General features: G+C 35.5%; 17 protein-coding genes across 18 annotated transcripts in view; 7 read left to right on the top strand and 10 right to left on the bottom strand.

Moving 5' to 3' along the window:
• Positions 1-11,528, bottom strand: part of usp34 (ubiquitin specific peptidase 34) — an 83,305-nt gene extending 71,777 nt beyond the window's left edge. The window contains exons 1-2 of the mRNA XM_073843350.1: positions 11,349-11,528; positions 1,702-1,789 (exon numbers count right to left, since the gene is read on the bottom strand). Of these exons, the coding sequence (XP_073699451.1) occupies positions 1,702-1,789; positions 11,349-11,391 (131 nt within the window). The 5' untranslated portion in view covers positions 11,392-11,528. The remainder of the gene's footprint in view (positions 1-1,701; positions 1,790-11,348) is intronic.
• A 1,752-nt stretch (positions 11,529-13,280) lies between these two features.
• On the bottom strand, positions 13,281-30,645 carry xpo1a (exportin 1 (CRM1 homolog, yeast) a). Its single transcript, XM_073841877.1, has 24 exons — positions 30,064-30,645; positions 29,379-29,508; positions 29,188-29,289; positions 29,029-29,101; positions 28,827-28,888; positions 27,528-27,572; positions 27,251-27,432; positions 27,094-27,142; positions 26,384-26,503; positions 25,975-26,103; positions 22,314-22,472; positions 22,038-22,235; positions 21,811-21,949; positions 21,546-21,727; positions 20,266-20,422; positions 19,862-20,160; positions 19,157-19,340; positions 18,971-19,077; positions 18,685-18,879; positions 16,855-17,023; positions 16,513-16,647; positions 16,025-16,184; positions 15,841-15,937; positions 13,281-14,144 (listed from the first exon to the last, which is right to left on the bottom strand). Exons 2-24 carry the CDS (start codon positions 29,502-29,504, stop codon positions 13,998-14,000), a joined length of 3,216 nt encoding a protein of 1,071 aa, XP_073697978.1. The 5' UTR covers positions 29,505-29,508; positions 30,064-30,645; the 3' UTR covers positions 13,281-13,997.
• A 404-nt stretch (positions 30,646-31,049) lies between these two features.
• Positions 31,050-39,882, bottom strand: fam161a (FAM161 centrosomal protein A). The gene is made up of 7 exons (XM_073842794.1): positions 39,677-39,882; positions 38,615-38,877; positions 35,456-36,700; positions 33,725-33,892; positions 33,307-33,406; positions 32,963-33,120; positions 31,050-32,830 (listed from the first exon to the last, which is right to left on the bottom strand). Exons 1-7 carry the CDS (start codon positions 39,827-39,829, stop codon positions 32,518-32,520), a joined length of 2,400 nt encoding a protein of 799 aa, XP_073698895.1. The 5' UTR covers positions 39,830-39,882; the 3' UTR covers positions 31,050-32,517.
• A 1,227-nt stretch (positions 39,883-41,109) lies between these two features.
• On the bottom strand, positions 41,110-50,583 carry cct4 (chaperonin containing TCP1, subunit 4 (delta)). Its single transcript, XM_073842880.1, has 13 exons — positions 50,321-50,583; positions 49,553-49,605; positions 46,966-47,055; positions 46,496-46,604; positions 45,013-45,277; positions 44,791-44,923; positions 44,563-44,702; positions 44,355-44,451; positions 44,148-44,258; positions 42,623-42,753; positions 41,550-41,784; positions 41,353-41,466; positions 41,110-41,251 (listed from the first exon to the last, which is right to left on the bottom strand). Exons 1-13 carry the CDS (start codon positions 50,427-50,429, stop codon positions 41,237-41,239), a joined length of 1,602 nt encoding a protein of 533 aa, XP_073698981.1. The 5' UTR covers positions 50,430-50,583; the 3' UTR covers positions 41,110-41,236.
• A 96-nt stretch (positions 50,584-50,679) lies between these two features.
• On the top strand, positions 50,680-61,580 carry pus10 (pseudouridine synthase 10). Its single transcript, XM_073842881.1, has 18 exons — positions 50,680-50,909; positions 52,763-52,889; positions 52,983-53,204; positions 53,276-53,362; positions 55,178-55,212; positions 55,295-55,406; positions 55,479-55,540; positions 57,418-57,463; positions 57,584-57,648; positions 57,728-57,813; positions 58,380-58,505; positions 59,093-59,149; positions 59,278-59,354; positions 60,381-60,436; positions 60,591-60,708; positions 60,790-60,932; positions 61,193-61,292; positions 61,401-61,580. The coding sequence occupies exons 2-18, from the start codon at positions 52,764-52,766 to the stop codon at positions 61,437-61,439; spliced, it is 1,557 nt and encodes a 518-aa protein (XP_073698982.1). The 5' UTR covers positions 50,680-50,909; position 52,763; the 3' UTR covers positions 61,440-61,580.
• A 5,304-nt stretch (positions 61,581-66,884) lies between these two features.
• On the bottom strand, positions 66,885-85,599 carry akt3b (v-akt murine thymoma viral oncogene homolog 3b). The gene is made up of 15 exons (XM_073842882.1): positions 85,354-85,599; positions 81,154-81,430; positions 79,563-79,688; positions 77,460-77,571; positions 77,195-77,339; positions 75,820-75,951; positions 75,658-75,723; positions 75,481-75,549; positions 74,078-74,200; positions 73,860-73,988; positions 71,567-71,665; positions 71,051-71,166; positions 70,787-70,874; positions 68,599-68,701; positions 66,885-68,363 (listed from the first exon to the last, which is right to left on the bottom strand). Exons 2-15 carry the CDS (start codon positions 81,197-81,199, stop codon positions 68,278-68,280), a joined length of 1,440 nt encoding a protein of 479 aa, XP_073698983.1. The 5' UTR covers positions 81,200-81,430; positions 85,354-85,599; the 3' UTR covers positions 66,885-68,277.
• Positions 85,600-108,208: 22,609 nt separating this feature from the next.
• LOC141335994 (uncharacterized) lies at positions 108,209-112,965 on the top strand. Its single transcript, XM_073841506.1, has 5 exons — positions 108,209-108,379; positions 109,456-110,172; positions 110,278-110,338; positions 111,036-111,077; positions 112,404-112,965. The coding sequence occupies exons 1-5, from the start codon at positions 108,223-108,225 to the stop codon at positions 112,462-112,464; spliced, it is 1,038 nt and encodes a 345-aa protein (XP_073697607.1). The 5' UTR covers positions 108,209-108,222; the 3' UTR covers positions 112,465-112,965.
• A 29,909-nt stretch (positions 112,966-142,874) lies between these two features.
• On the bottom strand, positions 142,875-146,661 carry LOC141336001 (small integral membrane protein 28). The gene is made up of 2 exons (XM_073841509.1): positions 146,450-146,661; positions 142,875-143,886 (listed from the first exon to the last, which is right to left on the bottom strand). Exons 1-2 carry the CDS (start codon positions 146,552-146,554, stop codon positions 143,464-143,466), a joined length of 528 nt encoding a protein of 175 aa, XP_073697610.1. The 5' UTR covers positions 146,555-146,661; the 3' UTR covers positions 142,875-143,463.
• A 10,234-nt stretch (positions 146,662-156,895) lies between these two features.
• Positions 156,896-178,600, top strand: ifngr1 (interferon gamma receptor 1). Its single transcript, XM_073842127.1, has 7 exons — positions 156,896-157,183; positions 163,259-163,391; positions 163,555-163,724; positions 163,812-163,957; positions 164,540-164,705; positions 173,239-173,381; positions 176,458-178,600. The coding sequence occupies exons 1-7, from the start codon at positions 157,120-157,122 to the stop codon at positions 176,776-176,778; spliced, it is 1,143 nt and encodes a 380-aa protein (XP_073698228.1). The 5' UTR covers positions 156,896-157,119; the 3' UTR covers positions 176,779-178,600.
• ltv1 (LTV1 ribosome biogenesis factor) lies at positions 177,116-189,886 on the bottom strand. 2 transcript variants are annotated; one of them, XM_073842125.1, is made up of 11 exons: positions 189,716-189,886; positions 188,888-189,019; positions 188,585-188,779; positions 187,072-187,159; positions 185,405-185,534; positions 183,560-183,800; positions 182,584-182,711; positions 182,333-182,487; positions 181,720-181,772; positions 180,447-180,641; positions 177,116-178,983 (listed from the first exon to the last, which is right to left on the bottom strand). In XM_073842125.1, exons 1-11 carry the CDS (start codon positions 189,716-189,718, stop codon positions 178,870-178,872), a joined length of 1,434 nt encoding a protein of 477 aa, XP_073698226.1. In that variant the 5' UTR covers positions 189,719-189,886; the 3' UTR covers positions 177,116-178,869. The 2 variants fall into 2 exon arrangements, with proteins under 2 accessions (XP_073698226.1, XP_073698227.1); XM_073842126.1 differs by having other exon boundaries at positions 180,447-180,638; positions 189,716-189,885.
• A 1,226-nt stretch (positions 189,887-191,112) lies between these two features.
• Positions 191,113-206,502, bottom strand: capn9 (calpain 9). The gene is made up of 20 exons (XM_073843347.1): positions 206,118-206,502; positions 204,829-204,898; positions 201,847-201,965; positions 201,629-201,762; positions 201,347-201,515; positions 201,185-201,268; positions 201,020-201,105; positions 200,860-200,937; positions 200,588-200,748; positions 199,279-199,436; positions 198,963-199,171; positions 197,117-197,153; positions 196,932-197,012; positions 194,567-194,624; positions 194,427-194,491; positions 194,213-194,281; positions 193,026-193,104; positions 192,814-192,930; positions 192,576-192,634; positions 191,113-191,522 (listed from the first exon to the last, which is right to left on the bottom strand). Exons 1-20 carry the CDS (start codon positions 206,322-206,324, stop codon positions 191,496-191,498), a joined length of 2,067 nt encoding a protein of 688 aa, XP_073699448.1. The 5' UTR covers positions 206,325-206,502; the 3' UTR covers positions 191,113-191,495.
• Positions 206,503-206,614: 112 nt separating this feature from the next.
• taf5l (TAF5-like RNA polymerase II, p300/CBP-associated factor (PCAF)-associated factor) lies at positions 206,615-216,267 on the bottom strand. Its single transcript, XM_073843348.1, has 7 exons — positions 216,164-216,267; positions 213,737-213,878; positions 213,534-213,638; positions 213,248-213,441; positions 211,420-211,566; positions 210,856-211,284; positions 206,615-209,299 (listed from the first exon to the last, which is right to left on the bottom strand). Exons 2-7 carry the CDS (start codon positions 213,873-213,875, stop codon positions 208,502-208,504), a joined length of 1,812 nt encoding a protein of 603 aa, XP_073699449.1. The 5' UTR covers positions 213,876-213,878; positions 216,164-216,267; the 3' UTR covers positions 206,615-208,501.
• Positions 216,268-218,684: 2,417 nt separating this feature from the next.
• On the top strand, positions 218,685-233,465 carry nup133 (nucleoporin 133). Its single transcript, XM_073842728.1, has 26 exons — positions 218,685-218,912; positions 219,408-219,523; positions 220,542-220,645; positions 220,728-220,832; positions 220,907-221,038; positions 221,125-221,295; positions 221,369-221,524; positions 223,227-223,297; positions 223,412-223,559; positions 223,656-223,806; positions 223,891-224,048; positions 226,766-226,857; positions 226,949-227,106; positions 227,200-227,294; positions 227,385-227,609; positions 227,693-227,812; positions 229,145-229,244; positions 229,333-229,584; positions 229,711-229,844; positions 230,171-230,329; positions 231,708-231,843; positions 232,429-232,547; positions 232,637-232,717; positions 232,804-232,877; positions 232,981-233,069; positions 233,204-233,465. The coding sequence occupies exons 1-26, from the start codon at positions 218,785-218,787 to the stop codon at positions 233,338-233,340; spliced, it is 3,411 nt and encodes a 1,136-aa protein (XP_073698829.1). The 5' UTR covers positions 218,685-218,784; the 3' UTR covers positions 233,341-233,465.
• A 2,545-nt stretch (positions 233,466-236,010) lies between these two features.
• Positions 236,011-239,781, top strand: acta1a (actin alpha 1, skeletal muscle a). The gene is made up of 7 exons (XM_073842034.1): positions 236,011-236,145; positions 237,325-237,464; positions 237,566-237,890; positions 238,456-238,617; positions 238,705-238,896; positions 238,987-239,168; positions 239,273-239,781. The coding sequence occupies exons 2-7, from the start codon at positions 237,336-237,338 to the stop codon at positions 239,414-239,416; spliced, it is 1,134 nt and encodes a 377-aa protein (XP_073698135.1). The 5' UTR covers positions 236,011-236,145; positions 237,325-237,335; the 3' UTR covers positions 239,417-239,781.
• Positions 239,782-241,324: 1,543 nt separating this feature from the next.
• ccsapa (centriole, cilia and spindle-associated protein a) lies at positions 241,325-245,995 on the top strand. The gene is made up of 4 exons (XM_073843148.1): positions 241,325-241,461; positions 242,009-242,369; positions 242,440-242,744; positions 244,668-245,995. Exons 2-4 carry the CDS (start codon positions 242,015-242,017, stop codon positions 244,845-244,847), a joined length of 840 nt encoding a protein of 279 aa, XP_073699249.1. The 5' UTR covers positions 241,325-241,461; positions 242,009-242,014; the 3' UTR covers positions 244,848-245,995.
• Positions 245,996-251,435: 5,440 nt separating this feature from the next.
• On the bottom strand, positions 251,436-255,833 carry LOC141337175 (rho-related GTP-binding protein RhoU). Its single transcript, XM_073842945.1, has 3 exons — positions 255,602-255,833; positions 255,317-255,375; positions 251,436-254,695 (listed from the first exon to the last, which is right to left on the bottom strand). The coding sequence occupies exons 1-3, from the start codon at positions 255,831-255,833 to the stop codon at positions 254,219-254,221; spliced, it is 768 nt and encodes a 255-aa protein (XP_073699046.1). The 3' UTR covers positions 251,436-254,218.
• Positions 255,834-278,430: 22,597 nt separating this feature from the next.
• dla (deltaA) lies at positions 278,431-283,991 on the top strand. The gene is made up of 11 exons (XM_073842394.1): positions 278,431-278,864; positions 278,955-279,254; positions 279,340-279,400; positions 279,481-279,738; positions 280,439-280,499; positions 280,592-280,722; positions 280,923-281,092; positions 281,185-281,401; positions 281,490-282,324; positions 282,435-282,669; positions 282,770-283,991. The coding sequence occupies exons 1-11, from the start codon at positions 278,811-278,813 to the stop codon at positions 282,773-282,775; spliced, it is 2,328 nt and encodes a 775-aa protein (XP_073698495.1). The 5' UTR covers positions 278,431-278,810; the 3' UTR covers positions 282,776-283,991.
• The last annotated feature ends 4,367 nt before the right edge of the window (positions 283,992-288,358 follow it).

The raw sequence follows: 288,358 nt of genomic DNA, 5'->3' as shown, positions 1-288,358 counted from the left end.
TGTCTTGCTTACTGACTCGCTAATTTATACATTGTCATTCTGTCACTGATTTGCTCACTGGCTCATTCATTCAATGTATGAATACACAAGTCAGTAAGCAAGTGAGCAAATCAGTGAGTGAATCAGTAAATGAAATCAGTAAGCAAATCAGTGTCATTCTGTTACTGATTCACTCACTGACTCATTCATTCACTCACTCACTGATTCACTCATTCATTCATTCTCAGTCATTTGTTGACTTGCTTACTGACTCGCCTATTCATATATTGTCATTCTGTCACTGATTCACTCAATGACTCATTCATCAGATTCATCAGTGAATCAGTAAGTGAATGAGAATAAATGAATGAGCAAATCAGTGAGTGAATCAGTAAATTAATAAAAATAAATGAATGCGCAAATAAGTGAGTGAATCAGTGAGTGAATGAGAATGAATGAATGAGCGAGTCAACGAGCAAACCTGTAAGTAGATGAGAATGAATGAATCAGTCAGTAAGAAAATCAGTGACAGAATTAAAAATGTATGAGTCATTGAGTGAATGAGAATGAATGAAAGAGTGAATCAGTGAATGAATGAGAAAAAAAATTAATGAGCAAAGCAGTAAACAAATCAGTGGGTGAATCAGTAAGCAAACCACTGAGAGAATGAAAATAATTGAATGAATAAATAAAGAGAGTGAGTGAGTGGACAAGGTAATCAGTCAATGCATCAGTAAATGAATCTGCAAGCCGTTGAATAAGTGAATGAATGTATGAGAGTTTGCAGTGAGTGAATGAATAAATAAATGACTGATTGTTTGAGTTATAGGTTAGGAATAAACATGCCAGTGAGTGAGAAGTCTGAAGTCTGACTGAGAACTGAATAAATGAGCAAGTGAAAAGTGAACCAATACATGAACAAAGGAATGAGTAAATAACTGAACATTTGAGAGCAATGATACGGTGGCCGACAGAGGCCAACGCGCTGCAAACAAGAAAACACATGCAAACAGAAAAAACGACAACAAATTAAGAAAACATCTTCATCAGTTTGACAACACAGGCGCTGCAAATCCTCGCAACGGAAACACAAATACGGAAACGCGCTGCAAATTCTCACAACACAACCAAACTCAGAAACGAGCTGCGAACACACGAACGCGCTGCATATCGCACGGTCCACAACGGAAATGTTTCAGGGGGACCTCAAAAAGTGACGAACCCATCTGGGACCTGATTATTTTTTCAGTGGCTGTTGGTCAGAGCAGAGGTGTTATCGGTGAACTATCGCTTTTTAGTGATAGTATAGTATCACTTAAAGGTGATAGTGATATAAATAATCAGGTAATATAGTGATATAAATAATCAGGTCCCAGATGGGTTCGTCACTTTTTGAGGTCCCCCTGAAACATTTCCGTTGTGGACTGTGCTATATGCAGCGCGTTTGTTAGTTTGCAGCGCCCTCGTGTGTTCGCAGCGCGTTTCTGAGTTTGGTTGTGTTGTGAGAATTTGCAGCGCGTTTCCGTATTTGTGTTTGCGTTGCGAGGATTTGCAGCGTCTGTGTTGTCAAACTGATGAAGATGTTTTCTTAATTTGTTGTCGTTTTTTTCTGTTTGCATGTGTTTTCTTGTTTGCAGCGCGTTGGCCTCTGTCGGCCACCGTACAATGAAGATAAAAGTTTAAGAGATAATTAAGTGTATATATGAATGGTGGAGAGCTGACCTCTGTGTCCAAGTGCTAATGTACGTGAAGACTCTTAAGGCATGCTCCTTCTTCAGCTGCAGGCCGTCTGAGCTGTCTGCATCCGAGACTGAGACACAAACACAGAGAGAAAGAAAGCCGTTAATGAAGTGCCTACAAGGTCCTGGAGCTGTCTAGGTTCAGATCAGTGTTAGAGACAACCAGTAAACCAGAACAAACACTGAAAGACAATTTACAAACCAAGGTTTGATACTTAACATCAGAAGTTCTTCAAATCATTAAGTAAGAGAAGTAGCGATACAGCATCGATAAGAAAAAAAAAAATCTGTAAAACGATCCAAACTCACAGTACATCAAATGAAAACCAGTCAAACTGGCAGAGAACAGTCAATACAGAACATCCTGTTCAAGACAGCACTCTCACGCTGTAAAAAATGAGTGTAATTTTAATGGTGAAGGACTGCAAAAGTAATACGGTGAAAACACTCCGAAAAACAGTAATTTCTAATGAGGAAGGAAAGGAAAGGAAAGGAAGTGAAGTGAGGCCAAGTATGGTGACCCATACTAGGAATTTGTGCTCTGCATTTAACCCATCCAAGTGCACACACACAGTAGTGAACACACACACACCGTGAACACACACCCGGAGCAGTGGGCAGCCATTGCTGCGGCGCCCGGGGAGCAGTTGGGGGATCGGTGCCTTGCTCAAGGGACTCACCTCAGCCGTGGTATTGAGGGTGGAGAGAGTGCTGTACATTCACTCCCCCCACCTACAATCCCTGCCGGACCTGAGAATCGAACCTGCAACCTTTGGATTACAAGTCCAACTCTCTAACCATTAGGCCACGGCTGCCCCAATGAATGAGACCGTTCATGTAATTTTACAGTTATTAACTGAATTTATTACAGAATTAACTGTGTGCCAATTTTGACACATTTGATCGTTTTTCATTTAAACAAATGTTTCTTCTTAAAGGATTGGTTCAGGCCAGACTAGTGGACTTCAATGGGGATCAATGGGTTGAAGGTCCAAATTGCAGTTTCAATGCAGTTTTAAAGGTCTCTACATGATCCCTAGGGGTGTAAATCGGAGCCTTCAAGACGATTCGATACGATACCGATTTCTTAAGCCAACGATTCGATTATTTTCGATACTTCAGAATTCCCTGTGATACGATGCGATTCGATCCGATTCGATTCAATATTAGATATTTTTACATGATATCTATTAAGTTTCAAATAAATCAACAAAAATGGTAAATAATTTGCCTTGTATTGAGAATACAGAAACAGTATTCTATTCACATAATGTGTATGTTCCACTAAAGCAGTTGTGCTCAATGCACTGCAAATAGAACAGCAAATATAAGTTACTGCATCTACAAAGTGCAATCAGATAAATTGTAATAAGAAAAAAAAAAAAAAAAAAAACTTATAGTGCAGGTCTACTATTGCCAATTAGCCTATTCATCGTTTTAAAAAAGTTTCTTTCATACAAAATTGGTTACATTTTGAAAATACAATTTGCATCTTATTAAGAGGTAATGGTCACACATCCTCTGCAGTAGATGAACTGCAAATAGAATACTACTCCACAAAATCAGTTCAAAATCATCACTCTTGAAAGTCAGACAACAACGTGAGGTGTGTGAACATGAACATCATAGACGGACTGTGAAACGAAAGTAACGCGTGTGAAGAAGAAGACAGTGAGGTTAGTGCCACCCGCAGCTCAGGAGTAGGTAGTGCGCTTAATAAATCGGAGCCATAGACAGTAAAAGAAAGGTCGGAACGGATTCTAAAAATAGACAAGTGAACAAACAGGCGGCAAAATAAACACATTAATCGATATTCTTGCGGACGAATCGATGCATTGAATCGGCGGCTGCATAATCGATGCATCGATACGAATCGATTAATATTTACACTCCTAATGATCCCAGCCAAGGAATACAGGTCCGAAGAATAAAAAAAAAAAGAACATTTCTATACTTTTTAACCACATATATGCCAAAGTCTCGACCCAGTGTTTAAAAAAGCGAACATGTAAAGAAAGTCAAACGCCCTTTACCAAAAAGCAATTTTGAACGATTTTAAAGGAGAAATTGAGTTTTTCACTCTACTTTACCTTTTTGAACCAAAGTACACAGATGAAGAACTAATCAACGTGATTTTGTAATGCATGAAGTCATAGAAGTGCAACACAGAGCTAGTGCAAGATGGGCATTTGTGGTTAAATAAAAAAAAAAAAATTATGTATGCGTATATATAGTGTATAATAAGAAAGTAAATTATCAGGAAATTTTCCTTCGGGAGTGAACTAATCCTTTAATTTTTTTCATATACATTAGTGTTTAGTGTTTCATCTCATGTAGTTAAAAATAACTGCATTATTTTATTGTCATCATAGGTGTGTTATCATGATGTTTTGTGTTTGTGACACTGCACACCTTCTATTTATTAGTATTTACCTCAGTATGAGGAAAACCAACTCAGATTTTAATCCTTTGGTATATTTTCATTATTTCAGTTAGTAAATAGGCTTGCTGCGATAGTCAGTGTTGACGGTAAAACCGGTGTGAGTCCGTCACTTGTCCACCGAGGCACCGCCCCCCCCCCCCCACCATCGGTTTATATATTTATAGTAATAAAAATAATTTATCTCAGTTAGAGAAGAGACAATACAATTAAAATTGAACACGGCTGCTTTATGCAGTTTGCTGAACGAGAGTCACATCAAAGATCAGATTGAAGAGAGTGAGTCGAGCTGAATGACAGGAAGACAAGAGGTGAGAAAGACAAGACGATGGCAGAAGAGTTTCTGAACGAAATGCAAAAGTACCCGTTTTAAAAATATAAGCCTGTTTCATATTTATTTGGTTTCACAGTGTTTGCATATTTTTTATTTATTTAAACAGTGTATTTTTATTTTATTTTATATTACGTCAAGGTGTATGCCGTGCCTCCAGGATTTCTTATTCGTTTAGCTAATAAACGTTCCATGTTACTTATTTATTTGGTTCCAGTGTTTACTGATTTTCAGTTTTGTATACCTATTTAAACTTTGTGTAATTTATTTGTTATTTTATATTAGGCATATAGCATGGTGTATTTTTATTCGTTTTAATAAAAGTAAATTACGTTACGCTAATGCGGTTAATTTAAAAGTGAAAGTAAAATGCGCATGACGCTTTCACAAGCTATTTAAAGGGGTCATCAGATACCAATTTTCCACAAGTTCATATGATTCTTTAAGGTCTTAATGAAAAGTCGATAATATACTTTGATTAAAAATTCTCAATAGTAGTTTAAAAAAAACACTCTTTTACCTTGTCAAAATCAGCTCTGCAAAAACTCAACTCATTTTATTGCATGGTCCCTTTAAATGCTAATGAGCTCTGCTCGCCCCGCCCCTCACTGCTGTGGGATTATGAGCCGCAATGTTTACTTTAGCCGCATTTCGCCTTGTTTAGTGGTGAAATTTGCCAACAAGCACATTAAGAAAGGCCGTTTGCAAAGATGCATAAAAACCCTTATACTCACTTCTGCTGTGTGTGAAGCTGCATCACGAATGATTCGCACGAACATAGACGCATATGTAGATCGGGATCGGTGCTTTCCTTTTTAAAAACGAAAGTAACATTATCCTCTGCCTCTTCAGCGGCTCAGATGTCGGGAGTAAATGACAACTGCTATGTTCATTATTACATCCAACAACAGAACACCTCAATCGCTCAATTGGAGACATTTTTGTCTCTTTACCTGCACCTGAGTCACACAATGGCGATCAGAGTCGGACTGCTTCAGCTCAGTGAGGGCGGGTTTAAGGTAAGATGCTAATGTCAATCAACTGTGTTTCATCACACCCACAAGAAGCTGATAATGACCTGATTTTAAAAAGGGGATATTACTTTTGAAGATTAAAAAAATACCACTGGGTGAATTTTTATCATTGTAGGCTGGTTGTGTACACAAACTGGCAACACACATTAATGTTCAAACAACATGTAAAAGTGAGTGTTGCATCTGATGACCCCTTTAAAAGCGAATGAGTTAGGAAATGAGTGAAAACTCAAACGAACAAAAAACTGCTTGACGTCGAAATGCAGCTCATTTTAAAGATAAGTAAAATGTGCACAATGCTTTTACAAGCTATTTAAAAGCAAAGTAAAGTAAGGAAAAGAGGGAAAACTCAAACTAAAAAACAAACAACTGCTTGACGCCGAATTGCCACTTATTTGAAAATGGAAGTAAAATGTGCATGGCGCTTCTATCGAAGAAAACGAGGAAAAACTCAAATTAACTAAAAACAAATAGTTGCTAGATGCTGAATTGCTGCTAATTTTAAAGTGAAAGTAAAACTCACACATTGTCACACATTGATTAACCGGTGGGAAAACCCTATTAGTAAAATATATATTATCACTGTAAATGTGAGTTAAATCAACAAAACGTGTTGCATTTTTATTCTTCGCTTTAGTTTTGGAATGCTTTTTCAACCATACATTTTTCAGATTTGTTTCACTGTAACACTAGACGTGGGAATCGCAGATGTTATATCATTAAAGATGATCACATGACATTTTGATTTGCAGGACCTTAAAATCCTTTTAGGTGCTCTATCCCAACCACACACACGCACAGCACAATTAATGGTTTCCACAGCGACGAGGGAGTTGCTGGACTCGGGAATGCTACCTTGGGGTTGTAAAGTTCACTCGAGCAGCTGGTTAGCCTTGACCTACATGAGATTTTCGTTCTTTCTTTCTGTAAAACGGCTTTCCTGTTTTTTTTTTCTCTTCTCTGCCGTTTCCACACAGCTCTACAGTAACAATCCAGGGCATTGTGTTCAAGGACTGAGAAACAGTTTGACGGCTCTGTGATATGAGGATCTGTTATCAAAGCTGAAAACTCGAAACCACAAAAGCACCAACAACCCCTCAAAGTCTCACACCACAGAAGAAAAAGTAAAACTGCACTCATAGTCTGACTGAATTACAGTATTCAGTTCTCTTCTAGAGAACAACAGTCTGACCTTATTGATTTATAGGAATTCACCCCAAATGAACATTTTTTGTCATCATTCACTTGTCCTTGTTGTTTCAAACCTGTATGACTTTATATCTTCTGTGGAAGAGAAAAGAAGATATTTTGAAGAATGTTCATGCTGCTCTAATTTCATATAGCCATGCTCCAAAAATTATAAAAGCACCATAAAAGTCTGTACGACTCGTTTACAATTACAATTTCTAAGCTATATTACAACAAGTTCTGGGAGGAACAGACAAAATAATTTTTTAGTAAGTCTGTTCTTGCTTGTCTTACAATGATTGCTTATTTGAATATGCAAAACAAGATCCAAGAGCTTGAATAAAGGGGAAGGTTTTCAGTAAATGACAACTTGAATTTTGAAGCTATCATTATGTGACCTGGGGTCAAAATTAATTCCAAAAACCATTAGAATATTAGGTTTTTTTAGAATATTAGAATATTATATAAATTTCCTACTGTAAATAAATCAAACCTTAATTTTTGAATAGCAATATGCATTTATAAGAACTTGATTTGGACAACTTTAAAGATTTTCATTGTATCTTGGAGAAATATTGTCCTGTCCTAAAAAAAACATACATCGATGGAAGCTTATTTGTGACCATGGACCACAAAACCAGACATAAAGGTCCTTTTTTTTAAATTGAAATTTATACATCATCTGAAAGCTGATAAATAAGCTTCCGTTGCTGTATGGTTTAATGCAATAAATGGTTATGGTTTATTGCAATAAAATCTAAATACTGAGAAAATCGCCACTAAAAGTTGTCCATATGAAGTTCTTAACCATGCATATTACTCTATGGTAGGAAATTTACAAAATATCCTAATGATTTTTGGCATAAAAGAAAAATCGATCATTTTGACCCATGCAATGTATTTTTGGCTATTGCTACAAATATACCCATGCTACTTAAGGTTTTGTGCCTAGCCTACAACTTATACAGACTACCTTTAGGTCACATTTTTGTCCTTTTTAAAATAAATAAATAAATAAAAAGAAATAAAAAAAGAAATAAAGCTCCTGGCCACTGTCTACCTTTTCTGCACTGAAAAGAGCTGCATGAACATTTTTTAAAACATCTGCTTTTGTATTTCACAGAAGAAAGGAAGGCTTTAGAGCATCATAAGGATGACTAAATGATGACAGATCCATTTTATAGAACTAGTAAAATCTAGTTAAAATGCCCTGCGATTCATATCTTTTTATGATGTCTGCTAAAACTGGTTTAGTGACTGTCTGGCTGTTTTTTTTTTTTTTTGACCTTTTACAGAGTGAAATTACAGAGTGTGCATAAACAGACTTCTGCTGACAAATACAGGGAGTAGTACACACAAACACTTAAGCTTTCTCCTGAACGCAAAAGCGCAGCACGCCGTGTCAGATTAACACTGTCAAAGTGGCCCAGACAATTAAAGGGTGGGTCTGCTGTCTATCTGCACACAGCACAGCGTTTGAGGGGTCAGATGTTAAGCTGTACATACACATATGGGCCTGCCACTCACTATGAGGGGGGTACAGACACCAGACATGCCTGAAGGCCAAAAACGCACATGCTAATGCACAAACACACTATGAAATCATTTACTAACAGCAGCGGCAAATATTGATGTTTACATTATATTCATGCATTCAAAAGGCAATTATTACATGTTATTCTCAACTTATATATTACATATTAAATTATATATATTTAAAATTAATGCTGCAAATGCAAATTCTGCAGACTAACACTTCAGTATCTAACACTTCAGTATCAAGTGATGACAGCATAACAACTCATTATGATTGTGTTTTTGAACATGTTAATACACCACCGCCAGGCATTTTTCATTTTGGTAGTGGTATGGTACATGTTACAGTGATTTTATAACATGGTAACATAGCAATATGTTTTTTTTACATTAGCATTCAACTGTATTCCTTTAACTAATATGTCTTATAGAGGGTTTGGGTCAGTTACCCGGATGCACGACCACATTGGCGATACTTGGATGTAAACAACAGCATGGATTGCATGGTTAATGTACTACTTAATACGTTGTCCTGCTAATTTATGCTGTGCAAGCCACGTAAAATGTGTGTGAATGCAGCTAAATCATATAGAGAAGGACTTAGTAAGCAGGAAAGGGCACAGTATCTTGACAAACTAAAGTTAATAGGTGGTAAAAATACATACAAGCAGTATTAATTAAGATATAAGCCTAATATTTCACCTATATGACTGGAAATAATAAGAACAAACACAAATGTTGTCAAGATTCTAGAAATCCTGGTTCAGTTTGGCCAACCACAAATGCCTTTTGTCCCTTGGCAGTTTTTTGCACTCTTCTCCTTGATTTGTTGTAACTAGTACTCCAAATGTTTTACCTGGTCTGACAGATCAGTACAGCCCAAAACATGACAGTTTTCAGCAGCAATAATCAGCAAAATATGCGAGTTTGGTTCGCTTCAGCGCTGCCAATATGGCCGATTGACACTTTATACCATGGTATACCAATTTTGCAATCATTCACTACCACCAAATATATCAAAGTACAATAATACATCATAACTTTACCACAAAAGTATGTTTTTTAAATGTTTCTTAGGACTTTACCATGTTAACATCAGGTTTTTGAGAAGTGCCATGGTAGTATAGTGTTTTTATAATACGGTACCATTGAATACAGTTAAATTACCAAGCTAATGTATATCAAAACATCATATTACTATCTAATACCATGGTCAGAGTGGTAATAAATCAGTACAACAGTATTGGCAGCACTGAATGTAAACAATGCCACTAAACCAAATGAAACTTGCATATTTTGCTGATTATTGCTGCTGAAATTGATCAATTATTGTCATGTTTTGGGCTGTACTAATCGGTAAATCATTTGGAGTACTACAGACTGCCAAAAGTTATAACAAATCAAGAAGAAAGAGTGCAAAAAACTGTCTAAGGAACAAAAGGCCTTTGTGGTCGGCCAAACTGAACCAGGATTTCTAGAATCTTGACAACATTTGCATTTGTTCTTGTAATTTCCGGTCAGGTAGGTGAAATATAAGGCTAATATCTTAATTAATACTGCTTGTATGTATCTCTTACCACCTATTAACATTAGTTTGTCAAAAATATTGAGCCCTTTCCTGGATACTAAGTCCTTCTCTATATGATTTAACAGACTCCACACGTTTTCTCCAAGGTTTAAACAGCATAGATTAGCAGAACACCATATTCAGTAGTACATAAACCATGCAATCAATCCTGTTGTTTGCATCCGAGTATTTCCAATATGACCATGCATCTGGGTAAATGACCAAACCGTGATGTAAGTGCAAACACTCTATGAATTAAAGTACCACCTGACATAGTTTTGACATGTTTTTAGGACTTTACCAAGGTAATGTCATGTTTTCTGACATGTTTTTGTACATTATCAAGGTAATTCAGATGCTTAATACATATGCCATAGCATATCAATGTGGCAATCATTCAGAAACACGGTATAACTCAAAGTACAACAGTATTATCTGATACTATAACAGTGCCACCAAAATTTCTGACATGCATCCTAGTATTTTCAAGGCATTTTTAAAAATATCATGCAAATACTATTGTAAACATTTAGTCTCCTTTCATCTGACATGATAACTGTACAAGCATGGTGAAATCGATCATGATAATAGGCTATATTTTAACATTTATCATAGCAATACGTTAAAATGTTATGGAAATAACCTTCAGAACGATCATTACAGCATTTAACATCGTAATTGTACCAGAAGGCCACCACGATTTTTAAGCCCTTACCACAGTAATATGATGTTTTCTGACATATAGTGTAAAAGCCATGGTAATCCTTCCTTACAAAGGTACATATAAAGGTATCACGGTACTAACACCAGTCACTGTCCTTCTAAGACATCAGTGTTAAAGCAAAGAAAGCGCATTAATCCACATCACACTCTCTCCATCCAACAAAGCACACAAACACAAATACTGTCTGAATCCTGTCCAGCAGCCATCAGCGGGCCAAAGACTGCTAAAAACTCACATCACGACCGTCCGATCGCATTAACCCTCACAAATCACTCGCTCAAATCGAATTACACTGCAGTGTGGATCGTGTTGGCTGATCAGATGTTGATCTGTATGCATTTTAAAGGATGACAATGTCAAAAACACTTCTGCTTGGGCTAATGCTAACGCTAATGTCAGTTCAACTTCCCATCAGCCTCCAAACACACTAAAACGAACTGATGTTCAACACACACGTAGTAATGTTTTTTGATCGACGATTTCGTTTAAAATAAACTGAAGATTTTGTGGCTGCTCTTGCTTGGTGATTAAATTCTGAAATGATAAGGGGCTAGCACGTTCAACTAGCATTGCATTAATAAAAACAGATATCCAAATCAAACAAAAGAGAAATATTGACAGCCAAAAGGTCTTCAAACGCTGTTTTAAATGCACACGTTGACAAAAGCGTGAAAGATTAAATATTAAACACACGAATCTGCGCTGAATCGAGGCAGTGAGCCGCATGCTCGAACAGTCATGCTAACAACTTGCTGCAAACAACTACAGAAACACAACAAACACACAAAAAAACAAATGTTGTTGACTTACTCTCATTGAGCACCTCCAGCAGCTCGGCGCAGTTCTCACACATGGTTCATAAAGGCGGAAAGTGTATTCAGACCATTGGAGAAATAAAATGTTGCCTGTTTTTCTCTCTGTCTTTCTAAGGGGGTGTTTAAGGCCCGACGAAATGCTTGATGAAGGCTCGTTATTGTGAGACAACACAACCGGGGAGGTTTGGGCTCATGCAAGCGGGATTATTTGCCGAAATGTCGAGGGGGGAGACATTAAATATGAGGCACTAAAGGAGCGGAGAGTCAGTCTCCGAGCAGAGCGTTACTGTGCAGACTAGCACATACGGCCGCCATGATGAACAGGACTGGAGTTACACTTCGGTTGTTTTCGTCGGGCGACTTCGGAAATGTTCGGAGGTTCCCGGGAATGTTCGCGGTCGCTCGGAGGCAAGCAGGTAACGTTGTGCGAGACATCGGCTGTTTCCGCCTGGTCGTCTTGCAAGTCCTTCGGCTTTTTCCGTACAACAAGCAAAGAGAGAGGGAGGGGCGACTGTTTGTTACACATCGGCTGTTTTCGTTACGCCCGCTTCCGGCCCTTTCGGCCATTCTTCGGAAATCTCGCGATTTCTCACAGTCGAGCACGTGTACGTGTAATTTTGATCTGAAACATACGGTATTACATAAATCACGTTTGAGGTGTAATTAATTAACTATACGACAGCTATTGGACACAGATTAGATTATACACTACCAGTCAAAAGCTTTTGAACAGTAAGATTTTTAATGTTTTTAAAAAAGTATCTTCTGCTCACCAAGGCTGTATTTATTTGATTCAAACCACAGCAAAAACAGAAAATATATTTACTATTTAAAATAACTGTTTTCTTTTTTAATATATTTTAAAATGTAATTTATTCCTGTGATTTTAAAGCTGAATTTTTAAAACCATTACTCCAGTCACATGGGCAAATCATTATAATATTCTGATTTGCTGCTCAAAAACTCATTTACTATATTGAAAACAGCTGAGTAGTTTTTTCAGGTCTCTTAGATGAATAGAAAGCTCAGAACAACAGCATTTATCTGAAATAGAAATCTACTGTAATATTATAAATGTCTTTATCATCACCTTTGATCAATTTAAAGCATCCTTGCTAAATAAAAATATTTCTATAATTTCTTTAAAAAAATAATTATGCTGACTCCAGGCTTTTGAATGGTATGGTGTATAATGTTGCAAAAGATTTTTATTTTAGATAAATGCTGATTTTTGGATCTTTCTATACATCAAAGAATCCTGAAAATGTACTCTGCTGTTGTAAATATTGATAATAATAATAAAGTTCCTTATACAGAAAATCAGCATATTAGAATGATTTCTAAAATATCATGTGACACTGAAGACTGGAGTAATGATGCTGAAAATTCACCTTTACATCACAGGAATAAATTACACTTTAAAATCTATTAAAATAGAAAGCAGCTCTTTTAAATAGTAAAAAATTTCACGCTATTACTGCTTTTTCTGTATTTTGGATCAAATAAATGCAGGCTTGGTAAGCAGAAGACCATTAAATTAAAATAAAATGTAATGTAATGTAAAATACCCATTACCAGTAGTTTGGGGTAATTAAGAGACAAATTAAATTGATCAAAGGTTACAGTAAAGACATTTATAATATTACAAATATTTCTATTTCAAATAAATTGAACTCTCTACTCAATATCCTAAAAAATATTAAGCAACACTGATACAAAATGTTTCTCAATATAATTCTAATTTGCTTATTAAATAATCAATATTAATGAAACTCTAATAAAGTATTATGGTAGCAAATTCTGACAAAGTAATGTAAGAGTTTGCTAGTATGTTCACAGAATGTTTTCAATTCAAAATAAGTTCTACAAGCTAAATAAAAAACAGACACACAATGCTTTGTAAAAATAACCAACTTTATGTCTCCATAGTACTAATACACAGCTTTACAAATAGGATGATATGAACAAACCCTTTCATTTTAATGACGTCCCTATGCCAAAAAAAAAAAAAAAAAAAAAACAGTGGGTCTGTAGCATGAAAAAGACTTCAGTCTTTCTCACGTACTGCAATCAAATGAAAAAATATATATATAAACACACACAAACCCCCAATAAAGAACGCAGGAAAAGCATCAGGACGGACCCTAAACTGTCACATTCGCTCGCTGCGGTTCACAAGCCACATGGTCGCATGGCTCGACAACACAAATCTCTCTTCCTGCTCAGAATCTGTCCGTCTTCACTGGCCTGCCATACTGTATATTACATATTCACAAATAGACGAGGCTGAGAAAACATTAAAATGATTAGTAATGTGCTCCGAAAGAGGAAAGCAAACATACCGAAACAGAAACGTTGAGGCATATACAGTAAATTGATATATGAGAGATAGTTTCCTTTATATAAAATGCTCTGTTATGTAAAACCAAAAGGGTTTGGGAGGAGTCGGGTTACTAATAACAGACATGTCTTTAATTTACATATTGGCATGGATTTGGTCGACAAACAACCAACATCTGGATTCGTTTTCCTATTTGTCCTCATTTGACTGCTACTTCTCTATACACACCCGCGCACACCCACACACACACACACACACACACACACACACGCTTCCTTCATGAGCGTGAAACTGTACAGGTGCTCATTCACACATTTCCTCCGGGAGCTCGTGAGGGTTGAGGATTCCCGGGACAGACATCTGGAGCTTGTGTTTCTCCTCCTGAGCCTGACGCAGAGCCGCTTCCCTCTCCTCCAGGAACAGATCTGCGGAGTCCTCGCCAGCAAACTCCTGCAAACAAACAACCAGAGGGATTATGAACGGCCCACTGGAGCAACTCCAACGTCGCGTCAATTTAAGTCACGCTAATTTGTACAGTGTGTTTCACATTGTATTTCTTTTGAAAGCAGCTTTACATGATGTTGAACTATAACAATGTATCCATTTATAATCAGTCATAGCTAGAGCTGGGAATGTTATTCAGAATCCAAAACAGATCCATATCCATTTTAAAAGGCCAGACTAACATTACATAGCATTTTAATTATATTATCATTAACATTGATGTTTAATGCAATTGTGCACACTGGACAATACTAATTTATTAGTAGTATTACGAATGTATTATTGTTTTTAGCAGAGCATTTTATTACTACTAAGAATAATTTAATTAATTATTATTAACATTTTAAGATTTATACAAACAAATATGTATTTTCCGTTAATATTAAAATATAACATGCACAACAGCATTAATTAATATAAAACAACATTTTAATACTATTAATAATTAATTTAATAAGTATTGACATACTATTTTAGAAATAATAATAAACCCTTTCCGTTATGAATATTAACATGTAATTACTGAATTTAAATACATTATTATTATTATTATTACAAACTGTTATGCAATTTGTTTTTAATATTTTTATTCTGCATAACAAAGCATTTTGATTTTGATTATTAATTAAATAAATTCAAAATTAAAATAAATTCAACTATGCTTATTCATTGAAATCAAATAAATATTAATAAAGGAAACAAAACCACGGTTATTTATTATGCATAATAGAGCATTTTCATTATTAACAGTACTTTGTGCCACAAGGTAATAACCACAAGAACTAGCATAACATTTAAATATTTAATTAACATATTTATATTTAATATTATATGTAATACTATTAAACAGATAATTTATTACTATAATAATTATTAATTAAAATAAAATTACTACAAGTATTAATTCAAATTAATTATGATTAATATGAATATCAATAGTTAATATATGAATAAAATAAATACTAATAAAAGTAACAAAACCAGTGTTATGCATATTTTTATGCACAACAGACCATTTTATTATTACTATGATGATTAATTATTATTATAAAATAAATACTAATAATTAATAAACCATTATGAATATTTTTATTATGCATAATTAGAATAATTAATTGATTAATAATATGAATACATATTAATAGTTAATATGAATACTATATACTAACAAATACTAAATTAAAAGTAACAAAACCATTGTTATGCAGATTTTTTATTATGCATAAGAGCATTTTATTATTAAAATTACAGATTAATTATTCATTAAAAATACATTTAATTATTATAAATTTTAATTAATTATGATTAATAATAGGAATAAACATAAGTTATTAATATGAATAAAATAAATACCAAGAAAAAAAAATTCATTTTTTTTATTATGCATAACTTTACTGTAACAACTGATTAATAAATATAAAAATACATATTATGCATATTTACTTTATTTAATAACTATTAAAATAAAGTAAAATAAATTTTATTTAAAAATAAAATTATATTTTTGAAAAATAGAAAGTTCATTTTTAAGTCTACTCATATGTGCACCAATTCATATACTGAAATTTGGGTGGCTGGTTATGCGCTGGTCTATGACTAAAGAAAAAGGAAGTAAAAATCTAGCAGGAAGGAAGTAACATACCTTGATCTGGACCAGGAAGTCCCTGAGGTGCTCTTTAAAAGCAGGAATGTCCTGATTCAAGCTGAACAGACCTGTGACAAACACCTTCACCTGGGCACTGAAAATAAATAAATAAAATAAATCCACCATTAACATGAACACATGACACACACTGAAAACAATCCTTATGTTCTGGGCTTCTTACTCTTGCAGATGTGGGAAGGCAGTCTTCAGCAGATTGGCCACGTACTCCTGCACGTAAGACTGATTGTTGGCCGAGGTGCCTGCGTTCAAAGTGATGCTGATTTTACCTTCTTCCACCAGGTTGAACATGTAGGCGAGGATGGAGGCATGCATCGTCAGACCTGTCCATCACAAACAACATAGCATCCATCAGATACACATTCTGAATTAACTTCAGAGTCTGTCATTTGCAATATCATACGGCACTAAAATGTTTTAGCATGTTTAATTCAGTATAAATTAAATCAGTAAAAAATTACACAATTTAAATGAGAATAATAATGTATGCCATAATCAAAGCTCAAAACAATCCCATTTTGCTTTTCCCCCCTTTTTATTTCAGGTGAAAAATGATTCGCTGTGTGACTGATGTGGAGCTGTTTTGTTCAAAATAACAGCTCCATTAGTTACACTGTAAACATGTCACTCTCTCTCTGCCTAGCAACTGACCAGCAGTATGAGACGTATCCGTGACAACCGAGAAAATGTGCTGCAGGATGTCGCAGAAGTAGGTCTGATAGAAGCTCTGAGCTGCTCCCTCTTCCTGTGCGATGTTCTGCAGCATCGTGAACAGGATCTGAAGCCCTGGAGATGAACAAACAAACGCAGTCAGCATTTCCATTTGTGTATGTGACTCAGGGAAATTCGTATCAAAAGCATACCGTGGAATAACACAAAAACAGGTCATGCATGTTTGGCCATTAAGAATTGCATTTTGTAAAATTCAATGGTACTAGAGCCTTTTTGAGTAGTGTGGAGTATTTGTGTTTAAGCACAGTTCTCTCCGCTCACCTGTGTCAGCCACGTTCCTCATGGTGTGTTTGAAGGCCCAGATGATGGAGTCCAGAACCAGTTTGAACTGTGCTGGTGGGATGGACAGGAATGCTGGGAAACACTGGGAGTTGACGGCTTGCAGCAGGTAGAAGAAATGCGTCCTGTGCTCGGGGAACTCCTCAAAGTTCTGTCAGAGACAGAAAAAAGTTACTAAGTTTATTATAACAGTAATTAAACTACTAAAAAAGGTCAAATATAACCATTATAATACTACTTCACTGTAAAACAATACTTAAGAACAATAGACTACCATTACTAATAATAAAAACGAAATAAAAAAAATATTACAATAAGTAATGTCACTATTAATACTATTTCACTGTACTTAAGAACAACACCACTAATACTACTCAACTAATTACTGTTTATTAATAAATATAAATATTAAATGAAGTAATGTTACTGTAAAATAAGAGTACTTAAACACTACTACTATTTTTATTCAGTAATTACTTAGTACTTAGTTACTTTTACAGTAACATACTTAAGGCGTACTAAGGAAACACTACTACTACTAATAATTCTTAGGTAATTACTACGTTTATTACTAAATAAAAACATTAAAATAAATAAGGTTACTATTGTAATACTATTTCACTGTAAAATAAGAGTTCTTAAGAACAACGCTACTACTACTATTAATAATTATCACCAAGTTTATTACTAAAAATATTAAGTAATGTTACCATTGCAGTACTATTTCACTGTAAAATAAAAGTACTTAATACTACTACTAATACTTATTACTAAGTTTATTACTGAATAACAACATTAAAATAATGTTACTATTGTAATACTATTTCACTGTAAAATAAGAGTACTTAAGAGCAATACTCCTACATTAAGTTTATTACTAAATAAAAAAATAAATGTTACTATTGCACTATTACACTGTAAGTTAAGAGTACTTAGTAATGACGTATTAGTAGTAGTATTGTTAAGTTAATGACAAAAAAAATATTAAAATTAGTAATGATATTGTAATACCATTTCACTGTAAAATAAGACTACTTAAGAACAATACTACTACTACTAACAACAATACTTAAGTCATTACTCAGTTTATTACTACACAAACATTATAATAAGTAGTTACTATTGTAATACCATTTCACTGCAAAAGAGAACAATAACACTACTAATAATCTTAGTCATTACTAAGTCTATTACGAAAAACAAATAATAAAATAAGTGTTACTATATAAATGTTACTATTGTAATACTTAAAATATCACTGTAAAATAAGCAAAATACTACAACTAATAATAGTTATTACTATTAACTAGAAATTGTACTATTGTAATGTTTCATTGTAAAATAAAAATAATTAAAAATATAATAATATATTACTTTCTAGTGCAACTGTTAAATTACAGTACTCATTTACAGACCTCTTCATTTTCAAACACTAAACAATTCAGCTTTTTTATTTTGAGGCAAACCTTAAGCTTCTCTTTTGAGACAATGCTCATTACAATTGTGAGAAGAGGATTTGAGCACTTTGTGTTCCCTAATGCACATTTTAAGCAACTTTTTTAAGCATTTACTGTGAACAGAGCTGCTCATATATAAGAAATGAAAAGTGCTGCACAACACACAGCATATATGGTTACATTAAATCAGCGTTTGCAACTTGATAAGCACACTAAGACATATCATGATTTTGGTTCGATCTTGATTAATCGCTCAGCCCTACATTGTGAAAAACAGTTTATACATGCACTTGACTTGAAGTTTATCAACATATATAAAATGAAACGGTTGCACTGACAGACAGGATGGACTAACCTTGTTGATCATTTCGAGGGTGCATTCAAACACAGCATCGAATATCTTGGGGATCTCCCCTGTTATGTGAGCGCCAAGCTTGTTGACGATGGTTGCCATAGTGCTGAGCACCTCTGGTTCTCGAGCTGCTGGAACGTTCCTTTGATAGTCAATAAGAACCGCCTCCAGCAAAGGTGGAACAAAGTTCTCTCCGACCTGAAAAGACAACAAAAATGCTTTGTACTGCTGTCAAACTCAGGTTGTTGATTTGACAAGTGTAGACTGATTCAGGATAATCAGAACTAACCATCTGTGGGTCGTTGGAGCGGCTGACCCATCCGGAGATGAGCTTCAACGTCTCTCTCTTCACCGTCCGCATGCTTCGTATCAGAGGCTGCTTGGTCACCATCTCACCTGCAGAGAAAGATCAAAGAGTTAACCGTGAGCCGTTAGTATGTGGCTCATGTGCTCCATGTCGGTGTGCGTGGCTTACCGTTGCTCTGGATGGCAGAAGAGATGTTCTCGCTCAGGCACTTGTAGACGTTGAGCATGTCCAGGTAAATGCGGCCTAGCTGCAGGACGAAGGGGTGACCCACGGCTTTACACGCTCTTACATTGGTCTTCAGGATGCTGCCTAGTTGACGCACCGTCTCTGGGTCTTTCAGGATGTCCACGTTCTGAATAAAGAGAGACGACATGCGCTTTGAGTTTAGGTGCTGCTGTTTCAACTTGGTAGTTAGAACTTAAGAGCAAGAAAAATCCAGTTTTTATTATACAAGCCCTTTTGGTTTTCATTTGGAAAGTTCTGAGTATTAAAATTAAAAATTAAAATTAATTATGTGTTACCACCAGAGTTATTATTAAAATAAACACTTAATTAAAACCATTAAAAACAAAAACAAACATTACACAAAAAAAGGACAGATTTCACATTTTGTTTAACTTGATGTACTAAAACTAACAATAATAATTACATAATAATAAAATTATTAAAACAAACCAAAAAAAAAAAATGAAGTATATAGATAAGTTATGATGGTTAACTAAAACTTGAAATCCACATAAATAAACTGAAATAAATAAATTTACCAAAAAATTAGGAATAAAAAGACAAAAACACAAAGTGAATAAACTAGTTTAAACCATAACTAAAACTGCAACAGTATCTCAGTATTACTAAAATAACACTGCTTCTTACCTTGGTGGCCTGCTGGATGATGCTGTCCCACACCTGGTTGGGAAGAAGCATGTATTTCTCGATCAGGCGCTCCTGGACAGCCTGATCTGTCTGTGCACCGATCATGTATCCCACAGCCTCGTAGAATGTGTGCACTTGCTGCGGTTGCAGGTCACAGATGATGGTGTTGATGTTGTTGAGGATCTCATCGATGAAGGGCATCACCTCCCCAACCTGAACCTGCACAAAATGCCTTCTGCACTTCTGAGCGATCTTGATGAAGGTGTCACAGGCCATGTCTTGCACACCATCATGTGTCTCTGAAAGAGCAAGAGAGATTTAACAATTAATATACATTATACACTATTATGGTAAAATCTGCATGCATGCCCAGACAAAAAGCTCTAACACAATCCAATCCTCACCGTGCATGAACTCAAAGAGCTTGTTGACGACAGTCTTGAGGAACTTCCAGTGAGCCCTGAGGAATCGTGGGTACTGGCCGACGATGTACATGATGTTAGAGGCGATGATGGCCTTGTTGTCTTTCCCTCTTTTCTGTTCACACAGACCCAGCAGGTCCTGAGACAGAAACAGAAATTTGGTGTTAAGCAGTTAATTTTGACAGGCATTTTTGATTTAGTCTTAAATCACATTTTAGTCATTTGAGTCTTTCATAGTTTTAGTCTATGAAAAGTCACTGCATTTTTGTCAACTTTTAAGTGGTAGCCATTTCATAGTCTTCAAACAAAAATAGTCATTAATTCTTTCTTTAGAGTAAGTCAATGAAGCTTACGAGAAATTTGAATTAAGGACTGAATTTGGAAAAACTGAAATAAAAGACAATTTTCATTTCTGGGCAGAGATACAAATTAAACTCATTTTTCAGATACAGTAAGTTTACTTACTATGTATACATTTGTTTACCATCTTCTGTTGGTTAACATTAAAAATATACAGGTATTTAATTAGGAATGCTGTCCCTTTAAGACGGAAGGCATACATGTAATACCGACACACATTCAGTTTTCACCCGTTTACATTCACTTAAGCCATAACTGACTGTATTTACATGAGATACTCAACCGATAGACATTTGGACTACTGTGTGTGTATTTGAGCACTGAGAACTGATTGTGTTTAATTAGTTAACCCGACAACGAATTGTGACTTCTGGAAAAAACGAGATGTCTGGTCACCCTATCCCTATCCCTTCGGGTGCTGAGGCCATTGCTTCAAATTGCTAGCCTGCGTTTTGGTAGCTTATCCGTCCACTGCGGCTTTCATACTAAGACTAGATATGCAAACGCCTCTTATGATCCAATGACAGGGTTGCACATTTTGAAAGACAAGACAGTTAACTTAACCTATAGGATGTATTTTGAACGTCCAGTAGTCCTCAAATAACATTCTAGTGCCGTCTCGTTTATCATCAGATACAACGTCTCGTCTTATTCATTAACAAACATTTTTTTCTGTGACTGACTATTTTTTGTTGTCGTCTTCAACTAAATTAACACTGGTGTTAAGGCTTTTAAATGTTTTCTTCTGCTCATCAAGGCTGCATTTTTTTTAAATTAAAAATACAGTAAAAACAGCAAAATTATGAAATATAATTACAATTTAAGATAGTTGTTTTCTATGTTAATATATTTTAACATGCAATTTATTCCTATGATGCAAAGCTGAATTTTCACATAAACACCTTAATGACTGTGACGAGGAATCTCTTTTCATCCTCCTCATGCATGGCACCACTGATGGAGCCGATGGCCCAGCACAGCGTGTTCAGGTTCCTCCAGGACCACTCGGTACCGTTCACTTGATTATGAAGCTTCTCTGTCATGATCCGCTCCGTATCGGCATAGTCCAAATGAGTCAAATAGACTGGACAGAACAAAGAGATCATTATAAAGCTTTCTCCATTTACTTTTCCTCTGCTCAGTTAGAAAACAGCCCATAATAGTTACCCAGAGTCTCTCTCATGTTCTTGTAGAGGTTGATGGAGTCGGTGTCCTTCATGAACTCTCTCACCACCTCGCCCTGATCGTTCTCCACCACCAGAACCTCCTCCGGTTTGGCCATGCGACTCACCATCAGAAGACGCACCTGAGAAGGGTCAAAAACACAGTCAGATTTTCTCTAGCTAGCTATCAACTTTTTGAAGTGGAGCTGCTATACACCTTGACTAACTGACCTTGGAAAGCACAGGCAAGTAGAGGTGTCTGCGGGGCGGCACGTCGAAGTGTTGGCTGGTCGACAGCAGCGGAGAGGTGGAAGTAGAGAAGGGACTCTCTCTGTAGAGCTCAGCGGCCAGATGGTTCCAGTACTCCAGACAGATCTTAAAGATCTCCGTCTCCTCCACCTCAGACACCAACAGCATGTAATGCAGGGCCTGAGCACATGGGAGTTAAAAAGTTAAGAGTCTGTGTCACTTTAACATCTTTTTCACTACGTTTAACAAAGTGTATACCTCCATAAGCGTCTCTCTGAGGTTGAGTCTCTTCTCTATCAGCTGTCCATGCTCTTTGAGGAAGGTGCAGAGAAACAGACTGAGGTTCTGGATGAAGTTTTGCTCATCATCTCTTCCATTTGAATACGCCAGACGGATATTTGTGCTCAGAGGCAGCATCTGTCGAACAGGAAAAATTAGTGATGCATTTGGTGTATTGTTTAAAAATGAACACTAAATATCAGTTTACATCTCCAACATTTATTTTGCCATTAACTGTAATAATTAAGCAGGGTTTCTGCAGGATTTTCAAATCTTATTTAAATGCCTTTTAATGCCCTTTTTAATGCCATTTCTAACATTTTTAATGCCATACGCAACCAATAACTAACACCCCTGTGTTTGAATGCGTGTTATTATAATGCATTTTTTTTCCATGCGGTCTTACAATGAGGCAACAATCAACATATATTACTCTGCTGAACATAATTAGAAATGGATCAGGAGACAGCTTAAAATGTCAGCGTTTATTTGCAGATTTCAAAATTTCAAATATCAAGTCTGAACAGAAAAAAAAATTCTGAAACTTCAAACTCTTAGAGGCTAAAACGGTCCGCTCTTAAGTCTGTGTCACACAATTTTGGACCAGCCAGAAGCAATTACCAAACTGGTTCCGTGTTTATCATACTACGCGACAGTGAATCAAAGTTATTAGTGGTGCAACGGATCACAAAACTCACGGTTCTGATCATATCACGGATTTGGAGTCACGGATCGGATCATTTTTCAGATCAGCAAAAAACAAACGAAACAAAAAAAAGTTAGTTGTATATTAATTACTGAATGCTTTAAGTACTTCTAATCCACAGCAAAAACTACTAGCTCAACTAATAAAGTCAGTAACAAAACAAGAACAATTACACAAATGACAAGTGTAGATGAATACAACACAGTTACTAATGAAATCAATAACACTAGCATTCAAGTGCAGAAATTTAATATTTAATTGTAAAATAACTAGTGCTTCTCACTGCAGGTATTTATTTGATGCTGTCTCTTTAAGGCCAAATGCACGTACCTAATACTGGCATGCTGATACTGATCAATACTGATCTCTTTCTCAGCTGTTTCGGTTCACTGAAGACATAACCGACTGTGTTTACCAGAATACCAAAACGGGTATTTAATCATAACTTTGTATGTATGTTAAGAGAAGTTTTAAAGAGGAATCAATCTGTGAATTACATCAAATCAAAATCGATATTTTTTGATAATCGATGCTGGAGTTCATGTGTAGAGACCCAGGCGATACTTCGAGCAATGTTTCATGGTGTGTCGAGCCTTCTTAGTGTTGAAAAATTATCGGTTTTGATGCACTCAAAGTTATGCACCTAGTACTCCCATTCACGGTCCTTGACCACAAAACGAAATCACGGTCAATCTCAAAAACGGCTCGTTTGTCGTAATTATGTTTTTAGATATATGTTTGTCTCGTTTACAGTAAAAAAAAAAAAAACAGCCCAGGTTGCATTTTGGCAATAGTTATCCTTTAACCCTTTAGGCGCCAGGTTTTTTTTTGGAAAAATCCTGGATTTTGACATCAAGTTTTCAAAAGCTTGTGGCTTGAAAGGGCTTAAAGACTGTAAATTAGAAAAATGTTGGGCATCACCAAAAGTTGATGTGGGGTGTAAATATTCCCATCTAATTTGCATATTATGACGTCATCATGGGGGCGGGATTGAAATTAATAATATTCAGGAAATAGTAGATATTGAATAGATGTTTTTTTTTAGTTTTTTTTGTCTTTTTATCCTCATTCCAAATGATCAGAAAAGAGAAAACCAACAATAAAACAGGAAAAATTACTCAATTACTACTATATTACTATACTATATAGTAAAACGCATGTGAACAGTAGCCTAATGTTTGATTAGTTCATCAGTAATACTCAGGAAATAATAGATATTGAATGGATGTTTGAACTTATTTGCACATTTTTTGCCTTTTATCCTCATTCCAAATTATCAGAAAAGAGGATACCAACAATATAACAGGAAAAAGTACTAAATTATTACTATTCTATATAGTAAAATGCATGTGAACAGTAGCCAACTGTTTGATCAGTTGATAATATTCAGGAAATAATAAATATTGAATGGATGTTTGAAGTTGTTTGCTCATTTTTTTTGTCTTTTATCCTTATTTCAAATGATCAGAAAGAGGAAACCAACAATAAAAAAGGAAAAAGTACTAAATTATTACTATATTACTATTCGATGTAGTAATAAAATGCATGTGAACAGTAGCCAACTGTTTTATCATTTCATAAGTAATATTCAGGAAATAAAAGATAATAAATGGATGTTTTAACTTATTTGCATGTTTTTTCTTCTTTTTATCCTCATTCCAAATGATCAAAAAAAGAGAACACCAACAATAAAACAAAAATATTACTTTTTACACTACTATATAGTAGTAAAATGATCAAATGGATGAGAATAGAGGAAACCAACAATAAAACAGAAGAAATTACTAAATTATTAGAATATTACTATACCCCTGTGTACACTATGAGCACATTCACCCCTGCCACCCCCATTCCTTTTGGGCAAAGGGACGAAATGATCGCTGGTTTGTGCTTTGTGAACACTTTCTCGTCTTGCGCGGCGGCACCACTGTTATGCAAAGATGTACCGGGAGACGCGCGTCCATTAGACGGCCGATCATCACTTCCAAAAGGCAAACATTCCCCTTCAGAGTGAGAATCGGCAAATAACATTTGCAACATTTGTTTGTGCTTTATTTGTTTGTGCTTCATGAACAATCTCGTCTTACACAGCAGCACAACAGCTCCGCAAAGATGTACCGCGAGATGCGCGTCTATTAGATGGCTGATCGTCATTTCCAAAAGACAAATATTCCCCTTTAGAGTCAGAATCGGAAAATAACATTTGCAACACATCCTCACGGTACAACTTTTTAATCAGCCATTTGGTGCTTTTCTCCTCACAAATCTGACAATTTACTCTATTTACGCTATGAACTGTACTGCTTCCGCATCAATGAAGATCGCTCACTTTCTCTATGATTTCCTCCAACACTTTGAATAGGAACAAGACGTAATTTTGGTCTAGAATGGAAGTACTACATGTATGCCATCTAGTGGTAAGGAATACAAATGAGAAATTACACTGTATTAGGAAATACAGTCTATTTCATTGGGTATGACGTCTTGTCGCAGAATTGCAAGCAAAATCACTCACTGGATTATTACAATTAATGTCAAAATATGGAAATGTAAACTGATATTTTTTACTGACACTAAAGCAAATAACAGAAATAACTGACCATTTTAGATCCTTTTGGTATTTGAATACATTTGAAAGTTTTAAAACTTATTCCTGTGATACAAAGCTGAATTTTTAGCATCATTAATCTAGTCTTCAGTGTCACATGATCCTACAGAAATCATTCTAATAAGTTGAATTGAAGATCAACAAAAGTGCATTCTTTGATATATAGAAAGTTCAAAAGAACAGCATTTATTTGAAACAGATTTTTTGTAACATTATAAGAGTCTTTATGACCACACTTGATCAATTTAATGCATCCGTGTTAAATATGTATTTATTTATTAAAAACAAACAAACAAAAACATTATAGTGTGTGTGCACACATGTACCTGTTTGAGCTGTATCATGGTGAGACTGAACAAGTTCACAAACTGCTCCTCGTACTGACTGACACTGACACCTGCGATCTCCGTCAGACATTTTAGAGTGACGTTCCGGAACATCGGAACATTCAGAAACTGTGAAAGAAATCAAAAAATAAATCAGAAACTTTCAGGAACACTCAGTGATTTTCACTAAGTGAAAAGCTATGAATGTAGGAGCACCAGCTCGGACACAAAGCTTTGAGCAGAGAGCCAATATGAACAGCCAGTGCTCCAATGATTTTCCTCTCTTTCTTACGCACTGGCAAGCTGAACCAATGACAGTGCGCCTTTGTGAGAGGAGTGACAGCGGTCTGCTGCAACGGCATTTCATTAAATCAAACGAGCTACAATTAGAGACCTCGAGTTGTGTTACCTTGTACACCAGCGTGCTGATAAGTTTGGTCTCAAAAATGTAGCCCAGCGGAATCCAGTTCAGGAATCGAAGGAGGGTCTCCAAGGTGGCGTGGACCAGAGGGGCATTCTGGGAATTTTCCTGATCAAATAAGGTGGGGTAAATAAACTCAACTGTACTGTACATAAAGAAATAGTTCTCTCAAAAGGGAAAATTAGCTGAAATTTACTCCCACTCAGGCCATCAAAGATGTAGATGAGTTTGGTAATTCATGAGAATATATTTGGAGAAACGGAGAATTACATCACTTCCTTTGTAGTGAATGGGTGGCATCAGAATGAGAGTCCAAACAGCTGATAAAAACATTACAACAATCCACACCACTCCAGTCCATCAATGAATGTCATGTGGAGTGAAAAGCAGCATGTTTTCAATAATCAAGTTCATTCTTTGGACGTGAGTGGACTAGTTTGGGTCACATGTGGATTTTTGTGAAGTTTTTATGAGCTCTAAATCTGACAGCACCCATTCACTGCAGAGGATCAATTGGTGAGCGAGTAATGCAATGCCACATTTCTCCAAACCTGTTCTAATGAAGAAACCAACACATCTACATTTTGAATGGCCTGAGGCTGAGCAGCATATTTTCATTTTTGAATGAATGAGCTACTCCTTTAATTAGAAAAACACTATAAATACAGCATCTCTTTAATAACATGCTTGTAACATACCATGACAAACTGGCACAGCTGGAATATTTGGGAAAATTCGTTGCACATACTGCAAAAAGAAAAAGGGAAAGTGTTTGAGTAAATATCACTGCAATTACTTTTCCAGCCACACCCTGCACAATCTGTAACTGTCACATGCACTGCAGGTCATGTGTACCTGTCCTTTAGGTGTTTGGCTTTGACCTGAGTCATCTGCCCGCTGGAAAAGTCAAACACCTCCTCACTGAGGAGCTTTAGGATGATCATGTTGTTCTGACACAGGCTCTCACTGGTGCGACTCGCTCCCACAATGTCACTGATGAATGTGGGCCAGTGCTTCGGCCACTCCTGCTTCAGAATCTACACACAAACAGGAACACAACATGAGCGATAAAGCAATGAGTCATTCGCTCTTACAAAATCTTTACTACACATATTCCTGAAATGAAACTCACCTGCACCAGGATCATGTTGAGCTTTGCTATGTAAACCCCTTCCTTCTGTATAAGCACAAAAACAAGTCAATCTGGGTAATTAGTTAACTAAAACTAAAAACTGTTTTTAATATATACACAATACCAGTCAGAAGTTTTTGAACAGTAAGATTTAATTTTTTAATGGTTTAAAGTCTCCAAATTACAGCAAAATTTTTAAATATTTTTTACTATTTAAAATAACTGATTCTATTTGAACACATTTTAAAATGTAATTTATTCCTGTGATTTCAAAGCTGAATTTTTAGCATCATTACTCCAGTCACATGATCCTTCAGAAATCATTCTAATATTCTGATTAGCTGCTCCAAAAACATTTATTAGTAGTATTATGTTGAAAACTTTAAGGTTTCTTTAATGAATCGAAAGTTCATAAGAACAGCATTTATCTGAAAAAGACATTTGTACCATAGTGTATATTGTTACAAAAGCTTTTTATTTTAGATAAATGCTGACCTTTGGACCCTTCTATTCATCAAAGAATTTAGGCCACAAAGAAAAAAAAAAAAAAAAAAAAAAAAAAAAAAAAAGTACTCAGTTTTAGTTATGGATAATTATTATTTAAAAAAAGTTTCTTAAGCACCAAGTCAGCATATCAGAATGACTTCTGAAGGATCATGTGACACTGAAGACTGGCGTAATGATGAAAATTCAGTTTTGATCACAGGAATAAATTACATTTTAAAATATATTAAAATAGAAAACAGCTATTTTCAATAATAAAAATAGATATACATAATATCTATATATAGCACAATATTACTGCTTTTGCTGTATTTTGGATCAAATAAATCCAGGCTTGGTGAACAGAAGTTAGATGTCAAGGCAAAAATTATCATTTTCATTCACTTAAAGTTGAAGTACTACTTTATTAAGTAAAACTTAAATAAGAACTACTTTTTTAGTTATTTTAATAATGATGAAATTAGCAAAAAAAATTATTAATAATGCAAAAAAAACTCAAATTTTAACGATTTTTTTTTCAGTTGTTTATTTTTACTTCAAGTAATGAAAATATTTTTAATAATTTGAAAAATTTAATAAATCATTTTTAAAAAAAATAAAGCCAATTAAAATATTTATCCCCCCACAATCTCATTTTCATTTAAACTTTACATATTTCTTCAATAACTAAAACAAAAATTAAACCAATGCAACAAGCTAAAAAGACAACAAAACTTTAAAATTAAACTGAAAATAAAAAAAAACTCAAATACAAACAGTAAAAGTAACACTAAACATATGAAGCATTTTTATTACCTCTACACTGTTGGCATCAGAGGAAGTCTTGATAATCAGTCCGACAACATATTTCTTAATTCCTGTGAACAGAGATTCCTAAGAGTCATTTTGTTTCCACATGACAGCAGTGTTATAGAAGGTGGAGGTGTGTAATAGATTCTCCATAGAGACCAAGGTCAGTGTGCGTAAATGTTCAGACTTAAGTCATACAGTCTCTCACCTTCACACTGGTTTCGTGGAAGAATCTTCCAGCGCGTTTTGATCACTGACTCTAGTATCTGAAGAGCATAGTACTGCAATACAAACAGCAAAGAGTAATCATGAGTTTAATGTACCAGAATTATCATCTAGCAAAACGATGAAAATAAAGTTGACATACTTTTGTCTTCATGTTCTGGGAGAACTCCAATATGGTGTCCACTCTGGTCCAGGCATCCGGGTGGTCCTTCAAGTTGGTGAGAACTTCTTGTGCCAGTCTTTGCTGAAATAATCACAATGGAAAGCACTGTATGTGATTTAAATGTAGGCAAAACACCAGAACGGCCTTGGATTTTGCAAACAAACTCATACCTGAGATCCCACATCATAGTACATGGAGTTGACGACATTGTCCAGCAGGGTGATGTCTAGCTTTTGACTGAAGTCCAGCAACTGCCGTGCTGTGTGATCCGCCAACATGGTCATGTCTGCCGGCATAGAGCTGGAAAACAAAACGGATGACATCTTTTAGTTATCAAAAAACAAATAGTAGACTTCATTGACCATTCATCCCAACACTTTCACTATCTCTCAGACACCAAACCAATGGCTCATACCACGTGGGTGCACTTTAGTCCACAGAACACATTACTTAAGCATGCAGGTGCACTGAAATACAACCTATAATGACTCTGAGTGCAGTTTTGCTGAGATCACCGTTACAACAGCGAATATTAGAAGTTAAACGATTCTTTAAAAAATGCTAACATGGCAGTTTGACACATTAAACGTGTGCTCCTTCCACAGCTAGATAAACACAAAAAGTAAACAAGCATTTGTGACAACAGATCTTAATATAACGTTACACTAATCAAACTTTTCAGAAAGGAGCCCACATGAATTGTAGTTACAGGAAGCGATGAGGAACAAAACGCGTTTTCGTTTCTGGTCAGTGTGTCAGCAAACTAGCACTTCATTCAACTCACTCAGCATAGTAAATAATATTTATAACAGGTTAGCATTTTACCAAACACCTCAAAAACAATCTTTAACTTACCTGTTTTAACCAAAACTCCCTTTCGCTGAAAAAAACAACAATGCTAACGTGGTTTAGGAATCTACAACTAGGTTAAGTGTCCTGAAAACGTGCGTCGCGTCAAAACAAGATCAAGACGTAAGGTAAAAAATAGCCTATATGATATATCTCATTTTACAGGATAGCGGGTATAACGTTAAACCGATTTCAAATGAACTCGAAGCATCCAGCGAGTTCACTTTAAGCGCTAACTAGCTGGTTATCTCACTATGTAAGTTAGCCAAGCAAACTATAGTGCACAGCAAACGATACATGAAAAGCATCGAAACACACAATTTCGGTGTTATTTTTAATTATTGTCTTCAGTAATTGAGTCCGGGTCCTCTTTCAGTCAGCAGCTCGTGTTAGTTCATCTGTCTCTCTGTAAGACGGTTCACAGCTCGCTTTAACTTCTCATTCCGTTTTATAACACCAGCATCAAAGCAATCGTTAGTTTATTTTTTTGTCTATTGCAGAAAAACCGTTGTTTTGAAAGCAAATATCTGCGAGAGACTGTGACCCAGCTCCTCTCTAGTCTCATGCATCACACGCAAGACCGGTTGAAACCGGTTCAGACTGGCATATTCCATCTCGGTTTAGTTTTCAGGCCGTAGCGCCGCGTAAAATTCGGACTGCGTACACGCCCTCCGCTGCAGCTGATTGGCCGGAGAAGGCAGCGCGGAAGCCGTGCGCGCATGTGATTGGCTAGAGGTGCCGTCCGTCAGGATTGACCCCTCCCAGCGCGTCTTTTGCCCTTGGTTTCATGTATGAGGCGGGTTTTGCATCACAGCGTGAGCGTGAGGTGGGCCGGACCGCGTGGAGCATGGAAAATTACTGAGATGTTGACTGTGATGTACAAACAGTAACTGACCATGATGTGTATTTTTAGGCTGTGGCTCATGTTTAAAATGTTTTATATGCTCGTATTTATATTCACGAAGTATGAAGAGAACTAATAAACAATGAAATTGTCATAATAAAGTTTATTTACACATATTAAGTTAATTTTTATCTCATTTATAATATCACACATGCAAACACCTGGCGTTTAATTTGTAACACATTAAATAATATTGTGTTTTTGGCCCTTTGATAAAACTATATGATAGGAGACAGGCATTTATCTCCACATATTTGACTCTGAACCACAAAACCAGTCATAAGTGTCATTTTTTTTTTTTTTTTTTTTGTTAGGATAGGATAATATTTGGCTGAGATACAACTATTTGAAAATGTGGAATCTGAGGGTGCCTTTAAAGTTGTTCAAATGAAGTTCTTAGCAATGCATATTACTAATTAAAAATTAAGTTTTGATATATTTACGATAGGAAATGTATAAAATTTCTTCATGGAACATGATCTTTACTTAATATCCTAATGATTTTTGGCATGAAAATCTATCATTTTGACCCATACAATGCATTTTTGGCTATTACTACAAATATACCCGTGCTAATTAATTAATTAACTATTTTGTGGTCCAGGGACACATATATACTACATTCATTACTGCATTTTGAGTGAATGTCATGTAAACATGTCCAGGTCACATTCTACCCCAAATAAAATAAAATAAAATAAAAAGTAGAAAATTATACTTTGCATAAAGAAAATTATGCTTATTAATGTAGTTGCATGAGGCATTTCCCTGTAAAATTTCCATTACTGTAAGGATATAATATACTTATACATTAAGTATTTTTACTTTTCATTTTATTCTCCTCCCCTAAATGTGTAAAAATGATCCTCAGTACTCTCTATTATTATTTATTTATGTATTACTTTATCTTATTTTATTTTAAGGTGAAATGTGACCTGCACATGTTCTTAAAGGGATGCACTCAAAAACATAAAATTAAATCATTTATTTACCCTCATGTTGTTTCAAACAGTGTGAGTTTTCTTATTCTTTCTTCAAACAACAATTTGCTACTGAGGTTTGCTTGGTTTAAAAACAAATGCAGAATAAAGCTAATGATATATGTGACCCTGGACCACAAAACCAGTCATAAGGGTTGATATTTTAGAAAATTAGATTTATACATAAAAATAAGCTTGTCATTAATGTGTGGTTTGTTAGGATAGGACAATATTTGGCTGAGATACAACTATTTGGAAATCTGGAATCTGAGGGTGCAAAAAAATCTAAATATTGAGAAAATCGCCTTTAAAGTTGTCCAAATGAAGTTCTTAGCAATGCATTTTACTAATCAAAAATTACATTTTGATATATTTATGATAGGAAATTTACATAATATCCTAATGGTTTTTGGCATAAAAGAAAAATCAATAATTTTGATCCATCCAATGTATTGTTGGCTATTGCTACAAATATACCCTCACTACTTACGAATGGTTTTGTGGTCCGGGTTCATACATCTTGAGAAATTATCAGTCCTCTTTCTCATCACTTTTCTGATTTTCTTTGTCACTTATCTAATTAACACTACCTGTTCTGCTCCTGTCGCTATGGTGACTGTTTTTACTTTCACTACCCCTGCTGCTCTGGCTGTGCTTACTGCTGATGTCATCGTCTTTAAAACACTCCTGATCTTCATCATCATCAAAATCCAGCTCATCATGATATGAATGTTCTTCATCGTTGCCCTTGTCTTCATCAGTGTCATGACATTCATTGTGTTTTTCATCCTCATTTGCCTCCATGTCATGGTCATACTCCTCATAATCATCTGCATACTCATCCAAAAGAGAATCCTGCAAGTCTGGAAGTTCCTCATTATCTTCATATCTGTTTTTGAGAGAAATATGGTTTTAAATGAGCAAAATTAGCAGTATTTCATTTTGAGGGGAACTGTTTCTTTTAATACACTTTTAAAATGTCTTTAAATGTATCAGAAAAGAGGCCTGTTGACTCTTGTACCTGTATGTGGGTGGAGTTTGGCTGCCAGAGTGGGCGGGGCTCGGAGTCTGCCTGTGTTTCAAGCCTTTAGGAGCTTTACTGCTGACAAACGATTCACTCAGGCCACATCCATGCAAAGTAGCAGAGTAGAGCTTTTCTGCTGCTTTCTTAGCATTCATCTGAGAAAGAGAGAGCCTTGCAATATCACCATGACCATTTGTAGTAGAAATCTTCAACATGCATGTCCTCTATTTTGTCCTAATTGTGACCTTTGCTTGAGTAAAATACCATTTTAAGTATTTAAATAATGCCAAATTGCCATTTAAAGTAAAGAAAAAAAGCCAAAATAAAATAAAATAACTCACCTGTGCTACCTGCTCCAGTAATAGAGGCCTTCCCTTCACTCTTTTCTGGATTTCTCTCATTTCCTCCTCATACTCTCTTCGTCTCTGAATATCCTGTTTCCTGTTCCCATGTAAACATGTATATGAGCATTTATAAAAACATATGTGACCCTGGACCACAAAACCAGTAATGGTCAAAAAAAGTTTCATTCACGGTAATAAATAAACAAAATATCTTCATGGAACATGATTTTTACTTAATATCCTAATGATTTCTGGCATAAAAGAAAAATCAATAATTTTGACCCATATTGTTGGCTATTGCCAAAAATATACCCATGCTACTTATGACTGGTTTTGTGGTCCGGGGTCACATTTATATACCATTAATTCCAATAAAGAACCTTTATTTTGAGAAATTCGAGAGCAGAAGCTTTACCTGAACTCTTTTAGTTTGGACTGGCATGTCTGGACCAGGGCCACATGCGGGTCGTTCGCCTGGGCTCGCTTTGTGATAACTTTTTGGAGTCTCTTCTCTCTCTGTTTTTGCTTCTCTTTCCATTTCTCCTCTTCTTCTTCTGCCCGCTTTCTCTGCTCAAGAACTTTTCTACTCATGGGGGTAAAGAGCTGTCAGAACTGAGCTTTATGGAGGAGGGACTCCACTAATGGGACAATGCTACGGTAAGCCAGGGACAGAGTTCAGCACAATGGACAGATGCTGCCTTCAAGTCAAGTCACAATGATCACATTTTTCAATATATTAGTGACACCATAATATCAGAATTTCTAGTAGTTTTTTATTTTTTTTTGAGATTTTGCAGAGTGAATTGATTATAGGTTATAATTACGCTTTTTTTATTGCAATCGTTCACTAGTTTAGTTTGTGGACATAATGTAGACGTTTTGATGAAGCTTGCTAGGAAATACTATGTATTTATTTGGATTATGCAGTGACCGGTTTGCACAACAAAACTACATCATTTAAAGATCATCAAATACCAATTTGTTATTTTGTTGGGCCGAGATAGAGTTAAACTCTGCAGGAACCAGGCTCTCGAGGACCAGGACTACACACTTTGCCCTATAGAAAAAATGAATGGCATTTTTACTTCCAGAACTAAACTATAGTACAAGTAGTAAGCTATATTCTAAAAAATTAAAGGGACAGTTCACTCAAAAAAAGAAAATTCTGTCAGTAATTATACTCACGCTCATGACGTTCCAAACCGTAAGCCCTTCATTCATCTTTGGAACACAAATTAAGATATTTTTGACTAAATATGAGAGCTTTCTGTCCCTCCATAGACAGCAAGGGACTACCACGTTCAAGTTCCAGAAAGGTACCAAGAACATCGACAAAATGACATGCTTTGATTTAAAAAATGGCTTTACGGTGATGTGGATGAGAATTGTTGAATAAAGTTATTTTAGTTTTTTTGCACAAAGACATATTCTCATAGCTTCATAAAATTAAGTTTGAACCACTGATGTCACATGGATTATTTTGTCGATGTTCTTGATACCTGTAGTTCCCTCGTAGTTCCCTTACAGTCTATGGAGGGTCAGAGAGCTCTGGGATTTCATCAAAAATATCTTAATTTGTCTTATGGGTTTGAAAGGACATGAGGGTGAGTAATTAATGACAGAATTTTCATTTTAGGGATGAACTATCCCTTTAAGATTCTTTTAATAGCATCAAAGATTCCATAAAGAATCTAAGTTCCTTTCCATAACCCAAAAGGGTTCTTCAAAAAATAGTTATTTTAAGAACTGTTTACTAAAAAGTGAACCAAGAGGTTCTTTAGGGAAACAAAAATGGTTGCGAAAACCCCCTTTTATAAGAGTTTTTAAGTCAGCTTTTGTAACAAAGCTAAAAATATCCTTTGTCAGGAAGTGAAAAGGAAAATTAAACATGAATTTACACAGCACTTCCATTTCATTTTGACCGAAATATCATGAAATCATTTCTGAACCGATGAACCTCCTAGGAAGACTTGAAGGCAGCAAGAGAACTGAGGATCATTCACAACATTCCCAGTAAAGACTTTTACTAGGAAGACACAGTGGCAGGGAAAGTCACATTCCTGCTTTGGAATTCCAAAAAGCTGAGGACACAGGACTTCACGTCACTTAGGAGATTCTATCAGGGCGAGGGTTTAACCGGGTTTACCTCACAGCTTCTTGGCGTTTCTTGGCTGCATCAGTGATCTTAGCAGACAAGCATTCCTGGCTTCCAGACAGAGAGGAGCACAGAGATGACGAGGGCGTTCTGGGCGAGAGAGCAGGTGGGGTCATAAACGGCCAGCGTAACGGTTTTGGGCTCTTTACCCCTGCCTCAATATCCGCCATGATGCGTTCTTTGTGCGAGGCGATGTTAGCCGTGCGCAGTTGGAATGGTTCACACGCCGTCAAAGGCCGCACTTCTCTGCTCTTCGCCAGCTGCTTCCGAAACCTCCTGTAGCTGCCGTCAAAGTCTGGAACTTCTGTGTTGATTTTGGGTTGGTGTGTATGTTCCTCATCCTGGATGGCTTTCTCTACCTGTTTCTCGCTGAGCTGCCGTGCAAGCATGCTAGGAGGCATGGACGCGCTGTGAAGCAACTCTCTCGCCCGCATCTGCATCTTGATAGCCCTGTAAAGCTCTTCCTCCTTCTGCTGCTCCCCCAGCGCAGCCTCCTTGACCGCCCGTGGGACGGGTTTGGCCTTGAACGGGCATTTTCTCCTTTCTTCTTCCTCACTGTTATGCTTGAGCATTTGCTCACGGTGCTTGGCCTCCTTTTGCTCTTTCTTCAAACGTTCACGCTCCAGGAAGCTGAAGGGTCTTTGAGAGGTGTGGAGACGCTGCTGCTCTATCTCTCGATGAAGCCGTCTGCGCTCTTCGTCGCGTTCTTGCAGCTCCTCGTATAGCGGGAGGCGTATGTGTGCAGGAGCCGGACTGGCGCGGAACTTCCTCTGGCACTCGGTAAGCTCCTCTACCTGGCGTCGGAGATCTGCGTTCTCTTGTTCGATCTCCGAACGTGATTTTATGCCCTTCTTGCGCCGTTCCGCCTCACGGACTGTCATCTGGAAAGGCTTGGGGACTGTTACTCTCGGATGCCAATCATCTTCTATGTTCTGCTTGCGTCTTTTCAGCCGTTTACCCCTGATCCTATCTTTGGGTTTGCTGGCAGCCTGGCAGTCAGCAGGCAAGCTCTGCAGTGAGGATGAATGTGGGTGCCATTGAGGTGGAGAAAGCTTACTCACACTGAAGTCCTGCCACATGTTCTTGATGTGCTCTTTGGGTGAGATAAGAAGGCCTTTCTCTGTGTTGCTATTGTCAGCAATGCACTCTCCAACAGACAGGTCAGAAAGGTCTGAAGTTCGCCGCAGCTCCAGAGCAGATTGGGATTTTTTCAGATTGCTGGTTATCCCTGGGGAACTATTTAACACACACACACACACACACACACACACACACACACACACACACACACACACACACACACACACACACACACGTTGGGTTTACATGTTTTATGGGGACATTCCATAGGCGTAATGGTTTTTATACTGTACAAACCGTACTTTCTATCGCCCTACACCTACCCTACACCTAAACCTAGCCCTCACAGGAGACTGTGCACACTTTTACTTCCTCAAAAAAACTCATTGTGCATGATTTATAAGCCTGTTTCCTCATGGGGACCTGAGAAATGTCCCCACAAGGTCAAAATCTACTGGTATTCCTATCCTTGTGGGGACATTTGGTCCCCATAACGTGATGAATACCAGGTACACACACACACACACACACACACACACAAAAAATTCTTAAGCAGCAAATCAGCATATTGGAATGATTTTTGAACGATCATGTGACACTGAAGACTGGAGACATTAGGCTGAAAATTCAGCTTTGCATCACAGAAATAAATTACTTTTTAAAATACACTTGCAGTCAAAAGTTTTTGAACAGTGAGATTTGTATTGTTTTTTCAAAAAGTGTCTTCTGCTCACCAAGCCTGCATTTATTTGATCCAAAGTACAGCAAAAACAGTAACATTTTGAAATAGTTGTACTATTAAAACAACTGTTTTCTATTTGAATATATTTTAAAACGTAATGTATTCCTGTGATTTCAAAGCTAAATTGCTAACATCATTACTTTAGTCTGCAGTGTCACATGATCCTTCAGAAATCATTCTAATACTCTGATTTGCTGCTTAAAGAACATTTATTATTATAATTATGTTAAAAACAGCTGAGTATAATTTTTTTCAGGTTTCTTTGATGAATAGAAAGCTCAGAAGATCAGCATGTATTTTAAATAGAAATCTTTTGTAACATTATAAATGCCTTTATTATCACTTTTGATCAATTTAAAGCATCCTTGCTGATAAAAGTATTAATTTCTATAATTTCTTTTCCAAAAAGAAAAGAAAAATACTGACTCCAAGCTTTTGAATGGTATAGTGTATAATGTTACAAAAGCTTTAAATTTTAGATAAATGCTGATCTTTGGAACTTTCTGTTCATCAAAGAATCCTAACAAAAATGTACTCAGCTGTTTTAAATATTGATAATAATAATAATAATAAGTGTTTCTTGAGAAGCAAATCAGCATATTAGAATGATTTCTGAAGGATCATGTGACACTGAAGACTGGAGTAATGATGCTGAAAATGTAGCTTTGATCGCAGGAATAAATTACATTTTAAAATATATTCAAATAGAAAACAGCTATTTTAAATAGTAAAAATATTTCATTATTTTACTGTTTTTGCTGTACTTTGGATCAAATAATGCAGGCTTGCTAAGCAGAAGAGACTTCTTTAAAAAACATTACAAATCATACTGTTCAAAAACTTTTGATTGGTAGTGTATATTCCAATAGAAAGCTAAAATATTTCACAATATTACCATTTTTGCTGTATTTTTTTATTTTAAAATTGTAGCCTTGGTAAAAAAAAAGAACTTTCAAAGGTCTTTAAAATCAAGATAATTTCAGTTTATAAATACATTAAAAGTGTTTGTTTGTATGCACTCTCAGAAAACTTGTGCTTAAATTGTCCTTTTAAGGGTTCAACACCTTGTCACTGTGGCAGTACCTGTAAAGGGACACCTTTGTAGCTTCTTTGCCCCTAAAGGGTTCATAATAGAACCACAAAAGTACATGTTATTACCTTAAGGGTACATATTAATACTGTAAAGTACTAATATGCACACTTTAGGGATAAAGAAGCTACAAAGGTGTTACTTTAAGAGTGCTGCCCAAGACACAATCTGTTGTTCCCCTAAAGGTAAAATCTTTTGACAGTGGATTTTTATAAGAAATATTTATGTATAAACTCACCGGTTAGTCCGATCAGTGTTGTCCGCAGCGCTCAGCCCCTTGAGGTCCAGTTTCTTGCGATACATGAGTTCAAGTTCGGCCATCGTTTGGAGATGAGCCTTCTTCAGCTGCTCTAGTTTACAGTAGTACTCTTGGTTTGAGAAGTAGAACTGCCTGAGATCGATGTGATCGCCCGTCAAGCCGTAGTCTTTGATCAGCAGTGCATTGCTGTCTTTAGCAGGAGGGTCATCAGTCGCCAGCTCAGATCCAGAGTCATACTCCATCTATGAAGATACACACAATAAGATCAATGATACTTTTCACTAAAGTCCATGCATATCAAAAGTTAAGATACTTAATCAGCACAGTTTATATGAGATTTGGATGATTTGACTGACCAAAAAACTGTGTTTATGTGTTTGAAAGCCTAGTGTTTTCATATGCCACAATTTTTTTTTTTTGTGAAATTCCTGTCTGGAAAACAGTTGTGTGCGGTCAATAGTTGTGTGTGTCACACAAGATGAGTCTCTCTGTGTGTAAGCTGTTAATCTGCAGGTCTGTCAGCTTTAGGGCCAGATGGCAGATTGTGTTCTTCATTCATACAGAAGATTGTCTCACGGTTCTTCGACATAAAACCAACATTATCTTACACACGTTTATGTAGCTAAAAGAAGATATGCATCACAAGTTTTGCAAATGTATGAATAATTTTAACCTTTGAGGTGAATGTAGCTATATTTAGCATACTTAAGTGAATGCAATCATAACCACAACCACAGAAGCCTATTGAAAATACTTTAAAATGAGGACAACTTCCTTTTTGAACTACGTTTTCATCACGTCAGACCATAGTTGGAAGGTTAATCATTTTCTTAACCACCTCTAGTCTATTACTTCCAACACTGTATCTTTCAAAATAATATATAAGCCCAAATAACTTATATTGTGACTGAAAACAACGTGTTGTTTTAGTGTAATACATCTAAAGTATCTTTATATGGTATATAAAAATGCTTAACTATCAATAATCTTAAGAAGGACGTTATTTTGATGGTTTATTCAATAAAAAAGCAGCTTAGTCACCTCTTTTTCATAGTGCCTGTTGTCCGTGAGCGCGGGCGCGCGCGGCAGTGATCGCTCCCTCTCATACTGAGCTAACGGGACTTTAGTGTGCGGGTCCACCGGTGTCTTCAAACAGGACGTTACCAGGACATTAGTACGGTGAGATTTCTTCATATCGGTCTCTCTTTCCAGACTGCTAGACTTGAATGAATTAATGACTGACTGACTGTAACGGGTGCGCAGGGCGCGCGTCTCCTTGACGACCGCGTAGCGTCGGGACGCAGCATTGACTCTCGGCTGCGGGAGCGCGCATCTGTAAAACCACCCACAGTTTATTTCTGAGGCTTGAAGACAAAGAGCGAAGGATGTTTTAATTATAACCTGATTACAAAGTGTTTATAAGTCATTTAAGAATTATATGCATCTAGCTAGTTTTAAATAGATTAAACATGCGATCGTCTCACCAAAATATGGTAATTCTGACCTAAGTCTTCACAACTTTATCGGTACTAAACAAAATGACTAGACAATGTCAATTCTGTACGTATGGTTGTAGAAAAAAAATACAAATTGTTTAATAACCAAACCATAATTAGATATAAGCCCCTAAACACTTCCATGCCATTATTTGCCCTCCATTATTATTAATTATATGTCCATTTAAATAAAAAAGAAATAAGTATAATAATATTTTCCATGACCAGCCTAGTCGATTGATCCAAACCAATTTCCAATCACTTCACAATAAATACATATAAAAAAAATAAACCTGATTTTAAATGCATAAAATAATGGTGATTTTTGTCTGTTCCACCTCCTATTGTTTTGATAATCTGTTTACGACAAAATCAAAAGATAATAATATTGAATTGAATCAACATGATTGTAGAAAATTACATTAAAAATAAGGTAAAAAATAAAAATAAAATTGAATTTTCCAAACCACAGACTCCCAGGAAATTAAATTTACAGAACATAATTTTAACACAACTTTTAGCATTGTAGTAACTGTAGCAGCTGCATTCATCAACCCGGATACAGCAGCAAGTTATATACATTTATATTTATATATATTTATAAAAACTAAACAATTTCTTTTTTGATCTATATGGGAAAAACAAGTTTATTGCTCAACTTAATTTAGGCAAAAACTGTCCGTGTTTCCAATTCTGGTACATTTGTATGGTATTTTATTTATTTAAAATTTTGCATTTTAAAAATGTAAATCTGTTTTAACTTGAAAGGTTGTTGATGACAAGTGCGAATCGTCAGATCTTGATTTCAGACTTTCTCAGGCCTTAAAGCAGGGTCCTGTCTCTGATCAGATAAGAAGATTAACTAACAAGATTAAACTTACTGACATGCAGTAATGCACTGACTACGACAACCACCATGTAAATAAATGACTATATGAACCACATATATCAAAGATAAATGACAACAAAAGGCAAGAGTTACTGTGTCAAAAAAAAAACGTTTTATTAAATTACTCCAGGTAACAGCAACAGACAGCGACAGATCAGTTGGTCTTATCGGGGTGCTAGCATGGGGTTGGATCTTCCTTCACTAATCACATTCACTTTATCGCGTGTTCACCTGCAGGAGAAACAAGCCATTAGTGTTTGTGCATTAACAGTCAACATCAGTGCTAATTTCAGGGGCTTTTGAATACTCATTAGGCATAGCAAATCACTCACGAGATCATCAATCTTGAGGATGCTGCGGACCGTTTCTGTTGCGAGGGTGAGTGCGCTGATGGAGACCAGCAGAGGCTGAACTACCAGCTCCTCCAGGATATTAGAGATCCCACCCTGAAAGACCAAAATATGTGTTAAACACTAATTATTTCATGTTTTCTGTCAGAAGTAGAAGTACTATTGGTTGAAAGTCACACCTTGCGGACATTAATCCCGGCCGTCTTCTCTCCCTGTGCGTGTCTGTTGCGCAGCTCTGTGACCGTAGAGATGGGATTAAGGCCAGCGTTCTCTGCCAGGGTTGAGGGAATGACCTCGAGGGCATCGGCGTATGCACGCACACAGTATGCCTCCATGCCAGCCAGACTGCGGGAATATTCTGCCAACCTCAGCGCCATCTCAATCTCTGGTGCTCCACCACCAGCGATCAGAGCTCTGCAGATGCACAGGAAGAGGATGAGTTGGCAAACAGCTTCTACTGATTCAATGACCTGAAAAGTTTTGCCCGTAAATTTTTACTTGCTGAAAACGTATCCAAGATGTAGAGGAGTTTGTTTCTTCATCAGAACAGATTTCAAGAAAATAATAAATAATTATATCCTTTTTAGGATCCTTTTAAGTGAATGGGTGCCGTCAGAATGAGAGTCAGAACAGCTGATAAAAACATCACAATAATCCACACCACTCCAGTCCATCAATTATTGTCTTGTGAAGTGAAATGATACATGTTTGTATCTACACAATTTCCTCTGGCTAAAATACCAGTTTATAATCCTTAAATTTATACTAAAAACCATCAACATATTCGTTTAGAACTGTTTTTGCTTGTAAAATTTTTTATACATAATATTATGGCTATATAATATTAAAGACTAATTTTTTAGCCAGAAACAACTGTTTAAAGTGTAAAACACCTTATGATTAATTTATTTCTTAAAACACACAGCTTTAGGCCTCACAAGATTTTTTTACAGACTTTTTAAGAAGTTAATTCATAGAGTGGTGTGGATTATTGTGGTGTTTTTTCAGCTGTTTGGATTTATTCTGACGGCACCCATTCACTGCAGAGGATTCATTATTGAGCAAGTGATGTAATGCTACATTTCACCAAGTCTGATAAAGAAACAAAGTCATTTACATCTTGGATGGCCTGAGGATGAGTTTTTTTTTTTTCAGCAAATTTTCATTTTTGTGTGAACTTTTCCTTGTAATAACAATTTTTATCAATTAAGAAATCCATAAACACATCTGAGTTTCTTGCGATCTTGGTTACCTCTTCTTGACTAGACAGCGGATGACACAGAGGGCGTCATGGATGGATCGTTCTGCCTCCTCAATGACCAGTTTGTTGGAACCACGGACGACAATACTGACCGTCTTTCCTGGATTTACACATCCTGTGATCTACAAACACAAATCAAACCTTGCAGTCATTATCCAGCATGAACAGAATAAAAATCTATACATCTGGAGTAGTGGTTGCGTTAGACTTTTCATTGTCCGTCATTTTTACGGACAGGGTCGCAAAAATTCCGTCATAATCTATTATTACCCGTCATTTTAATTTTCACATTATAATAACATATTTAATTGCTTTTATTTTTGTTCAAATTTTAATTTTTAATAATGAACCTACAATACAAGCACACTGTATAAGTTTATGCATTTATTTATGAAGAGAACAGATGAACAGAAACTGCGTCACTTTTCGTGTTCAATACCAAACTCAGCAGTGACAAAAACAACAAAACATGCTAGGGCTGGGTAAAAAAAAATCGATTTCTCGAATTGAATAGATTCTCATTTTTATGAACTAATATTTATTCTTAAATTCTTAAATCCCAATCGATCTTTCGGTATATGCTGTTTGTACATAATGAAGAGTAGGCTACATAGTGCGCCTCATTTGTTACTTTCAATATGAAAAGGTCTTAGATTTTAAATTCTGTCCATTGCATTAGAAAATTCAAGTAATAAATACCGTTTTGGCGCTCTTTAATGTGGCTTTTCTCTCAATGCTCCCTCTACAGGTTACAAGCGGAATTGTCCATTACCGCTGTCGTAAATAATTTAGGCTACGGTCGTGTCACATGCACGTTATTTGTTTGAAAGGCTATCCAGGACCGGCTTTGGAAATAACGATGTCCAGTGACAAGGTAGAGTATGTTGTATGACTTTATAAAAGTATGAAAACCTTTTGTGAAGCAAGTCGCATTTGTAGTCTCATTTGAACTACAAAACCGCGACCTGACGACCCAAACTTACATAGTGCTGTTATGGCTGATAGAGGGTCGCAAAGCGAATACGAAAGTGCCGTTTCACCCTGTTATGAGTTGATGAACCACTGACATGAGTTCGGAAACATTATTTTAAGGTAAAAAAAGTTACTTAGTGGGGCTTTAACTGGGTACTGGCCTGTGCGTAAACAAACGCATATAGCAAAGGATCCGTAACAGTTTCTTTTTGGTTCTGGATTACGTGCTCTGCTGCTACACTGGAGCGCATTTGCCACCAACTGGACAGGGGTGGGAACTACAGTTACAAATTACAATAGATCACCTTCTGTGTGGTGTATTCCGTCAAAGTGACGGACAACCTTCAGATTTTTCCGTCACTGATGAAAAAATTCCGTCTATGACGGAAAATTTTTGGTTAACGCGACTTCTGATCTGGAGTCTATAAATAAATGTCTAAGCAAATACGGATTTGCAAATTATGCTTCTCGTCCTGTATGCATGACTAAAACAAAACATGCTGAAGATGCATGTAGGTGCATCTAGGTTGTAAAAGTAGGTTACCTTCACTAGTTTGCCAGATCCATCCAGGCTAACCTCTTCTACTAGCTCTGCTGTTCCCAGCATCTCTGGAGTGAACTGGTCAATATGAGCTATGGGTTTGGTGCCAATAGTCTGATGGGAAAGAAGAAAACTTAATGTGTGACAGCCACTTCAAAATGTGTATTAGATATCAGATACAAACTAATAGTTTAATGACAGTGATCATACCTTGCAGATGAATTCAATTTCCTCCCTCTCAATGTCTTTGATAACCATGATCTTCATCTTATTCAGGAAGTGAACAGCCAGATCACTCAGAGCATCTCTGAAAGACACAAGCAGCCACAAACACTATGAGAACCTCTGACAGTTGCCTGATACACTAAAATAAGTTATATAGCAGTTATACAGCTTTAAATTTGTGGCGATTTTGTACCTCAGAATGGATTTCTGGATGAGCAAAACAGTGCAGCCGGCTTTCTTGATCTGTTTGATCAGGTTGAGGATGTAAGCTCTCTCCTCACGGAGCACACGGTCCATCTGAGCGTAGTCCGACACCACAATCTGACTGTCCATCTGTCCCAACAAGAGCATCACATGAACCCATTAACACAATGACTATGATGCCTGCTTTCATATATCAGTTTGAAGCATGATCACATACATCAGTTTTGGGAGGGGACAGGCAGAACTGGATGAGGCCAATTTTGGCTTTCTCCACACGGGACACTCCAGTGTTCACCACCTTCTGAGTCAACACCAGACCCTCCACCAGCTCACAGTCATCAATGGTCCCTCTGCAAACACAAACACGTCAACACATTTGCTTCCCCAAACAGACGCCTAAAAACTGCGTGCAATATTTCAATTTTATCCTGCTTCTCACCCTAGTTTTTTGACAATGGTGATGTTGCGGAGATCAACGCTGGTGGCGGTGGCGGGGTCGATGACCTTCATGACAGCGTCCACGCTCATGGGCGCGAGCAGGCTGGAGTACTGGGACACCACCTTTGAGCAGAGTGAGGTGGTGGCGCTGTTCAGAAGAGTCTCTCTGTCACTGAGCTGCACCGGCTGACTCATGGACGTCAGGATCTCAACACCTTTTTCTACGGCCTTCTGGAAAGACTCGGAAATGATGGTCGGGTGGATTCCTGGTAGGAAAAACAGACCATAAATATCATGCCGTTGCATAAAGACAGATGATGCTGCTATAACCTTATGTGATTTTGTAGCTGAACCCATCCAGCAGACCACAAATTATGTTAGGATTTTATTTATTGATTTTAGTTCGGCTTTTAACTCTATCCGGATTGATATTCTTTTGCAAAGACAAATTCATTTAGGAGTGAATGGTGATCTTATTTGGTGGATTAAAGACTTTTTTTAATTCATCCTCAAAAGTAGTTATTGATATGGTGTCAAAGACAGTTATTGTAAATATGGAAGTTTACTTTTCTTGTAGTATACAAATTAATTTAAAATCCAGGATTCATATTTTAACTTATTTAAATATGTGGACGATTCGGCAGATGTTGGCTGGTTGAGTAAAGTTGTAACAGAAAGCAACAGCTTGTATTATAATTACATAAATAGTAATGAAAAAATTTGTAACTTTAGAAACTTATATATTCAGGCGAAAGCATGATTTACAGCATGAGGTACAACACTTATTCACACGCAATCGCTCTGTCTATAATGCATTAAAACAAATGTAATGGTATCCGATTTCGAATGAGCATTCCAAGGAATGCAGCGATCCATAGGTAAAATAAATGATGAAAATGTATTTTTATGTTATTAGCTTGGTATGTGGTAGGAACAAAGTTTGCACACTAGTGTTCCAAACTCTCCTGTTATTTTATTTTAGCATTTTTTATTTTAATACGTGCTATGAACAGGACCGTTATATTTCAAACATTATTTCTGATTTTTTTTTTTTTATGCGGAGCGGTGTTTCTGATATCAGTGAGCGAGGAGTGGAGCGGGAGCGGAAAATTGTGAACCCGGAGCAGAGCTGGAGCGGAGCGATTATTAAATGCACAGAGGGGAAATTGTTGCCGCTCCACTCCGCTCACTTACTCTGATCCCAGTCGAGGAATAATCTAGTCTTATCTAGTGAAACGATCAGTCATTTTCCCAAAATTTATATTATATATATATATATATATATATACACACACACACACACACAAACTATTTAACCTCAAATGCTTGTCTTGCACAAGCTATGGGATACATGTCTTCATTTATTACATTATCATGTGGAAGGATCACACTTAAAAAGACTTGAATATCTTGGATCACATGGGGATGAGCAAATTATAAAAAAGTTTTATGTTGTATAAAGATTTAATGTAACGAAGGCTTACCTTTCTGTAGCAGTTTAGCACAGGCATCAAGAAGAGCTCCAGCAATCACCACCACTGATGTAGTGCCGTCACCAGCCTCAATATCCTGAGCTTTAGACAGCTCCACCATCTGAAACACACACACAGAAACATCCCATAACACTCCAGACATGTGCAATGACTAAGGTTGGGAATCATTGGGAATCTCTGGGATTCAAATCTTTGGGTCATGATTTAATTCAATGCGCTGCACTGCTCTCGTAGTACTGGCTTCAATGTACTAATATCATAATGACAACATTATGTTAATAGCTAGAAGGTATGAGCTGAAGATAGAATCACAATGCATATGCAGTGAAACAGCCAAGTCAAGCTATAAAGAAAAAAATTAATTAAGGCAATCTGAATAATATGAATCTAACAGAAAAACTTTCATTTAGCACCTTCAGGTTATATGAATGAACTAAAATGTCTCCAAATCAATGATTTACCATTTTGGCTGCAGGATGCAGCACCTGCATCAGTTTGAGGATTGTGGCTCCATCATTAGTGATGGTGACATCTCCCTTTCCATCCTGAATCTGCAGAAAACAAACACATTCAACTCAGTACACAGCTACTGATATACATCCAAGTCAGGTTAAGCATAAAACTTTCATATACACTACCTGTCAAAGGTTTTTGAACAGTAAGATTTTTTTAGGTTTATTAAAAGAAGTCTCTTCTGCTCACCAAACCTGCATTCAGTTGATCCGAAGTACAGCAAAAGCAGTACAATTTTGAAATAATTTTACTATTTAAAATAACTGTTTTCTATTTGAATATATTTTAAAGTGTAATTTATTCCTGTGATTTCAAAGCTGAATTTTGAGCATCATTACGCCAGTCACATGATCCTTCAGAAATCATTCTAATATTCTGATTTACTGCTCAAAAATATTTATTATTCATATTTTTAGGTTGAAAACAGCTGTTGAAATTACTTTCGATCATTTTAAAGCAAAATAAATGTATCAATTTGAAAATGCAGTTTTATAACAGGAATAAATTACATTTTAAAAGAGATTCAAATAGAAAAGCTATTTTAATTATTGTAAAAATATTTCAAAATGTTACCGTTTTTGCTGTACTATGGATCAAATTAGGGCTGGGCGGTATACCTTTTCATACCGAATACCGGTGGGGGTTTTTTTCAATACCACACTCAGCAGTGACAAAAACAACAAAACATGCTAGGGCTGGGTAAAAAAACCGATTTCTCGAATTGAATAGATTCTCATTTTTATGAACTAATATTTATTTTTTAGTGATATTCATTTTTCATATACCCCAATACCGGTGAGTGTGTGCGTACAAAGCGCTGGGAACACGTATGTTGACGCAAACAGAAACCGCAGCTTGCACGTGCTTGTCTGAAGCAACACATCTGAGGTGTGGACGTATTTCAGTATATCTGAGAAAGACCCAGGGTTAGCGATTGCAAAACTTGCCGAAATTTCAAGAGGGGTTGTGTCTGCAGTGATGAGAGCAGAGATCGGCGCATTGTGCGCAGACAGATGTAGCTTTCAGTGAGAGAAAAACAATGGCTTTACGTTGGTGTTATGTCGCAATATTTTAAAGATATGTCTTTTCTATATACTGTATTTTTTTTAATATTTATGTTTTAAAGCCAATGGATATCACACAAGCAACGTGGAAACTGATCAATATGTTAAAGTGAAAGTAAAAACTGACTTTCAGCATCTGATGTGCATTCTTTCAGACAATGAGAGACGATTATACTTCATATGCTGATATTAATTTAGTCCCTTAATATTTTTCTTGTGCCCCGAACATGGTGGGAAAAATAAATAAAAAAGAAACGTATTTTGTGTAAGGTTTGTTTTTGAAAGTCTTAAATAAAGCTCTTAATTTTCATTGATGACTGCAGTGTTATTAGGGGGTTATGAAAGTCATAATTATGATTTCAGGTGGTCTTAAATGTGGGGACTGAAAGACAAGAATTGCGATGAAACTTCAAAAGGCTATCCATTGAATAAATATGAGCGCTGCACGTTTCAAAATCATTTGTTGCGCTACTTTGTATACTACCATTCTGACAGCGCCTCCTGCTGGAAGAGAAACGCGTAGACTTGAAAATGTGAACTTGTGAAGAATGCACAATAAAGTGTTGTGTATTTTGACTGCAAATCATGAATTCTGATTTCTTCACCTCATTACAATTATGAGTGCCACTGTCACTTCTTTGTGAACAGCAGCATTTTGTGAGACCGATCAAACCTGGGTTAATACTAGTCCGGTCAATGTAAGCCAATATACTGCAGTAATTATTCTCTAATTTATTAGGAAATGTGGTTAACACCTAGTCATGCATGAAAAAAAAAAATCCCGTCATATACCGTGATACCGTATAATTTTGAAAAATACTGTGATATAAATTTTTGGTCATACCGCCCAGCTCTAGATCAAATAAATGCAGGCTTTGTGAACAGAAGAGACTTCCTTAAAGGAACACTCCACTTTTTTTGGGCTCATTCTCCAACTCCCCAAGTTAATAAGTTGAGTTTTCCCGTTTTGCAATCCATTCAGCCTTTCTCCTGTTCTGGCGATATCACTTTTAGCATAGCTTAGCATAGATCATTGAATCCTATTAGACAAATAGCATCGCGTTCAAAAATGACCAACGAGTTTTGATATTTGTCCTATTTAAAACTGGACTCTTCTGAAGTTATATTGTGTACTAATACCGGTGGAAAATGTAAAGTTGCTATTTTCTAGGCTGATAAGATTAGGGACTACACTCCCATTCCGGCGTAATAGTCAAGGAAGTTTGCTGCTGTAATATGGATGCAGCAGGTGGAGTAATATCACGCAGCGCCTGAAATTAGTTCCCAGCTAGGTTAGCATTTGCACATGTGCTGCGTGATATTACTGCACCTGCTTCAGCCATATTATGGCAGCAAACTTCCTTGAGCCTATTTCCAAAAAAAGTGGAGTGTTCCTTTAATAAACATAAAAAAAAAACCTTTAACTGGTAGTGTATGGTAAGATTTCTATCAGGAAATTATAAAAACAAACCATTTTATCCATGCCCTTAGGGCCCAGACTTGTTCTGACGGCATCTGCGACAGCTGTCAAACAAAAGACAGAATCAATCATTAATCATTCAATACACCTGCTTCCACACACAAATGATAAGTATATAATTACATACAATTTTAAACTTTAAAATAAAATTAAAAATGTAAAATATCACATTAATATACAAAATATAATTTATAGCTTTTTGAAATGTGAAATATATCATGTATAAATATTTTATAATTAAAATTACTTATTTAAAATCAAATATAAGTCACTAAAATCTATTTTTTAAATACTTTATCTAGAAAAACATAATGAATGAAACGTGTAATATTGTATAATATACATTTAATATATAATATATAAATCAAGCATATTTTATTACATATATACACACATTTTGTATATCATCTATCTTACTATATTTATATTATTTAGTTATATTCTTTTGGTATACATGACTGCGTAGTGCGTATGTCATGTGTTGTCATAATGAAGACCACACCTTATATGGACGCGAATGAGTGTGCATTGTGATTTTGAGTAACATGTCTTGGTTTCATATTCCTCATCTAATGCTTTGAAATATAGTCACTTTTGCAGAAATGAAAAGAAATGAATTTACGCAGATACTGGTTATAACGTTAAAGACCTTTATAGACTCATGCTTCCACTGTTTGTCATGGCCTGCAACAATACAACAAAACAAATCCCTGTCAGTGTTTCTCACAGCTTTAATATTAATATCTACATCTCTACTACCTTTCCCGGCGCTGATGTTGCTGTAGCGGATCTGAGCGGGTTTGTCCCGGTCCACATACGCGCTTCCTTTGTATTTAGATCCGCTCGCAGTTGCCATGGCTTCTGGCATGATGGCTAATATTTATGTTATTTTGTTCCGCAGAAGTCACAGACACAGATGGACGTTATCCGGTCTCTCTGGGCCGTCTGTGCGGTTCGGATGGGTTCAGATAACGTTAGGCTCGGATATCCCAAGCAGAACCTTCTAGATCCACCGGTCGCGACGGTAACAAAGAAAGGACCCAGAGCGTGACAGTGCGGCGCTTCGGGATGACGTTTAGGGGTGTCCTAAAACGTGCCCTCTGTAGATGCAGACAGTTGCGGTGTAAGGAAATATATTATAGTGGGTTAGCAATACCCCCGTATACAAATATGTCAGAGTATGTTGTGTTAAATTATTTATAATATATAATTCTCGCAGTTTCTGCGCTTTAGGATTAACTGGTGAGACATAACGTTTGCTGTAGACCGTGAGCTGTGTTCATAAACACATGTATCAGGACGCAGCCGCTTCAAGGTTTGACTGAAGAGTTAAAGCGATCCAGTGAAGGTAAGCTGCATCATAAGCCTGTTTAGAGAGAGCTCATTCAATAACACAAGTGGCATTTGTGTTTCTCATGTAATGTGTAATGCACTGATGTAGCTTTTATGTGTTGATATAGACATTTTTCTTTAAGATTTATTTTAATATTGTACTTTTCTTATACCATGATGATGCTTTTTTTGATCTGTCCTCTTTTCTGTGCTTCCAACTTGCCCTTTTTGTATTAGCAAACATGCTCATTTTAACCAATGCATCATAAATGTGAATTCATGGAAACACTAGCCTGTCTCTCATTATATATTAAAAACTATTAGGTCCATTTCTAGTTCTTTCTTACATTTTTGTAACACATTGCAGTTTATTGGAATAATGTATATTAAATGTTATGGCATTTATAACATTTAACTGTAAGTTATGCAATTAATGTTTGTCACAAAACAAATTTTTTAAATATGATTCTCATACAAAAAAATGCTTGTAATTAACAACAGAATAATTTATATTAATACATATGTAAATGCATGAAAATTCAAAATAATGTTTTATTGATTAAAAAGTATTTTTGGATTTTAGTCTGCATTTTTATGCATTATTTAAAAACACAAAAAAAATCAATCCTTTCTTGTCCTTTTTTCTTTGAAAGTTGTGATTTTAACAGAATCATTTTAGTATAAATATACAGTTGAGGTCAAACGTTTACATACACCTTGCAGAATCTGCAAATTGTTAATTATTTTACCAAAATAAAAGGGATCGTACAAAATGCATGTTTTTTATTTATTTAGTACTGACCTGAAAAAGATATTTTACATAAAAGATGTTTACATATAGTCCACAAGAGAAAATAATAGTTGAATTTATAAAAATTACCATGTTCAAAAGTTTACATACACCTGATTTTTAATACTGTTGTTACCTGAATGAACCACAGCTGTGTTATTTAGTTTTTGTGTTTAGTGATAGTTGTTTATGAGTCACTTGTTTGTTCTGAACAGTTAAACTGCCTGCTGTTCTTCAGAAAAATCCTTTGGTTTTCCAGCATTATTGTGTATTTGAACCCTTTCCAACAATGACTGTATGATTTTGAGATCCATCTTTTCACACTGAGGACAACTGAGGGACTACGCTTATATTACAGAAGGATCAAACGCTCACTGATGCTTCAGAAGGAAACACAATGCGTTAAGAGCTAGAGGGTGAAAACTTTTGAATTTGAAGATCAGGGTAAATTTAACTTATTTTGTCTTCTAGGAAACATGCAAGTAGCTTCTGTAGCTTCTGAAGGGCAGTACATAATGAAAAAAATATGATATTTAGGCAAATCAAGAAAACTTTACACATCTCCATTCTGTTCAAAAGTTTTCACCCCCGGGCCTTAATGCATGTTTTTCCTTCTGTAATAGTTGCATATGAGTCCCTCAGTTGTCCTCAGTGTGAAAAGATGGATCTCTAAATCATAGTCATTGTTGGAAAGGGTTCAAATGCACAAAAATGTTGAAAAACCCAAGAGTTTGTGGGACCTGAATGATTTCTCTGAAGAACAGCAGGCAGTTTAACTGTTCAGGACAAACAGGGGACTCATGAACAACTATCAATAAACAAAAAACACAGCTGTGGATCATTCAGGTAACAACACAGTATTAAGAATCAAGTGTATGTAAACTTTTGAACAGGGTCATTTTTATAAATCCAACTATTATTTTCACTTGTGGACTATATGGAAACATCTTTTATATCTCATTCAGGTCAGTACTAAATAAAAAATAACATGCACTTTGTATGATCCCTGTGTCATCATTTCTGTAAATGTTTTGGTATTTATGACAAAACTGCATTAAATTCTCTGTTTTATTTGGCAGTATGCTGTCCCTCAAAGAGAAAGACAGGCCCATCATCAGAAAGCTGTTGTGCGCCGGCTGCTGTGTGAGATGCGTTCTGCGCTTCTGCTGTGTGGGAACCTACTCCGCTTACAGACGATCCTATGAGGTCTCTCATGATTCCCAAAAATCACCTGGTTTTGCTTGATGTATCTACGTAATTGTGTATGTGTATGTCAACAATGAACACTGCCATTTCTAGGACATACACAAGGAGCTTCTCGCCTTCATCAGTGAGGAAAACAGCCCGCAGCCTACCGACGGCTCTGGTGAGGACAAACCTGACGACCCACCGAATAAACGCATGAGAATAGAGGAGGGCAGCACGGAGGACTCTGTTACACCAGCGCAGACGGACTCAGACATTTGTCCCGTCTGTTTAGGAGTCCTGCAGGACTTCTGTGATCCCACCTTCGCTAAACAGGTACGATTATTAAAATAAAAGGCTGTATTTAGCCACTGTGCGAACGTAGTTTACGGATTTATTTTCTGCAGGTGTCAGATGCAGTGAAAAAACAACAGTATGAATTTGACAGTCTAGTGCTGACTGTTTCTCTTCCCGCCCAGCTGTCTGTCAGAGAGGTAAGTCCTGCCACCATTGTTTACTTATTTATTAGCTACTGATTCCAAAAATACTGTCTGTTATGCTTAAGCACATCACAATTTTACTCAAAATATAATGGATTTCGTAGGTTTTTTGCCTTTAACAACCTTTGGTAAGGTGAAAATCTTGTATTATTTATTAAACTATTTATTAAATTACTATTTATTAAATTCCCAGACAATTTTAACGTTTATCTATCTACAGTGGTATGCGAAAGTTTGGGAACCCCTTGTAAAATCTGAGAAATTTAATTTTAACAAAATAAGAGGGATCATACAAAATGCATGTAATTTTTTCTTTAGTACTGACCTGAATAAGGTATTTCACATAAAAGATGTTTACATATGTTCTACAAGACAAAAAATTGCTTCAAAAGTTTGGGAACCCTTGGTTCTTAATACTGTGTGTGGTTACCTGGATGATTTTTTTGTGATGGTTGTTCAGAAGTCCATTGTTTGTCCTGAACAGTTAAACTGCCTGCTGTTCTTCAGAAAAATCCTCCAGGTCCTGCATATTCTTCAGTTTTCCAGCATCTTTTGCATATTGAACCCTTTCCAGCAGTGACTGTATGATTTTGAGATCCATCTTTTCACACTGAGGACAACTGAGGGACTCAAACACAACTATTAAAAAAGGTTCATAGCTCACTGTTGCTCCAGAACAAAACACGATGCTTTATGAGCCGGAGGGTGAAAACTTTTGAACAGTATTAATATTTTTTCAGATCCAAATGTATCTTATTTTGTTGAAATATCTTTTTTTTTTTTTTTTCAATAAAAATTTTTTTTTAGACAAATTAAGTACAATTTATCTTGATCTTCATATTCCAAAAGTTTTCACCCCCTCGGCTCTTAATGCATCGTGTTTGCTTCTGGAGCATCAGTACATGTTTGAACCTTTTTTAATAGTTGTGTTTGAGTTCTTCACTGATGCTCCAGAAGCAAACACGATGCATTAACTTATTACTTATTTTGTCTTCCGGGAAACATGCAGAAGTATCTTCTGTTGCTTCCGAAGGGCAGTACTAAATGGGAAAAAAATTATATTTCAACAAAATAAGAAAAATTGGACATCTTCATCCTGTTCAAAGGTTTTCAACCCCTGCTCTTAATGCATCATGTTTGCTTCTGGAGCATCGGTGAATGTTTGAGCTCTTTTTTAATAGTTGTGTTTGAGTCCCTCAGTTGTCCTCAGTGTGAAAAGATGGATCTCAAAATCATACAGTCATTGCTGGAAAGGGTTCAAATATGCAAAAGATGCTGGAAAACCTGGAGGATTTTTCTGAAGAACAGTGCTCAGTTTAACGGTTCAGAACAAACAAGGGACTCATGGGAACAGCCATTACAAAACAAAAAAACAGTCACAGATCATCCAGGTAACCACACACAGTATTAAGAACAAAGGGTTCCCAAACATTGTATCTTTAATATCGTTATAAAGTTATTTTATTAATTTCAGCTGTTTTTTTGTCCTATGGATGTAAAATGTCCTACTCAGGTCAGTACTAAATAAAAAATAGAATGCATTTTGTATGATCCCTCTTTTTTGTTCAAATTATTCACATTTTCACAGATTTTGCAAGGGGTTCCCAAACTTTCACGTCTGTCCGTCCACCTAGTTTGAAAAAACTGTTTTATTTTGTGAAACATTTTAAACATAATGGAATGTTGTGATGGAATAATTTATATTTTCTACTCAGCATCACCAATTAAGGCATGCTTTTTAAGATGCAAGGTTTTGTAACTATTTTGTACATTATGATCGAAAATGTCTTTCTCTGTACATTTCCACAGCATTCCTGCTGGCTGCATGTCAAGAAGGAAATCAGGTATGTTAGCAGCACACATTTCCCATCATCCCCCACAGCATCTGCGGTATCTGTATGAAATCACATAATGCTGCTTTTCCAGGGAGAAGAGCATGTGTTTGGGTAAAGATGATGTTATCCAGGTGAAGGACGCATTCAAGTGGGCCGTACAGGGAAAGATCGGACAGGAACTGGGAGCTGCTGTCATGGCCAATGTGAGTCCTACTTCTTGGCTGGCTTTCTGAATACTTTATTATTGTTTGATCTCTTGGTTCTGTGATCCACAGAGTCCGTGTGAAGTGAGCGTCGGCTTCATACATCCAGAAACAGAGGAGGACTGTCATTTCTTGTAAGTGGGTCTAAAAGTGTTTGTTAAAGGTGCCATAGAATGGAAAACTGAATTTACCTTGGCATAGTTAAATAATAACTAGGGCCGGGACTCGATTAAAAAATTTAATCTAATTAATTAGAGGCTTTGTAATTAATTAATCGAAATTAATCGCATTTTAATCGCACGTAAATATTTGACCTGAGAACAGTGAGAATTAAGAATTTTACATGGATTTTTAGTATACCATTGAATAATGACTGAATACATAAGCTTAAGCAACAAAATATTGCTTATTTTTGTTCAACCAAGTCCACCAGACCAGTACAATATTGCCATTAAATGTAGCAAGAGGCACGTTCTTTAACGAGTCTTTCAACTCTGCTCTTGTGTTTGCTTAATTATGCATTTAAACGTTAATGACCAAACCTATCATTATAAAAGTTGCTGCACATGGAATATAATGCGGATAACATTTAAAAAATAGTTTTTATCAGGTTACACACTGATTATTTATCACTCAAACCCCTTTCTCTACCTGTCCGTTGGTCGCGTATATCCTCCATGTTTGTAGTTTTTTAACACTTTTTAAGCGTGTTTGTAGTTCTAATCGAATCCTCGTTCACGGCGCAGTGTGTTGCGGGCAATATTAGCCGTTAAAAGTGTGCATTGATCGTTAAGTAGTAGACCATCCGGGAATCTTTGGAATACTTTTTAAACATACTACGATACTATACTACAATACTATTTAGGACGGACGTCTTTGGCTTGTCTGAACGCTAGTTTGTGCTCCAGTATAATCGGTCCGCCTAATCTCATCCAGTGAGAAACGTTCCGCGGTGCAAAACTTAGTGCGATTAAAATGCGTTAAAAATTTTTAACGCGTTATTTTTGTGTAATTAATTAATCTAAATTAACGCGTTAAAGTCCCGGCCCTAATAATAACAGTTCAGTACATGGACATGACATACCATGAGTCTCAAACACCACCGTTTCCTCCTTCTTATATAAATCTAGTATTTGCAAAAGACCACCGAAAAATAGGTCAATTCCAACATAACACCGACTGTTACGAAACTTTCCCGAGATCGTTAATAGTTATGCCTCCAACATTTGCATCGGCCAATCATCTGTAACGTCAGCACATCAGTAAAACAACCTGAGTCACTCGAGGGACACGGTTAGCTTAATGGTAGCGCTAGCCTGTTACATTGCTATACATAGGATTTCACTTGCCACATACAGTAAACAGAGAGATGCCTGCGCTGATGATGGTGAATGATGGAGAAATAACTGCGCTGATGATGGCCAATGATTTACAGATCCCGAGTTTCACTGAGGAGCAGCTGAACTTGAGTGGCAAGAAGCACTCCCTCTGCATTATAACTTTACACAGAGCACATGGATCACAGTAATGAGACTAAAATGTCGGCGATTCAAAACGGCAGATTCAACAAACCGCATATTAAAAGCAGCTAGAGCTCCTAATTAAATATATATTTTTATCAATGTGCCAGCTATAGAGAGGAGCAGCTCTGTGAAACAGCCAATCAGAGCAGAGCTCATTAATATTCATGAAGCTTCCAAAAAAGGCAATAACGGAGCATTTCATTCTAGGGACAAATCCTAGGGTTGTAAATGGAGCTGTAAAACCGTTTCTGGAGATTTTTTGCCCGGTCCTATGCCATACACCTTCTATGTAGATATCAGAGAACAATTTAAAATATTCTCTCAATGCATTCTATGGCACCTTTAAATCATTTTTGAGTGGTTGAGCTTGAATAATGCCATCAATACTAGAACAAAACATTTTGGAAATTGATTTTTGTATGTAATTTTGGAAGTATCTCCTAATAGAATAAATGTAAATGTGTTTTTTTTTTTTTTTTTTGGTGCAGAGCAAACACCTGTCCGGACTGTTTCAAACCCACCAAAAACAAAGCGGTATGATTTCCCATTTTGTGTTTTCAGTCCTCATTCTTTGTTCCTGACCTGTAAAAAAAAATCAAAAGCACCCTTTTTGAATGTAAAAGCAATGTAGTTGTGTTCCTCTTTGTCTCTCAGTCCATCTTCACCAGGATGGCAGTGGTTAAAGCTCTGGAGAAGATCTCTGAAGAGAAGTTTAACAGGTGAGTGTTTTTAATCTATCGGTCACATAAGACTCAGTTTTTGGCCGTTCCCTTTCAGTGTGTGATGTATTGTGTGCAGGCATTACCCATGTCCACCAAAGAAACCAAACACTAGATGTACAGCGCTGGACACCACATGTCTTCACACGTCTGTCTTCATAGCAGGTACAGAAGAAAAAAGTTGTTATATATATTGTGAAATATTATTGCGAATTAAAATATCTCTTTTCTATTTGAATATATATTACAATGTAATTTATTCCTGTGATCAAAGCTGAAATTTCAGCATCATTACTCCAGATGATCCTTCAGAAATCATTCTAATATGATGATTTGCTGCTTAAGAAACGTTTTATTGTTGGAACCATAATACATTTTTTTCAGGATTCTTTGAGATATAGAAGGTTCAAAAGAATTTGATTTAAAGTATAAGTTCACTTCAAGAAAAAAAATGTACAGATAATGTACATAATTAAAATACATAATTTCTTTATGACTGAAGAAAGAAAGACATGAACATCTTGGATGACAAGGAGGAGTACATTATCTGAGAATTTTTGTTATGGAAGTGAACTTCTCCTTTAAAAATATAGATATTTTAAAAGATAAATGATAAAAATCTATTTTCTCTCACTTTAGATTAATTTAATGCATCCTTGCTGAATAAAACCAATAATTTCTTTAAATAAAAATCTTACTGACCCTAATCTTTTGATGGTTTGTCTTTGCAGGTCGGTATAACAAGTTTTCACGGGAGCTTCCGCAGACGCCGTGGGTGATCGATGGAGAGAGACGGATGGATGGATCCGTGGAGGAGCTGATCGCTGCTCCTCTCCTTTCCTCATTCAGAGCCGACGGTAAGCATCTGCGTGGGACCATCCAGTCATATTGGAATCCCAAATTGTAGACATTGTACAGTATATGACCCTGGACCACAAAACCATCATAAGGGTCAATTTTTTTAAAATTGAGATTTATAAATCGTCTAAAATCTAAATAAATAAGCTTTCCTTTGATTTATGGTTTGTTATGATAGGACAAACCATGCAACTATTTAAAAATCTGGAATCTGAGGGTGCACAAAAATCTAAATATTGAGAAAATCGCCTTTAAAGTTGTCCAAATTAAGTTCTTAGCAATGCATATTACTAAGCAAAAATTAAGTTTTGATATATTTTTGGTAGTATCTTCATGGAACATGATCTTTATTTAATATCCTAATGATTTTTGGCATAAAAGAAAAAAAATATTTTAACCCATACAATGTATTTTTGGCTATTGCTACAAATATACCCGTGCTACTTAAGACTTTTAAGTAGCTTTTTTTTTAGGTTTTGTGGTCCAGGGTCACATATGTTATTCACAAATAACACTGCAGACACTGAAATAATTGATTTTAGACACAAAATTTTCTGTTGCTTATTAACTGTGTTTTTCCATGTAGGTTTTAACTTCTCGTCTTCAGGACGAGAGGACGTGGACGTGAGGACCCTGGGAAATGGTAAAACACAACAGAAACAGTATTTTTCCACACTTACTTGCTTCTGGTTTCTCTATATGTTAACGAATTGAGGTTGGTGTTGTCATATAACTGTCATAATGTACTGTATGTGTTGTGGGTTTTTTTAGGTCGACCATTCGCTATGGAGCTGCTGAACCCCCATCGAGCCAAATTCAACAGAGCTGAAATCAAACAACTACAGGAGGTACAAACATTTACCCAAAAATGTAAAATAGTTCACCCAAAAATAAAAATGTGCGGAAAATGTACTCACCCTCAGGCCACCCAAGATGTAAATGAGTTTGTTTCTTAATCAGATTAATTTTTTTTTGCATTATATCACTTGCTCACAAATGGATCCTCTGCAGTGAATGGGTGCCGTCAGAATGAGAGTCCAAACAGCTGATAAAAACATCACAATAATCCACACCGCTCCAGTCTGTCAATTAGCATCTTGTGAATTAAAAAAGCTGTGTTTGTAAGACACAGATCCACCATTAAGACGTTTTTTCACTTCAAATCAGAATACTTCATAATTTTTTCACTGCATAATTCAGAATATAGCTTTCGCCGGTGAAAAAGGTGAATTAGGTGAGTTTTTATGCACTGCAAAAAAATGCTTTTCTTACTTAGATTTTTTTGTCTTGTTTCCAGCCAAAATATCTATAAATTATTTAATCAAGGAGGATTTTCTAGACAAGTAAAAAAATTATTTTCTTGTTTTCAGTAAAAACAAGTCAAAATGAAGTGTGTTTCTGCTTAGAACAACGCAAAATAATCTGCCAATGGAGTAAGAAAAATAATCTTATTTCAAACAGAAAACAAGATTATTTTTCTTACCCCACTGGCAGATTATTTAACTTGTTTCGAGCAAAAACACACTTCATTTTGACTTGTTTTTACTGAAAAAAAAAGAAAATAATTTTTACTTGTCTAGAAAATCCTTCTTGATTGAAGAATTTTTAGTAGATATTTTGGCTGGAAACAAGAAAAAAAAATCTAAGTAAGAAAAGCATTTTTTGCAATGTGGATTATGGATATTTAGGCCAGAAGTGATATTTTAATGTTAAAATACATTATTGAGGGCCTGAGGGTGAGTTCATTTTCAGCAAATGTTCACTTTTGGGTGAACTGTTCCTTCAACTGAAAGTCAGATGCCAACAAAAATATTTTATTATAACCACAAACTTGCTAATGTGAATTTTGGCTTCTATTCTCTCCTGTCTCGCAGACAATCAACCAGTCATCTGACAAAATTAGAGTACGAGACCTACAGATTGTTACCAGGTGTGTGTGTGTGTGTGTGTGTGTGTGTGTGTGTGTGTGTGTGTGTGTGTGTGTGTTGCATCCAAGCACAAATATCCATTGATATCCATTCTATGCATAAATTGCAGGTGTGTTTTAGGGTGTGTGTGTGTTTTGTTTTTTTGTTTTTCTCCAGAGAAGCAACCAGCCGCATGAAAGAGGGTGAAGAGGAGAAGACGAAAACCTACAGCGCCCTCATCTGGACGCAGAAAGCCATCGACAGCACTGATCTGGAATTCCTAGGAAACATCAAGGTCTCACTGAGCTTTCAGGTCTCATTGAGATAGACATGTTAGAAGAGACATGCTGATGATTGTGTATGTTTGTGTGTTTAGGATCTGAAGATCGCTCAGAAGACTCCTCTGAGAGTCCTACATCGCCGGCCGCTGGCGGTCCGACAGAGACTCATCCACTCTATGAGCACCATCTACCTGGACAAACACCACTTCACCTTAAAGCTGTGCACACAGGCCGGAACGTATCCTTACAAAATACAGCAAAAACAGTAATATTGTGAAATTTTATTTTCATTAAAAAGAACAGTTTTCTATTGTAATATGTTGTAAAATGTAATTTATTCCTGTGATGCAAAGCTGAATTTTCATCAGTCTTCAGTGTCACATGATCCTTCAGAAATCATTCCAATATGCTGATTTGCTGCTGTTATCAATGTTGAAAAGAGTTGTGCTGCTTCATATTTTGGTGCGAATAGTTGTTTCCCTTCACAAAACACTGCAGTTACATTAAAGAGTTTGTGCACGGAGACTTCGGCCGCACGAAACCCAACCTCTGTGACCTCATGAAAACCGACGCTGATATTCTAGAGCTGGACGTCGAGGTGCGTTTTATTTCATATGCAATATCAAGAACTGCTTTGGATGCATGATGGAAATGTTTAGAAGTGCTGAATGTCATCTCAAAGATTTCTTTTTTCTGTCTGTTTCAGTCTGTAGACATCGACTGGCCTCCTGCTATTCCAGATTGACATTAGGGATTTTAGGAGTAGTTTGTGTATGTCAGGACTATTTATTTCTGTCATACAGTTCTTTGTTAGTTTGATTGTTATTTGGATGAATTAAAGCAAATGGCACTGAATGCATTTTCTTTAATAAAACAGACTAATTTAGTTTTTCTTGTTAACGTCATGTTCTCTTACTAGAGTCTAGCAAGTTTATTTTGATATTTGATTTTCATAGAAAAATCATTGTTGATTTAATTGCTTTAAATTAAATGTATGGAAGTTTTAGGTTAAATTTTACGTATACAGTTGAGGTCAAAAGTTTACTTGCACCTTGCAGAATCTGCAAAATGGTAATTATTTTAGCAAAATATGAGGGATCATACAAACTGCATGTTATTTTTTATATAACATATAGATATATATAGATATTTCACATAAAAGATGTTTACATATATTCCACAAGAGGAAATAAAATTCAAAAGTTTACATACACTTGATTCTCAATACTGTGTTGTTGCCTGAATGATCCACAGCTGTGTTTGTTTTGTTTAGTGATAGTTGTTCATGAGTCCCTTGTTTGTCCGCTGTTTTTCTCAAAAATCCTTCTGGTCCAACCAATTATTTGAGTCTTTGACGTATTTGAACCCTTTCCAGCAATGACTGTATGGTTTTGAGATTCATCTTTTCACACTGAGGACAACTGAGGGACTCATTTGCAACTATTACAGAAGGTTCAAACACTCACTGATGCTTCAGAGGGAAAGAAAGCTGGGGGTGAAAACTTTTGAACAAAATGGAGATGTGTGCGTTTTTCTTGTTTTGCCTAAATATCTTTTTTTTTTTTTTTTTTAGTACTGCCCTTCAGAAGCTACAGAAGGTACTTTTCTTTTGTTTCCCAAAAGACAAAATAAGTTAAACTTACCCTGGCCTTCAAATGCAAAAGTTTTCACTCCCCGGCTCTTAATGCATTTAGTCAATATTAAACAAGGATTCGATCTCACAGTAAAGTGTAAAAACTATCTGCAGGCATTTGTTATAATGCATAATGTACATTAGCTCTATTGTTTATAATACAATTATGTATTTTAACAGTTTTGTTCAATAAAACCACGATTGCTTGCTTTTTATACTTTATTTATTATTATATGCATAATTTTTCCTTCTGGAGCATCAGTGAGTGTTTGAACCTTCTGTTATAGTTGCATATGAGTCTCTCAGTTGTCCTCAGTGTGAAAAGATGGATCTCAAAACCACAGTCATTGTTGGAAAGGGTTCAAATACACAAAAATGCTGGAAAACCAAAGAATTTGAGGGACCTGAAGGATTTTTCTGAAGAACAGTGGGTAGTTTAACTGTTCAGGACAAACAAGAGACTCATGAACAACTATTACTAAACAAAAAAACACAGCTGTGGATCATTCAGGTAGCAAACGCTATTACAAATCACGGGGATGTAAACTTTTGAACAGGGTTATTTTGATAAACTCAGCTATTATTTTCTCTTGTGGACTATATGTAAACGTCTTTTATATCTCATTCAGGTCAGTACTAAATAAAAAATAACATGCATTTTGTATGATCCTCTTATTTTGATAAAATGCTTAACATTTCGCAGATTCCGAAAGGTGTATGTTAACTTTTGACTTCAACTGTATCTTTATATTAGATTTTAATTGGCACAATGTATTATTAAATAGCCTTGAGGTTATGTCTTTGGTTTCACCTCCTATATGAAATAACCCAGAAATTGTCATTAAGACTCAAATAAGAATCGAGTGTATGTAAACTTTTGAACAGGGTCATTTCTCATAAATTCAACTCTTATTTTCTATATGTAAACATATTTTATGTGAAATATCTCATTCAGGTCAGTACTAGTTAAAAATGACATGCATTTTGTATGATCCCTCTTATTTTGTATATAGTATAGAGAGTATTAAAACATCAAGTTGAATCTAGAAAATACCACATGGAGCCAGTGGGAAATTTGAACATTTTAATATAACTTAAAATAAATACTACCAAATGGCAATGCAAGTCCTCTACAGGGCACTTGCCCTAATGTTTTGGTATGAAAACAAAACAGGCAAACGACTAAAGGAAAGGTATAAAAAATAATGAGGGAGAGAGAGCACTTAATAAACGCGGCCGACAGCGTCCTTCATCCCAACATACGAAAATAAATACAACTAAATTACATCTATAGTACAAAAATACGCTGAAACAAACCAAAAAGAGAAGAAGAAAAAACAACTTTAGAAAACCTGCAGAGGATTTCCCATCAGCCGGCCGAATGCGTCACGGCGTGAAAATAACAACCGAAAGTGTAAGGAACAATCACACACACTCATATCATTCGCTATGAAGAATAACCGGCAGTTTCCAAAACGTTCACTGGATCCGGTACAGACGGGATGGGATTGAAACCATAGCAAGTCGCCTCTATGGAAACACCCACATGATACACGTTCCTCCAGTGATTTTGTGTCGTTTTCAATTCAGATTTTTTCTCCCGTGTCACACACGATGAACGGTTGTCTCGGGCCGTGACGCGTAACAAACAGAAGGCATTGCATATGTACATCACACACGGGACGGGGGTCAGGGGTCATTCACACCGCTATTGCATGGCTCAGTTGCACATATAATGAGTCTGTGATCTGACTTGGTATTGATTCCAAACGCAGACATCACACGTCCATAAGATTTCCACAGCTATGGAGAGAGGATCATAACTTCTTTATGCAAAAACCAAAAGAATAATGGTAATGTAACAATACCGGTAAAAAGAGAGCGACAGGTTTGTATTTACATCTTCAGGAATAGACCAACGTTAGGTTTTTCTCTCTGTGTGGTGAGAAGTGAGGGTCAGTGGTTGATCGGTCTCTCTCTGTGCTGCTGAGAGAGACTCACACCTGTAGCTCTGTACAGTAAAGGTGAAACGCCGCCCAACATGAGCCTGAACCAAAGTGTCCTGAACGTTTCTCAGGTTTGGAGAGCGTAGGAAGGTTAAAATGTTAGGAGTTCAGGACAAAGAGATACAAGTCATATCTGGGGAGGCTTCACCATGCCGGTGGGTAGATTTGTGAGTGAATCTCACGAAAACATGCGCGGGTCTTATTTCACACCAAAAATAAGAAATTCGATTTTCGATTTTAAGGGAAGACACTGCAGGCAAAACTTTGTTTTTTCATGCACCGGTCAAGTTTGAGATTTTGGGCTTTTTGGTTTTTCAGAATAGTGGAAAGAAAACGTTTCTTTTATAGCACTTGATCTGTTTGTGCCAATAGATTTCAATCACAATACATATTTTTAAAGGCCGTTTTCTCAAAATGAGTTTCGTCTCCTACACTGTGCCATAAATCTCCACTTCAGTAGCACTTACACAAACCAAACTTTACATTTTTATTCCTGTCTATATCCTGAAGGTTTTTACAGAGGGATTTGTTCATATAGAATTTGCTTGATTTTATACATTTTATTCCCCCTTCCCTCAAACAAAAAAAAAGTACAAATATATAGTTTTCTGCATGTTCTAAGTATTTTCTGAATTATGGAGTGACAAAATTTTCTCTGTAAAAACATTTGACTCTAATATATAAAAACAAATAAATAAACAAGAACTTTGAAACTAACTTGATCCAGTGTTTAGATTTGTGTACTAGAAATCTATGCAAATTAGCGCATGTTTCATTAAATAATGCCTCATTTATATTTTAGAAAACTTGCAATACAAAAAAAATGCAATTATCAATGTAATCAACCAACTGGGTAAGTAAGGTGATAACTCACCCGCAGTGTCTCGCCTTAAAAAGGTCATTTTGATTTTTTGCACAGCGGCATTATTTTTTAAAGACAATTATGTTATAAATTTTCATTACCATAATGCACAAAAAAGAAAAAGAAAAAATTGTAACACTTTACAATAGGGTTTCTCAACCAACATGAACAATGAACACATTACAGTATTTATGCATCTTTCTTAATGTTAAATAAAGTATTAATTTATTGTTAGTTAATAGTAATTCAGTGCATTAACTAATGTTAACAAGCAACTTTAGATTTGAATGTGTTAGTAAATGTTGAAATGTTAACTAAGATTAATAAATGCTGTAGTATTGCTCATTCTTAGTTCATGTTAACAAATGAACCTTATTGTAAAGTGTAATTAATTAATACCGTGATTAATCCAAAGGTTTTACTTTGCAGTTTTTTGTAATTCCCATTCTTTTCTGATCATTTTTATTATGGAAATTGATTTTTTCATTAATTTTTCGTTGAATTATGATAAAAATCCTGTTGCTAAATGTATATTTTTATTTGATTTATTTGATTTTGTATGTTTGTAACACAAAAATACTGGTTACACTCTACAATAAGGTCTTATTTGTACATGAACTAACATGAACTTACAGTAAGCAATATATTTTTACAACATTTAATACCTAATTTGTTAACACTTTACAATAAGGTTCATAAGTCAATATTAGTTAAGAATGAACAATACTTTTACTAATCTTAGGTTATGTTATTTTCAGCACTTACTAATGCACTATTAAAATTACAAGTTGTGTTTGTTAACATTAGTTAATGCACTGTGAACTAACAACGTAAAAACTTAAAATGTTAAAATGTTAAGTTAAATCAACTTAAGTCATTTCAACTCAAGTTAAATCAACTCATTTTTATTGTAGTAAGCTGAAATGACTTGTAGTTTTAAGCTGATTTAACTTAAAAACTTAAGGCAGCTGCTGAACTTAGGTTTTTAAGTTAAATCTGGTGAAAACTTTTTACAGTGTAACAAGGATTAATAAATAGTGTAATAAATGTATTATGCATTGTTCGTTCATGTTAGTTAAAACATTAACTAATGTTAGCAAAAGTCACCTTATTGTTAAGTGTTACCGATAATCATCATTAGTTTAAGTTAGTTCGTAGTGCAAAAAAAAACATTTTTAATTAAAAATGTATTGGTTAATGCTAAATTTAAGATAAGCTAAAAATGAACAAATGCTGTATAAGCATTGTTCAGGTAACACTTTACAATAAGGTTCGTTAGTTAACTAGTTAACATGAACTAAAAATGAACAATACTTCTACTAATATTAGTTAATGTTAATTTCAGCATTTACTAATGCATTATTAAAATCACAAGTTGTGTTTAACATTAGTAAATGCACGGTGAACTAACATGAAAAATTAATGACTATTTTATTAACTAACATTAACAAGGATTAATAAATAGTGTAATAATCATATTGTTCACTGTTCATTCATGTTAGTTGATACATTAACTAATGTTAACAAATGTCACCTTGTAAAGTGTTACCGATATATAATTAGTTTATGCATGAACCAATGTGATAACACTTTACAATAAGGTTCATTAGTTAAACATTAGTTAATGTATTAACTAACATGAACTAACCATGAGCAATACATTTGTTACTGTATTTACTAATCTTTTTCATGTTAGTTCACACTGCATTAACTAATGTTAACCAGATTTTAATAATGCATTAGTAAATGTTGAAATCAACATTAACAAAGATTAATAAATGCTGTAGAAGTGCAGTTCACGTTAACTAATGTGGTTAAGTAATGTTAACGAAAGAACCTTATTGTAAAGTGTTACCAATAAGGTTAACATAAACAACATTTTTAAATAAAAAATGTATTGGTCAACGGTGAATTTAAGATAAGCTAAGAATTATAATACACTGTAAAACTGTTTTTCTTTGTTAGTTTATGTTAACTATTGTTGTAAACAAATAAAAACATACTGTAAAGTGCTACAAAAAATACTCAAATCTTTATCCTTTTTTTTAAATAATATTATTTAGATAACATTGACATAATATTTTACATACGAACAATATTTGTGTTATTATAATATTTTGTTTCTGTATTTGCAGTAATGAGATTGAGATTTTTGTTGCATTATGTTGACGACAATTTATGCTGCAGTGCAAAACATCTAAATGATCCTAAATTTTTTTCCTCATGCAACATACTTTTTTTCTTCATGGATTTGCAGTGAAATACGCCACAGACATGTTCTTGGCGGGTTTCGTGAGATTCACACTTGTGCTCTGAATTGCCTGAGAGACCTTTACAGTAACGGCAGTTTGTTGTATGGTTGTGTGTTTGAACTGAAACCTTCACATATCAGAGCGTGAGGATAAAACTAAAAAGAGAAACGCAAATATTAACACTAGAGTCCATTTTCCCCACTTTCTTCATTTCGTTATTTACCGAAAGCACGAACAAGGAACGAAACTCTTCAAGCCTCAGATGGAGGGTGTGTGTGTGTGTGTGTGTGTGTGTGTGTGTGTGTGTGCGTGTGTGCGTGTGTGTGTGTGTGTGTGCGTGTGTGCGTGTGTGTGTGTGTGTGTGTGTGTTAAAAATGCAAGAACAAAATGAAATTTGTGAGCCTCACAGGAACAGATCTACTGCTGCGTCTAACTAGATGTCTGTCTGTCTGATGAGATCCACACACATAAGGCAACATTTTTGGTTTGTTCCCCACAACGGCTCGAGTGCAAAACAAAAAACAACTAAAATAATAACGCTCCAGGTCTTCAACAATACTGATCATACTCCCCCCTAAAAACACTGTCCATGATCTGTAAACAACAAGCTGAAAGTGTACAAGACTTTTTAATGTGGGTCGACCAGCTCAAGTCTCACCCAACTGTGCAAAACCCCTTTTAAGTCCCACAGAAAAAAACAAACAGAAAGCAACAAAAACGACTCGCTATGACTATCAAACGGAGGAGGAGGAGGAGAGAAAGAGAGGGAGAGAGGGGGCTCTTTCTAGCATGGCTACGCGGGGCTCCTTCGATGGCGTTGTTTGAAGACATCACTCTCGCCCGCTGGCCGAATACGAGAATTGTGGGAAATGCGGTCTCCGTTCGCTGTCGGCCGAGTCCATGCCGTCCTCGTCGTCTGCGGGAGAGGAAAACAGAGGGAGGGAAGTGTTACGTTGCGCTCAGACGGATGATCGAATTTCCCATCGGGCTCTGAATGAAAACGGAATTTGCCGATAAGCGCCGCACTGATTTTCACAATGATACGCTCGACTTGCTTTTTCATTGTGTAACTTCCTCTTCCTGTGGCACGAGGAGCCAGTCTACAGGAAAAGAGAGAGAGAGAGAGAGACGGAGGGAAAAGGCGCACTTACACTTCTCCGGAGGGGTGATGGTGATGGTCTGCGCCGTGAACTCCTCGTCGAAATACCTGGTGTCCGTTTCAGACGAGACCTGCGGCATGAACGGCGGTACCAGCTGGACAAGAGATGGGATGAGAGGACCAGAGAGAGAGCAGCTTAGTATACATAATCATGTATTAATAATAATGTGCTGTAACAAAAATACACTATGGAGTTGGTCATTTTTTTAAATGCTTTTGAACGAAGTCTCTTTTGCTCACCAAGGCTGCATTTATGTGATAAAAAATATGGAAAAAACTGTAAAATTGTGAAATATTATTATAGTTTAAAATTACAGGTTTCTATGTGAATATATTGTAAAATAGAATTTATTCCTGTAATCAAAGCTGGATTTTCAGCATCATTACTCCAGTCTTCAGCGTAGCATGATCCTTCAGAAATTATTCTAATCTGCTGATACGCTGCTCAATGAACATTTCTGATTATCATCAATGTTAAAAACAGTTGTGCTGCTTCATATGTTTGTGGAAACTGTGATACGTTTTATTTTCAGGAGTCTTTGATGAATCGAAAATGCATTTATTTGAAATAGAAATCTTTTCTAATATTATAAATGTCTTTGTTTTGTAATTTTTGATCAATTTAATGCATCCTTCACTTCCAGAATAAACATTTCCTGATAATTTACTCACCCCCATGTCATCCAAGATGTTCTTTCTTTCTTTCGTCGCAAAGAAATAAAGGTTTTTAAAGGAAAACGTTCCAGGATTTGTCTCCATATAGTGGACTTCAATGAGTACGGGTTGAAGCTCCAAATTGCAGTTTCAGTGCAACTTCAACACTTTCGTGTTTTTCCCGCATGTATTTGCCAATTTTTTTTAGCATTGCATAAATTATATAGCCAATATTTGCTTTTTACAGTTTTGTCTTGCTTTCAAAAAAAAAAAAAAAATCAATTACAAAATAACAATTTAGAAATATTTACTTAACACTGAACATTTTTTACATTCTAGTAGACATTATAGCCTACCAACAAAGCACAATCTAACTTAAAATTAATAAGTCAGTAAAAAAAAATTTTTCTTTGGCCATTTTTAAGACCCCTTTCTTTAATCGGGCATGTGTTTTTAATGTACTAATAAATGCAGCCTTGCTGAGCAAAGGTGAATGTTATAATAAATGTATTAATAGAGCTGTTGTAATGATTGTCTTACTTTTTTTTTTTTTTTCAGAACAACAGTTCAATTACAATACTAGCATTTATGAACGTTGACTTCTATTTTGGCGGAAACCCACAAGAAGTCCTCAGTACTATTTTTGCTGACAGCAGCAGATTTATGAATGATTCTCATCACGCTGTTTCAGCGCAGATTTTCCTCACGCTTTGGACTTTGAACCCTGGCTAAGGAGCTTGTGCAGCGCTGTCAGAATAGGCTACATACAATTTGTGCATGTATTAGACAACGTAACATTCTGTGGCTTATTTACTAGTGGTTGTAAGGCCATTTTACGATTTCAGTCATCATGCAGTAGCCAGCAACAACCACCCTTTTCTCTTCTTATGGAAGACATGCGATGCGATACTAAACAGTCTCTCGCTGTCGGTGCTTGTAATGATTTTAAGTCTTTCTCGGACAGTTTTAAATGCTTCCACACTGCCGACATGTTTGCTGCATTAGTGCACGCCTCTATTTGTTAGCGTCACATCGTTGTTCGGTATAATTTATTGGGTCTTTTTGATTATTTGGCCGAACACTGAAAGAGCTTTTTTTTTTCTATTTACGGCTGAATAATTTCAGTTGCCGAACATTCGGTGCATCCCTACTATATATATATATATATATATATATATATATACATATATATATATATATTTTTTTTTTTTTTTTTTAAATGACAGATTGTTTGACTAGATTAGACCCTTATTCCTCGGCTAGGATCATTTAGAGCCCTTTAAAGCTGCATTGAAACTGCAGTTTGGACCTTCAACCTGTTGGTCACCATTGACCAATCTCCACTATACGGAGAAAAATCCTGGAATGTTTTCCTCAAAAATCTTAATTTCTTCACGACTGAAGAAAGAAAGAAAGACATGAACATCTTGGATGAAACGGAGGTGAGTAAATTATCAGGATTTTTTTTTATGTTTCTGCTTTTGAATGCTCTGAAATGTCTCACCCCATTGGAAGTGCACTTTTACCTTTTTGTCATAGACGTCCTGCCAGTCCAGCGAAGTGAAGAAACTGTGTCTCATGATTTCCTTAGCATCATCCGGGCCTCCTCCGAGCCTTTAGAGAGAAAAAAAAACGCAGATTAATATTTACTCAGGGTTCACATGATACATCAACAGATTTAATCTGGTGTTCTCATACTGAAATAATGATGATGATGATGTCAGTAGTTGTTAGTTGATACAATACAAACACACCCAGAAACGCTTTGAATCACATGTTTACACACTGACCTCTTATTAGGATCTTTGATGAGTAATCCAGACAGTAAAGACTTGGCATCTGCAGAGAGGGTTCTGGGAAACTTGATCTCCTCCATCAGAATCAGTTCAAACAGCTTTTCATGATCCTGAAGACAGTAAAGAAATTTACGTTACAAAAATGTCTATTTCAAATCAACGCTGTTCTTTCTATTCATTAAAAACTACAGTATCATGATTTCTATAAATCAGAAAAGTGTCTTGAGCATCAAATCAGCATATTAGAATGATTTCTGAAGGATCGTGTGACACTGAAGACTGAATTAATGATGGTGGAAATTCAGCTTTGCACCACATGAATAAATTAAATGTTGCAATATATTCACATAGAAAACAGTTACTTAAAATAGTAATAATATATTTCACAATATGACTGTTTTTACTATATTTTGTAAATCAAATAAAAGCAGACTTGGTGAGCAGAAACATTTTAAAAATCCTCGAGATGAAATGTTGTTTATTGTTGTGTTGTTAGTGTTATAGACAAACCTGATTATAAAAGGGAAGGCGTCCACACATCATCTCATACATTACGACTCCTAGACCCCACCAGTCCACCGCTCTCCCGTAATCATTGTCCTCCAATACCTGATCAATGAAACCACAGCACACTCAGATACCTGATCAATCATAGAAAACAACAATACATTATTCATCCATAACCAGTCACATTATTCTTAAACACCTGATCGATAATGAATAAATCACTCTCTGTACACCTGTGTGTGCATCAAGCGATGCAATAATAAATCCATCCAGTTCTTCATTGATAATTATATTAGCTTCTAATATCCTATCAAAAATACACGAATATCTTCCAATCCTTCATTAGTAATTATATTCATCTCTAATAACTGATTAAAATCAATTGGATATCCTCCAGTTTTTCGTTAATAATTATATTAGTCTCCAATAATCAATCAAAATCACATGAATATTTTCCAACTCTTCATTAGTAGTTACGTTCGTCTCTAATAATCAAATTCACATTAATATCCTCCAATTCTTCATTAATAATTGTATTAGCCTCAAATAACCCATGGAATATTCATTAGAAAACAAAAAGAATATCTTCAGTTTTTTTCAATAATAATTATATTAGTCTCCAATATCCTATCAAAAATACATAAATATCCTAGTTTTTCATTATTAATTATATTAGTCTCCAATCCAAACATGAAAATCACATGATTATCTTCCAACTCTTCATTAATAGTTATATTCGTCTTTAATAATCAGTCAAATTCACATTAATATCCTCCAGTTCTTCATTAATAATTCTATTAGTCTCCAATATCCTATCAAAAATCACATGAATATCTTCCAATTCTTTATTAGTAATTATATTTATCTCTAATAATCGATTAAAATCAAATGGATATCCTCCAGTTCTTCATTAATAATTATATTAGTCTCCAATTATCAATCAAAAATCACATGAATATCTTCCATTTCTTCATTAATAATTATATTAGCCTCCAATATCCTATCAAAAGTACATGAATATCCTCCAATTTTTCATTAATTATATTAATATCCAACAAATCGATCAAGTCGCGCACATATCTTCCAATTCTTCACTAATGGTTATACTTGTCTCTAATAATCAGTCAAATTCACATTAATATCCTCCAATTCTTCATTAATTATATTAGCCTCCAATAACCCATCGAATATTCATTAAAAAAAATTTAAAATCACATGAATATTTTCCATTGTTTCATTAATAATTATATTAGCCTTCAATAATCGAAAAAAAAAAATCACATTAATATCTTCCAATTTTTCATTAATAATTATATTAGTCTCCAATATCCTATCAAAAATACATGAATATCTCCCAGTTCTTCATTAGTAATCATAGTCATCTCTAATAATTGATTAAAATCAAATGAATATCCTCAAATACTTCATTAATAATTATATTACTCTCCAATAACGTTCATAAAAGAAGAAAAAAAAAAAAAAAAATCACACAAATACCTTTCAATTCAAATCAGGTATATTAGCCTGGAATAAATCAATCAAAATCCCATAAATATCTTCCAATTCTTCATCAATATTCACTATATCCTCCAGTACCTACTCAAAAATCAATTATGAACATTATCTGATCCACAGTCAGTCATATTATCTCTGACAGCTGATCGTTATCCTCAGATACCTGATCAACAATCAAGTCACATTACTCTTCAATAGCTGATCCAGTAACAATTATATAACCTCTCCAAACCTGATCAGTAATGTCCAACTGTCTCAAAGTACTTGATTAGTTACTATTGGAAGTCATTTGCTTGTTTCCCTCCAACATGAATATTACTAATCAATCATTACTGCAGCATCAGTTGATGCGACCTAGATAAATGACTCAAATGAAGGAAAAAAAGGCTGACATATGATTACATCATACAGTTCTGATCACGACATAAGCATGAGTCATCAGCGTTACAGCATCCATATGCAACACCACTGTTTGATTATACATGCTCTACTTTATTTGATTATTATAATGGAGCTTAAACAGCAATGAAAAGGGCCAGCGGGTCAGTGTTATGTTTCCCGTCTGATCGCTCTATTTTTACCCACGAGCTGCTCAGTCTTGTCTACAGCCTGCTGTTTGTGTCTATTTCTGTACGGACGTTAGAAAGCACAGCTAAAGTGTGACCCTGTTCCTGCTAACCTGTTCCGGCTGTGACAGACGGAGATTAAACAGTCATCTACATTAAATTTAACCAAGCGAGTGTTTCCTGTGCTGCGCTTAAAGAGATAAAACATCCCGTACCTCAGGGGCCAGATACTCCGGGGTCCCGCAGAACGTTTTCATGGTGGCGGTGTCTGTGATCCCCTCCTTACACAGGCCGAAATCAGTGATCTTTATGTGACCGTCCTTATCCAACATCAAGTTTTCCAGCTGGAAAAAACACAAACAAACGATCAGCTGAGAATGCTAAAGATAAGGTTTACAGGATGAAAATGCTGATTTTAGCCTGTGCTGTTCACCTTCAGGTCACGGTAAACAATCTTCGCAGAGTGCAAGTAATCCAACGCAGAAACAATCTCAGCGCCGTAGAAACGGGTTCTATCCTCCGAAAATACGCGCTCTCTCGACAAATGAAAAAACAACTGCAATAAAACAGAAAAAGGCATATTTAGAATTCATAAATCCAAATGACACCCACACAGACGCTGAGCAAGAAACATTAAAATATGGCAAGAAAGATGGAAGAAAATTTCAAGACTTTGAAGAGTTCAAGAGTTAAGTTTGGAGAGAAATTTCAAAATAAAGTTTAAATTAAGTTTCACAAGTTCCAAAACGTTTGTAAAAAAAGACCAAAAGCTGTAACAATTTGTAAGTTTTAAAATGAATGAAAAAAAAATCTAAATTTGCAAAGACATTCTGAAAGAAATTTTGAAAGGCGGAGAGAAATATCTCAAAGAAATGTTAGAAAGTTCAAAACCGTTTTTAAAAAGCACGTTCAAAAGAAGGTTAGAATGTTGGAGGGAAATTTCGTAAGTTTAAGAAAATGTTTGAACGAAAAATCTAAAGTTGTAAAGTTTTAAATTTGAAGAGAAAGATTTCACAAGTTTCAAAATGTTTGTAAGAATGTTGGAGGGAAAATTCAAGAGTTTGGAATTGTTTGAAAGAAAAAATCTAAAGTTCTAAAGGAAGTTTCAAATTTGAAGAGAAAATTAAGTTTGGAAAAGGTTTGAAAGAAATTTTAAAAACTTTAAGGAGTTTAGGAAGAAATTAAAAGAATTTAAAAGAAGGTTAGAAGTTTCACAAGTTGCAAAATGTTTGTAAAATCAAAAGTTGTAAAAATTTGTAAGTTTGAAAATGTCCAGAATGTCCAAAGTCTAAATGTGGAAAGACAGTTTGAAAGGAATTTTAAAAGCTGCAAAGAAATTTTCTAAGTTTGGAAAAGTTTCAAAGAAATGTTAGAAAGTTTAAAACAAAGGTTTAAAAAAAAAAAAAAAAAAGTTTAAAAGAAGGTTAGAATGTTGGAAGGAAATTTCAAGACTTTGAAAAAAAATAAAGAAAAAACTTTGAAAAAAGTTTAAAAGTTGGAAAGAAATGTGAAAATGTTTGAAAAAGTTCAAAGGTTGTAAAGAAATTTCAAAAAGTTTTTAAAAAGTTTCAAAGAAGGATAAAACATTGGCAAGAAATTTCTACAAAAAAGTCTAAAAATGTTCTGAAGGAAGAAAGAAAATTCTAAATTTGAAGAGTACTTTGTAAGTTCAAAAAGAAAAGTTTGAAAGAAAGACAAAAAATGTGAAACATTTTAAAATGTAAAAGCTAGAAAGAAATTTTGTAAGCTGTACAATATTTGAAAGAAAGCTCAAAGGTTTAAGGTCAAAACCCCTTCAAGAAAAAGTTCAAAAAAATTGAAAGAAACAAATGTTACCTCTCCTCCGTTCACATACTCCATTACAAAACATAAACGATCCTTCGTCTGAAATGAGTATTTCAGTGACTGCAGAAAAGAGAAAAAAATATTTGGTAAATTCAGGTAAAAACACAAGTATTACATTTATTTGAAATGTTTGTAAACTGAACAAAAGCATGTTATGTTTTCACTCACAGTTAGAAATGGATGCCTAGTGTTCTTCAGAACTCTGCTTTCTGTGAGCGTGTGAGCAACTTCATCCTGCAAGAGACAGAGAGACCGAAAAAAAAATGTTCATTTCAGATGACGCCCATCGTTTCTCAGTCCAGTCTGTTCTCGCAGAATCAACTCTCATACCTTGGCAATAATAACCTCCTTTTTCAGGATCTTCATTGCATAATATGTGCCGCTGGCTTTCTCTCGCACCAGAATCACCTTCCCAAACGTGCCTTTACCCAGCAGCTTCAGATAGTCAAAGTCATTCATTGTCTGTCAAAGAAGCGAGAGATGTCAATATGAGCACATGCACGTTAAAGGTCCCATATTGTACACATTCCTGGAGGTTTATTTTAGTTGTTGATGTCCTTAAGAATATATATTTGCGGTATAAGTGCCAAAATCCATCTCAATATATTTTTACAGCTCCTTTTTTAGGAGCTCTGTCAAAAACAGGTCGATTTTGGCCCATCTAATTAATATTCATGAGCCTCTCTTCTGATTGGCCTGTTGTTTTCTGAGTGACGCACAGCCAGGCCAATCACAGGTAACTACGGTCATGTATGCTTTAGCCGAGCCCAGAGCCATAGAGAGAGCCTAGCCTGCTGATACTCAACAGGATATTTCAGAATGATCATTAATGTTTTTTCTTTTTCAAACACCGAATGCAATAAGCTAATAAATGTTGCTTTAGTAAAGCCCCTTTCACAATGCGCGCTGATTCTGGAAAATTACGGGAACGAGTGCTGTGTGAACAAAAGCCAGAACCATAAAGGCAGTGTTGTAGTGATGATGCACGTTATCATGCGACTCTTCACAACGAAAAAATACGTGCAAAGTGGAATGAAGCGGCGATCAGACAGAGCCAGCTCCTCACTATCAGCGCTGAAGCACAGTTTGTTCAGGTTAGTTTCAGTTTAGTGAAACGTACGCGTCGCATTACATCTCACATCCAAACGTCACATGTCTTTATGGGTTGTGTGTAAAGCACGCACAGATTCCGGAAAACAACTGTGAATGAACCAAATCAAACAATTCCGGAACAAATCATGGGACACATTATCCGTGTATTTACTGGAATCGCTGTGTGAAAGAGGCTGAAGTTGACGTGCCACTGGTCTCTTATATTCACGTCGTTCTGAAGCCTGTGCAATGATGTAGTTTCGACATCTATCGACTGAACAGGGTTTTCTCAACTTGTTTTCGTGTTGTTGTTGCTCAACAATGTTATGGACACGATATTGTCTGGGTTTGACAAAAGGAGGGTGGGACGGTGGTTGGTGCTGGGGCGGTGACTGAGTAGATCGGACGTCACATCCTTACAGAAGTCACAGCGCCTCGTGAAAAGTAACAGCTACTTTAAGCAGGCTGTGTGCAGTTTACTGTGGATTGACTGTTTTGAAACTCATATGGTAGTTACATAGCCCCTAGACCTCAGTTTTCATGAAAAAATTTCGATTTTGACAATATGGGACCTTTAAACAACATCAATCCACTTCTCAGTCTCTGGCTCTACCTTTCGTTTGTGATGACTGGTCGACGTGTCCATCTCTTCCTCGTTGACGTTTTCGATCTGAGAGATGGGGCTACACAGGATTCCTTCCTCTTCCTGTTTGGCCAGCTTGTCTGCCACCATCTGAATGGCCTCGACCCACTCATCCCTGGTTACCAGGGAAACAAAAGTGCAATCAGTTGTGATAGAGCCATATTTTGGCTTAACCATTTTGATTATTATTAAAACTGCTAAATTCTAGTGCATGTTAAATGTGATTTAGTCGTACCTCTCGTCAGGAGTGTCCACGTGGAACGTGCGCTCGATCACAGTGGTCCACTGCAGACACCTGATGATGAAAGTGTTGGGCTTCGGTCTCTCCGTCTTCATCAGCTGACACTCTAACAAGTGAGAAGAAGAAAGCACGTTTATGTGGATTAATAATGTCATCCCTCATGTTGATAACATCAGCACGTGACGCTCTAATTAAATCAGTTTGATCTGAATGAAGTGAGTCATGGATCTGGACAACAGCAGATTGATCTGAGAGGCTTACCAAGAACATGTCATACTGATATCATAATTTGCAGGGCAAAAATACATGAAAATGATAACTCCAAAAATAAATGAGTCATTTTAAATGAATTGAAAATCATGAGGTTGATCACAAATAATTTTATTCTGACAGAAAAGTACATATGTGACCCTGGACCACAAAACAAACCAGTCATAAGGTTAAATTTTACAAAACTGAGATGTATATATCACATGAAAGATCAATAAATAAGCTTTCTATTGATGTATGGTTTGTTAGGATAGGACAATATTTGGCCGAGATACGTCTATTTGAAATCTGGAATCTGAGGATGCAAAAAAATCAAAATAGTGAGAAAATCACCTTTAAAGTTGTCCAAATTGAGCTCTTAACAATGCATATTACTAATCAAAAATTACATTTTGATATGTTTACAGTAGGAATTTTTCAAAAAATCTTCATGGAACATGAACTTTACTTAATTTCCTAATGATTTTTGGCATAAAAGAAAAATCAATAATTTTGACCCATACAATGTATTTTTGGCTATTGCTACAAATATACCCCAGCGACTTAAGACTGGTTTTGTGGTCCAGGGTCACATATGTTCCTTAATATCATCATTTTTTTCACAGTACTAATTTGTCATTATTAAGTAGTGTGAATTAGTTTAGGTTTTATTTTTATTATTTAAGTTTTAGTCATTTTCATTAGTTTTTGTTTCTCATGTCTATATATTTTTATTAACTTTTCATTCTATTTCCACTCAGATTTTGAGAATGAGAATGTTTTCTTGGCAAATAGCTAAAGTTTCATTTTGGTTTTAGTTTTAATTTGAAGTTTATTTTTATTTTATTTTGGTTACATTTTTTATTTATTGATTTTGTTTTAAATTTCTTTAATTTCAATTTATTTTCTATGGTTTCATTTATAGTTAACTATAAAATACACTAACAGTCAAACGTTTTTTTAAGGTTTTTAATGTTTTTTAAAGTAGTCTCTTCTGCTCAACAGTCTGAATTTATTTGATCCAAAGTGCAGCAAAAACAGTAACATTTTGAAATAATTTTACCACTTAAAATAACTTTTCTATTTGAATATATTTTAAAATGTAATTTATTTCTGTGCATTCAATGCTTATTTGTTTGACATTATTACTCCAGTTACACGATCGTCCAGAAATCATTGTAATATTCTGATTTGCTGCTCAAAAATCATATTATTATTATTATTATTATTATTATGTCGAAAAGAGCTATGTAGACTTTTTTCAGTTTTCTTTGATTAATAGAAAGTTCAGAAGAACAGCATTTATCTGAAACAGTAATCTTCGTAACATTATAAATGTCTTCATCATCACCTTTGATCAATTTAAAGCATCCTTGCTAAATAAAATGATTAATTTTGATTATCCCCCCTTCATTGGATCTTTCTATTCATCGAAGACTCCTGAAAATAAATACTTAACTTTTTTAAATATTGATTATAATAATAAAATATAATAATAAAATTGTTTTGAGCAGCAAATCAAAACATTAAAATAATTTCTGAAGAATCATGTGACACTGAAGACTGGAATAAAGATGCTGAAAATTCAGCTTTAAAATCACAGAAATAAATAAAATTTCAAAACATTCAAATAGAAAAGTTATTTTAAATAGTAAAAATATTTAAACATTTTTACTGTTTTTGCTGTACTTTGGATCAAATAAATGCAGGCTTGGTAAACAGAAGAGCAAAAGTACCATTAAAAATCATACTGTCCAAAAACTTTTGACTGGTAGTGTACATGGTGTAAAGTCCATAAAACTCATATATGATTTCATAGAAATCCGTCTGATAATGAGAGAGACTCACTGGCCACAGAGAAGTTGTTGAGCGGATACGCTAGATCTGCATCTTGCGGCTTCTCTTTATATCCAATAAACGATCCATCCGTCTTTAACAGGAAGTACCGCGGTCTCCAATTCTTAATGTATTCACCTGCAAAACCAATAGAAACCAGCAATCAGGCAGACAAAACAAAACTGAAAAATGCAATATTCAGTGACAACAGTCATTAAAGGAGTAGTTCTCTTTCATAACAACAATTTACAGATAATGTATTCACCCCCTTGTCATCCAAGATGTTCATGTCTTTCTCTCCTCAGTCATAAAGAAATTATGTTTTTTTTTTTTTTTTTTTGAGGAAAACATTTCAGGATTTCTCTCTATATAATATATGTGACCCTGGACCACAAAACCAGTCTTAAGTCGCTGGGGTATATTTGTAGCAATAGCCAAAAATACAATGTATGGGTCAAAATTATTGATTTTTCTTTTATGCCAAAAATCATTAGGAAATTAAGTAAAGATCATGTTACATGAAGATTTTTTGTAAAATTCCTACTATGAATATATCAAAATGTAATTTTTGATTAGTAATATGCATTGTTTAGAACTTAATTTGGACAACTTTGAAGGTGATTTTCTCAGTCTTTTTGATTTTTTTGCACCCTCAGATTCCAGATTTTCAAATAGACACATCTCGGCCAAATATTGTCCTATCATAACAAACCATACATCAATAGAAAGCTTATCTATTGAGTATGATGTATGATGTATACAACTCAGTTTTGTAAAATTTAACCTTATGACTGGTTTTGTGGTCCAGGGTCACATATATGTATGGCGCCCCGAAGTTTGAACTTCCAAAATGCAGTTTAAATGCAGCTTCAAAAGGCTCTAAAGGATCCCAGCCGAGGAAGAAGCGTCTTATCTGGTGAAACGATCAGTTATTTTCAAAACAAATTGCCAATTTATATACTTGTAACCTCAAATGCTCGTCTTGTCTTGTCTTTGCGCAGCGCATGTGCAGTCTGTGTGATCCGGGTCAATGCAATAAGGGTATGTTGAAAAACTCCCATCTCGTTTTCTTCCATAACTTAAAATCGCCTTAGATCGCTGCAAAAGTACCGACACAGTGTTTAAAAAGTCAACATACAAAGAAGCTCAAACGGCCTTTACAAAAAAAGGCGTTGTAGGACGATTTTGACGTTGAAGACATAAACGAGATGGGAGTTTTTCGACATCCCCTTACTGCATTGATACTGACTACATATGCGCTGTGCAAAGATGAGACAAGACGAACATCTGAGGTTAAAAGTATATAAATTGTCAATTTGTTTAGAAAATAACTGATCGTTTCACCAGATAAGACACTTCATCCTCGGCTGGGATCGTTTAGAGCCTTTTGAAGCTGCATTTAAACTGCATTTTGGAAGTTCAAACTTCGAGGCGCCATACATATCCATTATATGGAGAGAGATCCTGAAATGTTTTCCTCAAAAAAAACATAATTTCTTTACGACTGAAGAAAGAAAGACATGAACATCTTGGATGAAAATGGGGTGAGTACATTATCTGTAAATTGTTGTTATGAAAGTGAACTAATCCTTTAATACATCACCTCTTTTCTGCACCCATCCCTCTTTCACTACGTTCTGGTCGTTCATGATGGCTCCGAGGTCAGAGTTCAAGGGTCAGTCCAGTGCTCGACTTCCTGTTGGCGGTTCTGTCCTGTTCCCCTCGCTCTCCCTTGCGCCCGTCTCGCTCTGCTCTCCTGTTCTCTCACACTCTTCCTCTCACTTTCTCTGCCACGTTGTGATGTAACGTCTCAGCCTCCTCCTTCACTTTCACTCACTCTCTCTCTCGCGACCCTTCAGACACTCCAGTGGTGACTCAGCCTGGAAGGAAACAACAAAGGAGAGAAAACACACACACACACGGGTCATTCTCTTCCGCTTCTCCCCCTCTCCCACACACACTTCCATGAGAAATAAAGTCATTGTTAGGAGCAGGGAAACATTTCCAGCCCCTTCCCGTGGCCTTCTCTTCCTCTCTCACGCTGGATGCTGAAGCTATGCAGGACTCCAAACACGGCCCTGTTTCTACTTATCCTCTGGATTATGAGGCTTTAGAACCTCAGAATTCGTCTTAGAACCACAGAATCAAACACAGAATCTTAGAAATAGGTTAGAACCAACACTGATTGGAACCTCAGAAACAGTCTTAGAACTTTATAAGAAAACTTCCTTAGAACCCCTTAAAGGGATAGTTCAGCCAAAAATGAAAATTCTGTCATTAATTACTCACCCTCATGTTGTTCCAAATCCATAACCTTTGTTCATCTTTGAACACAAATTAAGATATTTTTGATGAATTCTGAGAGCTTTCTAACCCTCCATAGACAGCAAGGGTTCTACCACGGTCAAGGGACAAAAAGGTAGTAAGGACATCTATGAGACCATCTATGAGGTAAATAATTAATGACCATTTTCATTTTTGGGTGAACTATTCCTTTAATAAATCAACATCACAACTTTAAAATGAATCTTAGAATCGGCTCAGTATCAACTGTTAAATAACAATGAAATAAAAATTAGAATCCTATTCGAAATTTGAATTTTACAATAAATGGAACTCACATTGAACTTTTAACTTTAAAAACTGACTCAATCTTAGACATCTAACATCTTTAGTATAAAGCACATCATTTTATACCTCAGAGATCAACCTGACAATTATCTTAAAATAAAACTGTAATTTTTATTTAGTATCATTTTAGAATTGAACACAGAACCTTTCAAATCAACCTTAAAATCTCCAGAATCACCTCTACAACCTCAGAATCAACCTTAGAACCATCCTTTAATTTCCTCACAATCTTAGAACCATCTGAAAATCAACATACGAGTCATTAAATTAAAATTATATTTTTACTAGCAATCTCACAACCCTGTAATGACTTAATAACAAGAACACTTTTTATTCACTTCAGAATGTATCTGAGAATCATCTCGGAATCAACTGCTGCACTCCAGAATTATGAAATTATTATTAGAACACTAGAAATAAAAATGTGACCTCATTGTTGACATTTTTGAAACTCATCATCTAAAAGCTAAATAAATAAGGATAGGACCATTTTTGGCCGAGATACAACTATTTGAAAATCTGGAATATGAGGGTGCAAAAAAATAAAAAATAAATCTAAATTTGAGAAAATTGCCTTTTAAAGTTGTCAAAATTAAGTTCTTAGCAATGCATATTATTAATCGAAAATTAAGTTTTGATATATTTACGCCAGGAAATTTAGAAAACTAGACCCATACAATGTCTTTTTGGCTATTGCTACAAATATACCCGTGCTACTTAAGATTAGTTTTTGTGGTCCAGGGTCACACATACAGAATCAAATTAGAATTCTAATACAATCAGAATTTTACAATAAGTAGACCTCACTTTCAAATCCAAAATGATCTTACAATCAAACTAAACTCTTAGAATCTTACATCCCTAAATCAAACATTTTATTTCATAACCTTAAGACTTTCCAAATTAACCATGCAATGACTTAAAATCGCTTAAAATATTACACATAGCATCGTCTTAGAATCAAACATAGAAACTTAAAATTAACCTTAGAATTTCAGAATCACTTTTACAAGAATCAACCATACAATCAACTTCAGAACCTCAGAAAAGAAATCCTACAACACTAGAACTAATCCGTACAATGTACAAAGTCAAAACTGGTGCATATGAAGAAACAGGCACCTTGCACTATTTTTATATTTAAACATCTCTGCATCTACAGTAGTTGCTGCTGTATGCATGAGTCCTTCATAATCCACAACTTCCCTTTTTTAAATTAACAATACATGAAATCACACTGTACAATGGAAAAAACAGGTATAGTATCATCACACATGACATCTTCCTAAGTAACATTACACATGCATTCTGGATGCTAAAAAAGGAATCATTTACTCATGCAAATAAATGTTTAGGGTTTAGACATGATGCACAGACATTTAGAAAATAGAATCATTGCATTCATCATTTAATACATCTTCTACAAATCCAAAAACAAAAATGTCAAATAATGTGCCAATTTTTAATGACACATTCATGAAAGTCTAAAGCAGACCTCTTTTTTGTCTTTCATGTCACATGGTAACAAAACGACTTCCTGCCCATTAATTACACTACACAGATTTTGTTTTTTACTACATATTAATAATATTTTACAACAAAAATCCTTCTTTTAAAAAATGATAATAAAACACGCTTTTTAACTTTAAAATCAACCTTTAAATCTCATAAATCACCTTTACAATCTCAGAATCAACCTTAGAACTGATCTTGGACTTCTACAATCAATCTCAGAACTTTAAAAACAACATAAACCATAGAATCTGTCTTAAAATAATCTGAGAATCAACCTAAGAACCTCAAAATCAAAATCAGAATTTTACAGGCAATCTAAGAACCATATAATGAACAATACGCTAATCTTAACCTCAGAACAAATCTTAGAATAATCTCGAAATCAACTGCTGAACCCTAGAATGATCAAATTAATATTATAACACTAGAAGTAAAAAACATAGAATCGTGTTTAGAAAATATAATCGTTCCAGTCATCATTTAATAAATTTTCCACAAATACGTTCATGTTAATGAGTCTAAAAATGTCAAATATGATAACTGTCAAGTAAAAAGCCCTAAAATACCTTCCTTGCACCCAGATGTGAGATTGACCAAGTTGACCAATTCAAGGCAATCAATATTCTTTACAAATATATTGCTTCTCCTAAACCAAGCATACAGTTTTATAAAAAGGACAAAATATGTCCTATATTCATGAGGGTCTATAGCAGGCCTCCTTTTTATGTTTTTCGTGTCACATGACAACAAAATGGCTTCCTGCACATTGATTAAACTACACAGATTGTGTTTTTATTACATATTAATAATATGTAAAAAAAGAAAAACGCTTGTTTTCTTTTAAAGAAATTTAAATAAAATATGTTTTAAAGGCTTCCCCCCAGTTTCACCACATAGATCATTTTGACTTCAAGTCAATAAAAACAAATTAAAATTAAAATGACTTTAAATTAAAAAAAGAAGATATTCTTTATAGATAAGGCTAATTTTAACACATTTTAATAAAACTGATGCATAATTCCCGTTGTTGGGAAAAACGAAACGTTTAAACAACAGAAGCCACCCAAACCAATGTCAACAAAAACAATGGCGGACACGGTTGGGCATCACAACACACACAGAGAAGGATGTGACAGCAATTAACATGACAAATCACAATAACCACAATGAAGCAGTGGCTTTTGTGTCATATTGAGCTGCTGTTATATAATACATCGCCTTTATAATAAATAACGTTACATACAGCGGACTGACAGCTCGCTGAAAACAAGAACAAGAACAAACGCGCCTATGAACATAAATGTTCAAAAACACGTCTGTGTGATAACAATACAAACACACATACATTTAGCCTGGAGGATGTGAAATGTGCGCACTGTTGTTTTCTATTTGCCCGAAATGCGTAAAATGGTGGACGCGCATCAATAATACCACGCAGGTTGTGGTTTAAATCTGTTTATCGTGTAATATCACAGCTATATCTATTAATATAGCTCTGGGTGTGTAAATAAGCGCTTCATATGTCCAACAGCATCACGGGCAAGGCCGAGGAGCATCCCCGCCCGGCGGCCAGTGATGCTCCAGCGCGGATGCTCGGCCTTGTCCGTGATGCTGCTCGGTGATGGAGGAAAAATAAACAACACGAAGCACGCAATACCTGGCAGACGCTCCGCCAGACGGTGGGATCGGTTCCACGCCAGCCCGGTATGAGACAAACCCAAACCCGCACGCAGATGCTGCTGCTGCTGCCGCCGACGCCGGTCGGTCATGAGGAACACGGAGGCACGCGCGCCCGTGATGTGGCCATCATCTTCGTTACCCCGGTGAACCGATTGACCCTGGATGAATGGCGTAACCCGATGCAGAAAGCGCGGTGACGGCGCACCCCGTCTCCAGCACTCGAATTTGCCCGAATCCTACTACGCCGAAGGCCAGCCACTTAATTTTAATGATGTGAGCGTCGGCATTGGAAGGTCAGCAGGCGACGTCAGTGGGAGCTCATTAATATTCATTAGATAAACATTCCGCATTGGAAGATTACCAAACAACGTCAGCGAGAACTGAATAACGTCCGTTTTTATTATTTAAATTATATGCACATTAACGTAAACAATACCCAGAGAAATGTAATGAAAAACATTTTTATATCAATGATATAATATAAATAATAATAATAATACATAAAAAAAAATTAAATAGCCATGGGTAAAACTGAAAAAGCTTATATTATGCAATTATTAATATTATTAATCACGTTTCTTATACATAAAATAAAATGTTCTGTCTCCAAACACTTTTTGTTGATTATTTTATATTTATATTATTTATATTACAATACTATGTTATTTATCTAAATGGTATTTATTTATATACCATATAAAATGTGACCCTGGACCACAAAACCAGTCTTAAGTCGCTGGGGTATATTTGCAGCAATAGCCAAAAATACATTGTATGGGTCAAAATTATTGATTTTTCTTTTATGCTAAAAATCATTAGGAAATTAAGTAAAGATCATGTTCCATGAAGATTTTTTGTAAAATTCCTACTATAAATATATCAAAATGTAATTTTTGATTAGTAATATGCATTGTTAAGAACTTAATTTGGACAGGTGATTTTCTTTTTGCACCCTCAGATTCCTGATTTTCAAATAGTTGTATCTCGGCCAAATATTGTCCTATCCTAACAAACCATACATCAATAGAAAGCTTATTTATTGAACTTTCATATGATGTATACATCTCAGTTTTGTAAAATTTAACCTTATGACTGGTTTTGTGGTCCAGGGTCACAAATGGTTCTCATTATATAAACTACCAGTCAAAAGTTTTTGAACAGTAAGATTTGGAATGTTTTTTAAACAAGTCTCTTCTGGTCACCAAGCCTGCATTTATTTAATCTAAAGTACAGCAAAAACAGTATATGTTTTGAAATATTTTTACTATTTAAAATGTGTTTTCTATTGCTATATGTTTTAAAATGCAATTTAGTCCTGTGATCAAAGCTGAATTTTTTTTTAATCATAATTACTCCAGTCACATGATCCTTTAGAAAACATTTTAATATTTTGATTTGCTGCTCAAAAACAATTCTTATTATTATGTTGAAAACATCTGAGTAGAATTTTTCAGGTTTCTTTGATGAATAGAAAGTTCAAAAGAAGGAAATATTTTGTAACATTATAAATGTCTTTATTTTATGTCTTTTGGTGAATTTAAAGCATCCTTGCTATATAAAAGTATTAATGTCTATAATTTCTTTCCCAGAAAAAAAAAAACACAGGCTCCAAGCAAGAATAGTATAGTGTATAATGTTACAAAGGCTTTTTATTTCAGAAAAATGCTGATCTTTGGATCTTTCTATTCATCAAAGAATCCTGAAAAAATGTACTTGGTTGTTTTAAATATTAATAATATTACTAATTAATTTCTTGAACAACAAATCAGCATATTAGAATAATTTCTGAAGGATCATGTGACACTGAAGACTAATGCTGAAAATTTAGCTTTGATCACAGGAATAAATTACATTTTAAAATACATTTAATTCGAAAACAGTTATTTTAAATTGTTAAAAATATATCAAAATTTTACTGCTTTTGCTGTATTTTAGATCAAATAAATGCAGGCTTGATGAGCAGAAGAGACTTCTTTAAAACATTAAAAATCATAAACTTTTGACTGGTAGTTTATATAATGAGAAACATTTTATATAGTATATAAATAAATACCATTTTAGATAAATAACATAGTATTGTAATATAAATATAAAATAATCGAAAATTAGTTTGGAGACAGAATATTTTATTTTATGTATAAGAAATGTGACTAATAATATTAATAATGACATAATATAAGCTTTTTCTGTTTTACCCATGGCTATTTAAATAAACCCTTGTAAGAACACAAGCTTTACCACTTATTAATATTTAAAAACATGCCATTAAAGGTTACCGAACAACGTCTGCCGGAGCTAATTAATATTCATAAACTCAGCCTTGCCATTGGGAGTTCAGCGAGCAACGTCAGTCAGCGTTTATTAATATAAATGAGCTGAACCTTCGCAATAGTAGGATTCGTAATTCCGTCTCCAGCATCAGCCATTCAGCCGCTGCCAGTGGGACGGAGGAGGAAGCCTCTCGACGTCACACCGGGACCCGTTTTTACCGGACGCTCCCCCCGTCCTCCTCCTCTTCCTGGCTTTGTCACTCACCAGGCTTTTGTTAGTCTCGCTACATATGAATGATAAATGCTTTATGTACCTCCCACCGGCCGAAAAGAGACTTCATATTCACATACAGCACCAGAAATCACTTATTAAGCCTCAAATGATGAGGACAATAATATAAGCACCAGCTGCTGTGAGTTTCCCCGCCTCTATCCCGGGACAGAGTAAGGACTTGGGGCCCTTTGTCTTATTTAATGAATGCAGAAATGCATACTATGGGCAAAACAAAAGACACAGGAGAATAATGCTATATTGCTAAGACCTAAACTACTCCTTAAACAACAACCACTAGTCTATCAAAGTCATAACTAGGGGAATAATTTTCATAAATCATTCCATGCATCTTTTGATTAAACTACACGTGGAGTGCATAGTTTATGAGGACTTCACATATAAAGTTGCAGGATGTCTCCCTCTAGTGTTCAACACATAAAATTGAACACAAAGTTGAGGTCTGCTTCTTCAAAACAGAAACGCTACACTATAATTTTTTATAAGTATAGATCTTATTTTTCCCGTAAAAGTGGGAGCGTCCATTTAAACTTTATGGGTCTGACTTCCGGTCTCATCAGTGTCCAGCTAGAACTATTTTTATCTGTACAAAATAGGTCGTTTTGCTGCTTGATATTGCTTAACATATTATTTTAATGTATTATCTTAATTATGAACGCACTGGTTTGTAGTGCAAACAGTTTTACTGTTTACTGCTTGTTACTTCTACGGCTAATGAACCGGAAGTCTTGTAAGTTTACATTTAAATAAAAAACAAATAAAAGGAAATACATTTAAATTATTCATTTTTTTTTAAATTGATTTTAATTTTTATTATATTATATTATATTATAAAAACCATGTAAGAAAGGTAAACAAAGTGGGTAGTTAAATTCAGATCCAGATCTAGGCCATGTTTATCTGGTCTGGACCAAAATATAAGATCCTTGATACTCCAGTTTTAATTTCAGGACATTTTTAAGACACATTAGATTCAGATTTATTGGATGTATCAGTTATGTTTCACTCTGGATTTCACAATATGTGACCCTGAACTACAAAACCAGTCATATTGGTGAATTTTTGGAAAGGATGGTTTGTTAGGATAGGACAATATTTGGCCGAAATACAACAATTTGAAAATCTGAAATCTGAGGGTGCAAAAAAATCGAAATATTGAGAAAATCGCCTTTAAAGTTGTCCAAATGAAGCTCTTAGCAACGCATATTGCAAATCGAAAATTAAGTTTTGATACATTTACAGTAGGAAATTTACAAAATGTCTTAAAGGAACATGATCTTTACTTAATATCCTAATAATTTTTGGCATAAAAGAGAAAATGATCATTTTGACCCATGCAATGTAATCATAGCTATTGCTACAAATACATCCGTGCTACTTACGACTGGTTTTATGGTCCAGGTCATATATATAATGAAGACTCATAGGTTATTTTAAAGCTAACACATTGTTTTATAGCCATAGTTCAGCTAGATTAAACTGGGGACTTAAGAGAGGACTGTTGGACTAAAGCCAGTATACAACAGATAGAATGATCCTGCGGTCAGTATCAGTGTCTCTGTGTCAGATTTCTGTAACAGAAGCGCTGCTGTCCATTACTCTCATGAAGACGCTGACTTTCAGTCGTGCAAAGTGTATATGCATCTCCACGCTTACTGAAAACAAGCAGGTAAGACGACTTGTGTTTGTCTTTCAAAACAGGTTTCAATTTGTTTTCAGATTTTGCATTTGAATGTGTGATTTGGTTGTGACCTGTAAATAAACGAGACACAGGAGCTGCAGCAGAAACTGGAATGTCGAGAATCACAGAGTGAATATTAAACTAAAAACAATTCATGCAGATCTATTCATAATTTTATTTTTGGAGCTGCATAACAGTGTTCATCATCATTTTACTTCAGTATTATCCCGTTGAACAATAAAACAACAGTTCAAGCAGGCCTAAAGTGGTTTGCTGGTTTTAGCTGCTCTACTTAGTCTTCCAGCATGGCTGCATAAGTGCAAGAAATGCAACCAACTCTGTTCACTGTGTAGGCTAGTTTATATTTACATATGTTTGCCATTAATGAGCATGCAAGACATAACCAAATCCTGGTTTTAGTGATCTTTTTATGCAAGGGTTGAGCGCAGGATGGCCGGATCAGGAGTTGCTCTGAGGTTACATGAATTTAAGGAAACTCAGGACACCAGAAACCATCCAACACATCCGTAAGTGACAGATTTTGAATGTTTGACTCCTAATATTTCAAAACAAGAGCATTTATTCTGGTCATGGATGTTAAAAGGTTAATACAAGTGCATGTAAATTAAGCAAATTTGACTTGCAAACATGCAATGATGTAGCTATTTTAATTAAAATGTTAACATTATGTAACTTGTTTCAGAAAAAAGTGATCTGGTTTGTTGCTTTAATATACATACAGAGAGATTGCACTTACATCATGATTTGGTCAGTTACCCAGCTGCGTGGATAGGGTACATATATCAGTATAAATTAAGATATTAGCCTAATATTTGACCGGAAATGATAAGAACGAACATGAATGTTGAGATTCTTGTCCTGGAAATCCTGCTTGAGTTCCTCAGACAGTCTTTTGCACTCTTCTCCTTGATTTGTTTTAATTTTTAGCAGTACTCTAAATGTTTTTCATGGTTTAACTGATTAGTACAGCCCAAAACATGACAATAGTTGTCCATTTTCAGCAGCTATAATCTGCAAAATTTGTGAGTTCCATTAAGTTCATGGTTAATGAGGCAATGAGGAGTTGTGAAAACACTCTTTTGATTTTAAGCACATTAACATGTGTGCATAATGTTTATTCAGCTTACTCTGTTAACTGTGTTTTTCCAGTGTTCACCGGCAGGGCCGAGATGTTTTGGGTCTGTACCCTGGTCAGATCGGAAGAGTTCATACCATTAGCTCACACCTGGACAGGTGAGAGAAACAAAGGCACATTGACATAAGCCTACTGGTTTTACAAAGAGAGCTTCACTTTGCATCCTATCATCTTTGAATATTTTAACTACTTTTTTCTCAAACTAGCTGAGAAAATGTATGTATATTCTGAAATATGCACACTAGTCTTTGTTGACAGTAAAGCTCAGATACAGTCCACTTATTAGCAGCAATAGCTTGACAAAATGCAGTTCACTCTATGGCCAGCAGAGGATACTTTAGGCCACATGCACCACAAAATAGAACTTTCAAATTAGGGACGATGTCTTTTTGTAGGCTAAAACCTAGAAACAACCTTTTTAGCACTTCCAGTTCCATCATCCTGAAGTCAATAGATGATGATGCACGAAATAAGGTCTGTGGTGCACACAGATCATGATTTATTCTACAAAATCAAGTGGCTAAATGGGACTACAGAGGTTGTCAGGAACATTAAACTTCATCAGAACAAACAGGTAAACTCATCTACAGTTGAGGTCAAAAGTTTACACCTTGCAGAATCTGCAAATGTTATTTTACCAAAATAAGAGGGATCATAGAAAAAAGCGTTTCATTTTTTTCAAACGCTCACTGATGCTCCAGAAGGAAACACAATGCATTGAGAGCCGGGGGTGAAAACTTTTTGAATTTGAAGATCATGGTAAATTCAACTTATTTTGTCTTCTGGGAAACATGTAAGTATCTTCTGTAACTTCTGAAGGGCAGTACTAAATGAATACAATCTGATATTTAGTCAAAATAAGAAAAATTTACACATCTTCATTCTGTTCAAAAGTTTACACCCCCGGCTCTTATTGCATCGTGTTTGCTTCTGGAGCATCAGTGAGTGTTTGAACCTTCTGTAATAGTTGCATATGTCTCCCTCAGTTGTCCTCAGTGTGAAAAGATGAATCTCAAAATCATACAGTCATTCTTGGAAAGGGTTCAAATACACAAAAATGCTGAAAAAACAAAAAAAATGTGGGATCTGAAGGATTTTTCTGAAGAGCAGCAGGCAGTTTAACTGTTCAGGACAAACAAGGGACTCATGAACAACTATCACTAAACAAAAAAAGAAAAAGAAAACAGCTGTGGATCATACATCTTAGTATCTAAACCTCTTTTATGTGAAATATCTCATTAAGGTCGGCACTAAATAAAAAATAGCATACATTTTGTATGATCCATCTTATATTTAACATTTTGCAGATTTTGCAAGGTTTATGTAAACTTTTGACTTCAACTGTACTCAGTAGTCGCTTTTATTTAGTTGCCTTATTTTGTTGATAACACTATTACAACTCAAACATTCAGGGAAAATGTTTTTAAATAAAAACTGTAAGAACTGTTGAAGATTCATGGTAGTAAAGTCATTTAAACTTGGCGTTTTTTTTTTGTTTTTTTACAGCCTACATTTAGCGTTTTACTTTTGTATTTAGGCCTCAAAAATCATAAAAGTTGATTATCATAATGTAGAAAATGTGTAAGAATCCTAAACCTTCAATGGCCACAGAGCTTATTTTCTGCTTAATCTAAAAGCCAATGGAAAAATCCTATTAAGTTGTTGTCAAGAGAACCAGGTGATGCTAACTTATGCACGGACCTACATAAATATCTAATCAGTACATGCTGATGATCATATCATAACATCTGGTGCATACTAAATTATGTAACTTAACTGGATGACGTTATACTTTAAGGGAATTAGAAGAAACTACAAATGTAATTTATACATTTATATTTCTCATTTCTCTTCCATAGATCGATGCTGAAGACTTCAGGCATGCAATATTATGAATCTAGAGCAGTTAAGAAATATCAGAGAAGCAACTTCGATCTGTTGACCCTTCAGGCCTCACTTCAGTCCCATCACAGAGAAACACACACATCAGACACACAGTCTACAGGTCAGTTATAGAGAATTCACTTAATCTAGCAGGGTGACTTTAATACATGTAAACCTGTCTATATTTGCAGAGAAATGTTTTAAAGCCTTGTATTCAGAGTCAGCAATAGAAGATTAAGATGAAATCCCTTCCCTTCATGTTTGGCAACACTCACCTTTTATTCTTACAAAAGATCCTGTCTCTTAAGCTCTTAAACTTTGTCTCCCGCCCTGGATAATCAGGAATGGTGTTGCTGGAAGGCTTATTTCTTCATTAATTATTTCCTTGCCCTACAAAAGCATGGTTTGCTAATATAAAGGTTACATGTAAATGTAAACACAGCCTGAGCAACTGCAGACTAGTCATCCTAAACACAATGGGATGTATGAGATAGATGACATGGGTATGATATAGGAATTACAATGTGAAGGTGGTTTATGAGGACACTTCCTGTGTCCCCAAAATGTTTTTTTTTTTTTTTAAATCTATAAGACCCACAAAGTTTTCTGTGAGGGGTAGGTTTAGTGTAGGGTGTTAGAAAGTACAGTTTGTACAGTATAATTCATTACGCTTATGGAGAGTCCCCAAAACCCACAAACATATGTGTGTATTGAACTTAAAGGTGTTCCTTGTGCATTTTAAATGGAAACAGAACATTCATTTATATTGGATTGAAAACAGCAGTGAATATTCATATATATAAACACTTACTGTTATGACGACATCGACACAATCACTCATTCATAGCATGACCATGCATTACCGGTTTCAGATGTACAGATTAATATCAGTAGGCTAATGGTAGATAGAACGATTATTCACTCCGTTTAAAAACGCAGCCTGTAAGCCCTGCTGAAAAAAACAGCTAATACCAGCCTAGGCTGGTTGGCTGGTCTCAGCTGGTTTAAGCTGGAAGTAGCTGGTTTTAGCTGGTTTCCCAGCCTGACCAGCTAAGACCAGCCTGACCAGCCTGGCCAGGCTGGAAAAGTGGCCAAAACCCCTCTAAAACCAGCCTGCCTTCCAGCTATGACCAGCTAAAACCAGGCTGGTTGACCAGCTAAAAACAACCAACCAGCCTAGGCTGGTATTAGCTGTTTTTTTCACCAGGGAAATTAAATAAAAACAAAAAACACTATTTACAGTTGTGTTCAAAATAACAGCAGTCCAACATCACCAACCAGATCGATCTCTGTTATGATATTTCTACATGGCAAAAACTTTACTAGTAGGTGTACTAGAGTAATAGAAAACTAACAGACAGTCATGATATGCATGCTGCTGATTCTGTGTAATTGAATCATTAATTGAAAAGGGCATGCTCAAAATAAAAGCAGTGTGGAGTTTAGTTATAAATCATTCTGTGAAAAAAACGGTGTCAAACAAGTTGCCCTTATTTAATGTTGCAAAAGTTGTACTGTGCATTTCTCTCGTAAAATATCTGTAAAATGGTTGGACATTGTTCAGAAGAACAGCTTACTTTAAAAAAGTTGATAAGAGAGGACAAAACATTAAGAAGTGCAGAAAATGATAGACTGAATGGCTAAACTAAAATGATATCAAATTCTTTAAAAGGGCAACCAAAACCAGAAATGCATGGAAGACAACTAAAAGCTACCATTTGATTGGATCGAAGAATAGCCAAAATGGCAAAGACTCAGCCAATGATCAGCTCCAGGGTGGTCAAAGAAAGTCTTAATTTACCTGTGAGTACCGTAACAATTAGAAGATGCTTTTGTGAAGCCAAGCTATCGGCAAGAAGCCTCTGCAAAGTCTCATTGTTGAAATAATGACAGGTGCTGAAGAGGTTACAATTTGCCAAAGAACACATTGACTGGCCTAAAGAGAAATGGCACAATATTTTGTGGACTGATGAAAGCAAGATTGTTCTTTTTGGGTTTAGGGGCCACAGACAGTTTATCAGGTGACCCCCAAACACTGAATTCAAGCCACAGTACACTGTGAAGACAGTGAGGCATAGTGGTGCAAGCATCATGAATTCTCATACTATGGTGCTGGGTCTATTTCCCCAATTCATGGGACCATGGATCAGTTTGCGTGCATCAAAATACTCAAAAAGGTCATGTTGCCTTATGCTGAAGAGGAAATGCCCTTGAAATGGATGTTACTACAAGACAACGACCCCAAACCCAGCAGTAATGAACAGCATCTTGGTTTTAGACCAACACGAAAAATTTACGTTATGGAGTATCTAGCCCAATCCCCGGACCTTGACATTGAGAATGCTGTTTCTGAGGCCAAAACCAAGAAATGTGGAGGAATGGGAATAGGAAAGGGGAATTGTGGTGTGTACAATCCGTCTGGGCTGGAATACCTGTTCACACACTGTAAAAGGTTTTCACCAGTTTCAACTTAAAAACTTAAGTTTAGCAGCTAAATAGCAGTTAAATCAACTTAAGTCATTTCAACTCACAAGTTAAATCAACTCAATTTTTATTGTAATAAGTTAAAATGCCTTGTAGTTTTAAGCTAATTTAACTTAAAATTTTAAGGCAGCTGCTGAAGTTGAATCTGCTGAAAACGTTTTACATTGCAGGTGCCAGAAGTTGATTGACTCAGTAGTTGATGTGAAGCAGTTCTAGTTATACAACTAAACATAAGTTCAGTGATTCATAAGAAAGCTAAATCTACCAGATTTTTTCAGTTTATACAGTAAATGTTTGACTTTGTAAAGAAAAATGCAGACACTGCTATTTTTTTGAATAGCCTAATATTAATTTTTCTTCACTTTCAGTAAAGTAATGGCAAATTTGATACATTTTTCTTCAAGTTTTCATTTAGAGTTGACTTTGCAGTGTTCCCAAAGCATTTGTGTGCATTGAAATAAAAGTTATTATAACGATTTTGAGCTTTTCTTACTTTTTAGACACACTGCTATTATTTTGAACACAACTGTAGTTCTGTATTAAACCGTATTAAAAAACTAATAACAATGGCTAAAACTTATACAAATAAAAAAGGATATAAAATACTATTAATTTGGTTTGAAATGATTCGAAAGCCATGTGAATTTATTTGATATGAAAGTGAGTAATGATTTTTTTGGCCTGTCATATTGAAATCTTAAATAATAATAATAATAATAATAATTTTAGTGGTGCTTTGTATGTCCTTTATTTTTGGAGCATGACAACCTGTAGTCCCTATAAACAGTGTTATGGTAAACTTTTTATGTACCACAGAAACAAATGACAAATATGATATAACATGACAGTGCTGATATTTTTATTTTAGGCTGAAATATTTGTTTTCAGACACCATGGTGGTGGTTTTGTGCTGGAATGCTGCATCATGAAATGCACATGCCATAAAATCAATGTACCTTGAAGACATGTTTTATCAACATGACATGACACGTTTTTATTGACAGATTTTAGCAGCTTTATGGTGATATTTTGTGCTGTTTTTACACAGGCTCTGACTTCCAAAAGTTCACACTGAGTTCACATCCAGAGCCACTGAAGCAGCAGCAGAGATGAAGAAAATCACCCAATCCTAGAAAACACACTCTACAATGACACTCCTATCAAACTTGCATTCAAACCTTTCGATTGAGGAAAAACACATTCTTTTGGTAAAATGTAATCACATGATGTCACAAATCTGTCATGCATTTGAAATCATTTTCCACCGGCACACAATGGAAAGTCAAAGATACTTCATGCACTTCTGGAATGAATGTTTTGAATTGCTTTGTAAAGATTTGGCTGATTGCATGAAGCAAGTTATGCAAGGTTAGATTTACCTCAAAGAATAACGTTAGAATAGCATAATCCGAATCATACATAGGTTAAATGCAGTAGACATGTAAATATTTAAATATTGCAGTTCAAATCATTAGATGATCAAACAAATGACCTTAACAAAGTGGGCAGTAATCTCAACCTGCCTTTCAAACTTTGTTTGACAAAGGATGCTGCGTGGGAAATATATTTAATCATATTTAACTATTAGATATCAGTTAATCACAGCCGTGAGAGACTGACGTCTTTGTCAACGTCCAAATAGCTGAGTCATGGTGACATTCGACTTCTAAAATAGCTCACACTCTCCTGACGCGTCTTACTTCCTGCAAACCGATACTTTAGAGACGCAGAACAATTCAAAAGTTTTCTTTGTCAGACAGTTTGTGTCTGATATTTAATACTTAACACATGATCTTGTTCTGTTCTGTTCACACTCTGTTCTCTCTCAAGATTTTTCATTGTGCAATGTGTGATAATGAACGAAAGGAAATAAAAATTGTATTTAATTATTCAGCAATTAAGTGATTTAATAACAGATCCAGTTTAAAGTAAAAGTAATTGGACACATAAGTCACACTTAAAATGTCTGAACGTCATTATTTGACAACAAACCAAGAATAATTTATTTTAAAGAAAGAAGCACAAACACCTTTTTGTGCAGAACTTCTGTCTATCAAGGTTTTTATAGTTAACTAATACTAAAAAAAATGTTATTTGAAATACATTTTAACCTAATTAAAATAAATGTTAGGAATACTTATTTTATGTCAGCCAATTTACTACAGTTGAGGTTGAAAGTTTACATTTATCTTGCAGAATCTGCAAAATGTTAATTATTTGACCAAAATAAGAGGGATCATACAAAATGCATCTTATTTTTTATTTAGTACAGACCTGAATAAGACATTTCACGTAAAAGACGTGTATATAGTCCAGAAGAGAAAATAATAGTTGAATTTATATAAATGACCCAGTTCAAAAGTTTACACACACTTGATGATCCACAGCGTTGTTTTTGTTTAGTGATAGTTGTTCATGAGTTGTTAAACTGCCTGCTGTTCTTCAGAAAAATCCTTCAGCTCCCACAAATTTTTGTGTATTTGAACCCTTTCTAACAATGACTGTATGATTTTAAGATCCATCTTTTCAAACTGAGGACAACTGAGGGACTCATATGCAACTATTACAGAAGGTTCAAACACTCACTGATGCTCCAGAAGGAAACACAATGTTGGGGGTGAAAACTTTTGGAATTTGAAGATCAGGGTAAATGTAACTTATTTTGTCTTCTGGGAAACATGTGAGTATCTTCTGTAGCTTCTGAAGGGCAGTACTAACTGAAAAAAAGATATTTAGGCAAAATAAAGAAAGATGCACACATCCTCATTCTGTTCAAAGGTTTTCACCCTCCGGCTCTTAATGCATCATTTTTCTTTCTGGAGCATCAGTGAGGGTTTAAACCTTCTGTAATAGTTGCATATGAGTCCCTCAGTTGTCCTCAGCCTTTTGTGGGCTATATGTAAACATATTTCATGTGAAATATCTTATTCAGGTCAGTACTAAATAAAAAATAGCATGCATTTTGTACGATCTCTCTTATTTTGGTAAAATAATTAACATTTTGCAGTTTCTGCAAGGTGTGTGTAAACTTTTGACCTCAACTGTATATGATAAAACTAAATGACAAAAACACAAAATTACTAAAAGTTTATCTAAAATGAAATGAAAATGAATTAAAAAAGCATATTAATAAAACTAAAACAGTGTTTCTCTATAGATCATTTTAAAGAAACAGTACAAGTACACTCGAATTAAAAAAATATATCACAAACTAATAATACTTTGTTAATTTCAAAATATAAGGCAATAATATATTGTTCATGAATAACAAAAAGTAACTTAAATACTTTCTATTATCAAACTTTGTGAAACATGTTCATATGTTAATATGATGTACTTATGCATTTAAAAAAAATGATCTCAAGTTGGATAAAAATAGCACAGTGGAAAGTGACATGGTTTGGATTTTGCATCTAAGTCTCTAAATGCATTTTTGGAGTCACTATGTACATTGTTTAACTTTTCAGTTCAGTAATACTTTTGTGGGCGTCTGCATATTTGAAGGCATGAACTGAACAAAGACTGAAATGCATCATAGTATCGTTTGTTTGAGTAGCGTCTCACTGTCAAATGCTCCAGACAAAACAGTACTGTAACAAAAGAACATACATGTGTTTAGTTAATCATTACTGAAGCCCGAAACTGTTTGGCAATTTGAATACAATTACATAATAGAAATCAAACCACAGTTGTGCAATATCAATCCACCCACTTACTATACATGCAACACACGGTCTGGACTTTCCCGGTTCATTATCAGTGCAGTACATTTTTACATGCTTCATATTTATCAGTGTTTATGTACCAGCCAGAAGTTCACTGAGGCTGCATTTATTTGATCCCAGATGTCATAAAAACAGTTATATTATGAAATATTATTACAATTTAACATCACTGTAAAAAGTGAACTTGGATCAACTTAAAAAATTACTTCAATTGGTAAAATGTTACGTTTTTTTTTTTTTTCAACTTTATTATATTTTATCAACTTAATTTTTCAAGGTCAATCCCACTTTCATAATTTTAGTGCATTCAATCCTAATATTTACATAACTTAATTCAACTGCATAAGTGGATCAACCTAAATTGTTTAGGTGTTACCAACTGAAGTATTAAAAAAAAATCAACTTAATTAGATTTTATCAACTTAATTTTCGAAAGCCAATTCAACTGCATTTTTAACTTAATTCAACTTAAATTGAATTTCTCATTGAACCTGAATGTAGTAATTTTCCCTAACCATATTATTCAATTACCTTTAATTACATAATTAAACATAATTTTCGTTTAAATTGATGTGGCTTTTTTCCTGAAAATGCAAGCTGTCACAAAAGACTCAAATCTCTTTAGAAAATATTTATTAACTTTCATTCATTTGCAAAACCTAGTTTCCAATGTAAATTCATCCTCTTAAACTTAAAACAATCCATTCTACTGTTAACTAAGAGACTTTTTGTTAAGTACTTTGTCTTTGCACTGCACCAAACACTTTATGCCCAAAACTGAGCCACTAATATATTAATAAAAAAAAAAAAACATACAATGAGAAGTTTAGAACCGCTTTAGGTTATGCAATGAATGAGGCAGAAAAAAAAAAAAGAAAACGTCTGACACTGGGTCTTTAAAGGGAAATTTTACGTTGGCTGAAACTAAAATATTTAATTAGATGTTAAGTTTAAGTTGAAAGAATATACAATTCTAAGTTGCAATTTGGAAAGCAGAAAGTCACATTTAATAGACTCAAATAGTTATAGCAATCCAATTTACACCCAAGTTCACTTTAAACAGTTTCTATTTTGATATGTTGTAAAATGTAATTTATTCCTGCGATCAAAGCTGAATATTTAACATCATTACTCCAGTCTTCAGCGTCACATGATCCTTCAGAAATCATTCCAATATGCTGATTTGCTGCTTAAGAAACATGTATTATCATCAATGTAAAAAACAGTTGTGCTGCTTCATTTTTCTGTGATACCTTTTATTTTTCAAGATTATTTAATGAATAGAAAGTTCAAAAGAACAGCATTTATTTGGAACAGAAACCTTTATAAATGTCTTGTCATTTTTTATTAATATATTGATAAAGAAAATGTCGATCTTTTGAGTTCTTAAGTTCAGTAACCTTTTTCAAATTGAAATGTGAGCCAAACTGAGTCAAAGTGGATTATCCACCAGGAAGTTAACACACAACACATCTTAAGGACTCATAATTACAGGTCAACGTTTAAAAATAGCTGCAACAGTGAGAAAAGTGACGAAGCAAAAGCTCACCTCCACCTGATCGCCTCTGTAATGTTACATCACGTCAGACACGCCGGATTCAAAAGAATGAAGATGTTTGTCTTTGGAATCCAGTCATGTGGCCATGAGGTGAGTTTTCGGTGAGGTCATCACATCCTGGTTTAGTATAAAATCTCCACGCATATCCATTCAGCACACAGCAGATGCTGGAAACAAACACCAGCCTAAAGCACGACTGAGAACTAGACCTACATCTACGGCAGTCAACCAACCCTGGTAAAATTGCTTTATAATAAAATGCTTCACCAGTAAATTTTGCTCATTTATGTGTTAGGCTAGAAATGCGAATGCATTTATTTATAAAAAACTGCATTAAAATATGCAACATTTTTTCCTGAGAATGAAACTAGAAGGTTGCAGGTTGCATTAGTGATTATGTTCTTCATTTTAAGCACTTTATTGGTGCAGTATGAGTTTTTAGAGTTGAACTGCTGATTTAGATGTTTAATTTCGATTTATCAATTGCTCCATGCTTCATCTCCAGAGAGAGAAAGATGAAGGTGAAGATGCTGGCCGTGTTGGCTTTGGTTCTTCTGGCGTCCAGTGTGAGCGAGGGACGCATTCTCACTAAATGTGAGCTGAAGTCCCAACTTGAGGCGGCTCTGGGAGGAAGAGTGCCCGTGAACACGACTACAAGTGCTCCTGTAAATGTGACTACAAGTGCTCCAGTTGATGTGACTGCAATCGTACCTGAAAATGTGACTTCCAGTGTTCCTGGAAACGTAACAGTGCCTGGAAATACAACTGCAAATTTGACCCTCATTGCCCAGAGTAAGTGCTGCAAGGGTAAACACTGCCAGTTGATGACTAGTAATGGTTCAAACATAAGCTGAGAGTGTTTCTGTCTTTCTTTTAGTCGTTTGTTCTGTGGAGCGTTTGTCAAGGTTCAACACCAGCCTGGTCACCACCATCCGAAGTGAGTCCAGACCTCCAGTGAGACCCCCAGTGAGACCCCCTGTCAGACCACAAGATTCTGACGAAAGACCAGGTGGAAGACCAGGTGGAAGACCAGGCGGAAGACCAGGTGGAAGACCTAGTCGTCCTAATAGAAGACCAAGAGCAGCCAAGCGCCCAGGTAGATCTTCTAGCGACAGTTCCAGTTCCGAGAGCTCTGAGGAAAATTCCGGGGAACGCCTTCCCACCATCACAAGACTTTTTGGAATCTTCCAGCTGAGCGACCGTGTGGCCTGCACTTCTGGATCCGTCCCGAGTCTGAACATCTGCCGCATTAACTGCAGCGGTGAGTCAAATTCATTTTTACATTAAAGGTTAACATGTGCTCCCTGGAATTGATTTCGGGGGCATTTTTTACATTTGTGAAGGAAATTTTTTATAATCATTTTATTATGGTCACCATGCTATTTTGTCTTTAATGTCAAATACTTAAATTTACCCAATTACTTTAAATAATATTTCAAACTGTTGTCAATAACAATAGACTATGTAAAAAAACAGGAGCTGCAATATTATGACAAAATCATATATTACTGCTCTTTAAATTGTAATAATGATTATTAATGTCAATATACCTTAAAATATTCTTGTTTTCATTGTTTCACGTCACATTCTGCCTTCACAGACAAACATGTCGATCCATCACGTTAGTCTAGTCTAGCGTGCAAGTTTATGCAAAAACTCTCGTTATAATCTCGTTATTATCTTTTATTTATTATGTGTTGTTTATGATGAAGGAATTTGTGAGCGTGCGCACTCTACAACACAGCTCTGATTGGCAAGTTTTCATCGTTGACTAATCTAGGCACCTCTGATTGGTACATTTCCAGCACTGACTAATCTAAGTGCCTCTGATTGGCCTGTTTTAGTCACTGACTTATCTAGGTGTCTCTGATTGGTCAATGCATTCCTAAATTAATCAGAAACGCTTTTGATTGGTTATAAGGCTTAAAGCAGCATGTAAAAGCTGATGCAGTGAGTGAATCAAAATGAAATTTCTAAAATTTACACTTTTCATTCATTTTTACATTTCATTTTTATCGTGACAGCCATAATACGTGGTTTAATTGTGCAGGGCCATTTTTTGCCCCTTTCTCTTGAATTTATGTGGCATTTTTGTTCATTTTGGTGGCCTTTTTGCCATAAGCCCTAAAATTCTGACCCTAGTCTCGTGACTGGTTGCAAAATTAATTCTACCAGTTGGCGGTTTTTAGGAATTCATACAATTTTTCAGCATGGACTAATCTAAGCTCCTCCAATTGGCCCGTTTTCAGGACTGACTAATCTAAGCATCTCTGATTGCTCAAAATGCATTTCCAAGTTAACCAGAAATGCTTTTGATTGGTTGTAAGGCTCAACAAAACAGCATGTAAAAGCTGATGCAGTGTGAGTGAATCAAAATGTAATTCCTCAAATTTACACTTTTGATTTATGTTCACATTTCAATTTTAATCATGACAGCTGTAATACGTGCTTTAATTGTGCAGGGCCATTTTTTGTCCCTTTTTCTTGAATTTCTGTGCTATTATTGTTCATTTTAGTGGCATTTTTGCCATAAGGCCTCGTTAAATTCTGACCCTAGTCTCGTGACTGGTAGCAAAATTAATTCTACGATTTGGCGATTTTTATAAATTTATACAATTTTTCAACGCAGACTAATCTAAGCTCCTCTGATTGGCGCATTTTTTGTGTCTAATTAAGTGTCAAAATTTTCTAACTCAAATTTTCTGTTCTTTAGCTCTGATTGACAATGACATCAGGGATGACATCGCCTGCCTGACAACCCTGCTGAACGCTGCAAGAAATGCGTAAGTTGTCATCTATGTAGCACAGTCCTGTTAATCACATGATCACCATCTGCGCTCCTATTGGTAGTCAGCAGATTCTATCACTGCTCATTTGCATGACTCTGAGGTCAGCTCGATTTTGCAGCACTGCCAGTGATCGCTGTCTATTTGAATCTGCAAAATGAATACATTGTGAATGTAAAAGGCCAAAAGTCTTTGTTGTAGAACATTCTTATATTCTAATTTAACTAAAAGCAACTAAACAAATGTATTTGTTCCTCATAATTAACCATTATCAGTAAAACACACATTCATGAAGAGTAATATTCCTGGTTCTGTTTTCTTACAGCACTGTCTCGTCCTTTGCTTCTCTGCCCACAAAGTAAGTCAAACAATTAAAAGATGGCATGAGTCGAGAGAAAAACTGATTGGAAATCTATTTATATTTTATTCAATACAAGCTTAAGGAAATACATTTTTTACAAAATATATTTTGGACAATATAAATAAAAATATACAAGTAATGTATTTATTTTTTGCAAGGTGTAAAACTTCTTTTACAAGACTGTTTTTTGTCTTTCAGGATGATTCCTTTGAGCGAGTGCCTCAACGTCAGTCCTGCGCAATACTTTGCTGGGTGCTAAAAAAACATTCAGCATTTCTTCAGACATGAATATCCTGCCAAATGTCACCCCTTTGCTTAATTGTAATAAACCCAACAGGAACTACTGATCCCCCCAAAAAATCATTCTCAGACCCTTGTATTTCACTCGTCAGTTTTCTGTCGTGATGTACCTGGAAAATGTTCTCAAAATAACCTCATTTATGCTGCATGTACTGCAGCATACCTCAGAATGCAAATAAAAAAATATATAAAAAAAACATCCTTGTCTAAGTCTGTCATTACAATAAAAACATCAACAAATCAGTGTTTGCATGAGTAAAAGGCAGAAGCATGGTTATCTATTTCTATCACAAATCAAGTGTTAAACTATCCAAGGAGTCAGGATTTAGCTAGTTTGCATAGCCCAGTTAACCTCTGTTGGTGGATGTGGTAACTACACCATCCGTCTGCAACGAGCATCTTTCTCCATTGAGAGCCATTCAAAAGTCACGTACACCAATTAGTAGATTTTTATTCATTTTTAGAGCATAAACCACCTGTTTTATGCCTGATTTTTCCTCTTTGTTTTTTGCACCTGCCCTAAGGACCAATGAAACACAATGAAAGATAAACTCAGTTTAACTAAATCCATTGTGCAGAGCCTGTACCTTCTTTCACCATGGACATATTATATTACATAAGCAAATGAATGACACTGACCATGTTATCTGCTTTACACAGTATGCTTTTTGCATAATTAAAAAATGTATTCATATATTATATGACAATATAGAATATTATTCATTGAATATATATTAAATAAAAATACATAAATTAATTAAAGGATAGCGATGGCATATACAGTGCCTTGCAAAAGTATTTTGTTTTGTTGCAGCATTATGTTAAACTGCTTTAAATTAGTTTTTCCCCACATCAATTTACACTCAATACACCATAATAATGACAAAGCAAAAACATCTAGAAGCAATATGAATGCTCCTGAGCTAAATTTCGAGTGTCCCAGAAAAGGGTATGAATACTTATGCAACAGGATCTTTTCAGTTTTTTTTTATTTCTAATAAATTTGCAAAGTTGTTACAAACCTGTTTTGTGCTTTGTCATTGTGGTGTTTGAGATGTAGATTGATGTGGAAAAAACTAATTTAAAGCAGTTTAACATAATGCTGCAACAAAACAATATGTGAAAAAATGAAGGGGTGTGAATACTTTTGCAAGGCACTGTATGAAGAATATGATAAATAATCCTTAAAATTGTACAAAAAACTAATCTTATTTGTTTTTTGCAATGTGAAGTTCACATTTACATGCTGAAACAACAACCCAAAAAGGTCAAAGCGAGCATTTTCGAGCAAACCAAGTATTTGTGTGCTATTTGCAAACAGGCAAATGAGTGTCCACAGAGTAGGCTAGCTTAGAAATTTGGATGGAGATACTGACTAAAAAAGGAGAAAATTTCCACCGAAAGTTTGTCAGATTTACCTTTACCAAAACTCAATTGCATATAAACGTAAGCTTATTAAATACTCACATTACCCCTTTGGTGTGATCCTGCAGAAGTTCATGTTTGGTTTAAATAGTTTTTATTGCATAATTCATGATTGCTGAATGATCCTTTAATTTGAGGAAAACCATTGTCTGTACTTCAGATCCACCCCAAAAAAAACAGTTTAGAGACTCAGGGCTTTAGAAAGTCACAGCAGTAGTATTATATGAGCACTGGGCTCTAGATGAAGATGAGTGTGGTATTCAGCTGTATTTGAATTGGAAATACTGCTGTTTATGGGTGTGCGTGTTTGTGTGTGTGTGTGTGTGTGTGTGTGTGTGTGTGTGTGTGTGTGTGTGTGTGTGCGTGTGTTTGTGATCATAATCTAAAGACAAACAGAGCTTAAAGGCTCAAGCACCATAACATCAGCCTCATATCATTCCTCTACAACCACTGGAGAAAAATAGTGCAAATATGTATAATATATATGCATAATATCAAGGTGACAGCGTGAGCTTCCTGTCAAGCATTTGTGATGTTCTCAGTCTTTTTAGTTAGAGAATGACATCATAGGAACATGATTTCCTTCTCGTGATGATGGGACGGACCAACAGCGCAGGTGGAGGTCAGTGGGACATATATAAGATGGTACACAGTACAAACAAACACTGAAGCTGGAGAGGATTCTCCAACAAGCAGCATCTCAACATCTGGTAAGATACGTTACAATTTGGTTATTCACAATATTACATTTTTTGCTCAATATAAAATAGTCAACATTTGACGTGGATGAAGAAAGTCCTTCAAAGGTGTCATTAAGACAAGAACAGGTCTTGTTTAGGTTTTAGGACAACTTTGATGAAAGGATTTAATACACTTCAAACGTTGACTGAGCAAGAAATATATGTGTGTGATAGTGATAATAATAATAATAACAATAATATTAATAATAATTTGTTATTGGTTTTTGTGTAAAATGTGACCCTGGACCACAAAACTAGTCATAAAGGACAGATAGGACAATATTTGGCTGAGATACAACTATTTGAAAATCTAGAATCTGAGTGTGCAAAAAAAATCAAAATATTGAGAAAATCACCTTTAAAGTTGTGAAGTTACTAGGGCTGCAACTAATGATAATTTTGATAATTGATTAGTTGATCAATTATTTTTTCGATTAATTGGCTTTAAAAAATCAAACATTTTTAATTTTATTGACAAAAAATCACACTATTCCACATTCTGCCCAATGTCCTTCAAACAAATGTGCCAACTTTATGTTATGAAAATCGACCACCGGTCATAACAAAGAGAAAAGACAAATGTCTGAAGAAAAACACTATGAAGTGCTTGACTATTTATTTTTTATTTTTTTACATAGATAACAGCAATAATTATAGCAAAAGAAATAGCCTACTGTTGCTAAAAAGCTTATGCATATTGGATTCCTAACCAATACAGAAAGCTAAAAAACGATTTTGCTGACCACCAATACTGTTAGTTTTGAGCAGCAGTGGCACAAACCTTACATCATTAAACACCTTACATAAATTTGTTTTATTACATTTGTTAAGCACTGTAAGTGAACAAAGATTAAATCTCTACATTCAAAATGAAAAGAATAGCCTAATACAGATAATAAAGACAAATAAAAACAAACTCAGTTAACCAAGAGGAGAGAGGAATGTTCTGCAGCAACACACGATTACTTTGCTCAAAGTCATGTTTACTGTCATTTCTTTGTATAAAAGGCAGCTATGAAGCGTCTCATATTTATATATCAGATAATTACACGCTGTTATGCCTTTACAGTTCCTACTCCCCGTAAATATGTGCACTACATGTTGTCTTTCAAACTTAAATTTAACATTCAACGACGCTGAGTATTAATTGTCTCCCTGTGTCTCTGTGGTCCGGCTGTCTGATACGCTCATTCAGTAAAGATTTAAACTTAACACAGACTGTCACGGACTTCTATGCAAAAATGGAAATTCTTGTGTGAATTTGTGACATTCACAGATAAGGATATGACCGTAAACTGATCCTCATGCTGAGGATGCAAACGAATCTGTCAAAGCGCCTCACAGGGCAAGCCATTACGTGATTATCTTAAAGATTAAAATAAAGAATTCTCATGTTTTGGCCAGCTTGAATTACGTAACTCTCCAGCAGCATCTCATTCTGTTCCTCCACTATTTTTAGATCTATTTTGTCCATAGAAATGTCATTCAGTGCTGTAATTTGACATGACCCTCTATAGTTGTACGTGCAATGTGGGTGGATCCGATTAATCAATAATGAGAATCATTGTCGATGATTTTCATTATCGATAATAAACGGTTTTATCTATTTGTTGTTGCAGCCCTACATTTTACTAATCTAAAATTAAGTTTTGATATATTTACAGTAGAAAATTGATAAGTTTGACAAAATATTATCATGAAACATGATTTATCCTAATCACTTTTGGCTAAGAAAAATCTATAATTTTGACTCATACAATGTATACCCGGGCTACTTATGCCTAGTTTTGTGGTCCAGGGTCACATATATACTATTAACGGGATAATTCTCCAAAAAAATAACTGAAGTAATTTCTGACCCAGTGTAGTGTAAAATTACTTCAATTGGTAACACCTAAAAAATTTAAATTGATTGAACTAAGATTATCTAAGTGTGGTCAATCACACTTAAATAATCTTAGTTCAATCAACTTAAATTTTTTAGGTGTTACCAATTGAAGTAATTTTTTAAGTTGATCCAACTCTTCACTTTTTACAGTGTATGTGACGTCAGTGGTTCAAATTTAAATTTTGTGTGCAAAGAAAACAAAAATAAGGACTTTTTAAAACAATTTCTGAATTAACTCAACACATTTAATCTCCCGACTTCCAAACAGACAGATGAAGAACGTAAACCCAGTGAAGATGTTGGCGGCATTTGCTCTGGTTCTGCTGGTGTCCAGTGTGACTGAGGGATGGATCATAGATAAATGTGAGCTGAAGGCCAAGCTGGACGCCGCTCAGTTTCAGCAGATCACCCTCAAGAACGAGACAATCACCGTGAACAGTCTCATCACCAGACGTGAGTTACTGTTCTTCAGCTTGTCTTTCCGTCTTCAGGACATCAAATTGCACTTTTTTATTTAAAGGGGTAGTTCACCCAAAAATGAAAATTTTATGTTTATCTGCTTACCCCCAGGGCATCCAAGATGTAGGTGACTTTGTTTCTTCAGCAGAACAGAAAGAAAGATTTTTAACTCAAAGCGGTGCAGTCTGTCAGTCATGTAATGGACATTGATGGGCACCAGACCTTTAAAAGTAAAAAAAAAACATGCACAGACAAATTCAAATTACACCCTGCGGCTCGTAACGATACACTGATGTCCTAAGACATGAAACGATTGTTTTTTTGCGAGAAACTGAACAGTATGTATATCATGTTTTACCTTTGATACACAGCCACGTCCATCTGTCATGAGCACGAGCTCATCATCCGGCTCGTTACACGTGAACGCGCTCTGGCGTAGAATACGCAAATGCCGGAAGGGGAAATTGGTTTAAAGTCAACAGTCCCGGATGAGTCTGAGCAAGCAAACGTAATCTTTAGATTTTATATCGGTTTAAACAATCAGGATAAGCGCAATTAATTACCATTTTGAATAGCCGCTATACCCACAATCTCTGTGCTCTGTATAAACAATGAGTGTCGTATACATGCGACGGATCGCTTCCGGTGTTTGCATATACTACGCCAGAGCGCATACACATGTAACGTGTACCTGATGCTAAACTCGTGCGCATGACAGATGGACGTGGCTGTGTATCAGAGGTAAAACATGATATAAATACTGTTCAGTTTCTCGCAAAAAAACGATCGTTTCGTGTCTTAGGACATCAATATATCGTCACAAGCTGCAGGGTGTAAATTGGATTTGTCTGTGCATGTTTTGTTTTACTTTTAAAGGTTTGGTGCCCATCCATTTCAATTATATGATTGACAGACTGCACCGGTTTGAGTTAAAAAAATCTACATTTGTGTTCTGCTGAAGAAACAAAGTACCTACATATTGTATGCCCAGGGGGTAAGCAGATAAACATCAAATTAAGATTATGTGCCAAAATGACCCTCATCTATGTCTTTCCTCCTTTCTGAGGCAGTTGTCTGCAAGGCCAGCAGCTTAGCCTTCAACACCAGCTCTGTCAAAAACACCAGGGTCCACAATAATGAGACAAAGCCATCACAGACCCTACCTCAAGATCCTATGTTTGGAGCTCAACCTCGGGCTCGTAGGGCTCCACCTCAGGCTCCAGCTGGAGCTCCACCGAAGTCTCCACTATCTGGAGCTCCACCTCAGGCTCCAGCTGGAGCTCCACCGAAGTCTCCACTATCTGGAGCTCCACCTCAGGCTGCAGCATCACAGGCCACACCTCAAGCTCTATTAGTTGGAACTCCACCTCAGGCTCATAGGGCTTCACCTCAGGCTCCATCTGGAGCTCCACCTCGGGCTCGTAGGTCTCCACCAAAGTCTCCCCCAGCTAGAGCTCCACCTCAGGCTTCAGCTAGAGCTCCACCAAAGTCTCCACCATCCGGAGCCCCACCTCAGGCTACACCATCACAGGCCACACCTCAAGCTCTTTTATTTGGAGCTCCACCTCGGGCTCGTAGGGCTCCACCAAAGTCTCCCCCAGCTGGAGCTCCACCTCAGGCTTCAGCTAGAGCTCCACCAAAGTCCCCACCATCCAGACCCCATGAATCAGTCTCCACAACTACTAAAGTTGTCGGACACCTATACGGTGTGTTTGAGCTCAGTGATCAGGTGGCCTGTAATTCTGGCATGATGCCGTCGCTCAACGTCTGCAACATGACCTGCTCTGGTGAGCGTTTTTAATTACTGCACTGTAAAAATTCAAAGAGCAAGCAATAATGTGAACGTTTAAAAACAAATAAACAAACTTTATATAATTTTTTTTGCATACAAGCTTTTATTGACGAGGACATCACAGACGACATCACCTGCCTGAAGACCCTGATGAACTTCATGTGAGTACATCTGTTATAATTAGTGCTGTCAAAATTAGTGTTAACACAGGTGATTCATTTCTCCGGTTTTAACAGCATTAAAAATATTTAATACATTTAAAGTAAGGGCGAGGCTTGTTGACCACCCTGTCTTGCAACTTTTTATCTTACAATTCTGAGTTTTTTACCTAGCCATTGCGAACTGTGGGATATAGATGCACACAATTGCGAGTTATAAAGTCAGAATTGCAGGATATAACGTTGCAACTGCTCTCGAATTTGCGACTATGTATCTCGCAATTCTGTTTTTTTTTCTTGCAATAGTGAGTTTGTATTTCACAATTCTGACTTTTTTTCTCAGAAAAAGTTAGAATTGTCAGATACAAGCTCGCAATTGTGAGAAAAAAAGTCAGAATTGCACGTTTATATCTTGCACTTCTGGTTTTATACTGACAATTGTGAGTTTATATCTCATAATTCTGAGAAAAAAATGTATATAACAATTTTTTCATATTTTTGATTCAGTGGCAGAAACAGGTTTCTGTATTATGGCCACATCAATCTGACAGCACTAGTTTTAAAATATTAATTCAAAGACAATATGCTTTTCTTTGTTAGTTTGCATGAAAACTCAAACTTGTGTTCACTTTCATTTGAAAGTTTGGAAAATGAAACTATTACATAAAGTATTACAAATATTTAATTTATTTCTTCACAGGAAAGCAGAACCCAAAGAGATCCCAGCTGATGTTAGGAAAAAGTAAGCTATTTTTATATATACAAATCAGATACTTACAGCTGTATAATTTAGAGTTTTACAAAAACATAAATGTGAAATATTTACATAGATGAAATATTTTGAATAATATATAATAAATTTAAATATATGAGTTTATTTGCTAAAACATTTTTGAAAATCATACGTTTTATAATGTTGTCATATTTTTATTGTGTTCATTAATTGGAATGCACAATGAAAAAACATGATTTTTGAAAACTGTTAAAAACACTTCATATATTGAATGAAATATAAATGACTAAAGTACATATATATTATATATGTTGCATATATATATTGTATAATTATATATACAGGGTTTCTGCAGATATGAACAAGTGAAATTTAAGACTTTTTAAGACCTTTTTAATACCACCTTATATGAAATTTAAGACCTAAACCTGTAATGGAAATAGATATTATATTACATGCATATGTGATATTTAATGTGTTTAATGTAAAAAGTAAACAAAATTTCATGGCTGTCATAAATTAAATTTATTACTACGATATACAGTAAACTTTCCATATCAGCAGATACTATTCCACACAAAATATCCCCATAAAAGTACCACTAGAAATATCTGATGTAAAAAAAAAAATTCTGAAGCGATTTTTTTTTTTTACTTTTGAAATGTATGCGTACCTTTGAAATTTATTTTATGAATTTATCAATGAATTCTAAATGTCTGTTAGCAGTGAGATTACATAATTTACACTGCAAAATTAAAAGTGAGATTAATGTTTTAAATACATTTATTGATTTATAAATATATATGTTAGAAATGTTATATAAATACTGCGATTCTGTCTGAAGACGCAGTAACTTCCACAGAGGGAGAAAAAAATATACAGTTGTTAGCAACTGGCCTTAGCCAAGCCCTATATTCAGTTTTTCCAAGCCCAGTATCGCTAAACTTGCACTTCCTCATAGCTAAAAAATTAAATCCATTTGACTTCTGCGGTACAATCCGAGAGAGACTCGCGCCAATAACAGAAAGCTGATTGGCTATTGCATGCTGGTCTCATTTGTAGTTTAAATTCAGCAAATTATATTTGGAATAGTGAAATAAAGAACTACAACACCACGGAAACAACAGAAAGAGAATTTAGATGAACATTAGAGGTAGCGTTACATGGACATCGGAAAAATAAGACCTGTGTAAAATTATTTAAGACCTAGAACAGCGAATTTAAGACTTTTTAAGGCCTAAAATTTTGATTTTTAAATTTTAGACTTTTTAAGACCCCGCGGAAACCCTGTATATAAATATAATATAAAATGTGACTGTCTTCTATGTGTTGCAGTGTGGAGATGTTGGTGAAGAAGTGCTCTGTTTCCCCAGACTACTTTGCTGAATGTGTTTAATACAGATGGAGTAGACTCACTCAAGCTTACACACACACAGCAGTCTGATGCTTTCCATGGCATTGTTTTTAAGTGAATGGTAATGAGATCCTTATCATGGTGGCGGGAGTTTAACCAAGACTCTGAATAATACGCTTTAATTAATTACTGTAACACTGAGGCCCGGTTTCCCAGACAGGGCTTAGACTAAGCCAGGATTAGACCATAGTTCAATTAGGACATTTAAGTAATTTTTATAAACATGCTTAGAAAAAAAACATTACTGGGGTGCATCTTGAGACAAAACAAAGGCACTGATATATTTTAAAATCAATCAGTGCAATTGTATTTCAGTTGAAACAACTCAGACTTACATTTTAGTCTAGGACTAGGCTTAAGCCTTATCTGCGAAACCGGGCCTGAATGTTTAAACTTCTGTCTAAACATACATAGACTGTGTATAAATATGATTATGCTGCTGCTGAGGGCTTTTAAATACTGTCACTTTATTACAAAAATAAAATAAAAAAATGGCTCAAAGTTTTCTTTCTTTTCCTTATTATATTAAATTGAAAAAGCCACAAGTTGCCATATACAGCTGAGGTCAAAAAGTTACATACACCGTGCAGAATCTAAGCGTTAATAATTTTATAAAAATAGGAGGGATCATGCAAAATGAATAAGATATTTTACATATAAGATGTTAACTTATAGTCCACAATAGAAAACAATAGTAGAAATTATAAAAAAATGACCCTGTTCAAAAGTTTACATCCCCTTGATTCTTAATACTGTGTGTTACCTGAATGATTCACAGCTGTGTTTTTTTGGTTTAGTGATAGTAATGAGTCACTTGTTTGTCCTGAACAGTTAAACTGCCTGCAGTTCTTTGGACAAATACTTCAGGTCCCACAAATTCTTTGTTTTTGTTTTTTAGCATTTTTATGTATTTAAACCCTTTCCAGTAATCACTGTATGATTTTAAGATCCATCTTTTCACACTGAGGTCAACTGAGGGACTCATATGCAACTATTACAGAAGGTTCAAACGCTCACTGATGCTCCAGAAGGAAAACCAATGCATTAAAAGCTGGGGGTTGAAAACTTTTGAACAGATTGAAGATGTGTTCATTTTTCTTATTTTGCCTAAATATCATTTTTTTTTTTTCATTTAGTACTGCCCTTCAGAAGCTATGTTTCCCAGAGGACAAAATAAATTAAATTTACCCTGATCTTCAAATAGTATGTAATATGTAAACATTTAAATGGGGTCCTTTTTATTAATTCAACTATTATTTTTTCCTGTGGACTATATGTAAACATCTTTTATGTGAAATATCTTATTCAGATCGGTACTAAATAAAAAAAATAACATGCATTTTGTATGATCTCTCCTATTTTGATAAAATAATTAACATTTAGCAGATTCTGCAAGGTTCTGAACTCAACTGTAGTTTTCATATATATGCAATATATTCATGAGGCATCATGGTTTTTTGTAGGAAAAGAGCATAAACAATTGTTTAAATAACTGAACTAGTTAGTCAAGTGGTAACATTTTAGTTTAGGCATGTACAATTATGAAAACATTTTGATAAGATGGTGTGGAATAAGAAAATATAATAGGCAAATAAAAAATAATACTATTTTAGATCATGCATGCATACACCCAAACTAATAATCAAATACTGTATTCTCAAATATTCATATATTTTTTTCTTACTAGACGTTGCTTTGTTGATGGAGATACAGATTGTTGTTAAATGTTCCTTAGTCTTCAGTGTCTTCAGTGATCCAATACATTTATATCCATTATACGCCTCCACTTCCAGCTGTACCTGTGCTTTTGATTCATCCCATAATTAATGCTGATATTAATCAATGTTTCTAATCTCAGAGAAATCTCTCCCTGGCGAGTTTTGGTTCCTCCCAAGGTTTCATCTTCATCCACCCAAACCAGCGGTGTTTTTAGAAATTACATTTTGCAACTGACCAGCATGTATTATGCAAAGCATGCAAATAACACTTAAATAATTTTAATCTTTTTCCTGTAAAACATCATCGTTCCTACATAAACTCACAAGTTGCATAAAACTTTGACACACTAACATAAACGGCAAATCATCTAGTGACAATGCAGAAGATCAAGTCTGATTGTTCATAATTACCAAATGATCCTTAAATCAGGTTGTCTAAACACATTTTCTTGACTAAAACCATTGTGAGTTTCTAGAATCTACTATTTAAATGTCATCACCTTGCCCCAAAAGCACTTTTGCACAGCTGTAATATGTCTTTATAAGGAATTGTTATGTTTGCCCTGCCAACAGATCCACCCAAACAAAAACCAGCCAGGATTTAAAGCTTTAAGAGAGATTTCTGACCTCTACTATCTGTCTGCTGCTAACGGCAGAAAAGTAAAATACAAGCTATAAGTGGCTAGTTGGTTAGAGAGTTGGACTTGATGTTTGAGATAACTGTGATTATATCATACTTGGATTGATAAAATGCAAAGCACAAATCTCTGAGTATATGGCATACTGTACTTAATCATCACTTGTCACTAAAATGACCTGAATATCACATTACAGCAAACATGAGCTGATTTTTTTTAAATTTAGGAATAAAATTTACCCAGTGTCCCCAAGATAGTCAGTTTGGGTGGATGAAGAAACCTTGGGAGGAACCATCCTCCTTTGACACAAATAAGATTAAAAAATTAATCTCACAATTGCAGGATGAACCAAAAGCACAGGTGCAGCTGCAGGTGGAGTCACCTCTAACATATATAAGTCTGATGGATCACAGTAGAGAAGACAGAGAAGACTGAGGAACATTTGAAGACTCTCATTCATCTGTATCTCCAACAGCAATCTGGTAAACCTTGTTTTAATTTATTTTTGTTTTTAAGGTGTTTAAATGCAAGTTTTGTGCTCAGGATATGCCTTGCTGGTCATTCTGAACATGCAGCAAATCTAGACGACACTCTTAAAAACAAAGGTGCTTTAAAAGGTTCTTCACAGAGGTGCCATAGAAGAACCATTCAGGCAAAGGTTCTTTAAAGAATCATCTCTTTCTTGCCTTTTTATAATCTGAAGAACCTTCTTTCTGCCACAAAGAACCTTTTGTGAAACAGAAAGGTTTTTTAAATGTCAAAGGTTCTTTATGGAACCATTTAGACAAAAAAAGGTTCTTCTAGGTTTGTATTTCTTTTATTTTGAACTGTACTTTTGCTCATCAAGGCTGCATTTATTTGATTAGAAATACAATAAAAACAGTAATATTATGAAATATTATTATAATTTAAATGAACTACTTTGTATTTAAATATGTTGTAAAATGTATTTTATTTCTGTAATGCAAAGCTGAATTTTCAGCATCATTACTCTAGTCTTAAGTGTCTCGTGTACGGCGTATGTTTTAGGACATCCTCAGACCTCAGTCGTACAATGACAAGGCGTCGTCCCTCAGACTAAAAGGCTTCAGGTCTCAGGAAAAACCACGTCAGGTGTCAGATCTCGTACAATTAGACATCGGACGAAATGGACTCAGATTAAAAGGCATCAGACTGAAAGAGTCGACTCACTGGCCTGAAAACAAAGTCCAGCGATATGGTTGAAGGTTTACTGCATGTTCGGTCTTTTACAGATCAAGATTTAGTTTCAATTTTGACCTAGCTCTGTTCTAATCTGACTCCAATTTTAAGTGATCATTAAATTTAGACTGTATTTCCAATCAAAAGGTTATCATAAATAAAGATTATGAATTAATTTAGGAATTTGATTATTCTAGACATTCCATCTTTTCAATTATCCGTTCATCAGGGACCCAATGTCGCTTTTATGTCTCACGTCGGCCTTTACGTGGATCATACGTCACAAAATCGCCAGTCTGATAATTAATCAGAGGTTGTAAGAGACTAATGCACTCTTGACCAGCCGCCTACTGCTCGCTTCATACAAAAGTGTAGTTTACTTAGTCTTTCCCATGCACAACTTGTTAACTTAAGCGATAAGCAGAAATCAGGAGGTCTTCAGAGGATGTGCCTACTGCTCCATCCGTTCCCGTGAGAGAGAGAGGTGTGAGAGTGAGGGGCGAAGAGAGGGGTGTAGGTCAGCGTGAGGTTGAAGATCGCTTCTCCAGATTAGTTTTATTGTTTTGTTGCATGCCATCTGTTCGTACTGTATTTTAAATCCCTGAGGAGATAATTTCACTCCTTACAAGACAAAAAGGCATCAGGTGAAACGGACTCAGGACGGACAAAGTTAACCGTACAAAAATTTCCTTTACGGAAATTTGTATAACCACAGTTTTATTTGTAGTAAAACCATGGTTATTTTTCGTAAGGGTAACTTCAGTACTATTTGGCAACATACAAGTTAGCTGGTTGCAATATTATACACTTTAAACATACACACAATACTTGTGAAATGCATTTTCTCCTCAGTAAACAATTTAATTAGTTTAGCATGTAATGAAACAATGAAATAGTTCTTCTTGCATTCTTATTTTCGGACAACGAAATTGTCTAAATTCTTAAAAAAACAAGAAACTGCTAGAAACAAACATTTGTGAATATAAAATTTACAAAGTAAAAAATTAGTTTATAACAAAACAAGCATTGCTTTTAGAGTCACAGTCACAGTGTCCTAAAATAAGGCCTTTGAAAGTAATGGATAGATCTTGCTGATTATTATCATTAATAAATGAACCAACAATTGCCCAGAATTGTTCAGTATAGTGACAAGTTCAGAATAAATGACGTTTGATACCACTTTGCTTCTTCTGAACCGTGTGCAAGACGTCACACTCCACCTGAGTGTCACCTTATGTCTTTTTGTCTGATACCTTTTAATTTGAGTCTAATTGTACGAGACCTGACACCAGTTGCATAAACTTAGTCTCTATGTTAAGACAGTGTCTTAAGAACTCGTTTGACCAGCTGAAAGATAACTAAGGGGTAATCAGTCTTAAATTTTGGATCCAACTTAGACTAATCTAAGTTTTTATGTAACCAAATTTTCAAAAAATTTGACCAGTCTTAAAGAAAAAAAATGAATGACTAACTTTTAAGTCTGTCTTAACCTTTTATGCAACTGGCCATGACGTCATTTATCCTGAGACCTGAAGCCTATCAGTCTGAGGCACAATGCCGTTTTGTCCTGTGACTAAAGCCTTTTAGTCTGAGGCATGACACCTTTTCGTTGTATGACTGAGGTCTGAAGATGTCCTAAAATGTACACCGTAGTACGGATATTTCAGAAATCATTCTAACATTTGCTGTTCAAGAAACATTTTCTTATTAGCAATGTTAACAGTGGTGCTGCTTTTTAGGATTCACTGATGAATACAAAGTTGAAGCTATAAATCTTTCGAAGAATTATAAATGTCTTTACTGTCACTCTGATTAATTTAATGCTAAATTAATATTTCTAAATAAAAGAGTTTTAAAATTTAAAATGCAACTATATTTATTCATTTGCATGCATAATTAGATTAACATAATTTTAATGAACTTCCATGCATTATGCCTCCGCAACCAAAGTGACGTAACTGACTAAAAAAATGTATCCAGATATCAGAGATGAAGAGCGGAAACCCGGTGAAGATGTTGGCAGCCCTGGCTCTGGTTTTTCTGGCGTCCAGTGCGACTCAGGGACTGATTATCAGCAAATGTGAGCTGAAGGAGAAGGTGGAGGCGGCTCAGATTGAGGTGATTCGGGCCATGGGAGACAAAATGACCCCAGAAGAACTCACCGCTAGACGTGAGTAACAGGCCCCTTTCATTCACTATATAGCCGTGTTTGTGCCACATGATGTGAAGATAACACGTTTTTTCCTTTCATGCTGAGGCAGTTGTCTGCTTGGCCAGCACTACAGGCTTTAACACCAGCTTTGTCAGAGTCATCCCCGCCAAGCCTAAAGAAGGCAAGTTTCACTCTGTCAAACTAAGCAGAGCACAGCGTCCCGCCTGGAGCCTGTATGGTGTGTTTCAGCTCAGTGATCAGCTGGCCTGTGATTCTGGCATGACAACATCTGTCAACTTCTGCAACACGAGCTGCACTGGTGAGCTTGAGAAAGAACATGACAAAATAATCATAACACCAATTTATGGACTCCAATTCACCATATTCCCATCGATTTCAACATAAGCCAACTGAATAAGGGTTTAATTGTTTTCTCTTTTCTCAAAAGCTTTCACTGACGATGATGTAACCAATGACATCGCCTGCCTGAGTAGCATTATTAGCAGCATGTAAGTACACACACTACAGACAACGCATTAAATGATTTAGATTAGAACCAGTTTCCTAGGTTATTAAAATCAATCTAGTAATGAAAACGAATAGCACTATGCTTTGTGTTTCAGTACCGCATTCAATTTCAGAAATGTAGTAGGGATGCACCGAAATTAAAATTCTTGGCCGAAGCCGAACTAAAAGCCTATTACCGAACATTGCATAAGTTAAATAGCCAATATTTGCTTTTTACAGTTTCACTTACTATAAATCAATTACAAAACAATTTTAAAATATTTATTTAACACTGAACATTTCTTACATTCTAGTAGACATTATAGCCTACCCACAAAGCACAATTTAACTTAAAATTAATAAGTTAGTAAAATAATATTTCATATCTTTGGCCATTTTTAAGACCCCTTTCTTAAACCAGGCATGTGTTTTTTAAAGTACAAATAAATGCAGCCTTGCTGAGCAACAGAAAATGTTATAATAAATGTATTAGGCCGTGTTCACACTTGGCGTCTTTTTTTCAAAGAAAAATTTGACAAGAGCGCTTTTTTAGTTAAAAAAATAAATAAATCTGGCAGTGTTGCAGCCGAGGGCGTCTTTCGTTGCTATAACAACAGCTGCAACAGTAGCCTATGTGTGGTGCAGGAATGTCGAGAAAAGAGAAAGCTTTCTCTTATTATTTTTGCGACTTTTGCCTTTTATTTGATAGGACAGTATTTAGACAGAAGGCGAAGTGGGAGAGAGAGAGAGGGGGATGAGATCGGGAAAGGGACACCCGAAGCTCAACTGCGCTATTGGACATGTGCGGCTCAAGAGGCCATCGGGGCTGCACATCGGGTTTTAAAGTTAACGGGGGATCGAATGTCGGTTCACAACAATAAAATAAAAGTCTATCTACCGGCACCCATTTTTCCCATTTTTTCTCATTGTTCTTGTTGTTATGGAAAGCACAGGTCTAGCTACTCGCTTGTCATTGGTCAGCTGTCAAAAAGGCGCTTGACGTAGGGCGTTCTCTTTAGAAAAGTAAAAAAATTTTTTAACTTGACAAGACGCTCTAAGCTGCAGAAAAAGATGCCAGCGGTGGCATTTAAAAAACGCTCAGGACTTTTTTGAAAACACGGTTTACACCATAGGATTGTAATTTAAAAGTAACAGACGCTGACAGTAAAAAAAAAGACGCCAAGTGTGAACACGGCCTTAATAGATCTGTTGTAATGATTGTTAACATTATTTTACGAACAGTAAAATTAAAACAGTAACATTTATGAATGTTAAATTTTCATTTAAACATTTATTTTGGCGGAAACCCGCAAGAAGATCTCAGTACTACTTTTTGCTGACAGCAGCAGATTTATGAATGATTCTCATTATGCCATTTCAGCGCAAATTTTCCTCACGCTTTGGACCGAAAAAGTGTTTTTTCTATTTTCGGCTAAATAATTTCAGTTGCCAAACATTCGGTGCATTCCTAAAAACTAGTGTTTTAATGTTTCTAATAAAATAGTTGAGGGAGTGACGGCAAATTTGAAATCTTTCTCTCTTTTTACCAACATCTATCAACATCTATCAACCAACATTTATCAATCTTTCAATATTTTTAATCTAATTTCTAAAGTTTTAGTAATGCTATTGTGGATTTTTCTTTTGCTATTGAAGCACATTGGAATGTAAAATATATACTTGTTATACAGTAGTCAGTTACTGAAGTGGATCAACACCTTTAATCAAAGCTGTATTAAAACCAAAACAATACCCGTTCTTATCTTAGGACAACTCTGATGAACTGTTTTGATCCACTTAAAATGTTGACTACTATAGTTTCCATTTACCAAATGTGACGACTTCTACTTAGAGAAACCTGAAAATGTGAAAATGGTTCATTATATTCATAACATCATGTTTTCTTTCTTCACAGTAAACCTAGACCCAAAAACATGCTCACTCTTCCACTTGTAACGTAAGTTGCAAACAATCTATTTATGACTCATTATACTTTCATATTTGCAAAAAGTGCCTGTACATGATTGTGGCAAAAACAAGTGTCTCGCTTTTCTCACAACAGTGTGTAGGATTCATGTATTTACATTTATGCATTTTATCAGTTTTTGCTTTCCTTTAGAATTGAACTAGAGCTATATTCTGGATAAAATTGAGAATTGCATGATTCTGAACTAAACAAAAAAACATGTAATTTACTAGAGGCTATGTCAAAATATTAATTGCTGCAGTCTATTTAAAAATGTTTAATTCATTTGAATGAATTTGTTGAGTGAGTGATTCAATGACTCATACATACTTCACTTGTTTATTCACTGGATGAATCAGCATTTTTTTTTTTTTTGAATGAATGATTCAAAGACAAACACATTTTTTTAACAGTCGCTTATTGCCACCTAGTGGCATAACAATGTAATGGACACAAACGTTATTTGATGCACCAATTACTTCAAAAGCAGATTTGCTGAACATGATACTTAATTTAATTTACTAGAGGCTGTGTAAAAATATTGATTGTTAAAGAAAAAATAGTTGAATGAATAATTCAATGACTCAGTAATACTTCTCTTTTTCATTACTTGATGAACCAGTGTTTTTGAACAAATCTCTTGAATAAATGATTCTAAGACAGACACATTTTTTAACAGTTGCCACCTAGTGGCATAACAATGCGAACGACACAAATATTATTTGAAGCACCAGTTACTTTTAAAAGATGATTTGGTCTATTTTGATCGCTACCATAAACACAAAACTTAATGTAATTTAAAATTATCAGTCTATTTAAAAATGTTGTGTTTATATCCGAAGTATAAACGTTTATACAAAGCTGAATAAATACGCTTTCCATGGTGTATGGTTAGTTAGGATAGGACAGTTATATTTAAGATACATCTATTTGAAATTCTGGAATCTGAGGGTTCCAAAAAATCTAAACATTGAGAAAATCGCCTTTAAAGTTGTCCAAATGCAAATTAATAATCAAAAATTAAGTTTTTTTTTTTTTTTTTACGGTAGGAAATTTACTAAATGTCTTCATAGAACATGATCTTTACTTAATATCCTAATGATTTTTGGCATAAAAGAAAAATAAATCAATAATTTTGACCCATACAATGTATTATTGCCCATTGCTACAAATATACCCGCACTACTTATATGACTGGTTTTGTGAACCAGAGTCAAACATAAGATCACAGGGGTGTTTGAATCGAGATTGCAATCTTTTAATGATTAATCGTGCAGCTCTAAATCGAACCCATGATCTTTGTGCAGTACTCTTACTGTTACTGTTGCAAATCATTTAAACCCCATTAATACTCATGAAATATAATAAAATATGAAAGTGCATTTTAGAGTAATCACAAATTATATTTCACTTTGTATATTTATTAATACACTCGTCTACCTCAAATAGAACTGCATTAAGGGTTTATGAAGTCAAATCAGGCCTGAGTGCTAAAAGTGTGACTGTCTTTTGTACAGGTTGAGCAGTATTTTGGTGAAGGAGTGTCAGTCTGTGGTTCCCTCTGAGTATTTTGCTGAGTGTGCAGTTGCAACTACACCAATGAGTGAAACAACACCAATGATTGAAACACCTTTAATACTGGATTTGGAATAGCTAACTCCCAATACCATGGATCAGCTGCATACAGTCACTTTAAAAACACAGCAGTTTGATGTTTCCACTGCAACTGCCTTTGAATAGTAATGAGGTTGTTATGATGGTGATGGGATCTGTGTTTAAAACATTTTGAAGAGAGGGCGCTTGTGCATTAATAAAATATATATTATTCCTGTAATGTTGTGGTTTGGTGGCATTTTCAATTTCTAATTGTAATAAAACAGCCTCTGACCCTTGAATCAATGTGTGCTGGTGTTTGATTGTGATTATGGCGTACTGCATGATAAAGTCTGTGAAGTGCATGCTGCTATCCATCAGTCTCACTGTTTTCAAAACACACATTTCTAGTTCAGAAGTCAATATAGAAACATTAGTCATACTTAATAAACAACAGAACATCAGATAACTTCACTGGTGGATTAAACAACAGCCTAACACTCCAAAAAAAGTTCATAATTAACACTTCCCCTTGTTATAAATAAATGAACTCTTCCATTAGGGCTCCACATTTACTTAATTGTTTTAAGAACCTGCTCGAAACATATTTTTAGTACAGATTTAATATTTAATTATTGTTATTATGTATAACACATTATGTACTGTTTTGCTTAAAAAGGTGCATTACAAATAAAATGCATTGTTTATTATAATTATAGTAATCAAGCATGATGTTCAGAATGGCCTGTTAAAGCTTTCATCTTGTACTGTTATTACAATTATTCTAAAGTATTATCATTTAACTTTAAGGAAGAGCACAAACTACCTTACATTTAGAACTCAAGTTTGTGTTGCTATTTATAACACATAAGAAGGCTTTGCTCATGAATATTAATTATGTTAGGCAACGCTTGACCAGAATGCCTTACTTTTGGCTCATTTTTTTTTTCATAAATACCATGCTGAACAAAAAAACAACAGACACCATCACAAAATTTTGTAACGGTTTTACAAGTTATAATGTAACTTGTTTTGTTTTTTTTAATGGAAACTGTAATGGACCCTTCTATTGCTGGCCACTAAACCCTAATATAGTATGTCCAAAAACACACTACAGTAAACCATATTTAAAAAAAATATTTTTAATGGTTAAATATTGATGGTTTGTAATAGTATTTGTAGTGGATAGAAACCATTAGAATTTTTGTGATGGTTATTATAGTTTTTTTCAGCAGGGTATTGGAGCTACTAAAGTTTACTTAAAAAAATAGATTAGACGGATTAAAGGATTAGTTCACTTCCAGAACAAAAATGTACAGATAATGTACTCACCCCCTTGTCATCCAATATGTTCAATATGTCTTTCTTTCTTCAGTCGTTAAGAAATTATGTTTTTGGAGGAAAACATTTCAGGATTTCTGTCTTTATAATGGATATGTATGGAGCCCTCAAGTTTATACTTCCAAAATGCAGTTTAAACACAGCTTCAAATGGCTCTAAACGATCCCAGCCGAGGAAGAAAAGTCTTATCTAGTGAAACGATCGGTTATTTTCGAATCAAATTGACAATTTTTATACTTCTTAACCTCAAAAATAGCATCTTGTCTCTTCTCTGCGATGCGCATGCGTAGTCTGTGTAATACGGTCAATGCAGTTAGGGTACGTCAAAAAACTCCAATCACGTTTTCGTCTCAACTTTAAAATCGTCCTACAACGCTGTTTTACCATTTTGTAAAGAGTGTTTGATCTGCTTTGTATGTTCAACTTGTAAACTCTCGGTACTTCTGCAGCGATGTAAGACAATTTTAAAGTTGAAGAAGAGCGAAAGAGAAGAGAAGAAAACGAGATGGGAGTTTTTCGACATACCCTAACTGTACTGACCTGGATCACACAGACGAGACAGAACGAGCTTAAACAGTAAATAAACCGTCGAAAATAACCGATCCTTTCGCTAAATAAGACCCTTCTTCCTTGGCTGGGATCATTTAGAGCCCTTTTAAGCTGCATTTATGCTACATTTTGGAAGTTCAAACTTGGGGGTACCATACATATCCATTATATGGAGAGAAATGTTTTTTTCTCAAAACTATTTGTTTACGACTGAAGAAAGAAAGACATGAACATTTTGGATGACAAGGGGGTAAGTACATTATCTGTAAATCCACTAATATTCACGAACAATGAACTAAACAGAACAGAAGGGTCTCTGCAGTTTGAAGTGTGTTTTGCGCTAAAAGTGACTTATATTGTGTTTACAGGTGTAATTATGTGGTTTACTTTGAAGCTAACAACGACGACACGGTAACACTCCTGAAGTTTTCCATAGCAAAACTAATGCAAAAGTAAATAGGTGAGTAAAACGAACCATAACAACTTTTGAACAGATCTATTGCAAGCAGCGCCCCCTGTTGGTCCGGTGAACTTATGGGTTCTGCCACTGAATTTCTTGTCAACCCAGGTGAAAAAGTGCACTAAAATACAATCTATATATGCTTAGTACACTTCCATAATATACTTTAAGTGCTCACCCACTAATTTTGCACTTAATATACTAAAAAATATTCTTTGGTGCTTCCTAAAATAAGCTTAAGAACATCTCGACTGTGCTATTTTTGGACACTATGAATATGAACTAAAATGTGCTTTTAACATAATATCTCTGTATTCAACCAAATGTATTTAGTTACCACTTGTAGTATACTTGAATCCATTTTTCAAACACTTTCCAATATACTCATTATATATAGAAAATAGACCTATTAACACATTACATACATTATATAATTAATTTCAAATGTATTGTAACTATGTTAATATTCACTTTGTATGATATACTTATAAAATATATAAAATATAGTCTTTCAATAATCTGTTTTTATGACAAAAATGTAAATATGTATATGTTTACAAAATGTGTGTGTGTGTGTGTGTGTGTGTGTGTGTGTGTGTGTGTGTGTGTGTGTGTGTATATATATATATATATATATATATATGTGTGTGTGTGTGTGTGTGTGTGTGTGTGTGTGTGTGTGACCCTAGACCACAAAAAAGGTTAAATTTTACAAAACTGAGATACATACATCATATGAAAGCTCAATAAATAAGCTTTCTATTGATGTATGGTTTGTTAGGATAGGACAATATTTGGCTGAGATACATCTATTTGAAAATCTGAGGGTGCAAAAAATCAAAATACTGAGAAAATCACCTTTAAAGTTGTCCAAATTAAGTTCTTAACAATGCATATTACTAATCAAAAATTACATTTTGATAGGTTTACAGTAGGAATTTTACAAAAAATCTTCATGGAACATGATCTTTACTTAATTTCCTAATGATTTTTGACATAAAAGAAAAATCAATAATTTTGACCCATACAATGTATTTTTGGCTATTGCTACAAATATACCCCAGCGACTTAAGACTGGTTTTGTGCTCCAGGGTCACATATTATGTAACATGCTCATGTAGTTTTGGCTAATCCACTTTTTTTATATGAATGCATAATCCAATCATGTGCTATTAGTGCATTTATAGTAGACTAAATACTGTACACCGGTGTTTTACTTGTAATTAATTAATTTCTACTGTATTTTTTAAATTAAACATAAAATGTAACATAATTATGTAAAGTGTTCATAGCACACTTTTAAGTAATGCACTTATAAAACACTTATGTATATTTGGTTTACTTCATCTGACTACACTTAAAATCAGTTTAAGTTTCTGTAAAAATTTGTGCATTTATATTAAGTGTAGGCCTACTTAAGAACCACAATTGGGAAAATATACTTATAATTAGTACATTAGTAATGTATTTTTGATAGAAGTAACTAAAAATGTAGGATTACTATATAAAAGTACAATATAATATATATAAAAATTAGGGCCGGGACTCGATTAAAAATTTTAATCTAATTAATTAGAGGCTTTGTAATTAATTAATCGAAATTAATCGCATTTTAATCGCATGTAAATATTTGACCTGAGAACAGTGAGAATTAAGATTTTTACATGGATTTTAAGTATACCATTGAATAATGACTGAATACATAAGCTTAAGCAACAAAATATTTTTTATTTTTGTTCAACCAAGTCCAACAGACCAGGGCAGCGTTTCCCAAAAGCATCGTAAGCTTAAGTTGATCGTAGCTCCATTGGTTTCAATGGGTCTACGATGTACTTAAGCTTACGATGCTTTTGGGAAACGCAGCCCAGTACAATATTGCCATTAAAAGTGTAGCAAGAGGCACGTTCTTTAACGAGTCTTTCATTCCGAGAACTCTGCTCTTGTGTTTGCTTAATTATGCATTTAAACGTTAATGACCAAACCTATCATTATTAATGTTGCTGCACATGAAATATAACGCGGATAACATTTAAAAAATAGTTTTTATCAGGTTACACACTGATTATTTATCACTCAAACCCCTTTCTCTACCTGTCCGTTGGTCGCGCATATCCGCCATGTTTGTAGTTTTTTAACACTTTTTATGCGTGTTTGTAGTTCTAATCGAATCCTCGTTCACGGCGCAGTGTGTTGCGGGCAATATTAGCCGTTAGAGTGTGCATTGATCGTTAAGTAGTAGACCATCCGGGAATCTTTGGAATACTTTTTAAACATGGCTGTGTCCAAATTCAGGGTCTACATCCTTCGGAGGACTCATTTGAAGGATGTTACGTCACAGCACCGCGACGAAGGCTGTCCAAATTCGTAGGATCCTTCAAATGCGGCCCACAAATACGTCCTCCTTTTCCCCGAATTGGAAGGATGGGTCTGGTGGATCCTTTCCCGTCCTACCTATCCCATAATTCCTTTCGGCAGAGCGCTTCAAATAATGGCGGACGAAACGAGCGGTAGTAATGATGCAAGTTTTAAAAAAACTGGCGTTTCAAAAAATATTTTTTTACAGCGGTTGTCTAGTTAGGCCTTTGGTTTTAGCGTTAAACTTATTTTTTTTTTACATTTGTATGTTTATATGTTAAAAAACATCACTTTTGTAAACTAGCTTCTTTCTTACTGCCTGTGTGAATATCCCCTTACACACAGCTAATTTCTTGTTAGTGATTGAAGCTGTTTTTAACGCTTTTTGGGACGAAAGAGCAGTTATTTTGTTTTGTGCAGTACAGATAACCTTACTTTTTGCTTAGCGCTGTCACGGTTGCTAGGCGATAGGATACGAGCAACGGGGAAGGGAGGGAACTGAAAGAAGGGTAGGCTGTCCAAATTCACTGACACCTACTTCCAGGTTTTGCGGTCTTCGGAGGACCCCTCCTCCGAAGACCTGGTAGGAAGGATCCTAAGGAGGATGCAGACCCTGAATTTGGACACAGCCCATACTACGATTTGGGACATACAATACTATTTAGGACGGACGTCTTTGGCTTGTCTGAACGCTAGTTTGTGCTCCAGTATAATCGGTCCGCCGAATCTCATCTAGTGAGAAACGTTCCGCGGTGCAAAACGTATTGCGATTAAAATGCGTTAAAAAAATTTAACGCGTTATTTTTGTGTAATTAATTAATCTAAATTAACGCGTTAAAGTCCCGGCCCTAATAAAAATATAAAAAAGAATTTTTTTAAAGCATTCAAAACACACTTTTAAGAAATGCACTAATAAAACTATATATATTTTGTGGTAGTATACTTTATTTTTTAAATGCAATAAAAATCAGTTTAAGTATAAGTGGTATTTATTGAACTTTGTCAAGAGAACTGAAGTAGAAATATACTACACCATATAGTGTATTTATAGTGTACAACCTTTAAGAAACTAAGTAAATGCTTGTGTTTTTTAGTGCATTCAAGTGTACTTTATTTTTACCTGGGAAATTAGTTCTGTTGTCCGTTTTGAACCTAAACTCAAAAAGAAATGAGACATTTTCAGTCAGGTACAGGCCACAGCTTTTGTCACTCTAAAATGATATCCTCACCTGTTTTCCAGAGAGGGCTCATCTTTGCGTTGGTGGTTTGTATGAAATAAAAGTTTGAAGTTATTCTTTGCCACTTTATGTTCAGTATGAAACATTGTGGTTTGGTTTCAGTGGAACTGGGTGACACAGCAGGTTCAACAGAAATACAATAGTGAAGTCATATGAGAACACATCAGAAGAGGCATCTTTGTCTCAGTGGGGATTGAGTGTCATGTACAGATTGTGTAACACCACTAGACTACAACAAGACATATCTGAACCAGATTAGAGATATAAAATATATAAAATACATTTGACATACAGTGCCTTGCAAAAGTATTCATACCCCTTCATTGTTTTCACATGTTGTTTTGTTGCAGCATTATGTTAAACTGCTTTAAATTAGTTTTTCCCCACATCAATTTACACTCCATACATCATAATGACAAAGCAAAAACCAGATTTGCAAATTTTACAAATGTATTAAAAATAAAACACTGAAATAAGTACATTGCATAAGTATTCATACCCTTAACTCGGTACATAGTTGAAGCACCTTTACAGCCTCAAGCCTTTTTGGGTATGATGTGACAAGCTTTGCACATCTGCATTTGGCAATTATCTGCCATTCTTTGCCTCACCTTTTCACCTCTCAAGCTCTGTCAGCTTGGACTTGGTTTTTGCTCTGATATGCATTTTCAGCCGTTAGAGATTGTCTGAGAGATGTGTGCCTTTCTAAATCATACTCATTCAAATGAATTTGCCACAGTTTAACTCCACTCGAAGTGTAGTAACATCTAGAAGCAATATGAATGCTCCTGAGCTAAATTTCGAGTGTCCCAGAAAAGGGTATGAAAACTTATGCAACGGGATCTTTTCAGTTTTTTATTTCTAAAAAAATTTGTAAAGATGTTACAAACCTGTTTTGTGCTTTGTCATTATGGTTTAGGAGATGTAGATTGATGTGGGAAAAAAAAGTTATTTAAAGCAGTTTAACATAAGGCTGAAACATAACAAAATGTGAAAAAAATGAAGGGGTGTGGATACTTTTGTAAGGCACTGTATTTAGTTAGGCTATTAATAATTATTAAAAAAAAAAAAAAATTATATATGGTCAAGGGGTTTTCTGTTAAAGTGCAGTGGTTTCTTATAATTCAACACAGTTATAGCTTATCCATTTTTAAAACGCCACAACATACAACATACCACCAAAACTGCATTTTAGTATCTTTATTATTGTAAGTCCAGAATATTTTAATTGTTTATGCATAAAAGTCTATTTAGTAAGTAATCAATATTTAACCCTTTAAATAAATAGTAACACTTTACAATAAGGTTCATTAGTTAACATGAACTAAGAATGAACATTTCTTCTACAGTATTTATTAATCTTAGTTCATAATAATTTCAACATTTACTAATGCAGTTGTGTTTGTTAACATTAGTTAATGCACTGAAATAACATGAATGAACAATGAACTGCATTTTTATTAACTAACATTAACAAAGGTTTATATTGTTGATTCATGTGAGTTAATACATTAACTAATAGACACCTTATTATAAAGTGTTACCAAATATATACATTAATATTAATAATGTTATATTTAGTGATACATTTCACCTTTTAAATTCTCTTTACTAATTTACAAATGCAAATAATCCAAATTAATGTGACTTTATTACATACCTTTGGTTCTAAACTCACCGAAAAATCTTGTTTTTAGTATTTAGTATCAAGTATTTTTGTTTAGTTTTGATGGCAACACCCTGTATTCACTGTTTTGTCTTATTCATTTTTTTTTTTTTGTCTTTTTTTAATCTGGATTAGCTGAATAATAGTTTCTAGGCAATCTGACATTTTTAAAGGTTGCAAAACACGTTCCAGTCCTGAGTATTAAATGGTCTGCAAGGGCTGGTTTTGGTTATGATTGTGAATTATATAAATTTAATAATGTTTTAATAATCAGGTAATGAAGAAAAAAACACTGAATTGCATTCTTTTAAACTGGCTTAACAGAGGAGTTGGTCCACCCTGAATACAGATACTCCCAAAGGAAAACAACAGTCAGGATTTAACAATCTGGAGTGGCAGGAAAATGATGACCAGACTAGCGGCTAATTGACCCATGCTAACCAGCCACACTTTACCCTCATAAATAAACAGTAAGATGCAGTTTTATAAATGTACCGGAATATAAAAATACCTGATCATCAGTCACTTTATAAGTATGGCACGAACTGGCAAATTTTAGCAAGACTGCATTTAATGTGAAGCATTATATTTTTCACAAACACAAACTCCAAGAACATAGCATAACTGGCATAGTTACCGGTTGTTGCACAGTAACTGTAGCTTTTTTGGTTTTACAGTGAATCTGCTATGCAAACTTGTTGTTCTAGACAGTTTTTTAGAATATAAAGCACTAAATTCAATACAATATGCAATTTATTTTGCTATTATAGCCAACTACAAACAGAAAATAGTGTTTTATAACTCCCTAAAACTGTTAGTTAGGGAGGATGAGTAAGAAACCTTGGGAGGAACCAAAACTCAGCCCATCATCTTCCAGTCAACACATGTTTAAAAAAAAACATTAACAAAATTTTAACAATGAATTAAAAGCAAAGGTGCAGCTGCAGGTGGAGGCGACTCTAACATATATAAGTCTGATGGATCACAGTACAGAAGACAGAGAAGACTGAGGAACATTCGAAGACTCTCATTCCAACAGAACATCTGGTAAGAGATTTATATATACTATCATTTATATTATTGCTAAATCAAATGTGTTGCATTCGGCTCAATGTATTTTTTGTGGTTATTTGTAAATGATTTATGCATTCGATTCTAATAGACAATTTTTAAATAAATATAATAAAAAACTGTGTAATAGATTTTATTTGTTTGTTTGTGAGATTTGTTTGAACCTAATATATTATTACCTTTTATTTCCTGATTTCTCATATATTGATTTATCAGCACAAATGTGTTAAAATGATGATTTGTTCTTGGGTTTATTTCAAGACAGATACAAAGTAATTTTGCATCATAATGTCAAATGTGCATCTTGATTGTAAAACAGTTTAATGCAATGTGTTTAACCTCCTGTGTTATATTTCCAGATATCAGAGATGAAGAGCAATATTCCATTGAAGATGTCAGTGTTGGCTCTGGCTCTGCTGGTGTTCAGTGTCTGTGAGGCTGACAATGAATTCATTCCATATTTTAAGCCACATCCGAAACCTCCATACTTCATCACAGCCTTCAGAACAAAGACAGACGCAACACCCACAAGAGTCACCTTAAGGCCAGCCACCACCAAAAGCTTTACTGTAACCCCCACTTCTGCCATAAACCCGATTACAATCTCCGACTCAACCTTAAACCCGATTACACCCTCCACCTCAAACCCGATTACACCATCAACTTCAAACCCGACTACAAGCTTCACCCCAACCTTAAACCCGACTACATTCTCCAGCTCAACCTTAAACCCAACTAGAACCTCCATTTCAACCTCAAACCCGATTACAATCTCCACCTCAACCTTAAACCCGACTACAAGCTTCACCTCAACCTTAAGCCCTACTAGAACCTCAACCTCAAACCCAACTACAAGCTTCACCTCAACCTCAAACCCGACTACAAGCTTCACCTCAACCTCAAACCCGACTACAAGCTTCACCTCAACCTTAAGCCCTACTAGAACCTCCACCTCAACCTCAAACCCACCTACAAGCTTCACCGCAACCTTAAACCCGACTGCAACCTCCACCTCAACCTCAAACCCGACTACAAGCTTCACCTCAACCTTAAACCCAACTGCAACCACGACCTCAACCTCAAGCTCTACTAGAACCTCAACCTCAAACCCAACTATAGCCTCTACCTCAACCTCAAACCCGACTACAAGCTTCACCTCAACCTCAAGCCCTACTAGAACCTCCACCTCAACCTCAAATCCGACTACAAGCTTCACCTCAACCTCAAACCCAACTGCAACCTCCACCTCAAACCCAGCTACAAGCTTCACCTCAACCTCAAACCCAACTACAAGCTTCACCTCATCCTCAAACCCAACTACAAGCTTCACCTCAACCTTAAACCCAACTGCAACCACGACCTCAACCTCAAGCTCTACTAGAACCTCAACCTCAAACCCAACTATAGCCTCTACCTCAACTTCATACCCGACTACAAACTCCATTTCAAACTTAAACCCGATTAGAAACTTCATCTCAAACTCAAACCCGAATACAACCTTCATCTCAAACTCAGACCCGACTGCAACCTCCACTTCATCTTCATATCCGACTGCAACCTCAACCTCAAACCCGACCATAATCTCTACCTCAACCTCAAACCCGACTATAATCTCCACCTCAACCTCAAACCCGACTGCAACCTCCACCTCAACCTCAAACCCGACTATAATCTCTACCTCAACCTCAAACCCGACTATAATCTCCACCTCAACCTCAAACCCGACTGCAACCTCCACCTCAACCTCAAACCCGACTATAATCTCTACCTCAACCTCAAACCCGACTATAATCTCCACCTCAACCTCAAACCCGACTACAACCTTCACTTCAAGCCCCACCTCAACCTCCACTGTAAACTTAGCCTCAAGCCCCACCACAGCCTCCACCATAAAACCGACATCAAGCCCCACCACAACCTCAAGCTCCACCTTGTCCTCGACCACAATCCCTACTGCAACCTCCTCCTCAAGCCCTACCACCACCTCAGTGACAACATCCAACTGCCCCACAATACCCCAAACGCCTCCCCAGCAGCCTTCCCAAATGCCTCCTTCAAAGCCCTCCCTGAAGCCTCCCCAGTGGCCTTCCATAAAACCTCCCCAGTGGCCTTCCATAAAGCCTCCCCGCAATCCCTTTACCAAACCCCGCAGGCCCCGCTCTGTCTTCCGCGATTAAGCTCCACCAAAGGCCCCCAGAACAATTTCAACTTTAAGACCCATCTCAGTCTCCAACTGTACCTCACCTGCTGGAGAAAAGAATAAACTAATAGTAATTTATGAATGGTTAAAGGGCTCATACTATACACTGTACTATGTATTTTTTAACTGACATCCACTTATAATGTAAGTAAGCTTGTGTTTTTTGTAGTTTTGGGTTCTTCTATGAGATAATTATATAGTATGTATAAATCTTCTGATTGTATAGTGGGTTGTTTCATGTTTCATTCCATTTCAATAAAAGCAGAACAAAATTAAAGATTTTTGCCTTTTTCTGTAATGTAACAAATGATAACAATAAAAGAAATTGCAAAACATGAGAGGACAGTGGGTCTCATTTGTACGTATTTGTACGTAAAATCTATGTATAAAAACATTCATGCAGAATTTGTTCACTTATTTTTCATATTCCTGGTGATGACAAAGTACTTTGTTAAACATATCATCAGAAATAGAACGAGTGACTCTACTACTAAACTATTACTGAGTAACAAAAAATAAAAGAAAAGGCCATGACAAATGCAGCCTATACAAATAGGTGTGCGCATACTTCAGACAAACTAAAGGTCCAAACATGACGCGTGTGGCTATATTAAAACTGAAAATGGCACACTTACTTTTCTCAAAGGACTTTTTTGGGTTAATTCTGCAAATGTAAGAACGAATTGATGTGCTAAGGTTTGTGTGAGCATATAAATAGGTCTACAGATCCTTCAATCACTAATAAGTTTGTACAAGTTGTATTACAGTGTAAACAGTCTGTACATATTTTTATTTATCCACACATGAATACATTTTATTTACATTTTATTAAACCAAAATTCAGAGGTCAGCATCATTGTAAAGTAGATGAACTGATCATATGGTTGCCATCACTTCTGTGTCCATGTGAGTTTGCTACGTGACAAACTCAGTTCTCCACCCAGCATTGTCTCATGTACCAGTCAGTCTGTCCAGGTTTTTCTTGCTGTCGTCTAGAGGCGTCACATAAGCTGTACATGACATCCGATCCCCACTGAGATACAAAGACGATTCTTCAAATGTGGCTGTCCGAAAAAGACGCACTTTGTGTTTTCTCTATTTATAGAACTTGAATCAGTGCAATACTGAAATGAAACCAAAACATTTCATATAGAACATGAGGTGCCACAAAACCGCCTACCGCTGACACACAACCTTTTAAACTCGTATTTCACATAAGCCACCGATGCATAGACAGACCCTCTCAGGGGAACAGGTGGGCCTATATCTACACAGGTGGCTCATCCTCTACTTGCAGTGATTCTGTTCAAGATCGTGAGAATTCCTCCAGACGTGAAGATGTTGGCAGTTGCAGTTGTTTTATTCCTGGCGGCCGGCTTGAGTGACGCCGTGATTTTGACTAAATGTGGGCTGAAGCAGCAGCTTGAAACGGGCCTTAGTCCGACATTTCCCAATTACGCAGATGTGCTGGCGCAGAGTAAGTCTCTATTTACATCCAGAGCTTTAAATACTGATCACTACTTTTGTGTAGATTATTATCGTTGACCTTTCAGGTTGCATGGAATAACTAAAACTCTCTTTACAGTCGTGTGTCATGCCCAGCAGAGCTCTGGCTTCAATACCAGCGCCATTAAGACGATCACTGAGCCAGAAGAGCCCCAAGGTGGCTTTTCTGGTGAAGGTTCTCGTCATCGTCGGTCTCCCGGAGGAAAAGGTAAAGGCCGTCCCTCCAGTAATGTCACCCCTCCACCCCATGACAGTAGCGAGGAAACTGAGGTCTGGACCCTCTACGGACTTTTCCAGCTAAGTGACCATGTGGTGTGCAGCTCTGCTCAAAGTGGTGCACTGAACCTCTGTGGGCTGACCTGCGACAGTGAGTATATTCGATATGAAAGAAATTATATATTTGAATGATTTCTGATAGATCATGTGACACTGAAGACTGGAGTAATGAAGCTGAAAATTTAGCTTTGCATCACAGGAATAAATTATATTTTAAAACATATTTAATAGAAAACAGTCATTTTAAATAGTAGCATTATTTCAGAACATTACTGTTTTTACTGTATATTTAAAATAAATGCAGCATATGGTGAGCAGAAGAGACCATTTATGTGCATAAATATTCTTTAACATTAAATTAAATGCAATTTTTCTCTTTTTCAGAGCTGACTGACGATGACACCAGTGATGACATTAAGTGTGTCCAAACCCTTATAAATGCATTGTGAGTAAAACTGAATTTAATAGTACACACAAATGCAGACTGTAGTATTAATATGTATTCCATGTAGAAATTAAATTAGTAGTGAATGCTTATAAAGCAGGTGAGTGCAAGTCCTGATATTGTGTTCATCTGACTATAACAGAACCGCGCCGGTTCCTGACCCCAAAACTGCTAAACACATCAGGGAAATGTAAGTGAATGAAAAAAGAACCAATTACAGCAGTTTATGGAAAACATGAATGCATTTACTGTGTTTGCAATGCATACTGTAAATATTAAATATTGCTATTGAGATCCCATAGCTAACATCACTGCTTGACCAATCCAGCTTTTCTAAAAATCATACTTTAATGTTTGCTATTTTCCTTTGACAGGCTCACGTTGATCTACCAGAAAGAGTGTAGCACCATCCAGGCCACTTCATACTTTGCAGACTGTTAAAAACCCTGAAGACCTCTCTGTTTGTGTCCTGACCACTTTTAGCACCCTCCTTTACTTTTGCAATCATATTCGTTTCTTATTTGCCAGACAACAAAATCCTAGCACAGGTAGTTTGTGTGTCTTGTACTATATGAGTCATTAAAACATTTGAAAAGCAGTGTTGTGCTCATGAATTTCATATGTGTGTGTCAATTTTATTGCCAAGGGGAATCCAGGCTTGGAAAATAAAGACGTTAAGATAAGTAAGTTAAGATATTGTTGCACTATTTATACTTACTATTAGGCAGTGGTCAGTAGTCAATATTCTAAGTAAAACATTCACTAGATGGCGTGCTTGCTAACGAATGGATTGTAGATTAAGGTAAATGGTACATTTGATTACTAACTAGGACTATTAGGATAAAACAAAAGCTGAAAGGCCTCAGAATAAATATGTGTATATAAATGCTTTTGATTAATCTGTTCAACATGATATATTTATTTTTTGTTTTTTTTGTACAATCTCTTGATTCTTCCATTTTCTTACAAAATGCGTGTTGTCAAAAATGTGCCTGAGATTTAGTATTATTTAGTAATGTTTATAGATCCAGCCTTTACTTAAATGAATGAACACATTTATAAACAATGTTTTCTGAATGGTTTTCAGTTCTAGTCAGCATAACAAAACCAATTTTACATGTAAATGCAGCAGTCGTTTTGTTTTTCTGGTGTCATAGCTACAAATAATAACAAAAACTAGGAAAATTACTCAAAAATCTCAAGCAATTGTCAGGTAACATAAAACTTTATGAAGGGGCGTGGCCATTTGTAAAAGTTATGGGTGTGGCTTCTGGTCTTATCTGCATCCAGCTATTTTAAGCTGTACAAAACAGCTGGTTTTGCTGCTTGATATTGCAAACTGCTGTGTCTTACCGTTTTTGTAATGCATTATCTTAATTATAAACACACTGGTTTGAAGTGTAAACAGTTACCGTTTGCTGCATGTTGTTATTCTTGTTATTTCCAAATAGCGAATAATGAACCGGAGGTCTCACCCATACTTCCGCATTGAAGAAAAAGGTGTAACGTTACAGTAGTCAAAAGTGGATCAAAACCAAAACAATACCTGATACCTGTCTTTGTAACTTTTTTGATCCACTTCAAATGCTGACTATATCGCATGTAAACTGCATATAGGCAAACATCTCAGTGACACTTGAAAGTCTTTAATAGAAGTACTTCAGACGACTACATGATTAAAGGTAATGCAAAACCTGTCAGGACTGTGCTTTTAAATGCAAACGAGGACTGCAGTCTTGCAGATATAAAGTGACATACTGTTGTTGTCTCTATTAATTGCATCTAAGACAGTATTTCAAAGTAAAACACATGGTGATTACTTAGCCCACTGTAAATGCAAGCACAAATATTTACTCTCATGTCGATGTATAATACACTTTTAATTCATTCAAAACTAATAAGAATATCAACAGGTTTTATTTTGTGTACAGTTTTTTTTATTTATTTTACAATATAAAAATCCATAATAGGACGATTGGGGCTAGTTGTCACACTTTTTACAAAGTCAGGCACATACCAGAAAGTTTTTCCTAACTACTTAATCTCCTAACTACCTTATTAACCCAAACAAAATTTGTATGAGTTAAATCAGCTCTTCAAAGGAAAAAAATGGCTTGTTAAACTTGTTTATACCAACAAACCCTCATTGCAATTCATTATGTTTTGGTGAATTAGTAGCTAATTCATATGAAGTTGTGCAATCTCATTTGTGACCCTGGACCACAAAACCAGTCTTAGCGCAGGTATTTGTAGCAACATTGTATAGTTCAAAATTATCTAGGTTAATAATTATTTTTATTTTTTGCCAAAAATCATTATGATATTAAGTAAAGATCATGTTCCATGAAAATATTTTGTAAAAAAAAAAATAATAATTTTTGATTAGTAATATGCATTGCTTACTTAATTTGCACAACTTTAAAGGCAATTTTCTCAATATTTAGATTTTTTGTATCTCAGCCAAATATTGTCCTATCCTAACAAACCATACATCAATGCAAAGCTTATTTATTTTTTCAGATGATGTATAAATCTCAAAAATTTCTAAATGTTGACCCTTATGACTGGTTTTGTGGTCCAGGGTCACATTTGTACACATTTGTATGATCTGCTTATGCTCACTGATGGTTAAGTTCTAAAATTCATACAAAATTGCCACCTTATAAAATAGTTATATAGAAAAATTTTAAAGAGATCAAGTTGGTATTTATTTGGTTTTACTGGACGGCCAGCTGAAAAGTGCCCAAAAACCCTTTAAAACCAGATTAGATCAGACCAGGGAGGGAGAAAAACTAGAGTGACCAACTGTTTTTAGTATTAAATTAACATCTAAATGCATAAAACTATAGACAAATGAAATATAATGAAAGGGAAGACTAATCTTTTCACAAATCCCATATAAAACACTTTTCCGAACCAAAGTTTGTAAGTTTACAGATCCTTTAATCACTAAACATTTTGTACAAGTTGTATTACAGTGTAAACAGTAGTCACAGTCTGGACATACTTAATTTTTCCGCAAATGAATACTTTTATTTACATTTTACTGAACCAAAATTCAGAGGTCAGCATCACTGTAAAGTAGATGAACTGATCATGTGGTTGTCATCACTTCTGTGTCCATGTGAGTTCCCTACATGACAAACTCAGTTCTCCACCCAGCATTGTCTCATGTACCAGTCAGTCCGTCCAGGTCTTTCTTGCTGTCGTCTAGAGGCGTCACATAACCTGTACATGACATCCGATCCCCACTGAGATACAAAGATGACTCTTCAGATGTGGCTGTCTGAAAAAGACGCACTTTGTGTTTTCTCTTGATAGAACTTGAATCAGAACACTGAAACCAAACCAAAACATTTCATACGGAACATAAGGTGCCATAAAACCGCCTACCACTGAAACGCAAGCCACCGATGCATAGACAGACCCTCTCAGGGGAACAGGTGGGCCTATATATCTACACAGGTGGCTCATCCTCTACTTGCAGTGATTCTCTGTTCAAGATCGTGAGAATTCCTCCAGACGTGAAGATGTTGGCAGTTGCGGTAGTTTTATTCCTGGCGGCCGGCTTGAGTGACGCCGTGATTTTGACTAAATGTGGGCTGAAGCAGCAGCTTGAAACGGGCCTTAGTCTGACATTTTCCAATTCCACAGATGTGCTGCCGCAGAGTAAGTCTCTATTTACATCCAGAGCTTTAAATACTGATCACTGCTTCTGTGTAGATTAATATTTAATACCGTTTAATTCGTTTCCAGGTGAGCATATAGTGAAAACCCACTTTCAAAACATTTATTTTGAAGACGTGTGACCTTTCAGCTTGCATGGAATAACTAAAACTCTCTTTACAGTCGTGTGTCATGCCCAGCAGAGCTCTGGCTTCAATACCAGCACCATTAAGACGATCACTGAGCCAGAAGAGCACCATGGTTCTCGTCATCGTCGGTCTCCCAAAAGAAAAGGTAAAGGCCGTCCCTCCAGTAATGTCACCCGTCCACCCCATGACAGTAGCGAAGAAACTGAGGTCTGGACCCTCTACGGACTTTTCCAGCTAAGTGACCATGTGGTGTGCAGCTCTGCTCAAAGTGGTGCAAGGAACCTCTGTGGGCTGACCTGCGACAGTGAGTATATTTGATATGAAAGAAATTACATTTTAGTATGATTTCTGAAGGATCATTTGACACTGAAGACTGGAGTAATAATGTGGAAAATTCAGCTTTGCATCACAGGAATAATTTAAATTTGAAAACATATTCAAATAGAAAACTGTTATTTTAAATTGTAACAATATTTCGGATTTGTATTGTTTTTACTGTATTTAATCAAATAAATGCAGCCATGGTCAACAGAAGAGACCATTTATGTGCATAAATATTCCTTAAAATGAAATTTTTCTCTTTTTCAGAGCTGACTGACGATGACACCAGTGATGACATTAAGTGTGTCCAAACCCTTATAAATGCATTGTGAGTAAAACTGAATTTAACAGTACACACAAATGCAGACTGTAGTATTAATATGTATTCCATGTAGAAATGAAATTAGTAGTGAATGCTTATAAAGCAGGTGAGTGCAAGTCCTGATATTGCTTATCTGACTACAACAGAACACAGCCGATTCCTGACCGCAAAACTGCTAAACACATCAGGGAAATGTAAGTGAATGAAAAAAGAACCAATTACAGCAGTTTATGGAAAACATGAATGCATTTACTGTGTTTGCAATGCATATTGTAGGCTATATTAAATATTGCTATTGAGATCCCATAGCTAACACCACTGCTTGACTGATCCAGTTTTTCTAAAAATCATACTTTAATGTTTGCTATTTTCCTTTGTCAGGCTTACGTTGATCTACCAGCCAGAGTGTAGCACCATCCAGGCCACTTCATACTTTGCAGACTGTTAAAAACCCTGAAGACCTCTCTGTTTGAGTCCTGACCACTTTTAGCACCCTGCTTTACTTTTGCAATCATATTCGTTGCTTTCTTGCCAGACAACAAAATCCTAGCACAGGTAGCTTGTGTGTCTTGTACTATATGAGTCATTAAAACATTTGAAAAGCAGTGCTGTGCTCATGAATTTAATGTTTGTGTCAATTTTATTGCCAAGGGCAATCTAAATTATATGGAAAATAAAGACGTTAAGATAAGTTAAGATATTTTTTAGGGATGCACCGATATGTATCGGCCGATCATGCTTGCGCGTTTTGTCAGTAAAGCCGGTTCTGTAATCAGCGGTAAATGCCATCAGGTGCGTGATTTCACGTTGAGCCGTATATATTACACACAGCCGTTGTTTACCGACGACAAAGAACTTATACTGACAAGAAGTGAAAGTCAATAGAACGTTCCATTGCAACAGCGGCGCCCAGTAGCAGCCCTACGCTTACGCCATTTTGGAGTGAAAGCCATTCGGCAGTCCACTACCTCCATGCTGTCGCTATGGCAAATATCAGCTGCTTTGTTAAAAAAAGTACTTTAAAGCTAAAATACACAACCTGAATCATGACAACATTTTTAAATATATATATTTTTTACTCCTTTCCGTTTATTTCTTAAGAATTTTTGTATTATATTAGGCTACTTCTGTTAATTATTAAACCATAACTCGTTTGTTATTAAAAGGATTTTTGTATGTTTTGTACGTACCCTAACCTTTGTTATTAATGCAATTAAAAAATATGACAACACAAAATAACGTATATTATCAAAAACAGACTTTGTCTTGCATTTATTTTTCGCAAAATCTTTGCTCTAGCATTATAAACGCTGAACTAATACCAACATATATAATTAAATTAAGGACATGCATCAGAAAATTGGGAATGTTAGACAGTAAATATACGACAGGAATATAACAGCTTAACAGTAAACTGTTTTTGCATTATTATCTTATATTAATGTCCGTTAAAGCATGACTAAAAACTCCAAAATTATTGAATTATTTAGTTATGAAAGACACAGCAATACATCATGTTCTGTAAGATCATCGAAATTTGTAGTGTGATCCATGGGTTTAACACGTACAATATAATGTATAAATACAATATATATTTCAGACCTATAGTAAATAATAATAGTAATAGTAAATGCATTAAGTTGCATAAAATAAAAATACAGCAGGCTGCCTAAATGTAATGGTTGGATTCCACAATTGATAACATAAAACATATATAATAATACAATACAACTTTTACTGTAGTAGTCATAACATTTACTGATGACTTAAATTGAGAAATTGTCTATTGCACTTCTGAATTGGCTGTGAAAATTTTGGGTGCGTAAGATATGATGAATTCTGATCCGTAAAATAAATCTAACAGTGTAGAGTGACTTTTTGCACTTTTTAAGGTCACACACTACCTCCCTGCTGTCATTGCGTTCTTGTGTAATATATACGGCTCAACGTGAAATCACGCACCTGATGGCATTTACCGCTGATTACAGAACCGGCTTTACTGACAAAACACGCAAGAGATCGGCCGATACATATCGGTGCATCCCTAATATTTTTATTTTACATTATATATTTTTACTATTAGGCAGTGATCAGTAGTCAATATGCTAAGTAAAACATCCACTAGATGGCGTGCTTGCTAATGAACGGATTGTGGATTGAGGTAAATGGTACATTTGATTACTAACTAGGACTATTAGGATAAAACAAAAGCTGAAAGGCCTCAGAATAAAAATATGTGTACATAAATGCTTTTGATTAATCTGTTCAACATGATATATTTATTTTTATTTTTTTGTAAAATCTCTTGATTCTTACTTTTTCTAACAAAATGTGTGTTGTTCTTGTCGGTTGATATATAAGTTGTGTTAAAAATGTTAAAAAGGCCTGAGATTTAGTATTATTTATTAATGTTAACAAATCCAGCCTTGATGAATGAAAATGAAAGACAACATTTATAAACAATGTTTTCTGAATGGTTTTCAGTTCTTGTCAGAATAACAAAACAATTACATGTAAATACAGCTGTCATTTTGTTTTTCTGATGTTTATAGCTACAAATATGAACTTAAAACTAGGAAAATTACCTAAACATCTCAAGCAATTGTCAGGTAACATAAAACTTTATCAAAGGGGCGTGGCCATTTTTAAATTTTATGGGTGTGGCTTCCGGTCTTATCAGCATTCAGCTATTTTTAGCTGTACAAAACAGGTGGTTTTGCTGCTTGATATTGCAAATTGCTGTGTCTTGCCATGTTTTTGTAATGCATTATCTTAAGCACACTGGTCGGAAGTGTAAACAGTTACCATTTACTGCATGTTGTTTTTCTTTTAGTTATTTCCGAATAGCAAAGAATGAACCGGAGGTCTCACCCATACTTCCACGTTGAAGTAAAAGGTGTACAGTAGTCAACAGTTGAAGTGGATCAAAACCAAAACAATACCAAATACTTGTCTTATGAACTTTTTTGATCCACTTCAAATGTTGACTACTATATACCGCATTTGGGCAAAAATCTCAGTGACACTTAAAAGTCTTTAATATGGTATTTATTAGAAGTACTTCAGATGACTAGCCTACATGAGTAATGAAAAATGCAAAACCTGTCAGGATTGTGCGTTTAAATGCAAACAAGGACTGATGCAGTCTTGCAGATATAAAAATTGACATCATACTTTTGTCTATTATTGCATCTAACTAGTATTTCAAAGTAAAACACATGGTGATTACTCAGCCTACTGTAAATACAAGCACAAATATTCACTCTTATGTCGATGTATACTGTTTTAATTCAAAACTTATATGAATATCAACACGTCTTATTTTGTGTACAGTTTTTTATTATTTTACAATATAAAAATCCCTGCAAAATTCAGTTTGAAATCAGATGTTTTCATATTGGGGGGCCGGGGCTAGTTGTCACAATTTTTACTCATGTGAGTATTTCTCACTTGAGATTAATTTTAGAAAGTCAGGCACATACCTTAAAGATTTCCTCTGTTATATTGGTTTGTACATTAGAATTCAACACACAACAAGTTCTGGAAAAATTAGCATTTGTGTGACTGAGAATACTGAGATAGCCCTTGTGTCATCTTCAATGTGTGACAACTAGCCCCGGTGACTCTTCTTTAGTATTTCTCTCAGACAAACTCCCCGCTCGACATGAGGTCTGGACAAAGTTTGGCTTCGAGGTCTTCGAACTTGATGGACTCGACGTCTTTCCCGCTGCTGAGGCTGGCAGCGCGGGTGATCTTCGTCAGTGTGTCCTCGTAGGGCGGCGGAAGGTAAACCATGAGGAAAACCCCGTCGGACATGTCCGAGCTCGTGCTATTTAGCCGCTCCGCGTTTCCGGTGAGTGATGACAGAATCTCGGCGTTGCGCTCCGGATCCTGCAGGTCCAGTGCGATAATGTTGGCCAGTCCGAGCTTGTTCTGCCTGAATCTTCGGTAAAGAAGGACAAACACGATCCCGAACACGAGAAGCGTGACAAGCGGGAGAACTATGTACAGAATAAGCTCTGATTTTCCATCGTTTTCGGTCGAAAGCTCGTTCCAGTGGTAACCCTATGGGGATGTAAAGAATATAATTGGTTACTTAAGAGGCCTAATCCAAAAAGCTGGTTTGCTGCTGGTCTTATTTGGTTTAAAGGGATGGTTCGGAGTAGAATTGACTTCATTGCTATGCACTCCGAAGCCCATGTAAATACCCCATCCAAAGTTTTTTTTACCTTAGTCAAACATTTATGGAGATATTAGAGTTTTTCGAATTGCTTGTTACAGGAGTGAATGGTACATGTAATGTATCTCGTAAATTGCACCACTAAACGTGCAAGTAATCTTACCAAACTTGTACAGTAGTGTAAATAGGTTATGTACTCACAAAACGCTGCATCAGCACATTTGTAAGTCCACCATGAGTGTTTTAAAAACACGTTTTACCCGAGAACTACTAGTCTCAGAAACTACAAGTGGACGTCACTTCCCTGGTTTGAAAAAAGCACGTAAAAGTCCTCCTACTACATCTGTGTGCATGTCAACTTGTAGGAGGACTTTTACGTGCTTTTTTCAAACCAGGGAAGTGACGTCGACGTGTCGCCATTTGTAGTTTTTGAGACTAGTAGGGATCGGCTAAAACGTGTTTTTAAAACACTCATGGTGGACTTACAAATGTGCTGATGCAGCGTTTTGTGAGTACATAACCTATTTACACTACTGTACAAGTTTGGTAAGATTACTTGCACGTTTAGTGGTGCAATTTACGAGATACATCACATGTACCATTCACTCCTGTAACAAGCAATTCGAAAAACTCTAATATCTCCATAAATGTTTGACTAAGGTAAAAAAAAACTTCGGATGGGGTATTTAGATGGGCTTCGGAGTGCATAGCAATGAAGTCAATTCTACTCCGAACCATCCCTTTAAGCTGGTCTTCAAATGGTAACACTGAAAAATGGTAGGATAACTCATCTTAAGCTAAATTAATTTACCCAAACAAACTTTGTATGAGTTAAATCAGCTCTTCAAAGGAAACAATGGCTTGTTAAACTTGTTTTAAGCTTGTGTTTACCAACAAACCTTCATTGCAATTCATTACTGTGTTATATTTTGGTGAATTAGTGGCTAATTCGTATGATCTTGTGCGATCTTATTTGTGAGCCTGGACAACAAAAGCTTAAATAGCACAGGTGTATTTGTAGCAATAGACAAATTATAGGTAAAAATTATTGATTTTTCTTTTATGCCAAAAATCATTATGATAGTAAGTTAAGATCATGTTCCGTGAAGACATTTTGTAAATTTCCTACCGTAAATATATCTAAACCTAATTTTTGATTAGTAATATGCATTGCTAAGAACTTAATTTGGACAACTTTAAAGGTAATTTTCTCAATGCACCCTCAGAATCAACATTTTCAAATAGTTGTATCTCAGCCAAATGTCCTATCCTAACAAACCATACATCGATGGAAAGCTTATTTATTTTTCAGATGATGTACAAATCTCAATTTAAAAATGACCCTTATGACTAGTTTTGTGGTCCAGGGTCACATTTGTACATATTTGTATGATCTGTTTACTGCCCACTGATGGTTAAGTTCTCAAATGCATACAAATTGGCACTGTATAAAATTGTTTTCTTACGAGATCAGGTTGGTATTTACTTGGTTTTACTGGACGGCCAGCTGAAAAGTGCCCAAAAACCCTTTAAAACCAAATCAGATCAGACCAGGGAAGGAGAAAAACTACAGTGACCACCTGTTTTTGGTATTGAACTCATATCTGAATGTATAAAATTATAACCAAATGAAATCTGATGAAAGGGAAGACTAATCTTTTCACAAATTTCATATTTCCGAACCAAACTTTTTACATTTACATTTATTCATTTAGCAGACGCTTTTATCCAAAGCGACTTACAATTGGGGAATACAACAAGTGATTCATCCTTTTTTTCAGTACATAAGAAAACCACGCACTGGTGCTTTAAAGAACCAAAAAACAAAAAAGAATGATTTGAAGAACCTGTAAAAAACAACATTTAAAGTCTTAAAAGAGCTATATCAAGACTACAGTGAAAAGTTGTTGATCCAGTAACTTCTCAAATGGCCTCCAACCTCACTAAATAAAACTTTCTTTAGCTTTCAAAAACACAAATGTAACTTGCATTAAAGAAAATCTGCCATTTTTTAATAAATCCATGTGCTTTCTAATCCACAACCAGCGCGTCCACCCTAGCTGGACTGCATCCCAAAATCCAGTGCTTCTCCAACCGTTTTACAAACACTAATCACATAATGCTGCTTTTCAGCTAGATTAAATATTTTGGTCCTTTAAACCCCTTCGTTTACGCCAAACCACTGTATCACCTCAAATGAACCTCTGTACAAAATGTACCATGATTCTCACAAGTAAATGACTAAACACAAAATATCCTAAAAAATAAAGATCCATGAAGAACCTTGAACATCCATTGCACAAATGGTTCTTTTATAGTGAAACATTCTCAAAAAGGTTCTTCTATGACATTTTTAAAAGTGTAAGGAACAGTAGTAGTCTAATCTAATCTTCTGTCCCTCATCTTGGATCATAATGACTTCCATCTTAAATGAGATTGATCCCTAACCTGTAGTAGTTGTTCTGATGGTGGTGGCGATGGGGACCCAGACACCCAGTCATCTCTTCCAGCAGGTCCAAACTTTATCCAGCTGCTGTCCAGCAATCGTCGCATGCTGCTGCTGACAGAAGAGCGTTCGGCTGATGAAGGATGAAAGCGACAGACCAGCAGCTGTCTAAAGAGTGCAGCGGGATAACAGCTGCATCTTGTGTCTATCTGAACGTGCGTGTGAGAGCCAGACTTTGCGTGTGTTAAGTACTGTCTCACATGCTCTCACATGTAGATCGGCTGGAAATCAGGCCAGCGGTCAGCCAATGGCGCGAGGCGAAAGAAGACCCGAAAGGCAATCATTTGGGGATTTGTGATGCACACAGCTGGCCTATATTTAATAAACAGCGGTGAGGGATAGAGAGCATGGATCTGTCAATCAAATGAGTTTAAGAGCTGCCGCGGATTGCGATGGTGGCAGAAATGGGCAGGGCTTGTCCTCCGCATTCAAAGCTGCACGTGGGGCATCTGTGAGATGTGTGTTTAGATGAACATCTAGGAATGCTTCAGTTGAGACATTGCTTTAAAATACGCTTCTTTATTGTGTTGATAATTTGGAGCCCTTAGAAATCTATATGGGCCATTCTACAAAATACCAAAAACACATTTAAAAAGCATTTAAGTAATCAAATCTTAGATGTTTACTAAAATCCTTTTATTATACTATTGAATTACACAATAATATTTAATGGTGGGTACTTGCAATTGGGAGGTGGCTGTTCCAAACCCTATAACCACCAACCTATGAAAATGATATTGAAATATTTTTTGCATTTTATTCCATTGTTGTCTTAAAAAATATATTTTTGATTTGCGTTATCCCATAAAATTGTCACTGCCGAAACAGTCACGACCAAAACATCTGGTGAAGTTTTGGTGGTGACGTCTTTATTTTTTTATTTGGGTGTTATCCCCAAAAAATTGTCACTACCGAAACTGTCACAACTGAAACATCTGGTGAAGTTTTGGTAGTGACGTTTTTGGGGGTGTTATCCTGTAAAATTGTCAGAACTGAAACAGTCACAACCCAAACATCTGGTGAATTTTGGTGGTGACATCTTTGTTTTTTGGGGTGTTATCCTATAAAACTGTCACTACCGAAACTGTTACAACTGAAACATCTGGTGAAGTTTCAGTAGTGACGTCTTCGTTTTTTGGGGCGTTAACCCATAAAATTGCCACTACCGAAACATTTGATGAAGGTAGTAACATCCTTGTTTTGGTAGTGACGTTTTTAGGGGTGTTATCCTGTAAAATTGTCAGAACTGAAACATTCACAACCAAAATATCTGGTGAAGTTTTGGTGGTGACGTCTTTGTTTTTTGGGGTGTTATCCTATGAAACTGTCACTACCAAAACGATCATGACCCAAACATCTAGTGAAGTTTCAGTAGTGACGTCTTCGTTTTTTGGGGCGTTAACCCATAAAATTGCCACTACCGAAACATTTGATGAAGGTAGTAACATCCTTGTTTTTTGGGGTGTTATCCGGACCAAAACATGTCATCATTGTTTCGGTAGTGACAAAAGGGAACACATAATTCTCTATTTGGGGTAAATAAACAACATTTTAGAACAGTTCTGCAAATTTTTAGTATTTTTGTATGTTTAAGTAGTGTTTTAGCATGTGGGTTAAAATTCTGTAAAGTGATGTGATCGCTACCGAAAATTTGCAGTCATGAATAAAACATGCAATGTTTTGTTAAAAATTAAGTATACTGAATTATCAACTAAGATGTTATGATTGTTGTTGATTCAATGTATATTCAATAATGAATCCTAAGTTTGAAATCAGTATGACCAACTTCTTGCCAAATACAATTCTCACAAATCACTCTTGAAATATTGTTAAAATTGTAATTGTTATTGATTTAACTCTAAAAACTTAATACAATAGACAAAATATATTTACAAGGAACATGTGAGCAAAAGCTTAATAGATATTAACCCTTTTATATTATATTATAACCCTTCTAATTAAATTATATATTACTGTGTTTCGGTAGTGACAAATTTGGGGAGACGACAAATATTCCAAAACTTTCTGAAAATACAATATGAGAATTAACTGCCAATTACTAGAAAAGTGTACCTTGTATATTATTCAATTTGCTATAAAATTTGTGGAAAAAGACATTTTTTTCAAGATGTTTCCACCACTGTCTTTGAACCAGTTCTGTAGAATGGCCCATATATTAGATGTGATATAGTAGGCTGTAGGCTTAAAAGCAGAGGAAACTTAACAGAAACATGCAGATTTTAAAGTCTGCATTAGTCTGGTTGGTTAGAGATGTGAAATGATTGGCAGGGCATTTGAGCTGAGCTACAGTCAATCAGCGATAAAACTCTGCTCAAACCAAAGCGGCATCACAGCGATAGTCTCATTAGGACTAAAGCTCATTACTGATATGCCGTAGATCACTGTCAGTACAGTTGCTTTATTAATGTCTGAGGTCCGGCTCCTAAACAACGAGCACCAGCACCATGTGAGCACCAGCATTTGGCTTTTACTATTGGCTCTAAAATGTCAATTTTTTTTATCTTTTGCTGATGTTTCTTCCAAGTGAAGCACATTTTTTATATAATGAAAATAAATGGATCTATGAATGGCGGTTGAGCTTAATTCAAACCATATGAAAGAAAGTCTTGTGGATTTGCAATGACAGCTTAATTTTTGGCTGAATTTTACTTTTAAAACACAAAATATGCACTTTAGTTTTAATATGAATGAGAAATGACACGCGGCTGTTTGGACAGATGACTTTCAGAAGCAGAACAATCCTAAAATCTGGGTTTATAGGGGACGGCTGGGATTGAACATTTCAGGTTTAGCAGCGGCCATGTTTTTAATTAGAGATATGGAAATTTCCATGTAATTCAGTCGAAATCTCTGACGCACACGTGAAGGTTTTCCAAAGAATTTCTCTGACCATTGGTAATGAGAGTTTGCCGGACGTCCTGTGGATAAAGCAATCATGCAAAAAGAGGTTTATTAAATAGACGCTTTAATCACATGACCAGACAAAACAACCCTGCGGGCTGCTGGCAGCACAGCGTGAACCCCATATTCATTTTAAAACACAAAAGATGAGAAGAACACATGAACATGCAACTAAAACTAAAATATACTGAAAATCTAAAACTAAGCTGAAAGTAAAAAACACCTTATAAAAATATAATCAAAATATAAACAATATTGTAACATTACAGAAATAATATATAAAAGACCTCATACATATAAAAATAAGTTTTATATACTGCATTTTATATATCAAAAACAAAAATATACTAAAAAACTAAATAAAAAAAAATAATTAAATGGCAAACAGAAAAAAAACTGTTACTAAAATGAATAATACTAAAAATTAAATATATTAATTAAAAAAATAATAATCTAAATAATATATATAGATAGATAGATAGATAGCGGCTTCAGCTTATGTTTCATGTGTCACCCAGCTTGCTAATGCTAATCCTAACCCGACACGTTAGCCCTTGACATACACTTAATCACGCACACACATTGCATGAGCCATGTCAGACACAAAACAGGGTCACCGCTCTCCTCCAGACTTCAGCCCAGACCAGAGCTGACCCAGACCAGAGTCTGAATCTGAGGACATCCGGCTGTGATAAGAATGAGAAGGGAACACTGATCATCTCTTACGTTCAGACAGGAAATGACCCAATCTGCTAATAAAATGTTTCAGAGAATCTCCTCGTGTGACAGCACTGTCATTTCATGCTCTCAGTGAAAATGTGAACAGTAATTTCACAATGGGTTGTTTTCAAAAATCTAATTCAAATAAAGAGAGAACCCGTTGAGAATCTGTTCAGTGATGCCGTTATGCCCTTGTCTCGTTTTAAGCCCTAATATAAAGTCTTAATTTGTGTTTTCACTCTCCCGGCCTTATTGCTAAGTACTGCTTTCCGTTACGCAACCACTTTGACTGAAGATTTACACACGCTGTCCTTAATTCTACAATAATATCTTTGTCTCTGCATGCAAATGACCTCAAGTTCATTTATCTAGATCTGTTTCGAGCTGTTTTAAGTTGTGATGAAAAACAGAGAAAGAGTGAGAGATTTTAAGACATACAGCTGAAGTCAAAGGTTTACATACACCTTGCAGAATCTGCAAAATGTTCATTATTTGACCAAAATAAGAGGGATCATACGAAATGCGTGTTATTTTTTAAATTTAGTATTGACCTGAATAAGATATTTCACATAAAAGACGTTTACATAATTGTTTTATTTATAAAAATGACCCTGTTCAAAAGTTTACATACACTTGATTCTTAATACTGTGTTGTTACCTGAATGATCCACAGCTGTGTGGTTTTTTTGTTTTTGTTTTTTGTTTAGTGATAGTTGTTCATGAGCCCCTGAATAGTTAATGTCCTGAATAGTTAAACTGCCCGCTGTTCCTCAGAAAAATCCTTCAGGTCCCACAAATTCTTTGGTTTTCCAGCATTTTTGTGTATTTTAACCCTTTCCAACAATGACTGTATGGTTTTGAGATCCATCTTTTCACACTGAGGACAACTGAGGGACTCATATACAACTATTGCTGAAGGTTCAAACTCTCACTGATGCTTCAGAAGGAAAAACCATGCATTAAGAGCCGGGGGGTGAAAACTTTAGAATGGAATGAAGATGTTTACTTACTTATTTTGCCTAAATATAATATTTTTTTAATTTAGTACTGGCTTTCAGAATCTACAGAAGATACTTGTTTGCCAGTAGACAAAATAAGTAAAATTTACCCTGATCTTTAAATTCAAAAAGTAATGAATGGTTTTCCTTCCTGAAGCATCAGTAAGCATTTGAACCTTTTTTAATAGTTGCATATGAGTCCCTCAGTTGTTCTCAGTGTCAAATTCAACTATCATTTTATCTTGTGGACTATATGTAAACGTATTTTATGTGAAATATCTTATTCAGGTCAGCACTAAATAATAAATAACATGCATTTTAATGATCTCTGTTATTTTGGTCAAATAATTAACATTTTGCAGATTCTGCGAGGTGTATGTAAACTTTTGACAGCTGTATAAATATATATAGTGCACTTCAATGGGTTGAAGGTCCAAATTGCATGAACACCTTGGATGACTTGGGGGTGAATAAATTATGAGGAAATTTGACTAATCCTTTAAATAAGTATTATTTGTGTCTACTAGAGTTAAAAAGGTTTTTAATCTGTGTTGGAGGATATAAAGTAATCAGATCTTTTTCTCGTGTGCTTAATTTCATGTCATTTCTCTCTGTTAATTAAATTTCAGGAGAGCTTTATTTTCTCTCTTTCAGTCAGGATAAACATTTACAAAACAGCTGTCAGACTGGACATCTGTCTCAACAGCATTCATGTGTGTGAGTGTGTGTATGTGTTTATCTAGTTATATTCATAGGAGGAGTATGAGTATTTATGGGTAAATTGGAGAAAACTTTGTTTTATTTCATTGTATTTATTTTTGTGTTTGAAGACATGGCAGTCAGAGATGGCAGTTCTGTGAGGCCTTTATTTATGTATTGGGTGTTGTGTGTGTGTGTGTGTGTGTGTGTGTGTGTGTGTGTGTGTGTGTGTGTGTGTGTGTGTGTGTACCTGGTATTCATCACGTTGTGGGGACATTTGGATAGTAATACCAGTAGATTTTGACCTTGTGAGGACATTTCTCAGGTCCCCATGAGGAAACAGGCTTATAAATCATGCACAATGAGTTTTTTTTGATGAAGTAAAAGTATGCACAATCTCCTGTGAGGACTAGGTTTAGGTGTAGGGTAGGTGTAGGGCGATAGAAAGTACGGTTTGTACAGTATAAAAACCATTACGCCTATGGAATGTCCCCATAAAACATGTAAACCCAACGTGTGTGTGTGTGTGTGTGTGTGTGTGTGTGTGTGTGTGTGTGTGTGTGTGTGTGTGTGTGTGTGTGTGTGTACCTGGTATTCATCACGTTGTGGGGACCAAATGTCCCCACAAGGATAGGAATACCAGTAGATTTTGACCTTGTGGGGACATTTCTCAGGTCCCCATGAGGAAACAGGCTTATAAATCATGCACAATGAGTTTTTTTGATGAAGTAAAAGTGTGCACAATCTCCTGTGAGGGCTAGGTTTAGGTGTAGGGTAGGTGTAGGGCCATAGAAAATACGGTTTGTACAGTATAAAAACCATTACGCCTATGGAATGTCCCCATAAAACATGTAAACCCAACATATAAATGTCCAGATAAATAAGTAAAGTCAAACTTATTTATATAGTCCTTTTCTGATCATCTGAGCAATTATGATGAGTTTTGCATGAGCAAACACCACTCAAATTGAATTCAGATGATGTCTAAATGTTGTTTTCATTACCGTTTTCATGTGGACTGTTTGAGGGACACAGTGAGGTTCAGCCGGTATCGTGAGGTTGATGAAGGAGACACAAGGGCACTCCTTTGGGATGCTGGTTGCCTAGTTGTGAGGGATCTGGGATGATAACGAAGAGTTTCCTTCGGGAAAGACACTATTATTAGTGCACTGCGAGTCTCTGTGAATGAAACAACATCACATTGTCTCTATCCGCCTGTTTGCACTTATTACTCCTAACAGCAGCACATCCTGGAAATGAAAAACAAAGTTTATTTAGAAGATTTGAAACTCAATTTTATATCATCTCAGCAGCTACTGCATGTGAATGCATGTGTGATGATGCTTGTATGAAAGGCATTAAGGGAGGGTGGAGACATTTGCCAGGGATTTGATGGTGTAGTGTTTGTGTTTGTGTGCCCTTGACCCGTGTTTTGCTGGAGGTCAGACCAACCGCTGAGCTCTCAACATATTGCAGCTATTTGAAGATCTGCAGTGGCTTTTCTGCGTAAAGGGAATTAACGTATACGGGGGGAGTGCTTGTGTGTTTTATTTATTAGAGAGAAAGAGAAAGAGTTTGTTTTTAAATGTAGGCGAGTACAACGAAATAAAAACCCTGTTTATGTTACTTTTTGTCCTTATTTAGGGATAGGGGATGCATCTTTTAGATGGAAGCAGCGGTTTGATGTTTAAAATATTTTATTAATTAATTATTTCTTACTTACATGCAGCTTTTGGCTTTATAAGCTGTTAACTGATGGACTGGAGTGGAGTGGTGTGGATTGCTGGATTATTGTGATGTTTTTATCATCTGTTTGGACTCTCATTCTGACGGCACCCATTCACTGTAGAGGACCCATTTCCTGAGTAAGCGATGTAATGCTACATTTCTCCAAATCTGTTCTGACTAAGGAAGATATCCTGAGGATAATTTTTTGAGCAAATAAAATTTTTGGGGGCGAACTATTCCTTTAATAATGTTTGAAATCATGAGGAATCACAGAAGATGAAGTTGCCTATTAAAAGCAGACGCCTCCTTTTAGTGCCATAGTGATGCAGAAACTACATCATACTACACATGACCAACATACAGCCAAATGAACGACTTGCACTGAATCACCAGTCACCTTGTTTGTTCAGTGATCACATCTGCTTCCACAGAGCGCTGCCGCTGTAATGCTTTAAGAGGCTTAACTCACTCTTTCTGTTTCTTTGTGCTTGTGTTCATGTCTGTGTTCATTTTATCTGCACTTAGGGTTTCATCTTAATACCTGACTGTTAACTTACTCATCTTAGTAGCTGATTTGTGTTGTCATTGCACTCTTGATGTCTGAGGTGTCTAGCTACAAGCTGCAAGCATTGTAAATGGAAACGTCACACAATAAGTAAGTTATGCTAAATTGTTGTATTATTTCATAATAGTACTGTTTTTACAGTATTTATGGTCAAATAAATGCAGCCTTTGGTAAGCACCTTTTCCAAAAACATTTCAACTTAATCTACTTCATTCTTGTTCATTCATTCATCAAGTGGATTTACATAAACCGCAAAATTCAAAAAGTGTTAGGTTGTGCCCCGCTCTCCCCTATCTCAGCCAAATATTGTCCTGTTCTAACAAACCATACACCAATTGAAAGCTGATTTTCTCCACATTTAAATAAAATAAAGTTTGTTGTTAAATAATAATAAACATTTAAAATGTTTCGATTTTTTAAAATGTAATAAAATCATTTTACCCTCAGAGGCGGATTTTTGCATCAGGATCAAGACAGTGACACTGATATAGATCTGTATCTGCATTATTGCCAGCGAGTTTTTCTCTTCGTGTAAACAATCCTGTCGAAATTACTCTTCTCCAAGTCTCAGACTTTTTCGTGAAGATCCGGATTGTTACAGAGCTACAGTGGGGCAGCAACCAGCGAACAACAAACGATACGGATATTGGTCATGTAAGTATCTGTGTTTTCATTTTGACGTGTGTTCATGATTTATAGTATTTATCATGTGTAGGAACCGTGACATTTTAATGTGCAGATGGTAGTTATTAGTGATCCGTGACTAGGCCTCACGGTTTGGCATGCATGTGATCAGAGGATTAACTGCAAAATTTATAATAGATAATAGAGTTAAAGTTGATCATTTGTATGTGTTTACAAACTCAAGCACAAGAAGAGGCAAAAGTGAACACACTCAGAAGACTTGGACAAACTGAAGAGGAGTTTCAACATCTGGAAGAGCGCCTGGGAAATGAGGAAATCCGGGCAGCAATGGTAAAAAAAAAAAAAAAAAAAAACCCTCTCCATAACAACATTTCCTTACTAATGCTCTCATCTTTGACAAAGTCAATTATTTATTTTAACTATTATATTGAATTTATGTCTGAGCTTGTTTGCGGCAGTATTAAAATGCAAAAGGCTCAGCTGCAATGCAGCATTAAAACCTAACTAAATGTTACAATCAGAAAACAATGTAATATAAATAAATATATGTATAGTAGTACCCCGTATATGTAGGGGTTAACTTATGCCATATACATTTGAGGTTAATGTGTGTACTTTTTACTTACAGCAGCTGTGTTGTTATGAAAACAGTTTTGCCAGACAATTGTGGACATTTGTACACTGACGCATATAATATACCTGCCTGACATTGGCATGTGCCAGAGACAGTGCCAGAAGGATGCTGGACAGGTAAAGCCTTCAAAACATGTAACATTAATCAAATATTGTTGCGTTTACACTTAATAAATTACAACGCAAATCAGAAATGTACAATTGTTAACCACCTCAATCTGTATTATATTTTAGGGTTTTAAAAATTCCCTCATGCCCAAATTCAACATGAAGGGGGATGGTCCACTGCAGGAGGCATTTTAAAAGACTGTACTGTTCTCGGTCATTACAGGTATGTATATACAACACACAACATTTACCAGAGAGCGTCTTTCTATTTTTACAAACTGAATGGTGATACAAAATATATGTCTCGTTTTTTTGTTTTTAGTATCCAAGCAAAAGAGAGAGACTCCCTGTCACAGTTTGTGTAATTAAAATAAAACAGTGTCAAAAAAGCTTTCCTTATGCAACTTTTTTTTTCTTATTTGGCAGATGCTGTGATGACCAACTTCCTGCGAGCAACAGAGACTTGAGGAATGCAGTTGGAATGCATTTTAAACAAGGATTAAAACCAATAATTTCCCTTAAGTTCATTGATGGTTGTTTTGTTAAAATAAGTAAACAATAAATGGGTGGTTCTTTTTTTATGTTGTCATTTATCTGTAATGTTTTAATGTTAAGTGTGGCAACATGCCCTTGTTTTGCAATAGATTTATTTCTTTTAAATGTTTATGAGTTACTGAAAAAATTACTTTTATATATTTTTTTATTGTTAAAAATCCATATTTTTTGTCATAATATTTATATTTGAGTGTACTGTATTTATAATATTTTATTCTGCATTAAAAATATATAATTTTGTATTGTCTTAAAATTGTTTAAAAATATATATTTTTTTATTAATAAAAACTGCATATTTAATTTGTTTGGATGGATTGCCATTTTTTCGTCTGTTAGATGTATATATGTAGGCATTTATTAGCTGTCTATTTGATGACTAGTCTATTCTTGGGCTTTGTTTAGACATCTATTAAATTTTCACTGACAGCCCAAATTCAGTCTTGTTTTAGCCTAGACTCATATTCACTGTCTATTAGACGTATACATGTAGTCGTTCAAAAGTGGTCTAACTGATGTCTAGTCTTTATTTTAATTTCTATGTACAGTATATCCGACCTGTAATGTTATACAGGAATAGAACATCAGATGGCACTATAGTATTTTAAATCGAGAGCTGAAATCTCATCATACGTACATTAAATGAATTTAAAACCTCCAGCTTGTAAAATTAAACTCGAGTGAATGAACCTAATGTCTTTGTGATTCTGATTCATAACTGTAATGGTTTCATATGAGTTTAAGTCAAGCCTCAACAAGTGAAAGGTTCCGAGAGGTGAGCGCAAGAGAGTGAGTAAGTTACCTGTAGCTCCGGTAAACACCTCTGTCGCGCCTGAGGGAGTGAGCGAGACGTCATTTCCCTGAAGAGCGCCGCTTCCCTGGAACCCTGACGCGCGCTCCCTGTCTCATGTAGCTCTGGAACAATACGGATATTAACGTCAATGGGTTTCACTAAATTTGGAGAACGCTGATTTCGACAGGATTAACGTTTTTTACTCGAAGAAATAATATGTGAATACTGGATTGAAACTCGCTGGCAATAATGCGGATACATATCTATATCAGTGTGACTGTCTTGATCGTGTTTCAGAAATCCGCCTCAGAGGGTAAGATTTTATTTTATTATACATTTTGTTCATTTTAGTAGTATAATAGTTCATTTAATACATTTAAAAATTATTAAATGTTTATTACCCTATTAATCCACAACAAACTTTATTTTTATGTTTGTTTGTTTTTGTTTTTTTATTCGGAAACAAATTCTTATGAGGAAACAGACCTATTTGTTGTCACTAAATGTTTCAGAAATGTTGATAATTGGTGACTAAATTTAAGCCCAACACGGAAATGGTTGTCACATGTGCACAGTATTAAAAGGCTTAAGCTTTAATATAAACGTAAGGTTAACCCAAGACACACTGGTAGATATTTTTCAATATTTTTCAATGTTTTTTTTTTTTTTGGCATTCAGTTTTTTCAGAGGCTTGTTTTTGTTTTGCTTTTTATTGTTCAAAAATGTAGAGATGGTAAGTGGTAATTTTTTTTAATGTAGACATCTCACCAAGACTGCAATTATGTGATCAAAAATATAGTAAAAACAGTAGTATTGTGAAAGATTATTGCAATTTGAAATAACAGTTTTCCATTTGAAAATATTGTAAAATGTAATTTTAGAATTTTCAGCATCATTACTTCAGTCTTTAGCATGGAAGTGTCTGCCACTGAATTAAAAAAAAAAAAAAATTATTCTGAAACAAATTCTTATGAGGAAACAAACCTATTTGATGTCACTAAATGTTTCAGAAATGTTGATAATTGAGGACTCAAGTTAGGCCCAACACGGATATGGCTGTCACATGTGCACAGTATTAAAAGGCTTTAGCTTTAAAATATAAGTAAGGTTAACCCAAGACACACTGGTGGATATTTTTTCAATTTTATCTTTTATGATCACTCACTTCAAAATCTTTATGGCAGCACAACACCAAGGCCATGGGTTCAATTCCCATATGCAAAGAGCTAATAGAAATATATGTTGACACAATTTAGGTTGTGTTGCATAAAAGTGTTTACCAAATGTACTGCTTTAACACAGTCATTCACTTTAGATGCTTTTGTTGGGCATTTAGAGTTGCCTTACTAAGTGATAAGAGCATAGGTTTATGTGTTTGTATGGTCCAAAGACCTTTTGCAGGTCAGTTTTTATTGCACTGTCATCTGAGATTAATCCTGAATGCAGGTGTGTCAAAACTCATCAAGATGGATGCAAACCCATCCCTTTACTGTCAGTCCTGTCTGTCGCATTTAACATTTCACACATTCCTGTCATTCATAGTTTAAAGTTTGCTTCACTAAAGAGTTCTGTGAACGTCCAGACATACGCTCATGATACTGTACTCGATCTGTACTCGATCAAAGTTCAAGCATATCACAGCTGAATAATAAATCAATCTGTTTAGAATGAATACATGAATGTGATAAGAAGTTTCTGATGTGATGTTGAGGCTTTTAAAGGAGGTGCAATGACTCCATTTAGATAAGAGTTAATGACTCGACTATGCAAAGAGATCTGATTTTAGTCATAACTCATTTTAAACCCAATTTTAGTCCCATTAAGGGCTGCATGTAATGCAAGTTCAAAAATCTTTTCTTTGAATGCTGTAATATGATTCATCTCATTACAACATTGTTTTCTGGGGCGGGAAGCTGGTTAGGTTGGAGTTCTCAGAAGTTCTTAAGGAAGTTGTCTGTTGGTATCTGGTTTGAACTTTGTTACGAAAAGATTGAGACAGCAGTGATTGACACAACAGATCCTGTTTTACACTGCGATTTCTCAGAATATAATGCCAGTGATGAGAGAAAGGGGTGGGTTTCTATATTTGTGTTCTTGTCACTTCTTTTCAGTGATAGTTATTGGTCAAGTGTCAAAACTCGGAAAACAAGTGTGACAGCTTCATCACACACAGACAAAACACTGTGAAAGTAGCCCATGTGACAAGTGACTAATGACTTCTAAAGCTAATCAGATCATCTCACTCATTAAAAAAAACATTTATGTTCTTTATTGTTCAAAAATTTGGAGATGAAAAGTTTTTTTTTCATGTAGAAGTTTCACCAAGACTGCATTTATGTGATCAAAAATAAGTACAAAACAGTAATATTGTAAAATATTATTGCAATTTGAAATACGTTATCCATTTAAATATATATTTTAAAACGTAATTTTTTATTCCTCTAAAACAAAGCTGAATTTTCAGCATCATTATTCCAGTCTTAAGTATGGAGTATCTGTTTCTGCCACTGAATAAAAAATAAAGCAAGGTACTTGGGACTTTTTATCTCATAATTCTGACTTTTCTCACAATGCAGACTTTTTTCTATCACAAATTCTGACTTTATTACTAGCAATTCAGAAATATAGTAAGAATTGCGAGTAATAGAGTCAGAATTGGTTGATAGAAACTCACAATTGCAAGTTACAAACTTAAAACTGTTAGATATAAACTGGCAATTTTGTGAAAAAGGTCTGAATTGTGGGTGTAAACTGAGAATTGAAAAAAACGTCAGAATTGCCAGTTTATATCACATAGTTATGAGAAAGTCAGAGCTGTAAGATGAAAATGGCAATTTCCTCCTTTGAATATAGACTAAAACAAAGTAATTGCAGCTTTTTATGTCATAATTCTGGCTTTTTCGCAATACTGACTTTTTCCTTTTACTCAAAAAAGGAAAAAGTGTAAATTGTGAGATTTAAACTCAGAATTGTGAGAAAAAGTGTGTATATTGCGAGTAATAAAGTCAAAATGGTGTGATAGAGACTCACAATTGCAAATTGCAAACTCAAAATTGTGAGATATAAACTACCAATTCTGAGAAAAAAAGTAAGTTGTGAGATTTAAACTCGGAATTGCAAGAAAAAGTGTAAATTGTGAGATTTAAACTCGCAGTACTAAAAAAAATAAAGTCAGAATCATGAGAAAAAAAGTCAGAATTGCGAGTTCATATCACGCAGATGGCGGAAATGGACTTATGGATATGATCATTCAGAAATTATTCTAATTTGCTGCTTGAGAACCTTTCTCATTATTCTCATTGATGTTAAAAAACAGTCGTGCTGATTTCTTTGTTTTTGTTTTGCTTTGTATTGTTCAAAAATTTGTAGATGGTAAGATTTTTTAGTGTAGAAGTTTCACAAAATGTAATTTTAGAATTTTTGAGTTTGTGAAATTTAAACTCACAATTGCAAGAAAAAAGTCTGAATTGCAAGATGTAAACTCGCAAAACAGAATTGTGCGATTAAAAACTTGCAATTATGTAGTTTCATTTGTTATTCATTGGCCGAAATGGGCTTCCATACTTAAGTGTCACATGATTATTCAGAAAATTTTCTAATTTGCCGCTGGAGTTAAGAGTGAAAATACGAATCAGGATAATAAAACAACTTTACAGTGCGAAATACTCTTAAATATGTCTCACAACAGCAGTAAAATTGGTTTGACTGTCGACTTTATAGGGGTTTAAAACGCATCTAAAGATTAAATAAGTGCAAAGTCCAAAATGCTAGACTCAAAGCTGATATCACACAGAAACTGGCATGAATCGACTGTAATAATAAGTGTGCGTGACATATAAAGAGGCATCTGTTAACATGGCAAGTGTGAGCGTGTGTGTGCGTGGGTGTTTGAACAGTTGAGCCGAAGGGAAGGAAAGATGGATTTGATATGTGTTGTGTTTACAATAAGAGAGAGAGAGAGAGAGAGAGTGGGGATGGATCACCAGGGGACATGGACCCTGTAAAAACTTGTTCATACTATATCAACAAACACCAACAACCATAGGAAATCAGTGTGTGATGTTGTCAGGCCAGTTTGAACCAATACAACAGGATTTACTGTAACTGCGGTTGTTCATTAGAAAACAAATATGAGATGATTATAGTTGAAGAAAATTTTTGATATTGCAACATTATTTCTCAGCACCTCACGACTGTAGTATAGTAATGAAAATGATCTTTTCCGACGAATGTTAAAAACATAACATGAAAAACACTAAATAATTAATTTACAAAGTACACTTCATTATTTATTTTCTGAACTTTGGTCCACGTTTTGACAGATTTGGTCTTTTTATAGTTCTCTACAGGTATGTGCCAAACAATTAGAATATTGAGGGAAAGTCATTTGTTTCAAAAAGTGAAACTACACACAAAGTGAAATATTTCAAGCCTTTATTTCTTTGGATTTTACAAAATTAAGAATATTTCATGTGACCAATAAAAAAAGGATCTTATACACATGTTGGCCTTCTGAAAGTGTGTTAATGTACTGTATTATGTCCTCAGTACTTTGTTGGGCCTTCTTTTGCACTAATTCCAGCATCAAGGCGGCGTGGCATGGAGGCGATCAGCCTTTGACACTGGCCAAGTTGATATTGGCCTTCAGCTCGTCTGCATTTCGGGGTCTCTGTTCCCTCATCTTCCTTTTGACAATACCCCATTGATTTTCAATGGGGTTTAAGTCAGGCGAGTTTGCCAGCCAATCAAGTACAGTTATTCCATGGCTATTAAACCAAGTACTGGTAGTTTTGGCTTTGTGGGCAGGTGCCAAATCCTCCTAAAAACTTTATTATGTGTAAAGCCACTCCTGAATCAAAAACAACGTCAGAAGCGTCTGTGCTGGGCTAAGGAGAAAAAGTACTGGTCTGTTGCCCAGTGGTCCCAAGTCCTGTTTTCAGATGGAAGCAAATTTTGCATTTCATTTGGAAATCAAGGTCACAAAATCTGAAGGAGAGGCACAAAAGTCAAGCTGCTTAAAGTCCAGTGTCAAGTTTCCACAGTAGGTAATGGTTGGGAGCCATGTCTGCTGGTGTGGGTCCATTGGCTTTTATCAAGTCCACAGTCAACGCCGCTGTCTACCAGGAAATTTTAGAGCACTTCATGCTTCCTGCTGCCGACAAGCTTTTTGGAGATGATGATTTTATTTTCCAGCAGGATTTGGCACCCGCCCACAAAGCCAAATCTACCAGTACCTGGTTTAATAGCCATGGAATAACTGTACTTGATTGGCAGGCAAACTCGCCTGACTTAAACCCCATTGAAAATCTATGGGGTATTGCCAAAAGAAAGATGAGGGAACAGAGACCCTGAAATGCAGACGAGCTGAAGGCCAATATCAACTTGGGCTACCATAACACCTCAACTGTGTCAATGTCTGATCGCCTCCATGCCACGCCGCCTTGATGCTGGAATTAGTGCAAAAGAAGGCCCAACAAAGTACTGAGGACATAATACAGTACATTAACACACTTTTTTTTGTTAGACTGATTTTGACAATGATGAGCGAGAACCCGGCATGTTTGATGGTGAAATTGCCCAGCTGTTGAATTCAGACACAGAAGTTGAGGACTTTGATGGAATTGTGGGAGAAGATTGTTTAAAGAATAATGTGAGCGTATTGTTAAAAAGTAGAATAAAGTTCAACTAACGTTAAACTCACTGTTTTGCTTCCGTTACCTTTTTTTGTAGACCATATGTTTTAGCATGCGCCTTATAATACGCCTTATTTATGGGTTAAGTACAGAAATAGACCCCGTAATTGAGACTGCGACTTATAATACGGTGCGCCTTATGGTGCAGAAAATACGGTATTTCACTTTGTGTGTAGTCAACAAATATAGGCTAACATACAAGTTCCATTATTTGAAACAAAGGTAACACTTTACAATAAGGTTCATTAGTTTAACATTAGTTAATGTATTAACTAACATGAACTAACCATGAGCAATACATTTGTTAATGTATTTACTAATCTTTATTAACGTTAGTTAACGGAAATACAGTTGTTCATTGTTTGTTCTAATGTAACTAATGTTAACAAAATTTTAATAATGTATTAGCAAATGTTGAAATTAACATTAACAAAGATTAATAAATGCTGTAAAAGTCCAGTTCATTATTAGTTCATGTTAACTAATATGGTTAACTAATGAACCTTATTGTAAAGTGTTACCGAAACGAATTATTGAAATAATCAATATTCTAATTTTTAGGCACATACCTGTATATAGTTATGAGCAATGCTTTTTTTTTTAGCATAATAAGAAAAGTAATATACATGGAGATCATGTGGTCAGACTAAAGCAAACATTGAGTAAACCCAAACATGATTATGTCTGTCTTTTAGCTGTGAGTCTCCCGTCTCCTACGAACGTGTCTATTCACTGCGACAGCTATGGAGTTGAAGTTCGATGGAAGTATCCTGATCTCAGTCAAGGCGTACAATTCCAGGTGGAGGTGAAAGATGACTACAATATAAGGTATATCATCTGAATAAAACCTAATCTTTTTCTGTTACTAAAAGCCTTTTATAGTCTCTAAATGTTTATTTTATCTTATGGGAAATCCTTTAAAATACCAGTCAAACCATAAGGTTGTTTATTTGTAGTTCGAAAGAGCTTACTGTTATTATTTTCGTTCCAGGAACTCTAATATTACACAAAAGCTGCGTTTAAACATATCCAGTCTGATGTTCACCACACAGTACAACCGCTACTTTGTCGCTGTGACGGCCGTGCGAGGAGGAGAAGAGTCAAAGCCGACCCTATCAGATTCCTTCAGCTATAATATACTTTCTACTACCAATATTAAGTGTATGTTTAGCCTGTGTTTTTAGTGGAAATATCACATATCATAATAAATGCCAGCAGTATAATCTAACTGTATTATTGTGTGTTCAGGTTTTTTGGATTTTCCTGAAATTAAACTTTCTCCCAAAGATGGCAAACTTCACGTCCAGTTCGCCAACCCTCTTCAGCTCTACAGAAACTCACCAGCTCTGCGCGACCTCACCGATAATCTGAAATACTGTATTGAAACAGAAGAGGTAGCGTTCACTTTCCTGTCTACTTGCAGTAATAGTTCAACCAAATACAAAAAAACTCAATTTAATAATTTATAGCTCCAATAAGGACGAGGAGGCACCATAAAATTAGCTGATGATTACTTTGAGTGAGGAAATTTGAGTAATTAACTTTAAATTAAATAGCTTCTGAATTCCTAAATATTTTGAAAGTCTCTTCTTACCACGGCTGCATTTATTTGACCAAAAATGCAGCAAAAACTGGAAAATGCTGAAATATGATTATAATGCAATACAATGGTTTTCTATTTGAATATATAGTAACATGTAATTTCCTTCAGAAATCATTCTAAGATGCTGATTTGCTGCTCAAGAAACATTTATCATTATCAGTGTTGAAAACACTGTTGTGCTCTTTTTGTGGAAACCATGATTTTCTCTCAATTTTGATCAATTTACTATGTCCTTGCTGAATAAAAGTATTAATTTAACAAACAAATCTTATTGACCCCAAATCTTTGAACAGTAGTGTGCAAGTCAAACAGAGTGCATAAATATTAACAAAATGCTGATTTTTGTATTAATTGTTTTTTTTTTTCCACCCAGGAGAACAATGACACTTGTAAAACCTGTGAAATGACTCACAATACATGTGAGATGTCCATTGAGTTTTCTAAGCACAGAGGTGAATACTGCATCAGTCTGACTGGAGAGATCGGACTGAGGTCTTTCAATGATGAAAGGAGCTGTTTCGAGGGAGACATAAGAAGCTGTAAGTGTGTTTTCTAACCAAACAGTCTTTCATTCACAGGCAGATAATAGTGAAAACGCACCATTTAACATTTTAAAATCTAGCATCTAGTTCTAAATAAGGTATAACTTTTGACTTCCAACAAATTGGATTGCAAATTAGGACTAAAGCATAGTTTCCCTGAATCCTGCCATTAGGATACATAGATAATAAATACTCAAGACAAATTATATCTAAAAAAATTTTTTTACACAACAGACAATGTATGGGCTCACTGGTACCATGCAGAAACAAAACCCAAGCAATCTAAAGGGATATTAACTGATGCAGTTGAGGTCAAAAGTTTACATGCCCCTTTCAGAATCTGCAAAATGTTAATTCTTTAACCACAATAAGAGGGTTAATCATACAATCATACAAAATGCATGTTACTGTTTATTCAGTACTGACCTGAAAAAGATAATTCACATTAAAGATGTTTACATATAGTTCACAGGAGATAATAATAGTTGAATTTATAAAAATGACCCTGTTCAAAAGTTTACATCACATTTATTCTTAAAACTGTGTTGTTTCCTGAATGATCCACAGCTGTGTTTTTTTTTTATTTTTATTTTTTTTTTTTAGTGATAGTTGTTCATGAGTCCCTTGTTTGTCCCACAAATTCTTTGGTTTTCTTTTCACACTGAGGACAACTGAGGGACTCATATGCAACTATTACAGAAGGTTCAAACACTCACTGATGCTCCAGAAGGAAACACAATGCATTAAGAGCCGGGGGTGAAAACTTTTGAACAGAATAGAGATTAGTACATTTTTCTTATTTTGCCCAAATATCATATTTTTTTCATTTAGTACTGCCCTTCAGAGGCTACAGATAGTTACATGTTTCCAAGAAGACAAAAAAAATTTACCCTGAAATCAGGTCAAATTCAAAAGGTTTTTACTCCCCGGCTCATAATGCATGTTTTTTTCCTTCTGAAGTAGGGCTGTGCAATATGGACAAAATAATCTCATTGCGATTTTTTTTTGAACGAATATTGCGATTTTATTTGCAATTTTGGCAATTGTTTTTGCTTTTTCAAACAAGCTACATACATACATTTTAAATGTATTCAGTGCACAAGAAGTGCATAACAAAACATTTCACAATGAAATAACATAGTATTAAGTTTAATAAACAAAACTGTTGTAAAATTGTCTTTAAAACAGACAACATAAAATAAATTAGCCATGTTACTTTTTTCCCCCCATACTTTAGCCTACTTTGTGTAATAACGAAAACATTCATTTCAGTGGAAAAATAAGTCCAAAACTCTCTATTTTAACATTTGAGGGCTCTACAATCTTTTGCTTTTTTTTTTTTTTTTTTTTTTTTTTTTTTTAGAAATTCTTATGTGTTTTAATTTTTCTGATAATCAAAAAGCATAAACATTTATTTATTTTTAATCAAATGAAAAATAAACCCTTTTGATTTTTGGCAAACAAACAGAAGTTTACTGTTACTTCCTGGGCATGGCAGGATACTACAGAAGTTTCTGTAGGAATTTTTCTGACGTAGTGAAACCACTTACTGATAACCTCCGTAAAGCTGTTCCATTTGTTTGGTCCCCTCAGTGTCAGAATTTGTTGTGTAGTGCCCCAATTTTAGCTGCTCCCGACTTTTCAAAAGCTTTTAAACTTGAGGTTGATGCTAGTGGTACTGGTGCCGGTGCTGTACTGTTACAGGAAGATAAAAATGGAGTTGATCATCCCTTGTGTTTCTTTTCTAAGAAATTCAATCGCCACCAATGTAACTACAGTACAATTGAGAAGGAAGCCCTCGCCCTTTTATTAGCTTTGCAGCACTTCGAAGTTTACGTTGGTTCAAGTTCCCAACCTGTTGAAGTTTTTACTGATCATAACCCTCTTGTATGTTTGCAAAAGTTTTGTAACAAAAATCAAAGACTTATGCGTTGGGCTTTAGTCTGTCAAGATTTTAACTTGGACATCAAGTATAAAAAGGGCAAAGATAATGTTATTGCTGATTCGCTGTCAAGAACTTGTGTATAAACCTGAAACGTGTTTAATCTTGTGTATGGGGGTGTTACATCCCTTTTTGTTTTATTTCTCTGTTTTGGGAAGTGTTTTATGTCTTTCTGTGCAGGAGGAAGCTGATTGGCTCCTGTAGCCTAATTGATACCACACCCTGCCTGGTCAGCTGACTCCCTGCTGCCTATAAAGACTCCACCCTCACTTCCTGCTGGAGCTCTGATAGCTCTGATGCTCGTTTGCTTGTTACTTCGCCCTTGCTGTTAGCTAGTCACCTGTCCTGTGTTAGTAAGATTGAGAATCTGTGTGTGAATATTTGAGTGTGTAACAGAGTGAGTTTGGTTGTTTAGTGTTTGCTTGTTGTTAGTGTTCTTAGCCCTCCTTGTAATTCTGACTTCTGCCTGTTTTTGACTCTGATTCTGGATTGCCCTTACTGGATTTGACTGCTGATCTTTAAATAATTGTAGACACTATTATTGGGGAGGTAGGGAGACCGTTGCCATTTTTGTTTGATTCTTTTATTGACTGTTTTTCTGTACAGGGAGTTAGGGAAGTGATTTGTATTTTCTTTTCTTTTCTTTTGTAAATGGGTAATTTAGAGGTATTCAATTGTTAGTTATTTTTGTTTGTTATTTTGGCCTGGTCGGCTCCTGAAGACATAATTCCCCGTCTGTATTGTAAATTTCACTATTTTCATTAAAACATTGTTAATTCATTTACTTCGTCCTTGCACTCTTTCATGTTGCACCCCCACCCTAGACGGGGGCGTAACAAAATCAATACATGAAAGAAAAATTGTATTCAGTTTAAAACGTTTAAATAATAATTGTAGTCTTTTTTTTTTTACAATTAAGTGGTTAATCTTGTTGTAATATTTACTTTTTATCATATATATTGTTTTATGTATGTTTTGTACATGATACTGTACAAAAGTAATACAAGACTAATAAAAAAGGGTAGATAAAATTGCAGTCTTATGCGGTTCAGAAATCGCATGTGCTTAAATCGCGATTTTTTTGCAATTGCAATTAATTGCACAGCCCTATTCTGGAGCATCAGTGAGTGTTTGAACCTTCTGTAATAGTTGCATATGAGTCCCTCAGTTGTCCTCAGTGTGAAAAGATGGATCTCAACATCATACAGTCATTGTTGGAAAGGGTTCAAATACACAAAAATGTTGAAAAACCCAAAGAATTTGTGGGACCTGAAGGATTTTTCTAAAGAACAGCAGGCAGTTTAACTGTTCAGGACAAACAAGGGACTCATGAACAACTATCACTAAACAAAAAAACACAGCTGTGGATCATTCAGGCAAAAACACAGTTTTAAGAATCAAGTGTATGTAAACTTTTGAACAGGGTCATTTTTATAAATTCAACATCTTCTATGTGAAATATCTTATTCAGGTCAGTACTACATAAACAATAAGATGTTTTTTGTATGATCCCTCTAGGACTGAGTATCGAGTTCGATACTTTTTAAGCACCGACCGAATTGTCTTTTCGTTTGGTACCAAATTTCGATACCTAAGTATATAGTCTTGTCAACGTCAGTGAGCTAGAAAACGTGCGGTATCTTTAACGTGCCTGGATCAAATGCTGGTGATTAGCTGCGGCGAGGCTGCCTTGAAAATCAATAGTTTACGGCGGTTACGGCCACTCGCCCAGAGCTTGTCAAATGTGAGGCTGTAATGTACACTATACTTTAAAGCATAGCATAAATTTAACGCAAACAATGTTTAAGCGATCAAAAGTATTGCTACATTATGCCAATATTGACGGCAACAGCGTGCGATGCAATATTTGTAAAAAGGTTATGCGTCCAAGACTGGCAACACTTCAAATATGAGAAAACACCAGACACATTCTGTCGGATACAATTCTGGCGCCTCAGTCTCAATATAGGTACAACCAGGGGCGGCTGGCCCATGGTGGGCGATAGTGCATCGCCCTCCTTGAGCCACACGAAAAAAGAGAGGAGAAAAGGACTCTTATTTTGCTAGTCCTAGTCTGCATATTACTGTACAATCAACAGCCTGAATGTCACTTTCAAACCTAAAACCCCGCCCCCTTGGGGCGATCTCAGTCAGATTGAAAATCGCCCCAGCCGGTCTCATAGAGTTATATTGTGAGATTTTTTTTTTCAAATTTTGAACCCTACAATGCATTTCAATGGGCACCGGGAGGGCTCGCCCCAACGTGATTTCGTAATACGCACTGATGCGTGCTCGAAGATGTACAGCACGCACGCGTGTAGCGAGACGTCTGAATGCATTGGCCATGCTTTCAATGGAGAGGGAACTTATGAGGAACATGCCTGATTTTAATGAGAGGGTAATTGATCACTTTGCCTGCTTAAAAGAGAGGCGAGCAAAATTTCAATACAAGTGATGTGTGTTATTAAATGGTGAATTGTTTATGTTATCGCGGCCGTAGCCAGCTATGAGGTCACCGAGGTCCGGACCTCGGTCATTTTTTATATTCAAAAATAAAATGTCAAGCTCTTAGAATGATTATTTAGCCGTTTAAACCACCTCATATCACATGAGTGTTTGCAATTCATGTTGCTACGAGAAGCTAGCGCAGTGATAGGGGCTTGAGAACGCGTTGAGTGAGAGCGCGGGTGCAGCGGCCTCCGTTTGTTGCCAGATCCACCTATTATACGTGTTTTTTGACTCGTTTGTCCAATTTAGTGTGACACTTTGGGACGTTTATAAAGTGGAAAGTTGAACGTTAGTTTTATGTCAGTGTCATTATTCTAACGTTATTTTTATAACTTGTTATAAAATAAAAATTCCCTCAGCTAAAAAAAAAACGAACTTTCCATGTAAAACATTATACTGAATAAAAAATCTTTCACAATCATCTACATGTCTGTCTATTTTGAAGTTTAGGCTATATGTAGTGCATTTGTGGGTGTTATTATAGCACAATTCTTAACACCTCACTAATTTTCAAACCCTGGTTACGGCCTTGTATGTTATATGTTGTATTCTCCAAATGTTGAATTTTAAATAGTTGTATTGATTGCATATTGGCAGCCAAATTTATACTGAATATGTTCTGGAAAGATTTGATTAATTACAGTTTTAATATGAGAAATAAAAAGTCTTTAATTGTAAAGCAGTATGGCTTTTTTTTTTTTTTTTTTACTCTTAGAGGGCTAACTAGTTGATGACAATGTGTCTCTTGATGGCCATGGTGGAAGTGTTTCAGTGTATTTGAGACCATTGCGATAAATTTAATATAGCTATTCAAAATACTGTACAGTTTGTACAATTCATGCCTGATGTTGCCATCTAGGAACAGGGAAACCAAATCAAACAATGCAATGTAATCCTGTAAAGTTGGCTATCTGAATTTTATCATTTTACCCATTAAAGCGGTTATCTTTGCCAAAATCGGAACAGTTGCCCCCCCAGAGATATTTGTCAGGAGCCGCCACTGGGTACAACGCGACATACATTCACATCAAACGATAACTCAGCGGCAGAGTTGCACTCACGCAGGGGCATAATTTTCACTGGGGACACGCTTTTCAAAATCCCGTTTGTGTCCTCCCACTTTCAAAAGGTTTTGTTAAAGTAATCTCTTGTATTGTAGAATGTACGCTCATCACCGCCGAGTTTCGCGGGATCGTTGAAACGAAACCAAAAGTAAGACGCGCACACGCATTTAAAGCAATTTTAACACCCCACGTGTAAAGAACGACTCCCCAATGCGCGCAAATTAGGCTACATAAAATATCGAAGCTGTTATTAGCAGTGTTGTGCAAGTTACTTCCAAAACGTAATACATTATATATTACTAGTTACTGTCTTTTAATAGTAATTAGTTACATTACAATATTACTGTCTCTAAATTGTAATGCGTTACACTACTTTTAAGTTACTGTTGAGTTACTTTCATCAAATTATCCACAGATTATAAAATGCCAAAAAAAAGTTTAGAGCTCCTCATTATACATGAAGTTTAGGAAGGCTAGCATAAAATTATAAAAACATATTTAGGTAGGCCTACTGTTATGTCTATTAATGTTACGTTGTAGTTTAGGTTAAAAATGGATAAGCACAAAACTCATTAATACTTTCAGAAATAACACCGATAAATAAAGCAAAGTGTTATAATGTACAATCATTAAACACAATGAATAGCCTATAGGCTATTTTAAATGGTTTTCAGAACAAAACAAGAATGAAGAATACAAGTTGCTAAACAAGCCAAAACGAATGAGGGTAAAAGCGAAACTAAAAACAAACGGCGTTGTTCTCGTGCAGCCTACCTCTCTCATTCTGCATCAATCCAATTAAATGTGTCCATATTCGTGATGTATTTGAATGCTAAACTATTATGTAAACCAGGATTTGTACTTAACGCGCTTATAAAACATCCTCCTCACATGAGCAAATATGTGTTTGGCTCGAGCTCAGGCTGACGGCACGGATACTATGCAGTACGCACTATTTCATTTGACCAGTGACTGTATTTTATTCTTATAATTAACAGACTGCAACTTTTGCAACGCTGTGTGTGCGTGAGGCGCCGGGGCAATCGAATAGCGGAATAACTCCGTCATTTTTGGTCATACAGATCATTTATAACTGCAGTGTGTTTACTTTTATTTCTGTCATCTCGGTTTCCTTTCCGTGAACTTTCGTAGAGCGCCACTCCACACAAAAGTGAACCAAACTCAGCAGCATATGTCACTCAGTCTTTTCGTTTTGAAAATCAGATATATTTCGCGTATTCATCCATTTTATATGCGGACTATGATTTAATAAAAACAGATTTTGTCATTTTTAGCTTAATTTTTGTTGCTTATGCGCTCGTCCGTCATTTTTTCTCTTCTCCGACTCCGCAGCTCTCATCTTTAGTGTTACGTGGCACCAGTCTAGATGTTTCTAGGAGTTACTCGTGCTGTTTCTCCATAACGGGAGTGCGTCCATCTCATAAATGTAGAATTCGTCTCTGCAGTCATCTCAACCATCGAATTCCAGCAACAGGAAGACAAAATATTTTACTTGTGGACTTTTTTTAATTCACAAATTAATTTTGAGTTAAAATATGTTGATGTAACTTGCGTTACTGAGATTGTAACGAGTAATATTATTACCCAAATTGTATTAGTAATGCGTTATATTACTGCGTTACAGCAAAAAGTAATAAACTACTGTAACGTATTACTTTTGTAATGCGTTACTCCCAACACTGGTTATTAGTATGTGGGCTAATAAGTTGTGTAGTTGTCTATTAATAGACATGCTCTGTATCATGCTTGAAGATTCGGTCTCTGTTTGCACTTTGAATTTTGTAAGAGTAGCCTTTAATTTTGATTATGGCTGTATTTATTGTCTACACGACTAAGAAAGAATTGTGTCGTTTATTTTTTGTTATTTATAATATATTTTGTCATTTATTTAGATTTTAATCTAAATGCAGTGGTTGCCTCTAATTTAAATGGCTGTACCTATTATAGAGAAAATAAACATCTTGTTCATGTACTCATATTATCATTCATTCTTGTCACTTGCTTAAGGTGTAAACTAAATATATTAAAAAGGCTTTCAGAATCAGCCCATTTGCTTGTAAAACATCGGCAATCAAAATCGACCATGAAGAATCAATATCGGTGCTACATGCTAATTTTTCTGAAGAAGAACTGTTGAGTGATTTCAGGTGATCTTAAAAGGTTAGTTTACCAAAAAATGAAAATCCTGTCATTAATAACTCACCCTAATGTTGTTCCAAACCCATAAGACCTTTGTTTATCTTCAGAACACAAATGAAGATCATTTGGATTTAATCAAAGAGCTTTCTGATCCTCCTATATTTACTGGATATGTATTTTCAATGCCCAGAAAGGAACCAAAAACATAATCAAAATAAGTCAATGTGATATAAGTGGTTCAATCATAATTATATGAAGCTGCAAGAATACTTCTGTGTGCAAAGTAAACAAAAATAACTTTATTCAAAGGTTTATCTATGGGATCAGAAAGCTCTTGAATTAAATCCAAAATATCTTCATTTGTAGATAATTTATGACAGAATTAAAATTTTTGGGTGAACTAAACCTTTAAGCAGCAGTGAGCCTCACAAATACTTAAATCTGATTGAGTTAAAACTGTTTGAACTTTGTTAAAAAAACATTCACTGATATATTGTGGTAACTACACTTTGTTCATTTTGTGCTTTTGTTCCTTTGTTCATTGGTCTTAGAGATAAGCCTGATGTGAAAGTGTCACAAACATCCTGAAAAAGTAATCTTGCTAAAATACATTTCTTAAAATAAAAGTATCGAAAAAAGTATCGTTCGGAACCGGTATCGAATTCAGGGTATCGGTATCGAACATTTTGGAACGATACCCAGCCCTAGATCCCTCTGATTTTGATAAAATAATTAACATTTTGCACACATTTTGAAAGGGGGGTGTAAACTTTTAACCTCAACTGTAAGCCAACAATAAATACATGCACAGACTCGTGTGATGTAATCCAATGATGTTTTTCGATCTTCCATCTAGATCCATCAGTCACAGAGTACGTGTATCCAGTGCTGGGTGTGGTTTTAACGCTGCTGTTCATAACCGGCATCATTATGCTGTTAGTTTCAAAGTACAATGCAACAATTAAGAAGAAAGCTTCCAATATATTTCCGGATTCTTTGGTAAGACTTCTTCTATTATATTTCTGTGCACATGTTTTCAGTAAGACATTCTGATATTTATTAAATCGAAATTAACAATTTGTCTAAGAACTGTATTTTAAAACTATTTGCACAAAATAAGTTCCTTTTGAACTATAACTGTTCAAGGTTAAAACAACACAAGGTTTTTATAACAACATGCTAATTAGGATAGAAACATGTTAACAACATGCTAAGAAAATGTTAAATAAGTTAATAACATGCCACCTATCCATTCATCCATCTGACAGACTGTATTGCCTTCAAAACCATAGATATATATACACGTAGAGACCGCATTGGACCGCTCCAAGCACGTAGTTGCGTCCGCCATATTGGAACGGTCCACTTGACGTCATTCGCCATACTGTAGGTTCACAGACCAACGGCTGTTCAGGACTGTGGCATTTCGAATATTCAGTGGTTACTATGGTGATTTACATAGCTCTACGGGTGAATGACGTCAAGTGGACCGCAGCAAAATGCCGGACGGCTTACGTATAACGGCCCATGGAAACAGTCGCTAATGAGGCATCTACGTATATGTTCAAAACATTCTAAACATGCTAGTAACAGGCTAATCATGTTAGAAATAATGCTAGAAACAGGCTAGCAAAAAGCTAATCATGCTAGTAACATGCTAGCAACATGTTAATCATGTTAGAAAAATGCTGACACCATGCTAATCATGCTAGTAACATGCTAATTAGGCTAGAAACGTGTTAACATTTTAATCATGTTAGAAACAGGCTAACACCATGCTAATCATGCTAGTAACATGCTAATTAGGCTAGAAACGTGTTAACAGCATGTTAATCATGTTAGAAACAGACTAACACCATGCTAATCATGCTAGTAACATGCTAATTAGGCTAGAAACGTGTTAACAGCATGTTAATCATGTTAGAAACAGACTAACACCATGCTAATCATGCTAGTAACATGCTAATTAGGCTAAAAACATGTTAACATGTTAATCATGCTAGAAACATGCTAATTAGGCTAAAAACATGCTAACAACATGCTAATCATGTTAACAACATGTTAATTATGCTAGAAACATGCTAACAACTTGCTAATCATGCTAGTAACATGCTAATTAGGCTACAAAAATGTTAACATGTTAATCATGCTAGAAACATGTTAACAACATGCCAATCATGCTAGAAACATGCTAACAACATGCCAATCATGCTACAAAAATGTTGCTAACATGTTAATCATGCTAGTAACATGCTAATTAGGCTACAAAAATGTTAACAACATGTTAATCATGCTAGTAACATGCTAATTAGGCTACAAAAATGTTAACAACATGTTAATCATGCTAGAAACATGCTAACAACATGCTAATTAGGCTAGAAACATGCTAACATGTTAATCATGCTAGTAACATGCTAATTAGGCTACAAAAATGTTAACAACATGTTAATCATGCTAGTAACATGCTAATTAGGCTAGAAACATGCTAACATGTTAATCATACTAGTAACATACTAATTAGGCTACAAAAATGTTAACAACATGTTAATCATGCTAGAAACATGTTAACAACATGTTAATCATGTTAGAAACATGCTAATTAGGCTAGAAACATGCTAACAACATGTTAATCATGCTAGAAACATGCTAATTACGCTAGAAACATGCTAACATGTTAATCATGCTAGTAACATGCTAATTAGGCTACAAAAATGTTAACAACATGTTAATCATGCTAGAAACATGCTAACAACATGCCAATCATGCTAGTAACATGCTAATTAGGCTAGAAACATGCTAACATGTTAATCATGCTAGTAACATGCTAATTAGGCTACAAAAATGTTAACATGTTAATCATGCTAGAAACATGCTAACAACATGCTAATCATGCTAGTAACATGCTAATTAGGCTAGAAACATGCTAACATGTTAATCATGCTAGTAACATGCTAATTAGGCTACAAAAATGTTAACAACATGTTAATCATGCTAGAAACATGCTAACAACACGTTAATCATGCTAGAAACATGTTAGCAACATGATAATCATGCTAGACACGTGCGAATCATGCTAGAAACACGTTAGCAACATGAGAACAATACGCTATTGACATGTTAAACATGTTAAAATCATGCTAGAAAATGCTACCAACATGTTAATCATGCTAGAAACATGCGAATCATGCTAAAAACACATTAGCAACATGATAATACGCTATTGACATGTTAAACATGCTAGAAACATGTTAGCAACATGATAATCATGCTAGAAACATGCGAATCGTGCTAAAAACATGTTAGCAACATGATAATCATGCTAGACACGTGCGAATCATGCTAGAAACACGTTAGCAACATGAGAATACGCTATTAACATGTTAAACATGTTAAAATCATGCTAGAAAATGCTACCAACATGTTAATCATGCTAGAAACATGCGAATCATGCTAAAAACACATTAGCAACATGATATTACGCTATTGATATGTTAAACATGTTACAATCATTTTAGAAACATGCTAGCAACATGTTAATAATGCTAACAACATGCTAGAAACATGTAAATCATGCTACAAACATGCTATTTATCCATTTATCCATGTATCTGACAGATTATTGCACTTTAAAACATTCAAGCTTTAAGCTTTAAAAATACTTGAATCATTTTTTGACTGAAAACTGTGATTTCTACAATTTCTAAAACTTTTTAAAAATAAATGTTGCACTGAAAACTAACCAAAATTAAGTTATTAATACTGCATTAAAAAAAACAAAAACACAACCAAGAACATAATATTAGTGGAATAAAAGCTAAAAAATATAAAATTGTTGTATTTGAAAACTAAAAATGACTAAAAGTGAAATAAAACAAATTAAAGTTTAATAGAAATTTTTTAAAAATAAAATAAATAAATAAATAACAGGGTTGTCCAGCAGTAGACTGTGTAATATTGTTTAGTTCCTGATGTTCTCGCAGATATCTTTTTTGTGATGTTTTTGGGGGTAAAGCTTGGTGAGCAGCATCTGCACAGAGATGGGTGACTGTAAACTGTCTCTTTTTTAATTTGGCAGAAGATCAGTCTACTACCAAGTCCACCCCCGTACAGTCCAGACAAGGAACATGTGGACAGCAATGTGCGTGTCGAGCCAAAGATGCCTCCTGAAGAACAACATTTAAAGGAGATATGTGACAATAAAACAGAGTACCCTGATACCAAGGATCCGGAAAGCAGTGACTCTGAAGCTAAAAACCCCTACGGGGGTAATGACCTTGTTGAAGATGAGCCGTACAACCAGTCGGAGGGTTACGACTGTCCACATGCTCCCCGACAGGAGATGAGTCCTGGAGATATGGTAGATGGCTATGGACCCAAACTGCTTTTAGACGTCTAGCAGTGAAGGAAAGTACCATAAAGACAGCAAAAGCCCCGGCACCTGTCGCCTGGATGCGTTTTGGGAACATGTTATGGGATGGGACTGTTTGTACAAGTACAAGCCCTCACATGACATCACGAATTGGAATTCCCCTGGGTTTTCCGGTTTGTGGCACAATGGAAGAACGTGTTTGGCGTTCGCCATTCATCACGGCACTCCTTTTATTTGAACAGAAACTCCTCATCCACTAGCTCTGGGGATTTCTGTCTATTCTCCTACTTATTTTGAACATTTTTTTGTTCATTACTACTTATATTTGACTACATACTGTAGTTTTTTTTTTTTGATTAACGTGTTGCTTTTATTCCATTCGCCTTATCTTGTGGCCTTTGAACAAAGTTTTACAATCTTTTACAAGTGCTGCTCAGGTCATGTAACTGAAGTCATTGGATTTGCGTTTTTGCAGATTTAACTGCATTATAAAACAACTACTGAATTGTATGTGCTTCTTTTAACACCAAATGGATGCTTGCCTGGGTTTAAGTTGATTTTCAGGAAAATACTTTATTATTACAGTAATTCAGGTCTATATTTATTTTGACTGTAAATATGAAATGTCACATCAAACAGAAATGTACACTTCTGTTCAAAGTTTGGGGTCAGTATGACTCCTTTTAAGGCGAGACACTTCAGGTGAATAGGGTAAAAAAAATTACTTACCCAGTTGATTAATTACACTGATAATTGCAAACATTTTTCGTATTACACTTTTTCTCAAATGTTACATTTTAATATGCATATTATTTAATGAAATATGCAATAATTTGCATACATTTCTAGTACAAAAATCTAAACGCTGGATGAAGTCAGTTTCTCATTTTTGTCATTCGCTCTATTTTTACAATTTTGGGGGGAAGGAAATGTTGTATATAATCAAGCTAATTATACATGAACAAATCCTTCATTAAAAACCTTCAGGATATAGACAGGAATAAAAATGTAAAGTTTGGTGTGTATAAGTGCTGCTGAAGTGGAGATTTATGGCTCAGTGTATGAGGAAAAACAGGATTTAAAAATATTAATTGTAATCGAAATCTATAGAAACAAATAGATAAAGTGCTATAAAAGAAACACTTAACAGTGTCTTTTAGATGTTTCTTTTCACTAGCCTGAAAAAACAAAAACCTAAAATCTCAAATTTGACTGTTTTTGCCGGCAGTGTCTCCCCTTAAAAAAACTTTACTTTTATCAAAAGACAAATATTCACATAGAAAACCATTATTTTAAATTGTAATAATATTTCTGCTTTTACAGTATTTTTAATCCAATGATCAATAAAATAAAAAAAATCACTGATCTCAAACCTTTGAACAGAAGTGTGCATCTAAGTTGCTACTACACAACTTCCAACCTTTAAAGACACTGTCATTTTCATTGTTTTTATATGAGGTCAGAGCTTTTATGAAACACTTCCAGTTTCCAACGCAGATGTGAATGTTCTCGTTTACTCAGAAACTCACTCAGAGCAATCTTCAACCTGCTCACTTCATGATGAAAACAGGAACTTTTGAGATCATAGTTGTTTATTGTTTAAATCATGTGAATGACATCTAAGCACTTTGCATAACAATAATGGGAGAGGTTGAGGTTTTCATCATTATGAACTGAGATACTACTTTATAAAGCCATCCTGTCTAACTTACAGGCAGCTGATAGTTTGCATTAAGTTCAATACTGTGGCACTGGTGATTGTGTATGATTGTGTTTTTATTAAAACTGAACAGGGATTTTATGGAAAAATATTACTTGTTTTTTTTTAATAAAGCTGGTTTGACTGTGATGAATAGGTTTACTTTTTTGTACAAAAGAAAAGCTGCTGAGTCAGTGATAAATGAACTCCTTTGATTGTTTACCTTCAAACAATCAAACATAAATAGAACAGTTTCTAACAATTCCGTTTGTTATGATGTCTCCATGGCAACACAATTCAAAAACATCATTCAGAACTGCATATTCACATGGAAGTTCTGATTAGGAAAATGATGTACTGCAACAGTGTAACCTGTGATCTTCAAAAAGGTCCTGTAGTCTCTGAAGTGATGTCACAGTCTATGAGAGCTTCATGCCCTGAACGTTTGCTCTTAAATTAACCATCTGCTTCTCTTGCATCCGTTTCTCCTGTTTGAATGCCATTTTGTTTGCCTTTTTCTCCGTCCTCCTCTCCTAAAACAACAAAGAAAAAAAAAAAAAAGGTTTGCTGTGGCGCTTTTTAGGAAGATGTAGATGTAGAGAAAATACAAGAGAAAATAATAGTTCAAAAGCTTATATTCCCTTTGATTCTTAATACTGTGTTGTTAACTGAATGATCCATAGCTGTTTTTTTGTTTAGTGATAGTTGTTCATGAGTCCTTTGTTTGTCCTGAACAGTTAAACCGTCCACTGTTCTCCAGAAAAATCCTTCAGGTCTCATAAATTCTTTAGTTTTCCAGCATTTTTGTGTATTTGAACCCTTTCCAACAATGACTGTATGATTTTGAGGACAACTGAGAGACTCATATGCAACTATTACAGAAGGTTCAAACACTCACTGATGCTCCAGAAGGAAACACAATGCATTAAGAGCTGGGGGTAAAAACTTTTGAACAGAAAGGAGGCGCATACATTTTTTTTAAATTTTGCCTAAATATCTTTTTTTTATTATTATTTAGTATTGCCCTTCAGAAGCTACAGAAGATAGTTACATGTTTCCCAGAAGACAAAATAAGTTAAATTTACCCTGATCCAAAAGTTTTCACCCCGTCTCTTAATGCATTGTTTCTCCTTCTGGAGCATCATTGAGCGTTTGAACCTTCTGTTATAGTTACAGTCTCTCAGTTGTCCTCAGTGCGAAAAGATTTTAAAATCATACAGTCATTGTTGAAAAGGGTTCAAATACACAAAAATGCTGAAAAACCAAAGAATTTGTGGGACCTAAAGAATTTTTCTGAAGGGCAGCAGGCAGTTTAAATGTTCAGGACAAAAAAAAGGGACTCATGAACAATTATTACTAAACAAAAAACACAGTATTAAGAATCAAGGGTGTGTAAACGGGGTCATTTTTTGTAAATTCAACTAATATTTTCTCTTGAAATACCTTATTCAGGTCAGTACTTAATAAACAAAAACATGCATTTTGTATGACCCCTCTTATTTTGGTAAAATAATTAACATTTTGCGGATTCTGAAAGGGGATGTAAACTTTTGACCTCTACTACTACGTGTGATTTCTCCACTCATTCCCCCGGGTTCACCGACAGGGCTTAAGCCTAGACCTAGACTAAAATGTAAGTCTGAGCTGTTTCAACTGAAATAAACTTGCACTGACTGATCTTAAAAATATATAAGTGCCTTTTTTGTTTTAAGATGCACACCAGTAATGTTTTTTTCTAAGCATGTTTATAAAAATTACTTAAATGTTCTAATTGAAATATGGCCTAATCCTGGCTTAGTCTAAGCCCTGTCTGTGAAACCGGGCCATTGTGTTTTAAAAATAAGTCTGGCAACTTAAAGTGCCAGCACACTTCTTCCTCAACAACCTAACAATGTCTGACAAGACAAAGTGGAGATAACATGTAGCAAACTGGCTTAGATTAATATTTAATATTTTTCCAGCATGACGGGATCTGGGGTGGTACCACCGTACACACCTTTCTCTCCATCTTGATGGCCTGTTTCCTGGCTTTCCTCTCCTCTACGCTTTCTTCCCGTGAGCGGGGCTGTGTGGCGGCTCGGGGCAGGTCCGAGTCGTTGATCCTCTCCATCCTCTCCACCTGTTTGGCCGTTAGGCCTCGTTTCGGCAGGACATCCAGAGGAATCCCCGACTTATTAGACACTCGGATCTGCTTGGGTTGAAAACACACATTTGTGACCCTGGACCACAAAACCAGTCTTAAGTCGCTGGGGTATATTTGTAGCAATAGCCAAAAATACATTGCATGGGTCAAAATTTTTGATTTTTTTTTTTATGCCAAAAATCATTAAGAAATTAAGTAAAGTTCATGTTCCATGAAGATTTTTTGTAAAATTCCAACTGTAAACATATCAAAATGTAATTTTTGATTAGTAATATGCATTGTGAAGAACCTAATTTGGACAACTTTAAAGGTGATTTTCTCAGTATTTTTGATTTTTTTGCATCCTCAGATTTCTGATTTCAAATAGATGTATCTCAGCCAAATATTGTCCTATCCTAACAAACCATACATCAATAGAAAGCTTAATTATTGAGCTTTCATATGATGTATACATCTCAGTTTTGTAAAATTTAACCTTATTACTGGTTTTGTGGTCCAGGGTCACATTTATATTTATGCATTTGGCATTCAAGATATACATGATATACCAGTTCATGCAGAAATCAAACTTTGGTGTGCCAGTACCATGCTCTACTGTTTGCATTATTGTTTGTTTTTAAGCTCTATTAAGCTCTATTAAACCTCCATCCATCCCTATGAACAAACACCTTCTCCTTTGATGACCTTTGAAATGTGTTTGTGTCACGACAGCAAATGCAAACTATTCTAAAGAGCAAGTAAACAAAATATATCTGTGTGCTTTATCAGTCATGTGTTCTATGACGGAGTTCGACAAATCAATGCATTAAAAATGCATTACCATGTAACTCCAATGGTATTACACATTAATACAAGATCAATTCGCAACAAACTAACCATTTGTTTATGAATTGATTTCACAGCCTTACTGTTATAAATGTAGCATGTTCACTTGTGTGTCTCTGCTAGATGAAAGCCATAAGACATGCAACTCAACTCATCTGAAATTTGGTTTACATGCAAAATGGATGCAGATTTGAATTGGAAATTTAACTCGCAGTCAATCTGATCTGTCCCTTTCCTTCTTTATCTGTGTAGTGACTGAACAGTTTATTAAATATAAAACCTGCAAGGCAGGGTTCTTTACCTTTGGAGGGTCCTGGATCAGTTTGGGCCGGTTGTAGAGGTTGGAGTACGTACCTAAGGGAAAAACAAACATGATGATCATGATAAGAATAACCAAGACATACTATGAATAACTCAAAACATTATTATTTTGATACTCTGTTTTTAAAACATACTGCAATCCTTTGTAAAGTGCACAAACACATACGATAACGTGATACAAAAAGCCTCTTCTGCTCACTAAGGCTGCATTTAGTTGATTAAAAATACTGTAAAAACAGTAATATTGTGAAATATTATTACAATTTAAAATAACTGTTTTCTATTTTAATACACTTTAAAGTATAATTTATTTCTGTGAACAAAGCTGAATTTTCAGCATCATTACTCCACTCTTCAGTGTCACATGATCCTTCAGAAATCATTCTATGAAATCATAGAAATCATTATATGCTGATTTATTACAAATATTTTGTTGTATATTGTTTATTTAGTGCACAGCAGTGTGTATATATGCATTACATTTTTAAAAAACTGTTTTCTATTTGATATGTAATTCATTCCTGTGATGCAAAACTGAAATTTCAGTGTCATTACTCTAGTCTTTAGTGTCACATGCATGGATTCTGACTCACTGATGATAGTCTCACAGTCCCAGCGCTCTGTAGGCTGCTCAATGACCATCGTCTCAATCTCCACCTCTTTGTCGTCTTCATCCTCCTCCTCGTCGTCGTCTTCCTCTCTCACAGAGGGCAGATCTGGACGACCCAGCTTATCTGGTTTCTGACATCTACACACACATAAAGTGATGAGCTCTTCTGTAGTGATCTCACATAAACATACACACACACACACACAGAGATCTGTGACAGTCATAGACACTCACTCTTTCTCTTTCTGTATGAAGTAGTCTTTGATGACCTCCTCCAGTCGCATGCTGTCCGGTTCAATGTAGCCCTCTAGCTCTGCGTTATCCAGAGCGCCGATCTCATCATCGTCAAACTGCTCGTAAAACTAGTAGACAGCACAACAAACAGACAACTACTGATTACTGAAGATTCTTCTGCTCACCAATGCTGCATTTATTTAATAAAAACAAAAGTAATATTGTGAAATATTATTACAATTTAAAAGAATTGTTTTCTACGTATACATTAAAATGTAACTTATTCCTGTGATCAAAACTGCATTTTAAGCATCATTACTTCAGTCTTGAGTGTCACATGACCTTTCAGAAATCATTTATACATTTATACATAAAATGAATTAGATTCATGGTTTTAATCCTTGCTTAAAGGAACACTTCACTTTTTTTTGGAAATAGGCTCATTCTCCAACTCCCCCCGAATAAATAAGTTGAGTTTTACCGTTTTGAAATCATTCAGCCGTTCTCCTGTTCTGGAGATATCACTTTTAGCATAGCTTAGCATAGATCGTCGAATCCTATTAGACCAATTGCATCGCGTTCAAAAATGAGTTTTGATATTTGTCCTATTTAAAACTTGACTCTGCTGTAGTTATATTGTTTACTAAGACCAGCGGAAAATGTAAAGCTGTGGTTTTCTAGGCTGATAAGATTAGGAACTACACTCCCATTCCGGGATAATAGTCAAGGAAGTTGGCGCAGTAATATCACGCAGTGCCTGAAATTAGTTCCCAGCTATGTAACTTCCAATGTGACCGGCGTGATATTACTGCACCTGCTTCGACACAGAAAATGTGCACTGCATTAATCGTGCACGTTAATATAATTAGTGCCGTTAAAATGAATTTGCGTTAACACGTTATTAACACGTTAATTTTGACAGCCCTATTAAAAATCTGTCATTAAATAAAGAAGTGTGGAAGATCTGCTGACTGACCTTTTCAAAGCGGTCGTCCAGGAGCGTGAGCTGCTCGTTCCTCCTCATGATAGAGGACGTGAGGGAATACTCTGTGAAACGAGTCTTTGTCTCGCAGTCGGCAAACATGAATTCTTTCCGGCCGCCTTCCTCATCCTCTGACAGACCACCTTCTGAATCGTAATCTTGCTCCTCGTCTTCATCATCTTCCTCATCAGTGTCCTCCCATTCATCATCATCATCATCATCATCATCATCACCACTGAAGTCAAAAACATAAAGGAAATGATGTGGGCGGGGTTATGCAGATTCAAGCATTAAGCCCACTGGCTAACTCACTTAAAGGATTAGTTCACCCAAAAATGAAAATTAGCCTATGATTTACTCACCCTCAAGGCATCCTAGGTGTATATGACTTTCTTCTTTCAATCAAATCCAATTGGTGTTATATTAAAAATTGTCATAGCTCTTCCAAGATTTATAATTGGGTGTTTCTGTTCAACAGTCCAAAACAAGTCCAATAAAGTGCATCTATCCATAATAAAAAGTCCAGTGAATGAAGGCCTCCTGTAGCGTATTGATGCGTCTTTGTAAGAAAAACATCCATGTTAAAAACATAATAATCACTTTAATCTAGCTTGTGCTAACTGTCATACACAGAAGCCATTCTGGGCGGATGATGTAGGACGTATGAGTTGCGCATGCGCCGCTGATGTTGCGAAAACCAACGTTTGTTTACAGGAGCAAAGGAAAACCTTTGCTCTTGGCTTATATCAAAATCCTCAGAATTTTTTTCTTGACAAATCCTCCTTTTGTACTTCAAATTTATGACCGGTGTGTTGTTTTAATCTTTCCACGGTGCGTCACTTGCGTGTTCGTCACTTCTCACCGGCGCATTCGCAACACATACATCCAACGTCATCCGCCTGGAAAGGCTTCCGTGTACAACTATTATTATTCTTTTATAGAGAGTATTGTTACATTTTCCATTTCTTGTTGGTTCCATTCTATTAGTATACAGAACAGAAATCGACTAGAGTGCTGTTACAGTGTGCTCTAGGATTATTGGTTTGCCTGTTAGATCTCTTTCATGTATATATGACCAACAGACACTTAGGTTAGCAAGTAAGATTATTAAGGATCACTCACATATTCTTTATTCGGCATTTGAATGGCTCCCCTCTGGAGGACGGCTTCGTTGTCCTGCGTGTAGAACTCAGAGAAGGAGAGCCACCTTTGTTCCTAAAGCTATTTTGCTTCTGAATTCCAAAATGTAACAATTTTTTATTATGCACTTTAGATGTTTTGAACTAAACTATTTTTGTATTATTTATTGTTGTTATTTTTATTATTTGTTGTTTATTATTAATTATTTGTACTTTGTACATTCTTTGGTAATAAGGTTGTTTTATGTGCTGCTCAACATGCCTTTGAATTGCCCCTTGGGGACAAATAAAGTTTTTTGAATTTTTATTGAATTGAATTGAATTGAACAGTTAGCGCAAGCTAGATTAAAGTGATCATTACGCATCAATATGCTACAGGAGGCCTTTATTTACCCCCCGGAGCCATGTGAGACACTTTTTATTAAAGATAGATGCACTTTATTGGACTTGCTTTTGACTGTTGGAGAGAAACACCCACCGCCATTATAAAGCTTGGAGGAGCCAGGACAATTTTTAATATAACTCCGACTGGATTCTTCTGAAAGAAGACAGTCATATAAACCTAGCATGCTTTGAGGGTGAGTAAATCATGGGCTAATTTTCATTTTTGGGTGAACTAACCCTTTATTTACATCCCATTTGTCCATGGATTAACAAACTATCAGGCTCATGCTAATCTTTTGTCATTTGTCAGTTTTACCCCATTCCGTCGCCCATGACATCATTGGCTTTGATGATGAAGTCATCCTCCAGGATGTTCTCTGGGTCGTCATAATCAAAGTCCTCATCCAGCGCAGCGACAATGTCAGGATCCATATCCAAACGCGGCCCTGAAAATAAAGACACAAAACTATATTTGCATTTGGCAGTTTCTTTGAATACAAACATTTTGCTTAATCTTTTTTAAGCAAATATATATATATTTTTTTTTGCTTTTTGTAAAACAAGGTCATTACCATTTACTATCGTTTGGTCTAGCTAATTATCAGTATATAGTAAAATATAATTTATTATTTGTATTATTTAGTATTAATTCTAAGCTGAATTTTTACTCCAGTTTTCAGTGTCATGATCCATCAGAAATCATTCTAATATACTGATTTGCTGCTCAAGAAACATGTCGGATTATTATCAATGTTGCAAACAGTTGTGCTGCTTCTTTTTCAATATTCTTTGATGAATAGAAAGATCACAAGAACTGATTTTTTAAGGTGAGACACTGCAGGTGAAAAGGGGGGAAAAAAATCGCAAACATTTTTTGTATTATACATTTTTTTTAAAGTTAGGTTTTAATATGCAAATGAGGCAAACTGGATGAAGTCAGTTTCAACTTTCTTGTTTAATAAGTCAAATGTTTTTACAGAAAGAATTTTGGGTATCTCATTTTGTCCCTCCATAATTCATAATTCAAACAGGCAGAAAACGATAGATCTTTTACAGTTTTTTGGGGAATAAAATGTTGTATAAAATCAAGCAAATTTTATATGAACAAATCCGTCTGTAAAAACCTTCAGGATTTAGACAGGAATAAAAATGTAAAGTTTGGTGTGTTTTAACTGCTACTGAAGTGGATATTTATGGCTCAGTGTAGGAGAAAAAACTAATTTTAAGAAGACGACGTTTAAAAATTTGTATTGTAATTGATAAAGTGCTATAAAAGAAACACTTAACAGTGTCTTTTGGATGGTTTCTTCCCACTAGTGCAAAAAAAAACACTTCATGAAATCCAAAAAGCCCAAAATCTCAAACTTGTTCTAAGTTTTTTCTGAATTATGTTGTGATGAAATGAGATACCCCAAATCCCCTCTGTAAAAACTTTTTACTCTAATATGTCAAAAAAAATTAAACAAGAATTTTGAAACAGACTTCATCCAGTGTTTAGATTTTTGTCCAAGAAATGTATGCAAATTAGCACACATTTCATTACTAATGCCTCCTTTACATATTTAAACCTAACATTTTAGAAAACTTGTAATACAAAAAAATGTTTGCAGTTATCAAAGTAATCAATCAACTGGAAGTAAGGTGTTAACCATTAATTTAATTTTTTACCCTATTCACCTGCAGTGTCTCGCCTTAAACGTGGTAGGACCCTTGCTGTATATAGAGGGTCAGAAAGCTTTTGGATTTCATGAAAAATAACTTAAGTTGTGTTCTAAAGATGAACGAAGGTCTTACGAGTTTGGAACGACATGAGGATGAGTAATTAATGACAGAATTTGAATTTTTGGGTGAACTTTCCATTTCAATTGGTTTCTTTATAAATCAACCACTGAATCAACACAGCCAATGAGATATGATTTTAAATACAGTAAAAGTTTGTTCTGTAGTTTTGGTGAACCTAAGCAGGACTGATTCTGATCTCACCTGAAATAGGAGCTGCTTTGTTTAATAAACCCACTTCCTCTTCAAACTCAGACGCGAACACAGACGAGGGCAGCTTGATGGAGGCCGTCTGCAATTATGAAAAACATCAACATAAAACATCAGCAGTCATCAAAACATAAGCGTAATGATGCTCATCAACTGCAGGAGACACAACGGACCATAACACTGTTTGTTGTCACCCTCACTCTCTTTGCACGCATATTTTTAGTAAAAACAACCACAGAGCTATTTAAAAACACATTTAACATTTAAAATCATTATCTTCATGGAAAATGGATTGAAATATTGATAAGAGATGTGTACACATTATTGTTCCCGAATACTGCCTACTTTTAATTAAAGAAGAGTAACAAGAAACAAAACCTGATTTACAGATGTAATGTGAACTAAAGCTGATGGACATTAATAAAAAACTTCCTCAATTATCTTAATTCCTTCCTCAATTTTCATTGGAAATATGTCAACACTGAAAATCCTTTACCTAACTTGGTGTTTCCAGTCAAAAATAGCTTATAAAACTGTTATTATGCTATATTGTCACCAAATCTTGGATTCAACTTTTTTTTTCCCCAATTAGCACAGCTTTTGCCTTTCTTTTTGAACCTGGCTGATCACATGCCTCCGTTTTTGTGTGAAAAAAAGAATTTTATGTGAATATTTTTGGCAGCATTAACTCTTAAAACTTAAGGCCTGAAAGCTCAGATATATGCGGCCTACGATCAATCATGAGTAAAAAGACTAAATCCAGTATTTCGTAACAATGTTGCAAAACAATAAATGTTTAGACAACTTTTTTTAGGCTGGTCATTTTTGACCAGGAACACCACAAGTGTATCAAGGTGGGTGAAAAATCTGAAATTATTTCTGGAAATCAGAATTATTTCTTTGTTCCACAGAAAAAAAATCAGGTTTAGACTGGCATCAGGGTGAGCATTTTCATTTTTGGGTGGACTATTCTTTTAAAGATACAGTATGTATGTGACCCTGGACCACAAAAAAGCAGTCATAAGTAGTATGGGTATATTTGTAGCAATAGCCAACAATACATTGTATGGGTCCAGATTATAGATTTTTTCTTTTATGCCAAAAATCATTAGGATATTAAGTAAAGATCATGTCTCATATATATTTTAGAAATGTCCAACCATAAACATATCAAAACTTAATTAATAATTAGTAATATGCATTGCTAAGAACTTTATTTGTACAACTTTAAAGGCGATTTTCTCAATATTTATATTATCCCCCCCCCCCCCTCAGATTCCAGATTTTCTAGTTGTATCTCAGCCAAATACTGTCCTATCCTAACAAACATACATCAATGGAAAGCTTATTTATTCAGCTCTCAGATCTCAGTTTCAAAAAATTGACCCTTATGAATGTTTTGTGGTGCAGTTAAAAAATATATATATCTGTGTCAAATGCACAGAATATATCGTCAGATAAAAAGATCTATTGGCTGCATGAAGGAGCTGCTGCCGAATGGCCTTACAGGGACATTGACGCCCTCCTCCTTCATGTCCTCTTCATCCTCTGCAGGTTTTGATCGTGCATCTCTGTTGAAGAAAGGAGCAGAGACCAGCTCTGTGGTCTGGGCCGACTCTCTCAGGTGCTGCAGGTAATTGTAGTCATCATCAAAAAACACTCCGAACTTGCGCTGCTCCTGTTTCCTCTTCTCCACCTCCACCTGCAGGAACAAATGTCAACTTTAATGCTTTAATGACACGATTGGGCGGTATTTGGATATATTAGGACTGCGTGACACTACAAAACCTGTTTGGTGTGTTTGTTTTACCTTGGCAGTGGGCACAAGGACATGTTGAGGTGCCTTCTCGTCCGCTGCGAGCGGATCTTTCTGACTTCTGTGCACCAGGTGGAAGGACACAGCATTCTTCTTATCGATGAAGGCTTTCTTCTTTCTGTGAGGCTGGAGACAGACAGATCACAACTATAACACACAAACCTGTCATATTCTGTTATAGTAGGATAAATACAGCATCATTACGCCAGTCACATGATCCTTCAGAAATTCTAATATTCCGATTTGCTGCTCAAAAAACATTTATTATTAGTATTATTATGTTGAAAACAGCTAAGTAATTTTTTTCAAAGTTTCTTTGATGAATAGAAAGTTCAGACGAGTATTTATTCTTGAATAAAAATCTTTTTTTTTACATTATGAACGTCTTTATCATCACTTTTGATCAATTTAAAGCAAAATAAATATGTAAATAAATTAAATTAAATAATATACACACAACTATAGCACACAAATCTGCCATATTCTGTTATAGCAGGATAATTACAGTCACTTTTGGGTTCATATTATTGATTCTTTGTGTGTTTGGGCCAACTGTTACACACCTAAACACCTTTATTGTTGCAATATGACTGCTATTAGCCTGTCGTCTTATTATAACGCAATACAAATAGACTTATGATACAAACTAAAACATAACTCTTTACTGAGACAACTCTATTTGAGAACACAGACACTGTATTTAGTGTTTTCATTTACAAAGATATAAAATAACTAACAGTATAACATGTGATTTAAACACTTGCTGGATTCACTAACGTTAGCCTGAAAGCTAAATATGTAAACAAGACTGAAGTTACTTACCATTCTTACAAGCTAATGTATTATCCGATATAATGTATTTCTGGTATGAAGTGACTTTAATAATATCACTGTTATGAAAAGTAAACAACGAGGAATCAAATAATAGAAATCCTTCTGGCAGCTCGAAACACATGGAAGACAGCGGCCATTTTCAAGACTCTACCATTCCGCTGGACTGAAGGAGCAGCGATAGTCCTTCTTTAAAGACCTGTTATAAACAAAAAAGTTATATGTATATGTAATGCTATTTATTAATATGGTTTAAAATTATATGTTAAAGCTAGTGGATAAATGACAGCGCCAACAGGCTCGACCGTTGTAGTCAAGAAACACCCCTGAATCACTTTTGGTTTAGTCTAAACGTAAACGAGGGACGTGACGTACTGATGATGACGCTAGACGCTACCCTACAAACTCTTCTGAGAAATTATATATAATTATAAATAATTATATTATATATTATAAATATAATTAGAATTAATTATATTCGAAATCCTTTTTAATTAAGTATTTTTTTCTATATATTTCAGTGTATTTACTGTCGCTGTTTTAAACATGTTTCTATATTTCTTATGGCTGTAGAATGAATGTGTTTATTTATTGTCTTCGTTTGTTAGTTTTTATGTAAAATTGTGCCCCTTTATACACTATCAGTCAAAAGTACTAAGTATTTTAATGTTTTTAAAGTCTCTTCTGTTCACCAAGCCTGCATTTATTTGATCCAAAGGACAGCAAAACTGTAAAATGTTGAAATATTTTTACTATTTAAAATAACAGTTTTCTATTCGAATATATCTTAAAATGTAATTTATTCCTGTGATTTCAAATCTGAATTTTTTGCATCACTATGCCAGTCACATGATCCTTCAGAAATCATTCTAATATTCTGATTTGTTGCTCAAAAAACATTTATTATTAGTATTATGTTGAAAACAGCGAAGTAATTTTTTTTTAGGTTTCTTTGATGGATAGAAAGTTCAGAAGAGCATTTATCTGAAATAGAAATCTTTTCTAACATTATGAACATCTTTATCATCACTTTTGATCAATTTAAAGCAAACTAAATATGTAAATAAATTAAATTAAATTAAATAATATACTGACTCCAAGCATTTCAATGGTATAGTGTATAATGTTAAAAAAAGCTATTCATCAAAGAATCCAGAAAAATGTACTCGACTGTTTTAAATATTAATAATAGAAATTTCTTTATTTTTGTTAATTTATTTATTTGCTTGCTTGATTTGTTGAAAATGTTTCATTTCACTAAACAGGAATACGTTGTCAGAGTACAGAATACTTGGACCTTGTTTAACATCAACCAAAGAATTTTTATGAAACATATTTCAGTTATTGGATGCACTTTCTATCATAGTTTCCCAATAACGACACCCATAGTCATTTATCGTTTTTTTATTCATTTATATTCCTGATTTTGTTCATTTATGCATGCACCTTTCGAGATGAAAACTTTGCAGTTTAGCAGCTCTGTGAATAATACATCTTGCAATTATTATAAATTCCTGCAGCATCCATAAGAGTGAATATGCCTCAAATCACAGGGACATAACAGTAAACATGCCAAGCACACAACACTGGAGAATTTGTTTACAAAATAATCTCAAAACTTTCACATAAATCCGTAGTCAGTGGCAACGAGAAAGACACCACAAACAAACAAAATTGTGAGTAAAAACTTTTCAGCATAACAGCAAAAATCCACAGTGGCACAGCTGACTCCATCCATCACATTTGGTCCTGCTGGATTTTGTTGAATCCCTCAGATGTTCATGGACAACAGCAGGAACTGTGGAGAAATTAAGATTTGTTGATCTCAATGCATGTTAGAATTATTATAAGTAATGTGAATTATAAGAAATGTGAATTTTGAAAGTAATATATACAGTTAAAGTACCTTGCAGAACTTGCAAAATGTTAATTATTTTACCAAAATAAGAGCTATCATACAAAATGCAGATTATTTTTTATTTACTACTGACATGAATAAGATATTTTACATAAAAGACATTTACATATAGTCCACAAGGAAAAACAGTTAAACTTCACGTCCCACAAATTCTTTGGTTTTTTAGCATTTTTGTGTATTTGAACCCTTTCCAACAATGACTGTATGATTTTGAGATCCATCTTTTTACACTGAGGACAACTGAGGGACTCATATGCAACTATTACAGAAGGTTCAAACACTCACTGATGCTTTAGAAGGAAAAACCATGCATTAAGAGTCGGGGGTGAAAACTTTTGAACAGAATGAAGATGTGTGCATTTTTCTTATTTTGCCTAAATATCATATTTTTTTCCATTTAGTACTGCCCTTCAGAAGATACTTACATGTTTCCCAGAAGACTAAATAAGTTAAATTTACCCTAATTTTCAAATTCCAAAAGTTTTCTTTTAATGCATCGTGTTTCCATCTGAGGCATCAGTGAGTTTTGGAACCTTTTGTAATAGTTCAAAAAAAAGGGTTCAAATACACAAAAATGCTGAAAAACCAAAGAATCTGTGGGACCTGAAGGATTTCTCTGAAGAACAGCAGGCAGTTTAACTGTTCAGGACAAACAAGGGACTCATGAACAACTATCACTAAATAAAAACACAGCTGTGGTTCATTCAGGTAACAACACAGTATTAAGAATCAAGTGTATTGTCTGTATTTTATAAATGCAACCATTATTTTCTCTTGTGGACTATATGTAAACATCTCCTATGTCATTCAAGTCAATACTAAATAAAAAATAACATGCATTTTGTATGATCCCTCTTATTTGCATTTTGCAGATTTGCAAATACTGTTATGCATTTACTAATTTCAATAAAACAGTAAAAAATTATGTTTTACCTGCATAGCGTTCAGACTGATCGCTCCCTTCTTTTGCGTATCTAAGGCCTGGAAAATTCCTGTAACATATGTCAAAATCTAGATTTAAATGCCAGGTTTTATTTACACCCCACTTGTTTTAGAACAGGAACATATTAAATATTATTTAAAAAAATTGCAGTCCAACACAGAAGAAAATTCCATTAGACCTAGTAAAGATAAGTCTAAGACTACTAGTTAAAGCATCAGCTTAACGTACGGAACATGTTCTCCAGACGCACGATGCATGTCAGGTAGTCATCAAAATCAATGTCATAATTTTCATCTGCAAACCGCAGACCCAGCAGCTGCAAAATCTTATTGTTCAACTGCATGCCTGAATGAAGCAAACACAAACAAGGTCAGATTTAAAAATAATCCAGTTTGAATTGTACTGTCATAGTTCATTACGGGACTGTCCTGTGTGTTTACCTGCAGCATTAAGAGCACTGCGGAGCTCATAGGATGACATGCGTCCAGAACGATCCGTATCGTAAGACAGGAACAGCATCTACAACAGCACAAGACGCAACTTTACAGTTTCTCTGTGGAAATGTCATGTTCTGGGAATGGATTGTAAGTAATGAGGACAAGCTAACAAGTAAATGTGTGACCCTGGACCACAAAACCAGTCATAAGGGTCAAATTGAGAACACATTTATGAATAAATAAGCGAAATAAATAAGCTTTCCACTAATGTGTGGTTTGTTAGTTTAGGACAATATTTGGTCGAGATACAACTATTTGAAATTCTAGAACCTGAGGGTGCAAAAAAATCTAAATATTGAGAAAATCGCCTTTAAATTCGTCTAAATGAAGTCCTTACCAATGCATACTACTAATCAAAAATTACATTTTGATATACACTAATATACACTACCGTTCAAACCTTTGGGGTCAGTTCATTTTTCTTTTTTCTTTTTTTTTTCTTTTTTTTAAGAAATTAATACTTTTATTCACCAAGGATGTATTAAGTTAATAATTAAAAGTTTATTAAAAGTTAATAATAAATAATTTACATTGTTATAAAATATTTATATTTTGAATAAACACTGGACTTTTTAAACTTGTTATTCATTAAAGAATCCTGAAAGAAAAAAATCACAGGTTCCAAAAAATATTTGGCAGCACAACTGTTGATATTATCCAACATTGATCATTCTAATAATAAATCAGCATATTAGAATGATTTCTGAAGGATCATGTGACACTTAAGACTGGAGTAACAGCTGATAAAAATTCAGCTTTTCATCACAGGAATAAATTCTATTTTAAAGTATGTTAAAATAAAAAAACATGATTTTATATTGTAAAAACATTTAGCAATATTACTGTTTTTTTCTCTATATTTTTAATCAAATAAATGCAGCCTTGATGAGCATAAGAGACTTCTTTAAAGACTATTACAAGTCTTACTGATCCCAAACTGTTGAATGGTAGTGTATTTACGGTAGGAACTTTTACAAAATATCTTAATGGAACATGATCTCTACTTAATATCCTAATGATTTGATCATTCTGACCCACACAATGTATTGTTGGCTAATGCTACAAATATACCTGTGCTACTCAAGACTGGTTTTGTGGTTCAGGGTCACATGTATGAATCTGTAACTTACGATCCATTTCTTCAGCTTATCCCAGAAGACTTTGAACTCCTCAAATTCCAGCATTCCGGTGTTATCCACCTGCATTCGGTTCAGGAAAACTCAGTAGCAATGGCTCAAAAATATTATTCACATCTCAAAGATGTAAAACTCACATTGTAGAGATCACATGTTAGATTTTGTAATTAAACTTGATGCAGAAGTGGGTTAGTTTTTGAGAGGATACATCCATCAGGTTTATGATGCTGTGGCAGGTGTTGAGACTCAGACCATCAAACTTCACCTCTTTCCCTGCAGAGAGACAGTTGGCGCTTTATTGTATTACTGGTTTTGGATTAAAATGCTTGAAAATGGTGATAGACTCACTTCTGCTCAGAACATTGTTCAGCACATGCTGTAGCTCTCTGGCGCTGATGGCTTTATCCTACATGGAGACAGGGAATAGTGTAAATAAAACATACAGTAAGTCACACTGATTCTACACCAGAAGAGGGCGCTCTTGTTATGTTTTTAAAAATCCAAGTCTAACTTCTTTGTTAATATTTCAATAATTAAGTGACAAATTCTATGTTCATGTCTCTCTGACTTGGTCACATGATGTGCAGGTAAACAATCGAAATCTTTTTAATACGTTTTAAAATAGCTTGTTTAATTGTTCTACTCATTTTACCTATTACTTTGACTTAAAATAACCCCTAAGATTTTAGGTTAAGTTTAATAATAAATTCGCATGATCGCGCATTTGCTCTTATGCCTTGCAGCTAAACAAACAAAAACTTTTTAATACGCTTTTTTTATTTTGCCTCTTTTAATTATTTGGACTAAATGTAAAATATATACTTAAAGTGCCCCCTAAGTGTTTTAGTTAATATTTAAATAAAATGTAATAACACTCGCACTGTCGGTTAATGGTCACATGACGTGCATGTAAACAAACAAAAAAAAATTTAAATACGCTTTTTAAATTGTTTTTTCATAGTTTATTTTTAATCATTCGACCTAAATATTTTACTATAATATTTACCTAAAGCTTTTACTTAAAATGACCCCTAAGATTTTAGGTTAATATTTAAATAGTTTAATAATACACTCGCATGATCGCGCATTTGCTCTTATGCCGTGCCGGTAAACAAACAAAATCCTTCTATTACGCTTTTTAAATTGGTTTTATTTTTTATTTGTCTGTCTTTTAAACTAAAATATATACTTAAGTGTACTAAGTGTTTTAGTTAATATTTAAATAAAATTTAATAACACTCGCACGATCGCACATTTTGTCGGTTAATGGTCACATGACGTGCAGGTAAACAAGCTAAATATTTTTTAATACGCTTTTAAAATTGATTTTTAATTGTTTACTCTAATCATTCGAGCTTAAAGTGCACCCAGAGCCATATAAAAAGATCTCTTTTTTTTTATATCTTTTTATATGGCTCTGAGTGCACCATAAGATTCTAAGTTTATACTTAAATAATTTAACACATTCGCATGATCGCGCATTTGCTCTTATGTTGGTTAATGGTCACATGAAGTGCAGGTAAACAAACAATATCTTTTAAAGGAGTAGTTCACTTTCAGAACAAAAATGTACAGATAATGTACTCACCCCCTTGTCATCCAAGATGTTCATGTCTTTCTTTCTTCAGTCGTAAAGACATGGTGTTTTTGAATTAAAACATTTCAGGATTTCTCTCCATATAATGGACTTCTATGGTGCCCCCGAGTTTAAACTTCCAAAATGCAGTTTAAATGCAGCTTCAAAGTGCTCTAAATGATCCCAGCCAAGGAAGAAGGGTCTTATCTAGCGAAACGATAAGTTATTTTCTAAAAATATTTACAACTTATATACATTTTAATCTCAAAACACTCATCTTGCCAAGCTAGACAAGATAAGCATTTGAGATTAAAAAGTTATTTTATTAAAATAAACCCATCATTTTGCTAGATAAGACCCTTCTTTCCTCGGCTGTGATCGTTTAAAGCCTTTTGAAGCTGCATTTTGGAAGTTCAAACTCGGGGGCACCATAGAAGTCAACTATATGGAGAGAAATCCTGAAATGTTTTACTCAAAAACATAATTTCCTTACGACTGAAGAAAGAAAGACATGAACATCTTGGATGACAAGTGGGTGAGTACATTATCTGTAAATTTTTGTTCTGAAAGTGAACTACTCCTTTAAATGGGCTTTTTAAATTGATTTTTAATTGTTTATTTAAATAATTTGATCTAAAATATTTACTTAAAATGACATCTAGGATTTTTAGTAAATATTTAACTAATTTAATAACACACTCGCATGATCTCACATTTGTTTATAAGTCGGTTAATGGTCACATAATCGTGCAGGTAAACAAACATAATCTTTTTTTAATGTGCTTTTTTAAATTGCTTTTTTTTTTTAATTATTATTATTTTAGTCGTTTGACCTAAAATATTTAACTAAAATTCCCTCTAAGATTTTAAGTTAATATTTCAGTCATTTAATAACACTCGCAAGATCGATCTCACATTTGCTCTTACGTCGGTTAATGGTCACATGACATGCAGGTAAATAAATACACATTTATATTAAGCTTTTTTTATTTGAACTGGTCTTTATTTTGAAATGATTGTTTATTTCAATTTCATGAATGAAGTAAATATTAGTTTTTCATCAACACCCTGCAGTTCGCTTCGGGAAACCCTGTGGTAAACCGTTGACTGGACTACAGTTAGTTTTCAGTTTCTTACCGATCCGGCGATCTGTTCAAACAGTCTCCTCAGTCCTTTCTCCTCATCTGTCTCCTCCTCAGGTGGGTTTGGCTTCGGTGGCTTTGCAGATCAGACAGAAATACACACTTTTAGCATACAACATCATGTTTAACTATTTACATCTCTGCTGAGAGAGACTACAAATAAACCATGAACCGACTCACTTCTGGCAGATCTGCTTGAATGGTGTTTCCCATCTCACTGCAAACATGAAACACATTACATTGTAGTCATTTGGTGTAAAAATACATCTACAGGATATAATGAGTATAGATTTGAGTATACATAGATGAACTACCTCACTGACCACCATCTGACTTATTAATAAATGTTAGTTTCTGGTTTTTGACTTTTATTTGTTACCAAAAAAAAAAAAAAAAAAAAAAACTGCATTCATGAATAAATAGTTCACTATATGACTATACAGGTGCTGGACAAATAATTAGAATATCTTGAAAAAGTTGATTTATTTCACTAATTCCATTCAAGAAGTGAAACTTGTATACATTCATTCCACACAGACTGATATATTTCAAGTGTTTATTTCTTTTAATTTTGATGATTATAACTGACAACTAATGAAAACCACAATTGAGTATCTCAGAAAATTATAATATTGTGAAAAGGTTCAGTATTGAAGACACCTGGTGCCACACTCTAATCAGCTAATTAACTCAAAACACCTGCAAAGGCCTTCAAATGGTCTCTCAGTCTAGTTCTGTAGGCTACACAATCATGGGGAAGACTGCTGATTTGACAGTTGTCCAAAAGACGACCATTGACACCTTGCACAAGGAGGACAAGACACAAAAGGTCATTGCAAAAGAGGCTGGCTGTTCACAGAGCTCTGTGTCCAAGCACATTAATAGAGAGGCGAAGGGACGGAAAAGATGTGGTAGAAAAAAAGTGTACAAGCAATAGGGATAACTGCACCCTGGAGAGAATTGTGAAACAAAACCCATTCAAAAATGTGGGAGAGATTCACAAAGAGTGGACTGCAGCTGGAGTCAGTGCTTCAAGAACCACTACGCACAGACGTATGCAAGACATGGGTTTCAGCTGTCGCATTCCTTGTGTCAAGCTACTCTTGAACAACAGACAGCGTCAGAAGCGTCTCGTCTGGGCTAAAGACAAAAAGGACTGGACTGCTGCTGAGTGGTCCAAAGTTATGTTCTCTGATGAAAGTAAATTTTGCATTTCCTTTGGAAATCAGGGTCTCAGAGTCTGGAGGAAGATCTTAGCTGGGATACTGAATTGTGGTTTTCATTAGTTGTCAGTTATAATCATCAAAATTAAAAGAAATAAACACTTGAAATATATCAGTCTGTGTGGAATGTATACATTATACAAGTTTCACTTCTTGAATGGAATTAGTGAAATAAATCAACTTTTTGAAGATATTCTAATTATATGACCAGCACCTGTATATTTAATAGACTGTCAGTGAAATATGTGTATACACACACACACACACACACACACACACACACACACACACACACACACGTGAATTATTATGACCTAGTGCAAAGTAATGCTATGAGTCATATAAATTACATTCATAGTACGTATATAGTGCATGCTTGTGTTTTTTGGAGCTGCATCAACATGTAAAGAGCTGTATGAAGATTCTTTAAAAATGTTCCTTTTTGTGGTCACAGAACAAAAACACTGTAAAACGTTTGCACCAGATTCAACTTTAAAAACCTATCAGCAGCTGCCTTAAGTTTTTAAGTTAAATCAGCTTAAAACTACTATAAGTCATTTTAACTTATTACAATCAAAATTAGTTAATTTAACTTGTGAGTTTAAATAACTTAAGCTGATTTAGCTTAACATTTTAAGGAAGCTGCCAAACTTCAGTTTTTAAGTTGAAACTGGTGAAAACTTTTTACAGTGTAACAGGATATCAGTTTCAAACGACGAGTAAATGTGATTAAATAATGACAGAACTGAAATTTAGCTTTAAAATCTGGCTGTTAACACTGAACAGTATTTTTATGGTCATACAGGGCTCCAGCTTTGTTCTCTGAGAAGATCCGGATTAGGAAGTCAGCCTCATGGTGTGGCTGGAAGGTGGTGGGCACCAGCAGGTAGTTTCCTGGGGGCAGCCTGAAGCGCTCGGACACCTCCCTCATGTTGATGTAAGTACGGCTCCGAGCTTTAGAGGGATTGTAGCGGAAAAAGTCCTTCGATTGGTGGTCTTGATCATCAGGAGCCTATATGTAAGGTAAATGAGCAGGTCAGACTTCAGTGGAGCAAGAGGCACTACATAAAGTTCTTCAAACCTTTCTTCCAATATAGTATAATACAGTATCTCCCTCACCTCGTAAATGGCAAAGCCAATGGTCTCCATGTCGAGGCCCTCTTTCCTGAGCCGACGACGGTTCTTCTGCATCAGGGCTATGATGACGCTGCACAGCTTGTCACCATCATCTGGATTGTCCAGACGCAGCTTAAACTGTGGGTTTGTCCAGAATGTGTCTGAGAAGGGAAAACAGAGATCAAGAAGAATTGCTGAGTCCCATGTACAGTTGATGTCAATAGTTTAAATACATCTTGCAGAATCTGCTAAATGTTAATTGTTTAGGCAAAATAAGAGGGATCATATAAAATGCATGTTATTTTTTATTTAGTCTTGACCTGAATACAATATTTCACATAAAAGGTGTTTAGACACAGTCCACAAGAGAAAATAATAGTTTATCCACAGCTGTGTTTTTTTGTTTAGTGATAGTTGTTCATGAGTCCCTTGTTTGCACTGAACAGTTAAAGTTCTTCAAAAAAATCCTTCAGGTCCCACAAATTCTTGGTTTTTTAGCATTTTTGTGTATTTGAACCCTTTCCAACAATGACTGTATGATTATGAGATCCATCTTTTCACACTGAGGACAACTGAGGGACTCATATGCAAGTTCAAATGCTCACTGATACTTCAGAAGGAAACACAATGCATTTTAAGCCGCGGGATCAGAGTAAATTTAACTTATTTCATCTTCTGGGGAACATCTAAGTCTATTCTGTAGCTTTTGAAGGGCAGTACTAAATGAAAAAAATATGATATTTAGGCAAAATAATAAAAATGTACACATCCTCATTCCATTCAAAAATGTTCACCCCTGTCTCTTAATGCATTGTTTTTTTTTCTGGAGCATCAGTGAACCTTCTGTAATGGTTGCATATGAGTCCCTCAGTTGTCCTCAGTGTGAAAAAATGGATCTCAAATACAGCCATTGTTGGAAAAGGTTCAAATACACAAAAATGCTGAAAAACCAAAGAATTTGTGGGACCTGAAGGATTTTTCTGAAGAAGCGGGCAGTTTAACTGTTCAGGACAAACAAGGGACTCATGAACAACTATCACTAAAGAAAAACAAAAAAATGCAGCTGTGGTTCATTCAGGTAACAACACAGTATTAACAATCTTTTGAACGTGGTCATTTTTATAAATTATAAAATATCATAATCAGGTCAGTGCTAAATAAAATATAACATGCATTTTGTATGATCTCTCTTATTTTGACAAAATAATTAACATTGCGTAAACTTTTTTTGACAACTGTATAAACGATAGCATGGAATATCTTGCAAACTTTTATGATGACATCTATGTGAAGTTTGCTAGATGACACTGACCGATGAAGTTCCTGCAGCCGCCAGCAGTGGAGCCCCTGATCCAGTTGCCCTCAAACTGATTCACTTCCCACTTCTTCCTAGCGTCATCCGACAGAGAATCTGCCGTCAGGTTACAGATCTCGATTTTGTCATAGTTCGCTTTGAAGTCCTCAAACTCCATCCTGCAGCACAACAAATCATATTATGTCATGACTGAATCATCCTGATTCTCATGTGAAAGTGATTCTCTAAGAGTAATCAATCTGATGTAAACTGGTTGGGTAAGAACTTACCAGAACTCTCCGTCATCCAGAGAGTTTTGCAGCAATCGTGTCTTCTCTGAACTGTCAATGGCGTTCCATTCCCTGGAGCTGAAAGACAAAATTTAAAGAAAGATCAGTAATGAAATAATACAAAGTTGTTGCAACCGGAGAAGCCTGTGGTTCTGCTTACTTGTCGCTCCAGGGCCCGTTCCACTCCACCTGACCCCAAGGGTTACGGACACGAATCAGCTGGACCTTTGATCCTCTGTAGTTGACCTGAGGAGACAAGATCAAAGAGATCAAGAGAAAATAAAGAGCAAATCTGTGCAAAGCGAGATGAAGATGCTGTGGCTACCTCCTCTACTCCAGTGATGGAATAAGCATGGCCTTTAACCAGTCCAGTAGTGGTTTGGGCTTCGGATTCAGCAGAACTTGTGATCTAGTAGAAAACACAAACATCTAGAATTCGGGAACGGCAGAATTTGCACTTGAATTTGCTCAACAAAGCTTCGCTTACATCGATGGAGCAGCCGAGCATTGATCCTCTCTCTATGGCTTTTTTGAGAATGATGAAGAGGTTGCTGGGTGCGCTCTTTGTCTCGTACATCTCACCCACGCCACCCGTGAAGTCCTCCATCGCCTCCATGGTGCTTCCTCCTTTCAGGGATTCATAGCTGCCGTTCAGCCTGAGGGACACACAGGAGACGATTGACTTACACAAACACAAACAGGTTTGACGTCTCAATTAGATATGACAAGATGTCAAGGCGTATCTTGTTTTATAAACTCAAGCGCATACTTGGCATAGGCCTTCTCTAGAAGTGCGCTCCAGTATTCAGTGTTGTCAGCTGAGTGGACAAACATCAGCTTGTTCCTCACACACGGGAGTCTGTCGTCCACAACCACATCCATCCATTTATTGTGCTGCCAGAACTGCAAGACAAGGTGAGTTTGGTTAGGGTTCAAAGCTACTAGGAAACGGTAGAGAGAAAATTCAGATATTTACCTGGGACTTACCTGGAAATGAAAGATTCCAGCATAGCCGCGATCAAAGTCCTGATCGTGTGGTACGACCCTCTTTAGTGTTTCCTCATGGAGGGTCAGGGAGGCAATCGCTGCCAACAACCAGCAGTCCCCTGTATAATCACACATGAACGGAAACATGCATAAAGATCATAATATGATCAGTATTAAAGGATTACTCTACTTCCACAATAAAAATTTCCTGATAATTCACTCACTTCCTTGTCATCCAAGATGTTCATGTCTTTCTTTCTTCAGTTGCTAAGCAAGTTTTTTGAGAAATATGTTGCAGGATTTTTCTCCATATAGTGGACTTCAATGGTGCTCAATGAATTGCAGTTTCAGTGCAGCTTCAAAGGGCTCTAAACAATCCCAGCTGAGGAATCAGAGCCTTATCTAGCTAAAAAAAAAAGTACAGTTTATATACTTTTTACCCTCAAATGCTCGTTATGTCTAGCTCTGTGATGCGCATTCTGTGCACTCCGGTTCAAGACAGTTAGGATGTCGAAAAACTCACATCATCAACTTCAAAATCGTTCTACATCGCTGCAGAAGTATAGACCCAGTGTTTACAAAATGAATGTACAAGGAGGGTCAAACACCCTTTACAAAAAAAAAGGCGAAACAGTGATGTTGGACAGAGAGGAGAAAATGAAATGAGTTTTTCGACCTACCCTAATTGTCTTGAACACAGAGTATGTATGCGCATGGCAGAGCTAGTCAAGACAAGCATTTGTGGTTAAAAAGTACACAAATTTGTACTTTTTAGAAAATGACTGATTGTTTTGCTACATAAGACACTTATTCCTTGGCTGGGATTATGTAGAGCCCTTTGAAGCTGCATTGAAACTACATTTTGGGCCTTCAACCCTTCAGCCACCATTGATTCCACTATATGGAGAAAAATCCTGGAAAGTTTTCCTTAAAAATCTATTCAACTGATGAAAGAAAGGCATCAGTGCTTAATTTGAGGCGGATCCTGCCGGATCCTGTTCCGGAAAATGTTCCCCCCCCCCAGTATTGGTAGGTTTAGGGTTAGCTGTGGGGGAGGGGTTAGGATTAGGGGTGGGGTTAGGATTAGGCAATCAGGTAGCGATTTCAACGAGAGGGGGTAATAATTTGGCAGGGGTCGAAAATGGGCACAACACCGGCATTAACAAGTGCATTAGATCGTGACAGTGCGTGCGTGCATACGAGGCAGAGCAAGCGCAGGTTTATGTAGATGTATTTGGAGGATGCTTGTTGGTCTTCAACATATTTTCGACCAATCATCTTTTTTAAATTCAAAATCGCTCTCATTGATTGGTGCTTACTGCTCAACCCACTCTCTCCAAGCTTGCGCTGCTTGCAAAACATATTTAGTGAGCAGCAGAATGTTTAGAGAGAAAGTGTAATATGAGAAATAATACCAAATCAAGCGAAATATTATTACGTATAAACATTATAAACACTATAAATATAACTATAAGTTAGTTACCCTGACTCCAAAACAAATCATTGAAGGTATTCAGAACAGAACAAGAATGAAACAACATATATAAACAAAGCGAAACTAAAAATACCAGGCGTTGGGCTCACGTACTTCTGTAATTCAGCCCAAATCCAAGTGTTTCCATATTCGGAATGTATTTGAATGATACATTATTATTTACACTAGGCTTTGTAGGCCTACTCTACGTTCGTATATCGATGGAAAAAAAAACTTAAGCAAAAATGCATTTGGCATAACAGCAGAGTGGACAGATTGTACTAGGCTATGGACTATTTAAATTGACCAGAGTATTATTTTAAATATTTGATTGACTGTATTTTATTTTGATAATGTACAGACTGCAATGTCAAAGTGAATTGCTAGAATGTGTGTGTGCCAGCGAGGCGCCAGCGCGATCGAATAGCTAAAACATAAAATACTCCACTATTTTTGGTCATACAGTAATTGTTGGACATAATTTCGTTAAGTGTTTTATTTTTGCAGGCACGTTTTGTCATGTCAGTTCTAGGTTTCCTTTTTGTGAACTTGTTTACGCAGCGCCGCACCTTACATCGGTTTTAAATCTGTTAATTAAGTCAGATATATTTTTTATATTCATACCTTTAATGTATAGACTATGATTGTATTATATTTGTATGACAACACATTTTATTTTTAAAATAACTTAAATTTTCCATCATCCTGCTGACCTATTTTTTACCCAGGATTTGTGCCAAAGGCTGCAGTCCATGCAAAAACTTGTAAACTATGCGCTTATAGTTGTGGCATCACCATTTAGTGGCGTAATTTAATACTAAACTTAAAGGTTGTATCAGCGATTCTAGGCTGAAACATAAAGTGTTGTGGACTTTCGTACTGGTGCAGGGATGTGAGGGAGGCAGAGCGAAAGTCCACAACACCAACCCCCTGACGGTGATTGGTTGGAACACTGTTTGTTTTGCTGTGGAATCGTTGGTAGCGCCGATTGTTTTTTTGGCGTATCTCGGACCCTAGGCTGACCACAGAGACGCGTTTTTTTTTTACAGCCAATTTATGGGGCAGGCAGCGAGCGGATCGTGAAGAAAGGTCAGCTGAATTTGACACTTTATGTTTCAGGCTAGAAATCGCTGATACAACCTTTAAGTTGTATTGTCGGTGTCGGTCACAGCGCCTTTTAACTGGATCCGGCAATTATTAATTTACAAATTAAGCACTGAAAGGCATGAACATCTTGAATGACATGGGGGTGAGTAAATTATCTGGAAATTTTCATTCTGGAGTTGAACTTGTCTTTTAAAGTTGCCAAGAATATACTTTTATATTGTTATTACAAAACAAATACGCAAGCCCAGCCCAGGTGACAAAAAGTAATGCATTGGTTACTTTTTAAGGAGTAATGCAATATCACACTGATGCATCATTTCATTTTTTGGTCACTGGAAGTGTTTTGCTCAGATTAGGGTCTCATTTTGACTTGAGTAACCTGAAATGATGGGAAAACGTACCCAGTTGCCCCTGACAGATGTCTGTCCTGGTGGCTCCTCCTGTGATGAATTTTGGGTCTTGGCAGATTTCCTGAATTTGAACAGATCAGGAAAATATCAGCCAGACATATCAAATACCATAACATCATGCTATCTATCCATCATCTATCTTGCAGATTTGCTGAATTTGAAAAGATCAGACAAAAAAGTATCAATTGATCAAAAAACATTCATCTATCATGCTATCTACCCATTCACTGATTCTTAGAAATGTTTTGAATGCAATAATGCCAGACGAGTAGGTTGCTGTAGGGTATTTATACAACAGTGTTTGAAATTTGAACTATTTCTACTGACATTTCCAGAAGGTACAACACATCACATGATCTGCCGTTACTGTAAATCTAATGAAGTTTGATTAGTGACAGAGGGAGACATGTGAACGCCCATGATGCCTGTGCGAGGTGTGTTCGCATTCTACCACGAGCCCACACTCTTCACGCACCGCATATCTAAGGTCGCTCTGCAGGAACGCCCTGAAATGAAATGCAGTTGTACTTTCATTCAAAGGTCCTTAAAATGTTACAATCGTGAGGGACGGGTGTGGATCACCTTATGTCACTTGTCACAACCACTGTTGCACCTGTTCTTGAAAACTCAACCCAGTAATCCATTTACAACTAAATAAAACCAACATCCACCTTTAACCCGATCGCTCAAGACTAAATAAACAATGCGCGTTCCGTGAATGCCAGAATTCCATTTGCATTCCTAACCTGCTGCAGGGCAACAGTCTTCACTACTTCATAAATATGAACCTAAAACGTCTGCGAATAGAGCACTGATGTGTTCATAAAGCAGCCAGCCTGGTTGATTCAAGGCCTGGATTTATTCTGCAGACTTGCGTGACGGGTTTTAAAGAGCTGTAATTGCATTGTAATATATGCAAATCGCACACAAAATTATACATCTTGTGTCATTAGCAACAAAAATGTAAACGTTTCTGGAAGGTGCGTAATACTGCAGTGAAACTACTTCCATTGATTTATCTAACATCCATCAAAACATAAACAAGAGGAGCATCACAGAGAAGCAAACGCTTCAGATTTGACAGTTCTACACATCTGTCAACCTTATGCTATATAGATCTCATCGGACCCTCATCAGATTCAATCTGCAGTGCCAATTTATAAGAAAGAAAACCCACTACTATCAAATCCAGCTTGTTTGTCATCTGATTCTCATCTCATTTGTTTGGGTGACCAATTGCATTAATGTCCCAGTTTGTCATCCTGCAGCATCATGCTTACCCCAGGCCTCTTCCATTCGAAGTTAACCGGGACCCTCTGGCTGAAGAAGAGCGAGTCGTCTGTGGCTGGGAAGTCTGGATCCTCAAACAGCTTCCCTCTTTGCAAACACTCCTGGCGAAGCTGTTGAAACGTCTTCCCGTCCGCCTGTGTGCTCTCCACTAGGGTCGCCTGCCCAGAGCCTTTCTGTGAAGTCGTGTTGTATGGCATCTTCAAACCGGCCGCGAGCCAAGCTCCAAAACCACAGACAGGAACTTTGTGACGCTCGTCTGGAGCAGTAAGCTTGTGTTTTGAGCTTGTGAGAGAGAAATTCAGCCACTGTGGCCGACGGACAGGCTCGTCAGGTTGGTGTCACGCCCATCAAGAGCAGAAACTGGTTTGGGTGAGAACAGCCACGCCTGTGTGTGAGGAGCTGGACCGGATCCTGCTTGAAACCTTTACTACGGTATCACTGTGGTAATCAGACTTGCAACATCAAAAATGAGATTAAGACAACCATGAAATGTTACAAAAATATATTTACAAGTATTAGAATGATGCAAAACTTTTTTGGAAGGAACCAAACAATACAAAAGTTTTTTTTCTTTACTGTTGTTGACCAACGGGCACACAAAAAGTAAACTTCAAACTGAAAAAGCCGACTTGCTTTGTACAAAACTAAGTGCAGGGTTGTGAATTCAGATTCAAGGAAACGAAATTTTTGTTGTGGTAAAACTAAACTCAATCCCTTGTGATTCAGGGAATACAAACTAGGATGAAGGCATTGGTTTTGCTCCATCAGGACTGTTTTTCGGCCTCAACTAGGATGAATCCAGTTTATCTGTGAACGTCCAGGAGAACAGTGCTGGATTGCATACTTTATAAACATAGGCCATCAACAAAACAACAGCGATGTTACAACAGAAATGAGTGCAACTGAAAAATACAGACATGGAAATAATGACCTAATTTTTTTCCAGAAAAAAATAATGTCTAATATTTACATCTCTATCAAAACAGCAGGCTGCACCTCTGACTTTTAGAGGCAATTAACACACATCCTAAGAGCAAAAACGAAACAAAACATCAACACTCTCACTTTACAAAACAAGTCAATCTCACAAAAACCAGTCCAGGGCCATAACTAAAAAAAAAAACACACATACACATACATACATATATACATACATACACATATATATATATATATATATATATATATATATATATATATATATATATAAAACAAAGAAAATAAAGCCTATCAAAATAGTTTGTATTGGGACATTATTTTTTATGACAATTTTCACATTTTTAAATTCTTATTGTAATGCGAATAATAATAATAATAAAATCAAGATGGTATGTTGTACTTCCCTAAATAAAATAAAAATACTGTAAATTATGAATGTATATACATTATATATATCACTTAAGCAAAATTAATTCAGTGATATTACTGACAATTTTTATTGTAAAACATTTAGATGCATCAAAGAAAAGAAACATGTGCTTAATTTAGTTAAATCAACATAAATTAATTGCAATACAACATATACCACCCTGACAAATATCTTACCATTCATATATTATATTATATCACATAAATATTCATATAAAAATAAATACATATACATGCATGTATATATTCAAGAAGTGTTAGATTTTTACATATTAAATATATTATGAATAATGTAAATACATGTAAATATTTTTAAAATATATATTGTATTTGTGTCTTTATCTATACATAAATATACACAGTGCACACATATTATATAAACAAAAACTTACTTTGGATGCAATTAATCTAATCATAAAAAGTTTGTTTACATGTGTTCCTTTATTACATGTGTATATTTATTATGTAGACAAATACACAAATACGTGTGTGTGTGTGTGTGTGTGTGTGTGTGTGTGTGTGTGTGTGTGTGTGTGTGTGTGTGTGTGTGTGTGTGTGTGTGTGTGTGTGTATATATTTGTGCTGGTCAATGATTAATCGCATCCAAAATAGTGTACATAATATATGTGTTCTGTGTATATGTATTATGTTTATATAAACACACATGCATGTATTTATTTAAGAAAAAATCTTTATATATTAAATATATTTATATATACACAGTCCACACATTATATAAACACAAAATTTTATTTTGGATGCGATTATTTTGACAGCCCTAGAACCTAGGTATAGGTTTGTCATAAAAATAACATCAATGCAAAAAATAAAATAAAATTAATGGTGCTAAATGCCTTCATTTCACATATAGGGTGAATTCAGGTAAACTAAGACGCATTTTGCCATTGAGACGACTCAAGTATTCTGAACTAACCCTAATTATTTATCTGATTTTAGGGTGAAATATAACCCAGACATGTTTTTTGTGAGATTGACCCGCACACGCTCACTGTTCCTGCTTCTCCAGCGCAGTCCCCGTCACCAGCAGCAGGTTACAGGCCATGAACTGCACATTGAGGATGTTGCTAGTGCTTCCCGTGTACTGTCCGATCAGCTCGCTGCTGGAGCCGTCGGTGGGTGCGGTGCCGTGGGCGCTGCGTATGTCCCACACTCGCACAGAGTTGTCCATAGAGGCAGACGCCACCAGACTGCTGTCCTGGCTGAAGGAGAGGCTGGTGATGCTGTCGGTGTGACCCCGCAGGTCTTTGAACAAGCTGCCGGACGCCAGGTCCCACAGTTTGAGTCTCTGGTCCTCTCCGGCCGACGCCAGATATTTGCCATTTGGCGAGAAGGCGAGCGACAGAACAGGACCTCGATGCCCGGTAAACAGCCTCACAGACGCCCCCTGCTGGGTGCTCCACAGGCGCACGGTTTTATCTGTGGACCCCGTCGCCACGTAGTTGGAGTTGGGGTGGAATTTAACACAGTCGACGTCAGATAAGTGGCCGGCGTAGAGGCGGAGCGGATATGTGCGCGCGAAGCTCCAGAGGCGAGCGGTACGGTCGTGGGACGCCGTGGAGAAGTACAGGCTACAGGGGCTGACGTCTACATCCCAGACAGGGTATGCGTGGCCGCGGTACAGGACGGTGTTCGTGAAGCTGTTCAGATCCCAGAAGCGCACAGTTGAGTCCTCCGAACAGGACAGAAGGCCAGAGCCGTCTGTTAGGAAAGCTGTGCGGTATACAGGGCCGCTGTGAGCACGCAGGGTTTTTATTTCACTGCCTGAAGCGTCCTCGTCATCGGCCTGATTAGAAATGAAAATGCATGTGAATAACATGTTACAAATAACAATAACAAGATGAAAATGCTTTTTCTAAAAATGTACAGTAGAGGAGAATGTTTCTTGTAAGATTAATCTTGAGAGTGATTTTGGACCAATAATATTAATGTTATATATTTATAATTTGCTCAGTATTATGTAGATGCATAATATTTTTTATTTTTTTTACAACTAATTCAAAAAACAGGTACATTAAAGTAATAAGGGTCTGTACACGTATTTATTGTTATTACAGATTGATTTGGTGAAAAATTATATTGACAAAAATATATATAAAATATTGCTCATTTAGTAAAAAAAAATATATATATTATTGTAAATTATATGGTATTTTACCTAAAGACTTTAAACCTGCTAGACAAAGACTGTTTGGTTGAAATGAAGGTTTATTTACTTAAAAATAAAATAAAAAAAATCATCAACACACATTAAAGTAATGGGGTCTGTGCATGTAATTATTTTGTATTATAGATAGATTTGGTAAAAGAATTATATTAATAACAAAATTAAAAAAATATTTTATAATATTTTATTTACTTAAAATTAAATTAAATTAAAAAAAAATAACATCGAGGCACATTAAAGTAATGGGAGTCTGTGCACTTTATTTTTATTATTGATTGATTTGAAAAATTATTAAAAGAAAATTACTGATAAAAAAATATTGTTCATTTTAAAAAGATAATAATAATTTGCTGTAAATATGGTATTTTACTCAAACGTTTTAAATCTACTAGACAAATACTGTTTGGTTGAAATGCGAGTTTATTTACTTGAAAATTAAATAAAAACATCCAGGCACATTAAAGTAATGGGGTCTGTGGACTACATTATTTTTATTATTGATTGATTTGGTACAAAATTATATTGATAAAAATGATAAAGTATTGCTCATTTAGTAAAAAAACACATACAAAATCAATTTATTGTAAAGGATATGGTATTTTACGTAAATAACTTAAATCTACTGGAAAATGACTGGTTAAAATTAGGGTTTATTTAACTTAAAAAATAATATATAAAAATAAAAAACACCCAGGCACATTAAAGTAATGGGGTGTACTTAATGTCTTACCAAACCAATTAATAATAAAAATAATTATGTTTAAATATATATAAATATATAATTCATTTAGTAAAAAAAAATTTAAAAAATGTTGTAAATTATATGGTATTTTACCTAAACATTTTAAATCTACTAGACAAAGACTGCTTAATTAAAATGAGGGTTTATTTACTTAAAAATAAATAAAATATGCAAATACATAAATACAGCTTTAAAAAATTGATTTATGTAAGGAAATAATGCTATTTATTAGCCTGTATGGTTCTATTAGTACATAATTAAGTGTTAACAAAATATTGCTCATTTAGTCCAAAAAGCATTTATTGTAAATCACATTGCATATATATAAAAAATATCTAATAATAAGCCATTTCAGAGAAAATAAATATGAATATGAATGAATACACCATCAGCTGCCCAAAACTAGACAGACTGCCAGCCATCACTGACTCACCTCCTCCTCCAGCACATCACAGGCGAGTCTTATTTTAGACACGTCTACCCTGTGAGGTCCTGCCTTCAGTTTCCTAGCCCGCAGACTCCACAGCTTCACGGCGGAGTTATCGAAGCCGGCCGCCAGCAAGCGGCTGTCCGCGGACACCTCTGCCGTGTTCAACAGCTGATCCGTGTGCTGGAAGGCGTAGAAGCAGACGGTGGTGAGCGAAGGCGGACCTTCACGCACACGCTTTATGCAGTCCTGCAACGCCTCCAGCGCCGCCTCGTTCTGAGGTAACCCCGCCGTGACCTCCACACGCTCCGCCCCCTCCGACCCGTCCACGGCAGTCCATGTGCTGGAGGAAGAGGAAGTGGAGGTAGTGTTTCCCGCTCCTGTGCCTGCGCCGTACAGCTGGTAGTCGGTTCGACGCGCTGCTGTCACCTCCACCTTAAAAAAAAACAAAAAAACGTGAGAGGAATGAAACCAATTAGAAAAAAAACAAAGACTGTGTGATGTAGGTCAACTGGTTTTCTTTAAGTGCTCGTTGAATGCAGTTGTTCGTTATTTTAAGGAGGCTTATACCTGCACATGTGTGCTGAGCACCCAGCAGATGGCACTGTTGTCGTCACTCTGCAGGTAACGCAGCAGGTAGTTGTACGCTTGATCCGTCAGGTGCACTACGTACTTGTGATCCAAGAGTGAGCAAAGTTTAGGGTTTGAGGTGACATCCTGGAAGATAAGGGGAAAAAAGGTTTCAGTGTGCTAGGAGGAGAATGACAACTACACTGCTGGTGTGAAATACTGCAATGCAATGCGCCTACTGTTTATGATTTGATAAATGAACTGGAATTGAAGTCAGCATTGATGGTTTTTTAGGTATTTAGCACTCTGCAGCTGTAACTATAATGAGACACGACATAAAATAATATTACATTTATTTAGCATATGTAGTTACAAAAGCAATATAAAGTATTTGTTTTTTAATTTGTTTGTGTATACCAAAAATTATATACATTTTACATATAAAATTACAAAGACTATAAAGTATAGGTTTAAAATAATGTTGTTGATTTTGCATATAACATTGCAATAGCAATTTAAATAAATTTATTTCTTATTTGCATGCATTTAAATTTATTATATACACATTTTACATATATAAAAATACAAAAACTAAAATATAAAAAATAAATCAGTTTTTTTTATTTGTGTTAAATATATGCATACATTTGTTGTTACACAGATTTTGCACACATTTAATTACAAAAAAATAAATTAAAATAAAGTAAATTTGTTGATTTGTTTCATACATGTATTTAAAAAAATGTTATACACATTTTAAGTATATAAAATTACAAAAATATATAAAATAGTAAACTTTTTGATTTGTTTCATATTTGTATATATTTTTTAAAAATTATTATCAGGTATTTATATAAAATTCCAAAATCAATAAATGTGTTATATACACATACATACACTTTATGGCACACCTGCCAATGGCCGTTGACGTGAGAAAATTTACCAGCCATGAAACAGGCAGTTACTTTAATTATATGCAATTATGGTGTAATTACTTCATTTTTGTGTCAAGCCACGTTCAAATTTAGCTTTGCACATGATTCCGGCATTAAATCAGTGACTTGTCGCCGTCTACCGGCAGATTTAGTTTCATTTTTGAAGTATCTTTTTTAGTTATTTGAATCATTGAATTTCTATATTCAAAATGTAATATTTAAAACATTAATCTCAACATGAATTTGATTGCACACATGCCACCTTTGAGCCTCATTAAACATGAAAATACACCTACAAGCCACTTTTGTGTTCTTCTGTGCCACCTCTGTAGCACAAATTAATTTTGTTAATACTGATTTTATTTGACAGGCAACTTATTCTTCGTGTTCTTATTCTGTGGTTTTAATTAGAATTTTTAAAAAGCTAAAAATATAAAATGTAATTAAAAAATATATTATTATTTAAAAAGATGACACACTTTCAATAAAATTAGAAAAATGCCATTACAAAGGTAAAAACTAAATTCCGCTTTAATTCACTTTAAGCAGTCAAATATCACCTCGTATTGGGAAGACTGATTTTATTTTGATTATTGATTAAAAGGTGCTTCTAAAAATGTACTGTTCTCCTAAAATTTAATTTAGGAGCAGAAGTTCTCCTAAGTTTTCAGAAAGTAGTAAACTAATATTTCATCCTAAACATGTCTTAGTTTCCTAACAAACACAGGAAGCAGCTTCAGTGCTAATGTAACAATTCAGAACAAAATATGTGCATTTGGTGAGTAACTGATCATGTATTGATGTATTCAAATCAGCGCCACAAAGAATGATAGGAAATTAAGTTTGGCCAGTCTCACAAACAAAACATGCTTTTTAATAATAAAGCAACTGACCTGAGGCATGACGGCTCCTCGTAAAAGGTCTACGATTGCTTTTTGCTCAGGGTCCTGCTGGAAGAACGAGTGGAAGCGACTGTAAAATGAGTCTACCGCCCCCTTCAGGCCACACCGCGCCATGTCCAGATGCAGGTAAAGGAAGAGCGGAAACAAGACGCCGCTCACCTCCTTCACTAATGTTGCTTCTGCATCTGAGACAGAGAAAACAGCTGTTAAACCAGTGAACGCACTCGTAAGGGTAGAAGCATTGAGAAAGCGTGTTTGTGAGGAGTTCTTCACTCACCCTGCAGGAAGGAGCGCAGTCTGGAGAACTGGATTTCGTACTGCTGTGGGTCTGACTGACACGGGGCTGCGGACACCACATTCGCACAGCTGGACTCCGTCTGAACTGCACGTGGAAGAAAGAGAGATGGGTGAAGAAGAGCATCGGTATTACTATTATTTCGAGTTTAGAGTAGGAAATGTGTTCATTTAAAGTGCAGTTACCAGTCAGACTGGCCGCCATCTCCTCAGCCGACTGGGAGAGTTTGGCTCCCTTCAAAGACCCATCTGTGTCTATGTACTGCCTCCTCTTCAGATACTGGGTCACCGCATACTGGATCTGCTCCGTCCGTACCCGCTTCATCTCCTGATGGAGTCACAAAACACACACAGTGTCATATATCTGTTCACAGCAGCCATTAATGGTGTGCAATGTGTAAAAAAGAGAATTTAACATATAGACTAATGCATGGATTCACTAGCTAAGTCTCGAAACACATTATATAACACATCATATCAATTTGAATGTCTGACTTTTAGGGAGTCATAAGCATGCTTGAATATTTGATATGATTTTAGAGAATCATAAGAGAGCTTAAAATATTCTATTTAAGGGAATCGTAAGAGTGCTTGAATATTTGATTCGATTTTAGAGAATTATAAGAGTGTTTGAATATTTGATTTAATTTTAAAGAATCAGAGTGTTCGAATATTTGATTCAGTGTTAGAGAATCATATGAGCCCTTCAATATTTGACTGACTATTTGTCTCTATTAGAGAATCATAAAAGTGCTGGAAATATTTGGTTTGATTTTAGAGAATCATAAAAGTGCTGAAAATATTTGATTTAATTTCAGGGAATCATAACCATATACACTTTTTAATTTGATTTCAGGGAATCATAAGAATGCTTAAAATATTTGATTACATTTTAAAGAACCATAAGAGTGCTCAAAATATTTGGTTTGATTTTAGAGAATATTAAAAGTTCTGAAAATATTGTATTTATTTTCAGGGAATCATAAGCATATTAAATTTTTTATTTGATTTCAGGGAGTCATAAGTGTGCTCAAATAATTTATTTCATTTTAGAGAATCATATAAGTGTTTGAATATTTGATTTGATTTTAAAGAATCATAAGAGTGCTTAAAATATTTGGTTCGATTTCAGGGAATCATATGAGCACTTGATTATTTATTTAGATTTTAAAGAATCATAAAAGTGCTCAAAATATTTGATTCGATCTTTAGAGAATCAAAAGAGAGCTCAAAGTATTTGATTCAATTTCAGGGAATCATAAGTGTGCTAAAATATTTTACTTAATTTTAGAGAATCATAAGAGTGTTTTAATATTTCATTTGATTTCAGGGAACCATAAGAGTGCTTGAATATGTTATTTAATTTTAGATAATCATATGAGCGCTTGAATATTTAATTCAATTTTAGATAATCAAAGGAGTGCTCAAATAATTGATTTGATTTCAGGGAATCATAAGAGTGCTCGAATGTTTGATTCAATTTTGGAGAATTATAAGTGCTTATAATATTTCAATCGATTTTAGAGAATCATATGAGCACTTGAATATTTGATTCAATTTTAGGGCACCATAAGCATATAATTTTTTTTTAAAGGAATCATAACAGTGCTCAAATATTTGATTCAATTTTAGAGAATCATAAGAGTGCTTGAAATACTTGGTTCACTTTCAGGCAATTTATGGAATCATATAAGCGCCTGAATATTTGATTTAAGAGCTGAGGATCTCAAGTCTGGCCCTTGAGGTCCACCTTCCTGCAGAGTTTAGCTCCAACCCTAAACAAACACACCAGAACAAACTAATCAAGGTCTTTAGGATCACTAGAAAGTTACAAGCAGGTGAGGATGTTCTTGGTTGGAGCTAAACTCCACAGCAAAGTGCATCTCGAGGTCCAGACTTGAGAACCCCTGTTTTAGAGAATCAATAGAGTGTTCCAATATTTGATATGATTTCAGGTCAACATAAGCATATTCGAACATTTCATTAAATTTTAGGGAATCATAAGCACCATAAACATGAACAAATATTTCACTCGATTTCAAGGAAATCATAAGCAAGCTCTCGAATATTTGATTTGATTTTAAAGAACCATGGGCACGCTTGCATATATGATTCGATTATAGGAAATCACACATTTTTTCGAATAATCATAAGCCAGCACGAATGTGATTCAATTTGAATCAACATTCGATTTGAACGTTCGATTCATTTTTCGAGCGTCATAAACTCGTTCGAACATTCTATCAATTCGACTTCAAACACTGGAGCATCATAGTGATATTCGATCAGTCTATTCAATTCGTACATTACATTTAAATGCGACTATAATGCCCCACTATTGCTGCCACGGTTGGTAACTCTTTATGATTTGAGACACACAGTAAAAACAGGTTAGTTTATGTGCAGTGCAGTCACACACCAATTCAATAGTTATCGTCAGATAAGATTTATAACTAAACTCATTGAATAAATCAATACTGCTCAGAATCCTGCAGGTCAAATGTACGCGCGGCCTCAATCACTCAGCTCATCATCACACTCTGATCTCAAATACACTCAACTCACAGCGCTTTAGAGCTATTTCAGAGTTTAGTAAAGATGTTAAACACCTACTGCATAATCCGAATATGACAGTCCTAGAGAAAAGTGCTGTTTTAAGCCATGAAAGAGGAGTTCAGGAGAAGACTGCTGCTCCCCACCGTTGCTCCATTGGTCGCGCGCTTTCTTCTTCTGCGCCTACACCCAGAGCGCGCCGAGATCACAGGCGCGGCACTGCGCCATCTATCGCAACATTACAGTACTAAAAGCATTTCCGAAATGACATACAGTCGGTTTACTTTTATTTTTTTGTCTTGATTTGCTTGTCTTATATATATAAGTATGAATTTTAAAACGTAGAGGCATATTAAATTAGATTAAATTAGATTTATTATATAGTTCAACATAATTCTAATTATAAAATAATATTTGTGAAGTATTTATATTTGTAAATTAATAACTTTAGAGTGTCTCTATACTTGTTACGTGTTGAGACATTTAATGTACATTTTCCTCGTAATTTCCTTATGTTCTAGCGCTGTCAAATTGATTATTCACTACTAATCGAATCCAAAATAATTGTTGATGTACATATACACACACATCCAGTTATATATTTAAGAAAAATATGGTATATTTATATCTGAAATATTTATATTTATATACAATCTAAGTTATATATATATTTATATACAATCAAATTAATATATGTATGTATGTATGTATGTAAAATGTATAAATAAATAAAAGGCATACTATTTTAAATATTATTATTATTATTATTATTATACTTCATATTTTTATATTTAAAGTCGGTGGAGAATGATAAAGGAGAGATATATCTTTCCATTAACATATTTTCCATTAATTCCAGGAGAAAATTATATTAAATATAATGTTGAGAGTGGATTATTATTAATAATAATAATAATAATATTTTTACATTTAAAGTCAGTGGAGATTGATAAACAAGAGATTTATTTTTCCATTAATATATATTACCATAATTTCTAGGAGAAAGTATATTTAATATAATGTTGATATAAATGATGATGATGATGATGGTGATTATTATTATTATTATTAAACATAATATTTTTATATTTAAAGTCAGTGGAGATTGATAAAACAAGAGATATATTTTTCCATTCATATATTTTTTTCATTAATTCCAGGAGAAATTATATTTAATATAATGTTGAGATGGATTATTATTATTAATAATAATAATAATATTTTTACATTTTAATAATTAATAATATTTTAATAATATTTTTACATATTAATAATAATAATATTTTTACATTTTACATTACAAGATATTATTATTATTTTCTATTTTTATTTTTGGTCTATTTATGCTTACATATGTGTATTTTTTCGTATTCTCTTATTTTTTTGGTCTGTGCGTCTCTGTGTACTGGAAGCTAATAACACTGAAACAAATTCCTTGTATGCGCAAGCATACTTGGCAATAAAGCTCTTTCTGATTCTGATTCTGGTTCTGATTCTGATTTAAAGTCAGTGGAGATTGATAAACAAGAGATTTATTTTTCCATTCATATATATTACCATAATTTCTAGGAGAAATTATATTTAATATAATGTTGACATGGATTATTATTATTATTATTTTATTTATATTATAACTTATTATTTTATATTTAAAGTCAGTGGAGGTTGATAAAGGAGAGATATATTTTCCCATTAATATATATTTCCATGAATACCAGAAAAAAATATATTTAATATATTGTTGAGATAAATTATTATTATTATTATTATTATTATTATTAAACATAATATTTTTATTTTTAAGTCAAAGGAGATTGATAAAGGAGAGATATATTTTTCCATTAAAATATATTTTCATTAATTCCAGGAGAAATTATATTTAATATAATGTTGAGATAAATGATTATTATTATTAAACATATTTTAAGTCAAAGGAGATTGATAAAGGATATATATTTTTTCCATTAATTTATATTTCTATAATTTCTAGGAGAAATATATTCTATATTAAGTTGAGATAAATTATTATTATTATTATTATAAAACTTAATATTTGTATATTTAAAGTCAGTGAAGATTAATAAAGGAGATATTTTCCATTAATATATATTTCCATAACTTCTAGGAGAAATTATATTTAGCATAATGTTGAGATAAATTATTAATATTATGATTATTATTATTATTAAACGTAATATTTTTATATTTAAAGTCAGTGGAGATTGATAAACGAGAGATATATTTTTCCATTCATATATTTTCATTATTTCCAGGTGAAATTCGGCGCAGACACACTTGAGTTATTATAATATGCAATTTTGTACTATATAAATATTTCAATGTAAATACAGTACCAAAGAAAACGCTTGTGAAACTACATTTCCCAAAAGCGATAAACCGCTACCAATCCTAACTGATGTATGGTATTCAAAAGCTCGTTCTGTAACACTGACCCAGAATCAGTTTAATCGCTCAACAACCTCTTCATTCAGTTTAATAAGAGTCTGAAAGCTGTTTCAGGATCAGTAGCATCAGCGCAATCAGCGCATGCGCAATCGAATGACGTAGATTGTGTGCGCTTGACGCTAATGAGCGCGCGGTAAAAGGTTTCCAAAGTTTTTATCGCGTCTCGTTGGTACTGAATGAGTTTCTGTACCTTGTAAACAGCCTGCCGCTCCATTATGTTTACTCCCCGGGGCACACCGAGCTCAGGCCGCAGACAGACGCCACGGACCGGCGGTCGGAAGAGTGTGAGTGGCGTTCAGTCCGGGCTGCTGTTCTCTCCACGCCGCTCCGCTGTCACTGCCAGGTAAAACACACTAAACACAGACAGGGGATGCTAAATGTACTGTATGACTGCAATTTTTTAAACATACACAACTGTATTGTTTTTTGAGTACCAAATAAATACCATGACTGTACACAAATATGATAACTCTTCAGTACTGTGTTACATATCACAGTGCTATCTGATACCATTACAGTCACAGTATTTTTGTAAAGTTTGTTACAGTCTTGTAATAACAAATTATTTATTTACATTTAATAATAATTTCTTAATATCTAGTATATTTGATGTTTTTTTTAATTATGAAATAATAAAGTTATATATTTAAATTTCTTACTGTATCTGAATTTCTTTAGCATGTTTTGTAAATGTACAGTAATTAAAAAAAAAATTCTTATCTTTAAAACAAATATTAAAGAATATTTTGAAAGGAAAACAGTAGAGATTTTGTAGAAAATGACCACTTTCAGATTGACTTTGTTTTGTCATTGATTTGTGTATCTTTCTGCTCTCCAGATCCACTCCCACCCGAGTTCAGAGTCATGCAGCCGTCGATTCGTATCATTTTGACGTTCAGACTTTCGGATCATCTCTGCCTGTCAAAGTCATGGAAGCGCTGACCATGGCCGACGGTAAAGATTGGGGTCTTGAACTTTACATATTGGCTGTGTCTCAAAACCTAGTGAGCTGCCTACTTAGGTGACATTTGTGGACATTCAAACTAGTGATTTTACAGAGTCATAAGAGTGCTCATATATTTGATTCAATTTTAGAGAATCGTAAAAGTGCTTGAATATTAGATTTGATTTTACCGAATCATAAGAGTGCTCGAATATTTGAATCTATTTGAGATTTGATTTGATATTTGATTCAATTTAAGAGAATCCTATGAGCGCTTGAATATTTGATTCAATTTAAGAGAGTCATATGAGCGCTTGAATATTTGATTCAATTTAAGATAATCATATGAGCGCTTGAATATTTGATTCAATTTAAGAGAGTCATATGAGCGCTTGAATATTTGATTCAATTTAAGAGAATCATATGAGCGCTTGAATATTTGATTCAATTTTAGGGAATCATATGAGCGCTTGAATATTTGATTTGATTTTAGAGAATCATATGAATGCTCAAATAATTGATTCGATTTTTAGAGAATCATATGAGTGCTCAAATAATTAATTTGATTTTAAGGCAATCTAAAGGATGCTCAAATAATTATTTTGATTTTAAGGCAATCTAAAGGATGCTCAAATATTTAATGTGATTTCAGAGAGTCATAAGGTGCTCGAATATTTCATTCAATTTTAGAGAACCATAAGAGAAATTGTTTAATTTAAAAAAACAAATATTAAGGCATTTTTGTAAAAATAAAAAATTGTATAAATAAAAAAATGAATATGTGTACTAGCTGCCTACTTAGGTGACATTTGTAGGCATTTAAACTAAAGATTGGTGCTTTCAAAACACTGCTTCATGAAGCTTCAAAACCTTTTTGAATCATTCATTTCCATCAAGTCTGGACCAATTTGTAGACATTATAAATGACACATTTGTAGGATAAAAAGTAAGACTAGTAGTTAGTCTCATCCAGTCTATGGATATACTGGTGTAAATGCTTCTCAATGCATGCCGTTGTGTCTATTGCAGTGGATGATCAGATCTCTGTGAAGGTGGAGGAGTCCGGTTGGGCGTGGATGGTTTGTGGCGAACGGCTGATCATCTGGAAGGTGTCTCAGATGTCTGTGGCAAAGGTCAGAAAGGTTACAATTACTAAGTGCTGAATTTGCTATCAAACCTCGCCGTACAAACGTTGTGCTCTTGCTGTCATTGCAGCTGTCAGTGTGTAAAGACCTCCAGCTGCCCTCCAGTGAGTTTGCATACAGCGCTGATCTCATCTCCATCACTTCCTCCAATCCACTCCATTCTGCACCCATACAGGTGAGATCATGCATCTATGAACATTAATGAGATTTCATGATGCAAACATAAATACAATTTTTTTTTTTCCACAGTCCATCAGTGCATTGGCCGTGTCTCCAGACGGTTCAGCTCGGTTTTGGCCTAGTCTGGCTCACGACGGGACTTACACTGAGACGCCTCTGGATCTGAGTGGAAATGTGTGCAACTATGTCGCAGCTGTTAAGGTGTGCAGTCAGGGCAGAATGAGAAGTACAGAACGTTTTATTTCCGTATCTCTTCTTCCATAAGCTGCTTTTTCTTGCTGTTTCAGGGTGGAAGTTTCATCGTGTCATCGTATCGTGGTCACCTGCTCCGGCTCACTCCGGATTCCTCTGGTAAACTGTACCAGAGACCGGTTCAGCAGGGTCAGGGGATGCTGTCTGGCATCGGACGCAGGGTTTCCAGCTTATTCGGCATCCGTGGCCAACCGGCCGACCTCACGGTTAGTATCGTTGTTCTTTACAGGTCAAAGCAGATCATGTGTTCAGACACTAACAGGATGTCTGTCTCCTCAGGTGTTCAGTGTGTTGTGGGTGAAGCAGACCAGCTGTCTGTATTCTCTCAGCTCATGTGGCCTCAGTAAATGGGAGGTGGATGAAAACAGTGAGATGCAGGTGTTGAGCTGGAGCACCAATCAGATCATCACAGACAGCATCACTGATGCCATCTGGGTCAGCTGTTTTTTTTTGTTTTTTTTTGGAAGCATCTAGAATTATGTAGAATTATGTGATTTTCTAAACTGATATAGAAATTGAGGTCCTTGCATAGAAACAGACCAGACTGCTTAAAGGGGTCAGTACAGTTGAAGTCAAAAGTTTACATACACCTTGCAGAATCTTCAAAATGTAAACTATTTTACCAAAATAAGAAGGATCATACAAAATGCATGTTATTTTGTATTTAGTACTGACCTGAATAAGATATTTCACATAAAAGACTTTTACATATAGTCCATGATCTTATTAAAATGACCCCGGTCAAAAGTGTAAATACACTTGATTCTCGATACTGTGTTGTTACCTGAATAATTCACAGCTGTTTTTTTTTTTGTTTAGTGATAGTTGTTTATGAGTCCCTTGTTTGTCCTGAACAGTTAAACTGCCTGCTGTTCTTCATAAAAATCCTTCAGGTCCCCCCCCCCTTTTGTTTTTTAGCAGTTTTGTGTATTTGAACCCTTTCCAACAATGACTATGATTTTGAGATCCATCTTTTCACACTGAGGACAACTGAGGGACTCATATGCAACTATTACAGAAGGTTCAAACACTCACTGATGCTCCAGAAGGAAAAACCATGCATTAAGAGCCGGGGGTGAAAACTTTTGAACAGAATGAAGATGCGTACATTTTTCTTATTTTTCTTTCTTTCTCTGCTAAAAAAAAAAAAAAAAAAAGAATTTGTAAGACCTGAAGGTTTTTTCTGAAGAAACAAAGGACTCATGAACAACTATCACTAAAAAAAAAAACACAGCTCTGGACCATTCAGGTAACAAAAAGGTATCAAGTGTGTGTAAACTTTTGAACAGGGTCATTTTTATAAATTCGACTATTATTTTCTTATGTGAACTATATGTAATGTTTTTTTTATGTAAAATATCCTATTCAGGTCAGTACTAAAAAAATGCATTTTGTACGATCCCTCTTATTTTGGTGAAATAAATACATGTTGCAGATTCTGCAAGGTGCATGTACACATTTTATTTCAACAGTATTTTATATCCATAACGAAGAGAAGCATTACAATATTGATATTAATATTGATAATAATTAAAAATGTTTATTGAACAGCAAATCATGTTTGAATGCTAGTATGTATATAAAGAAAATGTATATGTAAAAGCTGTATTGCTCATTTTACATGCAAATAGGTTGTTTTTGGGGCAGAGCAGCAAACAAATATTTCTAAGTAAGAAGAAAAAATTTTTTAGCTCAAAAACGTACTGATATTTTACAGTAGCAATCAAAATATTGAATTAATTAATATTTTAAATGTTTTTGAAAGAAGCCTTTTCTGCTCAACCAGGCTGAAAATAACTCTTTTTAATTGTAAAATATTGTAAAATGTAATTTATTCCTGTGATCAAAACTGAATTTTCAGCATCATTACTCCAGTCTCCAGTGTCACATGATCCTTCAGAAATCATTTTAATATTCTGATTTGCTGCTTAAGAAACATTAAATAAAAAATAGGAAAAAGAGGATTATTTGATGGATAGTAAGTAAAAAAAAAAATTTGAAATGGAAATCTTTTGTAACAAAATACGTGTTTACTATCACTTTTGATCTGTTCAAAGTGTCCTTGCTGAATAATTTCTTAATATAAAAATTCAAATATAGATGTGTGCATATGTAATATTCTTTACTTGTCTTATAGGACTCAGAAAGTAACTACTCTGAGATCAAGAATGGAGTGAATGTCTCATATCTGGACATGCAGTACAGCAGGTGAGTATTTGGAATTTGACACTAAATATCATGTCTAAATTCCTCTGTAATACACATACAGTATATGTGGGATTCACAGTATTATTCAGTGACTAATGTCCTGTATCTCTTCAGAGCGGGGCTGGTGGTGTTGGCAGCAGCGTGGCATCCAGGCGACACACCATGTGTGGCATATTTCTGCCTGGTCACTCTTGCAGAAAGCACAGCGCCGTCCCCAGACCTGCTCACTGTGGAGGTCACCAAATACAACCCGCCCTTCCTGGTACATTGTTCTGCCATAGTTAAATGATCAGAATTTTAGAACGTGAGCATCCTGGATTGTGAACTGAATGAATTGAGCTCTGGTTTTGTCCATCAGAGTGAGGAGGAGCTGCAGAAGACGCGTTTAGTGTTGCCTGATCCGTCGAGTCCTGCGGCGTACCTCTATAATGAGGAGCTGGTGTTCACCTGCAGCACTGTAGCTGGACGCGGAGGTCTCGCAGAGGAGAAGATCTCCTTCAGCTCTCCAGGTACAGCTCTCTGACTGTGAAATCAAATGAAGTAGCTGGTCTTTCTCCTGTAGTTTATCTCCGTTGTTTTGGTCTGTTCTGCAGGTGACCGTATCCGAGGCGGTGGGGTGTGCGCTGGTCTGCCGGTGTTTTTCTCTCAGAACAGCGGGCTGGTTGCCGTTTTACAGAGAGAAAGCGCTTCCCTTCTACCTGAGACCATGGAGGACTCGCTCTGCACCTCAGTGGCCGGACCTGGACCTGAGGTTTGGACCCAGTTTACATACAGGAGGCATAATATATATATATATATATATATATATATATATACACACACACACACACACAATTGTATATATTTACAATTTATTGCATTTATTTGTTTATTCAAATAACTAGAAATACTCTCTTATAATTTAAAACTCCAATATAATTTAAAACATTATAAATTTAAAAATATAATTATTCAATCATTCAATCAATTAAATTTAATCCATTAAATCAGGAATTTTTTTTTTTTAATGGCACTCTATTATAAATTAAAATATTATAAATGTAAATATATTTATTATTTTAAGTATTTTATTATTTATTTCACTTTTCTTTTTTATGAAAACATAAATTTAAAATAATATAATTATACTTAAAAAAGATTGATTGTTATATTTATATAATAACTTTGATGTATTTGGCAAAAAAAAAAAAAAAAAATATATATATATATATATATATATATATATATATATACAATATATATATATATATATATATATATATATATATTAGAGGTGGGCATAGATTAATTTTTTTAATCTAGATTTATTTTGGAATTAATCTAGATTAATCTAGATTAAAATGGCTAATTTGAATTCTGCTGAAGGCATTCAGAATATGTGTGCTAACCAAATAATGACTAAAAGTAAGTCTTTGAGAACGGGTTTCTCAAGCCAGGTGGCGCATTAGACCAGGGGCCCATCTCCTGTTTCCAAAATGCATCACAAACTGCCTGACAATTGCATTTACAACACAACTAACTATACAAACTTGTGTAACCAACTATTTCCACACTGCATGTAGCCTACTTCTGAGTAAAAGGCTGCGCGACGTGCGCTTTGCAGATTAATACACAGATGAGCAAGGGCATGGATATTAGTGGTGCAACGGATCACAAAACTCACGATTCGGATCACATCATGGATTTGGAGTCACGGATCGGATCATTTTTCGGATCAGCAAAAAACAAACAAAACAAAACAAAAAAGTTTGTTTTTTACTAATTACTGAATGCTTACTTTAAGTAGGCTACTTCTAATCCACAGCAAACACTACTAGCTGAACTAATAAAGTCAGTAACAAAACAAGAACAGTTACACAAATATCAAGTGTGTGGCGAGGCGTCTGCCCGCCCCCCTAATTTTCATCACCACCCCGTCCCGTATTCGCCGCCCTTCTCCAGGCTCCCGACGGGAGTGGGTGTGTAGGGGAGAGGAGGGGCGTGTAATCGGCTCGGGCTGGCGGCGTGTGATGGGGACACCTGATGTAAATGAAGCCTCATCACCGCCGCTGTTTAAATCCCGAGCGCGCCTCTCCTCGGGAGACCGGTCTCTTTCCCCCGTGCATGCACGCTGGTGTCCTCGCGGGTCCAGGAGGGGGTGAAGAGGGAATCCCGCGCCACAAGAGTTTGGAGAGCCGCCGGACCCGCGGTCCGGTTGAGGCCGCCAGAAGCCGCCGCCCCAGCGCCGGACAGCTCGAGAGGGATGAGCCTGCCGGAGATGCCGCCGCCCTAGCACCCCGGCGCTAGTATGGAAAGCGCCCGCGGCCGCCGGACTCCGCCCCTCTCCTGGACCCTTCCCCTCTGAACACTACCGTTCCGTCACGCTGCCCCAGCACCCGAGGACACCAGACTCCCCTTTTATTTTTGGACACTGTTTTACTTTATGGACTCACTTTCCCTTATTTTCTGTTTAATAAAAGCCTCTCCGAGGCCTGACGCCACACCCACTGTGTCTGTCGTTTGCCCCTCCCGCCACAAGTGTAAATGAATACAACATAAAGTTACTAATAAAATCAATAACCCTAGAATTCAGGTGCGGAAATTTAATAATTTAAATTAATTTGAAAATTTTACATTTTTACATACATATATATGCATGTAAAAATGTAAAATTTTCAAATTAATTTAAATGACTATAAATCAGTTTTTTTTTTTCAGGGCACTCCATAATAATTTAAAACATAAATGTAAAAACATTTATTATATTTAAAGTATTTTATTATTTCACAGTAAAAAACAAAACAAAATTGAACAATATAATTATTATATTAAAAAAACACTACTTTGATTTATTTGGCAAAAATAATATGAAAATAATATAAATCAGGATTATTTTTTTCTTTCCAGGGCAGTCCATATAATAGAATAAAATATTACAAATGTAAAATATTTATTATATTTAAAGTATTTATAAATATTTATTAAAGTATTTTTATAATAATCATTTATTATTTCAGTTTTTTGTGTATTCATTAGCTAGTCTCTAGTAAAAATATAAATAACTAAAAATTATAAATGTAATCATTTATTTTAAATATTTTCTTAAATAATTATGAATTATACTACAGGTTTTTTGTGTATGCATGAACTAGTTTTTGGTAAACAATAATTGTAATTTATATGCATGTAGAAATGTATGTTTTATTTTATTTAAGTGACTACAAAATTATAATTTTTTCTGTTTAGGGCACTCCATTATATATTTAAATGTTATAAATGTATTTTTAAATAAGTATTTTATTAATTATTTCAGCTTTTTGTGTATTCATAAGGTAGTTTCTATTAAAAAAAATCTATAATTTCTATAAATCTGGAAATATGCTTTTATTTTTTAGGGCACTCCATTGTAAATAAAAACATAAATTGAAAAATGTACTTATTATATTACAAAAAAAAAATCTCATTCTCAAAAATTTTCATCATTTTCAGGGCACTCCATTAGAGACGCCACCTAAAATAGACATGGTGGCCCAGGAGGACAGAACTAAACTGCTGAAGCAAGCCTTCCTACAGTTCTGCCGGTGAGTTTCCCTCACTTCACAGACGTGATCTCAGAGGCTGCTTGTGTTTGTGACTTTGCTCACAGATGCTCTGTTGTGTTTTGATCTGCAGTCATGATCTGGTTGGAGCTCAGAGCATGGTGGATGAGCTCTTCCCCAGCGATGGAGAGGGAGATGCAGAGCTGGATGCCATTGTGACCCAGATTGACCTGGATCTGGTGGACGACTTCCCTGCATGTGACCCACGCTGGGCTGAGTCTGTTCCTGAAGGTGAGAGATGGGGAGAAAACCTTGCATTTCACCCCAAAATGTGTTAATTTTGGACCCTGGTTGATTTGTACATTTGTGTGTTTTGTCCTGTAGAGGGCGCTGGGTTTACACTGACATCTCTGATCCTGCTGCATCAGTTGGAGGATAAGATGAAAGCTCACCGCTGCCTCATGGACTTCCTGCTTCAGGTTCTTCAACAGACACACAAACTATGAGACACACTTTTATCCTCCTCACAGTGTTTACCAATGCCCTTTTTTTTTTTGTTGACACTACAGACAGGTCTCCTGGACCGCCTCACTTCCACAACAGTGCGCAGGTCCCCGATGGCCACTCGACTCTTGCTATGCGAACATGCGGAGAAGCTCTCGGCTGCCATCGTGCTGAAGAACCATCATGCCAAGCATCAAGAGCTGGTGAATGCGGCCATCCTGTCAGCTTTGAAAAAAAACAACACTGACATACCAACCACCCTCACGCCTGCGGATGTGTTCTTCAGAGAGGTGTGTGGCTTCGTTCATCAAACTGGAATGTAGAAAATATATATTTGTTTTTTAGCCGATTCATCTCGTGTTTGTGTCTCCAGGTGTCTCAGATCTCCTCTATCTTTGAGTGTCTGTTGGACGAGGAGGAAAAAGCTTTAAAAGAGCATTCGGATGCTGCCCAGTGGGCCGAGGTGGTGCTCAACGTCAATGACATAGTCAAGGTGCCCTGCAGTTTTTCTTATTTGTTTATTAATTCTTGCATATAATTGTGAATCAGTGGGGCAGGATGAACGTATCTAAGTACTTGTCATTGGCATAGCATAGCATTTGTAGCAATAGCTAAAAATACATTGCATCTTTTATGCCAAAAATCATTAGGATATTAAGTAAAGATCATGTTCCCTGAAGATATTTTGAAAATTTCCCACCGTAAATATATACATGGAAAGCTTATGTATTCAGCTTTCAAATGATTTATAAATCTCAATTTCAAAAAATTTAAGTGAAAAAGTATAAAAATTAAAAATAACTGTTTTCTATTTGAATATATTTTGAAATGTAATTCCTGTGATCAAAGCTGAATTTTCAGCATCATTACATCAGTCTTCAGTGTCCTTCAGAAATATTGTTTAATCAAAAGTGACAGTAAAGACATGATGTTACAAGATATTTATATTTTAAATAAATAAATGCGTAAATAAATGAATAAATGCATTTTATAACTTGAAATGTGTTTAATAATTTTATCATTTGTAAAGCAGAACTCTAACAAAACTAAATGTGCTTATTTGTGTTTTTCTTTCTGTTATGGCATAACTATACAACTATGTGAATGTAAAAAAAAAAAATCTATACGTTCAATATGTTTCATGAATATTTTACGTGCATGCTAATTTTGACAGACCCAAAAATACATTTTGTAAAATATTTTTTGTCTGACATTTTTCACTGACCACCTTGCGGCCAACAAGACCCCAGATTAAAAACCTTAATGTCCTTAAAGGGGTAGTTCACCCAAAAATAAAAATTGTAAGTAATTACTCACCCTCATGTCGTTCCAAACCCGTAAGAGCTTCGTTCATCTTCAGAACACAAATTAAGATATTTTTGCTAATATCCGACAGCTTTCTGACCCTCCATAGACAGCCATGCAACTGAAACGTTTAAGGACCAGAGAGGTAGTAAGAACATCTTTAAAATAGTCCATGTGACATCAGTGGTTCAACCATAATTTTCTAAAGCTACAAGAATGTCCTTACTAACCTTCAGGAAATTGAATGTTTTAGTTGCGTTGCTGTCTATGCAGGATCAGAAAGCTATCAGATTTCATCAAAAATATCTTAATTTGTGTTCCAAAGATGAATGAAGGTCTTACGGGTTTGAAACGACATGAGGGTGAGTAATTAATGACAGAATTTTTATTTTTTATCTCTTTAAGGCTAATATACACTTAAAGCCACAATACCTCAGTTTTAAATTCAAAGGGCCTAAAAGAATCATCTTTCTCTTTTCTGAGATTGTGAAATTAATAATTATTTTGTTTTGTGTGACAGGACATGCTTCAAGCAGCAGCACAGTACCGAGAGACCAAAGCATCTCTGTACAGAGCGCCAGAGAACTGCGGTCCTGAGCCTGAGTACATCCCATGGACAGGTAAGCACACCTGAAAGGACTGACCACCACAGCACTATAAACACAAAATCATCTCTCCAGTATGAGCACCATAGTTTCTTGTTCTCAGCCTCAGGAGGAGTAGGTGGAGTGCGGACCGTCATCACACGGCAGCATGAGCTGATCCTGCGCGCGGCGTATCCTCACGGAGACCTGGAGTTGCGCGGCATGCTGAGCGAGCAGCTGGTGGCGCTGTTGGACTCTCTGTTGAGCGGTTACGTGGCTCAGCTGACGTCTCTCCGGCGAGCCGGACAACAGGAGCGCTACATCACACTGGATAATGAATACACGCAGAAACGCTCAGAGCTGCTCACACCTCTCCGTAAGTTTTGATTGGTCATTTTACATGTCACTCAGATGGTCTCTTCCTGTCTGGGTGACCAGAATAAGCTGAAAAGTGAACCAGATTGTGTGCTTAATAGATTTGTGTTGTCTGTTATTGTGGCAGTGGAGTTGGGTCAGCATCAGTGGGTCGCGGCGCTGGCGGAGAAATACTGTGACTTTGACATATTGGTGCAGTTGTGCGAGAGGACAGATAACCAGAGTCGACTACAGCAGTACATGGTCAAATTCGCTGATCAGGTAAGAAACCCACTGACCCAAGAACTCTTACATGTCAACACAAACCACATACACTATCGCTCATAAGTTTGGGGTCTGGATATTTAAAAAAAAAAAAAAGTCTTAGCTATCCCAAACCTTCAGCCGCTACTATATTATCATTTGATGCTTTTGGATAGTGTCATTTGGCTATTAGGGAATATTTAAATATTTGTAGAAATGTTTTGTTAAATTGAAGAGCACACAGACACTTGTAACACCGTTTTAAGAAAATATACTGAAATCCTATTTAGATTATGGTTCCTTTGCTGAATGCATTTACTCACAGCCCTCCCTGTTTCCTGTAGAACTTTGCTGACTTCCTGTTCCGCTGGTACATGGAGAAAGGCAAGAGAGGGAAGCTGCTGTCTCAGCCAGTAGCAACACACCAGCAACTGGCCAGTTTCCTGCAGGCTCACGATCACCTCAGCTGGCTGCATGACATACATGTGCAGGACTTTCAGAGAGTAAGAGGAAAAAAGGAATAAAATAAATTTAATTGTTTTTTATATGTATAGATGAGCAATTCTAACAATTTTAACAATATTCTGAATGTGAATTATGAGACTGTTTTGTATTTTGAATCAATTTTTTCTTTGCAAAATGCAAATCCAAATGTTTCTGTAGTGAGCATTTTAGATACTTTTGAACCTAGCTCAAAGATGCTAATCAACAAATGGTTAGCTTGCACAGTTCTTAACAGTTGTACACACCTGAATGTACAGACCTGAATGAGAAGGTGTGTCCAAACTTTTGGTCTGTACTGTAGATATGAATTCAACTGACAAAATGTGTGAAAAAATATCTTTCAGGTAGTCAAATAGCAAATAGTGGAGCTCTGCAGCCACCTACTGGTAAAAGTTATTTTTAGTTAAGTTAGGTGTGAAACTGGATTTTTCAAAAGATGGGCAAAAATCTTACACTAAACCATGTGAAAATATCCATGTTATCCCCATGAATTAAAGTTAGAAATGTGGGTCTTTTATAAAGTGAATTTTACACAAAAAAGCAGTTTTTGTATTAAAACCCATTTAAAAATATATTTATTTATTAATTTATATATATTTAAAAAGTATCACTAACCCACTGAAAACTGCACAAATGTAGAGTAAAAACTTTAATAAAGAGAAAAATATACAGTACAGACCAAAAGTTTGGACACAAACACAGCGTCCTAACTTTTGGTCTGTACTGTATACAAACTAAATGTTATGGAATAACTCCTAAAAAAGTTTTTAATTATAGAAAAATGGTGTTCAGTAGTGACTTTCTTTAAAGTTACACAGATTTTTCAGACTTTTAAACACATTTACCTCAAAATGATAGGCCTACCTACTCACCATAAATGTAGTTAAAATCAGTCTCAGCCAATGGACTTAAACTTTCAGTAGTGACGAAAATGCAGGACACATTTTTTACATAAAGTTCCATAATTTACAAAGAAAATATGCTGAATATTTTTTTTGAACTTCACTTTTTGAAAAAATCAAAAAGATATTTTAAAAACAACAATGAAATAAAATGCAAAAATTATTTCAATATTTTCATATTTTAAACTTCAGGGCTTAGGGTTCAGGATAGCCACCTACCAACTGCAAGTACTTACTAAATGATGGTTTTATATATATTAAGCTTACTGATATTTTAAATATTATTGTCAATAGGTAATAAAAGGATCTTAGTAAACGTCTAAGTTTTGAATACCTAAATGCTTTTTAAATGCGTTTTTTGTTATGCAACAGCAGTTTGCACCAGTTCTGTAGAATGGCCCATATGCACTAACGTACACCCCATCAGCTTATTGACACTTGTAGTGTTATAAATGCTTTGCTCTCTTCACGACAGGCCCATCGTACCCTGGACAGTCAAGCCAAAATGGAAACTCGGTACTTCAGCAGGAAAAAGACCCTACTGGCCCTCAGCAAACTCACAGCTCTCGCGTCGGACATGCCTAAAGAAGTGCATTGCAGACAGCTCAATGGTCAGTCATGGGCTTTCATATGAGTTTAGAAATCATAAGGACTGTTTGATTTGTCTAAAATTCTGTTTTAGTCCATATTAAACTTAATATGTAACCCTGGACCACAAAACCAGTCTGAAGAAGCATGGGTATATTCGTAGCAATAGCCAAAAAATACACTGTGTGGGTCAGAATTATTTTTAATGTTCCATGAAGATATTTAGTAAATTTCCTACTGTAAATATATCCAAACTTAATTTTTGCTTAGTAATATGCATTGCTAAATACTTCATTTAGACTTGATTTTCTCAATATTTAGATTTTTTTGCACCTTCAGATTCCAGATTTTCAAATAGTTGTACCTCGACCAAATATTTTCCTATCCTAAGAAACCATGCATCAATGGAAAGCTTATTTATTCAATAAAAAAAAATACCATTATGACTGGTTTTGTGGTCCAGGGTCACAAATTATTTTCTTTTTTCGTGTGGCAACAAGCATTTTTAGTGTTGCATCAACAAAATGCCACTCTTCTGAGCAATTCATGTCGTATGAACATTTCTGAATGTAATTGTTGTTGTCCTGTGAAACTCTGTGTTGGTGTAGACATAGTGGAGCAAGAGAGGTTTCTGCTTCATCAGGAGACTCTTCCTAAACAGCTGCTGGATGAGAAGCAGCTGAACCCAGACAGCATGCCTTTACTCAGCCCTCGTAACCTCATTGATGTGAGTAAACTGAGGTTACATGCATTTTTAATTCCTTCAGACATCTTCTTCCTGATTTCTCTTACTTTGTCTCTATTCCTCATCTCCAGCTTTACATCTGCAACGAGAACCGTGGAGCCAACGAGTACGACTTCAAGAAAGCTCTTGATCTGCTGGAGTACTTGGAGGAGGTATCTGTAAATAATATAAAGACTGTATTAAAAACAAGCAACTTTTCCAAGCACATATGTTTCTGAAATGTATTCATCACTTGTAGGAGGACGCAGCTGATATTGATTCCTTAAAACGAGAGATCTTCAGTAAAGCCTTAAAGAAAGACTGGAAAGAGAGGTGAGCAGCACAGAAGTCACTCAAATGAGATTAGTGTGGATGGGTGTTTTGTTTTACTTTACTATAATGGTCTTTCATTGACTGACTGATTGATTAATTGCAGTTGGTCGTCGTCTGATGATAATGACAATCCTCTAGAAGCAGCCAGAGACAGCACTTTCGTCAAGATCCTACAGAAACTCATTCAGGAAGGTACGATGTCTTTTTTTGTTGCTAATCACACACCCACAGTTGTTTCAAAGTGGTTTAGGGCTTATTTGAGATTTTAGCAGATATCAAGTATATTATAGTATCTGTAGTGAGTTGTTTTGTGTTTGTGCACACAGGTGTTTCTCTGCAGTCGTACCTGCCTGATGTGAAGGATCTCCTGCAGGAAGACGAGCTGGAGAGTCTCAAATCAAAGCCGTACTTTGAATTCCTCCTGCGAGCCAATTACGAGCACTACCTGAAAGCTCAGATATGATATTACTTCCTTATTCTGCTTACTGTTCTCTTGTTAATATTCCAACTTTTTGTACTGTTTCATAAAAAGATAATTACATGATCCTACACTTGAATTTTCTGAATAAACTGTGTTTCTGTAATCGACGGAAGATCATTCTCGATGGGTTTCTTCTCCTGCAAGACAAAGATAGAAAGAATAACAAAGCCAAATTGGTGCTAACCAAATGGTGATGTTAGCTTTGGTTTTATGGTGTTTTCTTAAACATACAGTGAGCCTAAAAGTATTTGGATTCTAAGACCACACTCAAAGATGTCTGAACGTCATCGCATTGGAAAACAAAATATCTAATTAATGCCAAATTTACCTTGCAGTGATGGCACCGAAGTGCTTCTGACGTGGCGTTTAAGTGCCATAAATGCATGCCATTTATACAGTAATTACAACTGTCTGCTTTGATACTAAGGGCTGAAATTTCAGCATCATTACTCCAGTCTCCAGTGTCACATGATCCTTCAGAAATCATTCTAATATGCTGATTTGCTGTCCAAGAAACATTTTTTAGGATTATTATTATTATTATTATTATCCATATTTAAAACATATTTTTCGGGATTCTTTTATGAATAGAAAGATCCAAAGATCAGCGTTTATCTGAAATAAAAAGCTTTTGTCACATTATACACTATACCGCTCAAAAGCTTGGAGTCAGTATAATTTTTTTTAGGATAGAAATAATATAATTGAATACTTTTATTTAGCAAGGATGCTTTAAAGTGTTACAAAAGATTTCTATTTCAGATAAATGCTGTTCTTCTGAACTTTCTATTCCTCAAAGAAACCTGAAAAAATTACTTGGGGTGTTTTCAACATAATAATAAATGTTTTTTGAGCAGCAAATCATATTAGAATGATTTCTGAAGAATCATGTGACTGGAGTAATGATGCTAAAAATTCAGCTTTGAAATCACAGGAATAAATTACATTTTAAAATATATTCAAATAGAAAACAGTTATTTTAAATAGTAAAAATATTTCAGAATTGTACTGTTTTTGCTGTGCTTCGAATCAAATAAATGCAGCCTTGGTGAGCAGAAGAGACTTTAAAAAATAAAAAAAATTAACGTTCAAAACTTATAACAAAAATGTAAAACTAAATATGACATTCAAAATGAATTTGTGTTTGTCATTAATAGACTATTCAGCTGACTTAATGCATCACCAACACTACTTTATAAAATGTATAATCATGCACAAATGGATCTGAAATGTTCTGGCTGCATTCATCTGTAGATTTGACTTAGATATCTAACATTCTTAAGTGTCCAAACCCTTTAGAGCCACTGTGTGTGGAAGGCTTTATTTGAGAACGTCTTTTTGTTTTCTTTCACTCCTTGCTCTCATCTGTCGCTCCCACTCTGTCTTCCTCCTCTCCGTCCTCCAGCAGCTGGTGTGAGAAGAGCAGCTGAACTGATGGAGAAGCAAATGTCTCACCCGAGCGCCTAAAAATAGGGAAGAGAGGGTAAAATTAGTGGCGTCCGCAGTAAATAAGCAGCACTTTACGGGGGTTCTCTGACACCCTATATGGGGTGAGAGCTTCTGGGATCCCTCAAGACACTAGATAAACTGTCTGGAGCTAAAGGAGGAAATATGACACTTGCTTGTTTATGACTGGGCATTAGGTTTGGCATCACACTCCATCGAGATCCCCATAGGGTCATGCTTGTCTAATGATCGCTTAATGACTGTCTAATTCAATATCCATCTCCAAGTAAGAAAAGGTAGAACATCATTATAATATCCTGTTCCTGTTCTCAGAAAGTCATTGGTGACACTTTTGCCATGATTTCACAATTATTACAGGATGACAGCTAATAAACAAGCTGAAGAAAATACATCACCATCCATCTTTTTATGGTGATAGTAGATTTTTAAAGGCTTAATGTGGTGGCTGCATTGTTCAGATTTGAGCAGATTTTCCTAAATGTTTTTCTAAGATTCTTCTCCCCTTTGTCCAGTTTGCTTCTGTGGCTTTCTGGGAAAGGAAAATGTTGAAATGAACACTGTTATCCCAGTACCACAGACTACTTGACTTACATTTCAGAAATACCATGCTTATAGGCTTTATTTTGGTCAATTCATGCAAATTTCGTCACTTTTTGCCATTGCAATGGCTTAATTTATCTGATTTCTCTTTATTTAATACACTGCACAATTTTAGATTTTTAATAATTCTTGGTTTTACTGTCATCCTTTAAAGTAGTCTATGATATGGTGTCCCACCACAGAAAATTAAGCAATTTCATCTACATTTGTACATTTTTAACACTTTTATCCAAAGCAACTTGTATTACATCCAATGTATAGCTTTAATTGACATTTTCATTTGAGCATTGGTCAAATTGAATGATAAACAATCATAACCACTGCCCTGCCCTTATATTGAGATATAGCCAGCAAACGACCAATGCTGGCCTCTGAGTCCATTCGTATGGTGGCCCTGGACTCGCCTTACACGGCCCTCCGCCCGCCAGCTGTGGTTTGGGGTCTGGAGCGCCATATATGGAGCGTCCCGCTCGCCCGGAGCGCGGCGCTGTGCAGCTCGCAGACGCTAAGCCCCTCCGCTCGACCCACCGACACCCAAATATGGACGAGGATCGGGAAGAATTCCATTTGAATGCATGGACATTCCTTAATGGTTGTCTTAAGAGCAGGAAAAGCAGAGGACGGGTATATATAAGATGGTACGTGTGCGGGTCATTGTGTAGCAGGAGCCAGCGACACTTCAGTTGGACTTCACGACTCTTTGAGTACGAGCAGCCACAGGTAAGTGCGCGCCGGCACGGGAACGCGCACCCCTTCGATTCAGCAGCGGACGTGCTATTTCACGATTTCGGAAACTAGATTAATATAGATAGGGATTCAGAACTGGGAAAACGCTAGTCATTTTACAACGGGTTCGCTTTTGGCTAAAAAAGTCGAAACTTTTTTAGTCACTTCATATCACCTATATAGAAACTGTAAATTGTGAAGTAACTACTTTAACAGTAAAAGAATTCGGAGTGCAGTTTTTATTTAGCTTTTTCTTTTCTTTTTTTTTCTTTTTTTTTTAATAAGAAGACGTAACTATGCAGTATGCAATTAATTTTCCATATGTTTAATATCCCTTGCGAAGATTAACTATGGTTTTACTATAGTAAATGTGTAGTAACCATGTTTTTTTGGCGTATTGACTACTGTACCATTTGTGACCCTGTACCACAAAACCATGTCGTAAGGGTCATTTTTTTTAAAATGAGATTTATATATCATCTGAAATCTGAATAAATAAGCTTAACATTGATGTATGGTTTGTTAGGACAGGACAATATTTAGCTGAGATATTTAGCTTATATATTGCCTTTAAAGTTGTCCAAATGAAGATCTTAATGGAATAGGATGTTTACTTAATATCCTAATGATTTTTGGCATAAAAGAAAAATCAATAATTTTGACCCATACAATGGCTATTGCTATAAATATGCCCATGCTACTTATGACTGGGTTTGTGGTCCAGGGTCACATTTGTATAACCAGTTTTACTACAAGTACCATGGATAAACTATGATAAGTGTGGCAAAACCATGGTTAATTTGTGGTTACCATGATTTAACTATGGTAAGCATGTTTTTTAGTTTTATTTGTGGTAAAACCATGATTATTTGATCATATTGGTGCAAATAGAAATGAAAATCGTATTTGACAATAAAGATTTATAAATAAATAAGATCTCCATTCATGTATGGTTTGTTAGGATAGGACAATTTTTGGCCAAGATACACCTATTTTAAAATCTGGAATCTGAGGGTGCAAAACAATCTAAATGTTGAGAAAATCACCTTTAAAGTTGTCCAAGACTGGTCACAAATTTGATTACCAGTGTGAGTGATAATGACTTTGTCAGAGTTGTAGTGTGCTCTTCAGCTTCTCTGTAGCTTTTTTCTCATTCATTTTGTTTACTTGTAGGACCCATCAAGATGTGTGACGATGATGAGACTACCGCTCTGGTGTGCGACAATGGCTCTGGCCTGGTCAAGGCTGGTTTCGCCGGTGATGACGCCCCCAGGGCCGTCTTCCCTTCCATTGTCGGCCGCCCACGTCACCAGGTACATACAGCAATCCTTACTGGATTTCTGTTTGTCGAAGCAACAGAATGATTGCATGGGTTTTCTCTGGCGTATTCTGATCATGTTGTGCTCCCCTCCAGGGTGTGATGGTCGGTATGGGTCAGAAAGACTCCTACGTTGGAGATGAGGCTCAGAGCAAGAGAGGTATCCTGACCCTGAAGTACCCAATTGAGCACGGCATCATCACCAACTGGGACGACATGGAGAAGATCTGGCACCACACCTTCTACAACGAGCTCCGTGTGGCCCCCGAGGAGCACCCAACCCTGCTCACCGAGGCCCCTCTGAACCCCAAGGCTAACCGTGAGAAGATGACCCAGATCATGTTTGAGACCTTCAACGTCCCCGCCATGTACGTGGCCATCCAGGCCGTCCTGTCCCTGTACGCTTCTGGCCGTACTACCGGTAAGAAAACATGCTGTAATTGAAAGAGCAACAATTATGTACAGTTGAAGTTAAAAGTTGAACCTTCTGTAATAGTTGCATATGAGTCGCTTAGTTGTCCTCAGTGTGAAAAGATCTCAAAATCATACAGTCATTGTTGGAAAAGGTTCAAAACACAAAAATGCTGAAAAATTTGCGAGACCTGAAGGTTTTTTCTGAAGAACAGCAGGCAGTTTAACTGTTTAGGACAAACAAGGGACTCATGAACAACTATCACTAAACAAAAAACCTATGTGGATCATTCAGGTTAGGTAACAACACAGTTTTAAGAATCAAGTGTATGTAATCTTTTAAACGGGGTCATTGTAATAAATTTAACTTTTATTTTCTCTGTTCAGGTCAGTACTAAATAAAAAATAACATCACTTTGTATCATCCCTCTTATTTTGGTTAAATATTTAATATTTTGGAGATTCTACAAGGTGTATGTAAACTTTTGACTTCATCTGTATATTTGTGACTATTTATGCATTCAAACATGCTTACTGCTCTCTCTGACTGATTTCTTGTTCCTGGCTGTTGTTAGGTATTGTGCTGGACTCCGGTGATGGTGTGACCCACAATGTGCCCATCTATGAGGGTTACGCTCTTCCCCACGCCATCATGCGTCTGGACTTGGCTGGTCGCGATCTGACTGACTACCTGATGAAGATCCTGACAGAGCGTGGATACTCTTTCGTCACAACCGGTGTGTACCTGTTCATTTTAACTGGGACATTTCCAGCATGTGTGAAACGCACCAAATAAACAACTCTCAATTTGTCGTCCCCCACAGCTGAGCGTGAGATTGTCCGTGACATCAAGGAGAAGCTCTGCTACGTCGCTCTGGACTTTGAGAACGAGATGGCCACCGCTGCCTCCTCATCCTCCCTCGAGAAGAGCTACGAGCTTCCCGACGGTCAGGTCATTACTATTGGTAATGAGCGTTTCCGTTGCCCCGAGACCCTGTTCCAGCCTTCCTTCATTGGTATGTTTGAAAACATCAGAAATTATACTTTCTTGTCTTCCCTTTTAGTCCTCCAACCATTTATATGCTCTTCTTGAAACACCTGCACAGGTATGGAGTCTGCCGGCATTCATGAAACCGCTTACAACAGTATCATGAAGTGCGATATTGACATCAGGAAGGACCTGTACGCCAACAACGTCCTGTCTGGTGGTACCACAATGTATCCTGGTATTGCTGACCGTATGCAAAAGGAGATCACAGCCCTGGCTCCCAGCACAATGAAGATCAAGGTAATAGGGCCTAGAGCAATAACACTCAAGTTGGTTTTTCCATGATGACTTTAAAACTGCAAACTAGTTTGATGAGTAATATTTTATTTCTTCCTTCCCTGTAGATCATTGCTCCCCCTGAGCGCAAGTACTCCGTCTGGATCGGCGGTTCCATCCTGGCCTCCCTGTCCACCTTCCAGCAGATGTGGATCACCAAGCAGGAATACGACGAGGCTGGCCCCAGCATCGTCCACCGCAAGTGCTTCTAAGCGCCTGGCTCATCATCCTATCATTGCTTTCTGCTCAGGAACCAAGCGACGATGCATTGCTCCTGTGGACAGCTGTTCTACAGTCGTCCTTCACGTAGGAGCGAGCAACAAAAGCATAAACTGAGAAAAGGACACTAACATCAAGGGAGGGAAAAATACCAAGCGCTTTCATTGCACACAAATGTATTTATTACTGACTTCCATGGCTTGGTATTTTGGCGAATGCTGTTTGAAATGGAAGGACCCTGCTCCCTTAGATTCCAGTGACTCTGACTTACGTTCCACTGTACACACGGTCCAGTTGATGACCAACACAAATCACACTTCAACAGACAAATAAAACTGAAAATCTATTTTTAAACATGGTTCTTGTCAATGAATATGTCATTTCAGTATTCTTATATTCACAGTATCCACAGTGAGACAGACTAAACAATATTTATCCAGCCTCTCAGATGGTTTACAGATGATTAACATTATGTGAAGTCTTGTTATGTCTGTAAACTGACAACTATAAACCATCTGGGCTGTTTAAGTGGGCTCTAATGGAGGATGAATGCGGATGGGACAATTAATAGATCACAGAAGCATTACAGTAGCAGTAGATTTCAGGTTTTCAAATAGTTGTATATTGGCCAAATATTGTCATATCCTAACAAATCATACATCAGTGGAAAGCTTTCAGCTTCAGATGATGTATAAAATGACACTTCTGACTGGTTTTGTGGTCCAGGGTCACTTACTGAATAACCTTTGTCAGGTGTTAATTTTTTTCTTTTAAATCAAAGTTTTTAAAGGCATAGTTCATTCAGAAATGAAAATTCTGTCATTAATTACTCACCCTTGTGTCGTTCCAAACCCGTAAGACCTTTGTTTATCTTCGGAACACAAATTAAGATATTTTTGAGGAAATCCGAGAGCTTTCTGACCTTCCAGAAACCAAGTGTCCTACCACATTCATGGGCCAGAAAGGTACCAAGAACATTGACAAGTGGTTCCAACTGTAACTTTATGAAGCTATGAAAATACATGTGCGCAAAAAAAATAAAACTTTATTTATCAATTTCTTCTCTCCCGAGACAATCTGCCGCCATTATCGAGAGTACCGCAACACATGCAACGGTAAGTCAGGGAAGAAGAAATGTTGAAAAAAATCTTTTTTTTTTTTTTTTTGCACACAAAAAGTATTCTCGTAGCTTCAGAAAATGACCATTGAACCACTGATGCCACGTGGAATATTTTGTCATGTTCTTGGTACCTTCTTGGTATCCTTGCGGTCTAAGGAGGGTTAGAAAGCTCTCAAATTTCATCAAATATTACCTTATTTGTGTTCCAAAGATGGACGAAGGTTAGGGGTTTGGGACGACATGAGGGTGTGTAATTTATAACAGAATTTTATTTTTGGATAAACTATCCCTTTAAGAGCAGCGGTGATAAAATATTTGGTCGTAAGTAACTTTCAACAAACAGCATAGAGATTAGAAAACAAAATCAATATGAGATTCAGTTTAACGTTAGAAATATTTTACCTCATAATATTATACCTCATATTTGTTTACAGTCTCATAAGTTATTTCCCTCAGGACAAAAAACTCTTCTGCGCATGCGCTAAGAAACTGTCATCACTAGTAACGAGAGGAATGTCGAATTATGACCGTCACCTTTTAACAATCGATATTCTCCAGTCTTTCCCGTTACAAAAATGTCAGGAACACGTTTAAAGACAAATTAAGTCTACAAATAATTAACTACTTCATTCACTGAAACAAAGCAGACGATTATAATCAAATTAGGATCAATTAAACGGTAGATTGGATTGTGTGTGAGTATTGCGCATCAACTCCTCAGGCAGTACGAGTATGATGCTGTGCGCATGCGCACTGTAAATCACCAAAGCTGTAATATCACTGAGGGTTGTTTTTCTAGTGCGCAGCAGGCGCTCAACAGTGATGAATCGATGTGTTTGGAATTCATAAGGATGTAAGAATAAAAATGCACGCCTTTATCCAACGTTAAAACATAAGGAACGGGATAGAGCGGAGAGGGTGAGTTTAAAGAGCTTACATTTATCCGAGCCAGTGTTTACCTACATACTCAACGCAAGTAAGGACCTGTAAACATAGTGCGCTGCCACCATCATCAGACGTTTTCTTAACTAATACATTAGCGACTAATATTTCTATAATTTATCTCAGTTTCTGATGATTACAATAAATATGATTGCATATTTATTCAATGTACTGTTTTGTGAAAGATTATGATTAAGCATTGATGAACATGCTCGACGGCAGCAAGATTGCGATTTATTTTACACACGATAAACCTGTATTAAAAACGTCTCAAGAAATATCTCTTTAGAAATGTGACATCGGCTTATGTATTATGTAAAGAATATAAATAAATAATGTGGGCACTGGGCTGTAACCTACTCTACCGGAGAACTGGAATAACAAAATACACTCCTCCGTGCACAGCAAGGCTGATTACAATACTAAATCATCGCAGTACACACTATGCACTACTAAGAACAGATGGTGAGTGAGTCGCTTGTTAAGTATGCGAATGTGACACATTATTATGTTCATTCCATAGGTGAAAATGTCTGCCAATAACAACATAATGTCCAAGAAGGTCCGGACGGAGTACATGAAGAAGTTCAGAGATCCCAAGTGGGAGACTTTCTCGAAATGCTACGAGGACTCTGTGAAATACAGACTGACGCGGAGGCTGATGGAACAGACGCACAGACCGCTATTCGGGGAAGGATGGGACAGCGGGTCCGACTCAAGCGGAAGGTCTAGTCCCAAACTGGCAGAGGTGATTGTCTCAAATGGCAAACACTACATATCCTCATCAGAGTCAAAGAATGAGAATGCAGAGGTTCTGAAGCCGAGGGTGAATGGAGAAGTTCACACGGATAGTAGTGCAACCGTGGAAAGCTCAGTTCCCTTGGGTAGGTTGTAATGTCTGATTTTTGACCATTTTTGAGTGAATTATTCCTACTAATTTTGCTTTAACTGCAGAAAATGGTTACAAAGATGTGACTCCCAACGGACCATCAGAATCAAATCCTAAACGGCGACAGAGACACCGACCGCCCCGTTCTGAGCCGATCTACCCTAATAAAGAACTGGATACGGATGAATCTCAAATATCCGTATCAAAAAAACCATCCAGGGCCAAGAGCCAACCACCGGGCAACATCAAGGAGCGGACGTCCAACCGTGACAACAGACGGTCTTTTATCCGTAATGACTGGGCAGAAAGGCACATTGAGACCAGGAACAGAAGGACACCAAATATGAGAGCATCTATGTCCGCTGGAGAGGTGAGGCCTGATAGCTTTCTGTATTGTATGTGATATTAGAGGCGAAGGTAACAAATTTTCAGTCCAGATGAAAACTTTATACACTGCTACCTGAAGCTCAGATAGGGTTGCCAGGTTTTCACAACAAAACCCTCCCAATTGCTATTCAAAACTAGCCCAATCACATTTCCAGGGGGCAAAATACACACTTTTTGGTGGGGTTCCCCTGGTAAAATTAGCTTTCCACGGGATAAATATCACATTATTGGCAACGCTTCAACCAGAAAACCACGGACTTGGCAACGCAGAGCCCAGATCATTATCTCAGATGTTTACATAAAAAATGTTTTCAGATATTTTTGTAAATATTTTAAAAGTACATTTTATTGTAATATAAAGATATTTAAGAAATGTGTTGCCAATATAGGCATTAAAATATATTTATACAATTGTAAAAAATATTTTATATTTTAAATGTAAGATTTTTTTTTTCCAATATATTGCTGTATTATTTGGCCATATTTTAAAGAAAATACATTTCAAGAAAAATTAAAAGCTTCAGTCTATATAAATAACAAATTTTGGCTAGAATTTGTATTTCTTTCTTTCTTTCTTTTTTCATTTTTATTTAATTGAATTAATTTTTTTATTATTTTTTTTGCTGTATGTGTAGCCATTAGCAGAAATTAATTGCTAATAATTTTTATTAAAATATTTATATTTTTAATTTCTGTTATGTTTAAATATGTTTTCTTATATTATGTGGCTTTATATATTTATATTACTTTTCATTTTAATTTTTATATATTTACCCTATCAGTCAAAAGTTTTTGAACGGTAAGAATTTTTGTTTTTTAAGGAAGTCTCTTCTGCTCACCAAGCCTGCATTTATTTGATCCAAAATACAGCAAAAACAGTACAATTTTGAAATATTTAAAATAACTGTTTTCTATTTGAATATATTTTCAAATGTAATTTATTTGAAAGCTACATTTTTATTCCAGCCACATGATTCTTCAGAAATTATTCTAATATTTAGATTTTCTGCTCAAAAAAATTAATTATTATTAATATCACTTTTGATCAATTTAAAGCATATTTGCTAAATAAAAGTTATAATTTCTATAATTTCTTTCCCAAAAAAAGAATTATGCTGACTCAACGGTGTTAAATAGTATAGTGTATAATGTTACAACAGCTTTTTATTTCAGATAAATGCTGATCTTTGGATCTTTCTATTTATCAAAGGATCCTGAAACAAAACTGTTTTAAATATTAGTAATAATAATAATAATAATAATAATAATAGTAAGAATAATAATAAATGTTTCTTGAACAGCAAATCAGCATATTAGAATTATTTCTGAAGAATCATGTGACACTGAAGACTGGAGTAATGATGCTGAAAATTCAGCTTTGCATCACAGGAATAAATGATGATTTAAAATATAATCAAATAGTAAACAGTGATTTTAAATAGTAAAAATATAAACACATTTTTACTGTTTTTGCTGTATTTTGGATCAAATAAATGTAGGCTTGGTGAGACAGAAAAATCTTTTGATTCGCAGTGTATAGATCATAATAGTTTTACATTTTTATATTTTAAAAAGCTGCAGTGTATTTTTTTTTCCTGCATGGGTATCCATTAGCAAAAGTGAACATGAGTGTGTTTTTAACAGATTTGAATAAATTATACAAACAGAGAAATTTGAAGTGACTAAACAGCCGTGTACTAATCAGTGGAATAAAGCACTCCGTGAAATCCGACACTGCTTGTGGAAGCGGTGAATTATTCAGCGTAGAGCAGTGATATCCTCAAGCTACCTTATCTGGTCTACAAAAGTTTAGTAGGTTAAACAGCTGGATTTCACCAGTGTAGAAAACGGCAAACGAGTTGAGTCAGAGCACCAGGAAACTGAATAAATCTGAATTCATTTTCAGATTCACCATGCCGACGTGGGTGTCCAGACACGAAGAGAGGCTAAAAAAAGTGGACGAGCTTCAGACCACCGGAGGGCGAGGTCAGCTGACCTGGAGAGGTCCCGGAGATCAGCACTGAGCGTTGCGGACGAGCGCTGGATGACGGAGTACATGCGCTGCTTCTCTGCTCGACTGAGGTAGAGGCTGATCCAGGATCAGTTCATGTCAGTGGATTGAATGGAAAAAGATCCCAAACCAGCACTACAGGACTACAAAAGGCACTAGACAAGTGACAACAAAACTGAACAAAAGTTACACGCATTCCTTTAAATTCAGTATGAGATGCAGTTATTCGTATTTTTTGATGCTGGCTACAATCATGTTCTCATTAATGCATACAAGGACCAAACATTTAATTACCAAAACACATTTGCTATCACAAATACATTTTTAATCACTATCTGTTGAAATTAATGCTCGTTTGTTTTTGGTGATTATTAGAGGCTCTTCCTGACTTTTAACACGGGCGGCAGGGATGTAAAGGACCAAACATTTGTTGTTAAATAAGTTGATTTGTTTCTGACTCGGATGATTGTTTTTTCTGATCTTTCCAGAATGTTATTCTAGACGCTCCGGCCTGCCTGTCATTAAAATGTCAGCTGTAAACCGTACTTTTCTTTTTGAATGTGATTGACTGATGTTTGGTTTGGTTTAACTGATCACATGGTCGATGGATTTGTGTTTTGAGAGGCCGTGTTAGAAGTGCAGTGCTGTGCAACGATGTGAAATGTTTTCTACAAAAGTGTATTTTCCTCACCGATCACCAACAATCATCATTTTAATCCACTTTTTTGCACAAAGATGTTAAGTAATTAATATTTTTAGATTGAAAAAAATAATTGAGGGCTAGTTGAAGGCCATCATTTGATTCTTGTGAATGTGATCATTTATTATGCACTGATTTGATATGAAAATACATATTCGCTCACATGTATATTTTGCTTTTTTTGTGATATTTGTCATAGACACTCTGAATGAGCCGTGACACTTTACTTGAACCTTCATGGTCTTCTTTATCTTAATAACTAGTTGCCTGTTATCTGGACTTGTTTATTCAGTTATGTATTCGGTTATTCACTTGCTTTTGACTTCATAAAAGGAAACTCAAGCTGTAAGGCTACCAACACTGACGTTCTTGAATGAAGTGTATGAAATTTGCTAACTTGTTGATTTTCTTCAACAATGTTTACATTTTGACCACTGTATTTGTACATGCACAGGTATATATTTTCATCTGCAGAACAGAAATGCTCTTAATGCATTGCAGTGAATAAACTATGTTTGAGTAACATCATGTCCCTCAATTTCATGTTCATAAATCATATCATACAAAGCAATAGATTAGATATAAATATACTTTGGTATGAATAAATGTTTTATGTTGTTTGGTTCGAGTTCAGAGACAGCTTGTGTTATTTTTAATGATATTTACACTACCAGTCAAAAGATTTTTTTTTAAAGTAGTCTCTTCATCTCACCAAGCCTGCATTTATTTGATCCAAAGTACAGTAAATGTTTTAAAATATTTCTACTATTTAAAATAACGGTTGTCTATTTGAATGTATTTTAAAATATAATTTATTCCTGTGTCAGTGATCAAAGCTGGCTTTTGATCCTTCAGAAATCAAGCTGCTTTGCTGTTCAAGATACATTTTATTATTATTATCAATAATTAAAACATCTTTTTCGTCATTCTTTTATGAGTAGAAAGATCCAAAGATCAGCATTTATCTGAAATAAAAAGCTTTTTGCGGGACAAATTATAAAAATGAATACTTTAATTTAACAAGGATGCTTTAAATTGATCAAAAGTGATGATAAAGACATTTACAATGTTACAAAAGATTTCTATTTTAGATGAATGCTGTCCTTCTGAACGTTCTATTCTTCAAAGAAACCTGAAAAAATTCTACTCAGCTGTTTTCAACATAACAATAAAAAAAGTTTTTTTGTTTTTTTTTAGCAAATTAGAATATCAGCGCTAAAAATTCAGCTTTGAAATCAGGAATAAATTACATTTTAAAATATATTCAAATAGAAAGCAGTTATAAATAGTACAAATATTTCAAAATGTTACTGTTTTTGCTGTACTTTTGATATCAAATAAATGCAGGCTTGGTGAGCAGACAAGGTCTTACTGTTCAAAAACTTTTGACTGGTAGTGTATATCCAGAGTATTTTTTTAATCATTAAAATGTTTGTATGTTTTTGCAGTATTGCAAACTTTGTCTATGTGCATTTAGTTGTCTTTTGGATCCCGCTGTGTGTCAAATGTTAACTATATTAACACTCCAACTGGTTTTCTAATGGCTATTTGCACATATGCCACAAACCGTCAGACATCCGCAGCACTATCCAAATCATCTCGCCACCTCTGAGACCAGCTGAGGTTTAGTCTGGACCTGCTGACGGACAGCAGACGGCTCCGAGCTCTGAATCATGCCATGATGTAATGTATGTCTTTGTTTTCAATTGGCTGTTAAACAGCACGATCAGAAGTGCTGACGTGCCATTGTGATCTGTTTAACTGGCACTATAAATAGACACCTGCTAAAAGTCTAATCTCACCGACAGCTGCATGCCTGTGAGATACCGAGGACAGAAAACGAATGCGTCTGTGAGTATGTGCCAAAAAGTGTCAGTCTCCAGAGAAGAGTTCTTTTTTACTGGTATAATGTGTCTAAACAAACATTTGTTGGTCGTTTTCACCTCAGAAGCTGGTTAATCTGTGCCGGCTGCGTTTGGTTAAGTCTCTGAGCACTCAGAGGTATGAAACTTTAGACACTCGTGTTACACTTGCGCACCTCCTTCAGCTCCTTCCCGTTACTCAGCAGACCCTGGGAGACGCTGATGAAGACCATTAACCAGAAGGGCAGCTGTTTCCGTACCACACCTGTCCACATTGATCTTCAGCACCCCACAGAAGATTCTCTTGACCACTGGATGAGGAACTTTATAAGAGGGCAGACTGTGAAGATAGAACACAAATACATCTCGATAATGTCTGTTAAAGAGCGTGTCATCTGGAAATCATCTGCTGTGTACAAACATCTGATACAAATTTTTCACATTCACTACTATTCAAAAGTTTTTGAACAGTAAGATTTTTAAAGTTTTTTAAAGAAGTCTGTTTTGCTCACCAAGCTTGTATTTATTTGATCCAAAGGACAGCAAAAACAGTAAAAAAATTTTAATATTTTTACTATTTAAAATAGCTGTTTTCTATCTTAATATATATTAAATTGTAATTTATTTCTGTGATCAAAGCTAAATTTTCAGCATCCTTACTTCAGTGTCACGTGATCCTTCAGAAATCATTCTAATATGCTGATTTGCTGCTCAAAAAAACATTTATTATTATTATTATTATTATTATTATTATCAATATTTAAAACATATGAGTAATTTTTTTTTTCCAAAGATCAGCATTTATCTGAAAAAGAAAGCTTTTGTAACATTATAAACTATATTATTCAAAAGCTTGGAGTCGGTATAAACTTTCTTTTTGGTATAAAAATTAATACTTTTATTAACATGGATGCTTTAAATTGATCAAAAGTGATGATAAAGACATATTTAATGTTACAAAATATTTCTAATTCAGAAAAAATGCTGTTCTTCTGAAGATTCTATTCATCAAAGAAACCGGGAAAAAAAAATCTACTCAGCTGTTTTTAACATAATAATAAATGTTTTTGAGCAGCAAATCAGAATATTACAATGATTTCTGGAGGATCATGTGACTGGAGTAATGATGCTAAAAATTCAGCTTTGAAATCACAGGAATAAATTAAATTTTTAAATATATTCAAATAGAAAACTGTTATTTTAAATAGTAAAAATATTTCAATTTTTTTTTACTGTTTTTGCTGTACTTTGGATCAAATAAATGCAGTCTTGGTGAACAGAAGAGCCTTAAAAAAACATGAAAAAACATTTTACTGGTAGTGGACAATCTAAGTCAAAAACATGTTTAAAGCCATTTTCTAAGTATCTATATAATATCTGACAGAATATTGATGAGAAAACGCTCTAAAAAAATATATCTTCCAGATGTAAATGTAGACATCTTTATAATGTGTACCATAATTTGTTTAAAAGTATCTCTACATAAAGTATCTCTGCATTTTACAAACATTTAACCTAAATTAAATATAGAGATTAAAAAAAACATATTTACATATAGCCATAAAAACGTAGTGATAAACAACATTATTGAATTAAAAGTTAATATAGGCCTAGCGAATACTATAAAAGATGTAGAATGCGTAGATGTATTTAACAATTTGCTAAAGACAAAAACTAACTAGCAATTATATGAGTTTACCTGTCTGAGGAACCGAACAACCGTTAAGCAGCGGTTTTTATTAACTGTAACCGTCACAGCAGGCAGCGGCTTCAAAATCATTCATTATTTATACTAAAAAACAAACGTCAATATTATTGTGCGATAAGACGTATTTTAAGACCCGTTCACACAAAGAACGATGACTATACATAACTATAACGGTTTGTCAAAACCAGCGGACAATAACGTTCTGTCTGTTAGTGTTACCTCGTCTGTCGATTCAAATGTTCGCGCGCATCAAAGCCGGGTGTGTCCTGATTGGCTATCGTTTAGAAATACAAAATTGGCGTTAATTCTATTTTAGGTTTTAGAGTAAGCTGAACAGAATTATTTTGGACACTATCTGCCACCTTAAAACCGATTTAGAGTACATTTCAACGCGGACGTAAACCTATAGGCTAGACTTCTGGTTCATTTTCCGCTGCTATAAGAAAATAATGCGAAGAATAACAGCGTGCAGTAAACAGTAAAACATTTTGCACTACAAATCAGTGTGTTCATAACTTAAGTAAGATAAAACATTAAAATAACATGGTAAGACATACCAATTGCAATGTCAATCACAGACTTGAAGTCGGACCCATGAACTTTACAAATGGCCACTCTTACAGGAAGAAAAAAGTGGATAAAGCTGAAACAAAATTAAATAAAAATGACAGAAAAAACATTATTTTCGAATTAATTTCAAATTTATGTTTGAAATGGCAAAAAAGATCATTAGAAATTAATAACAGCCAGTATTGTGCCACTTTGTGTGTAAATGACATCCACTAAAAACCAAAACACGCTGAATAAACCGATATTTTATTGGTTTCAATGCCATTCCGATTTTTTTGTGTGTGTGAGACATAAAATATCTGAAAGCATTAATGCCATCCCATATAGTAGATTCATCAGGTTGGATGACCTTGACTTTTTAGAGTACTTTTGAGTACTTTTGAATGCCATTCCGATTTTTTTTTTTTTTTTTTTTTTGTGACGTAAAATATCTGAAAGCATTAATGCCATCCCAGCAGCACCCATTTAGTAGATTCTTCAGGTTGGATAACCTTGACTTTATTTTGGACACTATCTGCCACCTTAAAACCACTTTAGAGTACTTTTCAACGTGAAAGTAAACCTATAGGCGAGACTTCCGGTTCATTTTCCGCCGCTATAAGAAAATAAGAAGAAGAATAACAGCGTGTAGTAAACACTAAAATATTTTGCACTACAAATCACTGTGTTCATAAGTAAGATAATACATTAAAATAACATGGTAAGATGTTTTGTGGATATGTCAATCAACAAAACCAGCTGTTTTGTACCTGTCTTACAGTAAAAATATGATGTTAAATGTAATGGAATGACTCAAATGAATTAGAGTCATGGTTTTGGAATCATTTTGTTAATGCTATCTGACCGATCTGATTGTTTCTTTTCAATACTACTTGAGAAATGTCACTTTCTAGAAAATTGTGTTTAATTAACGCCTCAGAGTGAATGGAAACAAATATCAAATGGAGTAAAATTAAGAATTCCTCTGAAAGACGACAGAGCAGAGGAATGAAAGAGCGCAAATGGAGAAATCCCGAGATCAGGGTGAGAGCAGCAGCTGTCGTGCTGTAGGATTATTCCACATGTGCCGAACATGTGTCCGCCGCTGTCTGTCCAGATCTGAACCACTGCAGCCTTTCACCCGTCCCGTCTGAACGGAGCCGCGTGTATTAGTGCTGCTGCACCTGTTGAGCACCAGAGCATCAGCACACATCAGTCACAGCTGTCACATCATATACGTATGACATCATATGTTTTTTGTCACAAGTTTTTGTTTTGAAGTTTAAAAAAAAGAAAAAAACTGAAAAAATTACTTTTTATCTTTTTCTTCAACAACACAGAAGTAAGCCTATGGGTGATATTTCCGGTCGATTATCCACTATAGGTAAATAACGAGAAGAATAACAACGTGCAAACTGTAAAATCAATTGTACTACAAACCAGTCTGTTCCTAATTAGGATAATACATTAAATTAATATCAAGCAGCAAAACAAGCGGTTTCATACAGCTAAAAACAGCTGGATGCAGATTGGAAGTCAGACCCATAAAGTGTATAAATGACCACTACGGGAAGAAAAAAATGGATAAAGCTGAAATAAAATAAAATAATAAAATACAATAATAGCAAAAAACTACATTATTTTCGAATTTATTTCAAATTTATGTTTGCAATGGCAAAATAGAGCATTGTAAATTAATAACAGCCAGTATTATGCCACTTTGTGTAACTGACATCCACTAAAACGCAAAACACAAGCTGAATAAATGATATTCTTTTATTTTAATGACATTCAGATTTTTTTTGTTTTTTTGTTTTGTGTGTGTGTGTGTGTGTGACTTAAAACATCCGAAAGCATTAAATCCATCCATACAGTACCCATACAGTAGATCCTTGATCTCTTGGGTTCACCTGATTTTTCAGGATGTAACTCAACAGTGTCCTCTACAGGTGAAGCTCCATAAATACTCTTCCAGCACTATTATTTTAGTTAACACTGCTGACAAAAGCAGTGTACTAAAATACACTGGGTATAAAAGCATTGTCCAATTATGGCTTTTGGAAACCATAAATATGCAACTCACACTCTAAGATTGTCAGAACATCAGCTATATACACGTTTCAATGAGTCATATTGGTAAAATCACCCTGGTTTAGAGGAGTGTATTTTCAGCAATCTCAAGGCCTGTTGTACTGATGTTATTCCTGCATGATTTCCGCAGCAGGTGGAGGTTGAGGTCAAGAGATCCTGTGAGGGGAAAACCAGTCGCCATCTGCCCGCCTAATTCCCACAGGTGGCTTCTGTCTCGACCCATTAAAGGATCAGCTGTGACGCAGGAGCCGATCTGCCCACCTCACTGCAGTAAATTCAGTAAACATGCAATATATACTTAGCTTTCATAGATACTGAAATTCATGTTACCCTGGACCACAAAACCAGTCATAAGGATCCATTTTTAAATTGAGATGTACACATAATCTGAAAGCTGAATAAATAAGATGTATGGTTGATGTATGGTTTGTTAGGACAATAATTTGGCCTGAAAATCTGGAATCTGAGGGTGCAAAAAATCAAAATATTGAAAAAAATCGCCTTTAAAGTTGTCCAAATTATGTTCTTAGCAATGCATATTACAAATCAAAAATTACGTTTTGATATATTTACGACATTTACAAAATATCTTCCTGGAACATGATCTAATGAAATATCCTAATGATTTCTGGCATAAAAGGAAAACTACAAATATATCCGTGCTACTTAAGACTGGTTTTGTGCTCCAGGGTCACATATTAGTAGTTGAAAAGTTCTAAAGCTTGGTTCCATCCACGATACACACTAGGAAGAAGCGGTTTAAGCCTCACTATACATATTGAATGTAAGTATATTTCCACATATGAGTCTCATTACTGTACAAGCATCAGCGGGCACCTGTGAGTCACATATTACAGGCTGTAAACGCTAGGGTTTTGTCCTGTTTCAGTTGTCAGATTGACTCCATTCAGATCCACTCAGAGCCTGAAGCCTGCAGTAAGTGTCATTGTGCAGGTAATTGTCATTCTGTGATGGCGTAATTACGTCTGCTGTGAGAGATTGCCGAGGGAAAAGCGTAACACAATGATGTAAATGATTCAGATCTGATTAAAGGCTTTAGAGCCGTACGGACCTTTGACAGGGTTGTCTCAACAGGACCTGTGGACGTAGTTCATTGTTTGTTGTCGCAAATCTATTTTTATATGTACGAGACGAAAACAGTAATGGTTTCATTTTAGCATAATTTTTAAATGATTTATCTTGAGTATAAAATGTAGTAAACAGTTGAAGTTAAGTTGTAAACAAAACATCAGACTACGCAGGAGTACAACAGGTGTAACACAGACATCAAATCCTTCAGTCTTGATCTTCAGTCTGTTCACAGGATCAGCTAATCCTCTGGTATGAATGCAGGATACTGGGCCAAATGACATGCACAAACACTTCTGGGTCACAGGTATATACAACATGAAACAGGTGGCGCTAAATGAGGGCCTCAAGCTCAGTCCCAATTAAGAAAAAATAAATAAATACGTATATATCATTTGTAAAATATATTTACGTTTTAAAATAACTATTTTCTATTGAAATGTAATTATTAAAAAAAAAATTCTGATGCAAAACTGATTTTTTTTTTAAAACAGTCTTTAAAGAAATAATTCATACCCCAAACCTTAAAAACTATAAATATTTTCTTTAATTTGCACTATTCTATAATTAAAAATAGCTACTTTTCACAGTAAATTCATGTCCTGTTCATGTCCTAAACTGTCACTCCACTGTTTAATTTGGAAAGTAAAGTGTGTCTACCATTCCATCTGGACATTACTTTAAGGAGGTACAGTTGAGGTCAAAAGTTTACATACACCTTGCAGAATTTGCAAAATGTTAATTATTGGACTAAAATATGAGGGATCATACAAAATGTGTGTTATTTGTTTGTCCCTGGTTTGTCCTGAACAGTTAAACTGCCTGCTGTTCTACAAATCCTTTGGTTTTTCAGCATTTTTGTGTATTTGAACCTTTTCCAACAACGACTGTATGATTTTGAGATCCATCTTTTCACACCGAGGACAACTGAGAGCCAGGGGTGTAAACTTTTTGAATTTGAAGATCAGGGTAAATTTAACTTATTTTGTCTTTTGGGAAACATCTTCTGTAGCTTTTGAAGTACAAAATGAAACAAATATGATACATAGGCAAAATAAGAAAAATGTACACATCTTCACTCTGTTCAAAAGTTTACACCCCTGACTCTTAATGCATGGTTTTTCCTTCTGAAGCATCAGTGAGTGTTTGAACCTTCTGTAATAGTTGCATACGAGTCCCTCAGTTGTCCTCAGTGTGAAAAGATGGATCTTAAAACGATACAGTCATTGTTGGAAAGGGTTACATTTACAAAAATGCTGAAAAACCAAAGAATTTGTTGGACCTGAATGGAGAACAGCAGTCAGTTTAAATGTTCAGGATAAACTAAACAAACAATTTCGCAGATTCTGCAAGCTGTAAGTAAACTTTTGACCTCAAGTGTATGTTTAATATTGTGAGCATCTGACTTCAGTGGCAACTCAGAAAGGCAACTCAACTGGATTCTCCGTCACTGAAGGTCAAAGCTCTGGACGCAGCTCAGTTTCCTCCACCATGTTTCGGAGAGCTGCTTAATTTTATCTGGAGTTTTTTCTCTCAGTGTATGCCTCCTGGGCCATGCCGTCTCCTCTGCGTGCCGCATGCTGGCCAAAATGGCACCGTCGAACACTTCCTTCAGGTTCTTCTGCGTCAGAGCTGAGCATTCAACAAACGTCACAGCGCCAATGCTCCGGGCGCACAGACGGGCGTCATCTTCGCTCACTGGTTTCTTCTGGCCGTCTGCGAGTCGAATCAGCACCTGGACGTCCTCCCGCAAGTCGCACTGGGTGCCCACGAGGATGATGGGAATGCCGGGAGAAAGCCGATGAACCTCAGGGACCCAACGGTCTGTCACGCTCCTGAAGGAGGATGGGAGGACAACGCTGTAGCAGAGCAGGAAGACGTCAGCATCACGGTAACAGAGTGGACGGATCCGCTCAAACTCATCCTGAAAAAAGATTAAAAAGGACAGCTGACGCATTTTACTTAGTAATTCAAATATTGTGATCTATATTTACAAATATATACCATGCATTGCAAAGAAGAGCAGCTACTTGCATAATTTATTTTTTTAAACTCCTAAGTTGCATGTGTTTTTCTATTTATAACATGCATAAGTATGGCAAATTATTATGACAGTGATATTTCATCAGTCAGATGAGTAAATTCTATTATTGTGAGCTGAACACATCACAGTCAATCTATGTGACAGTCGCACAAATCTAAAGGAGAATACAGGATCTGATTCTAACACTAGGTGGCGCTCTTCCGTCATATCCTGTTGCTTACATATAGAGGCTGATCCGTTGCCCCCCAACTCTGCCATATAAAGCACAGAGAAAAAAAGAGTTCATCCATCCATCAAAACAAACTGGTTATAGAACGATAGAACGATAGAACGATAGAACGATAGATAGATAGATAGATAGATAGATAGATAGATAGATAGATAGATAGATAGAACAGAACGATAGAACTATAGAACGATAGAACGATAGATAGATAGATAGATAGATAGATAGATAGATAGATAGATAGATAGATAGATAGATAGATAGATAGATATTACCTGTCCTGCCATATCACACAGTTGAAGCTGAACTGGTCTTCCATCCACAACAACCCTAGCTGAGATAGAGAAACACTTATGCGTTAATCAATTTGTATTAATCAATAATCAATCATAAAGCTGAGATAAATGTATTTATTATTTTCTGTTAAATATATCACGTATAAGATGTCAAAAGTCCATAACAAGGCTTGTTTAACATGTTATCATATGCATCTAATAGAAAACGGGTAGGTGCATGTTTAAGTGCACACTTACAGAATCAGTATTGATATCTGATTTTACCTGTGAAGTTGTCATAGGCGGTAGGAATGTGTTCTGCTGGATATCCGTTAGTGGTGTAGCTGATGATCAGACTCGTTTTACCCACCGCTCCATCTCCGACCAACACACACTTGACCCGGCGCTCAGGTACGGCGGCGGACGCCGGTGAGTTCTGCTGAGGAGCCGCTCGCGGTGGAACCGGAGGAGGGCTGTGGTCTTCACTTACCCCCTCAGCCTCGTCCTGCGACGGCATTGCGTTTTCCGGTAAACAAATGCAACTTGAGTGGTTCAAAACAAGCCTGTGGCCTGTCAAGACATCATTAGTTAAAAAAAACTGCCGTATTTACCATTCCTGCATCGCTAAATGAAGGCGCGGAATCCCTCGCGCACCTGCTGTGTTCTTTCTCTCGCGCTCTCAAGTCAAGTTCGAGCGCGCGCACCAGCGTCAGGTTGATTGACAGACGAGCATCTGCTGCAGTAAGAGGATTAATAAACGACACATGCGCGCAGTGTTGCGTTTCACTGACCCTCACATCTCCACCCAGAGCTGGAGGAAAGCACTGAAAAGTTGGAGAAAACAATAGAAAGGTATTCTGCTCTAAAATCAATACTTTGACTCCTTTTAAATAATATTATTCGCTTTATAAAAGTAAAGTACCATATAGATGGATCGCTAGTTAGCTAGATGGATGGATGGATGGATACATGGATAGATAGATCGATGGAAAGATGGATGATAGATGGTTGGTTGGATGGATGGATGATGGATGGATGATAGATGGTTGGTTGGATGGATGGATGATAGATGGTTGGTTGGATGGATGGTCGGACGGACGGATGAATGGATGAAGAGATAGATGTTAGATGTATGGATAGATAGATGGTTAGATGAATGTATGAATGGATGGATACCCAGGTAAAAAAAAAGTGCACTAAAATACACTTTATTTAAGTATACTTAGTACACTTTTCAGTAATGTACTAAAAGTGCTCTATTTTCGCACACTAATTTTGTACTTATTGTACTAAAAAATAGTATTAAGTATATGTTAAGATAAACTTAATACCATCTAAGTGTACTCAACTGTGCTATTTTGAGACACCATGAAATTGAACTAAAATGTGCTTTTAACATACTATATCTGTATTTAAAAATATATATTTAGTTACAACTAGAAATACACTTGAACCCTACTTTTAAACATTTATAAATATATTTATGACTAATTTAAAGTATAACAATAATATATTAAAAGAATATACAAAGTGTGAAAAAAGTGTGCTAAAATACAATTTAAGTACACTTAGTGCACTTCCCTAATGTACTTAAAGTGCTCTATTTTCGGGCACTGATTTTGTACTTAATATACTAAAAGTTATTCTTAAGTACTTCTTAAGATAAACTTAAGATCATCTAAGTGTACTCAACTGTGCTATTTTGAGACACCATGAAGATGAACTAAAACGTGCTTTTAACATACTATCTCAGCATTTCCAAAAATGTATTTTGTTACCACTTATAATAGAATTGAAACATATTTCATAAACCTTTAAATATACTAATTATACATAAAAAATAAACTTACTGATTATTTAAAATATAATAATAATATATAACAAATGTATACAAAGCGTATTTATAATGTATTGCCCACATATTTTTATTAATAAAAAATACACTTATTAATTATTTAAAATACATGAATAATATATAAAAAAATGTATACAAAGCGTATTTATAATGTATTGCCCACATATTTTTATTAATAAAAAATACACTTATTAATTATTTAAAATACATAAATAATATATAAAAAATGTATAAAAAGCATATTTATAATGTATTGCCCACATATTTTTATTAATAAAAAATACACTTATTAATTATTTAAAATACATGAATAATATATAAAAAAATGTATACAAAGCGTATTTATAATGTATTGCCCACATATTTTTATTAATAAAAAATACACTTATTAATTATTTAAAATACATAAATAATATATAAAAAATGTATAAAAAGCATATTTATAATGTATTGCCCACATATTTTTATTAATAAAAAATACACTTATTAATTATTTAAAATACATGAATAATATATAAAAAATGTATACAAAGCGTATTTATAATGTATTGCCCAAATATTTTTATTAATAAAAAATACACTTGTTGATTATTTAAAATACATGAATAATATATAATAAATGTATACATAGCGTATTTATAATGTATTTTTTATTAATAAAAATATGTGGGCAAGACATTATAATTACGCTTTGTATAAATTTATTATATATAATTCATATATTTTAATTAATTATTAAGTGTATTATAATGAATAAAAATGTATGGGCAATACATTATAAATACTTTGTCACGAAACGTGTAGGAAAGCAAAAAATAACGTCTTCAATAAAAAGTCTTCAATAAATCCTCAGGCAGAGTAACAATAGACAGGAATGGCGGGAGAAGACGTGCACACAACGAAGGAACATAGGTGTAACGCTTGTAGCCGGACAAAGAAACAAGGAAATCAAACAAACTTATAAAGGGGAGATAATTACAACAACAGGTGGAGGGGATCACACTAATGAGCAGGAAGACCAAAAAAGGGCATGGGAGAAACCAAACAGACAGTCCAATTGGGAAACACTGGGAAAAACCAAGACAAACAGTCCAAGGGCGTGACATACACTTTGTATACATTTATCATATATTATTCATGTATTTTAAATAATTAAGAAGTGTATTTTTTTTGTAATAAAAATATGTGGGAAACACATTATAAATACGCCTTGCATACATTTGTTATATATTTATGTATTTTAAATAATCAACAAGTGTATTTTTTATTGATAAAAATATGTGGGCAATACATTATAAATACGCTTTGTATACATTTGTTATATATTATTCATGTATTTTAAATAATCAGTAAGTTTATTTTTTATGTATAATTAGTATATTTAAAGGTTTATGAAATATGTTTCAATTCTATTAGAAGTGGTAGCAAAATACATTTTTTGGAAATGCTGAGATAGTATGTTAAAAGCACATTTTAGTTCATCTTCATGGTGTCTCAAAATAGCACAGTTGAGTACACTTAGATGATTTTAAGTTTATCTTAAGAAGTACTTAAGAATAACTTTTAGTATATTGAGTACAAAATTAGTTGCCGAAAATAGAGCACTTTAAGTACATTAGGGAAGTGCACTAAGTGTACTTAAATTGTATTTTAGCACACTTTTTTCACAATTTGTATATTATTTTAATATATTATTGCTATACTTTAAATTAGTCATAAATATATTTATAAATGTTCAAAAGTAGGGTTCAAGTGTATTTCTAGTTGTAACTAAATATATATATTTTTAAATACAGATATAGTATGTTAAAAGCACATTTTAGTTCAATTTCATGGTGTCTCAAAATAGCACAGTTGAGTACACTTAGATGGTATTAAGTTTATCTTAAAATATACTTAATACTATTTTTTAGTACAATAAGTACAAAATTAGTGCGCGAAAATAGAGCACTTTTAGTACATTACTGAAAAGTGTACTAAGTATACTTAAATAAAGTGTATTTTAGTGCACTTTTTTTTAACCTGGGAGAATTACCACACTCAAAATCAGTTTAAGTGTTAGTGCTAATAATGCATTCATATTAGGTGTACTTTAGTACAACTTTTGAGAAAATGTACTTCTACTACAATACATTACTAATAGATTTTTAATAAAATCAATTTAATATAACTTAAAATTACCACACTCAAAATCAATTTAAGTGTTAAGGCTTATAGTGCATTCATATTAAGTGTACTTAAGTACAATTTTGGGGGAAATGTACTTCTACTACAATACATTACTAATAGATTTTTAATAAAATCAATTTAATGTAAACTTAAAATTACCACACTCAAAATCATTTTAAGTGTTAATGCTTATAGTGCATTCATATTAAGTGTACTTAAGTACAACTTTTGAGAAAATCTACTTCTACTACAATACATTACTAATAGATTTTTAATAAAATCAATTTAATGTAAACTTAAAATTACCACACTCAAAATCATTTTAAGTGTTAGTGCTAATAATGCATTCATATTAAGTGTACTTAAGTACAACTTTTGAGAAAATATACTTCTACTACAATACATTACTAATAGATTTTTTATATATTAACTTATTTTAAACTTAGGATTAGTATGTAAACAGTCTACTAATAATCAACTAATGTTTAAAGCATTTAAAGCACACTTTTGAAAAACACACTAATAAAACTCTTTTGCATGTTTTTTCTGTAGTATACTTTATTTTAGTACACTAAAAATTTATTTAAGTATTACTGGTATTTAGTATACTTTTTTCAAGTGTACTTAAGTCCTACTGAAGTATAAACATACTTTTAATTAGTGTATTCATAGTGTATAAACATCACACTTTTTTTAACACAAAAAAATAACAATGTACTAAAAATGTATTTGCGGGTATTTAAGTGTATTTTCATTGCATTTAAGTATATTTTTTTTTCACCTGGGTAGATAGATGGATGGATAGATAGTTGGATGGATGAATGGATGGGTGGGTGGATGGATACATGGTTGGATGGATGACGGACAAACTGATAAATGGATATACAGACAGAAAGATGTTTGGATGGATGGATGAATGGATAGATAGATGGTTAGATGAGTGTATGAATAGATGGATAGATGGATAAACATGGACGGATGGATGTATGGATAGATAGATGGATAGATAGTTGGATGGACGAACGGATGGATGGATAGACAGAAAGATGGTTGGATAGATAAATGGTTGGATGAACGGACGGACGGATGGATGGACGAACGGACGCATGTATGGATAGATAGCTGGATGGATGGACAGAAAGATGGATAGATAGATAGACAGATGGTTGGTTGGTTGGTTGGATGGATAGATATATAGATGGATAGACGATAGATGGTTGGATGGTCGGACGGACAGACAGATGTATTGATAGATAGATAGATGGATAGATGGATGGATGGACGGACAGATGGTCGGATGGATGGATGGATAGATGGATGGATTGATAGATAGATAGATAGATAGATAGATAAATGGTTGGTTGGAAGGATGGATGGATGGATTGATACATGGATAGACAGATAAATTGTTGGATGGACGGACGGACAGACGGATGTATTGATAGATAGATAGATAGATAGATGGATGGATGGACGGACGGACAGATGGTCGGATGGATGGATGGATGGATAGATGGATGGATTGATAGATAGATAGACAGATAAATGGTTGGATGGATGGATGGATGGATGGATAGATGGATGGATTGATAGATAGATAGACAGATAAATGGTTGGATGGATGGATGGACGGACAGAACAATAGAAAAAATAGATAGATAGATAGATAGATAGATAGATAGATAGATAGATAGATAGATAGATAGATAGATAGATTGATAGATGGATGGATGGATGGATGGATGGATGGATGGATGGATGGATGGATGGATGCACCAAAAAAAAGAATCTCCTGAATAAAATATGAGGTCAAGTGATAAACGATGTGAAAGGTCAAGGATGTGGCAACATGTGGCAACCCATTACTATGAGCAATCAAGACTTGGTCTTGGTCTAAACTGTATTAAATAAATATGTAAAATATGTGCAGGTTGATTCTCTCAAAAAGTGTAAAAATTGTGTTTGAGTTAAAAAAAAAAAAAAAGACTATTTTGACTCTAAATCTAATTCACAACTGTAACACTTTCAGTGATTCTGATGAAAAATAGCAAGCTGATCCCATCTTTTCTTCTTCTGGTCCATTTATCAGGCTCGTGTAGCTCCTCCTCAGTGAATCTGCAGCTATGAGCTGGTGCCATCTGTCTACCCGTGCGCTCATGCAGCCACCAGAAGGCCTCAACATGTGCTGATGTAAATGGAGAGCTCAACTTTCCCAGGACAGAGCTGACCCTGGCAGCCGCCCTCACACACAAACACACACGCACGCACACACACACGCACGCACGCACGCACGCACACACACACACACCCACACACACACACACACACACACACACACGTATATCACACCATCAAAGCCACCTCACGCCCCTCATCCACGCACACACACACAGATTGGCTGAAAACACATTTGCTGAGTACAAGTCCATCAAACACCCATCAGTTCATGATCAGATAAGACCTGATACCAACACACACACATTCAAGCCTGTAGGTGTGTATTTGTGTTAGTGCACGCTCACACAAGTGTGGGTGTGCATGCATGTGCACATTTACACATCTATGTGGATGAATCTCATGAAACCTGTTAGATAATGTCCATATATAAATATATATATTCAATTTATGTATATATATATATTTATATATAAGATTCAATTATTTTCCAGAAAGAAAATTAACCAGTGTCGTGAAACAATTATTATGCAAAAACATAAATAATATATTAAAAAAAGTATAAAAAAAATGAATACATCATAGTAGTGTTGGTTGTTCTGCTTTTAATTTATTCTGACTTTCAATAATTGTTGCGTAATAAGTTAAAAATGGTAAATTACAACTGTGTATTAGACAGAGAATTACCATTCAGAATGAAAAAAAACAAATAATATAATAAATAATAATTTAAATGTAACAAATATATAATAAATATGTAACAAATATAATAATATTAAACAAAACCTATAAAATAAACCAATTATGATAATCAGTGTTTGGGTGGAAATTAGCTTAACTGGTCAATTAAACCAATATAATTAAAAATAACAGCATGAAATACACTACAGTTATATTAATAATAATAATATAATAATATTAATAATTATTATTTTATTTTTTGCATTATGGTAAAGATATTTTTTGTTATGGTAATGAAAATTATTTATTAATTTACTTATTGCATTATGGTAATGATAAATATTTGTTTATTTACTTATTGCATTATGGTAATGAGAAATATATGTTTATTTATTGCATTATGGTAATGAGAAATATATGTTTATTTACTTACTGCATTATGGTAATGAGAAGTATTTGTTTATTTACTTATTGCATAATAGTAATGAGAATTATTTTATAATTTGCATTATAGTAATGATTATATATATATATATATATATATATATATATATATATATATATATATATATAAATATTTGATTACAATTATTATTTATTGATTTATGTACTTATTGCATTATGGTAATGATAATTATTTTATTTACGTATTGCATTATGGAAATGATAATGATTTTATTTATTGCATTATAGTAATGAGAATTATTTTATTTTTGGTAGTTATGGTAATGAGAATTGTTTTATTTTTAACATTATGGTAATGATAATTATTTTAGATAATTGTTTATTTATTGCATCATGGTAATGATAATTATTTTATTTTTTAATTATGGTAATAATATTTATTTATGAATAAATATACATTTATTATTTATTTTAACATTATGGTAACTATGATGATTTTATTTATTGTATTATGGTAATGATATTTATATATTAATGCATTATGAAAATGATAATTAATTATTTAATTTTTGCATTATGATAATTAGAAAGTTTTATTATTTATTCATTTTGGTAATGATAATTATTTTATTTTTAACATGATAATGAGAAATACTTTATTTAAATATTATGTTAATAATAGTTATTGTATTTATTGACTATTTCATTATGGTAATGATGATGATTATATTTATTGAACTATGCTAATAATATTTATTTATTTATTATATTGTGGAAATGATAATTACTTATTTAATTTATGGTGAATTGTTTGTTTATTTTATATTATGGTAATGAGAATTATTTTAATTTAACATCATGGTAATAATAATTATTTATGCATTATGGTAATGATAATTATGTATTTATTTATTTGCAAATTGCATTATAGTAATGGTAATTATTTAATTTTTGCATTATAATGATTAAAAAGGTTTTATATATGTATTTATTTATTCATTATGGTATTGAAAATTATTTTATTTTAACATTGTGGTAATAATAATTATTTAGTTTGTTTGTTTACTTATTGCATTATGGTAATGATAATTATTTTATTTTTTGTATTATGGTAATGATGATTATTTCATTTTTGCATTAGGTAATGAAAATTGTTTTATTTTTGCATTAGGTAACGATAATTATTTTATTTTTTGTGTTATGGTAATGATAATTATTAAATTTTTGCATTAGGTAATGAAAATTATTTTATTTTTTGCATTATGATAATGATAATTATTTTATTTTTGCATTAGGTAATGAAAATTATTTTATTTTTTGCATTATGGTAATGATAATTATTTCATTTTGCATTAGGTAATGATAATTATTTTATTTTAGCATTAGGGAATGATAATTATTTTAGTTTTTGCATTATGGTAATGATAATTATTTCATTTTTGCATTAGGTAACAATAATTATTTCATTTTTTGTATTATGGTAATGATAATTATTTTATTTTTGCATTATGGTGATGATAATTATTTTATTTTTATGATTTTTTTCAATTATGTAAATGAGATCTGAATCTAGTTGTCATGAAAATAATGTTGCAAAGCAAAAAAATCAGAATGGTCCTAAATCTGGATTCTCAGTTTATTAAAAATATTATGTAAAACATATTACATAAAACATATAATCAAATATTCTTTAGATTTTGAGGTGAAGTATGAGCTGGGCGTATGAGAGTCACTGTGTCTGAATGTGTACATGTGTGTTGACGCAGATGTGTCTCTACACACAATGCTTCCAATGCTGTCCCTCAGGACCTGTGCTAGTGTGTGTGTGTGTGTGTGTGTGTGTGTGTGTGTGTGTGTGTGTGTGTGCAGTGGGGGAGGACTCTATCTTAATAGTCTCAGTGTGAAATAAGGGGCCGGATCATCTGATGGGTAAAAATGATTAGAAGAGGAAGGGTCTCGCTGGAACACAGGACTCTAAGCTGGGGAGGGACGGACGGATAGAGAGATTCCCAAAAGAAAGAAAGGAAGAATGAGGGTGGGAGGGGAGGGATGAGAAAAGACATAGGGGATGCAGAGGGGCGCTGGGGCACGGCGATGTCACACACTTTTTTTGTGCCTCAGTCAACAGGCGTGTGCCATGATGTGTGTGTGAAAGCACAGCCCTGCTGTCCAGCTTTGCTTCAGAGCATGGGAACCAACTGAACACACACTCCTAATGACCCGCGTGCTGCTTTTATTATATCACACGCACACACACACTCCTAATGACCCCTGTGCTGCCTTAATAACACACCAACAGGCGTCATTAGATTCGTCCACACAATGGCATTATCACACAGATCTGCTTCTGCAACAGGACAACAGACGCACGCACATCTGTGTATTTGTGATGGAGGCCGGCATCCTCGTGTAGGTTCATACACATGCAACATGTTATTTTTCAGCTTTACTTGAATGGTTCATTGAAGTTTGATATAAAAAAAAATATTTTGCAGCAAAATATACATTTTGCTTCACCATTTTACCTTTTTTTGGAAAACATGCCAACTAGAAGACAAAATCTGTTGACCTCTAATGTTAAAATGTATTTATGTAGACATATAACAACTAATTCATAAATAAAAATTACACATCCTACTTTAAAATTAGCACTAATTTTAACATTAAAATTGGTATACATAAAGATTATATTATATATATATATACACATCACTGAAGTTTAATTTAATATAAAATGTTTGATATTTATATTAAATTAAGACACATAATATACAAATATAACATTATATGATATGATATTATATTATATTATATTATGCATGAAAAATAATACACGTAATAGTACACACATAATTGATGTTTCATTTAATATAGAATAATAAATTATTTACATTTTATTTATTGCATTTATAGATTTATTGCATTATAGTAATGATCATTATTTTATTTATTGCATTATCGTGATGACATTTAATTATTTACTTACTAACTTATATTGCATTATTATAATGATAATTATTTTATTTTTCGCATTATGGTAATGATATTAATATATATATATATATATATATATATATATATATATATATATTTTTTTTTTTTTTTTTTTTTTTTTTTTTATTGCATTATGGTAATGATTTATATACTTATTGCCTTATGGTAATGATATTTTTTGCATTATAGTACTGATAATTACTTTATTTGAACATTATGGCAATAATAATAATTTTTATTTATTTATTTATTAGCTTATTGGATTATCTTAATGATAATTATTTTTATTTATTTATATTCTTATTGGATTATGGTAATGATATATATAATAGTTATTCTATTTTAACAGTATGGCAATAAAAAATGTTTTAATGTACTTATTGGACTATCATAATGGTTTTTATTTTGCATTATGATAATGATAATTATTTTATTTTAATATTACCATAATGTGCAATAGGTAAATAAATAAATAAAATAATTATATATATATATATATATATATATATATATATATATATATATATATATATATATATATAATTATTTTTATTTACCTATTGCATTATGGTAATGATAATTATTTTATTTATACATTTATTGCATTATGGTAATGATAACTGTTTTTATTTACTGAATTATGGTAATGATATTTATTTATTTATTTATTTAAACTTACTTATTGCATTACAATAATAATTATTATTTTATTTATTTATATACTTATTGCATTGTGGTAATGAATTTTTTGCATTATGGTAATATTAATTAATTTATTTATTTATAGATTTATTGCATTATGGTAATGATAACTATTTTGTTTATTGAATTATGGTAATGATATTTATTTATTTATTTATTAACTTACTTATTGCATTATGGCAATGATAATTTATTTTTATAATTTTTATAATTTTTATTTCAATTATGTAAATTAGAATTGCACAAACACATAATATAAAAATATAATATTATTACAATATTATATTATACAACCATAATTAATTAATAGGTAAATAAATAAATAAAATAACTATATATATATATATGAATATAATTATAATAACAAGTTTAGTAAAATACCAGAAAAGTTGGTCAAAATGAAACGGTCTCCTAACGCTCCTTAAATAATAATTTTGGAACAATTTATTTCAATAAGGCTTAATAAAAAGTAATGTTTGAGCAGCGTACAGCGATATCAGCATCAAAAAAGCATTAAAGTCACTAAACACCTCCCTCACGCATTAAATAAGTCTTCATTCTCTATATAAACTTGAATAAATGACACAGTCGCTCTGGAGTTTCTCTTATTATCTCATAAATGCTTGCGAAGTCTAAAGTGTGTGAGTACAGGTCACTCCAGAGCCACGGCCTCCATTGCGTGCTGGACTTTGTCTTCATTAAAGTTTCGCCAAACCATGCCTCTGCATTTCTGCCTGTGAACTGAATAGGCCGCGGGTAATAGATAGAGTGCGTGTGTGTGTGTGATTGTGTGTGTGATTGTGTGTGTGTGTGTGTGTGTGTGGAGATGACCACTCCACAGCAGCTGTCTGTCCAGCTTGCAGGGGCATCGGCACACAAAAGCCCCTCTCCCCCGGGGCAAGACTCATGGGGCAGGGGTCTAAGACCTCTACAGAGAGAGCACAAGAGCGACAGAATGCAGGAAGGCCAGAGAAAAACAGTGGAGGAAGAGAAAGCTGAGTGCTGAGAAAGAAAGAGCGCTTCACCCCCTCACCTTCAGGACCCCTGTTTGTCCCCGAGCAACCGACGTGTTAGATTCCTGAGGAGATCACAACAGGTGCACACTGGAGAAACACTGGAGAAAAAAAGAGAAAAACAGAGAGAGAAAGGGTGAGAGTGCAACAGGAAGACAAAAAAAGACACACTTAAGTCCAGTCTGACTTAAAAGAACTGACTTCAGACCTGCTGTCAACAGGTACAATCAAATATTTAATATCAAACATTTAAATTTTCAACATTAATAATAAATCAGCATATTAGAATGATTTCTGAAGGATCATGTGACCCTGAGCAATGATGTTGAAAATTCATCTTTGCTTCACAGGAATAAATTACATTTTAAAGTACAATAAAATAGATAATAACATATCCGAATATTACATTTTTTCTGTATTTTTGATTAATTAAATGCAAACTTGATGAGCAAAAGAGACATTTTAAAAAAACATTAAAAATTGTACTGATCTTAAGTTTTTATGCATATATACATTTAACCAAAAAAAACCCATACAAATAAATTCATACAAATAAAATAACATTTTTAAAATAATATTTAATTTTTATAATGTATATAATTTATAAAATGTTTTTATTTTGTTTTAAAAATATCAACATTAATATCATTATTTACAATGTTAATTTAGAAAATGATATTAATTACGGCAAATTAAATATACAATAGTTTAAATAGTTTCTAAATAGTTTTTTTTATATATTTCACCATATTTACTATTTTCATTACTGCTATTAATTTTTCTATTGTTTACAATACTTTTTTTTTCCAAACTCCCTAAATCAACTAAACATACCTTATTTATTTTTTATATTTATTATATATTATTATATTTATTAAGTCTATAAAAATATTTTTTCAAAACAATGCAGGAAATACTATATATTTTTTCATTTAAAAAATTTAAAAAATAAATATATAATTAAAAAGTAACACTTTGCAATAACATTTCATACTTTAAGATTAGCACTAATTTTAATATTAACATTGGTATACATAAAGATTAATTACAATAAACAATCAACAATATAAGCAACTATATTATACCATATTTATTATTATAATGTATTTTTATTTTATAAAAAAGTCTATATAAATTATATAATAATATAATATTAAATTATTAATCTTTCTTTTAAAATATATATATATACTTTTTTTTTCTTCTTCTTCTTTCATATATGCATTCCATTAAAAAAAAAACAGTTCATAGAAATGAAATTAAATAAAAACTTAATTATATTGGCAAAAAAAACTGGCAGATTGATTGGTCTGGTCAATATCCATCATCACTAATACTCACTAAACAATCGTAAGAAACGCAGGGTCTGATTTCCGACAGTTATTGAGTTGTTCGTTTAAAGGTGAATATAAACATGAGCATCATGGTGTGCGTGTCCACGTCACTGATCCAGAGTCATATCTGATGTTGAGCCGTGATGGATGAGACGTCAGAGGACGGCCTTCGACCGCTGACTCCGGATCAGTGCGTGCATGGAAAACAAGTCCTTTTGTGATAAAGCCCTTCCCACGAGCTTCATCTTACCACCGACACACTCAACACCTGCCATCGGCTTTGTCTTAAAAGCTGATCTTAGTCATTCTGTGTTTTTTTGTGGCTTTGTTGAGGGCGGGTCACTTTTGGAGGGTGTGACTCTGACATTCAACACTCGATTTTGTTACAGAAGTGTGTTGGAGAGCGTGATTACTGTACCTGCAGCTCTTGTAACCTACAATCACGCCCTGTGTGTCCCATCGCGCAGCGTGTGTTTCATCCAACGTGACACTCGAGAGCTTTAGCGTCCCATATAAATGAACTACAATGTGCCCCAAACACACACACCTGTGTTGCCAGCGTTGTTTGGAAATGAGCAATCATCTCGCAACAGATTGTTGGGCCTGTCTGGAAGATAGTGCTCATGACAAAGGCTCATAGAGAGCTTGTGTCCTCAGGGAACATGTGTGTGTGTGTGTGTGTGTGTGTGTGTGTGTGTGTGTGTGTGTGTGTGTGAGGGGGTGATGGAAGAAGTATAGAGCAGGGGGTATAGTTACTGCCCCCTCCTCCTCTTTTACCCCTTTGTGGGCCCTTCTGAGGAGGATTGAGGAGGTTAAAAGGGAGGAGAGGGAGAAGAAAAGGAGGATGGGGGATGTGTGAGCCCTAAACACAGGTGCCTACATCTGTTCATCCTCAGGGCAGATGCTGCTACAGAGAGACACAGAGAAAGACACAGAGAAACTTTGATGGGCTTCATTTTCAAAACAAAAGCCTGAAGTACTTCAAGTCAAAAGTTTGGACACACCTACTCATTCTTCATTATTACGCTTTTCACACTTTAGAGTAATGGTAAAGTCATCACAACTATGGGGGAAACATATGGATTTAGATAGAGACCAAAACACAAATATAAACTCATTCTGGACTTTAATCAGACACGCAACTTCCTGAGATGTTCTCAAGGACTATTGAACACTCTTAAAAATAAAGGTTTTGAAGGGAGGTTTTCACAAAAGATTAATTTTGGTTTTCAAATAACCTTACAGTGAGCAGTTCTCAAAAGAACATTCTTTTTCTTAGTGCATTTTAAAACATTTTAGGAATCTTAAGAATGCTTTTCCTCTTTGTGCAACAGAAAATGTGAAGAACATTATAAAAATCTACAATGAAGCTTCTTCCACTATTAAGAACCCTTTATGGAATAGAAAGAGTTCACACTCTTAAAAACAAAGGTTCCTAAAGGGAGTTTTTTGCATAGATCATCCATTTTTTGTTTCCTCAAAGAACCTTTTACCCATGAGTTCTTAAAATAACTTTTTTCTCGGTGTGAAGAACATTTGAATGATCTGAAGAACATTCTTTCACTATAAAGAACCATTTATGGAATAGAAAGATTCCACACTCTTAAAAACAAAGGTTCATGGGAGTTTTTGCAGTGATGCCATAGAAGAACCATTTTTGGTTCCTCATGGAACCTTTCAGTCATGAGTTCTTAAAAGAACAGTTTTTGATCTTTTGAGTGTGAAGAACATTTTAAGAATCTAAAGAAGGCTTTTCCTCTATAGGACCTTTTGTGCAACAATAAAAGGGAAGAACATTATAAAAATGTACAGCTTGTAAACTTCTTCCACTATTAAGAACATTATATGGAATAGAACGATTTCACACTCTTAAAAACAAGGGTTCCTAAAGAGATTTTTTTGCTGTGGTGCCATAGAATAACTATTTTTGGTTCCTCAAAGAAACTTTCAGTAATGAATTCTTAAAAGAACAAAATCGATTTTTTTTTTTTTTTTTTTTTTGCAGTAAGGCCACAGAAAAACATTTTTGGTTCCTCAAAGAACCGTTTAGTTCTTAAAATAACTTAGTAACTTCTTAGTGAAGAACATTTAAATGATCTAAAGAACCTTCTTCCACAATAAAGAATCTTTGTGGAACAGAAAGATTTCATGGATTTTAAAGGTTCTTGAAGAACCACCAATGCTAATAAAGTACTCCAAAGGGTTGTTTTTGTGGTGATGCCATAGATGAACCATTTTTGGTTACAAAGGAACCTTTCAGTAAACAGTTCTTAAAAGAACCATTTTGAATAACATTTTAAAATCTAAAGGTTTTTTTTTCACTAAAAAGAACCTTTTCTGCATTTGAAAGGTTCCATGAACGTTTAAGATTTTTCATGGAACTATCAATGCCAATAAAGAACCTTTATTTTATAAGTGAAAGAGAAACATGAGCATTAATAGTGCTTTTTCTGTCCATTTTAATTAAATTAAGTTCATGCACAATTTATATTGTGACCTCAAAATGTATTTGGACACTTAAGTTACACTTCATACCTGATTATTGCATTAGAGAATAAAAAAATATTAGAGCAAGTGTCTGTAAAGGACTTTTCTTCATTTTTTGCTTAATGCTTTGAATAAGCTGGTGTTTAAGTGCTTTTTAGTGGATGTGGGAAGTCAGTTCTACTCAAGTTCACACAGGTGTCCGAGCAGAATACGTGGAGTTTGTCATATTAAAAATCCATAATTTTTGTTATGTTTTCATATTGAATGAATGGTCTCATATTGGCCAAAAATTGGCAAACTAATTGGTATGAATTGGTATATTGCTTAACTGAATTTAACATGAATAAAACTAAATTTAAAAATACTGTATAGCTGCAAGCAACGATTACTGGTTCAAGCAGTTTAAGGCACATGTCAAGCACTTTTTTAGCACATATGAAAAATACATTATATATTATTTAACAAGAGTGTAACCACCTAAATCAATTATCTAAAAAAAGCATTTTTTGAAAATATCCAGGTAATTTATCATAGAAATACGTTTATGCTTGTTTTAGCACCAGTTGTGGGCCGATCTCCCTAAAACTTTGCATGATGGTTTAGAATCACCTGTAGCATGTTCTCACCAGGTTTTGTGAAGTTTTGAGTTTTCCTTTAGGATTTATAGGCTTTCGGTATAGGACAGGCCCCTTTTCTCTGTGACCCTCTTATAGCTTCTGAAAAGGTAAATTTCAAGAATTTTTGACCTTTTTTCATTATTAACCTAGAGAGCCAAGAGAATTGCACTGCAGTTTTGTTTGTTTTTTTCAGATTAAGTGAAAAACCTACGACTAAGTAGTTTTTTTTTACATTTTGTCAATCATCTAACAAACAATTTGATTAACAGCAGTGGTTCTAGATGCAAAGTTGTTTGGAATGAGAAGGCCTATCAAATGATAAGAATGTTGTGTGTATGTGTAAAAAAAAATTATATAATATATATAATCCTTTACTCGCTTGAAAAATGTGCCAGAGGCCGATTTCTTTAAAATTTCCGATCGACCTCTGTTGTGTAATAGGTGCTCAAAATTCATCGCTCAACGGTGGCCATGTTTTTTGAGTTACACAAACGTCCTTATAAACGCTTGTGGCACTTTGATGAATGATTTTCATGTTCAATAGGGCAAACAGTTGCATAGTTAAAGCCATTTGTATGTTTTTTCTCTCTTATAGCACCACCAAGTGCCTAAGTTCCACAACTTTTTGCATGTGACCTCAGATTCAGCTCTTACATAGGCTACATGTTCTGAGTTTGGCAAAGATATCTCATTCCGCTCAAAAGTTATAGCCATTTTAGTAAAAGCAGACCTGCCCCTTTCGAATGCTTTGGCATCCCTTTGCGATGGTGAGCCGAAAGTTCAACTTATTTTGATAAATATTGATATTCACCCTGCAGAGTATCTTCCTGCACTGGTTTGGTTCATACCAGGCAAAAAACCTAAGACTAGTTTGCAAAAGTAGGTTAAGAAAAATTAAAGTTGCCCAGTCAAGCCAATTGGGGTGAGCCTTGGTAACGTAGACGGTGTGAGTACTACCATCCCTTTAAGTTTCAAGTCTCTACGACTTTTCAAGTCTCTACAACGTTTGCCAATCCTTGGTCAATTACAATAGGGTTTCAGCACTACACACTTGAACCCCTGAAAAAACGAAAATGAATGAATTGAAATTAATAAACTGATTTTATTTAAAAAGTGCATGGTCCCATTTCGGTCATTAATTGGACTAGTATGTTATTTTAAAGTGTGCATGTGCGTCTTAAAAATAAATGCCACTTGGTTTGATGTTTTTATCTACTCCAATGACATTTAGTCATTGGAGTTTAGTCATTTTATATGTAACTTAAGTTTCTAAATACTTTTGGGACCACTATATTTGTCTACAAAATTAATTGTAAGCATTTAAAAGTAAGCCATTATCACAAAAGGTAGTTAGGATCATTATAAGCATACACTATGAGGTGAGTCCAAACCTTTTGACTAAGAGTTAGTGGAACTACAATAGAAATCATATAAAAAAAAAAAAACACAGAATCATCACGTGGGATGAAAGCGCACTGCATCGACATCTTTAGCGTGGGGAGCGTCGGTGTCAAAAATGCCTATGACTTGTCAAATCAATATGTTGAGAGAGAGACAGAGGTCGATATGTTGTGGTGGCCGGACGCGCGCATCGGTCCCTGGAGCCCTCGAAGCAGATGTGTTTTGATACGCGCAGGCACGCGACAAGCGTCAGCTCCCAAACGTCCACGCCTGTTTCCTTACGCTCGCACACACCCACAAACAGACGCACGCGGGCGCAAATAAGAGGATCCCTGCGTAATTATTGAATGATTGTATCCCCTCGGGAGGCCCCCGAGAGAAGCTCAATGAAGCCACGACCACCATGTCCATGGCAACGGCGCATGATAATGAGCCTCGTGGTCAGAGCCGGGGCGCGCGTGGATTGTTCTGCGTGCCCGCGGGCAGCTGGTCAAAGTAATACGATCTGAAACAATGCTCGGACCACAGGTAGCATGGTGGATCCCTATATGGCTAAAACACTTATTCCTGAATCTTAATTAAGGCTTGAACAAAGTCAAAACAAAAGGTTGAACGTGTGTATAATGAGCGTACTAACAAACGGGAACGATTAGTAATGTTTGCTTGAAGATGTTAAGGCGCAATCAGTTTTCGTGTACGTCGATGAAGTTTACAGCGTTTTTGATTTGTGCTAGCAGCGTCAAAGTCAGAAAATGACTTATGCGCATTTCACAATTGAGATTTTTCAAAAGTGATCGTATAAATCGCGCACTGAATGCGCGCGCATCTTCCCCTCTCTCTCTTCTCGCTCTATCACCCGCGTTACCTTCTTCAATCTAGCGCCCCGTTTTTGTAAGACACACCGTGGCATATCAAATCAGATTCTCCAACCCCTTCGCCGATCGATAGGTCGCAAACAACATTATAGCCCCTAATTGTGATCCCCACACGACTTCATATGATCGATCCCGTGTGATGCGAGCCCAGCTTAGGTTCCCACGGCCGCCCATGTGCTGTCTAACTCCGCTGGGACTGCAACACTTCTGGCTTCGCCTGCGCCATCTGGCCCCTGCCGGCCCATACCGTTACAGGTTCTTTAACATGCTTCTAGTTCAATTTAGACGCAGGGCAGTGAGCGCACACACACACACACACACACACACACACACACACACACACGGGCAGAGGGAGGGAGGAGACAGGCGTTTAGTCAGTGGCAGATGGTGTGTAAGGGTCTGGTCGCGTCTGAAGGCGTACCGTAGACCCCCTTCAGTGACTGTCCCCCGAGGGGCTTCACAATCAATGAAAAACGAAAGCGCAAAGAAAGGCAAGGAACAAGAAGCGAGCGAGTCCCACTGACGTGATAGCCGAGGGGCTTGAGTTACTACAGCCTCCTACACTTCACTGTTGGTTCATTCCACAGGGGAGAATCGACGAGCTAAACAACCAAAGTTGCAGCTGAAGAACTAATTTTTACCTTGACAATGTAAAAACATATATTTTTCGAAATAATCGAAAAATAATGTAAACAAACTACAGTAAAACAGATATGAAAATAAGAAAATAAAGTGTACCTGAGTGCACTAAAAAAATAATTAAAAACATGAAAGTACATTAGTAGTACAAAATGATAGTATAAATAGTCTACACTGTTTTTCTTACTTTAGTAGTACTTAAGTGCAATTGTGAAAGTATACTAAATACAATGTATTTGCCCACATATTTTTATTCATAAAAAATGCATTATAAATACGCTTTGTATGCATTCATTAGCCTATTTATTATTCATATTTTTAATTAATTAATAAGTGTATTTTTTATTAATAAACAATATAATACATTATAAATAAGCTTTGTACATATTTATTATATATTATTCATATATTTTAAATAATTAATAAGTGTATTTTTTATGTATAATTAGTACATTTTAAGGTCTATGAAATATGTTTCAATTGTAACAAAATACATTTTTGGAAATGCTGAGATAGCATGTTAAAAGCACATTTTAGTTAATCTTCATGGTGTCTCAAAATAGCACAGTTGAGTACACTTAGATGATTTTAAGTTTATCTTAAGAAGTACTAAAAGATAACTTTAAGTATATTAAGTACAAAATTGGTGGGTGAAAATAGAGAACTTTAAGTATATTAGGGAAGTGCATATTTGTACTTAAATAAATTCTATTTTAGTGCATTTTTTTTCACCTGGGCGATTAAATATGAAGTGATAAATACATTGGTTTCTGTAAAACATATTTTAAAAATAAAAAAGTATAGTACTAAACCTTATCCACCTTATTTTTTAACACTGAATTCTGTGAATGTGCAATGCTTCCAGTTCATTAGCCATTACATGAATTTTAAAAAAATGCAGTAAACTTGAAACTGTACTACAAACCAGTGGGTTCATATGTAAGATAATTCATCAAAATAAGATGATAAGAAACAACTATCAAGCAGCAAAACCAGCTGTTTTGTAGAGCAAACTATCTATTTAAACAGTTAGCTTCTTCCTGTTATCTGCATTGGTGTGTTTTAAGTCGCATTATTGGTTGTTTAATCAATGTTTACGGCACTGCGATATCCACCTTATTTTTTTCCGTAAGAGTGGGCATGTCCATTTGTAAATTTTATGGGTTAAGCTTCCTGTCTCATCCATGTCTGGCTATTTTTAGCTGTACAAACAGCTGGTTTTGCTGCTTGATATTTTAAATGGCATCTTACCATGTTATTTTAATGTATTGTCTTAATTATGAACACACTGGTTTATAGTGCAAACAGTTTTAGCATTTACTGCACGCTGTTATTCCTTCTCGTTATTTTAATATAGACTTGCACGTTGAAGAAAAAGGTGGATATTGTTGTTTATTTGTTTTTCTTTTTAAAATTACTTTATTAAAACGTCAAATAACAAACAGGCATTGTCAACTTTCCATTGTTAAAGACATTACATTAAATCTAAGCAGCATATAATAAACTAAATAATACTTTAAAATATAATAAATGTAAAAAAAAAAAAATAAATTAAGCAAATCCATGCATGTTGACAGAAGTTTAAGGAGTTTTAAGACACTCGTTCATTTAAAATAAAATTCTAAAATCATTTTTAAATGCCGTAAAACAAGGTGAAACTTTAACAATCAACATATTATTGCTAAGAAATTCAGTCTGTTTTTTTGCATAAAAACACCAAATTTCGGATATTGTTGTGTGTTATACTGAAGGTGTTTTATAGGTCACACTTTGTATGTTACTGATCTGGTGAGGCATCAGGTGACACACCACCTGTGTTGTCATGAGAAATGTTTACAAATAAAGGCAAAAATGTAAACATCTAAGACTGGCTTGGTGTTTTAACATTATATGTGACCCTGGACCACAAAACCAGTCTTAAGTTGCACCGGATATATTTGTAGCAATAGCCAAAAATACATTGTATGGGTCAAAATTATAGATTTTTCTTTTATGTCAAAAATCATTAGGATATGAAATAAAGATCATGTTCCATGAAGATATTTTGTATATTTCCTACCATAAAGATATCAAAACTTAATTTTTGATTAGAAATATGCATAGGAACTTCATTTGGACAACTTTAAAGGTCACTTTCTCAATATTTTGATTTTTTTGCACCCTCAAATTCTGGATTTTTAAATAGTTGTATCTCATTACATCAATGCAAAGCTTATTTATGCAATTTTCAGATGTATAAACTTAAAAAAAAAAAACTTTTATGACTGGTTTTGTGGTCCAGGGTCATATATATGTGTGTGTGTGTGTGGGTGATGGGGAAAAATAGTAAAAGTGTAAAGAAGCAGAAGTGCCAAACTCAAATCACGCACAGGGAGTAAATACAGAAAAAGAGGAATGCCATCTTTTTTCCAGCTCATTCCCAACATCCCACCCCTGCCCCCCGCAACCAGCAAAGTTTAACTAGGAATCCATTTTTTTCCCACTCTATGATGTCAGAAAATTTGGCTCATTTAAGGGTTGGTGGATTGGAAATACAGAAAGAGCTCAAAGCATATCTTAACACAGTGATGTAATTTGTCTCACTTGTGTTTGGTTACTATGGACCTCAGGCGAAAAGCTTTTGTGCTTAAGAAAATCGCACTTAAATGAACGACCAAATTAACACCCCCTCCAGCACCCCCAATACACACGCGCAAATCTGCCTCTTTTTTTCTTTTGCACACGCACACACACTTTTTTTCTCTCCAAACAACGAATACTGGCTTGGAAAAAATCGTAGTCGTTTCTAATGTAAGACAACAGAGTCGGGCATCGAAGACGTTCAAAAGACCAGGAAAAACAAACATATATTTATTTAAATAGGCTGCTGAGAATGGAACGATAAGGAGGCGATTTGCTTGTTTTTGTGGGGCTCCGCGGATCGCCAGATTATGAGAACGGTAGCGCAGGTGCTGACTGAATTACCATACAGCTGAGAGCAAACTTATTCCGCCTGCACACAATAGCGGAGCGCCCCGGGGATGGCCACGCGAGCAACACACACACACTTACACACACACACACAAGCTAACACACACTCACGCACACGCGCGCGCGCGCGCTTCGAACTCTTTCACTGCACGCGTTTAATACACACACACACGCACGCGCGCGCACACACACACACACACACACACACACACACACACACACAGCGGAAAAAGGAAAGCAAGTGGAGAATTTGGCCTCCATACAAATGATGCGTATTCTTTTGTGAGTTTGCCTGACGCACACACACTGTTAGCCTGAGGAATGTTTTTTAGACACAAATCAGGAGACTCCCCGAAGCAGGAAACGCAAAGAGAAGCAGGCATTTGTTGAAAACTGAGATTGCCTTCCTCAAACGTGCTGGAAGTTAACTTTTTAAAATAGTTTAATTATGCCAAATAAACACGCGTTTTATAACTCCCCGAGCGAATAAACGAACACAAAAGTATCAATTGTCTCGCATTGTATGTACATTCTAATGCAAATAATATATCCACAATAAATAATCGAACGTCTAAAACTTCAAGTTGTAAATTACCGTCAGTTTTACGCACACACAGCAGCGCTGATGTGTTTGGGAGAGCTTGGTTGGTAGGGGCTGGTTGCATTGTAAAGCGTGGGACAGATTGGGGGTAGTGGTTCATTAGCATATTATTACCCCGGCATGTGGCACCCCGTATAAAACTGGCGGCAGGCGGCCTCGCTCCAGATACAAACGCACAGTGTCCGTGGGAGAAGGACGTGAGGAGGGATGTTGAACAAAGTGACGAACCCTGGTTTATAATCAGACGAAGAAGGAACTATAAGAGTACACACGAGCATCTTTTCAACAACTTCTCCGACTTTTGAGGATTATATCACTCCGACGGAATCCAACAAGTCCGTTTGTTTTAAGCCGGGACTTTTCTGATTATTTTGGACACTGAACTGTTGCTTTGTGCGCACTTGACATGAAAGGGACCTGCGTTCACGCTCAGTGTCTTTTGAAAGCAAGCCTCTTCCAATGAATCAGTCGGCGAAAAGAAAAGCCTTTTAGTACGAGGGATCCCCCTGACTGATCTGGGAGCAGCCAAGTTGCTCAAAGACTTTCAAAAACCTATTTATTTATTATTTATTCATCATGGGACGCTACATACTGTTGCTCTTCTCCATCCTGTACATGCTGCTCTGCCAGGTAAGACTCACTTATGATTTCTCACTCATGTCTCAATCTAAAGCAGTGTGCTAATTTAGATCTAATATTCAAACATTGCTTCTTCTCCAGGCGTCTTCCTCAGGCGTCTTTGAGCTGAAGTTGCAGGAGTTTTTGAACAAGAAGGGTGTGCAAGGCAACAAGAACTGCTGTAAGGGTGGCCTGACCACGCCGTACCAGCAGTGCGAGTGCAAGACTTTTTTCCGCATCTGCTTAAAACATTATCAGCCCAACGCATCTCCAGAGCCGCCCTGCACCTACGGAGGCACCGTCACCCCTGTGGTGGGGTCCAACTCTTTCCAAGTGCCAGATACCTTACCGGATGGCTCTTTCACCAATCCCATCAGGATGAATTTCGGTTTCACGTGGCCGGTGAGTACTGATGCACTAGAAGTAATTCAGAACTGAGTAGCTCAGTAACTTTTCTGATACACAAATCTATTTTTTGCTATTGCAGGGAACCTTTTCTCTTATTATTGAAGCAGTGCATGCTGATTCCAAAGAGGATCTGACAACAGGTATGTGACTTCAAAACAGAAAAATAATGGTAATATATATAGTTTTTGAACGGGGTCACTAAAAATCATCTTCTATGTAGAAAACCCAGAGCGCATCATCAGTACCATGACCACACAGCGGCACCTGACTGTGGGCGAGGACTGGTCTCAGGACCTGCACAGCGTGGGTCGAACTGAGCTCAAGTATTCCTACCGCTTTGTGTGTGATGAGCACTACTACGGCGAGGGATGCTCTGTCTTCTGCCGACCCAGAGATGATGCATTCGGTCATTTCACCTGCGGTGAACGTGGAGAAATCATCTGCGACGCCGGATGGAAGGGCCAGTACTGCACAGAACGTGAGTAAAAATATTGTACATTAATATACTAAATATTCCATAAATGTAAAGTTGTTGGTTTGAAAAACTCAACCCAGATTAGAAAAGAGAGGGAAGGGAGAAAAAAAAAACAAAGTTAACGGTTACGGACAACTTGTAACTAATACCCCCGCCCCCCACACTCACACTCCTCCTTTCAGCCCACTCTCACAACACACCACTTGATTTATTCCAGTCGGGAGGAGGAAAGTTTTTAGGAATAATCTCACGCGTGCCATAAATTTACATGCTGGCCTCCTATTGGCTGATCCTAGAGTGGGCCGGCTGCTGATTGGCTGGCGTAGGGGAGGTATTGTTTGAAGTGGGCAGCTGCCGGGAGTGCGCAGACAATGGAGCAGCTGTCGCCCGCTGGCTGCGCATACACCAGCTGTCCACTCTTATCTTCCCTACCCGGAGACATTGAGAGCACAGGAGGGAGAGAGAGAAAAAAAGTTTTGACCCACAGTGAAGAGAGGGAGGAAAGAAGGGTCCCCTTGTTTGTGAGCGCCCTATTGTTGTCATGTGTTAAGCAGAAATTCTTCAGTGGTGATTAGGAGATTTGAGTATTTTTTTTAGGAGGAGAGAACGCTAATGAACACTCTTCATTTGACATGAAATGTCCTACTTTGGATTTAAAATGTGCCTTCAAGATTCTAACACAGGTGTTTTGTCCTCCTCACAGCAATTTGCCTTCCGGGATGCGACGAGGAACACGGTTTCTGCGAGAAACCTGGAGAGTGCAAGTACGTTCATCTTTGTCACAGTGTTTATGTAATTTAAAATCGTCGTCAGGATTGGTTTTCTAACTAGACCACTTGTTTATTTTGTTCATCAGGTGTAGAGTGGGCTTTAAAGGCCGATACTGTGATGAGTGCATACGCTACCCAGGATGTCTTCATGGAACCTGTCAGCAGCCATGGCAATGCAACTGCCAGGAAGGCTGGGGTGGCCTCTTCTGCAACCAAGGTAAGAACGCAGAGCAGAGCCTTGAAAGAACGACCTTAAAAGACTAGGCGACAAGGATGTTTGGCTGAAAGAGAGATATGAGATAGACATTCAAGTACCCAAGAGCACGCAGCAGCTGTCCAGCTGCGGTCCAGCCATGTGTCGCTGCTTTGGGTCGGATTAATCCACATGTGCTCAACATATGTCCGCCTCTGTTACAGATCTGAACTACTGCACACATCATAAGCCCTGCCTGAATGGAGCCACTTGTAGTAACACCGGTCAGGGCAGCTACACCTGTTCCTGTCGACCAGGATTCACGGGAGCCAGCTGTGAAATCGAGGTCAACGAATGCACGGGGAACCCCTGCCGCAATGGAGGAAGCTGCACTGTAAGTGTAATCGTTTAGCAAAACAAAGCTTTCACATTGAAACACTCGTTCTTGTGCTTTTGCTAAGCATCCCGTTACTTTTGCATTTACAGGATATGGAGAACACCTACAGCTGTACCTGTCCACCTGGCTTCTATGGCAATAACTGCGAGCTGAGCGCCATGACGTGTGCGGACGGGCCTTGCTTTAACGGCGGACGCTGTGCCGACAACCCCGAAGGTGGATACTTCTGCCAGTGTCCCACGGGGTACGCAGGGTTCAACTGCGAGAAGAAGATCGACCATTGCTCCTCCAGTCCTTGCTCTAATGGTATGATGCACTTTTTGATTTGAACAGCATGAATCTTTGTGATCAAAAGTGTTCCAGAATCTCATTCTCTTTTCTTTTCGTATCACAGGTGCACGGTGCGTCGACCTGGTGAACTCGTACCTGTGCCAGTGTCCCGAAGGGTTCACGGGTATGAACTGCGATCGCGCCGGGGACGAGTGCTCGCTGTACCCCTGCCAAAATGGTGGGACTTGTCAAGAAGGGGCTAGCGGTTACATCTGCACATGCCCACCTGGATACACCGGACGAAACTGCAGTTCACCTGTGAGCCGCTGCCAACACAACCCCTGCCATAACGGCGCCACCTGTCACGAGAGGAACAACCGTTACGTGTGTGCTTGCGTTCCGGGATACGGAGGACGCAACTGCCAGTTCTTGCTTCCGGATAGGGTGTCTCAAATTGCCGGCGACGTTCCCTGGACCGCTGTGGGATCGGGAGTCCTTCTGGTGCTGTTGTTGGTAGTCGCATGTGCCGTGGTGGTGGTTTGCGTTCGCTCGAAGGTTCAGCAGCGCAGACGGGATAGAGAAGAGGAGGTCGCCAACGGGGAAAACGAAACGATCAACAATCTCACAAACAACTGTCACCGTGATAAAGACCTGGCTGTAAGTGTCGTCAGCGCAGCTCCATTGAAAAACATCAACAAGAAGATCGATTTTCACAGCGATCCTGACGACCTGAGCATGACAGCAGAAATGGAGAAGAGGAGCTATAAGACACGACATCCTCCCGCAGACTACAACCTGGTGCATGAAGTAAAATACGAGGTGAAGCACGAGGTGAAACTGGAGCACGCTGGGAAGGAGATGTCGGCGAAGGAGTTGTCTGACAGCTGCGAGGATGTAAAGTGCCAATCTCTGCAGGACTCTTCCGAGTTTGAGGAGAAGCGCAGGAAACGTCTGAAAAGGTAAAAATGGTGTTCGAGTGCTCTTATCCAAAACAACAATTTCTCCCTTTGATTAATTTCCTCTAAAACATATGCATCACTAACATTCTGCTTTCTTTTGTTCTTTACAGTGATGCATCAGAAAAGTCAAAATATTCAGAGTCGAGGTATTCTGAATCAAAGTATTCTGAATCAAAGTACTCAGAATCGAAGTATTCAGAATCAAAGTATTCCGATTCGCTGTATTCCGAGTCAGCATGTGCGTCGGCATGTGCATCGGCATCCACGTCGGCTTGTGTCGACACCAAATACAAATCCGTCATGGTGATGTCGGAGGAAAAAGATGAATGTGTAATTGCAACTGAGGTGAGTGTCGCATGTAGCTGACTTTACATGTATGTTCATTTAGCATTCCTACTTTGATTCCGAGAACTAACAGGCGTTTTGTTGTCTTTCCCAATCTCAGGTGTAATGGGCCTGCAGGAAGCCGATGCTCATTGTGTCCTATGGGAGACATTTTGAACTCCCTAAGAAAATGCTGCTGCTCGAAACCTGGTGGAAATGTCCCACCTTATGACTACTGCTGCTGAGAAACTAAGACTGATTAACTGATATTCAGGATGAGCTGGTTCTCTGTACTGAACGAGGCACAGGCAGTGGTGGCCTGTAGGCTTGGAAGCTTGTGGAAATGATAATGATGGCAGGAGTGTCATTAAAATTTCAAATGTAGTTGTAAAATTTACCTGTAAAGCCATTTTAAAGGTGTTGGACAATGTGTGTCCATTTTTAAATGTTTTTTAACGTGGGTTCATCACACGAGAATGGCATTAGCAAGGATATGTAAGAGAAAGAGAATACAAGAAAAGTAAAGTATCGCAGTGTTTTGCCATGTGATGTCCAATAATGTGTCAACATTGTGGCAACGTTTTAGCAATATTTTGGCAACATTTGCTGGTTTTTCCGCCAATAATTCCCACAGGCTTTTACTGTGCCCAGAGACTGCACCAAACATTAAGGATGTTAAGGACGTAGTTTAAAATAAATGTGTCGCAAATTGCCATTGACTGTCTCCGTGACGCCGTGGCGAAGTTGTGGTGACATTTTAGCAATATTTTGGCAACATTTGCTGGCCCCACAAGTCAGTGTACAAGGGACTACATCAAAACGGTGGATGTTCAGCCATACTGGCCTGTCTTGCACTGGGTTAAAATGTCACATGATGTCATATCCTGTCACATGACCAGTGGAATCTATGTGTAAGTGCTCAAAAGAAAAAAAATCTCAAAGTCTTCCAAGCCTCCGCTTTTTTGCATTATGGTTTAGAAAATGTATGTAATTTGTTTTTCGACGTAAAAGAATAAGTTTGTGTTGTTGATGATGAATAATATCCTTGTTTGTATGTTTTTCATTTTCCTTTTTATAACAAGAGTTGTATGATTTACGTTAATTTATTTTTATTTAAGTTGTATTTCTAAATATTTGTAATGTTTTTAAGATTATTTAAGTTTGTGTTTTTCCTAAGTTGCTCCTGTTACTTGCAAAGGCACTTCGGGTTGCTGGGATGTTTTGAGAAAAAGTTATTTAAAGAAGGATTGTAAAAAAATGTTATTAATGCTATTGTTTTCATTAACAGGTCTTTGTTTGATTTTCTTTCTCTGAATGAAGTTTTAGCTTAAATTATTTTTCCAAATAAAGATTATGAACTATCGAAAGTATTCCATTGTTTCATTCACTCCACCACACACTTCTCTTTCACATACACTGGGGTTTCCATTCATATTTGAATCCTGACAATCCACACGAACCACCAAAAACAAACGGCAAAACCTTTAAAATGTTGTGAGACGCTGCTAAATTGGAGCCTCTTTTCTTGTAAGCCTCTTTTGTGGTGGTTTGCATTTTCTATCGAGTCTTTTCTGGGCGCTGGATTTATGACTTCTATGTGTGCCACGCTGTAAGGGTTGGAAATGGTTCTTTAGAAAATGGGGAATAGATTGGGATGCGGGTTCTTTATAGGGATGAGAACGAAGCTAATCATTAACATCTGCTCTGGCCTCTCGGTCACCCCATACTGGGCTATTCATGGCTTTACCCCACATTCTGCCTGCCGCGGGTGCATCGCTCAAGAGAAGGGCCTTTGAGAAACGCCGTCAAATAGCTGCAGGATGTTTACAAGTTTTCCAACCAGACTAGAGGGAGAAATTTAAGGCTTTGGGAAGGGGGGACAAAACCCTGAACTAGTTGGCACATTTCCTAACTGGATGAAACTATTTGGCAGGTGTTTTGGCGGGAAAGCCTTTCTTGATTTCAAACACACGTCATCAAAACAGCAACCAAAATCAAAGTAAAACTTTTTCTTAATGATGCTCTCCTGCGCTTTCTGTTAAGAGAAACTTTGTTCGAGATTCTGTATCCTAACGCTGATGTAGTTAGAGAACAAAATGTCTTTTGTTGAGCTTTTATGGCTAAACATTAAGCTGGAGGAGAAGTTCAGAGGAGTTTTGGCTGAGGTCTCTTACAACACTCATCAATGGAGCTCTGGGGAACAGGCAGAGTCACACAATGTAGCGGCGGACAATAGCCGATACAAAAGGGCACCATTTGGGAGAGGCAGTGTGTGCCTATGAATGGAGGGAAGGGAGGGGGCAAAGAACGACAGATGTTGTCTGTCCTCCTGAGTCAAAGCGTCCTGCAGGCAGAAAACACCAGCTAGACCCCACATGGCCATGGAGGAGAGACACAATGGAGACCCTTCAGCTCACGTCTCTTGGTCTTCTCTGTAACTCTTCAACGTAACTTTAAACTACTTCACATTGCGCTGCAGTAAAGTACTTCACTTAATTTAGATACTCATCTTGAGATCAATCATTAAAAGTTTTATTTTAGACAGTCTTACACTTTCTTAATGTCAAGAGGAGCCTCGCTGTTATTACTGCTCATATTTAAAATCATGGATTTTTCAAAACCCCTAGTTCTTAGCAACCTCACACAAAACCATAGCACCCACATAGTCATGTGCTAGCAACCACCTAGAACACCATAGTATCTGACTGTTATTACTGCTCATACATAAAGTTGTGTATGTTTCACAACCCCTAACACGTGCTACAACCTCTTAGATCACCCTAACAACTTTATAGCAATATCATGCCAATCACTCCTTCATTGCAACGCCCTGGCAACCACTCAGAACACCTTCATAGCAAAAACCTTGTAGAATCTCCCTGGTAACCACTCAGCACACCTTAGCAACATCATACCAACATCCAGGCAACTACTTAGAACACCTTCATATTACTGCCCTACCAACCAGAAACCTTGTAGCATCTCCCTGGCAACCAAAAACACCCTAGCAACATCATATCAACATCCAAGCAAACATTTAGAACACCTTTTTAACAACCTCATAGCAACATCCTGGCAACCACACCTTCATATCAATTGCCTAGCAACCAGAAACCTTGTAGCATCTCCCTGGCAACCACAAACATTCTAGAAACATCCAACCAACCACTCAGAACACCTTTACAGCAACGCCCAGGCAACCACTCAGAAAACCCTAGAAACCTTGTAAAATCTCTCTGGCAACCACTCAGAACACCCTAGCAACATCATAGCAATGTCCTAACAACCATTTAGAAAATCCTAAAAACCCTGTAGAACCTCCCTGGCTACTATTTAGAGCACCCTAGCAACATCATAGCAACGGCCTAGCAACCACTCAGAAAATCCTAAACACCTTGTAGAATCTCCCTGGCCACCATTTAGAACACCCTAGCAACATCATATCAACATCCAAGCAACCACCCCCTGGCAACCACTAGGAAAACCCTAGAAACCTTGTTGAACCTCCCTGCAACCACTCAGAAAACCCTAGACACCTTGTAGAATCTCCCTGACAACCACTCAGAACGCCCTAACAACACCCTGGCAACCACTCATAATACATTTGTAGCAACACCCTAGCAACTAGGGGTGTAACGGTATGCTAAAATCGTATTCGGTTCGGTACAGTGTCTTGGAGAGCTCGGTTCGGTTAATTTTCGGTACAAAAAAAAAAAGAACTTACAAAATCTTTATTTTGAAAAGCTGCCAATACACAATATAATTCTTGCATAAAATAAATAAAAGCGACACATTTGGGTGATATTTTAAATAAATTGCACTTTTATAATGAACTACAGTACATACATTTTGTCTTCAAGCTCTGGCTTCTCTTTCGCTGTTGCCATGATGCCATTTCTCACGGCTACTCGTGCAGCTCTACTGTGCGTCACTCAATAGCGTCCGTGCGGAAACTCGCCTAGGAACATTGTTCCGCTGCGCTTAATATCACGCCAATAATAAATTTATATTATTTAATGAAAAAAATATACCGAAACGGTACGCAAGTGGACCGAACCGAACAGGCCGCACCGAAACGGTTCAATACATCCCCGTGAACCGTTACACCCCTACTAGCAACCACTCAGAAAATCGTAGAAACTGGTTGAATCTCCCTGGCAACCACTCAGAACACCCTAGCAACACCCTGGCAACCACTCATAATACCTTTGTAGCAACACCCTAGCAACCACTTAGAAAACCCTAGAAACCTTGTTGAATCTCCCTGGTAACCACTCGGAAAATCCTAGACACCTGGTAGAATCTCTCTGGCAACCACTCAGAACACCCTAGCAACACCCTGGCAACCACTAATAATACCTCCGTAGCAACACCCTAGCAACCATTTAGAAAACCCCAGAAACCTTGTTGAATCTCCCTGCCAACCACTCAGAAAACCCTAGACAACTTGTAGAATCTCCCTGCCAACCACTCACAACACCCTAGCAACACCCTGGCAACCACTCAGAACACCTTCATATAAACATCCAAGCAACCACTCAGAACACCTTTATAGCAGCGCTCTGGTAACCACTGAGAAAACCCTAGAAACCTTGTATAATCACCCTGGCAACCACTTAGAAACCCCTAGAGACCTTTTAGAACATTCCTGGCAATCACTCAGAACACCCTAGCAATGTCATATCAACATCCAGGCAACCACTTAAAACATTTTCACAGCAACGCCCTGGTAACCACTAAGAAAACAAGAAACCTTGTAGAATCTCACTGGCAATTACTCAAAAAACCCTAGAACTATTTAGAACACCTCAGCAACATCATATCAACATCCAGGCACCAACTCAGAACACCTTCATATCAACGCCCTGATGACCACTCAGAACACCCTAGCATTATCGAAGCAACACCCTGGCAACCACTCATAACACCTTTATAGCAATGCCTCAGACACCATATCTAGCAACCTCATAGCAACACCCTGGCAACCATTCTGAATACCTTCACAACAACACCCTGGCAACCACTTAGAACACCCTAACAACCTCATAGCAATGCCCTGGCAACCAACCAAAACATTTCAGCATCATGGTGGTGTGTTTTGCACAGACAAACACTACTTACATTTACTTTAGAAAATGTGCCTGAACAGCAAATATGGGCGTGACCCTTTATACTAAAATGATAGTGCAATCTTAATACCGCTTTCATCAGAAGGCCTCTGCCAAGTGCAACTCAAGATCAAACCGGCTAAGTGTTCTGCACTTCAATTAGCACTAGAGCTTGAGCTGCCATCAGTGTGACTTCATGGAAAACAAAGAAGGGAATAAGAGGTTTGCTCTGTGATCCCGTTGCATTTTAATGAGCCGATCATGTAGAGTCCTCAGGGATCAGACGGTAACACTATATTCCGGCACGACGTGGACGATAAAATACGAAACAGCATCGCTCTCGAATCGCAAAGTCATCAGTCACATCCAACTGAGCTGCGAGAGCTCGGCTCACGTCCATTGACGCTAGTTACTTATGCACCGTTACCGGCAGGTGAAGGACGAGCACGGCGTAAAACTAACCGGAGACGAGCAACAGCCAGAGCTGGAAGTAACAGAGGAACACAGAGGACGAGGAGAAGAACATGTGAACTGGGAACAGGAGAACAAGGAAGCGGACTCGGGTGCAATAGGGACAGAGCAGGTGTGATGAAATAGTCATG

This window comes from Garra rufa, chromosome 6, assembly GCF_049309525.1.
Source record: "Garra rufa chromosome 6, GarRuf1.0, whole genome shotgun sequence".
In the NCBI taxonomy this organism is placed as follows: domain Eukaryota; kingdom Metazoa; phylum Chordata; class Actinopteri; order Cypriniformes; family Cyprinidae; genus Garra; species Garra rufa.
The sequence above is the reverse complement of the archived record's forward strand: the minus strand, read 5'-3'. Positions and strand labels throughout refer to the sequence as shown.

Coding starts and splice junctions, on each gene's coding strand:
- xpo1a (XM_073841877.1), bottom strand. CDS start 29,504: ATGCCGGCAGACATGACCATGTTGGCGGATCACACAGCACGGCAGTTG. Junction 22,473..25,974: donor CCATGATACAGCTCAAACAG/GTACATGTGTGC, acceptor CCTGTTCGACAG/ATGCTGCCTCTGAGCACAAA. Junction 21,728..21,810: donor GAACATGAGAGAGACTCTGG/GTAACTATTATG, acceptor TGTTCTGTCCAG/TCTATTTGACTCATTTGGAC.
- fam161a (XM_073842794.1), bottom strand. CDS start 39,829: ATGAAGAAATCTCACCGTACTAATGTCCTGGTAACGTCCTGTTTGAAG. Junction 38,878..39,676: donor ACAGGCACTATGAAAAAGAG/GTGACTAAGCTG, acceptor GTATCTTCATAG/ATGGAGTATGACTCTGGATC. Junction 33,893..35,455: donor AAACGCCAAGAAGCTGTGAG/GTAAACCCGGTT, acceptor CCCCATGAGTAG/AAAAGTTCTTGAGCAGAGAA.
- cct4 (XM_073842880.1), bottom strand. CDS start 50,429: ATGCCAGAAGCCATGGCAACTGCGAGCGGATCTAAATACAAAGGAAGC. Junction 46,605..46,965: donor TGCATCCTGCAGCCAAAATG/GTAAATCATTGA, acceptor TGTGTGTTTCAG/ATGGTGGAGCTGTCTAAAGC. Junction 45,278..46,495: donor TGCTAAACTGCTACAGAAAG/GTAAGCCTTCGT, acceptor TTTTCCTACCAG/GAATCCACCCGACCATCATT.
- pus10 (XM_073842881.1), top strand. CDS start 52,764: ATGCTGTCCCTCAAAGAGAAAGACAGGCCCATCATCAGAAAGCTGTTG. Junction 52,890..52,982: donor CTTACAGACGATCCTATGAG/GTCTCTCATGAT, acceptor TGCCATTTCTAG/GACATACACAAGGAGCTTCT. Junction 53,363..55,177: donor CCCAGCTGTCTGTCAGAGAG/GTAAGTCCTGCC, acceptor ACATTTCCACAG/CATTCCTGCTGGCTGCATGT.
- akt3b (XM_073842882.1), bottom strand. CDS start 81,199: ATGAACGACCAGAACGTAGTGAAAGAGGGATGGGTGCAGAAAAGAG. Junction 77,572..79,562: donor CAACAACTTCTCTGTGGCCA/GTGAGTCTCTCT, acceptor CTCACTTGTTAG/AGTGTCAGCTGATGAAGACG. Junction 74,201..75,480: donor AGTATGTGAACGGAGGAGAG/GTAACATTTGTT, acceptor GTTTTATTGCAG/TTGTTTTTTCATTTGTCGAG.
- LOC141335994 (XM_073841506.1), top strand. CDS start 108,223: ATGTTGGCGGCATTTGCTCTGGTTCTGCTGGTGTCCAGTGTGACTGAG. Junction 108,380..109,455: donor GAACAGTCTCATCACCAGAC/GTGAGTTACTGT, acceptor TTTCTGAGGCAG/TTGTCTGCAAGGCCAGCAGC. Junction 111,078..112,403: donor CCAGCTGATGTTAGGAAAAA/GTAAGCTATTTT, acceptor TATGTGTTGCAG/TGTGGAGATGTTGGTGAAGA.
- LOC141336001 (XM_073841509.1), bottom strand. CDS start 146,554: ATGCGACGATTGCTGGACAGCAGCTGGATAAAGTTTGGACCTGCTGGA. Junction 143,887..146,449: donor CATCAGAACAACTACTACAG/GTTAGGGATCAA, acceptor ACATCCCCATAG/GGTTACCACTGGAACGAGCT.
- ifngr1 (XM_073842127.1), top strand. CDS start 157,120: ATGCGGATACATATCTATATCAGTGTGACTGTCTTGATCGTGTTTCAG. Junction 163,392..163,554: donor AAAGATGACTACAATATAAG/GTATATCATCTG, acceptor TTTTCGTTCCAG/GAACTCTAATATTACACAAA. Junction 163,725..163,811: donor TTCTACTACCAATATTAAGT/GTATGTTTAGCC, acceptor TTGTGTGTTCAG/GTTTTTTGGATTTTCCTGAA.
- ltv1 (XM_073842125.1), bottom strand. Junction 183,801..185,404: donor GTCATGGGCGACGGAATGGG/GTAAAACTGACA, acceptor TTTTGACTTCAG/TGGTGATGATGATGATGATG. Junction 178,984..180,446: donor CCATCAAGATGGAGAGAAAG/GTGTGTACGGTG, acceptor TTGTTGTTTTAG/GAGAGGAGGACGGAGAAAAA.
- capn9 (XM_073843347.1), bottom strand. CDS start 206,324: ATGCCATACAACACGACTTCACAGAAAGGCTCTGGGCAGGCGACCCTA. Junction 197,154..198,962: donor GAGAACAAAGCTGGAGCCCT/GTATGACCATAA, acceptor TCATGTTTGCAG/TGAGATGGGAAACACCATTC. Junction 197,013..197,116: donor TTCAAGCAGATCTGCCAGAA/GTGAGTCGGTTC, acceptor TGATCTGCAAAG/CCACCGAAGCCAAACCCACC.
- taf5l (XM_073843348.1), bottom strand. CDS start 213,875: ATGAAGCGGGTACGGACGGAGCAGATCCAGTATGCGGTGACCCAGTAT. Junction 213,442..213,533: donor ACTGCGCTCCTTCCTGCAGG/GTGAGTGAAGAA, acceptor TCTCTGTCTCAG/ATGCAGAAGCAACATTAGTG. Junction 209,300..210,855: donor GTGATGTGCTGGAGGAGGAG/GTGAGTCAGTGA, acceptor ATTTCTAATCAG/GCCGATGACGAGGACGCTTC.
- nup133 (XM_073842728.1), top strand. CDS start 218,785: ATGTTTACTCCCCGGGGCACACCGAGCTCAGGCCGCAGACAGACGCCA. Junction 221,525..223,226: donor GCATCACTGATGCCATCTGG/GTCAGCTGTTTT, acceptor CTTGTCTTATAG/GACTCAGAAAGTAACTACTC. Junction 227,295..227,384: donor TCATGGACTTCCTGCTTCAG/GTTCTTCAACAG, acceptor TTGACACTACAG/ACAGGTCTCCTGGACCGCCT.
- acta1a (XM_073842034.1), top strand. CDS start 237,336: ATGTGTGACGATGATGAGACTACCGCTCTGGTGTGCGACAATGGCTCT. Junction 237,891..238,455: donor CGCTTCTGGCCGTACTACCG/GTAAGAAAACAT, acceptor GGCTGTTGTTAG/GTATTGTGCTGGACTCCGGT. Junction 238,897..238,986: donor GTTCCAGCCTTCCTTCATTG/GTATGTTTGAAA, acceptor ACACCTGCACAG/GTATGGAGTCTGCCGGCATT.
- ccsapa (XM_073843148.1), top strand. CDS start 242,015: ATGTCTGCCAATAACAACATAATGTCCAAGAAGGTCCGGACGGAGTAC. Junction 242,370..242,439: donor GGAAAGCTCAGTTCCCTTGG/GTAGGTTGTAAT, acceptor CTTTAACTGCAG/AAAATGGTTACAAAGATGTG. Junction 242,745..244,667: donor CATCTATGTCCGCTGGAGAG/GTGAGGCCTGAT, acceptor ATTCATTTTCAG/ATTCACCATGCCGACGTGGG.
- LOC141337175 (XM_073842945.1), bottom strand. CDS start 255,833: ATGCCGTCGCAGGACGAGGCTGAGGGGGTAAGTGAAGACCACAGCCCT. Junction 255,376..255,601: donor CGCCTATGACAACTTCACAG/GTAAAATCAGAT, acceptor TCTCTATCTCAG/CTAGGGTTGTTGTGGATGGA. Junction 254,696..255,316: donor TGTGTGATATGGCAGGACAG/GTAATATCTATC, acceptor ATCTTTTTTCAG/GATGAGTTTGAGCGGATCCG.
- dla (XM_073842394.1), top strand. CDS start 278,811: ATGGGACGCTACATACTGTTGCTCTTCTCCATCCTGTACATGCTGCTC. Junction 281,093..281,184: donor GCAATGGAGGAAGCTGCACT/GTAAGTGTAATC, acceptor TTGCATTTACAG/GATATGGAGAACACCTACAG. Junction 282,325..282,434: donor CGCAGGAAACGTCTGAAAAG/GTAAAAATGGTG, acceptor TGTTCTTTACAG/TGATGCATCAGAAAAGTCAA.